We start from the raw sequence: 288,358 nt of genomic DNA on the forward strand, positions 1-288,358 counted from the left end.
TCGTCGCTGTCATCATCGCAGCAGATAGATGGAGACGTCTCAGCATCATTGAAAGGTTCGACCGGAGTTGAACAACAGGGTGTAGTAGTCTGACTGTCGGTGACTTCAGGGGACTCTTCTGGTTGGGTCACCAATTTTGTGATTACGTCTTCGATGTCGCCTAACGCACCGGACACTTTCTCACTGTGACTTGTCTGATTTGATTCCTCCTCCTCCACCCAGAACAGCAACTGCTGTAAGAACTTTTGCACTGCATCTTCTGTAATGGCGTACATTACTTCAGGAGAAAAGCTGCACAGAGTGGCGTCCACCTTCCTCCTGACATTAGAGATGACGCTGTCAGAGAGACATCTTCCCTCTGGTGCTGAGGGAAATTGATATGTGCTGGTAGTATTGAAGTGATCGTACAGTTTATCACTCAAGTCCTTTGAAAACTGCCTGGTCATGTTGATGACTCTGTCGTCTGTTTTGTTGGCGCCAGCTGCAGGTTCTTTTGGTAGGCTTAACATTTTGAACAAGGACTCAACAATATCGTTGATCGTCTCAAAATCCAGTGAAGAGGGCATCTTATATTTCAGACTCATTGATACCGTCGTCCTGGTCTGACTGCAAGCCGCAGAGTTGGGCCTCGGAGACTCTGGAACAGCTCCGGGTAGATCAAAATCTTCGGCATCCTCTTTTTTGATTGCAGGCTGAGAGGACCCTGAATCCTGACTGAGAGGCACAATGAAGTCAGGTTCTTCTTTCTGAATTGATGTTTTCAGCTCTGACTTCATTTTCTCAAATAATCTCTTGACAAACTTGAAAAATCTGCATTTGCGCTCTTTTTGCTTGTCGTTGCCGATGTCCTCAGAAGGTGCTGCCCGTGAGGCTACAAAGTCTTTCACATTATCGAGTATAAGCCCCGTATTGAAATGAGATCTGTCGGCGCTACTGCATTCCTCATCTCCAAAATAATGTAGGTCACGACTTATGATGCTGACAATGTCAGACGCTGCATCTTGAGCATGGACAGAGGGGCTGGAAAGCCTGGGAGCGGAGTCAGCGTCTTCTTTGGTTTCCGGTGTCTCACTGGACCATTTGTCAAGGATGGTAGCCTCTGCTTGACTCACAGAGGGGTCGGAGACGTTGGACTTCATGCTCTGAGACGATTCACATCTCACTGAGGGAGCAGAAATCGTCAATTCTTCCTGTTCCAGGAGCGGTGCTGTAGATTCTGAACTGCTTGGACGCGAACAACATCCTAGGGACTCGAAGGTCACTTTCTTCACACATGTTTTCAGACATGTTACCATGTGACACAGAGATGTTGTGCTGGACACGGAGCTGGAGACAAAAATGGCAGGCTCTTCCGGCAAAGTAGGGCTGTTGATGACCAGAGATACTGCAGATTTGACCTTCATTGAAACTTCTGTCTCGACCAGTTCTGTCAGCTTGTCTGCACTCTCACATTTGTCCTGCGGGACGTCAAGCGCTTCAGCAAAAGCGTCGGGGAGGGAGTCTCCCAGCTGCGCGTTGAGGTTTTCCAAAGCTGTACTTATATCAGCCGGTGAATCATTCCTCCGTAAGCGCTCCTGAAACATCGGTAAGACTATGCTGATGGTCGATGCAGAGAGGTTCTGTATGATTTCTTGAATCATGTCGGTCAGCGTCGTGGTGACTCCTAAGTCACAAATTCCTTCAGCTAACAGGCTCCGCTGTGCTGAAGAGATTTTGTGAAAATGTTTGTTCACGATGGGTTTAACGGACTCTGAATTGATAACGATGGTGTTATCCATCGGGGATCTGGACTGCTCCAAGGTAAACATCTTTTCTTTTCGTTAAGTTGGTTGAACGTTGAAAGTTATTCACTGATGTGTAGGTTCTCGCTGTGGTTTCTGCTTCTGGTAAACTCACTCGTCAAGACGAAATGTAGCTTTTTTATCAATTTTCACACCACTTATAACATTTAAAGCAAAGATTCTATGACGTCATGGACTATTTATGTTGGATCAAAGCACTTGTGTCAAATAGAACGCACATCAAAGCGCGCACACACACACACACACACACACAGACAAACACGCGCATGCGCAAACGGACATGTACAACACAAACGAACGCACACACAGTGAAACAGCAGTAAAACGACCACTCACGCTGAATTTGTTTGTAATTAATTTATGCGCACACCAATCAGTCAGTCAATCAATCAATCGTCATTATATGATCAATAATGATGTATATTCATAGTCCTCAATGAAAGAGGTGTGATTTTCAGCTCACTGTCTTGGCACAGCTGTCGGGTCGTTATTGAAGCCAGCAGGGTGAATTGAACGCGCCCTTTACGCGCAGCTGCAGATAAACACACGCAGAAGAAATACAGCCTGCGTTTGTGGATGTGCTCTCAGCTGCTCTGCTGCCCTGGCTGAATTATCTCGATTTGATCATTGTCGCTGTTTCATCTCATTTCGGGGGTTTGGGAATTATAGATTATGTCAAGAAAGAAATCTACACATTTCGAGCACAATATGGACACTAAATGTGCGCACAAAATATGAATCTTTGCGCAAAATAGAAGCGTTCGGGACTCCGGGGGTTCTGTATTAATGTTATTTATATTCTAATCCCACTGTTGTATATAAATGTGTTCGTCCTATTAGTGTGCTTGATGTACATGTCGTGATAATAGTTCATGTAAAAGGAAGGTTCTCGCTGGCCGGTGTTATCTAACGGCATTTATTAAGGGCTGATTACTCGCAGTTACAGTTGACGATCTTAAAAAACAAAATGATTGCAAAGAAAAAGAATAATTGATTTTCTCTTTCATTAATGGTGTTTTTTAATCATTTAGTGGCTTTTGACTGCTAAATAACTAAATATAAGAAGACGATCACTGCGTGAAAAGGGCCAGAATCCAGAAATATTACAAATGGAAAGTTTCTCTGGAGGATACGGACCATTCTACGGAAGCCCTGAGGGGCAAGTGAGGATTCGTTTTTCTGGTGGTCCATTTTCTAATTTCTAAAATGTTTTTCTCATGTAAGTGAAAAAAAAGCATTTCTTCCATTCTTTTTCATGTGTCCAGTCGAGTGATTTTTTTCATTTTTCATGTGTCCAGTCGAGTGATTTTTTTATTTTTCATGTGTCCGGTCAAGTGAATTTATTATTTTTTTTTCATGTGTCCAGTCGAGTGATTTTTTCATTTTTCATGTGTCCAGTCGAGTGATTTTTTTATTTTTCATGTGTCGAGTCAAGTGATTTTTTTTTTATTTTTCATGTGTCCGGTCGAGTGATTTTTTTATTTTTCATGTGTCCGGTCGAGGGTGATTTTTTTATTTTTCATGTGTCCGGTCGAGTGATTTTTTTATTTTTCATGTGTCCGGTCGAGTGATTTTTTTCATTTTTCATGTGTCCAGTCAAGTGATTTTTTTATTTTTCATGTGTCCAGTCGAGTGATTTATTTATTTATTTTTTTTCATGTGTCCAGTCAAGTGATTTTTTTTATTTTTTTTTTCATGTGTCCAGTCAAGTGATTTTTTTATTTTTCATGTGTCCGGTCGAGTGATTTTTATTTTTTCATGTGTCCAGTCGAGTGATTTTTTTATTTTTCATGTGTCTGGTCAAATGATTTTTTTTTTTTCATGTGTCCAGTCAAGTGATTTTTTCATTTTTCATGTGTCCAGTGAAGTGATTTTTTCATTTTTCATGTGTCCAGACGAGTGATTTTTTCATTTTTCATGTGTCCAGTCAAGTGATTTTTTCATTTTTCATGCGTCCAGTCGAGTGATTTTTTCATTTTTCATGCGTCCAGTCGAGTGATTTTTTCATTTTTCATGTGTCCAGTCAAGTGATTTTTTATTTTTTTTTTGTGTCCAGTCAAGTGATTTTTTTTTATTTTTTTTCATGTGTCCGGTCAAGTGAATTTTTTCATTTTTCATGTGTCCAGTCAAGTGAATTTTTTTTTTATTTTTCATGTGTCCAGTCAAGTGATTTTTTTATTTTTCATGTGTCCAGTCAAGTGATTTTTTTATTTTTCATGTGTCCGGTCGAGTGATTTTTTTATTTTATTTTTCATGTGTCCAGTCGAGTGATTTATTTATTTATTTTTTTTCATGTGTCCAGTCAAGTGATTTTTTTTATTTTTATTTTTCATGTGTCCGGTCGAGTGATTTATTTTTTTTTTTTTCATGTGTCCGGTCGAGTGATTTTTTTATTTTTCATGTGTCCGGTCGAGTGATTTTTTTCATTTTTCATGTGTCCAGTCGAGTGATTTTTTTATTTTTCATGTGTCCGGTCGAGTGATTTTTTTATTTTTCATGTGTCCGGTCAAGTGAATTTTTTTTAATTTTTTCATGTGTCCAGTCGAGTGATTTTTTTATTTTATTTTTCATGTGTCAAGTCAAGTGATTTTTTTATTTTTCATGTGTCCGGTCGAGTGATTTTTTTATTTTTCATGTGTCCGGTCGAGTGATTTTTTTTTTTTTCATGTGTCCAGTCGAGTGATTTTTTCATTTTTCATGTGTCCAGTCGAGTGATTTTTTTTTTTTTTTTTTCATGTGTCCGGTCAAGTGATTTTTTTATTTTTCATGTGTCAGGTCGAGTGATTGTTTTCATTTTTCATGTGTCCGGTCGAGTGATTTTTTTTTTTTTCATGTGTCCAGTCAAGTGATTTTTTTATTTTTCATGTGTCAGGTCGAGTGATTGTTTTCATTTTTCATGTGTCCGGTCGAGTGATTTTTTTATTTTTCATGTGTCCAGTCGAGTGATTTTTTTATTTTTCATGTGTCCAGTCAAGTGATTTTTTTATTTTTCATGTGTCCGGTCGAGTGATTTTTTTATTTTTCATGTGTCCAGTCGAGTGATTTTTTTTTTTTTTTCGTGTCCAGTCGAGTGATTTTTTCATTTTTCATGTGTCCAGTGAAGTGATTTTTTCATTTTTCATGTGTCCGGTCGAGTGATTTTTTTATTTTTCATGTGTCCAGTCAAGTGATTTTTTTTTTTTTTTTTCATGTGTCCAGTCGAGTGATTTTTTCATTTTTCATGTGTCCAGTGAAGTGATTTTTTCATTTTTCATGTGTCCAGACGAGTGATTTTTTCATTTTTCATGTGTCCAGTCAAGTGATTTTTTCATTTTTCATGTGTCCAGTCGAGTGATTTTTTCATTTTTCATGTGTCCGGTCAAGTGAATTTTTTTTTTTATTTTTCATGTGTCCAGTCGAGCGATTTTTTTATTTTATTTTTCATGTGTCCAGTCGAGTGATTTTTTTATTTTTCATGTGTCCAGTCGAGTGATTTTTTTTTTTTTTTTTTCATGTGTCCAGTCAAGTGATTTTTTTATTTTTCATGTGTCCGGTCGAGTGATTTTTTTCATTTTTCATGTGTCCGGTCGAGTGATTTTTTTTATTTTTCATGTGTCCGGTCGAGTGATTTTTTTCATTTTTCATGTGTCTGGTCAAATGATTTTTTTTTTTTTCATGTGTCCGGTCAAGTGATTTTTTTTTTTTCTTCAATGAATATGCATCAGTCAAAGAATAGATATCAAAATCCTGCTGTTGGTTTATAAAGCACTGAATGGTTTCGGGCCAAAATGCATTCCTGGTCTGCTGCTATGTTATGAACCATCCAGACCTCTGAGGTCGTCAGGTGCAGGTCTGCTTTCGTCCCTGGAGTCAAAACTAAACATGGAGAAGCAGCGTTCAGTGCTTATGCGCCACATATCTGGAACAAACTCCCAGAAAACTGCAGGTCTGCTCCAACTCTCACCTCTTTTAAATCAAGGCTGAAGTCCTTTCTGTTTGCCACTGCTTTTCACTGAAGCCATGTTAAGGCTTTGAACTGCACTGTGACTTTTATTTTCTATTCTTGTCTCTTTTAAACCTATTCTATTTTAGCTTACTTTCCTATTTCTGAACTTCTTTTAATGTTTTGTTTCTTCATGTCTTCCTACTTGTTTTTTAATGTACTTTAAATGCAATTTTTAATTTCTTTTGTCATTTTTGTTCCCCTGTAAAGCACTTTGAGTTGCCTTGTGTCTGAATTGTGCTATACAAATAAACTTGCCTTGCCTTCATGTGTCCGGTCGAGTGAAATTTTTTCGAACTTGGAAAATGGAGCACCAGGGAAAAAAACCTCTCACTTGCCCCTCAGGGCTTCAGTACCTTTCTGTTTCTTCCTACGTCTGTGGCATATCTGTAAGTGTCATTGCACAAACAAATACAGTCCATATTCAGTTCATGTCATTACTCTGGATTCTCTACAGACCACTTCCTCTGCATATTCACAGTGTTGTTATCCAAATATGGATGAAAGATACATTTTCAGGACATATTCTGGACACGATTTAAATCTTGGTGAAGACCCCAAGCATGCAGATATAATTCTCTACAGAATCTGGTAATATTTTAAGTAAACATGTTTTGTTGCAGCAAGTGGGCTGATTAGTTTTGCACACAGACATATAGCAGAGTTCAGCAGAGGTTTAATGTTTGGCTGAATTCATATTATTCTGTTCCTTCACAATCATCACTCACTCAGTTGGACTGTGCTGAGAATGAGACACTTGAGGCACACATGCAATATTTTCTCTTGAATCAGCTTCAGTATTATTATTATTATTTTTTTTTTTTTCAAGCACGTGTTTATTATTTTTGTTTGCAATTTACAGTAAATTAAACAGGACATTCTTACAAGCAAGAGACAAAGCAAACTTTTTCTCCCTATTCTCCCTCCGTTCCCTTCTTCCCCTCACTAAATGATTTAAACATGAAAACTATAAAAAAAAAAAAATAATAATAATAATAATAAATAAATATATTTAAAAAAAAAAAAAAAAAAAAAAAAAGGAAAGAGAATTTTTTGATGAAAATAAAACAAAAAGGATGGAATAATAATAATAAGTAAATAAATAAATAAAAGAATATACAAAAGTAGACAAATACTGATAACAGTTATATGATGAATTTCAGGGGTGTTTCTCAGGACATTATATCACACATTCTACGCCCTCAAAGCAAATTACCAACATTAACATCGTGTCTTAAAAAACTTATAAAAGGTCTCCAGATGTCATCAAAAACATGATGTTTCCGTTTAATAATGTACGTTATCTTTTCCAATGCCATGTTTGATGCCATCTCTTTAACCCATCTTCCAATTCTGGGTGCATCAACATTTTTCCAATTAAGGGAAATTATACGTTTAGCTTGTAATATACACATATCTACTAATCTAGATTCTTTACTTTGTAAGTATGGGATAGTTGGATATATGCCCAGAAGGAAAAGTTTAGGATCCAGTGGTAACTTCTTAGTTCATATTTTATCAATCATGTTAATAATATCTTGCCAGAAGGATTTCACTTTCACACATTCCCATATACAGTGATACATCGTTCCTCTTGCTTCATTACACTTAACACATGTATCAGGGATGTTTTTATTAAACATGTGTAATTTGACTGGTGTTATGTATGTACGCATCAGCCATTTATATTGAATAAGTTTCAGATTACTATTAATCGTTTGTTTCTGAGCTTTCCTGCATGCCTCTTTCCAGTCTTGTAGTGATATTTCATCACCTATATCATCCATCCACAATCTCAATTTATGTTTTGAAGATTCATCAGACCCGCAGTATTATTATTTTTACACAATTACCAAAGTTTATTTTCATTTTTGATTCAGATTTTTTTTTTTATTCATTTTTTTTTTCATTATTGTTTTATTTGATTTTAATTGTCTTGTTCTGTAGTTCTTGACCACCGCTACCCTCCACCTCATCTGACCTTCTACAAGTCAGGTGAGAGGGAAGGTGTGATGGTTTGTGAACCTGTTGTTTCCTGCTGGATGCCTTTTATGATATAGTGTAATGTCGGGGAAACCGAAGCAACTCGGAGAAAACCCAAACTAACAGGGATTCAAATAACTCCACACAGCAAAGATCGTTGAATGATGTTCAAAAATGCGAGCGGTGATGGAAAAAGGTGGAAATGGTAATTTAGTCTTCACTGCTCCTGGTGATGCACCACCTGAACAGCCCGGTTAGCTTCTCTTTTTTTTTAAGATACATTGTAATGTTGGGGAAACCGAAGCAACTCGGAGAAAACCCAAACAAACACAGGGATTTAATGACCACACATCAAACATCCTGCAAAGCAGTTTGAACTCGAGATGCTGTCAGTGGTCGAGATGCTGTCAGTTGTGCACCACCTAAAGGGTTTGGCTAGAGCTTTTCCCACCCTGGAAAAGAAGCTGGCAACTGCAGACCTTTTTGATCTGTGGAGGGCATCCAGATGGATTTTCAGACACTTCAAAACAGCTTCATCAAAAGATGAACTGTTTGATGCCGTTGCAACCTCCAGTAGCTGTTCAGTAGAGCCAAACTCCTTTTTAAGGTCCTTAATCACCGCTTTGTTGATCTTCTTCATGTTCTTTCTAGTTTTTTTGATAGCAGAGTAATCGATGCGGATGTTGTCCCGCACCATTTCTGAGAGACGCTGAACGATGGTGTCCATGTCTTCTGTCTGACAGGACTGCCCCGATTTCTGAGGGACATTTATGGTGAGCCTCAGGAGGAGGGCTGTGATGATGTCGTCAGTTGTCTTCTCTGATATCCAAGATGAGGCATCAGTCGACTCTTCTGAGAGTTCCCAGTCTGACTTTTTAGAAGAACAGACGGAAGACACCGGTGTACTTTCAGAAGTAGCTTCGGCACGTTGGACTCCTAAAGACGCAATGACTTTGTTTTTCCTCAAAATCAGACTATCAACATGGTTAAACTCTTTCATGTCGTCGCTGTCATCATCGCAGCAGATAGATGGAGACGTCTCAGCATCATTGAAAGGTTCGACCGGAGTTGAACAACAGGGTGTTGTAGTCTGACTGTCGGTGACTTCAGGGGACTCTTCTGGTTGGGTCACCAATTTTGTGATTACGTCTTCGATGTCGCCTAACGCACCGGACACTTTCTCACTGTGACTTGTCTGATTTGATTCCTCCTCCTCCACCCAGAACAGCAACTGCTGTAAGAACTTTTGCACTGCATCTTCTGTAATGGCGTACATTACTTCAGGAGAAAAGCTGCACAGAGTGGCGTCCACCTTCCTCCTGACATTAGAGAGGACGCTGTCAGAGAGACATCTTCCCTTTGGTGCTGAGGGAAATTGATATGTGCTGGTAGTATTGAAGTGATCGTACAGTTTATCACTCAAGTCCTTTGAAAACTGCCTGGTCATGTTGATGACTCTGTCGTCTGTTTTGTTGGCGCCAGCTGCAGGTTCTTTTGGCAGGCTTAACATTTTGAACAAGGACTCAACAATATCGTTGATCGTCTCAAAATCCAGTGAAGAGGGCATCTTATATTTCAGACTCATTGATACCGTCGTCCTGGTCTGACTGCAAGCCGCAGAGTTGGGCCTCGGAGACTCTGGAACAGCTCCGGGTAGATCAAAATCTTCGGCATCCTCTTTTTTGATTGCAGGCTGAGAGGACCCTGAATCCTGACTGAGAGGCACAATGAAGTCAGGTTCTTCTTTCTGAATTGATGTTTTCAGCTCTGACTTCATTTTCTCAAATAATCTCTTGACAAACTTGAAAAATCTGCATTTGCGCTCTTTTTGCTTGTCATTGCCGATGTCCTCAGAAGGTGCTGCCCGTGAGGCTACAAAGTCTTTCACATTATCGAGTATAAGCCCCGTATTGAAATGAGATCCGTCGGCGCTACTGCAATCATCATCTCCAAAATAATGTAGGTCACGACTTATGATGCTGACAATGTCAGACGCTGCATCTTGAGCATGGACAGAGGGGCTGGAAAGCCTGGGAGCGGAGTCAGCGTCTTCTTTGGTTTCCGGTGTCTCACTGGACCATTTGTCAAGGATGGTAGCCTCTGCTTGACTCACAGAGGGGTCGGAGACCTTGGACTTCATGCTCTGAGACGATTCGGATCTCACTGAGGGAGCAGAAATCGTCAATTCTTCCTGTTCCAGGAGCGGTGCTGTAGATTCTGAACTGCTTGGACGCGAACAACATCCTAGGGACTCGAAGGTCACTTTCTTCACACATGTTTTCAGACATGTTACCATGTGACACAGAGATGTTGTGCTGGACACGGCGCTGGAGACAAAAATGGCAGGCTCTTCCGGCAAAGTAGGGCTGTTGATGACCAGAGATACTGCAGATTTGACTTTCATTGAAACTTCTGTCTCGACCAGTTCTGTCAGCTTGTCTGCACTCTCACATTTGTCCTGCGGGACGTCAAGCGCTTCAGCAAAAGCGTCGGGGAGGGAGTCTCCCAGCTGCGCATTGAGGTTTTCCAAAGCTGTACTTATATCAGCCGGCGAATCATTCCTCCGTAAGCGCTCCTGAAACATCGGTAAGACTATGCTGATGGCCGATGCAGAGAGGTTCTGTATGATTTCTTGAATCATGTCGGTCAGCGTCGTGGTGACTCCTAAGTCACAAATTCCTTCAGCTAACAGGCTCCGCTGTGCTGAGGAGATTTTGTGAAAATGTTTGTTCACGATGGGTTTAACGGACTCTGAATTGATAACGATAGTGTTATCCATCGGGGATCTGGACTGCTCCAAGGTAAACATCTTTTCTTTTCGTTAAGTTGGTTGAACGTTGAAAGTTATTCACTGATGTGTAGGTTCTCGCTGTGGTTTCTGCTTCTGGTAAACTCACTCGTCGAGACGAAATGTAGCTTTTTTATCAATTTTCACACCACTTATAACATTTACAGCAAAGATTCTATGACGTCGTGGACTATTTATGTTGGATCAAAGCACTTGTGTCAAATAGAACCCACATCAAAGCGCGCCCACGCCTTTGATGTGTGTGTGTGTGTGTGTGCGTGTGTGTGTGTGTGTGGGCGCTTTGATGTGCGTTCTATTTGACACAAGTGCTTTGATCCAACATAAATAGTTCATGACGTCATAGAATCTTTGCTGTAAATGTTATAAGTGGTGTGAAAATTGATAAAAAAGCTACATTTCGTCTTGACGAGTGAGTTCACCAGAAGCAGAAACCACAGCGAGAACCTACACATCAGTGAATAACTTTCAACGTTCAACCAACTTAACGAAAAGAAAAGATGTTTACCTTGGAGCAGTCCAGATCCCCGATGGATAACACTATCGTTATCAATTCAGAGTCCGTTAAACCCATCGTGAACAAACATTTTCACAAAATCTCCTCAGCACAGCGGAGCCTGTTAGCTGAAGGAATTTGTGACTTAGGAGTCACCACGACGCTGACCGACATGATTCAAGAAATCATACAGAACCTCTCTGCATCGGCCATCAGCATAGTCTTACCGATGTTTCAGGAGCGCTTACGGAGGAATGATTCACCGGCTGATATAAGTACAGCTTTGGAAAACCTCAATGCTCAGCTGGGAGACTCCCTCCCCGACGCTTTTGCTGAAGCGCTTGACGTCCCGCAGGACAAATGTGAGAGTGCAGACAAGCTGACAGAACTGGTCGAGACAGAAGTTTCAATGAAGGTCAAATCTGCAGTATCTCTGGTCATCAACAGCCCTACTTTGCCGGAAGAGCCTGCCATTTTTGTCTCCAGCGCCGTGTCCAGCACAACATCTCTGTGTCACATGGTAACATGTCTGAAAACATGTGTGAAGAAAGTGACCTTCGAGTCCCTAGGATGTTGTTCGCATCCAAGCAGTTCAGAATCTACAGCACCGCTCCTGGAACAGGAGGAATTGACGATTTCTGCTCCCTCAGTGAGATGTGAATCGTCTCAGAGCATGAAGTCCAAGGTCTCCGACCCCTCTGTGAGTCAAGCAGAGGCTACCATCCTTGACAAATGGTCCAGTGAGACACCGGAAACCAAAGAAGACGCTGACTCCGCTCCCAGGCTTTCCAGCCCCTCTGTCCATGCTCAAGATGCAGCGTCTGACATTGTCAGCATCATAAGTCGTGACCTACATTATTTTGGAGATGATGAATGCAGTAGCGCCGACGGATCTCATTTCAATACGGGGCTTGTACTCGATAATGTGAAAGACTTTGTAGCCTCACGGGCAGCACCTTCTGAGGACATCGGCAATGACAAGCAAAAAGAGCGCAAATGCAGATTTTTCAAGTTTGTCAAGAGATTATTTGAGAAAATGAAGTCAGAGCTGAAAACATCAATTCAGAAAGAAGAACCTGACTTCATTGTGCCTCTCAGTCAGGATTCAGGGTCCTCTCAGCCTGCAATCAAAAAAGAGGATGCCGAAGATTTTGATCTACCCGGAGCTGTTCCAGAGTCTCCGAGGCCCAACTCTGCGGCTTGCAGTCAGACCAGGACCACGGTATCAATGAGTCTGAAATATAAGATGCCCTCTTCACTGGATTTTGAGACGATCAACGATATTGTTGAGTCCTTGTTCAAAATGTTAAGCCTGCCAAAAGAACCTGCAGCTGGCGCCAACAAAACAGACGACAGAGTCATCAACATGACCAGGCAGTTTTCAAAGGACTTGAGTGATAAACTGTACGATCACTTCAATACTACCAGCACATATCAATTTCCCTCAGCACCGGAGGGAAGATGTCTTTCTGACAGCGTCATCTCTAATGTCAGGAGGAAGGTGGACGCCACTCAGTGCAGCTTTTCTCCTGAAGTAATGTACGCCATTACAGAAGATGCAGTGCAAAAGTTCTTACAGCAGTTGCTGTTCTGGGTGGAGGAGGAGGAATCAAATCAGACAAGTCACAGTGAGAAAGTGTCCGGTGCGTTAGGCGACATCGAAGACGTAATCACAAAATTGGTGACCCAACCAGAAGAGTCCCCTGAAGTCACCGACAGTCAGACTACAACACCCTGTTGTTCAACTCCGGTCGAACCTTTCAATGATGCTGAGACGTCTCCATCTATCTGCTGCGATGATGACAGCGACGACATGAAAGAGTTTAACCATGTTGATAGTCTGATTTTGAGGAAAAACAAAGTCATTGCGTCTTCAGGAGTCCAACGTGCCGAAGCTACTTCTGAAAGTACACCGGTGTCTTCCGTCTGTTCTTCTAAAAAGTCAGACTGGGAGCTCTCAGAAGAGTCGACTGACGCCTCATCTTGGATATCAGAGAAGACAACTGACGACATCATCACAGCCCTCCTCCTGAGGCTCACCATAAATGTCCCTCAGAAATCCGGGCAGTCCTCTCAGACAGAAGACATGGACACCATCGTTCAGCGTCTCTCAGAAATGGTGCGGGACAACATCCGCATCGATTACTCTGCTATCAAAAAAACTAGAAAGAACATGAAAAAGATCAACAAAGCGGTGATTAAGGACCTTAAAAAGGAGTTTGGCTCTACTGAACAGCTACTGGAGGTTGCAATGGCATCAAACAGTTCATCTTTTGATGAAGCTGTTTTGAAGTGTCTGAAAATCCACCTGGATGCCCTCCACAGATCAAAAAGGTCTGCAGTTGCCAGCTTCTTTTCCAGGGTGGGAAAAGCTCTAGCCAAACCCTTTTGGTGGTGCATCTCGAACTATCACACCACCCCTGTGAGTTCAAGCTACTTTAGAGGATGTTTGATATGTGGTTATTAAATCCCTGTATTAGTTCGGGTTTTCTCCGAGTTGCTTCGGTTTCCCCGACATTACAGTGTATCTTAAAAAAAAAAAAAAGAAGCTAACCAGGCTGTTCAGGTGGTGCATCACCAGGAGCAGTGAAGAATAAATTACTATCTCCACCTTTTTCCATCACCGCTCGCATTTTTGAACATCATTCAACGATCTTTGCTGTGTGGAGTTATTTGAATCCCTGTTAGTTTGGGTTTTCTCCGAGTTGCTTCGGTTTCCCCAACATTACAATGTATATAAAAAAAAAAAGAAGCTAACCAGGCTGTTCAGGTGGTGCATCACCAGGAGCAGTGAAGAATAAATAACCATCTCCACCTTTTTCCATCACTGCTCGCATTTTTGAACATCATTCAATGATCTTTGCTGTGTGGAGTTATTTGAATCCCTGTGTTAGTTTGGGTTTTCTCCGAGTTGCTTCGGTTTCCCCGACATTACACTATATCATAAAAAAAAGCTAACCAGGCTGTTCAGGTGTTCCATCACAGACAGCAGCAAAGACTTAATAACCATCTCCACCTTTTCCACCGCCTCTGGTGTCTTTTAAGATCTTTTCAGATCTTGAGGCATCCAGCATTCATCTTGAAGGAAACAACAGGTTCACAAACCATCACACCTTCCCTCTCACCTGACTTGTAGAAGGTCAGATGAGGTGGAGGGTAGCGGCGGTCAAGAACTACAGAACAAGACAGTTACAAGCAAATAAAACAATAATGAAAAACTAAGAATAAAAAAAAAATCTCAATCAAAAATGAAAGTAAACTTTGGTAATTGTGTAAAGAAATGAATACTGAAGCTGATTCAAGAGAAAATATTGCATGTGTGCCTCAAGTGTCTCATTCTCAGCACAGTCCAACTGAGTGAGTGATGATTGTGAAGGAACAGAATAATATGAATTCAGCCAAACATTAAACCTCTACTGAACTCTGCTATATGTCTGTGTGCAAAACTAATCAGCCCACTTGCTGGAACAAAACATGTTTGCTTAAAATGTTACCAGATTCTGCAGAGAATTAAGAAAATTATATCTGCATGCTTGGGGTCTTCACCAAGATTTAAATCGTGTCCAGAATATGTCCTGAAAATGTATCTTTCATCCATATTCGACCAGATCTTAGTATACTATGTCCTCATGTTGCATATTGAGTCCACATTTGACAAAATAAGGCTCATATAAACAAAACTCTGAATATATGCATCAGAAATGTACAGAAGCCCTGAGGGCCAAGTGAGATTTTTTTCTGATGCTCCAACATATTTGGCTCCAGCTTATATGACGATACAATTATTTATCTGTCCGATAAATATCATTCATCCTGACTATTAAATCTCAAACCTTGTCAATTGCATCTGCCCAGTCAGGTAATTGTGTCTGCAGTCAGAAACAGGAGCTTTTCTTTGTTTTCTCACTATAAGAATCTGAAGTCAGTCCGTGCAGATGTAACAGACTTCGTGCTCGCTCAGTTGTCCCTGGCATTAGAGTTTGCAGCCTCCCAGATGAATTGACATTTTCTGAAATAAGGAGGACTGTTTTTCAGGCACACCTCCTGTGGAGAAAGACTTTGATTGTACCTCTCCGCCCCCTCTGATCTGCAGAGCTCGCATGGCTCTCTTTTAATGGGCTTTTTCCTCACTCTTTCTTGTTACTATTGGCTACCACCGCTTTGTGTTATTAATTTATTTCTATTATTTAAAAAATCATTCCTTCTCTGCAGTCTCCAACTATCTAAGGTGCAGCGTGAGCTTTCCTGTCACCATTGAATGAGAAATAGATCAGCAGGAAAGTAATAAAATCACAGATTGTATGACGTTTTATTGTGGTTTAAAACATTTTCAGCAGTCGAGTGTGAGATGGTTTCCCCACTGATAACTCAAGAAACAACAGGTCTCATTTATAGTCAATATTCCTGGGAATGATGGAGGACCATCTGCTCTGGGCTCGTCTCTCCCCTCTTGTTTCTGTCTGAGCCTGCAGCCTGAGATCAGGCCAGACAGAGCTTAGTAAATTAGTATGTTTAAAACATTTCAAGACAGAAAAAAAATAGTTGCGATCATGAAATTAAATACCCAAAGTATCAAGCAGCTTATTCAGTTTAAAACTTACTCAAAGAATTCAAGATGACAGGATCCTCTCAGGATGCAACCTGTGCAAACCTCATCCAGTCGATAGACACAGCTTGTGACAAATAAGCTGAAATATTACATCAAATATTTACCCACAATGTGACCGTTTCTCATTTATGACCCTCCCAAGAGGTGTGCAGTAAAAACAGAAAGTCAGCCAGTGCTGCAGGGCAGAGTTTTTAATGTGGAAGAAGAGGATGCTACTGGAGGCGAGAAGGGTTTCTGTGTATGTAGTCGCATTAATTTCTGAATATTTTTATACTCTAATGAAATACTTCAATTGATACAAGTGAAATATGGGCCTCACTTGACTGAGCACAGGCTGCTTCTGTCTCATAAACTGTGTTATTGTTGTTGTGCCTGAGGGGGACTGGACTTGGAGGTGAGTGAGTGGCCATTTTTTTTTTCGATTATCCTTCAAATCAATAAAAGTGACTCATTAAGTGGACTGCAACTTTCTGTCAGCTGGACATTCACTAGAATAGACCTCTCGTCTTCTCACAGAACATTTCCTGACAGTTCATCAAAGTGAATCTCTTTGTTGTAATACCGCCTTTGTCCTCTAGATGGATGACTTAAATCAGAGACCTCATGTCCTCCTCCTCCTCCTCACTCAGACTGAATCCTCTGAGGAAGCACACAAGGAACATACTTTATACGGTTGGTGTACAAATAATTAGTAATTTTGTTTATTTCAGAAAATCTCAAGAACACTCCTCATGACAATCAACTGCTGGACACGTGAAATGTGAATTAAGGCAAATACAGACGTTTTAATTACTTGCAGTCATACTGAATGTTGAATACTGAGAGATTATTGTGTTTAAGTTCAACTCTTCTTGTTGTTTTGCTGAAAATCATTTATCATCACAGCATGTTGACAAATGAAGAACGGCTCCTTTTTTTTTTACTATAGAGACTGAATTGAAGGTGCAATATGTAAGAATCGACCATCTGTCAAATTCATACTCCAGAGTAAGCGCTAGCTGCTGCTAACTGAAGCTGCCTTAGCAAGTTAGCTTAGTTAGCCATACAGCTAGCCATGCAGACTGGGAGCTCAGGGATCAGTGTAAGTGGGCTTTGGACCGGGTTAAGACCGGGGCTAGCTTGTTAGATATCTCTGCAACACAACACATAGATATCAATGTCAAAACTGCTATTTTGCAACATTCTGTTGATAATGTTGTTTTTTTTTTTACGTTTCCAACTAAAATTCTTACATATTGCCCCTTTAATTGCATACTCGAGCCACCTTGAACTTAAACATCGATACATATACAGTACTTATGGATCGGAGGTATGTTTATCGCACGTGGAGGGAACGGATAACATGTAATACAAAAACAGTTGAACACTTGAGAGGTACAGCGTGCAGGTTCTGTATGAAACTGGGGAAAAAAAAAAATGGTGATATGGCAGAAAAGGCTGGTGCATGAACAAGGACTTACTGTAAATGTAAACCTCATATATACCATAACAGATTAATAGTTGCAAAATACTGTCATGATTTATCTTCACAATCAAATATTGATAATATTTTATTGACAATGTATTTATGGTGATTTATCAGGAATTGTACAGATGTGGAATGATCATCTCCCACAGACAATATATACAGTATATATGCAGTTTGTTTCGCCTCTCCAAAAATGCGTCGGGGATTTTTTCGGACCATCTGCTCGGACCATCCAGCAGGCTGTGGAATGCCTACATCCAGCTCCGAGGCTGCGATTGGTGGAGAGACGGCGAAAGATTTTTATCCCCTCGGCCAAAAAGGGGCCAACCGATAAACCAGCGTCGTCCCCGGGGAGCCACGCAAATAAATAAAGAGGGCTTTTTTCTCTTCAGTTGCAGGAAAGGGGGGGGGGGGACTGTCTGAGAAGTCTTACGAAAAGACCTTTATCATTCACTCTGTCTCACATACATATATATACACATACATATTACGTGGGCTGAATTTACAGGAAGAAAGAGAAAAGATGGCTGCCACTGCCGAGATAATCAGAAAAACCTCATCTGTGCCTCAGAGAACTCAAATTCTTAGGAGAAAAGTGTGAATGTGTCACCGTCCTCAGTTGGATGAGGTTACAAATCTTTGGTCAACAAGGTGGGTGGTGAATAGTTGATTACAGCATCGACTTCATGTGACATCACGCCACAAATCTTAACATTGTCAAGAACCATAAGAGAACATATACTTTCTATATATAGTCCATCTTGAACAGTTTACAGAGGCTCTCCTCTTCATATCATGTCATCCACAAGAGCCGTTATAGGTGAAAGAAGGCTGCAAACTGTTCCCTCTGAAGCGAAAAAGATAGTTTCTTTATATTAAATGTCATGGTTAAAAGCCACAACGTTCTTTGTAGGTTCCTCACTTTGCTCCTGATCTCTCTCAACCCCAACCAGCGCTCTGTTCATCCAGTGACTGGATTCCTGTCTTCCACTGTTCTTAGGTATTCCTTTGCTGTCTCCAAACGAGCCAACAGAAATGTTCCTTCTTCAGTTTCCATCCTTGGCAATCAAAACAAGTGTTCGTTTGAGCCGAGGTCCAGCCGGTTCATCACTCCCCCTGGCTGGCCCGGGAACAGAGTGCCTGCAGCGGGTATCGAGTCCGGCCCAACATGGAGCTGAGGGACCCGTGCTTGGAGAGTGCTAGCTGCGGCCCCGGTGAATCGGCTGTCTGTGGGTCAGTCGTGAACACGAGGCGCAGCACGTCGTCTGGTAGTAATCGTACACGCAGAGGCGAGCCTGGACCACCACGTTGCAGTTAAAGTATTTGTCTCTGCAGTTCTCATCTGAAACATAAAGAAGGTTAATCTTATGTTTCTTATAAGTTCCAGCAAATAATATATGACCCTTATTTAACTGAGAGAGCTGAGAACACATGAGAATAGACCCTGAGTAATGTGCTGAAAGGAGGAAGGGAGTGTTACCAACATTTATAGCTCCCCACTGCCGCTTGAACTTCTACTGTTCACTAAAGTCTGGGGTTCAACGCTTTGCTTAAGGCACAATCTCCATTTCCAGCATTCAGAGATGGCAAAGAACATCACTCATCTACGCCTCATGCCAGGAATCCCCCAGCTGGATATTTCAGTCACAGTGATGACCCTTGTCCTCCTCAGGATGCTAAAATCATTAAGAAAAAACTCAGTAATATTCCAGAGAGCGTGTTGGGGGATGACTGACCTATCTGAGGTATGCAGGGCTCTGGGCTGCAGTTCTCCTTCCCCGGTGGTTTCAGCTGCTCGTCGCAGCCCTCGCTGGACAGCATGTCGTCCGACAGGCAGCGCACCTCCCGCACACGGAAACCTCCCTCGCATGTTTTAGAGCACTGGGAGGAACAGGAGTCAGTGACAGCAGTCAGTCCCGTGTCGATAAAGTTGGTCTACTGCTGACACTGCTGCTACTTTGCAAACACGTTCACGTTGTGATCCGAATCTTTCAAACACATATTATGTTCATTTATCTGTTTATCTATCTGTTGACACGCTTTAATGTTCCAAAAACACGTCATACTGTTACTACAGCACGTCTATTGACGATAACCGTGATAACTGAAATATCGATATTGTGTTAATAATACACGTGATAATATCGGGGAAATAATCCCCTGCCTTTTAAATAATTCATGCCTCGTCATAGTAGGTGGCGGAAATGCGCCTTAACGCTGGTTACCGCTGGTTTCTTTGTCTGTTGTCTATTAATTGGTTAGTGAGAGCCATAGAGAGAGGATGCCTTGCTCAATGGCATCTAAACAACAAAAGGGAGGAGGGTCCTATATCTGACTCACAGCACTCCAGTCGGTGTGGTACCACTTTTCTCCACAGGTCTTGAGGTTGCAGCTCTGCTGGCTGAGAGGCCGGTCCAGAGAGGAGCACTCGTAGGGCGGCATGATGGTGAATCCTTCATCTGACTTCATCAGACACACCACTGACCTCTGCTGGCTGCCTGTGCCACACTCTGCAGAGCACTGATTCACACAGCAACACAGGCCATATGGAGTTAATTACACAAATACAACAAATCCTGACGTGTCGCTGTAAAACCACACCAATTTATCTACTCCAGACACCGTCCCCTTAAGCCCAGCGTCATCCCTCATACCTGGCTCCAGGGGCCCGTGAACCACTCAATGCGATTCTCACAGGGGCCGTTGTTGCAGACCTGAGAGTCAGCAGGCCGCTCGCTGCCACAGCCCTCCAGAGGAAGGCTGCTGATGTGATTGGTCAGGCACAGGACGCCCCGGGACCGTACTCCCATCCCACACTCAGCTGAACACTGTGGAGTACAAACTCGCTTTATGATAATAAGCAGATTCAAGAGGAACACGTCAGATGAATGTAAAGAAAAGAAGTGCATGTAAAAGGTCTACAAAGTAAAAAAGTCCGGACCAAAGGGAGTTACTGTCTCCCACAGAAAACTGCTTCTGCACTGCCTGAAACACCCAGTCCAGACTTTACTTCTGTAACTTATGATCGTCACTTTGTAACAGGCTTTATATAAATATATATTTATATATATATTATAAAATAAATACACTCCAATCAGTCAGCAGACACAGTTACTGCTGCTGTGGCAGCGTTAGTTTAGATCACACTACCTTGCTCGGCATGACTCTCTGCCTCTGATTGGCTACATCCTGCCTGTTAAGTAATGCACGTGTGCAACTCTCACCAAAGACTGAACAGAGACGGGATGTCTCACTCTGTAGCTAAAACTGTTCAAGACAGTGTGAGAAGGGATGCTGCAGCAATGCACCACATGAGAAAAATAATGTGTTTTTTGAAAATGTAAGTATGTAAACTTATTCTACTAGGACCCCCAAATAAAAGTATGAACCTGAAAATGAGCATAATGTGACCTCTTTAATTGAATCTAAGATGGGCTCTAATCAGAGTTTAATAAAACTAGGTTTAAAATGAGTAAATATGTTGCACCATTAAAAATAAATCCTTGCTTAGCAAAGCAAAGTTTATTTATGTAAACCAAAGTTAATGCATGAGTTCTTATGGTAACATCTTAAATGCAGGACACTCGCTTGTGACAGAATATTTTTACACTGTGGTATTTGTATTTTTACTTAAAGTAAAGGATCTGAATACTTCATCCAGCACTGGTCTTTCCTGACGATATCATAATCCATATTTTCCCTTTTCTTATCTCTTATTATAATTATTTCCTCTCCTCACACTTTTTTGATTCTTTAACACGTAATATTAATGTGACACAGAACTAAAACGTTACCCAGTCTGTCTTTCTAGCTGTCAAAATGTGCATCACAAGATCTATATGCTATCTGGTTTTCAAGGACAGCTGCTGGATTCATGAAGTCGGACCTGCACAATGACCACTACTGTTACTGGCAATGAATGAAAGGTACTATGCCTCCCATTGACTCCGACACCTACCCTGTTGCCCCACTCGGTGTAGAACCAGCTCTTGGCACACGGTCCCATGTCGCAGTTCTCTACATCGACGGGCCGCAGATTCATGTTGCACTCTTCATCAGGAACAAAGTCGCCCACGTTGCTGACACAGCGTACCTCTCGCGACCTCTGACCCGGCCCACATGGCTGCGAGCACTATGGAGACACAGGCCACATGGTTAATACTGTACTCTTTTAGCACTGCTGGAGACTGGATGGCTTCTTCTTCATCTTTTTTTTATAAGTATGCTCTCTTGGTGTACTTAGTGCTCTTGTATATCCTTAGAAGAAGTGCAATCTGTCTGTGGTTTTCTAAGGCGGGCTGCTTCCTTCTACTGAATATCTTCTTTATGGCCTGCAGAGCCCGAAGACGAGAACGTAAAAGGCTTCGTAAAGCAGAGGGGAGCTGCAGATTTGGATGCCAACTCTTCTCACATTATTATTTGATACATGGCTAAAAAAAAAATATTTTATGAAAAAAACAAAAAAAAAACACCAATATCAGTGATAAAGTTTCAAAAAAGCACAGTATTTCTGTTGAACCTCATCTATTTTTTACAGCTGTAAGTCATTAAAGATGATGTACTAACTGTAGAGACACTTACAGGGGTCCACTCGGAGCGGATCTGCCACTCGCTGCAGATCTTCAGCTGGCAGGTACTGGCGATTTCCGGCCGCTCTAAGTCTCGACAGCGGCTCGTGTGGACGTTGAGGGTGCGGTTGGCGTAAATCTGGCGACACAGGACCTGCCGGTGCTGCATGCCCAGGCCGCAGGTCTTACTGCATTCTGACCACTCCCCAATATCCCAGCTGCTCCGATGACAACAACAAGAGGTTTTTATGAGGTGTCCACGGCGTTGTGTATTAATTACATTAATGTATATACATTATATACATTTCATTGTTTCATTGCAAAACTTGTGGGGGCAGATGCCATCATTTACCACCATCGATCTTGAAAAGGTGAAAATATATTGAGGATACACCATTCTTCATTATCTGTCAGTGGCAGCCTACATCTCTACTTAGCAGATGTGGTACATTCAAGGACGCTTCAAACTTTCAAAAAGTGTACAGTCATCATTATCTAACAGAAGCGTGGACACTGTTGATTTAACTTTCTTTCTGAGTGAAAAGGCTTTTTAGATTTAGCAGTATAGTGTGGTCTCTCACAAGGCTGGACAAGGCTGCAGGTTGCAGGCCTCTTCCTGAGGAGTCGGTCTGCTGCTGCTGTCACACAAAGCATCTGACACCTGGACGTGGTTCAGCCGGGACACACAGTGAAAGACGGAGTATCTGAATCCTAAAAAAGCACAGAAACCAGTTATTTAACCTAAGCATTGAATCTGAAATATAAGAGGAGGGAAAGTGTGAGAGTTTTCTGAAATGATAACTGGAGTCATCTTCAGAAAGGACCATTTATCACAAAAATAGATCATCTCAGGACGAATGTCAACTGGTCTTCAATTTTAAGGTAATTTTATGTAGTTTTGCATTAAAAAATACATTTGTTTGCTTTCTGGAACAAAAGTAATGTGACTGACCTTTGCCACAGGAGGCGCTGCACTCTGTAGCACCAGCCAGTTTCCAGTTGTGCTCTCTCGGTCGTCTGGGCGGCTGTACGACGGGAACCTGGTTGTCGGGGAGGCGAGGAGGGTCCCTCCCCCCGCCTGCTGGATTGAAGTCTTCCTGAGTGTGAGTGTCGATGTTGTGGTCGTATCCTCCCTGTCCGTTCACAGCGTTCCCTAAGATGTGGACACACGAGTTTAGATGCACTGAGAGAAATAACAATAGAGTCACTGTTTGTAAATGGATAACGGGATAATTTTATAAAAAAGATGGAGAGAGAAACTTGAATTTAGAAGCTGTTAGGTTGTATTTTTCTGTTCAGTAAGGAAAATAGGTGTAAAAATATCTTCTTTCTGGACATTTTGTGAGTTGCATGTCATTTACTTATTAGACTAACATTGACTTTTTTTTTTATTTTTACATATTTTGTTAATAATGCATGGATCAGGCATATTTAGGTGACTGGAATCTATGAGTGAGTACAATTTGATGTGGGTAAAGGGGACTGTTTGGAGGAGGTATGCGCTCTAATGAGTGCCATATAACATGTATTGAACAATCAGGAGGGTCTGACCTTCTTGCTGAGGGCCAGCTGGTTTCTCAGAGGGGAGGACGTACTCGTAGTGAACACCAGGATTTGGCTGCTGGAAGATCATCTGAGGAAATGTACATGAGACTAAGTAATAATGACAAAACACACCCTTCTAAAAAAAGTGATACCTGCTCTGAAATGTGATCATAAAACACAAACGTTCTCATGTCAAACTTGTCAGTAAGAATAAAAGTGACAGAAAGAGTTGACATGTTACTTACATAAACGTCCAGGATCTCATTGGTGGGCCCTTCAGCGAGAAAGGACTCCCCGGCCGTGCTTCTGATTTCGTTGGGTCGGCGGTATGTGAACATGGTCCCCCCGCCCTCGTACTTCCCCGGTCGGTCAATAGCCCAGTTTCCATTAATGATGGATCGCCCTGACCGGCTTCGGAGAGCTGAAAGAGACACAGAGAACAACCACACAATCACCACTGACAGCCCTGAGCTCGAACCAAAAGAGAAATGCTGCCACAGCTTCATCCACATAATTATCGTTTAATGTGAAACCATTTAAGCTTAATGAGAACTGTAGTACACCGACACCGACTTCCTCCACCCAAAAAAAAAAGAAAAAAGTAATTACAGCTAACGGAATAAATGCTCTCACGTGCACTTTCAAAGCAAACGTCTTTCATAAACGTGCCGATCTGTTTGTGCTGGCAAATCTTTCATGCAAATCCTGAAACCGAATCTCCCAAGAAGTTTTCCACTGATTTCATGGATTAAGTACAAGAGGCCATTAGAAAAGCATTAGAAGTGTAACATTAGACAAGCTTGTAAAAGCGTGTTTGGACAACTAAAAGCACATTAGAGACGCACGATGGGGAACAGAGGCCTATTGAGGGAAAAATCAGGGACGTGGTGACGATGCAGTCGGTGGCTCCTGCTCGCGTCTTGCACTCTTCTTCACATTTTAAAAAACCTGTACAGCCATTTTGAACAAAATTCGTGCTGCCTGGATTTTTTTTTTCACCTTCCTAGTCTATTAAAAAATAGCATTTTAAAGGGTCACTACGTAGAAATTCAAAGTCAGAATTTTAGAGGTAATAATACAATCATGACTGAATAAACAAGCTGTTCTCAGAGGATCATAAGGTCCCCAGAACACTGTTTGAAGCTAGAAAGGTGGCAGGGTCCGCCACATATAAACAGCATGAAACTGTGTTGTCCCCTTAAGGTTTTAACGTTTGTTTATTTAGCTTAAAAAAAAACGACATAGTGCACCTTTAAGATTACTCCTGTTTATTTCATCATTAAGGATGTTTCAGCTTCTTCAGAAGTGCTCAAAAATGTTGCCGACAGTGTGTTTGTGTGTGTGTGAATGCGTGAATGTGTGAGACTGAGTGAGTGACTGTTTTTGTGTTTGTGTGCATGGCTGTGCATAACTCTGTGTACTTCAAATTAAAGAAAGCAGAGCGCCCTTGTCATCCAAGTAGTTGGGATCTGAAAGGTAGCCAGTGAATCCATCCTGGCTCGTTTTTTTTTTTTTTACAGAGTGGTGAAATTCCACACCTTAATTAAAAAGGACGGTGAGGCTTTAGGGGTGAGATCCTACTAATGAAAGCGTGTTTATTTCCTCGGGGGGAAGCGGCCATTAGAGGGGTGGGAGGCTGTTCCCCTCTTGCTCCGAACCTGCTGCTGAGCCGAGGCATGGCTCTCATTAAACAATGTCTGACATTCCAATAGTCACTTCTGAAAATAACCCACGACTGTGTCCCACTGTTGCACCTCCATAAAGACGCCAATTATCTGTGTAGTGCATTTCACTCGGAGGCTCTGATGAAAGGCTTTGCAGCACAGTGGTGGGTGGTAATACGGGCTGCACGGTGGAGGAACCCTGAACAAGTGACACCACCCCCCCAGGTTGATCTGCCTTTTCAGACAAATCTCATTAATTTTACAAGCAGCAGCTGCCGGCACAGCTGGAACTAGTAGCACTGTCAAATGTCAACTTATCAAACGACAAACATTTCTACAATTTATCATTTCATTATGACCTTCCATGTACTTTTCAATGATGTTAAACTTTTAATCTGTAGCTCTTGGTGGATGGAGATTTTAAATGTCTCCTGCATGTGTTTTAAGCTGGAGTGAAGGCCGAGCTCTGCGGCGGACAGCAGCTGATGAAACTGTAAACCTGGGTGGAAACTGGGACTCTCTATTTGCAAAGAGGAAGCTAAATTAGCTGTGACAGAACACAAGCACTCCAGGAAAAACCCTGATGTTTGAGAGGCAGGGGCGAGAATAATTAAAAGGGCACTGAAAAGCTCACTTTTCTCCACTTCGAGGGCATCTAATAGGGCATTTGAAACTCCATCACGTTTGATGGAAGTCTTTGCGAGCATGCGAACAAGCCTTCCCCTCTGTCTCTTTTCACGTGTCCTAATCTTTTAAATCAGCCGCTGTAGTTGCTTGTGAAGAGAAATATCGACCTCCAACTTGCAGTGGATTGCAGCATCAGAGCCTGGAGTTGGATGCTGGGATGGAGGTGAGGCTTTTGAAACCCTATATGAACTGCAGTGGCCTTCAGGTGAGTGATGTGACAGCAGGCATGGAAGCAAAATAGTGAGGAGAGCGCGCTGATGTTTTAAAGGTCCAGTGTGCAGGATTTATTTGCATCCATCGTTGAATTGCAGATTGCAATCAACTTAACTTAATCTCCCCTACAGAGGAGCGTTTGGTTTCTCCGTTCTGGGCTACTGTGTGAGAAAGAAGAGGGGCCTGGAGCGGTCCAGGATGAGCGCCAGGCTTTGAACCGTGTAATTACACCGTCATGTGATGCACTGGGCACCAAAAAGACTTTTTCCCACATTGTGAAAGAAAAACTGTGGATACTTTTTTTTAAGCGTCACAACCCCCAAGAAATGACTCGTTTGACTGTCAGAACTTGAGCCATTCGGTCCAATAAAATGTCTGCGATTACATTTTTTTATCCCCATACAAGTTAGCCGGGTGTTAAACAGGAAGTTAGCCGGCTCGGTCGGCTAACTTCCTACGCGGAAGACAATCAAGTTGAATCAGTCGATTCAATCAAGGATCTGCAAACCATTCCTGGTCAAGAAGACAAGAGGACTACTGCTTTAATTAGCTTCTCTGTTGTGAAACTACTGTACAAACACTGTGTATCGATGTGACATGTGCTTTTTCCCACCTAGGTAGTTTCTGCTCTTCACCATTTCTGTGACATTGATCTTGGTGGCTCCCTCCGGGATCTCCACGATCTTGTGGTAGCCGATCTTGGACAGGCTGTGTTTGAACACTCCGGAGACCAGCCTGCAGGACGTGTTGTCGCCTCCACACACGCCGCACTTGTCCATCACCTTTCCTGACCCGAGATACTCATCGCAGCCCAGACTCTGTGAGACAGAGGAGATAATAAAGGAGTTTACATGAATACGTATAAACGTCTGCACTCGAGGTGTTCAAGTTGTTTTAGCTGAACTGGATGAATGCAAACTATTCTCGGTCAAATAAACAGAGATAATTATGCACAAAAGATTGTATTTACAAAGCGAAGCCAAGTCGCACCATAAACCCACATCATTAACAACAATAGCAGAATAATTGCCATTTTGGCTTTTACTGTTTTTGACCTGATCTCAGAATTTCCTTCCTAAAATCTCTACGGTGTGAGTTTCCTCTGTCACATTGGTGGTAGTGATTTACAGGAAACCTGGGCACAGTAAAAATAGAACCGTTAACATCAGCAGTCCATAAATTCACTCGAACCAGCAATAAAAGCAAGTCGCCGTGCAAACAGGTGGTGGAGCAGCCAAAACTGGTCCCAGCGAGCTACCGTAAACTCAAACACACTGGGTCTGTGGTTACTGCAGTGCCAGGGCGAGTCCAAAACAGACCACAGTCACCAATAAGGAAACCGACAGAGTGTGGGACTTCTGTTGTTGGACGGCAGCCCATCTCCAGGCCTTATAGTCAGTTTGCAGCTCTCACTTGGCCGACACATGAAGCTGGCGTATTTCTCTTCTAACCCAAACATATTTTTGCCTTGTGGTTGTATGCATCCACGCGCCGGTGAAGTTGAAGTTTACATCCACGTCTTCACAGACTCATATAATCAATCGCAGTGAAGACTTTGACAGAATGTAATGAAAGGTGACGTGTATGTTTTGGTGAAATGTAAGTTATCACCATGTTTCCCAGTTGGAAACATGCTGTCTTCACTTGGGAGATTTTATTTTGACAGAGTCGGACTGATAGAGAGCTCAATATTAGCAAAACCAACGAGCTTGCGATGAACTGCTGCTGTCTGTATGTCTGTTAGTGTGTAAGTATACACGTAGACAAGTCGTCATTACTGTGGTATCATTATAACGTCCGCACGTTTGAATGTCATGTCTTAAGATGTGAACACGGACGCTGAAAACAACCTGTGCAGTTCTCAGCTGGTAAACTTCAACTTCTTGAGGAGCATCCCTGTCTGAGACTACAGCCTGCTGTGATTTTGACCCTCTATAAGTGATCTGTGGGTAACATTTTGCTGCCAGGCGAATAATGAAGTAATCATGAATACCTCCTCATCATGTGATTGTATCTGCTCATTTTGTTTCTAGTGTAACTGGACTGTAACTATTAAATGCAGCTCTTTATGCTTTATAAACACTCAGTGGCCGATGGTCAAGTTTTTCTCCACTCCTTTGTTATTTATTCAGGCTATTGTCACAACCAATGTCAAAAGCTGTCACTGTCAGGTAGCTAGATAGAGGAAAACACAAATCAGTTGTCAGATGTGTCCACAGTCACCACAGCTTCAAGGTGGGCACCCAAGATTTGTCTCACCAACTCCATATCCGACACAATCTCCACCTCTGTTCGTGTGTTGTGGCTGAATAATGGCCACACAAGTGTTTCTGCCGAACATGATGATGTCAGAAATGTTGTTATAACTGGCCGATGAATTTTTGGGTCACGGCCAAAAACATTGTTTGTTTAGTCACAGTGACTTTTAACCTTTGACCAATAAATCTAATCAGTTCATCCTCGAGTCCGTGTGGATGTTTGTGCCAAATTTGTTTAAAAAAAATTAAATAAAATACCAACAAGGCGATAACGTGTTCAGAGGAATGGGACAGACAGGTGGACATACATACGGCTACTGGCGGCGTGGAGGCATTAAAAAACAACTTAAACATAGCAACTTCCTAAGTAATGTAGCCCGATATGGGTGCTGCTGACCTTTACATGTGGTCATGAGGTGTCAAATCAAATCCTAAAGATGAATGACATCAACAAACGCACAGGACTGGCATAGGAAGTCATAAACATGCGGTCATCTCCGTGGGTTTAGCTGAACTGGAGCAGCCGTGAGTCAGGGAGCAAGGAGAGGACAAGGAGGTGGAGAAAGATCAAGGACGAAAAGGGATAGAAAAGAATGGAGATGAAGATAAAGGAGATGTAGCAGGAGAGATGGAGGGGAAATGGTGTCCAGGGCTCGGACCGAGGCAGCTGGGATGAACTCAAGAGAGGAGTCTGGCTTTCTCCCACCCATAGCAGCTCACTGTGTTCGGGGGCCAAACACCACCTGGGCCAAAACAAACATGAAATGCCTCCTTCCACACAGGAAATAACTGATGAGAGAAAAGAACAGTGAACTGAGGAGCGCTGCAAAAAAAAACTTAAACCACCAAATGCTTCTTGAGGTAGTGTGGAATGATGTTTGCAGTGCAGCATGGGGCTGGATAAAGCCGGGATAAAAATCACAAAGCATAACACGATAACATTCGGGGGGAAAAAACTGCTGCGTTTCATGACCTCATTTTACAGATCAGTGAAAATAAAGCAACTCAGAGCACTGCAGGCCAGAGATAAAGGACTAATACTGCACGGTGAAACACATTTTGGGACATTTTGACCAGCTAAAATAAGTCCAGCGTGGAAAAACAAATAAAAATGCAGTCAGGGAGGAGCATTAGTGACATGGCTACCAATAAATATCTCCTCCGCGTCTCCGTTTTCACCACGAATCCTTTCGAACAGAAACAACACAATTATAGCAGCGAGGCAGCCCTTTGCCTGAAAAAGGGAAAAAATGTTCCTCTCGTAAAACAGACGCTGACATGGTGAAAGGTTATCTGCGGCCGCTCGCATGAGAAAATGTCTGAATCAAAACATATTAAAGTGTGAGCGGAGAATAAGCGCCGAGATTTATTGACCCGACGTCTGAATTGTTAATGTGATATCATCTGACTGTGGATTTAAAAACACGCAGTTGTTTGGTTCTCCTGATATAAGAACGGGCCCGGAGGCTTTACACCTACAACGCGGGACACATTATCGGGCCGCTTGACGTCTAGCGATTTGGACAGTTGCACCATTAATTTCACAAAACTGTCAAGACAAACTTTTCAGCCTCGCAGTAGCACGCCGCATCAAACACTAATCTAACTAACTTAATCTGTCCCCCCCGAATAATCCCTGAATAATTGTCACGTCTGTCCTCCCCGGCAGTCTCGGACAAACGCGACCTTAACGGTGAACCCCCATCAGAACGAGGCGTCGCTGGTGTCAGGACGCGTGAACGCTGCCACAGCTCGGCAAAAAGCCTCATTAACTCTTCCCAGCAGAGCTCGAACAGAAATCTCACTGCGGTCGATTTTGGAGTCCTGGTCAAGTTTCGTCAATGCCTCTCTCTCTGTGGGTGGCTCGTGCCATCTGGTGAGGGAAATAGCTCTGTTTTCAGAGGATTTTTTAAATGTCGCTGAAGCCCACCTTCATCTGGAAATAGTTACATGTGTCAGGACGGCAGAGTCGACTCCCAGTCAACTCGTGAACACTGAAAACAACATAGTCTTAAAGTGAATCCTGATGCTATTGTCCCACGCGATGCAGCTGGGTCAAAACTCAAGGTTTTTCTTTGTAACAAGCTGATCTCACACAGCCACAGGCACTTGTCACTGGAGATCGCTTCGCCTCTCAGAACAACACGACATGACATTCAGAATTAGACACAGACATCCTGAGAGGTGAGCGCTAGTCTCTGTTATTGAGCTACAAATGTAGCCCCACGGGACTCGATGATCGCAGCACTTCCACTTCACTTTGCAGCTTTGATGTTTGATTACTGAAAGTGAACTTCGGGCTGAGACTTTTAAACTTCGGGATCTGGACCCCCCGGTGGTCAGCGTCATGGTAATTAGCCGCTAAGTGACCTGTGAACTGAGAGGTGATGCATAAATGTTAAAATCAAAAGAGAGGGCTGCGTCCTAAAAAAACAAGTCATTTAAACTAATTTGCAGGGTCATGTGAATTTGGGGATTTTAAAAATAGAAGGAAGAGGCTTCCACTTTTATTTTCACTTGACCTCTTGAACTCAAGACTGTCCTTCACTTCCTTTATTTCTAGTGGAACAGCTACTACACATGAGGAAATGCTATCTTCAAAGCAGCTTATGCCATTTACAAGCACTTTTATTTGCCGTGTGTGGTTTTACCGATACTTTGCCAACCTTCTAATGCAGGATTCATTTATTTGTTTACTTGTCATTTTATTTGCGACCTGGGAGCCGTGGAAACAAGCTATAAACACAACACTGACTTCAGCAAACAACTGCTACAGAAATACACGTTGTGCAGCTCTAATGACAATACTCACTCTCCTTTTAGCTCTGTTTTCATCTCCACCAACTCTTTTCACTATGTTCACCAGCTAGTTGCTAACTTTGACCTTTGCTCATTTCACAAAACAAGGAGCTGAAGGACACTAAAACGTCCTGTAGAGCTGCGATGGGGATAATTCTCTGTGTGTTCATCACCAGCCAAGAAATGAGTGCACAGGCCTGTTGATCTGTTAGAGCGTAATTACAGAAACGGTTCCCAGTTTTCTGTTTCACGTGCACGTGTACAGAGGCGTCTCTTGTCTGAGATAATAAATTCAATGGCAGCAAAGAACTGTCTAATATCAGAGAGATACGAGGGAAAGAGTGGCAAACATCAGAGATTTGTATCATTCCTAACACTCAACACGCACACTGTCAAGACACACAGTTACTAAATCTCTTCCCCGACAGCTCTGGCATTATGTTACAGTTGCCTTGCAATAACAGTGCTTTTATCCGTGTAGGAGGCCTGGTTTGTGGCTCCATACTAGCCATGATTATATGAATAAAAAAGCTAATGCTCAGAATGATATCATGCTTAAATTAACAACAGTGGTAGCTGCAACATGCAGGCAGTTTAACTCATCCCTCCTGCAGTAAATTCAGTTTGAGATGTGGTGGAAAACAACCTCAGCTCCGCGCTGGAATGTCTCAGCGTTTGTGTACCTTAGATGAACTCTGTTAGTTTTTATAGCGGTTCGAATCTTTTGTGAGTTTTTTTGTCAGACGAAGCCTTCGCTGGATGAAATGAGATATCATCAGGCACCGCAGCCCTCTTGTCACGCCGGCCTTAATTTGACGCAGTTTTATTCTGTGACCCAGAGGATGCTTTTGTTTTGAAGGGTCACTTATAGTCTAAACGACATGATTTAGTCTGCGCAAATTACATTAACAGCAGAATGATAAACGACAAAGGTCTGGTGGGTTTTTCTGAAACTGGCCTGCAAAGCCTGTCGGAGAGAGAAAGTTTTCAAGACTGTGTTTCACTTCCTCTATTTGCAGGCTAATGGCAAATTTACTACATGTCTGAGGAAATGTTATTTTCAGGACAGGTTAAAAAGCTTCAATAGCTGCTAATGTTTTATTTAATAGCTTCGGTGGGCTCATCTTTGATATTTCTGAAGTGTTGAATCTTTGCCAACATTAAAGCATTCTTAAGCAGTAGTAAAGTATTTGTGGTCACCTTGGGCCTAGCTTAACATTATTGTTACAGCTATATTTTTATTCTTTCTTTCTTTTAAAGAGCTTTTTTAATCGCTTCAGGACTTTTCGATACTATCAAACGTATAATAAACCGAGAATGTATCGTTCTAAATCCTCCGTGATATTGAAAATTGATACTTTGCCGACCGTAAAGCATATTTTAAAGCAGGATTAAATTATTTGTGGCCACGCGGTGCAGCTGAAACCAGCTATAAACACAACATTTATATTAGTTAACAGTTGCTAATTCACACATCCAGTATACGTTGAGCAACATAAGTATTCGTCCGGAGCCTGTTTCTGTGTCTAACATGTGTGTACATTGTCAGCCAGTGTTTACAGCGCTCAGACACCATAATCTGCGACTGACAGACACATCAAGTCCGAGGCTGACAGACTGACACCAGCAGATGCTCTCGGCCGGACCACATCTAACGCATCAGCAACGATCAAGGCCACATACACAAACTAAACCGTGTTTTCTCATCTCCAACTGTCCGTGTGATGCATTCAAATTAGTTTTAGGGTTACATGTGACCCAAAGTGCTGTTGTTGTACAGTAAATGTGTGATTTTTCATGTTAAACATTAACAAGACAATAATCCATAGTGAACAATTAGTCCTTTATCTTAAATCACTTTATCAGTCAGCAGCTGTGCGGCAGCTTGTCAACATATAAAGCCACGTTGTTTATAGAGGCTTTGACAGACAGTTCAACACAAATGCAAAGTGTATACGATCCGCTGCCTCTGTCTGTGTCCAGAGCAGCATAACAGGCTCGACTCGGTCCAACTGTAGGCAATAAAGACAATCCTCAGGCCTGGCAGACTAACGTGGCTCATGCTGCTGCTCCAAATACTAAAATGGGTAATAAAATGGAGGGAGTTATGAGTAAAAGGATGTTTCTCAGTCTGGAGATGGTACAGTGGTTTAACCCCCCTCCAAGTCTGAATCCGCATTGGCTGAGGCCCGGATCCCACCAGAACCTTCTAACCTGTGTCCTCTGGCAGTTTCCCTCTCAGCTTTTTTTTCTACTGACCGCAAAACAGAAACAATACTGTGAGACACGGGCCACTGTCTCCCTCAAAACATGTTTTCACTACCTTTACATGTGCCAATAAGACTTCTGTAAAGCAAAAAAACAAAAAAGAAAAGTTCCAATAAAATACTGAAGGGTTTTATGTTTTTCCTCTGGAAAATAAAGTCATGCTATGATCTGTACTTCTGCTGTAGAAGTGCATCATGCAGCAAACAACTGCTACAGAAGAACAACATTAGTATTGATCTGGAGTCTAATGAGCTCGTGACAACACTCACTCTCCTTTCAGCTCTGTTTTCATCTCGCCAGCTCTTTTTTATGGCTCTTTAGCTGCTAAATGCTCCACTATGGTGCCAGTCTACCATTTGATTGTGGGCAGCAACACCAAACATTAAAGCTGCACTCTGTAAAACCGAAACAATGAGCTGAAGGACACGGATGTGTACAGAAGCGTCTCTTGTCTGAGATAAAAACTGGCAGCAAAGAACCGTCGCAACCAATATCAGAGATAAGAGTGACACTCAACATGCACAATGTCAAGATATACAGTTGCTAGAAGCACAGCTCCTTACTGTAAACCTCTGGGAGTAGAGGCATGCTATGATCTGCAACTCCTACTGTAAAAATGCATCCCGGGATCTAAAACATATTTATGAGCGCGGGGTTAACGGGGGGGCTGTGTGGTGAACGCGTCAGGGATTTCCACAGCTCTTCACACGTAGAAGCGGTTGTAATGTTCTTTGGCAGACGGCCAATGAAGTCATTCCTTGGTCAGCTGTGAGACACCGGCTCATCTGGAAATGCAATACGGCCCCGAAACCGGCTTCCAGGTTTGAGAGTACGGAGGCGACATCGTTCCAGCGACGAAGAATTTATAGTGGAAGTGACCTGAAGGCACGACGCTGCGTCTGGAAATGACATTACTGATGAAAAAAAATCTCACAGACGAAGAAACTGAACACAATTATGACTAAATAAGGTTTAGATTATGATTATAGTGTGATAATACACCCCCTCTCTTATGTGAAGTGCACTTTGTGGTTGCCACGGCTACCGGCATCTGCCTCCCACATGCTGGGATGCTGTGGATCTTTAACTGGTTTTAATGAGCTGGGGGGGAAGTCAACACTGCTTTTATTTCAGTCAGCACTTCAAACACATCTGTATCTGTGGAGGCCACGCTGCCTTCAAGTTCACACGTGACCTTCTCACTAATGAAATGACTGAACCGCCGACAAGTCCTGATTTACTGTTACATCCTGTGTGAAATATACAGCACGACGAACAAAATATAAGAGAAAATTCTTCTTTTTGAGGGGTTACGCTGGATGTAATTATGGGCACATCTGTTATTAGTCACTATTGTTATTATCAGTCTTTATTTTTCATTTTTCTTCCATCAGTTTTTTGTTTCTTTGAATGTTTTTCTCTGAGAAGTAAGCAGAACACGCTGAATCATGAAGAAATACGACGCATATCTCAAAAGCTTTAAAGGCTGCAGGACTGAAACTTGATTTACAGTTCCCCCATAATTCACTGCTTCACATACTCACATGCACAGCGTTCATATTGACTTTCTAAATCTAGAATGTCAACATTAATATTCGGGAGAAAGACGGATGAGAGGTTCAGTGAGTTAATCTGTTCTGCTGTCAGCTTTCTGCCTGCAGTGAACTACAGTAGAACGGAGTAACAGAGCGTTTTTCCTTTCAGGCGCGGCAATGAGCACGTTTACATGCACACTAATAAACCGATCATTATCTGATTTATAAGATTATTCAAGCGGTCATGTAAACAGCATGATGTGATACGCTTTATCGGATAAAAGCCGTTCTCTGATTATGAGAAATCCAATAAACACACCAAACTGAAGTGCACGTAAACACGTCAAATCAGATTATTTTCATAACCTGATTATTCCCAGTTATCGGATTATTGTGGTCGTGTAAACGTGCTCAACAACCCACTTGTACAACTGGCCAATCCTAAATGACTGAATGAATGAATGAATATATATTTTCTGTCTGCACCAATCACAACAGGCCATTTTATGTTGACCCAGTCCAGTAGCCCACATGTATGGAGGCTGTATATGAATGCATTTCCTATTAAAACTGGAAGAACCTACAGAACTATTTTGACAGTATGGGAGCTGAAAACTGCTGCTTTACTTAATTGTCTCATTATTGTTTTGAAATAGGCCTTAAGATAATATCAGGGTATTTTTTTAGGCTGTATTGCGACACACAATATATATCTCCATAGTTTGAAATGTGCTCAAAAGCACGATTAAGCGACAAAACATGAGCACAATGAGATTTATGATAAATTACGATCAGTAATGTGGATGTCATGAGGAAGTGGGTAAAGACAAGTATTAAAACAAGTCCTTTAAAACCAGGAAAAGAAAACACCTGTGCCATATCGTGATATCCAAAATCTCAAACATTATATAGTCTCATATCACGATAACAGTACATATGGTATATATTGCCCAGCCCAACTCCGAAAACATGTAGACTGCTTCTCTTGAGACAAGCGTATGAAGTGACTCTCTGCTCTCTGTCTTCAAACATGTTGGTATTTCCTGAAATCTAAATAAAGTGTCAGCGCTCTAAATAAATGGATGTTTCCGTCGACTTAATCCACACCGAAAAAGTCGATCGATATCAGAAAGGATACTATTTTACTTTTGCACAAGCTGAGCCATATCTCTGTGTGTGCTGCTTCTTATAAATATAATCAGCTACCTGAAGAGTTCAACTTATAATACTCGAGCAATCTCTCTCTACACTGTTATACACGAATAAAGCTGTTTCTTTAACTGGTGAGGACGCTGACTCTCTGCCTGGAGCACGCAGGCGGTTTCTGGTGGGAGTCTTTCACCACAGTATCATTTACTATCCATTAAGTGCAGATTCAAGAAAACCCTTTTTACAAGATTTTCCTTTGAGAACAAATCAACTGCAAACATTTAAAAAGTCAACCAGGGACAGTGTTTTCAACCCACTGACACGGCTGATGTTAGCTTAATTAGCTGGCTAGCTATAGATGATAAAAATCAGTTGGCAACAGATTTCATCTCAGCAGGGAAAATAAGGGAGAAGTACATTTGCCACAGTTATGTAAGTGTACGTGCCACATCGTTACAGCACTGCAGCATGATCATAAGTGGAAGCAACGTCTGACACGACGTTACAAACTTGATTAGCATTTTGCCCCCCAACAATCTCATTAACCCGTGTGGCATGACACACAGTTCATTGGACATTTTGTCAAAAACAAACTACGTAGATAAATCTGTTTAACGCAGGACGCAGGAGGAATCAAACTCTGACTCTGACCTCGTTACGTACGCGCTGGATGGCAGATGTGATTTCAACAATTGCTCAAAACAGATTTATTCAATTTGATCCTTTCCTTCAGATTTCACTTCTGGCTCTGGTATAATGGGAACACTAACTAGAACACTAACCGTGGTTTGCGACCACAAATAGAAACACAAGTTCTGGTGTTTTGGATTGTAATCACTCAGCTTTCCACTCTCCACAACACAGCATTTCATGAAATCATAGCAACATGTGTCAAACCGAAAAACGGGAACACAGAGAAGCCGGAGTTATTTACTGTAACGAAGGACGAGATGAGCTGAGGACAAGAAGTGGAAGCAACAACAAAACAAATTACGGTTAAATCTGCAAATAAGCACGTCTCCTGAAATTATCTTCATGTTGTGTGAATCATTTTGCAGAAGTATAAAAATTAAAATCAGGTTTCACATCTGCAGAATATCCTACAAGCTGCGACCAAGTGTGTTGTGGTGAAGAGAGACGTAGGCCTGAGTGACAGGACCTTTGATCCCAGCAGTAAAAAAGAGGCCTCATCCACACCACGAGCTGCCCTCAGAGCCCGGGGCGAAGGGCAGAGCGTCTTCGTTAAAGGCTCCGGTGCTTGTAAAACACTCAGAAATAGCATTGAGCACGGTGAATCTCCAGCCGTAAAAAAAAACTCACAGGGTGTCTCCTGACATGACCGCTCTGATTTGGACGCACTGTTTTGGGAACAGAACGACAGAACCGTCTCTGCCGGGCATTAAAACGCCAACGTAATGAGTTTCATTCCTGCTGGAAACATCCACAAATAGATGCTCACTGTGGCCCTGACAACACAAACACAGCACTACTGAGCCTTAAAGGGTAAGTTCACCAAAAAATGATAATGCAGTCATTATCTACTCACCCCCACGCCGATAGAAAGTGGGGTGAGGTTTCGTAGTCCACCAAACATTTCTGTGTTCTTCTGCTGAAGTTGATAGCGACAACTGAAACAAAAACATCGGCCTGATCCAAGTCTCCTGAAGCCACGATGTACCAAATTGATTTAGCGTGCGTCAAGGGTGTAAATAACGTCTTTCCAAATCAATTTTGGTTCTTTGGGCTTCGGGAGACTTGAATTACGACAGTGAGCTTGATGAAGTCATTTTATGTTTTTATTTTTCATTTGTTTTTCTACATTTTAAAACAAGTCTCCAGCTACTTCAGTTGTTTAGGGGAAGGCTGCAACGCTGTTTTGCTGTGAAGCTCCAGAAATGTTTGTTGGACTATGACACATCTCATCAGCATGTAGGTGAGTAGAGATAATGACTGAATTGTAATTTGCTCAAAAGTGATCTTACAAAGGTGCTTTTTGATCATTTCTGTATTTTATCATCTAATATCTTCATCAACTGTGCAAACTCACCGGGGCAACATGAATGATCTCTACTTCAATAAGTGTCTAAATATCGAGTTTCACTAAGGTGAGAAGAAATGACTAAATATATTTAAAGGAACAAATATAGAAAATTGAACAAATTGTTAAATATTCTTTCCATTTTCATTTGTACAGATCTGTGGCACCTCAAATAACGAGGAAGTAAAGCCAATTTAAAAACAAAAAATGCGACCGGTTTGTAAAAAGTTATATAGCTCCTTAATAACATCGTCATCAAAGACACATAAAAATTATGATGTTGTAACATGGTCCCCCTTATACGAGATGATTTCAGCTTGTTGAGTGTGAAGGTGGACATCACAGGACAGGATAATGTTCAAACATTCATGACGACTTCTGTCAACTTGTTTTCCCCCTCTCATCCAGTCCTAAACAAAATATCTCAACAGTAACTAAACCCTCATTTTGTGCGTTGACAGATTCCAACATTTCTATAAACCTGATAGTTATGCAGTTTAAAGTCATATAAAACTGGCACAGACATCCTCATCAAGACCTTGGCACATCCCACGCTCGCACTCGCAACCTCAGGCACTCACACCAGCGTCGTTAATCATCAGCAAACACAGGTGAGCTAAAGTTGAGCCGAGCCACAGGCAGCGACGGGCTAATTCAGGCTTGCAGTCAATCCCTAATAGAGTTCCAAGTACATCTTTATAGTCCCAGGACGGGCCTGACTCACCGAGTCTTCCACCAGGAGGGAAACCTAATCCGACCAGTAGCCCGTGAATGTGCTGTGGAAAAATAAACCACTCAGAGAGCAAAGCGGAGCCACAGTGAAAACAGCCCTACTGTAAATACTTCCACTCAGTAGATGGACCGCAGGATCATGGGGCCGCACTGACAGTCCAAGTTACGGAGTGACACTGTCCAGTGCTGCTTACAAGCGCTAGAAGCTGGCTGGAAAAATGATGCTGACTCGCATCTAACATCTGAGAATATAGAAGTCATACTTTAAACACCAAGTTTTCTCTGGGTGACATGCATGCATCTCCCTGCAAAGAGAGCCCGAAACACACACTTACTCTGGGCAATACTTCGTGCAGTGCACCTCTAACAGCCATATCATCACTGGGGGTCCACACTCTCTCCCAGGTGCCTCCAGGACCCAGCAGAGGTGAAGCGGGTCCTACCTGTGACCGCGGCTTCCCCTGCACACGCATGTGGAGGCAGACGAGCAGCAGCAGAGCCAGTCCTGACAGCATTCTCTCATGTGGCCACTGAAATTGTACGACTCAGTCACTCGGGCTTCCAACGCGAGTCCGGTGGCTGCTCCCGTCGGCTCTCTGCAGCTCTGAGAATGCCCAAAAAACCCCTCTCACTGCAGAGCTGATCTCTACGAGCTCCCCTTGTAAACTGAGCTGGGGGAGGTGCAGCTGAGGGAGGTACAGGGGACCGGGGCAGTTTTTTTTTTTTTTTTTTTTTTTAGAGGGTGGGAGAGTGCAAGGTAGAAAATGAAAAGGAGGGAGAGAGAGGCGGGAGGGAGGGGAGAGGAGGCAGAGAGGAGAGTGTGTGGCGGCTACTGCTGACAGTAAATTGGAAGCCAGAGAGGAAGTTCGGGGGAATATTTTCAATGTGACAAAAAAAAAAAAAAAAAAAGTATGAGAGGAAGGAAATTCTTGCGGGGCTGAAATGAATGTGCAAGCAAAACCACCGCGGTTAAAACTGTGTGGAAATAATTGGCAGGTGGGCATGCCATCTTCAAGGGATGCCAACCAATGGGAACTGAAGAATTACAGCCTGTTTAATACTACAACAACACAAACCAGAAACACAGGGAAAAATAATAAGGAGCCGAAGCCTCATGAAGTGGAAACAACCTCAAATCAGAACCATATTTTTGTTGTTTCTGCTCTCACAGAAGACACAGACACAATAAGATCCCTCCACCCTCCCCGCAGACCCCCTGATACCTAATTACAAGCCACGTTTCAGCACGACTGCTGCAGCCAAAAAAAGACCCCACTCATCATATGGTTTTCCTATTGTTTCCACAACATTAAACCCTAATTCACCAGGATGTACTGAGGTAAGGAGTACACTCTTCATCCTCATATATCTGACAGTTGGTTTTTTCATGCAAATTATAAAGGCAGACGGAGCGCAGCGGGGACGCTGTCGGACCCGTTTCTCTCTACACAAAGAGACTTCTTGCGAGCGCGGGTCTGGAAATAAGCGTGAGATAATTGAAAACTGTCCTGTTTTGAAGTGGCGCGCTGAGACCACAACAGTTTTTTCACTGTACGCTCTGAAAGGCTGCGTCTCAGATGGCACACATGGTGGGACTGACGAGGGGAGCGAGGGAGGCACACAGATGGACAAGACATGATAGTTTAATATAGAAACAGAAAGAAGCGATTCAAGTGCAATAATACTGCTGAGATTTTAACTGTATGTCGATTATAAAGGAGGTTATTCACCCTTACGTTACAGTGGAAAAGATTCAATATCACATTAGTTGTAAATTAGTTTTAATAGGTGACTTGCACCCAGTATCAACATGAACGCCATGACAGGGATGAAGAATGAGACAAAAGTATCTCATTAGAATTTTCTATCCAATATGTCGATTGCAAATTAAAATTGTGATAATTTTCTTCAGATTCCAGGCGTGTCTTTGTGGTTTATATGGTTTAAAAGACAGATGTGCTCACACCAATCATCACACACTGATCCTAAAAATAATGCGATTGCTTTCTGTCAAAGTCCTGCAAGTAAATATCTTTTTTTATTTGACATTTTAACCAATTTAGCTCAGAGCGCAAAAAATTCTGACATCGATATATCGGTCATGATACACACATTTTTTTTGCTTCAATCCCTTAAATGTGGTTATCAAACACTTGTGAAACGATAAGTAACAGAGACAACGTACTTTATAGTTTAACAATAAACTGTAATGTCTAAAATAATGTCAGTGAACTGAAACAGTAAACTTCACTGGGAATTTAATAATTATAAATCACCCCAAGCATCGTTTTCTGCACTGTGTTCTTTAAAACCAAACACACTAGTATCATATTGGCCGATGTTGACAACATAAACGGCAATACCAATATAACTGTGATAGGCCGATATCGGCTCAAACAGAAATACAATCATGAGTTCGAACCCTGTGTGCTGCTCTTGGCTGGGGTCGACACACCAAAGGATGATGCCCAGTAAGTTCCCGAACACTATAATAGCAATGTAATAAAATACTTGCAGGGTGTCTGCAGGCACAGACATCACCACACACTTCTGGTGGGTCATTAGTGATGACTGAGAGAGAGATTACTTTCCTTTGAGTCTATAAATTGCAGTTTTTTATTTAGTTTCTAGGAAAATCCTTTTCATTCTGCCTTTAAATTAGCTACAGCTAAGTGAATTAGCTGGAGACAGAAATTAAAACCACAGTAATGAGCATATACTGTATTTACTTGTGCACACATAATGAGTAAAATGCAGGTGCGATCTGGCCACAGGGAAGAAGTCAAACAGTCCATTGCAAATTTGCAATGTTTTAAACACCCGCTCGCAGTAATCTCCCCCCGTTAAAATTAACAGCTACTTCGAAGCTTGGGATTAAAATTTTTGTGTGTTCTCACACATTTAACGCGACAGCTGAGCAGATTGCCAAATATCTGCTCGGTAATGAAACGCATGTTGGCACGACACTTAATAAATCCCACCCTGCCACCTTCCTTAATGTTCTGTAAAGCTGTTTCACAGATCAGCAGAGGCATTAAGTCAAGAACTAAATATCTCCACACCTGCAACTGGCTTGGGCTTATGTTGGAAGAGGCTGAGACACACACACACAGACACACAAACACACAAACACACAGACACACAGACACACACGCATGAATATACACACATATCTGGCTTAGTTCATCCTTTCCAGTAGCGTGTGTGTTTCTCAAATCAAAACAGTAGCGCAGGGAAATTGTTGAGGGCTCACTCAGTCAGCTTTGTTTTCATAGTTAACCCTCATCCTCGAGTTTCATCATGTCACACAGACACACACACACACACACACACACACACACCACGAGGAGCATGTACGGTCAAACTAAGCGACAACAATCCTTTCAGTCGACACATCACAGCTGCAGACGTGCAGGAGAGGACCGGCTCTGGTCCGTCGCGATGAACCTACAGACGTCGTCTCCTGCTCCCCTGATCTGCCTCTGATGTGGACAGATCTCATTACGGAGGCATAGCGCCCGGAGGTCGGGCAGGGTTAAGACTGACTCTCCAGTACACCCCGGGGTCTTTGTTTCCTTCAACAAGTGGGTCAGCTCTGAAGCAACCTTGGCTCCAGGCGCCTGAGTCCTCCGGTCTCCAACCCACACACGTCAGAGTCATGCTCTCCAGCAGGTGGGCCTCTACACGACTGTACACTGTCAGGCTCCGACAGACACACACTCGTACAATAGCCGTATTCAGCTCCTGTTCTCAGTCTCTGTCACGCTTCCAGCCCGTCTTGGCATTTACCGTTTTTGGAGGACGTTTAACTCCAAAGCTCATTAGCAGAAACCGTGACTGCAGACATTTTGAGCAGGTGTGGCCTCAGAGGGAAATACTCCACCTGGCAGCTGTGACGCCTCCATCATTAATCTGCCCTACATCGCGCTTCATACATGCTCACGCTGGAGGATGCAGGGCCCCCCCGAGTTGTACACAGCAGTGAAAACATACTTTCACATGTCAGCACGCACATTCACAATCTCTAATAAATCTCTTTTCAATCGTATTCCAACATCTCTTCTGAACAGTCGACCATATCTATGAAGTAGAGCAGAAAAAGTAAAGTAAAGGCAGAAAGTAGGAAGAGAAACACATGATTTTTTTTTTTTTGCATCTGGGATACATATTAGTCAGCAGGGCCAGGCATGTAGGTCCCATGATTGTTTCCTTTGAGCGATGTATTTGACTGAAAGAGGCAGCGGTGGAGAGGAGGAAGGCGGGTTAATGAATAAAGCAGGTCGAGAGGGGATTCAGGGCTGGGAGGGGCAAGGTGTGGCTGAGGGAAGCTGCTGTTTCTATCTGTCCTCCGATTCTATCGAAAAAACAGCTGATGGCACCGTCTGCAGCAGAGATATCCAATAGTTACCGTGCATCAGAGGTCTCCCACCATGTGCCATCCTGAGTCAGGTGCACAGGTCCTGCGTGTGGGCTTCACTTCACCGTTACTGTTAAAGTCTCTACATTCAGATGTAGTCCGTCTGCGGTCAATGATTTTTTTTTTTGCCTACATTCCTCAAGCCAGTCACTCAGTCTTTCAGACTCACTGTTGCGTAACACACCACTTCCCCATCACCACCGTGACCTCCAGGGCGTCTGAGGAGGTTCAACTGAGAGTTCCCATCAACCACCTGCTGGCTTTACTACACCACCATCCGCAGCGGCAAGTCTGAAACATGTTAAGTCTGACAGGTTATGTTGTTAACATCTCACAGGACATTCACAATGTATGTGACTTTATCGATGGCCGTGGATGATGCAAGGAGGCCTAATCGGTTTGTGACAACTTAGTGTGGAATAAGTACTTAATCTTGTACTTTAAGTGGTAATAAACAAGAATAAAACATCTGCATTAACACTGGTTCCCTCTAAACCTAGCTTACAAAACGCTGCTGCTAAACTGTTGAGCAGGTCCTCCCGAAGGTCTCATGTGCCACTGATTTTGATCTCTCTTCATTGGCTCCCCGTCAAATACAGAATCCAAAAAAACTTCCTGTGATCACTTAAAGAGCTCTGTGTGGTCCGGCACCTTCCTACAGTACATCAAAGATCTACTGCAGTCCTACCTCACCAGTCGGTCTGGGCTCGCTGGTGGTTCCTCGATCTAGGCTCAAAATGATCCTTTAGTTTTTGGAGCGTGCTTTTGAGGTTGTGGCTCTCCCTCCCATTTGTTTGGATTCGCCTTAATTTTCTTTTATTTCTGCTTTAATTGTGGTTTATGTCTACATGTAAATGCAGATGTTATTACCGTTACTGACTTACTTTTCACCACATGTGACAAGGGAGGTATTAGCAGTACAAGGCACAGAGGAGATATATTACACATGGAAAACAAAACAGAATTATAACATTTTCAACTGATGAACTGCTTTCAAGCTAACCCACAATGATAGATGCAACTGCTGTCCGAGTGTCATTTTTTTTTTCTTTCCAGCAGACAGCTTCTGTAAAACCAATGTCAGTTTTTGCACTTGCCAAGTCGAGTATAAATAACAAAACCGAGCCACATCAGTGTGTGAAGTAAATGAAAGAATTGCTCTTCGCAGCCAGTGGAAAACCTGTCAACCATTGATGCATTCTGGGAAAAGTTTCACTCTGCAACTTTTTTTTGGGAAGTGGCTGGACTTTCATGAAGTCGTTGATCATGTATACAGATAAACTCGTAACACCTGGACCTTTTAAAGGCTGACAAGTGCTCGTTAGAGGTGGAATTTCGACAAGCACACTCAATTTAAAAAATATATGGTGTCGTCCCATTCTTTACTCAGTGCTCTGCTCAACAGGAAGCACAACACTGTGACTGACTGACAAGACAATGAACAAATAGACCATTTAACTCATTTAATTCCATGTTTAACTTTATACACTATCTTTATACACCTCCTGGAGGCCATTTGTCAATAAAGCTGTTAGACGCCGTCAGATAAGAGTCGAATTTACGACGGGGTTTGACCCTGAGCAGCTCAGACACTCAGTCAGTAACAGATTTACACATTTATGAGCACACACGTAGAGACGCACACGTATAAATGGGCATTTATAACTAATCAAGACACAGATATCGTCTCACAACACCTACAGTTATAAACAGACGTGTAAGTGCAGCATCCCCTCACACACACACTCACGCCTACGTTTCTTATCTTACTCTCAAACGACCCTGAATTCCCGACCACACACACATCGAGAGCTCCAGATCTCTGACATTCCAAACAAACCAACGAGGCGTAAAATGTGCTCGACTGTCTCTTCAATTGACAGCCACCCAGATAGCAGCCAATCACTGTCAACAGCCGTCTGTCTGAGGAGGACCTGTGTGACCGCTGGGTGCTAAAAATACAACCTCGTATCCGTGTGGTATACCATCATAAATCTGAGACCAGACACTCGCATTCACGGCTCTCTGTCCTTGAAACACACTCCGCTATACAGCTCAACCTGTTCAGTGTCGGCCACCCTGATCACCACTTTAACTGTCCCCAAATCACCATCGTCCATCCGTCTCATCAGCACATCTATCCTCCCTGGACAGACCCATGGTATTTTTCTTTACAATATTCATGAAAAACAGAAATTCCATTAAAATCCATTCAACCAGTATGGGAAGACATTTCTGCATTGATTTTGAGTCAATGGGTCAAATGACGTAGAAGCTGTTGAAATAAACTGCCGATGTTTTCAGAAAAACTGCAGATTTTTTTTTTAAATATTCATGAAAAATAGAAGTTCTCATTCAACCAGTATAGGAAGACATTTCTCCATAGATTATTTTGTCAATGGCTCAAACGTGAATGCCATTTATTTTCTTGACAAGCGATTAACACGCGCACGTTATGACCCTCGGCCCGCCCCATAGTTTGGAAATCAGGAAGCGATGCAGCGGTAATGTTGTGGATGGCAGCAGACACAAACCTCCATGAGCAGAAATGGATCAAGAAAAGGGTCTTTTGAGTGGCAAGTTCAGCTTCAAAGTCCTGCCAGATGGTTCAGATGGAAGTTATTTGCATTTACTGTCGATGTGAACCGAGTTACCACCGGAGTACGCCGAGTGTCAAATACCACTTGCTAGCCAAGCACACAGCTGATGCACAGAGCCCTGCTCCCCTCGCCAAAGGCAGACCACGCTGTGTACTTTGCAACGCCTGAACAACTCTGCATGCGGCAGACTTTCAACAGCGAGAGCTAAATATGTGGCTGCAGCTTGCAGGCCGATTAACATTGTTTAGTTAACCTTTAAGTGTAAAGATGGACACTACATTGTGTTAGTATTACTGAGAAATGTTACATTCAGGTCAGCATGCTCATCTGTTGTTGCTTGTTGGGCTCGAGTTTCCCATGTTATGCTTTCACCATATTTTTAGAGCATGCAGTAACTTTGAGGTTATTCTGGAGAATATTCTGGACAGTATCAGTCATTGTTTTGATTGTTGCAGTAAGAATAAACATACATTTGCATAAAACAATCATATTTGTTCACTCCCATGTTGATAAGAGTATTAAAAACAAGAAAGAACAGATAAAAAATGTGCGATTGATTTTTGCGATTCAATATTGTCATCGATTTACAGCCTTGTTTGTTATGTTATGTCATATTGTGTTATGTTATGTTAAGTCATGTCGTGTATTGTTAAGTTTTATCATGTTGTGTGTTGTGTTTTGTTGTTCCTAACTAACTGACAATGGAAAAGCATCATTGAATAGCAATTCAATGGACACAGCAGAAAAAAAAATACAGTATATAAGAGTGTATAAAATAGTTTTCCACATCAATAATCGCACATAATCTAGTGAAGGTGTTTGTGATGGTCATGTTGAACAAGATCAAGGACAAATAGAAAACATTTATAGATCTGATTGTGCAAATACTTAATTCATTTCTGCTGACTCGATATCTGGCCCAGCTGTTGTTGTGCTGAACTGCCAGAATACGATAAGGAAGCGGGAGGTCAACACAGAGCTGCACACATGCTGCCTTCTACTCTTCCTGTAGTCTTCTACGGTCCTGTGTCACACCATAAAATATAACCCACAAAAAAGCCTTAAAGTAATGACTGCCCCTCACACAAACATTCATAAAATTCTTAAACTAGTTCGCATTTTTGTATATTATCAAACAGGACTAAGAGTGAAGCAGCACATGTCTGAGGAGGGGAAAGAAATGACCGTTATTCAGAGGAAAATAACAGATCAAGTGAAAAAGACAGGATATGAACAGAGGAACCACCAGAGAGCTGGAAACACATCAAATGGAGATCCCATCAAATGCACACACTTTGCTTTTTCACAGCTTGAAACAGGCCCCCACAGAGCTCAGCAGAGGTGTGGTGGTGCAGAAGTATTGGCTGACCCCGAAACCCAGAGCTCTCCAGGCTTCCAGGTCCGGCAGAGCCAGATAGGGCCGACGTGGGCCAGTGAGAGCCAGTAGGGGGGGACAGCAGGGCCCATCAAGATCCAGGAAGTTTGAGTTCAACTAAGACATCAATCTGTCATCTCCTGCACATCTTAACTTCTCAGCCAGCGTTTGTCTGAACAGTCCTCCAACTGGAATTCTCATATTGGAGCCCTCTTGACAGCAACAAGTGCCCAACCAAGTGTCATTAAGCAGGATACTGTTTCTGTGCTAGCTGCAGGGCTGCTGCTCTACCGCTGAACCTGACCTGTGGAGGGGAGAAGGATCAGGATCTCTATTCCAGGCGACCTCACCCACTGGTTTGTCTACTGCTGATCTGAAGCCTTATCTTTGAACCGGGGAGGATGTCCTGATTAGATCTGACTGAGAGCCTGAGGATACACCATGGTAGCGACTTGTCACAAGGTACAGTAGCAATGTTGAAAGCATCCCGTGATTATTGTTGATTTTATTCTAAATCAGAGCAGAATTCAAGTATAATGTTGAAGTCATACCTTCAGAAACTCAGGCAGTTTAAGTTATAATCCCGAGACTTATATCACAAGTACAAGCTCGGTATGGTAACCTGAACATCAGGGATAAAAAAAAACACCTGCACCTTATTGTGAAGGTCGCTAGGAAGGTGATAGGTGTCCCGCAGACCCCCACAATGACCATCTTTGACCAGCAGGTTCTCCGCAAATCCAGGTCTATATTAGACCACACAAACCACCTTTACTTTGAGTTTTGTTGTCCTGTTATGTGTATATTCAATGTACAGGAAACATTTTTGTACTGTTTGTTTTTTGTATTTGCATGTTTTTTATCTTGACTGCAAATTCCATCTGGGATAATAAAATGACTGAACTGAGCTGAACTGAAGTACTTATTGTAAAGACAGCAGTTTTCTTCAGTCAGCATCCATCATAACTGCTAGCGTATGTGTCCAATAACTGAAGACGAGCTCTGCTAACGTTCATCTATAACCATCTGCAGTGGGTAATGGTGGGTAACACTCGGGCAGCTGGGGTTTGTCGTGACAAAGACGAGATTGAGGCATCTTCGCCAGGCAGGCTGTATATCAGAGCACTCATCTCCCCTTTTAACAAGTCTGCCTGTCCACCACAGCGGGGAATGCATAAAACAGATGCAGCTGTCAGAGGAGAGGAGCGAGGAGTGGCCTCGGATGTTGTGTGATGAGTTTGGGCCTGAGCTGCGCCCTGGGTGCTGGGAAACCTGCCAGTCAGAGAGAAAACACTGTGGATTCTGAGCCCTCGACACTGCACCGGGTCGGACGCTGGCCCCGTTCTATCTGCCATCTTTATTAAGAGATAACCACAAAAATCCCAAACCTGTCAGTGTAACGTTTCACAGCAAACATAAAACGTGAATTTTTGCACATTTAGCATTTTCCAGATTTCAAAATTTCGGCTTTCAGAACCGGTTTGGCTGTTGTTTCATCATCGTCTCCCACCTACATGAGCAGAGCAGCAGGAGGTACCGCAAACCCACGACTAGGTCTTGTATTATTCATGCTAGATACCCTCAGCGGGGCCCGACGCCGCCAGCAGAGAAGTGTGCGGTCAGTGATCGCCCTTTAAAAATACACACACCCTTCTCAAATGCCCTTCCTGGGCATAAAAGGGAAAGCTGAATGGAATTTCTCACCATAAAGGGATCTTTCTTTCACTGCTCATCTGAACTGAGTGACCACATTCAGCAGGGCTCGCAGCCTCGGAGGTGGCTTTTCCCTGACGTGTTCATATTCACGTGTGATTCATAATAAATGTTCAGCGTTTACGCATTTAAAAGACGAACAGGGATCCTAAAGAAACTCACCAAAGGATGTCAGGGAATCCCATAAACCTGACGTAGGTCATTTATAGTCCTATAATTTCACTACTATGGCGTCTTTCTTAGTTTATTATGCAACACAGAATATAATGTAAAATACATCTTCACTGCAAATTACATTACAAATGACAAAAATTTCAGTTTTCCTGAAAAATATGTCTTCTGATAGTTAGGCCTGGGAGCTGTGGTTGTCTGAACCAGAATGGAGTCAGCAGTTTTAGTATTTACAGCATATAAATCTATTTTTGAGGTAGATAACTTATTTTTAAGTATGTAAGCTTTTCCTATGTGAATGTCACACGTGTGATTTGTCACCCTGGAATGTGGCTTTGTCTCCATTCATCAGGTTTTAGCTAGCAGCGTGGCTCCAGGGATGGAAATGGTGTTTGCATGATGCCGTCGCAAAAGACGTACAAGAGCCCAACAAATTTAACAAACGATAACATCTGACTGGCAGCCTTGTGTTCAGAAAAGCATAAAAAAAAGAGAAAAGAAAAGTCGGCTGTGATCTTTCTTTGTGTTTCACTGTTCCAACTTGCAGCACCAGCAACGTCATCTCTCCTGTAGCTCTCGTTGCATTCCTCAACAAGGTCATCTCAGGTACACTCAAACAAACCCATTCATCCCCGCTCAGCAGCTACAAACCCATCAGTATGATGCAATCCAGAAGGGAGAGGTTGCCCAGTGCCAGGGAAGGACGAGCTTAACAGGAGAAAGAGACCCGGTGGACGACGCCACCCAGAGTCGCTGTGAAGAAGTTACGTCCATTGTTGTGCGTCCTGACCGAGCTCTCAACTCCTGCCAGGCCTCCGCACCATCTTCTCAAACTGCTCATGACCCCATTTCCTCCTTCATTTCACATTTTGATTGCTTATGCCATTTCATTTAAATCATTGTTAGTATTTACTCAAACATCTTTATTCAGACCCAGTCGTGGTTCTGTGTATTCCTTTGAAGTGGAGAACGGAGATCAATTCAATCGAGAAGTCACACTTTTAGATATTTGACAGATTGACTTCCTCCTTCTGCCTCTAAAACGAGTGCAAAATCATTGAGACTCCACTTCGCTCTTCACTTTGCCATGTTTACGCTCGTGCAGAGATCAGTGCTCTGTGGTCCTACAGGTCAACGTCACGCACATGCTGAACGTTGTGAGGCGTCCGACATGTGGCGTCAGTTGTCGTCTTGGTTTTTGGGGCATCGCTACAGAATTTCACCACCAATGAAAAATCTCTCACAGGAACAAAACTGACAAAAAAAATGTTTGTTTTCCATTTGTATGTAGACAGAAAGGCCAATGCATTGACTGCCTGTCCAAACTCATTCATGTCATCTGTTGTGTACTGAGTGCAGTGAGACTCAGCAGTTTTTGAAGCGGCTCCTTGGAGCCAGCTGAGACGGGACGAATCAAGAAGGGAAAGCAAAGAGAGCTGAGCGTCCTGAACAGTGAGCAACTGTTTATCTTGCCTCCACTCTCGTACATTCAGGATGTAGACCGTCTGTGAGGAAGCACAGGCACTAAAATGGAATGAAAAACAGTGACAGGCCACTTAAACCTGTGTGGGCCGACTGTGGAGTCATAGCAAAGCTTCCTAACGTGGAAAAAACTACAGTGTAACCCTGAAACCTGCCTGTTCCTTTACTATACTCTGCACTGAAACCTTTGTTTTGCAGTAGTCAAACCACGTCACCGTTCAACCTCAGTCAGTACGGGACAAGCAGCGACACGCCGATACAGCAGACAATTAGGGCTCGCTATCAAACAGAAGCTGGAACACTGCTGAAGTAATAAACCTCGATTCGCCCCATTAGGTTTGGTCGTAAAACCTGATCGACACGAGTCGCTCTAACAGGGCCAATCTGAGGGTGTCACTGCACGGCGTTCAGAAATACGAGATGGAGAGCTGCACCAGGGGGTCAAAGGTCGAATGGACGGAGCTGGGTTGTTATTCATGCAGCATGAAAGGTGTCAGGGAGAAGTTATCAGGGACCACACAAACTGTGGTAGGAGACAGTGTTTCAGCACCACAACAAGCAAACAACCTCCACGAACGGAAAATGTTGAATCAGCTTTCAACTTTTTAAAATGTTATAACATTTGGAGAGTTCACTCCAAAGTATCTACAATCAGCTCACTGCAACACACAGCAGCAGAGAAGCACATCAAGACCGTTATAAAAAGCCAAACCTAAAAAATACCTCCAGACACTTCTGCAGAGTAAAACAACTCCAAGGAAAGCTTTGATAATGTGCGAGTTTAAAGGTGCAGTATGTAAGAATTGGCCACCTGCTGAATTCAAACTCCAAACAAACAGGGGGCAGCGTATCACAAGAGGAGCCCTAGCTTATATTATCTAGTTAGCTGTGCAGTTAGTGGTCATTTTCACTCAGAGCGCCAGGGGAGTGTTGGTGCTGTCATGGTTGAATGATTTGTCTCTGATCTCAATCAGAAACCTGAGAGGACCTGGTACAGCAGGTCAGCATGTCACCTCTGTCCACCGGTTCGTACAGTAACTGTGTGTGAGGTAACTACTGATCTGTAATTTAGTATTTTAGCAGTAGAAGTATTGTAGTTCAGTTAGTTGGTGTTTATCTTATTGCATTTTAGTTTTAAATCACTTCAGGTTTAACATAATGTCACAATAGCCAACAAAAATAGTTTGAGGCAAAAGACCACATGCGGTTTGTGTTTTGGAAAACTGGACGGACCCACGAGGGGGTATTGCTGTAACAACTACACAAACAAGGATCAAATTCATGATTCTTCCATGAAATCTTTCCCATATGAACCAAAATACAAAATCCATCTTGGTCTGTCATTGTTGTTCTTCAGTTCAGAAAAAGGATTAAACAGTCTGGTTTTACAATACAGTGGAGAAACAACCGAAAACCACAGTCTTGTGCAATGAATGTGTGAACCGCACTGTACAATACGATCCGGTATACACATGTAAAGTGACCCGTGATTTACCCACAGAACTGCTCATTTTGCTTGCTCACTGTGCACATAAACACCTTTCCAACACCGATATAATGTTCCTGCTCTTCCGGTACGAGAGACCATCAAACAGTTTAACATCATACCTGTTTGAAATATTGAAATTTTCTGCTAACTTGCTAACAACAGCCTGTTCCGGTCCAACGTTCCTGTGCGAGCGGCGTAAACATCAACACTCCTCTGGTGCTCTGAGCGCCGCAGTCTGGACCACTAGATGCACGGCTAATCGAGCTAACTAGCTAACAGCAGCTACAGTTGGCAGTTGCTCTGGCGGTATGCAGCCCCCCGTTTGTTTTGACGACAAAGATCCACCTCTTATGAAGCTGATGTGTAAAAATCTTAAGTAACTTGTATTTACTTTAAATTGGTTGTATTAAATGTGAATGCTTGGTTCAGTGTTGATCCCCGACTTATTAAAGTATTTTGACACGTTATGAGGTATCATGTCGGGTCAGGCGGAGTGCACTAAACCAGCTGACCGTCAGCTGATCCAAACAGGCACCAGTGATGACCGACACTTCAAACAATCTGTGGGAGCTGCCAACTCCTCGTTCTTCCCTGCGGTTCCTTCCTGCTCCATGCTGCTGTTGTTGCTGCTGCTGATGAATAGTTGTGCTGCTTGCTCCCTCCGTCAGGTCAACCTCCACCCCCCCGTTATGGCCTTTAATATGTCAATATGTCTGCAATGACATCTTTTGCTTTGAGCATTATTTACAAGCGTATATTCCATATGTCATGGCCTGTATCTGCTGGGAGCTCTTAACCCTGGATGGGGAGAGCAGGACTACCAAAGTTTCCCACAATAATGTTTAATTTCAACGATGAGAGCGGTTCTGATTTAAATTCAATCATCCAGATGTTTTTACATTATCTCTTGGCTTGTAGCTGGGGGGATCTCCTCCTTAAATGGCTGGACCAGCTGAGAAAATCTCAGTGGGGAGAGTGATGAGAAAAAATGCCTCCCGCCTGAAAAAAACTGCTGGTGAGTTTGTATCCTCGAAATTCTCAGCAGGAAAAAGAAACTATTAACACCCACAGATCAATACTTGCTTGATTTAGACTCATAAATCCCAATTTAGTCTCGATTATTAATACTAATTCGACTCCACCCACGCGGGGGATCCCCATGTCGTGTGTGTTAACGGTGAAAATGTGATCAAGGTCAAACTGAGAGATCAGAGGGCTTTCTATCTTGATTAAATCTTAATGATGCAAAGATTGCGGCTGGATTACGGCGCATGGGAAAACACGCAGGGGTTAACAGAGCGAGGTCAGCGCGACCGACTGGAAATGAGCTCTTTCTCCGACATATTTCTTTAAGTTAAACCCTGATCAGAAGGACATTAACGTGAATCCAGCGCGTTGAATACATAGCCAGCCATAAGCAGGCCCACACAGAGACTCGTGTCTCTGCAGCTCACAGGAGCTCACAGGTGTGTTTTCATGGTGTGTATTAAGTACAGGGTCAGGAGTTCAAATATGTCCCACATCGAGATCCCAGATCTCCTGCTTCTGGCTCGAGGGGGTAAAAAACTTCCTCCTGACCTCCACTTCACTCCTCCACGTCATGTACAAAGAGCTCCCACTCTGATGCTGTGCTGCCCTCTGCTGGTCACAGACGTCACTACGAACGGTCACACATAATTTAGTCCAGCTCCTTCAGAGCAAAGTACAGTGAACTTCCAGGATCTTTGTACATCCGTCACATCCTATTTGTTTATTATACTTTAATTGGTCCATATCAAAACATGAAGGACTCTGGGATCTAACAAAAATGCCAGCTAATAAAAACAAAGCTCGCGGCAGCTCACGCTAACACTGTATTATTTTCACCAAGGATCCGGGAGAATTGGGGAAAGCCGTAGGATAAAGAAGCCGACCAAAAGCTTGCTGGTTCAAATCCACAAATAACTAAAGCCTGTAGATTGATATAAACCAGGCGGCCAACAACCTAAATGAAGCCGTGTCGTGGCCAAGAGCAAAAAAAAAACAGCATGACTGAGCTGGAAGAGCTCATCACATGATGCTGCTGACGAAGAAAACAAGAGTCTCTCCTGCGTGACGTTCTTTGTGAAATAAAAAAAGGGTTTTTTTTACGGTGGCCTACCGTACACTTTCCCGCCACACAGAGAGACGTGTCGTTCTGCCCGCATGGCGTCCCGTCGATCACCCGGTCCGACTGTCGCACGTAGAATCGGAACCCGATGGCCCGGCAGTTGAGCTCACAGTGCTGATCTCCAGGAACTGAAAAGAGATTTAGAAAAGACAGCTTGTGACAAATATTCAATAGGATCTCATCAGATACTGTATAAGAAATGCTTTCATCAAGTGTTTCAGTAGATACATCAAATTCAAAGCGTAGTTACAAAGTGACACATTGGTAACAGATTTTAGAGCAGGGTGAACGCACTTTTAAAGGATGAGCGCTGTAAATATTCACTTAAACCGGTTTTGTTACGCAAGAATATTGAAGCACAGACCCTGAAATACTCGACTTCAGTGCCGAGGGTAACATCATGTCAATGTGTTAGCAGAGATGTGGGCTCAAGTCATTGGTGGTTTGGACTCGAGTCACTATTTTGATGACTTGCAGCTTTGACTTGACAGGAAATAAATTACTTGAGACTCAACTTGGACTCGAGTCATGATGACTAGAATGACTCGTCTGTTTAGTTTATGTTTCAGGTTAGTTTTTTTTTAAACTTGTTTAAAGTTTTCCGGCTGCTTGATACTGTTACACATAACACACCGGTGTACTATCAAACCCCCGGGGCTGCAATCTGTCAGCTGATCATACAGACAAATAACAATAATTACTGTTGCTTTATGCCTCGACTGCTGCTGCTTTCAAACTGCAGCGAATGGTAGCGCAGCAGTAGTTTAGAAATAATGTGTCAGATAAATGGACTTCACAGATTCACATGAATTTAAAAACAGTCTGATAAGTTATCAGTTGCTTGAAAGTACAAATTCAAAGTAAAATGTGTCCACAAAATGTTGAATTTATTGAAATCAGATGTTTAATTCCAACAAAAGTTTCCCTGTTTCAGCCGAGGATGTAAAAACAGCAGCGAGCGACCACCACTGTGCTCAGGTGCTTTATCAATTAGATATAATACAATAAACCCCCGAAAGCGAAAGGTATTTCTTAAACAGATGTTCCAGAGTGTGTTTAAGCGCTGTTCAAGATGGGTGTCAAATAATCCCGACTCGACCTCAAACATTTACCTGAGGTTATTTAATCTTCACATCTGCAGCAGCCGTGACTCACGGCTGCAGCGCGGAGACGAGATCTGAAAACACACATCTGTCCGACAGGATATTAATTTAGACGGCTGCTGTTTCCATCAGTGTTTCTCAGTGAAATCACGCTTCAGGAGGTGTTTTGACTGTTGCCTGGATACGTCAGGTGAGCGAGGTCAGAGAGGTTTGTGTGAGTGAACATCTATCAATGAGCTCTCACAGACAGGTGACATACTGCAGAGCTTACAACGCAACACGGCCTCGGATCGTAAAAGGTCAGAGGTCGGGCGGCTGAAGATGTATCTGACAGCGGGAATGTGATTGATTGTGAAATGTATGTTTTACGTATCCTGACTGTCTCTCCTCACTTCTTAAACACATTTATAAAGAAGACTGTAAGGATTTGCTCATTTGTTCTACCTTTTATTTTTTATCGCTGCAGTGCTCGTCTCTCGGTTGGTCAGTTAGTCCAACACTAGTCCAGATTTTCACTGCAGTGACACCATTAGTTAATTAATTGCCCCCATAATCCCCTCAGGATGAATTGTATGAACAAGTCAATCAACTGTCATCAGGTCAACATATCGAGCTCTTAAATACGAGCAAAATGAATTATTCCCAACAGCCTCATCTTAACTAATAACCTGGTAAATATCATCTGCTAAGCATTAGCATGTCGCTGTTTTTAGAGCCATAGAAAGCTCACAGCTAGCATGCTAATGTTAGCATTTAATACAGTTAAAAGCAACGCAGTGCCCAGGCACAAGCCTCACAGGGCTGCTGGCATGGTCGTAGATGAGCCGTATCTTTTGCTTGTACATGGTTGTCATTACTGCGCCAGTATTTACACGCATTGCTGCTGTTGGCGTCGGCGTCATTTTAGCTAGCTTCCTGTCTGAGCACACAGGACCACCTCTTTACTGATTGGATAAAGTGGGCAGGGATACCAGAAAACGTCTTAATATAAAGCTATTTAACACTTATTTTAATAAAAATATTTCACTTACAGGAACTTTCATTTGTTTGTTTGTTGCTTTGCTGGGTTTAATGTTTTTGATTAGCACAAAAGCTACGTTATGTTTCTTGTGGAAAAAAGTAAAAAATAAAAAAACTACAACAATTACATGTAATTTAGTCTAAAAGAGAATATTACATACATATATGTACATACTGTACATACGACCTACCCTCATTGAAGGGTTCCCACTCGTACAGGCGGCCCATGAAAGGCTGGTTGTTGTGCGAGGAGCACTGAACAGCCCTGATGTGTCTGCTGGATGGATGACAGGCCTGAGGATGGACCATAAACAAACACACACATACATTTATTTTCCACGGAGACAAAGAGTCCAACAGGTAAATCCTTCAGCGAGCTCACATTTGACAATGTCACGCACCGTAGAGATTGATCGACTGCTGTGTTCCTCTTCTGTTTTAACAGTGTGCTTGAAGCTCAGGCTTTTCTTGCCAAAAGCAGTAAGATTCCAGTATTTATGGAGGCTCTCCGGTGAAACTCGACCTCCCCGACTTCTCTATATATCTCCTTTGTCTAAACAAGACCCTGGCCTGCTTTACTTCACTTCAATATCAGTGTCATCACACATCAGAGACAATATACAGAACGAGACACTGTTTAAATATATTTTAATGCACAGGATGGATTCCATAACCCCTCGGATCAGATAAGCAAAGACCATCCGCACGCTGGTGCATTACAGTTTAACTGGTGAGGGCTGCTCATCCAATACCTCTACTGGGTTTATTCTACTGGAGTGGCCAGTAGAATTAGCATTAAATACATGTTTCACCCCAAAACTGTGAATACACATTTTTCCTCTTACCTGTAGCTTTTTATCCATCCAGAGTGTTTTGCTGTGAGCTGCCACGTTTTAGAGAAATATTGGCCATAGTGGTGTCTGCCTTCTCTCCAATATAATGAAACTAGATGGCACTCAGCTTGTGGTGCTTGAAGCTCAGGTTGGTATGTTATTCTAGAAGCATTTTTTTTTTGTCTTAACACGACCAAAACAATCAATAAATCAAACGCTCTGGCAACTAAGAGAAAAAAATACAGTAACTGTGGCTGTCGCAGGCTCCTAATGAGCCTCGTCTCGTTCAGCCCGTATGAAAACATTGGATAGGCCACCGTTCTGTCGACCTACGTGCCAACCTGGCGTGCACTCTGCCTTTCACGCTCATTACGTATGACCGCAGTTTGCGTATTTATTAGGCTAATAAGCCAAGAATGCCTGTTGAATGAAGCAAACTAATACAGTGAGAGCTACGGGGCAGCCCGTGCAGTCAGGCAGTGTGCCTCCATGTGTTTTGGAGGAGTGGCTTTGAAAGGAGGTTGAATACTTTCAAAATGTGTTTGCTTTTGCTGGTTTCTACAGTCTTGCCAACCGCAGCTTGCACTATGGGTAAGAGTGAAAAACATGCATTTGATTGTGAAGTGAACTGTCCCTTTAATCAGAACAATAAGTGAAATCTAAGAATAATAACCAGAAGGTGCAGATGTTCTCACATTACTGTTGCAGATCCTGTAGCGAGCGGGCTCTCCTGTGCAGGAGGAAGCAGGCAGCGGGTCGTAGGGCCTCTCCTGGTGCTGCTGGGGTCCATACGTCTGGCCGCCTGATTGTACTTCGTGCTGGGCCGGGGCCTGGTTGGGTGAACCAGGCTGGTAGAGGGGGGCCCAGACTTGGTTATTTTGGGCCTGCTGCGCTCTGGGCTTCACATAGGGTCTGCTGTAGCGATGGAGGTTGTTGGAGGGGTCAAGGTCGTTCGACCTGTGGCCGCCGTGGCCTCTGGTGGTGTGGTGGTGGGCATCAGCCTCAGCAGAGCGTCTCTGTCTGTGGGGGCGAGCCGTCCCAGAGCCCTGACCCGTATCCGTCTGCAGTGGTGCGACATAAGGAGCTCTCCCGTAGCCGTACCTCCCCGGGATGATGTGAGTGACCCTCCTGAAGACAAAAACAATTCAACCGATGACATATCAACAGAAATCATCCATCATATTTGGATCTCGTTTAAATACGGATGTTTTGAGAAGCGTCCAGATCCCAGTAGCAGAAATCTGGGAGCTTTTGTCGTTATTTTGGCTCTTTAGATTCCAACTCAAACAACCCCCCATCACTCAGCTGACAGTGCTATTTGTTTAAAGGCAAGCACAACAGGAAGGAGGTCACAAAGCTGCCAAGCACAAGCCGAGCCTTTGAGTCCATCCATAAAAGACGAGCTCTCCACCGAAGGGCAGTCAGATGGCCCACAGCGACGGCTCCAAAGAGTCACTTTCAGACCGGGCTGCTCAGCATGCAGCACAGCCGAACAGGCTGTCTGAGGATCTGCAGATCTCATCAAAGGCAAGAGCTGTGAGACTGACAGAAGTTTGAGACCATCATGACAAATCAAATGACTGAGATGACTTCTGATAGATAAAGTTAGTTAGATAAATAGTTCTTATTCACACAGCACCATACAGACAGATGACAAGGTAAAGGACAAGCCACCATACTCTTATTATATCTGATGGGTTTTCATCATTTAAAGGTGCAGTATGTAAGAATGTAAATATTAAAAAATGAACTAAAATTATTAGAAAGAGAAGAAATACGTTTTGACATTATGATGTCCGTGTCGGCTTTTGTGTTAATATCTACTGAACTTAGCATGCTAACCAGCTAGCACTGGCCTGTCCTGGTCCAAGGCTCTTGTGCCAGTCGTCGACACTCCCCCGGTGCTCAGAGCTCCAAGTCTGGACTGCTAGCTACACGGCTAACTGAGCTAACTACAAAACGGCAGCTACAGTTAGCAGGAATTAGCGGTTACTCTAGTGATATGCTCTGCCCCTTTTTGTAAGTATGAATTCGACAGGCGGCCATTTCTTACATATTGCACCTTTAATGGTGAGCGCTGTCTGAAACATACAGGAGTATTATCTGCATTTGTTGTGTTTCTTGGTGCATTTATTCGGGTCTCTCAGTACAGTGATTTCAACACCTCAGTTCGTTTTGTAGTTTTGAAAAAAATCCCGTCGCCCTGCACTACATGATCCTTCACCTGCGTCCACCCGGCCGGGTCTGCTTCTCCTCCCTCAGCGTTCCCCGACTGCTGCTGTTGGACGCCTTGCCCGTGTCGCGGTGCAGAGGAACAGTTGGCCGCAGGGCTGAAATGACAAGCCCCGGCTGCTGAGGGTGAACACCGGCTCTTCTGGAGGGGTACTGGGATGGGGTGTAAACAGGCAGGCAGGGCCTGCTCTGCTCTTGTACCCCTCTCCCACAGGTCCGGGAGCAGGTCGACCAGGCCCCCCAGGCGCCCCAGGAGCCTTGAATCTCTCCATGCTCTGCCTTGAACTCCTGCTGGGGCTCTGCCCTCTGTGTGACCTGTATGGAGACGAAACAACCGTGATTAGCGACACCACGAAGCGGGATAGTGCCATTCAAAGTTATTGCTAAGGAGCGATGGAAAGCTTCCATCAATGAGACTTTAATCTCCCCAGATCATGGCTCAAGTCAGTGAACTCATCTCATCAACATGACTATCCTGCCCCTCTGCCTCCCTCCGCTGTCCATGAAACAGACCTCTGTTCACGCTCATAAAGCCCTGATTTGGCCGATTAGTGGGTGTCTGTTAGTGGCCTATTCCCCATTGGCTACCTGCAGTTCCCACTGTTGACTCTATCCCTCTGAGCGTCTCTGCCAGGGACGTATTAGCAGTGATCGCTGCACTCTCTTTCTGAGGAACCTGCCAGGAGAAGCCCTGTGCCAAGCCGGCTTTATCCGTGAAGCCGCGTGGAAATCCTGCTCTTTAAGGAGCACTTTGTCTCCATTCACAGCAGCCTCTCTGGGCAAACACATGGCCGTAGTAAAAGCTCAGCTCAGTCTTTGACTTTTAGCGAATGGAAAGAGAATACAGAAGCAGTGGGGAGAGTTGGCAGGAAGTTCCCCTCCTGTCAGTCAGCCTGTGCAGCTATTCAGAGAGACCTCGAATCCCCCCACCACCACCTCCTCTACCCTGCTTCAGCCTTTGTAACTCAACGCCACTGTCATCTCCAGGGTCAGCCACGGGTCACACAGCTCAACACATGGCGCTGACATGCACAGACCCCCTCAAAACCTGACTGGATAGACGATCTGTCAGTCATCTTCACCCACAAAGTACATCCACTAGTTCTCTCCATGTGGTTCCTGTGGCTCCAGAGGTCAAGAGGTGGTTAGCTGACAGCTGACATGAGCTCTCCCTGCTTTACTGAAATCAACAGTAACTTTTCACTCGTGCTCTCGCTACAAGTTAACAGATTAGCGCCCCGCTCATGTCCCCCTCTGGGAACACTCTCGCTGTTTACACACACTGGTACAGAAGAAGCAGGAGTGAAAGTTTATCACTCGAGATGGCATCCGGCTCTGGTAAAGAGACGCGATCATGCATCCCATCTTCCACTCGCCGGTGCCAACCGCGCGATTGGAATAATAGATAAAAACAACAAGCAGAAAGATCCGTGGAAATGTCTGAGGGAGGGCTACCATCGTGTCAAACAGATCGCACATGTTAGAACACAGATTTTTTCCAGTTGCACCACCTGCTGCACGACTGCTGCTCACCTTCCTGTGGTCTGTTGTGTGCTGGCAGTCCAGGAGGTCTGAGCGGAGCGACAGCAGGAGGACGGACACTCTGGAGACGACAGACAGGAGTGATTACTGCCAGTTTTACTTCAGTGGCTGCAACTAATGATTATTTTCATCTTAATCAATTAGTCCTTTGGTCAATAAAATGCTAGAAAATGGTAAAAAAATAAAAAAACATGTTGGACACCGACGTCCTCAAATGTATTTTTATGTGAACAACACAAGGCACCACACATTCACACTCAAAAAGCTGAAGTCAGAGAATTTAGACATATTTTCTTTTTTAAAAATATAAGTTGGTTATTAATTTAAAGGATAAGTTCACCTAAAAAATCACAACAAAAAACAGTGCAGCAGCTAAAGAAGATGTTTTAAAACGAAAAAAAAAACTGCAGAAAATGTCTCATCCGGCCTAAAATAAGTCTCCAGAAGCCCTGAGATCCCAAACTGATTTGAAAAGACATTATTTACAACCTTAACGCACAGTTGAGCTGGTGCACCCGCCTCAGACGGGGTGCGTGCTAACACTTGTAGCTTAGCAGCTACAGTGAAGATTGCAGCTTAAAACTGGTGTAAATAACGTCTTTTTAAAATCCATTTAGGAGGAGCTACATGGAGCCGTTTTAAGTTCATTTTTGGTTGTTTTCTTACGTTTTAAAACAAGTTTCCAGCTACTTCAGCTGTTGAGGAGAACGCTGTGAAGCTCCAGAAAATGTTTTGTGGACAACAAAACTTCAGCTGACAGTGAGCAGATAAAGACTGAATTTGCATTTTGGTGTGAACTTGTCCTTTAATAGCTGACGACTAATTGATTAATTGACTAATCGGGGCAGCTCTACATTAGGCCCATAACCAACATGCATACAAAGCAGTATGATGCTAATAAAATATCTCCAACTTGATTGATGGATAATCAGAGAACGAGACATTTACAGGAACAATAGAAACACAGACGAGAAAAAAAAAGCGAGACAGAAACTTTTAAAGAAACAATCACTCAGACTTTACCTGAAGATCCAGACGCAGGCTGCCCACATAGCTGCTGGATTCTACAAGCTGCACACTTAAGTGAAAGTAGAGAAGTTGACATTAGCATACACCTGAGTGATGCTGACATTTCCAACACAAATGCTGTTGTCCAGAAGCACTGGAGTGTCAAAACCCAGTGATACTCTGTCTGATCACCGTCGATCTACAGGACAGAGTCCACTCTCAGGCTGCAAACTAAACATTCATGGCATCGTTGATTACTTTCTTGATAGATCATTAATTGTTTTGGTTTATAAAATGTCGATCAGTTTGTCCAAAAAGCCCGAGATGATGTTTTGTTTTGTCCACAACTCATATATATTCAGTTTGCTGTCACAAGGAGCAAAGAAAGCAGGAAATATTCACATTTAAGAAGCTGGAAACAGAAAATGTTGCCTTTTTTTCCCTTAAAAAAATTGTTCAAACTGATTAATCGATTATCAGTATAGTTGGCGATTAACTTGATAGTTGACAGATAGTCGATGGATCACTGCAGCTGTACTCTGATGGAACAAATAGCGAAGATAAATATGAAAACATAAATTATATGACTTTACTGACAGCTGTGTGTCAACATCCCTCAGGACACTGACTCAGGGGGGAAAAAAATAAAAAATAAAGACTCCAGCTCTCCACTTGACCACGTGAGTTGACCTCTCTGACCTCTGGCTCCTAATGAGGGAGCCCCCCCGCTGAAAAAACCGCAACCCCTATTAGACAGCAGGTCTGAGGTCCAGTCAGGGAGGGACTTGCTCCCCCCCTCACCCCAGAACTTATAACTCAAGCCTGCTTCTGCACCTTGTCTAAATTAAGCTCACTGAGTCCTGCACACCAGGAGAACAACACGCGATGGAAATGATTATTATTATTGATGACTTACCTGGAGGTTCCTGCTGGTGAAGTATTCGCTACTTCACTGAACTTTCTAACCTGTGTCTCCAGCTACTCTGCAGCGCTCACCGACTCTCTTCCAGACGCAGGTATCCTCATGGTCGAGACATGAATCCAGGTAGAAGCTGCAGGGTTTCCCTCCAGAGACTGTGTGCTGATCCATTCAAGTCAGTAAATCCTTCCCCCGCTCCCGAACCCCCCCTCCTCCAAGAGTTGTGACTCAGATCCAGGCGCAGCAGAAACTCCGCGCATCGGTCCTCATGGTGACTCCGGCGGGTCTGCTTTTTACGCACGAAGACGAGAGACTGACAGAAAGCTGGAAAAGAGACGCGGCGGATCGAAAAAACAACCTCTGCTGCGCCCCCTGCCGCTACAGCCACTCTCTCCTCTGTGTGTGTGTGTGTGTGTGTGTCCTGGTGATATGTAGGTGTGTGTCTCCTCCTTTTCCTACTCCGTGAGAGCGCGCGCTGTGTTTGTGTGAGGGAGACCGCGCCAGGAGAGAGAGGGGGAGAGAGAGAGAGAGAGAGAGAGAGAGAGAGAGAGAGAGAGAGAGAGAGTATCTGCCCCTGTGCGTTTCTCTGCCACTCATCAGTGTCCACCCTGGAGCCACAGGCACTGAATGATCTCATGTACCAACAGAAGTGAAGCCAAAGCTCAGAGCTGCAGCACCTGGTAACTCCTGAGACATCAGTTCACTTCACTCAGTGTCTGCTCTGTCATGGTTTAAAGGATAAGTTCACCCCAAACAGGAAAATTCAGTCCTTATCTGCTCACTCTCAGGTGAAGTTTCATAGTCCACTCAACATTTTCTGGAGCTTCACAAGCAAAACAGGGTTGCAGCATTCTCCCAAACAACTGAAGCAGATGGGGACTTTTTTTAAAAATGTAAGAAAACAACCAAAAAATGCACGTAAAATGGCTCCATGAAGCTCCTCTTCCAAGTCTCTTGAAGCCCTGAGATCCCAAATCGATCTGAACGGACGATATTTACACCCTCAACATGCAGTAAAGCTCCTGCAAAAGCTATAGTAAAAGGTTTCAGCATTAAATAACATCTTTTCCAAATCAATTTGGGATCTCGGAGACTTCCGGACACTTGAATTATGCCGGACAAGCTGTATGGAGCCATTTTACGGTGTTTTGGTTGTTTCGTTTTTGGGGCAGTCCCCATCTACCGCAATTATTAAGGACAGCGCTGCAATGCTGTTTTACTGTGAAGCTCCAGAAATGTTTTGTGGAGATAATAACTGAATTTTCATATCTGGGTGAACTGCTCCTTTAATAGAAGGTTGCAAGGAGGTAAGTAAAGATATTTCTCTTTTATTAGCATCAACTTTAAAAGTTTACACGGTGTTACTTTTGATCAGGCTTGGCGGGTAACAGAATACATGTAACAGGATTACGTGACTGTAACTGTTAAATTACGGAACAAAAGATGTAATTAGATTACAGTAAAGAGGCTTGCAAACAGGATTACAAATCAAAAATAAAGATGAGATACCTTAGTCTGTAACCAGCACTCTGGTGTCAAGTGAAACCAAATGCACAAATATGTATTCTCACAGGATAAAAGTCATCTTGTTGATATTTTATTAGTCTTTAGTTGCATATGTTTGGTATTGAGGTAATCCAAAAGTAACAGAAAGTAATCAAGTTACATTATTTTAATATTGTGCCTTGCTTCTAATGAGTCACACTCTTAAACACTGTTCGTAAGCAAAATCAGCAACATAAACTCTATAGTGTATTAAAAAAATCCTTGAACATGCTGGTGGAGAGACATCCGACCTTTCTCCTGCGTTCAGCTCAGACCAGCTGGATCGTTTCCTCACAGACAGGAAAACTACCAGCAAATGTTGGGACACTCACAGTGGTCCATAGACTACTGCAGGGCACCACCACGACCGTTCATTCATTCATTAAGAGGAAGCGTCTCAGCCAAACTCAGCCACGACTTACTGTTCAAAAACAAAAACATAAATCAGATCAACTTAAAGACTTTTAAGCTGATTGAAAACAGTTAAAAACAGAAGCCTCTTAATTTATAAGGGAGGTCCTGACGTTTCTGCACACTCACACAGCCTTCAGTGTCTCCGGGACAAAATCACTGACATTCACTCTCTCATGTATTCATAAACAAAACCAAAAAAAAAGGACGTGGACAGAACAAAACAGAGCTATTCATGGTCCAGTGGTTTACACCGCACTATGTGACGCACAGTATGCAGCTCATTACAGCCATTGTCTGTAAACACGCTGGCCTGGCAGTGTCTTCAGCGTGCAGCCAAACATTTACATCTGAAAGCTATAATATTACAACATGTCCGCAAATGTACAAATACTGACGCGCTGCACCGACAGGTCCGTCCACTCGTCCTGCACCTCTACGTGTCTCTCTATCAGCAGGGGAGTGATGAAGACGGTCCTGTTGTTGACCCCACTGACCTCCTCACTGGTGCACAGATATCGATGCTGCTCAGGAATTTGCCTTTAAACCCCGATGTTTCCAAACCCGTCACGGGCAAACAAGCCTCTAATTAAAGCGCTGTTAATGAGCTAGTGTTCCAGATGACCCACTGACGCCTCTTCCAGAACACAGATTTCAAGAGGGGAGTCACTGCTGACGTGCACTGGGAAAAAATATATATACTTATCAACGCTTAAACGAATGGGTTAATTTAACTGACTTTATTTGCACTTAAGGTTTTTAAACAAAGACAATGTGATCAAGTTGCTCGTCTATGTTACCAGATACAACACCTCCAAACAAATTGAAATGACGGCTTCAGACGGGTTTACTTTTTTGCAGCGCAGGGCGAACAATAAACAATGCACTCGGTTCATTCCAGGAGAATCTAATAGTTGGTCCTGTGAGGTGGAACGAATTGGCAGCCTCGTCTCCAGATTATACAAGTGTATCAGAGCGTCTCCCGGGCACATCAACACTGCAGCCTCCTAACCAGCACTTAGGTTTATTGCTTGTCATTCACCCAAAACACAAATTGTGAAGATAACATTGCCTGAATGTAGTCTTTTGTTGAGTCCATATTACTGCAGTGATGCCGCTGTCGCTTCACTCGCTCTGTTTAGTATTACCGTAACCTCCTCTATGAGGACGAAATTACTATGACAACAGTTTAACAGACTAAACTATAAAACTTACAGCTGGATGAAACAAGTTCAGGCATGAGCTCAAAAAGTACTCGAGGAAATGCAGGCAAAAACTAACTGCAGCTGAGGTACACAAGGCAGAGTACTGAGAGGAAGTGGGCCCAACACTCTTTTATACACTTACATGAACATTTGTGTCGTTATGTGCATCCTTCAAGTTCTTCTGGACTGATGGCTGAAGCCTACACTGATGCTGATGTGACAGAAACACAACCTCCTCACTTGTCGTCAGCTCCGATAAATGGTTAACTTTATGTAACAAGATGACTCATGTGTCCCAGTTGTGTAGAATATAGACATTTTGACTGGAAAAATAAATAAAAATAATAATACCAGGACTTAAATATGCAGTATCGACATGAAAATGGCTTCATTTTAGGAACTAGTGTCGATTGAGACTTGATTAAAGGGTAACTCCACCAATTTTCCACATTAAAGTGTGTTTACAAGTCCTAGGGGGGGTAACGCAGTATAAAGCCTTTTGTGGCTCCAGAGGAAGCTGCATGTAATTTGCCTCCAGTGATGTCACTCTGTGGCTAAATTGCATTGTGGGTAATGTAGGCGCCAGGTTTTGAAAAGGAAGGAGAGTGCGTGGAATTAAAAAAAAGGTGATATCTCTGGTTCGGCTGTATTGATTTTGATCATTTGTTTTTTAAACTGTCCACAATGAGTCCAACAGTGTTACAGGAGGGTGATGGCTGCTTCTCAAAACCTGGCTGCCTACATTACCCACTGAGTGGCATCACTGGAGGCAACGTACATGCAGCTTCCTCTGGACCCACAAAATGCTTTTACACTAACAAAGACCACACGGTCGTTCAGCATAAAGGTAGTTTTATTTAAATTGATAGAAGACTTGATGAGGATAGGGAAGGGGTCGAGGTAGGTAGATGAAGGAAAAGGGGGTCAAGATCTAGATGGAGGAGAGGGGGTCGAATAAGGTTGTAGAGTGTCTGGATAGTCTAGGAACCAGGGAGGTTGAGACTCCTTGGTTCCTGTGCTGGAATGGCCCGGGTCCAATTCTGGAGAGACTTCTTGCTGTGAGGCATCGGTGTCAAACGCTGAGCTGCCGATCGATCCTGTGAGAGAGGACAGAGGAGAAGAAGAGGGTCTGGGGAGAGGGTTGTGAGAACTTGAGACGAACTGGAGAGAAATGGTTAGAGAAATAGGTGATTGAATTGGAAAGGCACAGGTGGTCGTATTAATGAGATTTGATTAGATCGGCTCAGGTGGCAAATTAGCGAGGGCGAGTACCGTGGTCTAGTTCCTGAACTTTAGTTATAATAACTTCATATAGTCAATTGTCATTGTATATCAGACATTAGTCAGTGAAATATTTGCAGCTTTTTTCCTGAACACGAGCATCAAACCATCACCGTGATCTCCATGTCTGACTTTGGTATCTCTGATATGAAAAAAGCAAACATCTGGCCTGAAGCTGTCTAAAATACTTAACTCTGGACAAAGATATCGGGCGGATAAATGGATGGAGACACCTGACATCACCACTGTAATTCTTAAAAGCCAACTCTTGCAGCACAGAAATCACTTAAATATAGCCTGCAGTGGTTCTCATGCACTGCCTTCACTCTCTGCCAAAAAAAAAAAAAAAGAAGCTCCAGGCGAATGCCAATATGAGGCTCTGTAAAGAAGAAATACTATTTTTAATTAGAGCAACAGATTGATGTGGGTTATTACTCACCCAAACATATGGACTTTGTTAATGTGCTGAGACCTATAAACTGTGTGGGCCTCAGGAATAACCGCACTATCTTGTCTTCTCGGTAACTTTCCAGCTGCGAGACATTGTTCTGTCTGTCTGTCTGTGCGTCTGCATGCTGTCACCAGTCATGGAGCTCCGTCAGTCCTGTGGGACTTGACTTCTCTCACAACAATGACAGCAGCAGTCCCATAAAATGACTGAATGTGTCAGCACAAAGCAATGTTGTTTATCAAGAGCTGCTCAAAATAGACTTGCAGGAGTTTTTGATAGCAGATGTTCACGCGGAGTGGCTTCTCGTCAAAGCGTGGCATTTATCGGTCATGTTCGAACGGGGATCCTGAGGGGACAGGTGGCTGAAAAGCAAAAGCGTTATGTAGTCATACTTCATACACAACATGTAAAAGGTGTTTGGTTTTGTCTTCTAATGCAGATTAATCCGATCTCCTGGAAGACATGTAGATAAACTGGTGGTAGAAAAATAAGTATCTGGAAGATTAAACGGGCAGTATGTAAGAATTTTAGCTGAAAACATAAAAATAACAGTTTTGTCATTATGATGTCTCTGTACTGAGTTGCAGAGATATCTACTGAAGTTAGCATGCTAACGAGCTAGCCCCAGTCCGTCCCACTACAAAGCTCCTCTGCTAGCGGTTTACACACAGACACTTCCCTGGTCCCGCTAGCTACACGGCTAAGATAGCAATCCAGCTACAGGCAGTTACAATTTGCAGCAGTTAGCGAGAACCAGTTTCAGTCTGGCTCACTTAAAGTCCCAATTTGGTGTTATTTTTACTATAAACTCAGACAGAACAGGTCATGAGGTTTTTTTAATTTAAAAAGATGTATTAGACTTCTACATGAAATGTGTCAACATCTGACCTTTCCTGTCCCAAGTTACAGCAATTTATTAGAATATTATTATAGTGTTTTTCAGTGAAAACAGGTGTAATCCTATATTTCATTTACTGACCACATAGACATGTCCAGTGGAGAGTAAATCAAAACTGACCTTTTTTAAAGAAATATATTATCCATTAAACATGAACAACAAAAGTAGCTTGGCTACAATCATTGCCTGCTGGCCCAGAGGAAGAAACTAGGGTACTGGGTTTCCTTGCTGCAGAAAGTGATAATGCATAATCACGTTCAAGAGTGTGAAACTGAAAAGCTTTACATGAGATCTTGAAGCATATAGACAGGATTGTGTGTGTGTGTGTGTGTGTGTGTGTGTGTGTGTGTGTGTGTGTGTGTGTGTGTGTGTGTGTGTGTGTGTGTGTGTGTGTGCGTGCGTGTGCAGGTGTTTGACACATCTCCACCTACACGCCAGGGTTAAAACTTCTTTGTGGGACGGTTTAAGTGAGGGGAGCAGGGACAGGTGGTGAGAAACTGGTGAACCCTCTACGCCTTCAGGGACATTCCAGCCTGAGTTCACACCAGCCTGAGGACCCTTCATGGTTTCTAGACTTCTGAGCACACATACACAGCCTCTGTCTGATGAAGGACCAGTGGTTTATGAGGTGTAAACTGACTCGGGGATGAACTTGAGCACTAACGAACCTTAAAGGAACAGGAAAACACTTGCACCCAACAAATCAATTGATATGATATGACTTCTTCACTCCTGTAGACGGATCAGAAACAATCATGTAAACCATGTAGACGAACTGAGTGTTAGTACAGAATATTTTAATACTAAGTACAATACAGAAAATCAGTGGTAAACAAAGAAAAGTCCTTTGTGCCCTTCTTTTTATGTCAGGCAGGAGAAAGTGAGGGATGCATGAAACAAGACTTAAGACACAGAAAAATCATTCGAGTCTCGACAAAAGAGACAGCGGACACTTTCAGCTGATGACAGTAATGGTGAGGACGGGTCATTCAGAAGGCTTTTTAAAGTGCACAGGATGCTCCGTAGGGACCACAATGCACTGAGTCAATAAGTCCCTTTAAACTTCCTTCAAGTATGTTACAGCTCCGAGCACTGAAGAATCAATCTGTGTGTTTGTCAGTGAAAATCTACATTCAATCAAGATGCTTTTGACATGATCATCTTTAAAACAGTCTACATCGATCTTAAGAAAGAGCTTCCCACACACTGGGGAAATACACCCTTCAGTTTCCAAAGAATTTAATAACTGGTCGTCAGTGATAGGTCACTACGTGATGATGTGTTAGGATTGGGGTTAAAGGAGTTCGAGATGAAACCCTGGAGGCGCCCGGGCAAGCTGTGTCCACATGTGTTTGTGTTTGTGTGTGTGTCTAAGAGTGAACCTTTGGTCCTCTTCACTTAGTCTCAGTGAGCTTTGCAAGGCTGGCTTGGCGGAAGGCTGCTCGGTCCCTCATCTCCAACACACAGTCCCTCACCATCTCTGCAAACATGGAGGGCCAGAGCTTGTGCAGAGCCTCGCCCTTCAGATTGGTGTCCGACGCCCTTTGGACCAACTCCTGGAGGTACTGCTCTATCATGGCAGCGCGCTCCGACGACTCCACAGTGCCCTCCTGTGAGACAAACAAGAGAACATTTGTCATAAGTACATTAAGATGAGGTGTAGTAGCAGGAAAAGTAGGAAGTGGGAAAAAGTAAAGCTTCCAAGCTTGGTACTATGATTGACAACAACTTGAACCAATGAGGATCTGGATCAGGAGCACAATCATTTGATGAACAAATACGTGATATACAGCCAAAATAAGCTTTCAAGATGATGTCAGTTTTTGGGAAATTCCTGTCCAATGGGTCTTAGAGAGATGTGAAATAACTTAAGTCATAAAAAGTAAATAAGTATAGTGATTTAATATTCTGGTTACATTGTCATCTTGTCAGCACCTTCAGCCCTAAAGTGCATGTGAAATGTGATGTAATGTTATGACCCTTATCTATATGCCACAGAATCATAAGCTGTATCAGGCTGTGGCTACACAGTCAATACTTGCTAGTACAGTGAATTCAGCTGGAAGCTGGAATAATCCATTCATTGAATTGAATTTGTACTTTGATGTAGTTCAGTACCAGATAAAAAATGTACATCTGGTGGAAGAAGATTATCAAAGTGAGAGAGGTGATCTGAACAGGAGGAAGTAATGCCATAACAAGCTTGAATATGGTACTGAAGTGCCTGATCTGCACAATCAGATCAGTAGCGTGGGATCATGTGAGTCACTGTTTTCTTTTTGTTGAACAACCACTGCCAATTGCCAGTTGCCAATCCATCTGACATTATGAATTAACATTTATTCACATTCGCTGACTTATTTCCTCACTCTGACTCTCTCCTGTACGTGATAGTGACAGGCGACCAAATGAAACCAACTGTTACCTTCAACAAATGTCTGATTTCTCTGCATGTAGATTGTTCAAAACATTTGGGATAAGATAAGTACAGTACAATCAGCAAGGCCATGTTGGCTTTTGGTTGACAAATGTGGGCTGAGGTTGGACTCAAAGTAGTTTTTACCAACTTTAAAGCCAACTTCAAGAGATGAAGCAGTGCCTGAAGCCACTTGGCCACTGTTAAAAAAAAAAACTGTGAAAGAAACCCCAAACTGACCTCAGGGCTGTCTGCACTACAGTCTCTACTCGGGTAGTTGAACAGCGCTCTGCTCAGGCCTTCTCCCAGTAGCTTCCCGTTGTCTCGCAGCTCCTCTGGACTCAGCCCTGCTCGCCGGCCACGCCCGTCCAACAGGAACTGCAGCTGGCGCTTTCTTCAGGGTGAAGAGAGACAAGAGGTAGTTAGACTCTGAGTGCGGAGACACACAGACACCTGGCGAGGAACAGTGGCAGAGAGTGAGTGACACCAAGGTAACACAAGTTTATATTTTTGTCCATCAAATAACACACTCTCACCTTAGCACTGTGTGAGTGTTTTAATGTCACTCTCATCACTCAGCAGCAGGATGTGTGTACTTAAAAAAAGCAGTAGAGGACTTTAAAAAGTGAAACTACATCAAATGTTGCTGTCTGTCAGTATGAACACTCATGTGATACACTGCTGCACCGACATGTTCCACACACCACTGCCAGGATGCTCACAGGAGGCTGGAGGCAAACATTCCTTATGGGATAAGATGGTTCATTAAGTCTGTGTGCATATGTACATACGTGTGTGTGTGTGTGTGCCAAATGCTTTAGTGTGTAAGTCACATATCATACTGACTAACGAGGTAAAACGAGCTGAAGGAAGGACCTCACTGTCAGCTCCTGTCAGTATCAGAAATATCAAGTTGTGTATCCATCAAACGAAGTGTAATTGAGTGTAAACGTCCCTCGAGAGAACAGCAGTTACGATCAGGTGCGAAAAAAACCCACCCAAATGGGTTCTTGTGCCAAGAACCCCAACGTGTGATGGCAACTTTGCAACACTAGAGGTCGAGTTTAAGCAAAGTCTCAATGTTGTGTTCGAGTCTAAATTCAACACGATGATTAAGGATCTATGTGATATTGCGGTGTTTGGTCATGAAAAGTCGGCATTTTGAGCAAGCAGTTGTGGATTCATGGGTCTCTCACCCAGGAGACCAGGGTTTGTGTCCTGAACAGAACCAAGCCTGCAGGAAGAACGCCAGGCTTTGAAGCCTGAACTTTTGTGGTGGCCAAACCGTGTAATCGACAATATCACCTGATGCACTGGGGCCCAAAACGACTTTTTCCCTTAAGCTTTCATTGTGAAAGAAGCAACTGCAAAATGGTGGATACGTTTTTTTTTGTGTCACAATCACGCCGAAATGACTCCAATAACTATCATGATTTGATCCAATAAAATTTGGTAAGTCTAGAAGTGCTGCCAGATTAAATCATTTCATCTCTATTATTCAAGTTATCTGGGCGTTAAATCAGAAGTCTCTAGTGCACACAAGCTTTTTTGGCTTCACTGAGCAGCTTTCATAAGGATGAACAGGGCACCTTCTCCGATGCCGTATCCAGGATTTAATTGCTAGATCCGCGATAAGAACAAAATAATTTACGTTCACTTATTCATTTATGTTGCTTTAGGTCAGGTTTAGGCTAAAAAGACAAACAAAACTTGGCTATGTTTAGGAAAATATGGTTTGGGTTCAAATGGACCCTTTCAGGACGTTTAACACGATTTACAAAGGATAACTTCTCCTATGTGTGTATTTTTTCCAGAGCTGCAAAGCTACAACGTTACAAAACTGTGATTGGTCAGTATCATTTATGGCCCTGGAGCAACATTAAATATGATGTTCCAGGCACAACTCCAGCAGGATGATATCAGGTTGTGCAGACTGAGTTTTAGAGACACAGAGCCGATGAGCTCTGTTTGAAGGTCTTGTGCAATATTGTTTCATTTTGTAAGATACAAGGTGCAACAAGAGCCTTAAGCATTTAAAGCAGGGGTATTCGGTTACACATTAAAACGCTTTCTGTTTGATGTCTTCCCACCGGTGATGAAATGTGTAGAACCTGAATCCCTGAACAACCCTGATGACCGTTACATGGAAGAAATAAACTCTGTTCATTTCTGTGTCTGCAGGCATCACAAAGGTTTCCTATTTCCTTTTATCCCCAGATTTTTTCTCCATAAAACAGATTTTAAATGAAAATATAATCTTCTGGAGGAAGGTTTTGACAGATAAGAAGTCAAATCCAACAACATTCAGTGGATCTACTCCAGGGGTAATGATTGCGCATGCAGATAACAGTGATTAAGATTTCAATACCGATCCAAAAATAATCTTCGCCCTTGGGCTGTTGTGTCATATCTATCCGTAACAGTGTGTGATTCAGGATGAGTTGCAGCCAAGAGTCAGTTGTCCTAAAGTTAACTAGTTCACCTCCAACATCATTCTGAAAGTGCAATTGAGGACACGGAGGCAGCGCTAATTCTTTATGCTCACAAACTGCCATACTGCTCCACAGTGTGTATGAGTGTTGTTCATATCTCTACACCACCAAAACTGCACTACTGTCACTTTCATCCAATTCTGACTGAATGACTTTATTTTCCCCTATTTTCGTCACAGTGGAAGTTATTGTGAGCTCTACATGTAATACAGTTTTCTAAGTCATTCAGATGATTTGACCTGGCGATTTTCCAACCCTCAGAGGAATAGTTATATGAAGACACATTAAAAAATATTCTTGTGCGTGACAAATTCAGCAGATTTTTGCTTGCGAGGATGTTTTTCATTAACCAAGAGTGACAGACCTCAAGAACTTTTGGCTGGGGAGAGAGAGGAATGTTTGTGTCCAAGTGCCAAGTACCCACCCTTACCCTGAGACACATAGTCTAATTCCTCTGGCTCCTCGGTGCCAGGCTCTGTCTCGCTGTCTCACACACGCGAACCCACACACATACACAAATGTATACACACTAAACGCTACACACAGGCATGTACATACATGCACAGTAGGCTACACCGCTACAAGCTGTAAGCTGTAACTCACACATATATGCATTTAAGACCCAACACATTCTTGACATATCTAAATGAACAACATAAACAGTCCAGGACTCGGCACACACCTGTCATTAAAGTGTACTTAATGTCATGTTGTGGTGAAGTGCCTGAGATCAAGTTCTCACCTGGACTCCTCGAGCAAAAGGAGGAGGCGGCAGCGTGGAGTTTCGGTGGCTGCTATATGACCCAGTGTCCCGAACACCCGCTCTGCAGCGATCACATCATTCATGGTCACCTGAGGTCAACACGCAAATGAGGACTGACACATACAGCAAAAGGTGCTCGAGTGGTTGGCTACTTCATGTGTGTCTATGACATGTGACATAAAATTATTTGAAACAAGAGGAGATGTTGAGAATAAACAAATTCACGGCTGTTAACAGCAAAGGACGGGTTTCTCCTTTTTTGGCACTTATGGGGCGTTTGATAAGAGTCTGACATTTTAAACTGAATCCACAAACAAGATATAATCTGTTCATCAGTGATCCTTAGAGGTGCTGGACAGAGCCAGGCTAGCCGTTTCCCCCTGTTTTAAGTGTTTGTGCTATGCTAAGCTAACATTTAATGGAACGACAAAAAAGTCAAACTATTCCTTTAACCTTAAAATCTGCAAATTTATATTATTCTGTATTTAAATGACAAATTCTTTCTTGTACATTGTTTTTAAGGAATTTTTTTAATACAGGTAAAATTTGGTGAGTCTACAGGAGTCTTACAAAGCTTACGAGCTGGTCCTCACCTCCTGGCCGTTGATCCTCTGCAGGTTGAAGTGGTGGAGGCGGTAGATGACGAAGGAGCGCCACAGAGCCAGACTGACCACTGGATTGCCCTCTGGGTGGATGGTCAGCTGGTCCAGACGCCTCACCTGAGCCAAGGCCGCCAGTTGGGGCAGACGGCTGATGTTGGTTTCCAAGAAGATCATGTGCTGCAGAAAAAGGAGCAGGTTGGTTCAGGGAAGTGAGGAAATGGATGGATAAAGGCAAAAGTCGATTATAAACAGCGACTATCTGTCAGTGAGAGGCAGGTATCCACCAGCCAACACCTTCACGCTTTTTATGTCATGATATGGCTGTTTGGTGTTTTCAGCATTTACTACAGCCGCACCTGAAGGAAAAAATAAAAATGTACATTCTACTTTTTTCCTCTTTAATTTATGTTAACATGATCCCATATCTCATTATGATACATGGCTACTTCCCTCACCGATAGATTGGGGAACTTGACCCTTATTCGCGGCAGTGTTGGTACAATGGCGTCAAAGTTGATGTAGCGGAAGGTTATTACAGTGACAGCACCAGCAGTCTGAACTCCCCAGCCCCTCTCCAGGGCCTCCAGGGCTCCGAGTCCGAACAAACGCAGGGTGTCTCCATCCAGCTCCGCCAGGTGACTGTCAGAGAGGGACAAGCTCTGAACACTGCCGCTCCCTGCCTCCACAAGCCTGCAAAGTATTCACACACACAAAAACAGTCTTTGTAAATCAGTCTTGATATGCTGAATGGACAGAATTTGTTGCCTTGTGAATATCTTAGGGCCAAAAGTGCTTTTCTCTGCTTAAACACAGGCATTATGCAAAAAGAAGAAAACATTGCTGCAGAACACGCAGTGGTCTAGTCAATGTCCTGTTTGTCTTGACTAATTGCTTTCTATGCTGCTGTACCTCAGTTGAAGTGCCCTTTCTCTGATAAGAGAGTCGTGAGAGTTGAGAATCTGGGCGAGTCTCAAGGAGACATAATCTCCCTGCCCGAGCCCACGTGCTCAGCCCTCTGGGTCTGCTGACACTCGGGGGACTTCTCAGCATAGCAGGGCATCAGATGGCTACTGGCTGCACGCTACTTAACACTGATCATTTGGCTTCGGCCCGCCAACAAACTAATCACCCCTATTCATATTTCACACCCTCCCGATCTCGCCGCTACAGAAAGCCACAGTGGTTAGAAGACTAATCCTTTGATTACAGAACTCAAATCCAAGATTCTTGTTGGGACCGATCGTTAGAACATGTGTGTTTGAGAAGTGGAGTGAGAGACAGAAAGAGTAAGAGTCAGGGGCAGAAAAAGGAGATGTGAAAGGACAGTAGACATACTGTAGACAGAGAGGTACATACATAGGGAGACAAAATGAGCTGCAGTGTAACTAAAGCCCCCTTGAAAAGACCACCTTTGTTGCAGGATGAGTAAGACTGATTCCCCAGAGGTGACTCCTCTCTGTACAGAGGAGAAGGAACCGTTTCTTTTCCTGACTGAGAGTAACCAAAAAGGGAATCAAAGATTCGGAGGATTAGACAAACAATTAAACTGGATTATTAAAGGCCAACTTCAACATTAGAGGTATGCTACAGTGGATTGGAGCAGTTTCCAAATAAATAAGGTGGTCCAAGTAAAGGAAAAACAAAAGGGAGCGGGAGAAGATAGGAGTGAAAGTTACAGTTACACAGTTTATTTTGCATCGGCTTTTCCATTTTCCCACGCAACGTATCGGTCCCATTCACATTAATTGACTCTTCCTCACTCTTCCTCGCTCTTTGAGTTACTTCTCCACACAAATTCAAGCCCGCAATGCAGTTTAGCGCATTAACAACTGCAATTTCTTCAGAAAGAGAGATTTTCTCAATTAATCTGTAAACTGTTGCTCACAAAAGTAGTTTTTGTCCCACCAACAGTCTAAAAACCCAAAGATATTCAACTTACTACTATTGAATTCACTACAATTGAGATACAAGCGAGTTTGCATACTTTGTTCACCTTTTTAAGACAATCACTTGATTTCACAGTAAGGATGGTTGATATGGTCACTAAACTCCACCAGCCCACAATATTTGTCTAAGCTACAGGAGGAGGAACGTGACCCGACACTGACATCAGGTTCTGGGTGGGTGATACTCTGGCCTCAAGTCACTTCAACTGATTTATTCCAGTGTAAAGGAAAGGTGAACGGTCAGGTGCCTCAGGAGACAGCAAAGTGCAAGAGCAGGTTTAGAGCACGTTAGGGCTGTGTGTGTGTGTGTGTGTGTGTGTGTGTGTGTGGTCTGCTTGCTTGAGTATAGTATACAGTGTGACATAACTAAAAGTCTTATTTTAGGCTGTAGTTTGCCCTGGAGTTTAGTCAGTTTTAATTAGTTAAGTCAAATACCCTTTGGGAGCTACAGCCTTACAAATAAAGCCACAAATTACACTTGTCAGTAAACACATCAACCAGATTAATTGTGTAATGCAGCCTAAACCCCTCTTAATAAAGACAGGGAATGTCCCATCTAATCATTATATTTGTTTGCAGACACATTAAGAAGTATGTGATACCTAAGGTGATCCTCCAGGCCACCTAAGAATGGCTTTAGTGTATTAAAACCATTCTTAATCAAATGTCAAGGGATGGTCAGAATGTGGGGGGAAGCCAGGGATATATCAGGAGAAGTAGATGGTGGTAGAGTCATCTTTGGCCACATGTCAACTCCAACTAAAGAAATCCCCTTAAAGCAAAGAAAGCAGGACACCTTGAACTACACACAGGGTCTATAAATACCCCAGGTGTTTAATTTTAGCTAGTCAGAGGTAATATTCTTGTAAGTGGAGGAGAGGACATGCATGTTAATACATGGTCCAGAAAATGTAAAGCTAACAGGCTAAAGTCCATGTTAGTTTCAACCTCAATGTTAGCATCTCCAACTGACTAACATCAGTTCTCAGACAGGCTAACTTCAGTTTTACCTTCTCCAGCAGGCTAACATTAATGCTAACCTTTCCAGCAGGCTAACATTAATGCTAACCTTTCCAGCAGGCTAACATCGATGTCAACTCCTCTAACAGGCTAACGTCAGTGCTAGCTCTCCAACAGGGTAACATATAAAAGGTCTCTGGTAACTTCAGTGCTAGCCTTTGCAGCAGGCTAACATCGTGTTATCGTCTCCAACTGTTTCTGTAAATAGCTACGTTGTATCCTTAAATAATCCAAAATGTCATCCTAAACTGAGATAGGATAGGATTTCAGACGTAGGAAGTGTATTTAATGAGGACCCTGGTTTCTGTCACACTACTAACTTCAAGAATTGCTGAGGGCATTGACAGATGTGAACAGACCGCAAAATACTGGATTCCTGCAGCAGCGCAGCTACAAAGGCAGGTGAGCATGTAAATGTTGAATGATGAGTGTACTCTTCTGGATAATGAAATGTGCATTCAAGCGGAAAGAGCAGTGACTGAGAGCTAGTGTAAAACTTCAAGCATTAAAAGATTTGGTAGTTGTGTCCTGTTGCAATCACACACGTGGACCGAAACATGGGACGTGGACTGCAACAGACGGGGAGGTGCCAGACACTGAAAGGCATTTTAATCTTATGGATATGCCGCACCTCCCAGATGCAGCGCTGCCAAAGGCTGTATAATACAGGAGGAGTTGGAGAGCGTTGCAGGACGTGGAACATAACGTGTAGACAAGTCGCATAAGAATGAGTGTAACATTGGTGCGTCTGGAAGTGTGCCATCAACCCACTCTGCACTGTGTCACATATTGTTCCCCCATAATCTCATCTGAAAGGCTGCCAGGTGGCCCTGAATCCCCTTCTGACATGAACCCGGCCACTAACACTGAGAGAAGAAGTGAGCTAGACGGGGAAGACCGGATGAAGAATCTGTCACAATTACATGGATCCTGCTCTGGCCTATTAGACTCTGAATCAAATTCAATTAGAGCTATCTCACTTAATCCTAGAGGAGTTTAAAAAAGGACATCTGTCATCTCTTCACAACTTAATCCCCCCAAAGACATGGCTTGTAGCATACACATGTCTCCAATTGCCTGAATACTGTGTGGCAGCGATGTGTCTGAAACACTACTCGCTCCGTTAAAAAGTAAAAACAAATGGTTCAAGTGGCAGTTGCTGGTGCAGTGCAGATGATGGGCTTATTGGGTGCCGAGTGCTGCACACTGCTGTAAAGTGCATTTCTACAGTACGCGGTGGTTTTTCGATTTCAGGTTTCACTGGAGGAGCCACTCGAATTGCGAAGACAAGTCATTGCTTTATGTGCCTGAAAAGCCACATGTTCAGGATTTCAGCACAGCTCTTTAATAAATTGATGTATGAGCAGTACAAAGGCTTTGCCATCTCCCCACTATTGAGTTTCTGAGTAATAACTCTTCAACTGCCATGCACCCCTACTCCCCATCTCTCAGGGGAGGTCAAATAAATCTTAAATTTGCACAGGATTACATTTGAGCGTGCATCACAGTCACACGTTGGCACTGACACAGGCTATTGTCCCATAACTTACTTTAGGAACACACTGACACAATCACGCTAAGTGTGCTGTCAACATCCACTTCAGTTTGTCATCAAACTGGGGCTGCTAATGCCATCCAGAGATGACATCATGTGCGTCTATTCCTCAGTTTCTCATCACACTGTGAGGCAGTTTAGCTGTATTTTTGGATTTAACTGTATTTTAATGCTCAGTGACAAACAAAACACTTTGTTCACCATATTGATCATAAATGTCGATTTGAAAAGTGTGCGGAAATAAATTATTAGATTCTGTTTTCCTCCAAGTCTCTGAACTCTGGCCATTTCTAAAGGCGTAGTTTTTATTTATAATTCCAACAATGCAGTCATTTAACATTCAGCAACTGAGGAGACAAAACTTGTTTATTTAGAAATCCTGGATGAGCATTATGATCGCATGACAACAGACCTGATCAAAAGAAAAAGTTAACAATGGCCAGTATATATGCAGATTAAAATAACCTTTTCAAACTGAACTGAACTGAACTAAACGCCTGTTCTCCATTCACAGATTTTTAAAACTTTGAGATAATCATATACTGTATATGGCTCTGACTTTTCTAAAGTTAAAGAAATGAAGGGCAGTCATCAGTTTGTTACTCAGGAAGACACACGTAGGTTACCCCAGGCTGCCACTGAGCAGATCCAGATGTGTGGATGTGCCAGGTCCAACCCCTGACCTAAATCGGAAACCAAGAATCTGTTGAGATTCTGGAGTAACAGGATTAAGGATGACTTGTAACAAACCATATGCTGTCTCTTCGAGGTGCAAAAGAATGAACCTTCTCTTCCCTTTCCTGGGAATTCACACCCCAGAGAACTGATACGAGATGTCATACACTAGTGAGGAAAGAGTGTTGATTCACAGGCCTAAAAAAAACAGAGACAAGATCATCCCTCATCTGCCCACTTCATGCTCTACACTGGGAAGGATGGTCTTTTTTTTCTACAGCATCTAGTACTTCAGGAGCTATCTGAGGTCATCTGGGCTACACTACTGTATGTAGGCATTATTATAACCCTTCAATATACCACTCACACTGTTGAAAACAAACAACCTTTAAATTTTCCACCTATTGTACATATATCCAGGCATAACAAGGATTTCATCCTTTGACACATCTTGCTTCTCTTCCAAGTTAGTGGCAGTGCCGGGGGTTCGTAAAGGCCTTTGTTATTTCCTCATTCGTAACACAACTCCCAACTCATAAGAGTGTTGAATCGCGTGAGTCCTGTTTCATCACCATAACCTGTTAAACCGCATGTCTCAAGTCATAATAGATCTTGTAAAGGAAAGCTATTGCCATTGAGGGATTGCGCTCCGGGGCCCATATTCATATCCTGGCGCAGGAAGGAAAAGCCGTCTTTTAAAACATGTAATAATAGTCCTCGACACAGCCCCTCTTTCATCTCAGCCTCCCCCTCATAACTCATCCAGACCTGGATCCCAATCTGTGTAGGAGAGCGTATCAGAGCCCTACACTCACATTAGACTGAGCACAGACTGTTGATTTAGAGCGCCTCCAACATCATGTTATAAACAGTGGAAGAAGAAAGTCAATGCATGTCTAAGATGTGCACGGACTGACAGAGAAGGAGTAGCCAAGTCCCACGCCCCTGGAGTAAGTAAAGGGGTCATTTCACTGCTGAGGAATATTTCAAGATGGGTTTGATGCTGCAGCTGTTGCAGGGATCACGTATGTAACCAGGATGATCTCTCTACAATAAATGCTCTATGTATCCATGAGTGTCAGCCTGTCAACACTTTTTCAATGTTACCTCGTGTAACATTGTCTGAAGCTAAATTCCAATCTACCAAAGCAACAGAGGTGTCACAGTGAGAGATAACTTAAGTCCTTGGCAAATAAAACCAGAACTTTCCGCATGGCTGGATCCCACTAGAGGAAATAATCCAACAGAACTCGGAGAAGAAATCATAAAATATGCACTCAGTTTCTGTCTCATAATGTTACTTGTCAAGACAGAAAGCTTTACTTTAGCATTTCATTTTGCATTTTGTCTTACTTGGGATCTCGTGGGCTGTTTGGACGGCTGTTGGTGCGAAGTCTGATCTCCGTTCCCCCCGACGGTCGCTCTGGTCCTGAACCTGGGCTTACCCATCTGATGAAATAAAGAAAAAACACAACAAAACCAAACCTTGAACACTCAGCATCAAAGCAAACTGTTCATTTCAAAACCCCCTTAGATGAAGGAGAAGCAAGCCTGTAAAGTCAGGCTCACATTAAAGGGTTTTTAAAATCAAAACCAATTTTGGAATCAGCTGAATCAAAAGCATAAGAAGAGATTTCACAGACTCTCTGCCCTGTAATTACAAACATGCATTACAGGATTAGAAACAACTGCATCATAAAAGAAGCTAAATTATAACAATTACCATGCTAGAAACAATGCACGTGCTTGTCTGACTTTCACACATGCCTCTCTGTCATCCCAAATCTTCCCTACACTTGCACACGTCGAAAGACTTTCACAATTTAAACGTTATCTCCCTTCCTCTACCTAATTATTTGTCTCCATTTGCCAACTGAGTTTCCAGTCAGACAGTACTGGCACTGATGTCCTGACTTCAGCAAACAGGAAAATGGTTTAAAATTATCAGGGCGCCCCAGATAAGACTTCCAACAGTTCTCAGCTCTGCAGGGTTACAATTTAATCTGATCACTGCTCCTCTTCAACAGATACTCAGTGCCTATTCCTGGGGCATTAGTTGGTACGATGGTACTGATACAACGGAGTGGAGGAGAGGAGAGGACACTTATGAGTTCATTATTTCTTTATATCGAATCAAACATCCTGAAATCCAAACCCAATGACAGATATTGTGTTCAGCTTCCCATCTGAGCTACATCATGTACTACTAATTAAATCTAAATAATTAGATAATAATGAGACTATCATGGTGTTAGCATGTTGACTTACTGTATATAAATAGTACATACAGCAGTATGTTAATGTCAAAAGATTTGTAAAATATCAGATAATATTAAAAATATTATTGAATCCTCCATAATTTAAATCCCCTCAGGATGAAATCTCATGTGAGTCACTCACTGTAACACTTTATAAAACACTTATATAGTTGAGAGAAGAAGTGAGCGCCTAACTAAATGAACAGTAAAAAATAAAATGTACAAATTCAATGATACTCAATCTTGACGTTGGTGACCAATATCAAATATCTAATAACAGCTCTGGTTTGTTTGTGTGTCTAAAAAAAAATCACAACTTTCTTGGGCGGCGTTTAACCCAGAATGCAGCAACGGTGCCTGTGCAAAATATAGCTGGGGGACACTTGGTTTGCATGTGGAGAGGTGGATCCCTGGTATTAAAAAGACAAGGTAATGAAAAGAAAAAGGAAGAGCTGCTAGCTTGTTTACGTTTGTGCAGTTAGCAAAGAAGTTTCATGTTACAGTTACTTGTCAGTTTCTGCACGTATGTTGCTAGCTTGGTGGTGGTTGTTGTCGTTTCATATAGCGATGGTGGTTGTGAAAACAGTACACGCAGACAGCAGAAGGAAGGTGGGAACGGCCCCCAATGACATACTTGATACCAACAGTCTACATCCGGTCAGACTAGAAAAATGCTAAGAGCTAAATGCTGATGTGTAGCAGGAATAACTTTTATCATGTGCACCAACCTAGTTTCCCATGTTAGCATGCTAATATTCCCCAATCAGCACGAACACTAGGCCGTCCTACACCATGTGGGTACTAAATACAATAACTTCTTATCTTTGCCTGAGATTAATTTTGAATTTCATTAATTTTTAAGACATTTGGGACCAATGTCAGTGAAACAAACAATTCATCCTGAGTACGACAAATTTCAAGAAAACTAACAGTTGTCCATTGCCTAAGAAAAGACCTAAGGCTAAGTTAGCAGAGCCCTTTAAGTGCCTGAAATAGACTGTGAGTTTCTATAATCGCCCTGATGATCTAAACCACATCAAGTTACACTGAAACCACAATTCACTTTGGACCAACGTCAAGAGTCACACACACACAACACTGGTATCTCACCAGCCAGTGGCTCTGCTAGTTCTAGAAAGGTGATGTGACTTAATCTGCTGAAATGTTGTGTACCTGGGCTCATCTGGAGAAGGCTCCTGTGCCAGGCCATTGGTCTGGGCGGGGCTGTGGGCAGGGCTGTTCTCTGGACTAACTTCTTCCTTAGCACCATTCGTTGGTGGCAGCTCCAGGCAGGCCCTGACACCCTCCCACTGCTGCGCTGCATTACGGATGGCCAGACGCCGCTTCTCCTTGATGAACAGAACACACACACACAAACACACACACAGAGGACAAAGACGGTTTCAAGTGACAACTCTCTTGAGGAGAACACGGCGGTCATATGCTCAGCTAATGGAGCCTTTCTGTCCATATTATCACAAGCAAACTCACACCTGCTGCCTTCCTCGTCTCTGAGATACAGTATGCTGTTGAAAACTGCTTATTGGCAGTGAGAGTATCACACTTCATCAAAGTTAGATGTGAAATTGTGTACGCATGTGTCGGTCCAGTTTATTTGCTTCTGTTACGGCAGCATTTTGATTTAACTGCAGTTGGCTCTTACAGCAGTAAAACTGACAGTCGTACCCTGACAGAGAGAAGATTTCTTCCACTTTAATTGTTCTTTCCTGGCCAAGCTGTAGTTTCGATATGCTCACTTATGGAATGTGCCACTCCCCGATGCAGGGGTGAGTCAGTATCAATTCATAGTGATTCCTTCGCCCTTACGAACTCTTGGCTGTGGCATTCAGTACAACATTTTCTCAACACTGGGGATTAGAGGAGTTAGGTTACTGCGAGACAATGTGTTCCACACAGAGACTTTCTTTCAGCAAGAGTAACCACCTCAGCGAAGACGCTGCAGGAGCACATCAATACATACTGTACCTTTAAACACACACACACACAAACACAATCACTGCAACACAGATGCCTGTGCGAGACAGAACATCTCAGACCACTTAAAGAAATAAAGTATAATTTACAGTGTATCCCTCTCCATACATTAACATTGTTCCTCATGGGCACGGTTGTGTAGTCCTGAGGCAATGATGTGAATATGTTCTTAAAGTTGACAGTCCATGTCAGCATCCAAAACATGTATTTAATGACCCACTAAAACAGTCTCAGCAATCACAAGGCACATATGTTACAGGGTGCATAAGAAGAGAGAAAAGAGTTGATCTAGCAATCTAGCAAGAAATCATAACCATAACTAAATATGAGGCGTAGACCGATTATCGTTCCTGTCCAATTATCAGGGCCGATATTCAGCATTTTTCCAATTATCATTTTCAGTGATTTTTCTGTCAGAGTGACAATTAAATAAACTAATTTGAAAATGTGCTACTGATGCAACCTCCTCTCACACAATGTCCCGCCCACAACTCCATCTGATTGTTTATAGGTTATTGTGACGTGTTACCAGTGAATAATCTGAATCTGCAAAGTGATTCATAACTAAATTTATCAAATAAATATAGTGCCGAGGAAGTATGAAGTAGCACAAAATGGAAATACTGATTTACATTTTTATCAGTTTTCAGTCTCCTTGATTTCTGATAATCGACGTCGGTATCAGCCCTGAAAAAGCCATATTGGTCGACCCTTCCTAAATATTTTCTGTTTTCTGAAAAATATGTTTTTTGGGCAAGCGGATAATATTGCTTTAACCTGCAAACCATAATAACAATAGCCTGATGCTTAAAAATAAAGTATAACATTCAGCTTGTGCATATGCACTGCAAAGTACATCTCAACAGAAATACAGTATGTGGTCCTTCAGAATGTAGCTCCATCCAGTACTTTAACCCTCTGCAACTTATAATCTTGTTCATATCAAGAATAACTGACCATGCAACACCCAATGAATGAGGCACCAGTAGCTTCAGAGGACACTTGTTAAACTACCCTCTGAGATGTAAGCCGTTATGTGCGTTTGTTACATAATCAAAGTGTAAATCCAGGCAGACGAAGACAACAGGTGCAAATCACATCAGACTGGTACCTTATGAATGGTCTGCTTGTGACTCTCCCTCTTCTTCTCCTCCTCTTTTCGAGCCTGTACGCCAGCCATGCGCCGATCCTCGTCCTGAAAAAGAGAGCTTGTGCAATCAGAGTGTCGCTCCATTCATGAGTTCTGAATTATTCAAGAGAGAGTGGGAACCACAAAAGACGCCGCCAGGAAGACTGTTCTCTCCACCAGAACTGGACCAGAGTGGAGGATGGGAGAGAGATCCTCACACCAGCCGGCTGCATCACAGGATTATCTGTCTGATTTTCAGTGTCGGATCAACTGTGCCCAGCTGTTGGGGAAAGCCAAAACTCCCAGAATGCAACGCTGCCAACACAATCTGAGTGTGCCAGTTGAGAGCTTGGGGGATATTTAGCTGTCTGTGACGTACGAGCAGGAACGACGCCTTGGTCTGATCAATAGAGGCAGAACGCTAGTGGAGACGGATTACGATGCCAGCCGTGTGTGTCACTGCTTCAACTTTCTTTGTGGGAAAAAAAACAGCTTTTATGGGAAAAACGACCAGCTGCTCTGTCAAAAGTGATCAATAGCTTATTGACTGCAAAGGGTGCTATTTTTCAGCAATAATAATTACTTTGTTTGGGCAGCCTCCACAGTCTGTTAATTTGATGGCAGTTATCTGACTGTTCAGGTTTCACTACAATAGTTCCAGTTTAATGTCTGTTTACATTTTAAACATATTTTAGTTGTTTCCTGAATACTGAATTTATTTCCACAAACATGATAATATGGATCACAGAGCCAGTACGTGCTACTATGTAATTGTTATTACATGTTAAATGTATTTTAGGTAAATATTTCAATCAGTGGGATTATATGTTTTATTAGTCACTTGAAATATGATTCTTTTATCAGGGAAAGCTCCAGTCTACTGTATGTGTCTTGTTTGATCTTCCTTCCTTTAGCTTCAGTACTAATCCAAACAGTCATGTGGAGTGTATCCCCACTGAAACAGATGCCGCATTTATCCATTTAGCCCAAAGGAGGACAGTAGTACTGAATCCTTGCAGTATTAACTCCCATTCCATTCATAAATAATGGCCAATCTGCCAGCAAGTAAGGCGTAGATTTTATCTCAGATAATTTGATCTCTCTTCCACTGACAACATAGTTCACTGGGGGCAAGTTTTTCCAAATCAGTTGAGATGAGAAATTTAGATCTTCAGTGGCTACTTCGAAGTTCGCCTCCAGCTATATCGTGCCACCGCTGGAGACGATGGAAACTCCAGTCCAAGGCTGATGTTGTCAAATCAAAACTTTGCATCTCCCAAATGAAAACTTTCTCTAAAAAAAAAAAAAAAAAAGCTGTTCCTGTTTTCAGGGTTGACAGCTGCAGAGTTTGTTGGAGGGTTTTAATGGACCCTGGAGATCATGAAACTTGTCAAACCTGTTAAAGACCATATGGACCTTAAAATTCAAGTAAAAACATGAAAATTGAGTTGTTTTTTTTCCCCAAAGTATCTGCAGTTTGTTCTGAGGGCAAGGTGTGTGGTACTTACAGATTCCTTGGAAGTACAAGCTCAGACCTGGGTGCTCCCTGCATGACAGCCTCTAAGAGCACGCTGATATTTCACTGTAGCACTTTGCTGGCATGCTATACAAATACACTGACTTCATACTGCACTTGAGAATAATCATTGTTTTGTTAGACTGGATATACATTACGTGTCTTGTAAATGCTTAGCGTATGGTTTAGTCACTGGTAATACGCAGCTGGGATGATGAATGCGACTCAGATGTCAAAGAACAAAGAGGACAGCATTGTCAAAATGTACAGGAGCCTGGAGATGCTCCATTGACAGTAAATGGGAGACTGCCTATGTGGGTTTGTTTTAAACTGTGAAATCATCGAGTTTATCATCAATCAAGTTTATGTCATGACAGAGTGGTGCTCAAGAATCAACATGTAGCACCAGTGCCGTCAGGAACATATGCTCAGACAGTGACACAAAGGTTTGGACCGTTAGCTGAGCGTGAATGTCTGGTCAAAATATGAGATGCAACACAGGCTTTTGCAAATACGAATTACAAAAAGTCTACATCGCTGTTTAACATGTTTAATAATGGCAATATAGCATGTGACATGACATTTTCCCATTCCGGTCATGTGATTCATTATCCTAAATGTGAAGTAGTAAAGAAAAATGATCTGAAGGGACAATAAACTACATTTACAGCCCCAGCTATAATGAGCAGAATTTGGCCAGGAGCCAGTTTCTTCTCTTGTAAACACACACAGACGTAGTTAAACAGTTGAGCCTTACTGTGATGCGCTTCATGTCCAGCTGTCTCAGATGAAGCACACAGCGCAGGACGGCCTGCTTGTACCATGTCTCCAGGGCTACAGGATTCCCATCCAGGGTGAGCTCAGAAAGGGAGCGTGACTCTCCAAGACAGGCTAGCTGATCAAAACTAGACACAGAGAGATTTTGAATGAGATCAAGAGTTAAAGCTTTACAGATACACAAATGTTTCAAATACAAAAGCAACGTACACTGAACGCTTTCTAATGATACATGATGACCTAACTCAGCATTGGGAAGCCTAAGTCAACTGCTTGGTAACATCCCTCATCTATGTTTTGATTCTTGAACCTTTAATTCAGGCCTGTATTACAGGCTGGAGCCAGGCTAAAAAGAGCCATGAAAAACTGGTAATTTAGCAGACAGCCTGACATTACTCAGGGGGCAGTGAAGAGAGAGAGATCCGCTTCACTGTTGCCCTTACAACCCTGTGGCAAAAAGAGGCATGAAAGAGCACAGTCATGCTATGTGAGGCATTGGAGATTCTATCTTTGCTAATTTGGCATAATTACCTTGATGAATCATTTGCCTGGAGCTACTTATGGACCTACTACACTGCTCTGTGCCTGATGCTAGTCAAAAGGTTTCTTTGAATGCAAAAGAGGGTGAGATATGAACCTCCGATGAACTATTAAAGCAAGTACAGCTGAGGGTGACGACTGGATAAGCAAAATTTCACAACTATAATTTAATCTAAGCACTATTTGAGGGATTTGAACAAATCACAGTATTGTTTTCTCTTATCTCTGAATAACAGTGGGCACATGGTGTTGGTCTGAGCCCGTGACCAGTCTAATACTTAATGTACGTAGTCACCTCAGGCATTTTTATTTAATATTAATCTCAATACTTGTGTCATTTCATACATTTACTGCTAATAGAGACAATAACACTTTAACAATAACGAAGTGGGCGTTTTTCACACTGATTATGGGAGACTAATTGAGAGCTCCGAATGGTGCTTGACTGCATCGCACACGTTTTGCATAAATACCTCCACCAAGGAGGCTTGTTTAAACCGTGTCCGTCTGTTGGTTGGTTTGTCAACCGAATTACACAAAAATAACTGAACGGATTTCCATGAACGCTTGAGATGGAGGATGGGTCCCAGAATAGACCCCGTTAACTGTTTGGTGTGGATCCGGATAAAGGGACGGGAACATCTATAAAGGGTAACTGGCGACTGAATGCTGCATGTAGTTTAAAAACAAGTGATCAAAATCGATATCGCAGAACCAGAAATATCATCTTTTTTTATTCCATGCATTGTTTTTCTTTTTTAAAACCTGGCGCCTACATTACCTACATTACATTTTCGTCAGGTGTATTTCAGCGTCTGGTATCTCTGGGTAACAACAAAAGGGGACTGTTGGGCCTTGGCGGAGGTACGCGCTCTAGTGCCATTGTAATTATTGCATTGAATCACAGTGACCACTGACCAATGTCTTCTTGGATATTGTCACAAAAATGGTCGTTGTGGTATAAAGTCAACATGCATCTGTCCCTTGCTGCTGTCAATGCTCCTATCAGAAGTGAGTATCAAAAATATCCGTGTACCGAGTCGGGTGTGGCCGAAAATCATAATTTCAAAATTGGTCCAGCACTACAGCCCCTGCATCTCTGTCTTTACTAAGATCTCATCATTTGCTGCCTTGCTCCGGTTTCATAAAGTGTAACTTAATTCTGGCAGGCTGAGTCATAAATGCAACGTTATGATAAATGACATAATGACTCAAAGTTTACGGAGGGATTTTTGCTTTAACAACCTCCACTGGGCAATTCACTGCACCACGTAGACGAGTGTCCCTCTACCTAGCAACAGAGCACAACTGTTCTCCTATCAGCTTTGAACAGGTTCAAAAGGTACACACGCCAGGATGATATACTGCTATATGATATACTGCTATGGTGAGCATCAATTCAAGAATGATTTTAGTGAAAATGTCTTAATAGAAGAAGAGTGAAAAGGTCATAATAGAAATAATAAGAATATAAAGTAACAAGAAAAATTGTGTGAATATATTAGAAAATAGTTGAATAACCACACTGTGCTCCCAATTCAGTGACACGCTACAATGTCATAAGATGTTTAGGAATACGACTTAGTTATGATGATATTTGTTGCCTATTCTGTCATGACTAACTGTGTAACAGTGTGTCACATACAGACTCATACAGACACTGGAACTGTGGGGCCGGCGTGAGACGTCAGGTCACATCTATCACAGGACAAGGTGACCATGGTAAAGGAGGCTAATGAACAACACTCCCACCATGAATCCCACATACAGTACAGGCCTCTCCTCCAGACAAACAAGGCACATTTTATAGCATAGCTTTATTCAGTGAGAAGGCTGTGTGCTGCTTTATCAAGTTAACTCTTTGACACTGTGATTGCTGGCCTCAGAGCGGGAGTAACACAGAAAAAACAGATATTGGAAAAAGTGAGTGAAGCAGGTTTGTGCTAAGCAACAAAACACACCTGTCATTCATCCTACACACCCTCACCCTCACCTTGTGATGCTGCTCTTGAATTCACCCTCAAATCTGTCATTACTTTTCCATAATAATGAGCTACCTCCTCTTAGTCTGCTTCTCTGTTGTCTGAATAACTTTTAAGTATTGGCACACCCATTTCTTAGGTAACAGCATGCTAATTACTAACAATAAAGAACACCTCCAGGATTTTTTTTCTAGGTTACAGAAACTGCCTACCACAGCAAACCTGTGTGTGGCTGCATGTGTGTGTGCGTGTGCCTGCAGCTTGTTGGCCAGGCCCCTGCCAGGCGCCGAGGGAGTGGACGTGGAAGTGTCCAGCCACTATCCCTGTCCCAGCCCTGTGGGGAGGAGGGAGTTAAGCGGTACGAGCTCTTACCTGGTGATGTTGTTGCAGCTGAGAAAGAGGCGCTGCAAGCAGGGCAGGCGGTACACCTCGGTCTAGAAAGAGAAAGAGAAAGAGAAAGAAGGAGAGGGAGGCGAGAGAGATGGAGGGATGTGAAAAGGAGAAGGTGCTCTGGAAAAGGGCACTGCATCGTCACTGCCGTCAGAGCTCTGTATCCCTCTCCATTCCCTCAGTCACCTTGCAGCTCTCAGCTCCAGCATACAGCATCCCCATCCATCCTGCGCATGCACACACACACACACATCCAGCACGCTGCCTTGTCTGCACATGGAGAGGAGAGGCAGGAGAGGGAGAGGGAGAGGGAGAGAGAGAGAGTGGGAGAGAGAGAGAGAGGAAGGGGGGAGGGGAGAGAGAGCAGAGTGTGCGCTAATGCAGAGATCCCCTGCTGCAGGAGGCTAACTCAAAATGCTCACAGTAACACATGCAGACGCACACACTCTGAGCAGCTAGCTACTGTATCTCATCACGCAAGAACAATAGCTGGGGTGAAATAGAGTGGGAAAGGAATGGGATGGGGGTAGTTTCTCCATCGGGCAGGCTCAGCATCAAAATCAATGCAGAATTTAGCGAGGGGGTGGGGTGAGGAGCAGCAGCTGGCCACCTGGCAAGCTGAAGAGGATACACAGGGACGGAAGCAATGTCACAACCACAACGACTGACGCTAATCAGATGGCAGAGTGGGAGGAAATCATGTCTAGTAGTTTTCTGTGTGTGCGTGTGTGTGCGTGTGTGTGTGGATGGCCAGTGTTGCACATGCTGGAAGCAAAGAGGACACTCCCAGCAGCAGTCTGAATGAGCTGCGTCAGCGTCCGCCCATGTTGCAGCCACCGCCTCGCAGCCTCCTCCAGAACTGTTGGCAGTGTCCATTCAAATGTGAGATCAGCCTAGCATTGAGGCTATGCTACCTCCTCTGCAGAGAACAGTGCAACACTGCAGTCATCGTGGAAGATTTCTACAAAGCCCCATCCACACAACCACATAAATACAGTGCAGTTACTCATCCTTGTTTCATCCATATGGATCTTCAATAGCTTAAATGCCAACTGTAGTACAGAATGCAACATCAGGAGCATTTCTAGAAAGACGCTAAGTGTTTTGTTGTGTTACATTGTTTTATGCTCAATGTATCGAATTAATAATGAAATCATTTTACCTGTGAATAGTGCATAGTATAGATTAGCTTTGTCTTATTATATCAGAGGCTTCTTACAAAAAGCTAGCTTACAATGAATACTCATCAATCTCCCATTTCTCATTTGCAGATATTAAATAGACAAATTATGATCTATCGGTTAACTTTCTCAAGAGTTTTTCTTGATTGGCCGTTAATTTCCCAAAACTTAGAAAGAATATCTCTGGCACAACACTGAATGAGATGTATGCAAACTATTTTATAGGTGTGGAGTAGATCAGTGGCTATGTACATTTAACATATTTTTTAAGCCTATAAAATAAAGAGTGAGACCAATACAAAAGGGCAAATCAAAACTCACTTAGTTAATTGGTAGAGAGGTACGCAGGGAAGTAATGACTTTCTGAGCAACAAAAACAAGTGCGATCCACTATAAGGATTGATCTGTCTAAAGCTCAGCTCACACTACAGGACTTTTAAAAACCTAACCGACTGTGAAATGTGGTTGTATCACGCACATAAAGAGAATCTTCACGGATGTCCTTATCTCTAATCTCAAACATGCACACCCTTGAAAATAACGGTGCATCATACACTTTGTATATTGTAATATAGTCAATACTTTAAGTGAGAAATAAAAGCAGAAGAATCAAGTCTGGATGATAAAATTGTTAGTTTATGTATAATAACTGTTAGTTTATTATCTGTCAACAGTAGTATGCAAGCTAATGTTAGCCTGAAGGGCTAGGGTTGTTTACTGTTGCTTGTCAACACCGTCAGCTGCTCTGGGATATCTCTAGCAGTGGCTGTGAAAGTACTGATGTATTGACAATCGCAGTCGTTCAGATTTTAAATCCTAAAATTTCAAACACGTTTGATATTTATCGGGTCGGCCCAGATGAGTCCAGTGCAGTTCAGGAGATTTAAGACTGGATCTTTACACCCCTCACATTAACAGATAATCTTGGCTGACCTTCAGGACCGGCCAAGCTCTCTGCCCTCCGATTCTCAAGAGGCATATCAGGGTTATATCAGCCCAATACTCCTGTAGTCAACAAGTGTAGCAACATTCATCATACAGCTCTCCTTCCGAAGTTATCAGATACCAAAAAGAGGCAAAGAAAAGTACTTTATATGCATAATGAGTGATAAAACTGAAAGGGTTATTTTGCAATATGACAGGAATTGGTTGTTGTAACCCAGCATTAAAAGTCCATAGAGCAATACGGTCCAGCACAAGTGGTGGTGAGACAAGGAATAACCATGTTCTGCCACATTCGTCATCACGAATGCGCTGGAAAAAAAGGGAACAGTAGAAAGTAGTGGATCATATACCTCACCAGACGACTTCAAGAAGAAGTTAAACTTGTTTTAAAAAAGTCTTAATCAATAATATCCTGAATTAGAAACATAGTGGTTCCAGAGCTAACAATGGAAGTTGCTAAGGAGTGAGACATCTTGCTTCTTTCTCATCTCTGTTGACAGTTGTAGTTACGCAGTACCGATCAGGCAGCTGACAGGCATGAAAGCCACTAAGAACGGTTACGTTTACGTTTACTCTTTCACTGCCGTCTCTCTTTCAAACTCAGCACAGACGTAGTAGCGTTTTCTCCCCGGTGTTACGTTTATATCACAGTTCACACCGAGCCGGAGGCAACAAATATCTGTGACTACTGCAGGTTCAATTGATCTGGGGGTAAATCCTGATAATACACACTGACATTGCACACAAATCCAGGTGTTAGCAGGTGTAAGTGGGTTTTAGGCAGGTGTGAAAGGGGTTTATGTGAGGGACTGATCTGAAAGTTGAACAGCGGTTTTCCCTTTTAAATTTTTCAAGTGAATATTGGACTTAACATTTTACAGGCAGCTTGACATAAGCTTTCAATGGGATGATCATGTTGTTCTGTGTGCCGAATATATAATTTGTCAACAGTATGCCAACATGCTAGCCACGAGCACTTGATAATCCAGACTTCATGCTCTCTGCGGATTGAAACAAAATCACTTTGAAAAACTGCAAGTCATGCTACCGAGTGCTAGCTTAGTCTGACCCTCCACCACACTCTGTCTGTGCCAGCCCCTGTATGGATGCTGGTGAAGCACCAGGCGCTGCACGATGTCTGAGGCTAAATATAGCAGCCATGTCTCAGACAGAATGATGTCATCACTGAGCTGATGTGCTGCATAACAATCGCCCACCAATGTGGTCTCTTTTTCAGAAAACCCGATTGATCGGAACCAATCAGCTGACAGGATCTGATGTGAGGTTGCGTACAGCTGAGTTGCTGTGCGTGTGCTGGTATGCCTGCGGATGTGTATTTATGCGTCTGTGCCTTCACCTCCTTATCGCAGCTCCACCCTCTTCTCACTGACAGTTTGCGTGTCCACAATTTTCACACTCATACTGAGCTCTGGGAGAGGCATTACTCCACAAACACAGAGAGCGACCACTCATCACCGCTGACTCTGTTGCATGCAAAAGCACAGCACAAAGGAGCATGAAAGCTGCTCAAACAAACACACGGGTACATGTGGACGCTGAGGGTTACAACCACAGTAAGCCGTTTTCTTTGAAAAGCACAGACTTGAGGTGTGAGCTTAGCAGACACACATCTAACCTCAGGTATTGTGCACTAGAATAACAGGTTGATGTAGGTTCTCAGTCATCCAGGTCATGGTAAATCTAGGTGCTGTATCGTAGGCAACTGGACTTGTTTCTGTTAGAATAACAGATGCTGTGCATAATGTGCATACACACGTTGAGGCTACAATCTGGTGTCAAAGTTTGCCTTTCTGTGTTGTTTCTGGACTGCACTTCACACTTCACCTATCAGTCAATTTGGATTTTCAGTTGCCAAAATTAGCTAAGTGAAATCTTTTGTTTGCAAAAGCTGCAACCATGCATGTCCATGCATCAACGTGTTCATTCTTTGACACACACTCAACCTCACTAACCTTTGACTGGTTTGGTCATGTTATGTGAATCCATTCAGGAGTTATACGCCCAAATGTCAAACATTTATCCAAGTTAAACCGGACCTACGTCATATGTTAGCCGAGGGGAAATTATGGATTAAGGGAGAGCTGAACACTCACAGTATACATACACACACACACACACACACATACACACACACAGGCTAGAGCTGACTAATCTACAGCAGACCTGACAGCATAGAACTTTTTTTTTTACATTTTCAATTGTAGTGATGCTTGACTCATTACTGGCCCCACAAGAAGACAAGCCCGTTGGAAAAACTCCTGTTAATCCATAAAGCCAGTGTGCCTCTGGGTGATGCCGTTTTGCTTTGTCTCTTTCAGCGATGCTCATGCCGACTACACAGCTCTTCCAAACAAACCACTGTTCCTGCTGCCAAAAATGTAAAATGCATCACTTAATGACTGCCACAGGATTTATCAATGGGAAAACCCACCTGAGAGCAAGTGTAAACAGCAAAGGATTTATGAAATCATTATATGCTGAATCACTGTGCTGTGTTATTGTGTTGCAACAAACTGTGTATGAAAAAAGTAATGGATTTAGGTGGAAATGTGTGGTTACAACTAACAGCACAGATTGAGCAGGCTATTAAAATACATGTGTTGAGTTGCATTCAAGAAGTATTCTTCAATCCTGGTCCTCGGGGACATGCCCTGCATGTTTTAGATGTTTTCCTGCCCCAACACACCTGATTCAAATGATCAGCTTGTCACCGAGCTCTGCTGAAGCCTGATAATGACCCAACTACTGAATCAAGTGTCGATAATTAGGCCGACACCTTCCCCAAAATATTCACTTAAATATTAGGTATGCATATACAGTGCTTATTCGAATCACTGCGACAACACACTCACAACAACAGTCGCTTCTGAGGAGACAGCTGGCAGTTTATTTTTGCATTGCAGAGATAGTTAAAATGGGCAAACTTGTAAATTTATGCCGTCATACATAGTAAAAACATCTGACCTTTCTGCTGTGCTTATTTCATGTACTGTGTTGCTTTGCTAGCCTCTTTGATATCTACCCAACAACAATATATCAGACAAACTGCTAGTTTTGGGTAAACTCAAAATGTCATTTACTTTAATCTGTACTCCAACAGGTGACATTAGTGAAAGTTTTGTTAATGAGGTATGAAAGCATCAAACTAGGGGTGTTGTGATATCGTGATTTGCACGATAACCGTGAAATAAACAAATTAAATATTGATATCGTGTTAAAAATACACATAATAGTGTGTGAATAATCCAGCGAAGGTGTTAGGCCTTGTACATTTTTTTTTTTTTTAATTTATTATTGAGAGTTCATCTGGCCGCCTTTTCACTAGTCATCGATTGTAATTGTTCTTTCTATACATTTTTTAAAAGTTATGGTTACAGACTCTCTCCACCTCACTATACGCGTATATTAAGGGTAATTTATTTGTCAACAAACACACAGTAAACAAAGTAAAAGATAGATCTGATTGCTAGCATTTTTTTTTCTACAGATATTGCGATAATATCGTTACTGTGAATTTGTTTGGCCACAATAATCGTGTAGTGAAAATCTGATCTGAAACATGCATTTAAGATGAATTATATGCATTCATTCCAAGTTTTCTACCTGGTAGATGTGATTGGTTCTATATAATATGTATTGGATGACTGAGCCCAACATATAAGCACATCTTAAACTTACTTAAAAGCGTCTCGCAGCATGTTTTTCCAGTCCAGAATTCCACTTTTCATCTGTGCTGAATGAAAGGCAAAACCTGGACACCTGGAGGATGGTTATTTACTTTGCACTTGGCAGCAAACACCACTAATGACAGAGACTGGAGAATCTGCTGAGGGCTAGCATTTCCCTCTGCCGTGTATCAAATAAAACACTGCATCCAATAATTAGGAGTGGAAGTGGCTGTTGATCAGAACTTGCAGGCAGACGACAGGGTGAGCGATGGGAAGAAGTTGCATACAACACAATTCTCGATTCCGTTTGTATTTTCTACCCCCAAAAGCAGGAAAGGGTTTAGGGGATTTGCATATAAATTAGGGGGCCTGTTTTGGCATGCACTGTTCTGTTTATCAGATTAAAACTATAGAAACCAAGGGGAGTGAATTTCCGTGTTAAGAATATCCAGTTTCTCTTTCACTGCGCCAGAAAGTCTGTGGGAGGTTGTGGGTAATGAGCTACGTCTCCCTGGGTAACACCATCGAGATACATTTCACCACAGACTTTCTCACAAAAGATTCTATTGATGTAATTTCTGTGTTTGTTGTTTTGTGACAGTAAAAACTTCTACATGTGATCCCATAACAGGGGAAACACTAACCATCCAAAGGACCTGTTCCAAAGGGATGACATGAAGATGAAAGATGAAGCACGCTACCAGCACATTCATCCTATCAGGAATATTTTCCTGCAGAGCAGTTCTCGGGGTGCATAACTGTTTATTTGTTCGTCAAAATGCAGACAAAAATAGTGGAAATGTATCATTTGCAGCTGCAGGAACTTCAACAGTCGTCAGTACAAGTGGATGATGCATTAATATTAGAGGTACAGATCAGGCTCAATGCAGATGATTAGACCTCAGCGTGCAAAAAACTTGTTCAATCCTGCTACAGCAGCAGAAAAAGCAAAAGTTCTCAAGGCTGCATCTACTGCACCCTGAGACAATTTAAAGATTTTGTGATATTTTGCTTTCATAATGTGTTCTTTCAGACAAGTTGAAAGACAATGTCTAAAATACACATTCAGTTCAGTAATGTAACTGTACTTGTACTTGAGTACAGATTTCCAGTACTCTTTCCACCGCTGATCATTTATAACCTGGTTTATGAAAAATTTTAATCCTAAAAACATGGCAAAAATTGCTTTTTGATGGGTATTGACATTCCAAATATCCCTCTAAATTTTTTTTTAAGTTGTCAGCAAAGTTAAACAACTTTTTAACTTGGCATTATCCAGTGATTATATTTCTGTTCTGGAAATGTAAATTAGCGCTTTTTAATTTGATAACTCATTTGCATATTTGAACTTGTCAGCAGACTTGTAATACAAAAAAATGTCAATGTCAATTGAGAAATAATCTCAATGTGAGTAATCAACTGGGAAAGTTCATGGTGACATCTATATTTAAGACTTTCTATCCTATTCACCTGTAGGGTGGGACATCTTGTAACATATGTTTATAATCTTTCTAACTTCTACTTGCATAGAATGAAATAGAGGTCCCAGAACGGGAAAGAGCATAAACCTAATACATGATTAAAATGAGAGATTGTGTTCACTGTAAACAGTTGGCGCCTATTTCTTTACATGAAGTATAATAGTGAGCACGCAGTGAATAAAAAGCTTTAAGCTGCCACTAATTGGGAAAGAGGCCCCTCACCACAATAGAGATGCTGTTGTGTCGTAGGTTGAGTTCAGTCAAACAGTCCAGGCCCTGCAGTTTTTCGACTCTGGAGATGCGGTTTCCTGCCAGGTTCAACACTCGCAGCTCACTCAGGTGAGACATGTTTTCTATCCGGCTGATCTGTTTGAAAAGCACAGCGAGACGGATGATGAATTACATAAAATGACAGAAAACAGCAATCTGGATAATCATACTGTACGTACAGAGAGACACAGAGGGAGGCAGGGTTTGCAGTAAACACATGCGTAATTGTACACAGTCAGTGCTCAGTCTCACATTCAAATCATGCATTTAAAGATAATTAGTTTAGGGTGTCAGAAAGCCAAAAAGCTGTGTGCTCCTTTTTCATTGTGATGCCTGAGGCTACGACACCTTCTGCATAATTACACTAAAATTAAAATGATTTCCACTCCCTGTGTTCCTCAGAATGAACCACTTCACAGAAACAATCTGTATCACTTGTGAACATTATGATTAGCTGATATGCAGTCAGTCACTTAAAGCCTCGACTCCTGTTTGACCTGCCAAATCCTAACAAACAAGTAGATGAGGGTCAGTCAGCACGGAAATAATACCCAGTTCTCTCCCCTCATCTCTGGGAGAGAGAACTCAGGGCCGCTGTCATAATTACACTGAAAATACTTCAGATGAATTCCTGGTGGCTGTTAACCTGAGAATGATATGTTAACCCCTGTAAGGCATATTGTACATGTTAGAATAAGGTTATAAGGGCAGCCGGGGGTTCAAGTACTTTCAAAATACAATACACAAGGATCACCACAGTTCAAATATTAAATAGGTCAACTGCAACAGAAACTTAGCTGAAAGAGAAATGTAAACCTTCTGGTAAAGTTCACTGAGTGGTGCTGACTCTGATTTTCCCAAGTGCACTGACAGTGGCTGTGCACATACAGGTGGCAGCATTGTTTAGAGAAAATGACAATAAACTGAGTGCATCAAGTCCACCCCAAACACCGCCATTAAGCAGCCTCATCTGGTGATGGATGAACACAGTGAGATCATTACGCTGCATTCAATGGCCTTTACAATAGTTGTTTTGTAGTGTCACCGCTGACACTTTCAGTCAACACACAGTCATCACAGAAGAACGGGACAATAGTGCGTAAAAGCTCAGAGAGGCAGGCTCGTGTGTGTGGTTCAAAATATCAAGTCGAAAAAATATGTGTGAGTGGGTGGATGGAAAACAGCCACATGCTCAGTGAATCATCTTTGAATTAATTAAGGTGAGGAAAAAACACTTATTGCCCAAACAGGAAAAAAAAAACACAACCTCACAAGGTTAACATTATCTCAGGCACAGATTTGGGCGTCCCTGACCTAAGCAAGGCAGGCGTCTTCATATCAGGCCGCTGTCAAAACAGCTGGGGTCAAGGGGAATCCAAGAAAAACTAGAGAAAAATACAAAAAAGTAAACCAAAAAAATTAATTAATCACACCTGAAACATTTCATATAATAGCCTTTAGTTACAGGTGTTATTAATGACAGCAAAGCCTAGTGCATCCTCTCTTCCAGCTTCAGCCTAACCCAGTATACTATGCTTACCACACATGACTGATTTAGTCAAACCTAATCAAAATCATCATCTCGATTTGTAGGATGTGTATTATTTTATACCATGGACGCAAGCTTAAACCGACCTCTCTAACTGTGATACTGTTTCTTTATTAGGGCATTCTCCTCTGTCTTCTGAGAGCATTTAAGTCAAACTGCTCGAGTGGAAAACATCACCGCCAAACTAAAGATTGGTTATCCAACAATGTCAGGTCACATTGTAACCCCAACACTTGGTCACTGAGACCAACTGTGGGTTGGATCCACATTCCCAGAGAGAATATCTACTTTTGAATAGTTCCTTTAAACTGGAATTGAAGCGACATCCTGTTACAGATGCTGGTAAAAGGATAGGTTAGGAGTGATGTGAGCCTCCCTGCTAGAGGATGGGAGGAAGACAGGATGACAGTGATTTACTGCTTGTGGTTAAAGCACCCACACACAAGGACAGACCACAAGCAGCTGGTTTTCTACGGCCAATGAAGACTAAACAACCAGTCAACTGGGTGGGATAACCGTGAGTTTAACATTATCTGAATTCGTTCATCCAAAAATTCCACTGCTGACTTCACTCACTTCATCATCTTGTATCATCATTGTGCAGCAATTCACATTACATTTGGGTGGTCAGGTCTCTGGTGAGGTTGGACAGCGTTGAGGAAAGGTAATTTAACAGTTATCTCAGTGCACAAAATGTGGGGTTATGAAGTCAGTGAGTGAAAAGCAACCTGTCCTGGTCGGAATAATAGATGTATCATCTGCTCCTCAAAAGGCGCCTGCCAACAAATGACTACCTATGAATATAATAAACTCTGATAACCAACAAGAACAGCATAAAATAATCTATTTCTCAATTTAAAAAAACGTCTTTCATTCAATTCTTGCATTATCAGAATTGTTTAAATTAAATATAGAGATGGGGAAACAACAAGTGGACAGAATTTCAGGCAACAAAGTATCCTCTATCAGGAAGAATAACAAGCTGAGCCAGTCATTGAATAGTAATTGGGACGCCTGCTCATGCAAAGAGCAGCCAACATCAGAGAGGGATGGAGTCTTACCAGGACTCTGGAGAAGCTCTCTGAGGAGGGGGCGTAGGCGGCAAAGCTGGCAAAACACTAATATGACCAAGGGAAGCCTTTCTATTTTATCTTCTCTTTCCAGGAGCTGCTAAAATCCTCATCAGTGGATTTCTCAGGCTTTTAATATCTGTGAGCCATGCTGAACAAACAGCCCCCATAATAGATTTAGACTCAAATTAATTGAGGAACAGCATCCAATGCTGAAAACATAGAAACAGTTGTGCCTGTTGAATATATTATAATGGGGTCACTCAGGAAATGGATGTGGGAGACCATGTGGGCTCTGATCATTTTCAATCATTTGTTCTCACACAGTGCTGGGAACAAAAACAAATGCCGAAGTTGAGTCCCTAACAACTGTGGTAGGTAAGAGGGTGATCGTAACGGCCGTCAGATTTTTTACTTTAAAAAGATGGTTCAATGCCGGCAGGAAGTCAAATGAAGTTTCGTAGTCCACAAAATAATTCTGGAGCTTCACAGCAAAACAGCATTCTTCCAAACAACTGAAGTAGATGGGGAAAAACAACAACAAAAACATAAAATGGCTCCATACAGCTCTTCCGCATAATCCAAATTCCCTGAAGCGCAGAGATCCCAAATTGATTTAAAGATGCAATTTACATCCTTTTTGAGGCTCAACCACGCATTGAGGGTGTAAGTAACAGTTTTTCAAATCAATTTCGGACCTCGGGGCTCCTGGAGACTCGGCTTAAACCGGACGATCTGTATGGAGCCATTTTATTATTATTATTTTTGTTGTTGCCAGTTGTTTTTTACATTTCAAAACTATTCCCCATCTACTTCAGTTGTTTAAGAGAATGCCGCAACGCTGTGAAGCTCCAGAAATGTTTTGTGGACTACGAAACTACGAGACTTTCTATCAGCATGAGGGCGTGTAGATAATGACTGAATTTTCATTTTTGGGGGAACTATTCCTTTAAACAGAAGGAGTAAGTGAGTTAGACATGACCAATTTGAAGCCAGTATTGTTTAGGACACTTCATCCACGAAATAGAGGCGCACTGTTGAGATGTTAGACAGTAACAAGTGGACAATTTGACTATGATGTCTGTCCTGAATAGATATCACTTTATACGCCAGCGGACTGAAATGAAGTGTCTAAAATGAGCATGAGGCCTTGGTTTCTCACGCCTGGCCTCCTGCTGTCATGTCTTTTTGACTCTGAGCTGCATCTCACATAACAAACCACTAGTTAGACACAGTGTGGAGGAGGTGGAAGATACAATAGACTTCTGCTCAACTCTGCAGCTAAAAGTCATGATCTCCAGTTACAGCATCAAAAAGCAGCCAAATGAAGTAGACTTAACATACACAGACATGGTTTAGGTGGGAGGAGAGTGAAGGAACAGTACCTGATTGTCATGCAAATCCAGGATATGTAGATGGGATAGGCCCTCCAGGCAGGATATTTCGTGGATTCTGAAAAGTAACAAGAAGTCACATAAAAAGGACATGAAAAACTATTTGTCAACAATCTATAAGATCTCAGGAAAATCATCGGAAAGTGGACAGCCCACTGGCCAACACGCGTATTTAAAGGTTACATTCCCAGAGGAAGCAGAACATAGAGTAGTGTACAGTGACTTATTGTTCAGGACTGTCCATATGGTTTCAGATCAAATTACATGTAAGGATAAAAGGCTGTAGTCTTTTGAAAATGGCAATGGAAAGGCAATCGGTAGTATTCTTTACTCTTCAAAAGACACACATTGCCCTGAAGTATGTATGCCTAAAAAGACAAAGGCCATGTATAACAGAACATGAAACAAATGCCAGAGCATCCACAGTGATTAGTGACCTGAATCTTCCTCCTGCTGACATTTTGAAACATGAATAACTAACACCAAAATGAATGATTTTCTAACAAAAACGGGCACCTGCTGGAAAACATTAATATCTGAATCTTACCATGTTGCTACAATTAGTATATAAAATGTGTAAAATGTTGTCTTGAGTAACCCAAAAGCAACACGTCAGGACAGGAAATTTGATGACATGCTGCATTTTACATTAAATTAAAGATCTACAAATGTTGGATTAAAGAGCAGTGTTCATCTGGCATCTATTCTCTAACACCTACCCTGAAAACGTTGCTTTACTAACATAAATATGAACTCCACAGTACCACCTGTGTAAAAGAGGCAATTCAGACAATTATTCTTGTGTTTGTTTTCTTGTGAATCGTCTGATGTCAACCAACCTGTTCTTCCCCAGCATGAGGATCCTCAGTGAGCTCAGAGCCTCGATGCCAGTCATTTCAGAAATGTGGTTGTCATATAAGTTCAGGAAGATCAGCTGCTGCAGTTGTGACAGATGCTGGACCCTTGTGATTAGATTGTGTTGGAGGTTGAGGAGCTGTAGTCCATCCATAATACCCAGCTGGGGACATTCCTCCAGACAGTGCCTGGAACATTATATTTAGCATGGTCTAAGCTTTATTTTGCTTATTTTTCCATGACATAAGAACTGTATTTCACCTCCAGGGCATGCAATCTTGTGATCAAAACACTGTTTTATTGGTTAACTATTATTTAATGAATACTGATTGACTTATTTCTGATTTTTCCAGCAGTGATTTTATTCTTTTTTAGCAAACATTTATCCTTGGTGACAAGTGTTGGGTATTTTAAGGGACTTTGCTGCTCCCTGGTGGCCACCTGAAGCCATTTGAGGCGAAAGTCATTATTTGTACTACAGATACAGTGAGAGCCAGACTTAGTTCATAAAACCAACAAAACTAATTGGCATAAAGATGACACAAAACTATGAAAGCTATGCAAGCTGAGATACACGGAACTGCCCTCATTCACGGCATGTTTATCCGATGAACAGTTCAAAGATTTTACCTCCACAGATAAAATTCTTATCAGTTAGAAAATCAAAAAGAAAAAGCAGAGGTACCTGTCCAAGTCAATGCGTTGAAAACTGGATGAAAAACAATCATCAAGCAATCGAGTGAAGGGAAATCCAGGGACTGTGCTGTACTTATATCCGCCAGAACCACCTGACACACAGTTCAAGATACACAATTATAGTGCTTTGGATGAAAAGCAGTACATGTTGTACAAACTCTATATCCAAAAACTGACAACACCACAAGTTTAAAAATTCCTGATTATTTTCTGAGTGATACTGCCATATTTACCTGCTGGCTTGGGGAGGTTTAAGACATTACGGTGGTAAGAAGTCCCTGCACTGTGGGTTGGTCTTCTAGATTTGTCTCTAGCTCCTTGTGCATCATGTGAAGCTACATCCAAACCACAATGAGCACCACCCGCTAGTGGTACTAGATTATGTGCAGAATATGTAGAGTCACTGGCAAATGACTGCGTTGGAGGTGTGTAGACACGTCCTCTATGGCTGTGGGTAAGCGACCTGTTTTCTACAGAGGGTATGGTATAGTGGAACAAAGAGTGCAAACTGTCCATAAGATTGTTTACATACCTCATGAATACACAATACAATGCAGAATCACATAAAAACCTCTGGGGCGATCAGTGGGGGAGTGAGTGTGTGAATGAGTGGATTGGGTCACACTTACCTGGATTAGGATGATTAATTGTTTGGGGGGGGTTCATGTACTTTTCCTTCACAAGATCTTGAGAATCAGTCTGTTAAGTAGCAAACATGATAAACTGTGACGTTTAGGAAGTCAGCCACATTGACCCTTTATTGTTTATTCTTGTCATTACTCACCACCCTCTGGGCTCCTTCAGCCACCAGTGATTTCACAGTTGTCAGGTGCAACTTGCAGCTGTTGACCTGCAAAAACATTTGACTAATAGATGAACTGTGTTGCATTAAACACGATACAAAGCCCTTAACGTTATTCAAACATTAACATATAGCTAGACTACTAACTTTTTTTAAATAACTTTATTTATAACGCAAAAAAGAGCAGTGATAAAACTCAAAGGTTAGCTGGGCTACTAACTTCAACCGATCATTTTTGACACTTGGCCCGAGGCTTAAACTTTTTATAGTTAGCCTATATAGCATTATTATGTGAAGCACTAGTTTAAAAGAAAAACCTGGGAAAAGTGTTTTATACCCTGGGGGCGAGAAAGTCCCATCTGTCGCTGTGTTTCTGAGCTCGCATCGTTTTGCCCTCACTCCGCTCCGGCTCCATTTAGCTAACGTTTGCTAAAGTCAACAGAGGCGACGGAACGTGAACGTTGGAAGAAAAGACAGCTCAGTTACAAACGTCATGAATACTCAGAGGAAATACGCGAAGTCATCTGCGACCGTGCGCAATCTCTAAAACTTAAATTTACAGCTCCAAATCCGATTTTCATCTTTACTTCAGGCGCTGCAAAACTTCCCCGAGCCGGCTCTGCGGGAGACAGGCACTGCTGCCATGGCAACGACGGCGTTGCTTGGTTACAGTGACTTCCCGTGTTACTGTTAAAAGCAGTCCGTGGAGAAACTAGTGCGGAAACTGTTTGTTTTGCTAAAAGTTGGGATTGGTTTGGTTTTTAACTTGAAGTTATTGGTCTCTTATTCATAATGTTGTGTGTGAGCTGTAGATCATTTCAGTTTGTATTGTGTTTACATAATTCAAATAAATTCTTCTTGGTTTCTAAGACCCTATTACCACACAGTGAAAATACTCCAAAATACTACTACAAGTAAAAGTCCTGCATTTAAAATATTGCTAAAACAAAAGTATGTAAGTATTATCAGAAAAATTTTAAAGTATGAAAACTAAAAGTACTCATTATGAAATAAAATGGCCCCTGTCATTATTTTATTGTTATATCTGATGTTTTTGGATTAACTTTACCACGGCACTAAATGTGTATGTTGGTGTTTACTTAAATTGTAACCACTACTACTACTGTGTTGTTTAATCTACAGCAATGCATCTTATTCTGTAAGATCATCATTTGTAGTGTTGCTTTGAGAACCATAAAGGAACAGGCCATACGTGCTTTTCACTGGGGAGTAAGCGTACCAGAAATTGTAATCTGAAAAGTACCTCATAACTAAAGCTGTCAGGCAAATGGTGTGGAGTAAAATGAATAGTATTTGCTTTTGAGATGTCGTAGAGTAAAAGTATAAAGTTTCATAAATCAAAGTATCGTGAATTTGTACAGTACTTGAGCTAGTGCACTCAGTTTACATTCCACCGATGGTTTCTGGCTCTGTAAGGCGTGTGATGCCATGCAGTGTAATGTATAGAGAGTAAGCAGGACAGGAGTCAGTTGGGGCCCACAGTTAAACAAGTCAAGGTTAAATATCAGCTACATCGTACATGACCTTCCAGAATACACGTGCTGCAGAGTAAATACAGCAGAAAAACAAATGATCTGACGTACACACTAGCCTAAGTAAACAGTTGTAGCCCCTGACAGAGACCTTTGAGATGTGGCTGCAGTCAGCTTTTTCCAGCAGCAAGGAAATTAGATAGATCTACAGTGTATGAGCAAAATGTTGGTGTTTTATGCAACTAGATAGTCATTAGTCAACATTAAGACAAAATGTTGTATATGAAAGGCCTCTATGACCCAGTACGAGTAGGTAACACACTGACATAAACTGCAGACACTAAGTGCTGCATTTATAGAGATGCAAATTACACATAATAGCAGTGGAGATTCTTTCCATCATAATTATAAAACACTATTCAACCAAAACACTTTAAAAAAAAAAGCAATTACTTTTACCTGCACCTTTGATCATTCTGACTTGTTATATGCTCGTAATTTTTTGCTCCAGATGAAATTGATGTAATCTTGAGAGAGGTTGCTATGATAATGATAAAGGACATTGAAAACAGGCCTTTCTAACAATACATATTTTGTCATTACACGAAAAAGCACAGGTGGAAGCAATCACACTAATGATGACTGCTCCAGTTAGGTGTGCCAATGAGCCATGGCAGTGAATCACTTGCATTTCTTGGATATCTTGTAATTATGTTGTGCTAATTCACCCCCGGCATTATCCTCCTGTTCACTGTATCTAAAATCCCTCTCGGCTGGGCATCTTGGTGCATTTCACTTTCATAACATTGTTATCGCTAGCATCCAATTTGTGTACTATTATAAACTGGGCAATGTGTGTGAATTGAATTATATGTGAAACACTACACGATGCATTTGCTGCTGAACATGTTTTACCTGTCATAGCAGCAAAGGCAAGGGGTATAACTAATTAGATTAACAACATTGTGATCACTCGGGAAGAAAATGTCCACTGTGATAAAGGACTATTTCAAAGTGGCACTGTCTTTATCCACAGTTTTGGTGGTCTTTTTATGGTGTATTTACAAAAAAAAAACCTGGTGACTACCCATTTAATCTCAGTCGGAAGCACCACAGAAGACCAAATGGAATAAAATAGATCGTGTTGTGTATTTTCAGCCATTTTTACTCTGGCAGTAATAAGCGGTTGCTCACAGAACACAAGTCCAGATTCATCAAAGGGACATCCCACTCACTGCCTGTCACAATCTATTCATGAAGCGCAGGCTGACACACATTATGGGAGGCGATTATCAGCAATTTGTATGACAGGCCACATTGAAAACATACAATGCAGATGTACAGTTATGTATAGATAGATCTACATATGTAATATGCTTTATGCATAGCTCTCTCATACATCATTCCCAGAAGAAACACAGCCAATAAAATGTGTTATTCCTGTATTAGTCACCTTTTATCTGCTATTTTATGTTATCTTAGTTATAATGTCACCATCCATGTCTCTTCCTTTAAAGGGTAAATCTACCAATTTTTCACATTAAAGTATGTTTACAGGTGTGTTTACAGGTCGCCAAGAAAGTGACATTAAACATGTGACAATGTAAGTTTTTCTAAAAGTTAGACCCAGAGGTATCAAGACGGATACATGTAGTAAGGAAAATGGGATCTTGCTGGACGAGACTCAAGAAAACTAAACACATTCAGTCCGAGTCTGATACACAGCACAACAAACAATATATACTGTTGGTTGCTTTTTTTGTAATCATAAGAAATAAATAAAGGTGTAAATGTACCAGCAGTGCTGATTTGTTGGCAGCAGCAGCACAGCATGGCCCCCGCCTTGACTGACAGGACACGTACGTAGATGTAGAAATGGGTATTATTTGTAAACATACTTCATGTTAAAAAATATGACAAATATTACAGTACTAGATGATTTTCTCTAGATCTGCTGCCTTCTACCATCTGGCAGTGTGTGTGTGTGTGTGTGTGTGTGTGTGTGTGTGTGCAAGAGAGAGAGAGAGAGAGCACTCTGGTTTTTCCTGCCAGTCCATTTATCAAGCATTTCCTTTCTGTTTATACAGAGAAGCTGAAAAGGTTTATGCCGTTCACACAGGGGAAATGGATTACATGACAGGCCTGGGTGAATGATTTCAGGCTTCACTTCATTATTTACATGTATACAACACAAGGGGAGACTGGGATGGTTGTAAAACTGGGTTAAGTGTTACATTTTCACACACACAAAACAAAAATGGTTCAGGTAGTAGTGTTAGATTGTGGCCACAGTATCCCACTTCCCTAGTAATTTATGAATTTACATGATTTGTTTTATGGTCCATGTCCAGAAGGATTTGTGATAAGAGACTTTGTTGCTTTATATCGATTTCTTTTATTTTAATTAATTTGATGCGAGATCTTTTTCCCCTGAAACTGATTACATCTATGCTCATTACAAATACACAAGCCCTACACAGCGCTCTGTTTGCCGTGAAGGCTGCAAGAGATGGGGGTTGCGAACACTTCCTCACAAGGTTTCAACCATCCCCCATATTTTGCAGTATTCCTCAAACACGGAAGAAACAGATTGGTTGCAGAGGTCCCTTCCATCTGTCACATTGTGTCAATAATCGAAGCTTTGCAAAGATAAAGACGGGGTGGCTTCTGCGAGGGGAAAAAATATAACTAGTTTTCAGTAGTATTCAAAAATTTAGATTAGATTAGATTCACACTGTCTGCCTCATGTCAGCACTTGCCCCCACTGTTACATACTTTACCTCCTGGTGACAACAGCAATTACTGCCACCGAAGTGGCATGGCAGGTTTAACAATTGAACTCCATTTGACATACGCACTACCTCAAAGTGAACGTACGGTACATTCAAATGGCTTCATGTGTAATGAGTGATGGCAGGAGGGTACATAGCATTTAAAACCACTGTTGATAATTACATGTCACATAATTACCGTCAAGCAAGTGAACACCAGAAGCAATGCTTGGAGCTAAATGCTAACATCAACATGCTAACATGCTAAAAATGAGAATGCTAGAGTGCTGAGACAGTAGGTATACATGATGTTTATCATGTTCACCACATTAGTTTGAAGTGTTAGCATTCTCTGTGCATGTTTTCCCCCTATCTCCTGCACCTGATCATGCTCTGTGTGTGTGATCTCAGCGTGGCCACAACGTGTGTGTGCCTGCAAAGCCAGCAGCGAGTGTGACGCAGATAAGCAGATGGCAGCTGGACTTCACTCGCTCGGACCACGGTCACGTCTGACAGATAGCTCCTTTTGCAGGTGTGCGTGCTTCCATGAGAATCACCACACACACAAACAACTCATCTTTGGTTGACTTTTGCATCTTTGCACCTTTATTTTCCCATCAGGCTCATTTCACACACATTTTTTTCGGTCTCCATTTAAAAGGCTCCATATTATTTACATTTCCAGGTTCCACGGCGTAGCGGCTTATTTGAAGACAGTCTCTGAACATACGCTGCGAGCATTTCTCCACGACTAGAACGTTTTGGTACTTTTATAGTATGTATATAGCACCTTGATCTGCTTTATAATCAAAAAGACATGAGAATTTCACTTTCTATAATCTGGGACATTGAAGACAGATAAACAGTCTAATTCAACTCTGCATCTCTTATTTCATTCTCACTTGAACACCAAAGGTGTCCTGATCTGACACCCTGACGTGATAGCTGCCACACCTATAGATCCACACACATGCTCTAACAAAGCAGCCATCCAACAGTTGAGATACTCACATTTTATTAAGAAAGAAATTTGATAACAGTACCGGTACCTTGACTTTGTTAACAGTTCCTTTATGATACGTATTTCTATACCAATTTTATGAAATCTGTTTTAACAAAAGATTACATTTCACATGTACATGGTAAGCCCCCTCTCAGGGCGTACCATGCCTCCAGGTAGCCAATCACCAGCACTATTAGATCTTTTCACTACAAGCAGATTCTCCCTGAGCACTGGTGATGGAGAAGTGGGAAAATTGTAATTATGAGAAATGAACATGCTGTGCTATGGTGTGAATTAGAAGGAACTGCCCAGTGAAGGATTAAATAGACTGCACAAGATCACATATGACGAGTATCCAGTTCAGTTGTACACCTTGATACATGTAATTCATTTCAATAAAACCACCCTGTAATACATCCTGCATTTATGAAGTTCATCTTTTTTGTTTTTTGTCAAGAATGCGACAGAAAGCATTTGATTCGACGCTGTGGTCATTTTGCAGGCTGTTGTCGGTGGTGCTATTGAAATGTATTGTATTACACTGAAAGGAGCATCTACTTTGTGTGCACCCATGGCGGCATATAAATAATGGTGGACATAAATAGACACAATTTAATTCACACATTTTTTGTGGATTTCTTTGTCGACAGATGGTTGACAAAGACAGAAGAGGGCCATCAATGTTACACTAGGACGACAATGCCTGAAAAGAGGAAGTGGGCAGCAACAACAGGTGCTTATAGTGCCATCCTGGGGATGTATGTAAAAGTCATTTGTCAGATGCGCTATAACCAGTAGGATGCGCCAAAGCACCCTACTGGTGCATCACACCAGTCTTTAAAAGTCCTGTAAAACATTTAACAACACAAAAACTTATTCAGATGTGAAGCCCAGACAGTATAAATATCTGGCAGATCAATAATGGAAACTATTGTCTTGCATTTTGTTTTGTTTTTTTTACTTTTAATGAATTCCAGTTATTAATATAGTCTGAGTGGAACAGGTCTGCTCAGGTGGTTCATAGACAGCAGAAAAACTGATATGAAGCTGATTTACATGAGAATTTATGTAAAATGGAGGTTGATCCATGAACAGAAATCACAGATCGCCTGTGTAAGGTTTTAATAGTCTGTGGTATCATAATTAACAACAACTGAAGACTGTGCACAGACTGATAAATGTGTCTGATAACATTTAAATCAATTGGACTCAGATCTAACAGGATGTGAGTGTTTCTGTGACTTCCTGTACAGACTGTACTTTCCATGTGGCTCTTAGCCTGTTCATAAGTGCTTTAAATCGGTCATACCTGACTGGGTCCATGCTGGTTCGGTTCCTGCTGTTTGAAAAAGGAGGCAGGGGAAAGCATACTAAAGCGCCGGCGACCTCACTGCATGCGGTTAGCCACGACTTGCTAGCAAACCATCGCCATGAAAAAGAGGGAGTGTACTTCTTCCTCTGTCTTGTTGTTGTTGTTTAATCAAGATGTCCGCCTGCTCAGGTCCGAGCTCCTTCGCTCTCGTTGTTTTCAGTGACTTAACTGAACTTTCTGTCTCCATTTCGAGCTTTTCTCCACAGCTCCATCACTCCATCACTCCATCACACAACACCTCCACCTGTCTACGAACTCCTACGTCATCTGCTCCTGCGTCACTTCCTGTACGCGCCTTTTTACCGCGCCCAGCGAGCTCGCATCTTTTGTATTACAGCGAGTGAAGTGCGCATGCGCAGCGTATAAGGCGGGACCGGAAATACGTCGCCGCTCAGTAACTTTACGCGACGTAAAACATTTTTAATCTACGTGTTTATTGCAGGTTATACATGTAACACACTAAATGTATAATATTTAGGTTGCTCATTTAAAAATATAAAGTCTCATTCAATCGAGGTCTATATGATTCTTCTTCATGTGGGACAGGTGTGGCGACGCTCCAGCGCCCCCTATTGACGAGCGGCCACTGCTTCCTGGACAGCTTGTCTCACACTTTCACATTAATTTTCATTTTAATTTAAGATCTGGCCAAGTGTCGAAATCATCCTCAGGGAGCAGCAAAGCACCAGAGTAACCGCATATTCAGAGTTTTGTTGATATGAGCCTATGGAGTCAATATACATCATGAAGACATAGTATACTAGGATACCAGAAACATCTTAGTTTAGCCATGTATGTGGTTCAAATATGACCTCATGTCCTGTGTGGAAATATCTAAAAAATATGATCTATCTGTGGCATATCTGTAAGTGTCATTGCACAAACAAATACAGTCCATATTCAGTTCATGTCATTACTCTGGATTCTCTACAGACCAGTTCCTCTGCATATTCATAGTGTTGTTGGCATATACCATATCTGGTCAAATATGGATGAAAGATACATTTTCAGGACATATTCTGGACACGATTTAAATCTTGGTGAAAACCCCAAGCATGCAGATATAATTTTCTTAATTCTCTGCAGATTTCAGTAATATTTTAAGCATACATTTAAGCATCAAATTTCATAAAATACAACTTTGGGACATCAGATTTCAGTCATTTCAGACATTTCAGACATTTCAGACGTACACGGGACGTGGCTGTCTGTCTGCAACGTCTTTCTCCTTCTTCTCATCCAAACAGCGGACTCACTGCTGACTATTCTGTGGACCAGACATGCCAAACTAAAGACCTTGTCACCCTCACCCTCCAGAGAACAGAGCGTCCACACATACTGCTTGTGCCAATAATATTATGCTATTGTTCAGTCACACAGTTGAAAACTGTGCCCCCTCCTGCCCTGTTACAGCTCTTCAAAGAGTGGGCCAATGTTTGGGAGAAGCTGCTGACACCAGGTGACCTGGCTCACTAAACTGGCAGTGCTTTGTCAGTGATGAAGAAAGTGACGACGACAGGACGCCACGAAAACAGCAAGATGGCACGTTTTCTGTTTCTTACTATTTAGCATAATGAAAGTGGGTTCGTCTGCCTTTGTCTTCAGAGTCTGGGATGACCTGAAGTGGTTATTTCTATGGATATCATCATATTCTGATCATTTCTTGGAATATTCAGGCATTAATATCGCTGGATTCTTTGGGTTTTTGCGCAGTGCTAGCTGCTGGTTCACATGCTGAGATATCAGATATATCTGCTGATAATTTTAGTTCATTTTTTAATGTTTTCAACTAAAATTCTTACGCATTGCACCTTTAAACAAGGTAGAATAAAGCGTGATGCTAGAAAATACAAGTGTTTTCTATTTGGAGACAGATGAAATGCTCCTTTTATCTTGATCTGTGAGAATGAAGCCTCAATAAGTAATAAATAAATGCCTCGGTTTATTTCTCTTCCTCATCCTCCTCTTCCTCTCACTCAGTCTCCCTCCCCCCCGCGTGTTGCATTGTACCCAAACCGGAGTGCTGTACGGCATGTGGTGCAGAGAATGAGTCAGACTGCCCACCAGCTGTGAGCGTGGACTGCCGGTGGGGAAGAGTAAAGATATTTCATGCAGGGCAGGCAACAGCCAACAACATCGGTGTGGGTGATTTACAGGGCCATTAGGATGGAGGCCAACAACAGGCTACAGAAATGGACTTGCGATCGTAGCTTTCAGAGAAATATTCAGCTGACTGCAGTGATAGTGCTCTCTGTTGAACACCTACATATGCTCCTGTGCTACAAATCAACATCAATGAAAGCAGCGATTCTGTAAATGAACGCCCACTTCTGGACGTCCCAGTGAAAACCTTAGACAACTAAATAACCATAGTTTGACTCACAGGCCAAGAGCAGAGCCACAGCCACCACTGAGGTCACTGAGGTCACATCCTAAATATTGTTTCTAGGTGAGTTTACATATTACAGTTAGACACAAATTACATTTAGTTATTTTTTTTTATTGAATTACTTTGATATCTGGTGGAGTACAGTTTTCCAGTATCGGCTAATAAACATAAAAGGTTCATTGTGTAAGAATTTCAGCTGAAAACATTCTGACTCTTTTCCAGGACATTTTCAGTGACGACACGCACGACAGACAGGGAGCGCGTCCATACAGTGATATGTTCCTTAATTAATCAATTTATAACCCCTTTTTTCCTCTTGTGAACTACAGTGTGTTATCCACAGCTGGCTGTACATCAATAACTGAATAGCATGAACATCAGTAAACAAGGGCAGCTGGAAGTTTTGCTTTCATCAAGAGCAACAGTCAATATACAAAAAGAAAAAATAAGACAAGACTCTTAAAACAAACATGCTAACCAGCTAACCCCAACCAGTCATAGTCTGAAGCTCCCGTGATACTGCTGTAAGCACCAACACTCAGGTAGGTAGCAGCAGTTTGTCATTTTAGCGAGGGCAGGGGTGAGCTGAGGGCTGATTATAGAGACATTTTTCTGATTATCAGTATCTGTGTTTTTTGTGTCCAGTTGCAGATAAAATACATTAATTTAAAAATGCAACACTTTCCCCCTCTCTCCATATTACAGAGGGGTGGATCAAGGACACTGGTGAGGTGATCTCAGATGAGCTGTGGGTGAAAGGACTAAATAGGATAAAAGCATTAGCTATTAGCTCTCCGACTTCAGCTCATTCAGTTTAAGGTCATTCACCCGTTGCACTTATCCAAGACTCAACTGAAAAGAGTTTTCCCTTCTGTTTCTGCACCTGTGATAAATGTAAGTCAGCTGACGGGGCATCTTTTTTTCTGGTCCTGCCCTGAGCTCACAACCTTTTGGGGCTGACATCTTTCATTTGTACAGCGTCATATACAACAGACTGGTTCCTGACAGTCTCTTGGTGATATTGGGCTGCTCCACCCACTCACTGACTCTCCCCTTCGCTTTACAAGAAGCCCTCATGTTTGTCATGGTCATCGCAAAAACGGGTCATTTTAAGAGAGTGGAAGTCAATTTTCTCCTCCCTGCTTTCAAAAAGTGGCTCGATGACGTGGTTTCCTGTCTACATTTCGAGGAACTTGTTTAACTCCCACGCCAAGTTTAATAAGCTTTGGGGCCTTTTTATTAGGAGGGAGAGATCACAATCCGGGAACTGATCGTCTCGGCCCGTTCTGTACTGGTCCTGTCCTGCAGTCACACCCTGGGACTCTGCTATGCTTGCAGTGGGCCTTCGTTGATCCCCTTTCCTTCTGGGCTCTTGGACTTAATTTCTGACTCTCGATTTATGGTTGGACATTCTGGGTCATTGCATCAAATGAATTGACATGTGTATATGTACTTTTTTATTATATATATATTGAATGACTGCTGGCAGTCTGTTTATTTACCGTCTCTTTTCCTTTTTGTTATCTTGCTGTCCATGTGTTTTATTTGCCCAGTGTATGTACCTGTCTCTTTATTGTTTCATTATTAAAAACTGTACAAATAAAATGTATAAAACAATTTAAAATGAATGCAACACCTGTTCTCTGTCTGTAGTCAGGACTCTGTGGTATGAGCCTATCAACACTCAGTAATCTGAATCTGCAAAGTAACTAGTAACTGAAATGATCAAATAAATTTAGTAAAGTGGAAATATAAAGTGGAAACCTCAACATTGTACTTCAGCAAAGTACTTGAGTAACTTGTACTTAATATTAGTTATATTCCATCACTGTTTATTCTAAATTTTGACATTAACATTTTTATTTTTACTGCAAATGTTTATGTGTATATTTAACAATCATGGATGTAACTAAGTACATTTTCTCAAATACTGTACTTAAGTTCAATTTCGAGGTATCTGTACTTTACTTGAGTATTTCCATTTTCTGCTACTCCACTACATTTTGGAGAAAAATGTTGGACATTTACTTTTACTTGTAATTTTAAACTTAAGTAGGCGACATGAAATATCACAGACTTGATACATAAGCACCATTAATGTGATTGTGATTTTTGGGGCTTTATAAATAAAATTATTTGATTTCGATTCATGTTCGCAGCATTTGAGTCAAAGACAAATTTCTTTACGGGGACAATAAAGTATATCGTAAGTAATATTTCAACACGATATCCTTAATTTTACTCAAGTATCACTGTTGAGTACTTTTTTACAACACTGCTTAACATCGGTATCAGTATCGGCCCTGAAAAAAACATTATCGGTCGATCCCTTACCTGGACTCCCTGACCTCAGCACTGTTAAATAAAAATTACAAATTTAAATCTTGTTGAATGAACATCAGTCTGACCGCATTTAAATAGGACGAATAGGAATAATTTCTAATTAGTGTTGAGTTTAATGATTTCTACTCTAATGGTTCAACATGCTCGCCCCTTTTTTTTTTTTTGCTTCCGGCACATGCACCGCTCGCCTCGTGCGTGCAACGCGCCGCCGAAAGCTTATTATCCAATTAGCGGCGTTAGAGAAGAGGGTCGTCCTTGGCACGGCAATTTCCCAATTACAGAGGAACACGTGAATTTCCTCTCCTACTTAGAGCCGCGTTTAACCGGGTGCCTCCGTGTGTTGGCAGAAAAAAGACAGCTCAGTTGTGTGTAAAATCTGTGTGTGGAGTAAAATATTAAAAAAAGAAAAAAAAAAAAGAGAGAGAGAGTGGGAGAGAGAGAGAGGAGGAGAAAACATGCACGCCTTAGTGAACGCCTTCATGCGCTGCCTCTCCTTCCTCTTGCCTCCCTCCTGGCTTTGTGTCAGCTTTTGCTTGTGGGTTGGGAACGAGTGCGAGGAGACGCTGCCGCCGCGGCCCAATCCCAGAGCTCGTTTCAAAAGCAGAAAGCCTCTTACATATGAGGAAGTAGCAGCAGCAGCGGCAGCAGCAGTAGAAGCCCAAGGAGGCTCCAGCCCGTCGGTCTCGTCAGGTCCAGGCTGCGTCTCGCCGGCTGCTACAAGCCCCGCTGCTCCTCAGGGCCCTCCGTCGGGTCGGATCTGGATCGGGGGTCTCTGGCGAGCCGTGGAGCGCGTCTTCGGAGCCCCCTGGGTCCTTCTCCGCCATCACTGGTGCCCGAAGAAACGTCGAGCAGCTTTACGCACCCCGTATCCTGTCTGCGCCTTCGAGCCGAGCGAGATTAAAAGCTTCCAGGGAGGCGCTGCTGCTGCTGCTACTACGAGCGCCGACGCGGGGACGAGAGCGGGCGGGCGCACCTTGACTCATCCGAGCAACATGAGCGGGTCCGTGGGGATCCCCGATCCGAACCCGGCGGTGTGCGCCTCGGATGCGTCAACGGCGCGGGGCGTCGATGAGGTAATCACCGTGGATCAGCACACGCAGGAGATGGGGACGGTGACGATAACGGTGGCCATTCAAGCGGCGGAGGACGAGGAGCCCGAGGAAGTGTCCTCTAATCATATTGACTTTCTTGGAGGCAGCTGCAGCGAGGACGAGATCGGAAGACACGACAAATCCAGGTTTGAGTCGTTTGCCACTTTTGTAGCCGGTGATGCCTGCAGGGACAGCAGGGGTGTGTGTGAAGTGTAAATGTAACAAGTCAGGTATCATCAGTTTGGTAACAAAGTGTTTTCCTGTTCTTGGCACACTTCTGCTTTCATACATGTGAGCGTTACTCACAGTATCGAGTCCATTGAGGTCGGAGGGTGAATGAAACCCCTCTTCCTCCTGGTCTCAAGGTTATGCGAGTCTTATTTCTGCGCCGGGTTTTTATAGCCTACTATATTGGCTCCGGCTGGTGAAGTGCCAGCACATGAGCAGGAGCAGCGTGGGTACAGATGAGATTGTTTTGTTTCTCTGAAAGATTGCCAGTCGTGTAGACAAAAAAGACAGTGTAGCCTACAAACAGAGCTCTAGTCCCGACAGGTGTTATCACAGTGAGGAACAAAAGGCAGCAACAAACAGCACGATGGGAGAGGAGGACAACAGATTTCTTCAGAGAGATTTATATCATCTCCTGGGTGGGATGTTGGGCAAGTGTTAAACCACCTGTAGGCAGCAGCATCAGTGCTGTAGAGACACCTGAGAGAAGGATAAAGGATGGCACCTTCACTTTAATCTGATTCCCCTGCGTCATGGCCTGCTATTTTTATCCTCTGGCCTATAAGTTCCCTGGTCGGACTGCATGCACAGAGAGTGAGTCAGTGACTGGAAGGCCAAAGGGGAAAATAACTCGCCATAATCGGGCGTTTTGCTATGTCACACCTCTGACGGCCCTCTGGCATACAGAGCATCTGTGACACCTGTGCAGACCGGCACGTTCTTTCACACACAGTGCATTTGTAAGATTGCGAAACATCTGATTAGGAAGCAGGAAAAGTGCAGATCGTCTGGTGTCTGCACGTGTGGCTGCGTTTCACCTACAATCCTGCACCTTGCACTACTTACCAGTGAGTTCACGGCCTAGTTTTTAAAACCATGTTTCAGTATCCCCCTAACATTTCTTGAAATGCACAATGAAAGTATTCTATCTGTAGTCCTGGGGGAAGCTGTGGGCTCCTGCCAGCTGTGCGGTCAGCCGGCTGGAAAGCTGTTGTCTGAGGGCGTGCGAGGGAGGGGAGGAGGAGGAGGAGGAGGAGGCTGGAGGAGGTGATGAGTCATCCACAAAATTTCATTCAGACCCTCACACATGATCTGCAAGGGAGGCTACCTGACTGCGCGGCTCCACGGCTTCAGCACAGGTGCCCGGCTGAGATCGAAATTGAGTCTAGGGGCCTTCAGCCGAGCGGTGTTGGTACCAGTTTTGGTGTGATCTGATTTGATGAGCCACCATATTCTGTGTGGGAGGGAGAGCCAGTGACTCCGCGCCCTTCAGATGGAGAGGTCTTGGCAGTTTGAGGGCTGGCGGGACACTGGTGTCGAGGTCTGGCACAGAGGCATGGTGACTATAGCTGCTTGTCAGCTGCTGCAGGGAGAACTGCAGAGGGAGATGGCAGGATGACGATGTACTCCTGCCAACAACTTGTAAGCCTCTGTCTTATTGTATTAATGAGAGTGAAATGTGTAACAGTTGTAGTTTTGGCAGTTTAGGATATGAAACATTCAGTGACGTACTAGAGGAGAGTCTCTGCTGACCTCATGCATGTTGTCCTTCCAACACACAGCGGGGCCGGGACCAGCGGAGGGGAGCTGGAGGAGGAGAGCTGGCAGCCCCCGGATCAAGAGCTCATCCAGAAGCTGGTCGCCCAGATCGAGTACTACCTGTCCGATGAAAACCTGGAGCACGACGCCTTCCTGCTCAAACATGTCAGACGCAATAAACTCGGGTTTGTCAGCGTCAAGTTGCTCACGTCGTTCAAAAAGGTAACCACGTCTGCAAAGCACTTAGATACTGACCGGAAACACGACAGGAAGTAATTTGAATGTTGGTAGAGGCGGATCACAGTCTCACCAATGCTTTTAATGCTATGTATTGATATTCCTGACATACATACATGATATTTGAAGGGCACCGTGTAGTTTTGAAGAAGAAATCCAAACTCAGAATTTTAATATGAACAATATGAATGAGGTTATGTTACACATTTTTTCCATATGTGAATTAACAAGCAGTTCTCAGAGGAAAATAAGGTCCACATAACTGTTTGAAGCTAGAAAGGTGGCAGGGTCCGCCACAAATAAACAAAGTAAAGCAGTATGAAATTGTGTCGTCCGTTTTAATGTCAGTTTGTCATGAAAACAGTCAATGAAGATCTTCCTCTTGTGATTAAAATGTCTTCCAGAAAACTACATTGTGCACCTTTTTTAATACGTGCTTGCCAAAATGTACAGATCAAGTTAAAGCAGGTTTAAGATGAGAACCTGCACAACGCCTCGAAGCCATTCCCGTAACTCCCATGACGTCGAGTCTGAGGAATTGAGGCCCCGAATTACAATGACTGGCTGTTTCTAGTGTCAACATGACTAGCTGTCGGAGATGCAGCGATATTCTCACGTTGATTCACAACACCTGGTGCCACTTTAGCCTCGACGCTCGCAGATTGTATTTTATTTTTTTTATCTGTTTATGCCACAAGGAATCCACTGAGCCCCCACGCTCACGCTCATTTTTTTGATTATAAACAAGCGTTCAGATGTGAGCTTGATAACACTGAGGTGACGCACAGCTATCGATTCAGGATGTATGACTGACAGGAAAGGCAGTTACTGATGCTTAAAGGGGCATTTTGTAGTTTTGGAGAAGAAATTCAAACTCAGAATTTTGACATTTCTGATGTGGATGAGGTAATAATACAAATTCAGAGATATTTCTTTTTTTCCATTAGTGAACACTGTTTGAAGCTAGAAAGGTGGCAGGGTCCAGTTTTAATGCCTAAACCAGCAAAATAAAGAGTCGGTGAAGATCTTTCTCTTCTTCTACAGAGTGCACCTGAAGCTGTTGTTCAGCCTTTTTCCTTAAACTGAAGGTTCATGACTCTCTAAGAGAAGCTGTTGAGAGGATAGATTTCGTGACCTATTGGTTATAAGATGGCCATCGTTAACCACTCAGCATGTCACCCATTTAACACAAGCATCGTCTCTTTGCAGGTGAAACACTTGACTCGTGACTGGAGAACAACCGCCTATGCTCTGAGACACTCAAAGATGCTCGAGCTGAACGACGAGGGCCGTAAGGTGCGGCGTAAATCTGCAGTGCCGGTCTTTGCCAGCGAGTCGCTGCCCAGCCGCATGCTGCTGCTGAGTGATTTGCAGAGGTGGCCGGAGCTGGCTGCTCTCACAAAGGATAATGGAGGCAGTGAGGGAGGAGCGACGCAGCAGGAGCAGCTGATGAAGCTGTTGCTGAAAGCGTTCGGGACGTACGGCGCCATCGCCTCCGTCAGAGTCCTGAAGCCCGGGAAGGACCTTCCGGCTGACCTGAAGAGGCTGAGCGGCCGCTACACTCAGCTGGGCACTGAGGAATGTGCCATTGTGGAGTTCGAGGAGGTGGAGGCTGCTGTTAAAGCCAATGAAGCTGTGGGGAGCGAAGATGGAGGGTCCAGTTCATTGGGGTTGAAGGTAGTCCTGATCGGCACCAAGCCGCCCAAGAAGAAGGTACCCAAAGAAAGACCGCGTGAGGAGGGAGGGATGCGCAAGAGTCGCTCGCTCAACAGCAGAGTACGAGAGCTTCAGTACCACGGGGACGACTCGGCCTGCAGCTCCTCAGACACCGAAAGCAACCCTACATCACCTAGACTGGCAAGAAAGTCCCAGTCCTGCAATAAGCTCAGCCCAACCACTGCAGGCTTCCAGAACAATCACCTGAGTCCTGGTATGTCCCCGCGGAACAGTCCGTGGTCGAGCCCCCGTGCCAGCCCCTGTCCTCAGCGCAAATCTCCTCACTCCCACAAGTCTCCTTTAGCCAGCGAGGGCAGACTGAGCCCGGAGCCCGGGCGCCGCTGGGCAGACTACTCCTCGGACAGTAGCCTCACCCCTTCAGGGAGCCCGTGGGTTCAACGGCGCAAGCAGGTGGCGTCTCAGGAGAGCAGTCCGGTCGGCAGCCCGATGCTGGGTAGAAAGATCCAGAACGCGGACGGCCTGCCGCCGGGCGTTATGCGGCTGCCGCGGGGGCCCGACGGCACCCGGGGCTTTCACTGTGTCACTGTTGGTGAGCGGGGAAAGACTGCTGCCACTCAGACTTGATACGAGCAGCGTCCTTATGCATCCCTTATCCCCCCCAGACGTGAAATGATAGATCGGATCTGAGCTGTTGTTGGCCGTGTCGTTCAGCCACCCCCCCGCCCCACCCCACATTTGAGACTGTGTAGATATATTTTTGTTGAGTGCATCAGTTTTCAGTCTTTGTTATATTTTTATACGATGTTTGAGTTATCATGGTAACATTAGTGATTTTACTAATGGAGATTTGAGTGAATGTAAATTTATATTGCTTTTGAAATGGACCACGTCACCGTCATTTGTCGACGCTTGTGCTACATGGGGGCGGGTCGGAGAGGGCGTTCCACGTTCCTGTTTTGTTTTTGTTTTGTTTTGTTGTTTTTTTTAAGTCAAGTGTCCTCTGTCCCGTGTGTAGAAGCTCACAACGTTGTCTGTGGATGGTGTGTAAATGTGTAAGTGGTGTAGGCACATGGACCTGATAGAGATATCACCATATGCCTTTTTTCTGTATTTGTCTACTGTGAGTACCATTTTTACATGCTCTTTAAACTGAGGCCATAAATCGCTCCACTGCCATAAAGGTTGGACAGTTAAACTTGGACATGATATAATTTAGAGTTTTTATTTAGCATTTTTTAATTTCAGTATTTTCTGTATGCTTTGGGAGGGGGTCCCTTCTAGCCCTGTAAATGTTGATTTGTTCGGCAGGTAGCTGCATTATTTATTTTTTAGCTTTATTTTTTATTTTTTTCTTGGCTTATCTGTTTCCATCAGTCTAAGTGAGGTTTGAGGGATCAGGTCAGGCAGAGTATGAGCTGGGGTATTTGTACAGTGCGACGCCTATTGTACAAATAAATCACTAAAATTGCATTTGGCCTGACTTTCTCTTTTATTTGTGACACATTTTTTTTGAGATGGTCGTGACTGTCTGTCTGAAACAACCGTGATCTTTTATTTTTAAAATCTCAATATGTAAGCGAGATTTAAGTGAGATATCGTTGTCGTGCCAAGACTGTGAGAAGCTCTTCAGACTCGGAGAGCAGAATTGGCACACAGGAGTGTTTTTTTTTTTTTTTTAAATGGATTGCACAGATGGAAGGATGATAAAGGGGTGGACGGATTATAAGCTTTATCAACCCCCCACGACGAACATGCAGTTGACAAAACGGTGGTGCAAACCAGGTGCACAAGTAATTCATTTAAATTCCCTGTATCCTGGTATGTACTCGCCAAGAAATTTGTATTTTCTCCCCTTTAAATTTTCATGTTTTAGTCTTTTTGAATGTGGTATAAACATCACAGCAGTAACTGTGACGTCCAAATGTCTACAAATAATCCAGATTTAATTCAAATATAGAACAAACAACAAAACTGGTTGCGTAAGTATCCACCTCCTCCAGTCGATATGTAATTACAGCTTCGAGTCTTTTGTGGATTTACACATATGGACGCTCATCTATTGTTCCAGCTCTGTCAGGTTGCACGGAGACCACAAGAGTCTCGGCACGGACTCTTCATTGGATTGAGGTCTGGGCCTCTGAACTGGACAGTTGTCATTTTGAATACAGAACATTCCTGTCAAGCTTTTGACTCTATGTTTGGGGTTGTTTTGTCTTGCTGGAAAATAAATCCTCTCCTACAGTTGGTGTAAACACGAATCAGAGGAAAATCCATTGCATTTTTCTCCCAAGGATAAAATATGTATAACAGACAAAAAGCTCAGTTTTGGGAAGACCATCCTAATTTTCTAATTCTTAAAAACACTCGTCCAGATGCATTGGTCCCTCAACTAACAGCCTGTTAGATTTTTTCAATTGGATTTTGGATTATTGTAGAAAATAAACTTTCTGATAAAGTTTCTGATACTTACAAAGCTAACGTTAGGCTATAATCAAAGTACTTTGCGGTCTCATGACTTCATCGTCACACTTTAATATAAATTTATCAATCTACAAGTTTTAAAGTTAGAATAGCTGAAATAACCAAAGTCCACTTGTAAAGACGGGCTAGAGAGTAGATGAGTCTCCATATTCGGCATGATGACACTGAATGCCCCCGACAACCTCTGTACGTCTCATTTAGCTACTTAAAGACTTAAAATGCTTTATAATTCAAAACGTGGGGTATAAACAGACGTGTTTTATGTCGTAAAACAAAACATGAAAATCTCTAAAGCGTGTGTTGACCACAGTCCTCATTTCAGGCATCTAACCTGCAAACTGGAAGCTCAAAAATGCTACAAAAATATTTCTGCTTTTAGGACTCGTTGCTGTCGTCCTATGTAGAGCGGTGCAGAGATTTGGAAGTTGGCATCGCCCTGGTTCCCTCTACAAAAAGCATATGGGATTTTTGGATTATTGCCAAAAATAAGCTCTGCGGCAAACACAAGCTTCTGATACTTACACTTGTTCAGACAGACAATCTTCACAGATGAACACCACTTTTGTGGTTTTCAAAGTTGATTTGCTAGATTTTAAAGGCTAATGTTAGGACGACATCATGGTCACATGACTTAAACATCACCGCCACTAAGAGTCTTACCACACCACGTTTTCAATAAACTGATCAATGCATAAGTTGTAAAGTCAGAGTTAGAATAGTGTGTAACTAAAGTGGGCCTGTAAAGACGGACTAGTGAGTAGATGAGTCTCCGTGTTCGCTGTGAGGACGTTTAATGTCCCCGACAACCTCTGTAGTCTCATTTAGACACCTGTTAGCAACCGCTAACCGTTTTTAACACACAATGCTTCATAATTAATTTGTTGGACATTTAATGACGTATTTTATGTCATAGAGCAGAATAATTACTTCACCGTCGTGTTACAAAACAAAAAGGACAAGGTGCACGGCTGATGAATTACTTTTTATAGGCTCTGACATTTCTTTCACGTCCTCAGGTGGTTTTGAAAAGGCTCCTTAGCAACCGACCAAGTGTGAGAGAAAGGAGCGCACAGCTGGATGCTCATAGAGTGGCTAGACTTTTTAAAATTCATGTTGGATACATCTTTCTTCTGTTTATACGCTTTTTGTTGCTGGTTATCTTCCGTAGGAGTGAGCATAATGGGAGGACGGAGTATGTCAGGCGGTGTTGGATACGGAGGGTCAGAGCCGATGCTCCAAAATTCAGAGCCGCGTTGGGACTAAGTGGGATTGCGTAATAGACGGATGAATAAACTTTTGTTCTCCTCTTTGCATCATTAGCAAGTCAAAATCGGGACGTCGTGATATCTTCCCTGTTTGATGGACAGTGTGTCGGCCAAACTCCCAATGAATGTGAATAATGACTGTTTGGGATAAGTACCACGAAATTAAACTATTATTCTCAAAAGAAGAAGTTCCATATAATTACATTTAAGGATGGTTTCATATTTGGAGCAAATGGGAATATCATAAAGAGAGTTAATGGCCAAACCAAATACCACTCTATTACCATGCTATTACTGATAATTGGGCGGTAGGCTTTGATCTGTGAAAAAATATTTAGTGCAGTAATTTTGGCTATCTATAATAAGTAAGATGTGGTGATCACATCACATATTAAAGGGGCTCTCTGTAGTTTTGGAGAAGAAATTCAATCTCAGAATTTTAATAAGTGAATAAACAGGCTGTTCTCAGAGGAGCACAGAACACTGTTTGAAGCTAGAGAGGTGGCAGGGTCCGCCACATATAAACAAAGTAAAACGTTGAGGTCAGTTTGTTTATTCAGTCATGAAAACAAAGATGATTTGTTTATTTAGTTTGTTCAGGCAGAGCAAATCAGCCGTGAAGATCTTTGTCTTCAGATTAAAATGTCTTCCCCCGACACTACAGAATGCACCTTTAAAGAGTAGAAGCCTCTCGCTTTGTGTTTCGGGGCTGAGCGTTGCAGAAGTTACTTCACGTCAACTGTGCGTTCAGCTTTTTGTGTGATACTGTAAGTATTACCAGTATTACTACCATCATTACATCATTTATTATACAGTTTTACGACACATGAAAACACAGTATGATTCAGACAGACTGAAGTCATGCTGAGGCAACCAGCAGCAACAGTCACAGGGAGGGAGCGTGTTGTGGATGCAGGATCACAAAGCCTTTTGTCAATATCCAAATTACAGGTTTCCAAAAGGTGAAAAAAAAAAAAAAAAAAAATCACTGTTGCAGGACGTAGGTGAGCATTTAAAGTCTCCTCCTCAACTCAGAAAAGCCTGACAAACACTTGCATCAGTCTGTGGGAGGGAGCTGTCGTGGCTGTGAGGGGGCGGCGTTGAATTTGAGGAACAAGAATTAGGGTGGAGTAAATTTTAAACCAGACTCGCAGCACAGCAGCCAATTGGAAAGGTCGACACAAAAAAACAAGAAGTTACTGGAAAGGACCCCCCCCCCCCCTGTGATTTCTGTTTGCTCTCCCCTCACATTATGTAACATGAGCGCTGTCATTTCTGCACGAATCGTCAGGTTCAAAAGTGCAGCTGTTAAAAAAACAATGACGATTTAACTGATTTTATTAGATAACAGCACAACTCTGTCACTCTCTGTTGAACATGTCAGGCGCCTTGCTCAGAGGCCCTTAAGCAGCACTTGTTTTTTATCACACATCCTTTAGCAACGCAGGTCTGCTGGCTCCACTCAGTCACTGTGTTCAATAAGAGGAAAAGCACAGACATCTGTGAAACGGACCTCAGCTAATAATAGAGCTCTGAATTCTTTCAGAAGCTGTGAGGAGATTGGAGCAGAGTGCCGGAGCTAATGGCTCCTCCAAACAAAGCACCTGTCCTGCCCGAGTGTTGACCTTTGACCTTTTCTTTAAAATGGTAATGAGAGCGATAGAACGAAGCATTACTTATTACTAATCAACTCAAGAAAAGGCCACATTAGTCCCTTTTATTCCTGCTCTTCTAACACTGAAATATGTTAGCTTTCAGTGCACGGTTGTGAAAATTGTGTTTAGTCTCTTCGGCGGATGTCTTGTTCATTTTACCTCCGTTATCAAATTCTCCCCTGGATCCGGGGAGATTTCCTGAATCATGAATAACAGCTGTTGTGGCTCCTGCTGTATATTTAAAGGCGGGGACCCTCCTTACCTCCAACTACAGGCCCATCAGCACTCACTGTATCAAAGGTATTTCTTTCGTCAACTCTTGGGTGCAACAAGAAGGATCTTGTTGCAGCCAAGAGTTGACGTTAATTAAAATAATCAAAAGAGCATGAGTAATTAGCAGTTTTGACATTATGACATCTATGTGTTGTGTTGCAGAGATATCTACTGAAGTTATCATGACCTAAAGCTTCACAAACACTCCCCTCGTCCTTGAGCTCCCAGTTTCAAACGCTAGCTGCACAGCTAACTAAACTTATCAGGTAAGGCGGCTTCTGTAAGCAGCAGTTAGTGGTTACTCTGGTGATATGCTGCCCCCTATTTGTTTAGAGTAGTTTGACAGGTGGCCAGTTCTTACACATTGCACCTTTAAGGCATCAGTGGCATAAAGGTGGGGTAGTGGGGGTTGTCTGCTGTGAACTAAGGAAAGCATCTGACACCGTTAACCATCCGATCCTCAGCCTAACCGAATCCTCCCTCTCATGTCACTCCCAACTTGTCAAAAAAGATAATAATAAACCTTCGACGGGACACATGTCATCCACATGTGTCCTGTAGGGCTCCATACTGGGCCCGATCCTGACCTTCTGACGAGCTGTTCAGTGCTCTGTGAGTACAAACAGATGAACACCACGTGTGATATTTCATAATTTTATTTACATAACTTAAAAAATGTCATTTACAGTGCTCCAACAGAATAAAATGACCGGACACTGAAAACAGAAAATATTTACATGAAGTGAGAGGTGAGTGCACTCGTGCCAAAAACAAAAATCTTACAGCGTTCGAATAGGGAGATTCATTTTTTTTAAACGATGTGAAGAATGAGGAAAAATACCAGCTGCACTCACAGGATATCTCCAACACAGGAAACCACGAGTAACTGCAGTTTGCTAGTGCAACGCATTTTTAAGTGTCGCGATGTTTATCACACACAAACATTAGATAGTGAGAGATTATTAACTGTGCATTTGGCAAAATATCTGACTACATGTTACAGTGAATTCATAGTTCTTTCACCTGCACTTCTTCCTATTTCTCTACCAGTTTCAGTTTCAACACACAGCAGCTGTTATGCATCCTTCTGTATATCATATGAGCATTATCAGCCGACTTTCATTTTCCAACATTTGATTGAGCTTTTGATGAGCGATGGTATCATTTATCTTGAACTCAGTGTTCTTACACTGCTGACTCAACGTACAGACAAAATAAAGTAAAAACCGTCATCCACAAGAACGGCTATCTGTTGTCAACAAGAACCCCTGAACATTTTCATGCTTATTTCATATATAGATATATATATATAAAATCTCTCAGCGCATCTATTGTCTATTGTCTAGCGCCACCATAAAAAGCTATGTAGCCATGGTTACCATCTGACCCCAAATAACGCATTTACCTTGCAATAAGGGAAAAGCTACACAGCTCCCAGATGACAGGATGTCTGTGAAAGCACCGCTCCACAGGAAACCAAATCTATCTATATATCAGCATGACAGAGCCTAACTACCAGTTAAGTCAAACCGACTAGATAGACATAATTACTGGCTCCTCGTCACCCTGCACAGCTCCATCTGCAGAATCTCAACAGGAGACGGCGGCGGAGTGATTGGGATTGATCTGATGGTTGTGTGGGTAGAGTCATCGTTGGTGTAGTGAAGAAAACACTTCCTGCCTGGTAGCAGATGGGATGAGGACGTGTTGCACAGTGAGCTTGGGCAGGCAAACGTGCTAAGAACACGGTATCTCAGATCTTCAATCTTGGAGAGTGAAGCGGAAGAGGGCACGACACCATCCAGCCACGTCTCCAGAGCTTTGCTTCAGATGTAGAGTGAACCGTCAGCAGGTCCCACGTAACCGACTCCTATCAGAAGAACATCTATCAAAGTCCAAATGCCCAGGCCTCCAAAGCTGAAGAGTTTGCCCAGACCCTCTCTCCACTGGCCCAGATAAAACCGATCTGCCCCGAAACCACCAAGCGTAATGCTACAGAGAGATGTGAGAGAAAACACAGATGGAGCAAAGTCGAAGATGCATTTAGAGCACACATCCTGTTTCAAAAAGTTTTTTTCAAGATTGTTTCGAGCATCTAAGCTGCTCCTAACTCTTGAGATACTCCTGGCAGGTTTACCTGAGCGCTAACGCTGTCGACCATTTGTATCCACCAGTCCAGTTACAGAATAAACGTTTCTGAAAGCGCCTTTTACCTACAGAAGAGAAAGACTTTTAGTGGACAGATAGTGACACTGATGTTCAAAAACAAGTTCACAAAACTAAAACCACAATAACACCACAGGACAACAAGTTAGCATGACTGAAGACAAATTTCCCTCAACAAATGTACAACACATGCAGAAAAACACAACATCTGACATCATTGTTTTGTAAAACAGTGTTTTTGGTTTTCATTTGGATTCATAGATTGTGTAATAATGTACCCGATGAGATCAGGGACAACACTGCACCTAATACTTGTAAACTTAAACACAAGACTTTCTAAATGCTTCTAACTAACTAAAATTAAACAATGTCAATGTCACTGTGCCTGGGTGACAATGGACAGGTCAGCTGGGGGCAAACTCGTTCTAAAAATATTTCTTTGGGACGTACAAATACTGCTGCAAAATCAACAGTTAAATGTGAAACGTGGTCAGCCTGATTTACATCTGGTTGATCTTAAGAGTGCAATTAGCAAGCTGTTAAGACTGAAAGCTAATCGTCCTCCACCTCCTGCAGACAAGGACTGAAAACCACATGGCAATAATTACTCTACAGTATTACTGTTAGATTAGTGATTCTACAACTACATGTGTATTTAAATATGTATCAGCACAGAACCACTGGTTTACTCAACATTTTTGTCCCCACAGGTTGTGCATAATAACCTAAAATATAATAATCAAAGTCATTATCACCCACACAGGTAACCTAAACCTGCACAGAAAACACAAGGGCAAACCACAAATGGTTCAAATTTAAAACAGAAAGGTAATTAGTACACTCGATGAGAAAACCTCTCTTCCCGAAACAACTACGCCTACAGCTGAGACACAGTTTAAGTAATGAAACCAAGCAGGTTTTACAGCAGAGCACTCGTCGTACCTAAACAATGTACATGGTCTAAGACGTCACAGGTGGCGTTGTAGCGCTTGCGTGGGCACGACACCGTCATACAGTTGGTGGAATTAGAGCAGCGGTACTGGGACGGGTCCAGCTGCCAGCAGAACTGACAGCTGATGGTGAGAGAGAAGTTGGTCTGCTGCTGTCCTGACTCGCCCTACAAACACAAAAAAAACAGCAGGTCATCAATACACAGCTGTTATTACCAAAATAAAGTCTGACAGCAGTTGCTTCAAAAGAACAAGGAATAAAGTTCTGTGTATAAATCTTCCACCCTTCGTGCAGCTGAGATGTATCACAATATGAACCTCTACTCACCGTGCAGTGAACCCCATCTTTGGGTTTACAGGTGAAGTTGGCTGGCTTCCTGTAGGTGCAGTTGTGATGGTAATTGCAGAGCATGCATTCAGCTGGCAGACGACTACACAACCCCCCGCTAGGACACTTGGAAGTGTAGCTCTCTTCAACAGCAGGAGACGCTGAAAAACAGCAAACATAAAGGAGTTACAGTTATTCCATATCTAGCGAGAGTAATCAATGTGATGTAACAAAGCTCCGGTGCAGCTTTGATTGACCTGGGATCAGTAATGAGTGTGGTATTGGGGTTGTGACTACATCCCTTTGAATCTCTTGCCAAATCGGTAAAATAAAGCCGTGGGTGGTAAATGACTAACGCTCTGCCCTCAACAAAAAGGCCATCAGAGAGTCCTTGAGCAAAGCCATTCACTGCTGATTGCCGCACTGAGTCTGTCTGCTGGCCAGCAACAGATTGTTTTCCCTCTGTTGAAAAGTTTTAACTCTTCAAAGCCTCGAGAGCAGCGTTCTCTTTGTCGTGACAGAGGGTAAAACATAAAATACAAAACATAAAACATCCTCAAGATGATCAGTCCGACCTGAACTAGTGTTGTTTTTCCAGTCTCGCCTGTACAACACAGCCACGCCACATTTCAACACAGACAAATTAAGTTGAAGAGAGATCGCTACTGAATTGCTAAACTAAACTACAGAGCTGACAGAACCAGGGTAGATGCACAGATTGTGAAATTTTGGTCCAATACTGGTGTTTAAAACAACATTCTGGCCAATAGCCAATGCTTTTTTTCTTGTTGTTATTTATTCCCCTTTTTGTGCCAGAGAAAGAAAGAAATCTTCATTATACAAAATAACTGACTGTTCTAAAGTCACTCAGCCCAAGATGAAGAAGAAGAAGGAGAAGAAGAGCACCCAGGAAACTCACACAACACGGGGTGAACATTGCTCACTCCACACAGAAAAACCTTGACCCAGTTTGGATACTAACTCAGGACCTTCTTGCTTTGAGGCAACCGTGCCAGTATAATTATGTTTGGCGACCCGTTTTCTAGTGTTTTTATTATTTTATCCGTCAGAGAGAAATCCCATCCACGATCAATGGACAATCCCTCCTCATTCACTCTACCCCTTCCATCTCCTGACACAATGAGCGAGAGAGAGACGCTCTTTAGTTTCCTGTCCATCCTGTAAATGCACTGATGCACTTTGCTTTTACGAAACGACGGCATAAGTAGGTCTACGCTAAATAGGAGAGGACACCTCGCAGTAAGTGCACCTGGTTAGTGCAATGTCATTCTGTACTCCACCGGTTTAGATTGCTTCAACAGCAACAAGCCTCCTTCACATTAGACTCACCTGCTGTTGTAAAAACAAAATCACGGGTGAAAAACAAAATCCAAAATGCGACATATTTTTAGACCACTTTATAAAACACAGCCTACTGCTGACAAAGAAAGCAGACAGAATATCCACATGAGACATTTATGAAACAACTTTTAATACATTGAATTCTTTTTTTGGAAAGTAACAGCTACTTAGACGATGATACAAACTTTTTCAGTAGTCTTACAAACAGATTGCAGCGATGTCACAAGCCAGTGTCTCATTAATGTGCCGGAGCAAAGCTGATGACACAACAGATAAACATCGGCCACTGCCATCGTTAAATGTCATCCTATTTGCTGACATGCTGAGAGCAATCGACAAGGTAAATACCAGCAACGATGTGCAATACCACTCATTTCCTTCCTGATCCAATACCAAGTAAAACCCAGGCTGGCATCTCCGACACCAATACGATACCGATACTTTTACAAAACTTTAATAAAATGGCATTCAAAAAGTCTAAGCATTGGGGCAACTGTTTGGACATCAGCACATGAACTGAAGCCTCGACAGGCGTGAATGACGGTGATAAAAGCCATCAATCTCTTTCTGTACCTGGCTGGTGAATGAAGTCTCCCAAACAACACATTTCGCCTCCTCTTCTTTAGTACGTCGCTGCTTCACCTGATCATATTCTGCATTCTGATGAAATCTCAGATGCTTAACAAGGTTTGTGGTGTTGCCACAGTACCTCACAGTCCTCCCACACACAACACATTCAGGTTTGTTGCTGTTTTTAGGACTGAAAAAAAAAAAACCTCCCCACATAACAGCAGTTGTGGTCAGTCGTCATTAATGTTCGCTCTCTGTCAGTGGCGCCTTATGCATTGATAGAGCCATAGTTCGCCTATGATTACGACAGCTGAGAGGAGAAGTAGTTCCTGTCAACTTGGTATTATTTATTCTAGATTCTTATCAAAGCGTGGTTACTTTACTGTACCCCTTTACCCCAATTTACTGAGCTTGGATAATGATCTTTTAATATGAAAATCGAAGCTGATCCGTCTGTATCAATCTGCACACCACTCATCGGCAATACCAATGTTCAGCCAATACATCGGTGCATCACCATTGTGTAAATGAACAATGATTTGCAGATTGTAGACTTTAGGACCAACCTCGTGTAGGAAAATGCTCTGAGGGTCATGAGCTTGTATGATTTCTGCATGTAGGTTTTGTAGCTATATGCTACAAAACAATCCAAGAGTGGACTGCTTTGATTCATATTTGTCCATTGTCTCAGGTTACAATCACTGACTGCCGTTAATGTTGATTAATGAGTGGTGTGTTTACCTGAGGCTGCAGCAGGGACCACTGGGCTGGTGATGACGGGTCCATGCTGAGCATCCCTGGTGTAGGGGGGCTCCTGGCCAACATGAGGAGAGCTCAGGTACCCTGGGGGAAAAAAACAGAAGACACACGACTTACTCATTCATCTGCTATGATCATGACTATTGAACCTATTAGCTATATACGTGATGTGCTGATCGGGGAAACAATGTTAGGTCATGACCACCACACAGACACGTTAATAATGTAAATATAATACAGAAGTTTTAAACGTGTGACTAAATTTTTTTTAAATTAAGATGTTTTAAAATAAAACATCTAGCTAACGGTAAGCTAGCTAACGTTACTGCCTAATAGTAACGCTAACTTCAATTCACCTAGGCTTTCACACGTTTTGCAAATTAACAAGGACATTTAACTGACTGTTAGCTCTTATATGACCATAGAGTAGATACTAGGTACTGAACTGCTTATTGAATTTACCAAACACCTCAATCAATCAGCGCTATTCACTGTTTACGTTGCTAACTAGCTAGCACGTTAGCTAGCCAGTTGATGCTAACACAGTGGGAGGAAGCTAACGACAAAACGGCAACCATATGTGAGTTAGCCACATAAGCAAGCCGAGCTGACGTGAATCTATTACTAGCTCCATAAACATACCGTTAACACACTGTAAGACCAGATCCATAAACAAAACGGTAACAATTCCGTAGGTTTTGAAGCACCGTCCTCGGTCCGGTCGCCACATCTGACAGCTAGTGGCCATTGTTGCGGCAGCGCTAGGCTTGACGATGCATTCACGGCGTGTAGGAAAAACCGTTTGTCGGACAACAATGCTGCGAGACATGGAAAGCATGTAGCACTATTTTCATGGCTGTTCGACCATCTGACTAATACAGAAAGAAACAGTCACCTGACACTAATTACTAATTGTACGTTTGTTACACTTGGCGGTTAGATTTAAAGTGTAAAGTGACACGTTTGATTATATTTTCAAATCGACATATTGCAATAGACACACACCTCAAACTCTTCACAGTAATCTTGAGAATTATTATTTGCAATGGTGTGAGTATTTATTTTAGTTTGTTTCAAAGTAGTGTGACCTGACCTGAAAAAGAATATATGTATGTCATCTTTCCCATGGACGTGAACGCAGCATGACCAGCTGCAGGACTTCCTGGTTCTCTTCTTGCCACGCCCACAACACCCTGTGATCCACATGTCATAAACTGTGTGTTTTCATTTTCCTCTAATGATGCCTCACTTCTGGGCAGGATGTCACATTTAATTTGGTGCTTGTAGGCTATGAGTTGTGTAAACAGCTGTAACACGGACCTCTCATAACCACCAGAGCATCAACGTGGAAAGAGGAACCATGTCTGACGCTGTCATGGGTATGAGGATCCATGTTGCTCAATGGGTCACCGCTATCGATGAAGGCTGTTATGCACTTCATTGGAAATTGTGGCTAACAGCATCTGCTCCGTTTAATGTCACTGCCTTGGAATGAGTCAACCAACCAAGCGAGTAAAATTCCTGTGAAGCATGTTCGTGCATCACATTGAATTCTAGTGAAAAAAAACAGTCATCATCTCTTCTTATGTAACAGTAAAGAGAAGAATCTCACATTCAGTAGATTTGTTTTATTTCTGGAGTTTCCCATGAAGACAGACCATTGTTAAAAAAAAAAAAAAAAAAGAAAGAAATCGGTGCCAAATTCACATCATCTTCATTATGACAATTATCACACGATTTCCTGAAATTATCAACTAACTTCCCTTCAGATAGACCTTAAATTACTTCGACATGTTTGAATACAATCACCACGTACAAAAACTTGTCCTTTTCTGGCCTTCACACATGATCCTATGGAAGACCACGACTGCCAACATGAGGAAAAATTATAATAAATAATTATAGTGGGAAAATTTCTCAAAATAATGGGTTGGTATCACCAGCCTTCACCTAGTTTCTCATATTTTGAAACACCAAGACATTATTTGCAGAAATGGGCTTCCATATGTTCGTGTGGGCGTTATCTTGCAGCCGTATTCATTACATGTACTTACAGAAAATCAGCTCATCTCTTCCTCGGTCTGATTTCTGCTCTACATACTACACTTCCACTCTACCATCATTACACGTGCCAACATTTGCCCGGTTTACTGCTCATCTGACTGTAGTTGAGGTATTCATTTGCGGGAGTCTGGATTGTTCTTCGCCTCGATCAGAACTCCTCCTCTGCATTTCGACAGCGGGACTGTTTGAGCAGGGTCAGGCGGGCCAGCACCTCGGCCAACGACAGCTCTCCGTGGACTTTGTTGTCCCTCGTGCGCACGTTGACGCTGTTAGTCATTTTCTCCTTCTCCCCGACCACTGCCAAGACACAAGAACACACAACAGGCTTGACACAGGCCAAGTCACACGCCACACACACACACACACACACACACAGACACAGCTACTCTGACACATTCCCCGCTTTGTGCCACTGAATTCAACGACTGTGGGTGGTCAGCCAGCTTAGAGGTCCATTTGCTTTATATTCAACCAATTAAGATGTATTATTATTCAAATAATATCAGCTGACTGACAGCCCCATCGTCAAAAAAGGACCATAGCAGGTTTTTCATGTCACATATTCTTTACAATCCTGTTACTGGAAGCTTTTGATTTTTATCTAAAACTAAAACTGTAATTATTGGTATGTTGTGGTCCTTTAAAGCCACCCTCCATTTTCCCATTTTAAGGATTTTAAAGTGGTAATTACACTTTTTTCTGCAAGAAAAACAAAAAGGCTTATCTCCAGGTCCTCAATTTTTTTGGGTTACTACTAGAATATGTTCATGTTTTAATGCTTAAAAAAATGCATCACTTTTCTCAAACTGTCCCATGCAGCACGACTGTATTCTCCCTCCATTTGAAACGCTCTGTTCTGTCTCTTTAAGACCCCCTACCAAATACCGGGTCTGCTCCGATTGGCCAGCTCACACACGCCTGAGCCAGCCCCGCTCACAGTCTCTACTCTGTCGTGTTTTCAGCCTCCAGTTAGCTTCACTTTTACCATGAATATAGGTATAAATTATGCAAATGTGTGAAATGGTGATGTCAAGAAGTCACAGAATTAAAAGGTGAGACTACTGATGAGACATTCAGGAGCAGTGTATTCTGTAGGAGAGAGGAGCTCCTGTTGCCCTTTGGGCTTTACTAACAAGACCTTTTCACATGCACAAGAAACTGTAGTTTATTACACACTGGAGGAAAGGAAATAACGTCTCCCTTGATACGTATGTGGTGAGGATCATTAAATATATAGCCACTGAAAACATCTTCCTTTGTCTACACTGTGCTGCCTCTGAGTTATAAAAAAAGGCCACTTAAAACAAGTGGATTACCTAATCAGTTATGCAGGGGAAAAAACTATTTGAACAATCTCAAAAATGCAATGATATCGTCTTTAAAATAGTCTTTGTGGGAGTAACTAGTCAAAATGTACTTTTGAAGTGATTGCAGGCAGCCCTGAAAGAAGCACAAATTGGGTGAAAATGCTCTTGAATCAGTGTTCGGTCAGCACTCACAAATGTACTTAGGGCAATAAAATGTTCTCACCAAGAATGAAGTTATATTGGGCCAACTGAGCGTTGCGGATTTTCTTGTTGAGAAGACAGCCTGAGTCTAAGTCTGCATCCGCCATGAAACCAGCTTCTGTGAACTGCTTACACACCTGGAAAAAAGAAACAAACACAGATAAGTATTCATGTGATTGTCACTTGATTGTGGTTAAGATGGGGAAAAGTGGAAGACTTACCCTCTTGGCGTAATCCTCAAGGGAGGGGTTGACAGGCACTAACATCACCTGACGTGGAGAGATCCACAGAGGCCTGGTGGAAGGACAGACACAGATACGATGGTGTAAAGACAATAACATAACCACTTCCCCTGAGAAAAAGGAACTACTGGGTGAAATCGTTATGGTATGTTGAAATTATGCCAGACATACAAACAGGACAAACTGTAACAGTAAACATATTATTAACAATACACTGGATAGTTTGGCGCTCCAACAAACTCATAACCTGCCTAAGAAATGTAGTGTAACACAAAATACAAGCATTTTGGGTCATGGTAATTTTTTTTTCTCCATTTTTTAATTGAAGCTCTCAAGTGCAAAAGTAAAACGGAAAGCACGTCACCATTTCCCTGCGTAGTTCTCCGTGAGAATGGCGATCATCCTCTCCACTGAGCCCAGGATGGCGCGGTGGATGATGACTGGCCGGGCTTTGTCGTCCCCGTCCTTCCTGTAAGAAAGAAAATTAAGGGTTAGTACAGATGTAAACTTATCTTTGGCCTTTTCATATTCACTATTGTAATATTTGTCTTTGTTTATTTGTCTGGATCGGTATTAGCTGTCCATGAAACCAAGGTTCAATCTGGCCCACAAGAGGCTTCTGGTGAAAAATAAATACATTTACAGATAAAAAAAAATATATATAATAATGTTTATGCTGGTTTATGGTCTATTTAAATATAGAGAATGCCAGCCAAGCATCAGACATGACAGTCAACATAAATATCAAATATAAAACATAATTTAGAGAATAACATGAAGTTGTAGGAGTAAAATTCATACTGGTATGTATGCGTATATGTATGGATATGTGTGTATGTATGAATAAAAACTTGTATGTAAATAGATGGATCAGATCGTTTCTTTTTCACAAACATCTGGAAACTAATTTGTGCCTTCTTAACCAACCCATTGCTCTCTGGCATTAATAAACAATCCTTCTCCTGCCGTCAGCTCATCCAAAACTCTTGTGCAAGATTAGTGATCAGTTGCTTTTAAAATTTCATTGAAGATTTTATTGTCTATTTACAAAGCCCCGAGAGGCCTTGCTCCATGTTTTTTAACTGATTTTTAATTGCCCTGTGTTCCTTCTGGCACCCTGAGATCCGCAGATGCATCTTCTCTTGTTGTTCAGAGGTCTAGATTAATTCACAAAGGTGATCAAGACCAAGACTTTGTAATTACCTGCCTGAGGAGATCAGGGCTGCAAACTCACTATCATCTTTTAAATCGCTTTTGAAAACGCATTTGTTTAAAATTGCCTTTCAGTCATTTTTATCTGCTTCATTATTGCATGTTTTGTTTTTGATTGCTTTAAGCTTGTTTTATTTGCTTTATGTTTTGAAAGGTGCTATATAAATAGTTTCTTCTTCTTCTTCTTCTTCTTCTGTTCTTCTAATATGTGTTAATCCTTCAAATATAATCCTATAAATATGATGATGTTCTGTTAATTTAGTTTATAACTTAATTCAATTCCACTTTTGTTTTGTAAGGCACCATTGATACACAGGAAGTTCAAAGTGCTTTTAAAACAAAAGAACAATGTTTCACCACAATCATTTTTTCCTGTATCACCTGTATTCACCACCTGGCTCTAAATCTGACTGTCTGCATCTTAAATATCAGTGTGAACCTCTATCAGTTATATTGAGCTATAAACCCACCCTTTCCATGTGTAATACTGGGCTGATTGGACTCATGCAGAAGCTTGTACTATTAAGTGCCTGCTGTCTAAAGCTATACAGGCAGTGCTTTGTTTCACCATGCTGGGCTTACAAATTGAACGTCCTGGTGAGATGGTAAATCAGCCTGTCACCTGTTCAATGGGTTCACATTTGCATACAACAACTCTTCACCTCTTAAGACACACGTCTCTGTGGAACACAGCGCGCAAGCTGAGACGTCTTAGTCAGGAAGGGGATTAACATAAAATCCATGGTGCAGAAAAGCGCACGGACTCAGCAGCGTGTCGACGTTTTTGATTAGGTGACTCACCCCACAAAGGTCAGGTTGAAGCGGATAGGCAGCTGGAAGTCCAGCTGAATGGTTGCACACTGGTGGTAGCGTCCAATTGCATCTTTGATCTTAATGTCAATCTGCAACAGCGCACACAGGATTACATAACTTCTCAGACCTCAGAGAATTAAAAATTATTTTGTGTTTGGCAAGAAAATATCAAGAAGTGATCTGACCTTGGGTCCATAAAAAGCGCCGTCTCCAGGGTTGAGTTTCCATGGCTCCCCGAATTCATTCAGGCTGTTCTCCAGTTGCTGCCAAGAGTGAGCCACAGGTTAACATATAATTCAAATCTTAAAGTGATTACTGTGAAGCAGGCCGAGTCATGCTGTGGTAGACAATTCAGTGCAGAACATACAGTTCAGCGCGTTTTTTGCACTTCTACGTTTGCATTTTAAGTGATGCCCTTATGTAACTTACAACTGCAGGAGGTTAAAAGCAGAAATCAAGTCAAACAGATGAGCAATGTGTTTTATTGACTACACACCTCCTACGGAAAACCACTGAACTTCACAAGTGACTCACTGAGCTGATGCTTCTGTATGATCACACAGCAGGGAGCCAGCACTTTAATCGACAGTGCCAAGTCAGTGTCAACAGGAGCATGTATGTGCTAAAAACTAAGGTGAGGCAAAATCGCTGCATTGCAACCAAAGCATTGACTCATACTCAGCAGACGAAGTTAGATCATCTGCTTAAAGGGGCAATATGCAAAATTTTCTAGTTGAAAACGTTAAGAAAAATAACAAAGTATCAGCAGAATGTGAGAAAATGTGATGTCTATGTATTGTGTTGCAGAGATATCTACTGAAGTTAGCATGCTCACCAGATAGCCCCAGCTTTGACCCCTGAGCTCCCTGTCTGAACAGCTAGCTGCATGGCTAACTGAGCTAATTTGGCTGAGGGCAGCTACAGTTAGCAGCAGTTAGCAGTTACTCTGGTAACATGCTGCCTCCTATTTGTTTGGAGTATAAATTTGACATGTGGCCAATTCTTTCATAATGCACCTTTGATATTGCCTTGTACCTGGAACTAATTCTCCACTTTAAAAATCATACCCACGCTGCCTGATGCAGTTTACCTTCTCGGCCTGGTTCCACACTGCGATGTCGCCCAGATACTTCTCTGGACGGGTGGAGAGGTGAAGCTGGAAGGAGAATCCGAACACGTCGTAAACACAGCGGAGGAAGTCGAGGCAGCCCTTCATCTCTGTCTCGATCTGTGGAAAAAAAAGATGATTCAGAAGTGAGGAAAGGACTCATAATAAGTAGTTACTTGTTTTTCAAAACATGTTCAAAAGACCTCAAAATTGGGTGTATCGCAGCTGAAAACTACTGATGTGGTCACCTGATCCATGGTGCAGAAAATGTGAGCGTCATCCTGCTGGAAGCGCCGTACTCTGGTCAGCCCCGTCAGTGTTCCTGACAACTCGTTTCTGTGGAGGACCCCGAAGTCTGCCAGCCTCAGAGGAAGCTCCCTCCACGAGCGAGGCCTGTGGCTGAACATGAGACTGGAGGACGAGCAGAGAGCAGGATGTGACTGTGACACACAAATACTGTAAGTGCCGTTTGATTTATAGCACTTGGAAACAGTTCAGACGTTTGCACTCGCTAAGTTTACCAATGGCCGGGGCAGTTCATGGGCTTGAGTGCAAAGATGTCTTCTTCCACGGGGAAGGAGAACATGTTTTCACTGTAGTGCTGCCAGTGGCCAGAAGTCTCCCACAGTTTGCTGTTGTAGATGTTGGGAGAGGCCACTTCCTGAAAGCCTCTTCTCCAGTACTCATCCTAGCAAAACAACAAAAACCGCATAAACAAGTTGAATCTGCCAGTTGGCCTGAAACAGGTACTTCATGAAGCTGAGCTGAATCATGACTTCTGGCACGAATCTAGAGCTACTGCAATGCAAATCACATTCAGTGGGCTTTATTTATCCATTTGTTTTTCTGAAGCAAAACACTGAAGCTCCGGTTGAGCTGTTTAGTAACCAACAGTGGAAGACTGGAGGGAAAAACAGGAGGGAGCTTAAAAATCATAGTGCCTGCTCAGACAGGTTCTCCTGAATAAATAAGATTTGGCAGAAGAAGAAAGATACAAAACCTGAACGTCATGTGTTCAGAGTTAACTGACTGCATCTTTTCTAAAGCAGTGCCACACACGTGCAGCCACAGACACAAGTATAAACCCATAAAATAAAAATAATCCTCTCTTTTAACAGGGGGCCATGCTAAATTTAATTGTACTGAAGTATATTGACATTACAGACTGTTCATTCATTCATTCATTCATTAATAAGAGGCCAGCCTCCATCATCTATAACTGTGAGCAGGGTTTCCTGCACACAAGACAGTTGAACGTTTTAGTGGTACATTGTGGGGGGAAATGCATCGCTTATTACTCAACACTGGTGTTTTTTCCCCCCTCGCAGTGATAACAGATTGAAGTGATGTGATAATGATCTTGCACCGTTTCTGTGCAATGTATGTGAGGTCCTTTTGGCTTGGTCTGGTGTGTTGGCGTGCGATGTGAAAGTCTTCCAAGACGTCAACACATGTCTGCAGATACGTCACAGAGAAGAGTTCCTGTACAGTCACTGAGCTTGGCAAAAGAGGTCAAGACTGTAAACTAAATTCTTTGGAAAGACTGCTCGCTCTAATCATCGTTCAGCCTAATTACCAAATGTGGAAATTTGCTGGCTTCCCAAAAGAGCACTTTCAAAACGATCGTTCTGTGGAACCAATCAGACAAATGACACACAAGAAGACTGCAGTGCTGCTGACAACAACCACAATCTGAACATGTCTGACACTTCTGACTTTATTACATTTAATTCATCACATATTTGGCGTTCAGGCCATAAGTCAGACCTCATACAGAAGCCAGGAGTGGCCCAAGCTTTTTCTGGAGCTCTGAATACAATTTAAACCCGACTGAGCTGAACTAAACTATTCACCTCACTGTTCAACTCACGCCTTATCTTTAGGCTCCTTGGTGATTGCATGTTTGGCAAAAGTGGACGTCTTGTGGTGTGCATGTCAATGAGCTGGCAATCACCACGAGTACACTGGAAATGATAGGCATGTTCTGCACCTCGTGGACTCAGGTGGAGCGAGTGTTTTTTTTGTTTCTGGAGTACTTTAAATAATTGACACTTGGCAGAAGCTGATTTTGTTTGGGAATTTTGAGAATAGAATATTTTAGAGTCAACAAAACAGTCAAATTAATTAATATAATGACAAAATAATTACCAACCAAGACTTACTATCATAAAGAGAGGTTTTTCAGGAAAGCTTGCTATGTTGACATCACAAAAATTGGACAATGGTGATCAAAGTTTTGACTTAAAATCCCTCTAAAAGAAGACAGGGTTCTCTGTCTGAAGGCTTCTCTAGCTTACATCTGAATTTCCTATTAAAATTAAAATTAAACTTGGCACACATGCTGTAAATAAGGAAACTGATAAGCATTCGGCCGCCACACCTACCCGGATGAACTCAGTGAGTGTGTTGTAGATGTAAGCTCCACGTGGCATGAAGAAGCAACTGCCCGGGCTCAGATCATGGAAGAAGAACAGCTCCTGATCCTGTGAAGCAGACAAAAAATAAAAGTTTTTAACAAGTTCACATATTCTTACAACCAGCAAGAACTCCTCCACACACAGCAGGGGTGTGTATGGAGCATAAAAAGGAAATACTGTTTAAATGCACTCAGATTGGCTGCCTGCCCTTTGAAATAGATGGATTTCTGGATGTCTGTGTATTTATTTTATTTAAGACTCAAACAGAAATGAGCTCAGATTTTAAGAGCACAATAAGTTCTGCAGCTTACATCGAAATGAGATCAACTTGGCACGAACTAGAAAAAAAAACAGGCTACTGTTCGTGGTGCAGGAGAAAAGAGTGACCTTCATGGAGGAACACTGTGCTTCAGACAGACAGACAGTAGTTAGGCCTTGATACTAACCTGACCAGGCCGGTCTTGAGGGATAGGTTTCCATGGTAACTTGGGTCTAGGTTATTTAAACCTCCTTTATGAAACAGAAATTCCAGAAAATGAGCCCATGTTACGAAACCCCAGTTCTGTTATTTTCTCTCTGCACATGTCCAAACTGGTGAGGTTTAACATTTATCAAATCGTTATGTCAAACACACAGCCGGATCCCTGCTGCTGCCCCTGATGGGTTTTTTTTTTTTGTTTTCCTTCAGGGTTATCGCTTGATAAAACTGAATGGGTCTGTTGTGCTTCCATTATGCACTGTGTAAATAAATAAAAAAGGGTCGGCTTTGGATCATGCCACAGAGGACCATCTTTCAAACAACATGCCACTTTTGTCACCTCCCTCCAACTGGCATCAACTGCCATAATTTGACTCTCGTGTTTAATATGGAGCTGTGTTGTCATCAGTGCTGATTGAGGTGCTGCCGTCTGCGTATCCCATGCTGGGAAACCAGCTGGGGTGCTCAGATGACTCACAGTTGTCCTGAGTGTGCCAGTATGAAGGAGCACAGTGCCCTCAGCTGGTGCAAAGCAGCAACAGCTGATTTATGGCAGAACACGGCTCTCATGTCGATGTTGCTCTGACCTGAAGCGTTTTTTAATCACACTGACTGGGTTACGCTAGCAAGATAATTTGTTCGTATATTGTTGCATGTGTCATTAAGGCCTGTTGGCTGTGTTCTGGGTCCAGGTTCTTTCCAGGCTTTCACCACATCTATAAAACCACAAACCTAGACTCTCATGAGGAAAAGCTCCTACGAAAAAAACCTCAAAGGAGATGTGTCAGCCATCACGTTATACAATTACTAATCTAAATTCTCTTTGTACTGGGCTTTAGTCTCCGGTTCTAGGGCTCAGCCTGCTGGGTGGCCTTGGACACGACTGTCTACAGTGTGACTCACTTTGCCAATCTTGCGATGGTCTCTGTTCTTGGCCTCCTCCTGAAAGCGTTCCCACTCCTTCAGCATCTTTGAGTCTGGGAAGGAAATCCCATAGATCCTCTGTAGAGTCTCCATGTCGGAGCGGCCCTCCCAGTAAGTTGAAGAGTTCTGATGACAGAGGCAGAAAAGAAAAGAGTGAAATATTACCATGTTTATACATGTTAGCATAGGATTACCTTTCCAGAAATAATTCATGAACGGGGCTTGTTGATTTAGGACATTGAGACAACAAACATTAAACCCTGGGTGTATTTTTCCACATACCTTGTAGATCTTCATGGCTTTGATCTTGCCTGCATGTCTGACATGGGGACCTCTGCACAAGTCAATCAAAGGTCCACATCTAACCAGGATTCGAAAATTACAAAACAGTTAGCTTAAGTACAAAAATAACTCACACATCCAGAAATAAACATAAAAAAAGAAGATACTGTTAAAGGAGAACTTCACCCAAAAATGAAAATTCAGTCATCGTCTACTCAGGCACATGCCGATGGAGAAGTTGGGTAAAGTTTTGTAGTCCGCAACATTTCTCGAGTTGGAGGACTCGTTATTTATGCCCTCGATGTGCAGAGGAGCTTGTGCACCCCCTTTAGACTGGGTGTGGACTAATGCCTTCAGTTTAGCAGCTACAGTGAAGACTTTAGCTTCAAAAAGGGTGTAAATAACATCTAATGGGGTGAACAGGTAATGATTACATTTTCATTTCAGGGTGAACTTATTCTTTAATATTTCTTCACTCACCTGTAGACTGTAGTCGTGGGGGTAGTGACTTTCTCATTCAGAATACGGCACTTGAATTTGTTGTACTGAAAGACAGAAACACCTCTGGTTATTATGGTTTTTGTCTTAGTTTAAAGTTTTTACTGTATTTATTGCCAAATTCAAAGCATGCACATAGTAAAAATGAGATGAGGTAAGAGTCTATAAATCAGATAATGTCAAGTTTAAGGCTAGAGAGTATTTACTCATCAGTGAAAATGGTTCATTTAAAAAACAAGTAGACCGTAGTTCATTCTTCCACACAAGCAGAGGATTTGCTGACAGCAGATAGGAGTGTCCTCTCGGTCTCGGTCTCTCTCACCTTAAACATCTTCAACAGTGTCTCCTTGCTGATCTCAAGCCTCTCAAACGGCTGCTTTTCCTTCACCACAGACTTACACAAAGTCTCCAGGTCCCCAAACTCGGTGCTGGACACTCCTCTGGAAAAAGGAAACACACTCAGTTCATTACAAGTGCTCATGGTCAGTGCTCCCCTGACGAGTATTGTGAAGGAAAAAACTGCTGTGAGCACTCTTATGGACAGACAAAGCAAACCCATCAATTACTGATTTAAAAGGCAGTGAATTACATGACTAAGACTGGAGTATATACACTTTTTTTAGACTAGGATCATGTCTAAAAACTGATAGTGATAATACACGCTCACTTCTGTCCATCCAGGAACATGTCGTAGTAGAAACCATTCTCAATGGGGGGTCCATAACACAAACAACCTCCATAAAAACGCTCCATTGCCTCCCCCAGGATGTGAGCACTGGAGTGCCAGTACACCTAGGACACGAGATGCAGATATATATATATTAACTCATCAAAAAAAGCAACAAATAAATGATTCACCGTTGCAAAACTAGAGTGTGTTTTTCTATTTACTCACAGCCTGAGCGTCTTCATTGTCAAACCGCAAGATCTCAAGAGAGCAGTCCTGTTCGAGCGGTCTGTCCAGGTCCCAGAGCTCTCCGTTGACCCGAGAAATCACAGCGTTGTCAGCCAGGCCCTGGCTGGAAGATAGAGTGCAAGAAAGTTTCCTCAGAAATGCTGCATTCACATTCAACAGAGTGACATCTATTCTTAACACGAAACAGGAAAAAGTCATTTCTCTCTGTTTAAGAGGTGGAAATTAAATTGATCACATTGGCAGCCATTAATTGACGACACAATCGTGTTCTGACCTGATATCACAGGCCAGCTGGTACGGTGTGGTGAGCCAAGCCTTGCCGTCCACCTTACGTCCGTCTGGCAGCTCCACAGTGATGGGCTTGCTGTCTCTGGCTTTCTTTGCCAGCAGGGCGTCGCTCTCCTTCTTCAGCTCATCGTAGAGGCTGAGGCGCTCTGAGATGTATCCAGGCAACGGGTTCAACTGGAGCGGAAAACAGGAAAAAAACAATCAAAGTCCAGAAGTGATGTGCAAGGGAGTGGGAATGCTGTTTGTGATACTGAAATGTTGTAAATGATAAGTGTCCTTGTGTTGGTACGATGGGTGAACAGGTGGGGGCAGGATAACTTTAAGCACCTGTGCTTCTTTAGTAGTACTCACCTCTTTCGAACCTCCACCTCCTTGTCCCTTATCCTGCTTCTTCTCCTTCTTGTTGTTCTTGTCACCTGGTTTAGCATCAGGAGTGACCACCTGTCCACAAACAAGAGAGGGGTGTGTGTGTGTGTGTGTCTTTAATAATACAATAACCCCTTATCATAATTTCCTTCTGAGTCACATTATGAGCCTATTATTAATGTCAATGAACATGTTCAGTATGAGGAGTATGACTGTGGGAGCTATTTCTGGAGAAGGGGTGGTGCAGCTTGTCCTTTGGTTTCACTGGACAGAGGCCCGGTACTCTCACTCACAGCAGAGCAGCACTTCTCCTCCTCACCCTCCCTCACTATGTTACACATGGCGCCATTTAAACAGCTTAACACTCACTCCTCAGTCTTTATTACTACCTCATTGTTCGCCTGCTGCACTTTCCCGCTGTTCTTGTCCGGAGCTCTGCCACACTTCACTCCTTGTCGTTTCTTCCCCTGCGCCGCCTCCAGCTCCAGCTCCGCCTGCAGACCCCGCCGGAGGTGCAGTAGCCGGTACCTGAGCTTCTCGTTCTCGGCCCGCAGGCACTCCACCTCCGGGGACAGCTCCCCGACAACGGCGGCATCCAAACCTCGACTTAATCCATCGCGGAGAGTGGTTATTTCCTTGGTGAGGAGGCGAATTTGCTGCTCCTGGGCGGTCAAACGTGCAGCCAGGCACTCCGCCATCTTTAAAAGACCACCATAGCCACAATGACAGCTTACATCCGGTGGAGGGATTTTGGAAATAAAACCGCTACCCAATTAAAGCAACATGAATGCGAAATTCCGGGGTTTTATAAACAGCCAGTGGATACCCGTAAATATATTTATTGCTTGTATTGTGATTTTCAAAGTCAGAGCAAAGCAAATGACTCGTTTGAAAATGGATTGCAATATACTTCTGAGTAGCGGTTTATATTTTGGAGGCGTCGCTTCCCATTTCCTGTCGGACGCTGCAGTACCGGAGGACCGACGCTAGGTGGCAGTAGCATATTTTCTGATACCTTGTGAGCGGCTGAGCACTGCAGTGCAGCGTGCGACCAAATCTGTCATGTAAACAGTGACTTCAGCTGGTGTGGCTTTATTAGCCTACAGGTAAGTGTCAGCTACTTTTATATGTATTTTAAAAACGTCTGAATAAACGCGGACAGGCCGAACTACTTCCGTTTTATCTTTAGCAAGCGGTTGACAAAAAACGATGCAGCTCTGCAGTGTACATGCTAACGTTAGCTAGCTATGGCTTGTAGCTAGCTGCCAAACTGATGCACAGTAAATTCAGTAAAGTAAACTCGATGTTTACAGCTTCCTTTCTTATCAAGAAGACAAGTTCATGTCAGAATAAAACTTTTAACGAGCATGACTGCAATTCGGCGCGATACATGCAGCGACAGTACAACTTAAAACTTTGAATTCAACAGAAAAAGAGGCGAAAAACATGCTGCAATAAACTAGATAGATGATTGACAGTACAGAAGTGAAATGATTCACGTGTCTTGTCAACTGTTTAAAGTGGAATGGTGTAGATAGGCTGACCTTTAACTATCAGGTGCCTTTGTTATAAAGCAAGACAAGACAGGTACTCAAAGGATAGCAACACTAGTCTTCAGCTACCTCTGAGCTCCATGTAGAAGGTGAAAAACAGGCTACTCATGTGGTTTCAACAGCATATTGATGTGTCATTCCAGCCCAGACCTACAAGGGAAATTTGATGTTGCCGTCGTCACCATGGCCTCCAGCTTTGCTCCACCAAAACTGGCTGACTTCATCCTCACAGAGAGGCTGGGCAGTGGCACCTATGCTACAGTCTACAAAGCCTACAGAAAGGTGAGTTTGTGGTGGAGTCGAGGGGAAACATCAGAGAAGTCTCAAAATGTATGTTTGATTTCAAGGTTCAACTCAGGTTACATGAAAACTACTTGACTTTGCTCACAGTACTTAATGACTACTACACTAATGAATGTGAAAGAGAAATTAGTGCTCACATTGGTATTATAAGTTCAGTCTGGTTTTTGTTTAAACTGAAAGTGAAAGTTGAAGGTTAGTTAATGACTGTGTCATTGCAGGGCGACAGCAGAGAGGTGGTGGCAGTGAAGGTGGTTGCAAAAAAGAGTCTTAACAAGGCATCAACAGAAAACCTGCTCACGGAGATTGAAATGCTCAAGACGATGCGTCACCCTCATATAGTCCAGCTAAAAGACTTTCAGGTAAGCTTATTTATAGCTTTTAAATTTGAATTTTGAAAAAAAAAGCTTCCTCGGTCTTGCTTTTAATCTTTCCCTCCGTCTGAATGCTTCTCTTTCATCAGTGGGATGCTGAGAATATTTATCTGATCCTGGAGTGGTGTTCTGGTGGAGATCTCTCCCGCTTCATTCGCAGTCGCAGGATTTTGCCTGAGAGGGTGGCCCGACGCTTCCTGCAACAGATAGGTCAGTCATTACCTTATATCAAAGCATCTGAGGACAACTTAGTCTTATTGATTTTTTTTTTGTTTCTAGGGAGTTTCAACACTTTTTTTATGGCCAAGCAAACATGTACATTGTCTGGAAAAATTGGTAGAACTCAGTTTTATGTTAGAAATACATACATATCATTATTGAATAAAAGTTTCTGCTCAGTTCAAACTTATGGACTGCATGGTGTGTGCTGAATTTAGTAATACTGTGTTTCTTTCATCTTTATCTTGTTTGTATGTGTGTCTGTACAAACAGCCTGCGCCCTCCAATTTCTTAACGAGAGAAACATCTCACACCTGGACTTGAAACCCCAGAATATTCTGCTCAGCGGCTCTGTCCTCAAACTAGCAGGTGATCACATGTCCACAACCAGTCAAACAATCAAGCAAACACATATGAATTTTGCATGTGGGTGAGACATTGTCATGTTTTTGTGCTGTGTTCTGTTGTTATTTACATTCTGATTTGCTCTCAGATTTTGGTTTTGCCCAGTACATGTCACCATGGGATGAGCAGAGTGCCCTGAGAGGTTCTCCTCTTTACATGGCTCCTGAGATGGTGTGCCGACGCCAGTATGACTCCAGGGTAGATCTCTGGTCGGTAGGAGTCATTCTTTACGGTGAGTACTTTGTGTTCACCGTGTCATCTTTATTGAGTGCTGATGCCCTCCACATGAATTACACACTGCCTCAGACAATTCTTAAATTGTATTGCTGCTTCATGATGTATTCAGGTGACCGAAATGTGTTCAGAATCTGGTGTAGCTACATGTTGCTCTGTGTAGCGTGATTCCCTCTTATTAATATTTTCTATAAATAAAAGGCTTATCAGTTGACTGGCCATGGCACTCAGTAGGCCACAAACAAAACTGGGCCATTAATCATAAAACGACAGCTTGGTTCGCTCCCTTTCTAGTGGTGGAAAGTAATTCATAATGGAAAGAGCTCTTGTCACTGTCAGGCATGTAATTTGCAGATTGTTGGCAAAAATTTTGAGGCATGCATACCCTCGATGCAGAGTAGGTGCATTACTTTTCATTGTAAATATATATAGTAATCGCTGTTAATGATCCTTTTTAACATTGTTTGTGTGTCTGTAGAGGCACTGTTTGGACGAGCACCATTTGCATCGAGGTCATACACTGAATTGGAGGAGAAGATCCGGAGTAACCAACCTATTGAGGTAAGCTCTGAGCAACAAATGAGTTCCTCATTAGTGAATTGCCAGACTGAGACAGTTGGCAATCCTGCTGAAAAATACGAATGACTCACTGACTGCTCGCACTGGTGCTCTAAAATAGTGTTTCATTGTGTTACATATTTGTCATTTGATGAAAGCACATTTCAGGCTGCTCCCAATTTCAAATACTGTATTATGACTAGAGCAGGGGTCAGTTACTTTAACTATACATTGCAAGTCCTCCCTGTTTTTGTGAAAATGTACAAAATAAAAATGAGCTTACTTTGATAATAAATAAAACAGAACGGAAGCATAGAGTTGAGAATAGTAAAAATAAAAAGAAACACGGGACAGTTTCAATTACATTTGGACTAAAGTCCACTTTAAGTGTGAGGAAATCCTTCTTCTTTTTCAATCAACCATCAGACTTAAATCATAAAACACAACAATATCAGCTCACAGTCATTCAATTCAATGACAAAACCACAACTTGATAGATCAGATACAATTTTGTGTGTGGAGGCTACACATTTTTACTGTCAGAGAATGTAAGAATCACTGTAGGCCTAAAATAGTGATGATGATAAAAAAAAAATACATTATTCATTTCCATGTAAAATGCCAAAGCCACAGGGAGCCACTGCAGAGGGACAAAAGAGCCGCATGCAGCTCCAGAGCCGCAGGAGGCTGAACCCGAGTCTAGAGTAACGACATCCTGTGAAGCAGCAGTGATTTTTCTTTTTTTACATTAGTTGCTTTTTAGGAAAATGGCTAGATGCCACTGCAACAAAAGCCATTGCATGAAGTGCTATATTTCATTCAGTGATTGTTTGAGTAACAGTAACACTACAGTACCACAACATGTCAGGGTGTCATCATTTTTCAAAATAAAAGTAGATTAAATCATCCAAATATACAAACACACATCACGTTACCTGGGAATAAGAGAACTTAAGAGAAATATTGAGTAGTCTTTAATGGCTGAAGTCACCACTGACTAGAAGCCAAAATGCAAGAATTAAAAACATTAAACTTCTTGTTAAATGTATGTTCTACCCTGCAGTCGTCCCCTCTAGAAAGCAAAGTGTGAATCACTTAGTGTGTCATTGATTATGTCCCTGTAACAGCATATAAAGAAAACACATTACTGCTGATTATTGGGGTGGTTCGTCACTGTATTTGTTACCATTTACCATTAAACCACTAGATGGCATGCTTCAGCCCTGCACCCTTATCCCACTCAGGGAGCTCAAACAGTGGACAAGTAATGACATAATGCTCATCTCCAGTTTACTTTCTAAAATGTAAAGGAACAATCTTGGACACAAACGGATACATTTTCAAATTTTTCTAAACATGCCAATATGATAAATTCAGTTATGACCCTTTAATAAAAACAAACTGGTAATGTCTCATCTGTAATTCAGCCTTTTTAATGGTCTCCTGTATGTGTAGAAAGACCATAATAAACATGGTTTAAAATGCTAATTAGATTAGAGTTTTGGTCTTGAGGTAAATCTGTTGTAATTAAACAATTACTGATGTTCGGCACTTAAAAGTCATTGCTGTGTCTCTGTCCTGATTCGCCCACTGCACACACACACACACACACACACACACACAAACACACACCAAATGTTAATTACCACACAGTGACAATAAAGGGTAACAGTACTTTTAATGATGGAGGGCTTTCAGAACACTTGAATTCTTGTGTCAGACACTGGTCCTGAGCTCAATGGATTGCATTAGTTTGTGGTCCATTACCCGGGGATTCACATCGAGAGTTTTAAGGTCATCTTTTGATGAAAAGTAGTGATGTGAAACTGGAAGGTCTCTGGCAACAATCTGCTGTCCCTTTCCCTTGGATTGTCCTGTGGATCGAGTGTAACATAATAAGGTCGTGTTTTGTGCATCAGCTCCCTCCCGGGGCCAGGGTATCCAAGGACTGCAGAGACCTTCTGTTGCGGCTGCTGGAGAGAAATCCAGATGTCCGGATCACCTTTGCAGAGTTCTTCACCCACCCTTTTGTGGATTTGGAGCACATGCCGAGCGCAGAGAGCCTAGTGAGAGCGGTAAGAGAAGAAAGGGGAAATATGCGCTAGCATGTGTGTGTGTGTGTGTGTCTACCCTAGATGACCATGAATAATGCGTGTGTGATTGACTGAGCACATGTACACATGTGCTTGGTAGGTTTGTGCTCATGCCTGCCCCACATGTGCCTTCACGCATGACTCTGCACGCATGCATAAGCAATGGAGAGCCGCAGCAGTTTGCATTCAGTGATGCCAGTTCCCATCTCCTCTTTTCAGAAAGGACTGGTCCTCCGGGCCGTTCAGAAGGACCAGGAAGGGGAGAGGTCCGCTGCTCTCTCCCTTTACTGCAGTGCCCTTGAGCACTTTGTCCCCGCTATTCACTGTGAGAGCAACAACCACACTCATATCCTGTCTGTGGCTTAAGCCGCCTTAACAATGCACCGCCTTTGTTCCAGCGCAATAAACTAGGCAAAGTAAACGCACTTAATGTAAAACCAAAACACCTCTTCTCTCCCTCCTCTGCAGTCGAGACGGACCGACAACGTAAAGATGCCCTCAGGCTGAAGGTAGGCCTGAAAACACTTTACTTTCTATTTTCAGTTGCTGTCTTTTTTTTAATACTCTAGTGACTTTCACTTGGAATGAATTCTCCTCTATGAATACCATATGGTGGGGATGGAGAGCATATGGCGTAGTTGACATGATTAAGTTGAGTCAATGTAAGAGGACTTCCCACAGGTCAGCCAGTATGTGTCCAGAGCCGAGGAGCTGAAAGCCTTGGTGGCCTCAGACAACAGACTGAGCTTTGAGGAGGCCCGGACCTCCAGGGATGTCCTCCGAGGTAATGAACCCAGCTCAGTGCAGAGGCAGGCCCGCTGTATGTCAGCAATAGCCTCGCCTGGTGAGGTGTATGACAGGGCAACTCAAAGTAAAGCGGTGTGTGTTTTTGAACTTGGTTTTAATCAAATACATTAAACATTAATACAGATCCAGTATTTTCCCCATCTGGTTATTATTCTTGTAATGGAAAATTGCATGAAACTGCTGTACATAAGAAAGTAAAGATGTTTTATTCTTTCTACTTCTTCTTTAATGATCCCTGTGAGGGGAAAACTTAATTTCCTTCCCCCTGCCTCAGAGGTCAGCTACAGAATGGCAGCTCTGGGCCTCTGAAGGATTTTGTATTTTGCTCAAGGACACTTGTGCTCAATTACCCCGGAAATAAATATTATGAAATCTTAAGTATCTTAAGTCTACAATACTGGAGTGTACAGTTGCAGGATGGGACATGATGATTACAAAATGCAATGCATCTTTTTTTTTGGTATGTTTAGACTGAGAGACAGCAGTAAAATAGTGATTTCTGTTTTCTTCCCACTCAAGAAATGTCTCGAGACCAACCGCGACTCCTGGCTGCGCTGGAGCTGGCCTCGACTGCCACCGCTAAGGTATGAAGGGGTCACTGCTCGATGATGAAGAGATGGAAATAAAAGCAGGGTGAAACAGACGTAATACAACAGAGATACACAAACACAAAGCAAGACACAAATCAAAACCGCATCTTTTAAGCTCACTGGTGAACCAAAAACATCTGTTTTTCTGTGTTGCTGGTCTGATAATGTGTCAGCTGTACAGACTTTTTTATTTTTGTGTGTCTCTGCTGTATACAGCCTAAAATAAGTAAAATAAGGAATAATAAATAAACACATTTTGCTTACAGAGTAGACCAAGAGTTGCAAGCTAACTCCCACACACTGTCTAACAAAATTTGCAATACTTCAGTACTAGACCTTCATCGGGCAGGGTTCATCTGTTTGCCTGATGAAGGATTAATAACCAAACATCACAAATAAATGTATTTCTGCAAGTTAAACAGTTTGCGGGTTTGCTCGCAGCTCTTGGTGTACTCGTCCCTCTCCTACGCTCCTGGCTCATAAAATAGATGTGCTAAGAATTTTTCTGTTTTGAAAGCTAACAAGTGAAATAACTGAACTGTGCAAAGTACCAGGGTGGCCCAAGTGGCTCAGCAGCCAGATATAAAGAACTAGTTGTTTTGCCTCATTTTCAATGTTTCATTACAGGAGGAGAGTGGATTGGATGATCATGAGGTTCTGGATGTGTACCAACAGTGCCTCGGAGAGCTTCTGTTGGCGCTGGCAGGTAGATAAACTCTTTTCTTTCCAGCCAAGATGGCTTTGCTCAATTATCCTGTGTTACCGCTGTTGGCGACTGAACCACTGGACTCCAAGGTTTAAGTGCCTTGCTCGAGGACATCTGGCAGTAGTGGGTGACTGAGGAAGAAATTCAAACCTTATTGTAGTCCCACATCAGATACTTCTAATGTATTCACCTCAGCAGCTGTGAGTGTTTACACACATTTGTTGCTAAACAGTGAAAGAAAGTTTGTTCTGTTTGCTGCAGAATAACAAAAAGTCATTCATAAAAGCAGATGGGCATAAAAGGCACATAAAGTGTCTGAGAGAGTGGATACAATGAGCAGGCTGTGAGAGAAATTAATTCAAAGTTGAGGGAACAGCCAGAACCTGAGACAGGTCAAGAAGTGGCTGAACAAAGACAATGATTCTCAAGGGAAAGACTGGAAAAGTGACAAAAATGACTTGGACAGAGAGTAAAGATGTAGAGATACTTAAAGCGAGACGTAACTGGAAACAGAAAAGAGAAACTTTGAGGGAGATCGATATAAAAAAGAGTCTGAAAGGGATGGAAAACAACTTGGAGAAAGTGATTTAGAAAGAGTTAAAGACGAACTGACAGAGACAGAGTGAAGCAATAGACTTGGAGAGAGACGGGGACACTTAATAAGCGACAGACAGACAAACAGACAGAGGAACTACAGAAGAGACTCCAGCGACTCCCTCTGCGGCCTGGCGTCCATTAGGCCCGGCTCATGAGCTCATCTGGAAGATCGGCCTAATGGAAGAGGTGGGATAGAGTGATCCAGATGTGGCTTTGAGCCGCGATCAGACCCGGTGCCAGCACCCTGTGTGTGGTATGAGGGCCCGGGCCATCTGCTTCCCATTCAGACAGCACACTTCGCTTCTTTGTGTTATTACGCACTAGAATCAAATGAAAACTATTAACAAGTGCTCTAATCATCCAGATATTGAAAAATTCGCCGAGGACAAAAACACAGCTAACGGTTACATTTACTGTTTATGTCGGTGCTTTTTTACACGTGTTAAGCAGAACTTCTTCTCGTCATCGGATCAATAGTGTACAATGTACCGGTCCAACTAATCCCATGCCATCCTAACCAGCCTCCCTCTGCAGTGTCAGGGAGCCACGTTGTGTGGCACAGCAGACACCACCAGAGGGATTGTGGGGAGAAAACATTGGTTCTTTGTTTGGCTAAGAGCTCTTTGTTGCACAGCCTCCCTACATGCCTTGCCACCAGAGAGCTCTCCACCTCCTCCTCCTCCTCCTCCTCCTCCTCTCTGTCACTCTCGCCTCCAGGACGACTCACTGTGAAAACACTGGCCTACATTAGAACCATTTCCACCCTTGCGCCTCCAGTCGACATGCTTGCGAAATCCAATCTAGTAGTTGACCTCTTCTTGAACAAACAAGGTGATGAGGTAGTGGACTTTTCTTTTTTTTTTCCCCTGTCCTCATTATTCTCTATCTTTTTTTTTCTCTTTCTCGTGAGCCAGCCGAGCCCCAGGGCCGCAGGAAAGAGCTGCTCCACAGTGAGGTGAGTAGACGAGGGAGGGCTTCTGGTTGAGTGCTCACGGTAGGAACGACTATCTGTCACCTCCAACTAGCCCTCAGCTGATCACCTACTGTAGCACAGTGGCACTCCATCACATGACCCACGAGCCTCTTTCCAGCACTCACATGTGTATGTTTTTAGTGGTGAAGGCCAAATAACACAATCCATCACCTATAGCACTGTTACATACAAATAAATCACTGTCCACTTTATAATTGGATACTTAAAGCAGCTATAATATTTTTTCTTTCTATCAACAAGGGCTCACATGAACACTTGTATGGGAAAAGATTGTTTTTATAGCATCTTTCAGCTCATTTGTTTGGTTTTACAGTCAACAACTTTTTACTTTCACTGCTCTCATTAGCATTGTTTTCAGCTGAAGCAGGCAGCGCTTTTTTAGCAAAATAGCTTTACAAACCAACTGTACACTACCCGCATAGCAGCAAATGACAGACAGACAAAGTTAGCGACTTGTTGGTGAACATAGCGCAGCATTTAGCAGCTAAATAGCCAGATATTTACCTCAGGAGTTGGACGAAACCAAAAAAAAGGGCTAAATCGATCGGCGTTTAAATATTTCTCCTTCGGTCTTTGTTCAAGCAGCACTCAAACATCATTCAGTTGGTGTTTAGTTTGAAGGATAAGATGAGATGGAAGTTTGTTAATCCTGAAGGAAATTGTTGTGCCAGAGATTGCTACAAAAATATACAGTATAATAGAAAACAAAACAAAAACAACCAGCGGGTTCCCGAGTCAGGGTCACACACTGGGTCCAGTTTAAGACAGAACAGAGTTTTAAATATGAGTGAAACATACAAAAAGTAAAAGATATAAAAGACACTCGGACAAAAAGCAAAGGCAAACTCATGCACTGCCAATGGGAAGGGAGTTTGTGGCTTTTGAGTTCCAATCAATGAATTAAATAAATGATAGCAATAATAATCAACTTTAATAAAAACCAACAAAGACTGCCGTCGACCTTCTCTTGTCTTATTGCACTAATGAGACCTTTGTAGACGACATACATGCTTTTGGACACCAGCCCGAACATACTTACGTAAACCCGACATTTTGATGGTCTGCTACATTCGCTGGCTCTGACTTTCTGGAAACAACATCCTGAATACTTTGCATTGATATTAAACGTCGACAAACACATGCAAAGGACGTGTGCGAGTCTATTATTAATTCTCGGAGCTCTTGTGTTTTTGTGCATTGTTTAGCCAGCAACCGAGCCAACAAACAGACAACAGTATTTCACCAACAAACCCCAGAAGGGGGGGGGGAGGGGGTTTGAGAGGGCCTCATAGACCTCCCCATTTGAAGTTTTATGGGTGCTTGTCTTAAGTAAATTCAGATGCGGCTGTAATAATCTAACACAGCATTAGAGAGGCGGGGGTGGGGGATACGATCGAAAGCATGTGTGTATGTGAGAACCCAAAGAGCCAACACATGCTGCCATGACTGGCTGCCATGTGCGTTCATATCTACTGTAGAGCCCTCTTTCAAAAACTGTAATTCAATACCCCGGCTCCTCGTTGGCTTTGATCTATCGGGTGTTGTTCATGTTCTGTCATCATGACTGAAATACGTGAGGTCACGCTGACCTGTGACCTGTGTTTCACTACCTGTACCTGTAAAACTCTGCAAGTTATCAATAAGTCCCATGAATCATCCTCACCCGGGCAGATTTCCTCATTTCCTTTATTGTGCTTGACTTACTGATTAAAGGGATTGGTGATGAAAGTGCTGTGGCTAACTGAGGTTGGGGTCAGGGCTGAATCCTGAAAACCTGTGGTCAGAATGAGTATTTACTGCAACAGACTGATGTTTTAAAGGGAAATTATGAAGCCATCAGTTTAGGTCTCCCATGATTACGACCCTCAGATGTTACTGCAGCGATACCCACGAGGCCTTGCTGTGTGCTGTGACCTAGTGGTGATACAACTAGGTATGAGGTGCAGCCAAAAACCTTGACGATCACCAGAGGACTGATTACCACAGTAAAGAGCAGCCTCAAGCATCTGATGACAGCAGTTACTGCGAGCACATGTGCACCATATGAAATGTTTTCATAAAGTAACAGAAAGAGCAAGAAGCACATCAGCAGAGCCGATCGGTTTAATCTGATTTTAACAGGGAGTTTATGTCTCCACGCATCTTAAACTCATTTTGTTTCCTGCTGCAAAAAGACGCCGCAGTTTACAGTAAACAAGCACACAGCTCAGAAAACACATCTGGTTATTCAAAGATCTAAACAAAAGGGAAAATTTGCATCATCCTCTGATTAAACGCCAGAAGCCCTGGAAGTGATTTTTAATGATAAAGCCTCGCCTGCAACTATTTGTTTTTTTTAATGCCATTATCTTTAGATCAGAAGTAAAATATTTCATTATCTGGAGAAAACAAGCTTTTATATCTTGAGATAATAAACCTGTTATGATGAGAAACAAAAGGTTGTTTCCTCTTATTACCAACAATGTTTATCAGAGGTCACATCAGACTTTATTTCAGTCAATGTCAAACACAGCCGGAGATTGTATCGTCTTTCTGTTGGAGATAAAATTCAGATCAGTCATTCAAGGAGAAGTCGTTTGTCTTGTGATACATAAGATCATTAATTAGAAATTAGAAATCGGCTGAGAGATAATGAGATGAATGAACCTGATATCATGAGAAAAAGAGATAACGAGGCATTGAGAAAATAATTACAGCCGGTCTTGGTTTGTACGTAATATTTATTTACTTCTTTAAAACAGTTTGACCTTTTTTAAATTCCCACTAAAAAACACTGATCCCTCTTTATAGTTAGCTTAAAATGCACGGTGGTCATAGTAATCTCCCATCAATTCAAAAACCTTTATTGGCACTTAACTTTCTTTCATGCTCTCAGTGACGATGCCAACATGCAGGTATAATGATGACCGTGCTCATCCATTAGTTTAGTGTGCAGCTAATAAAGACTGAAAACAAAGTGAAGCTGAGGCTGATGGGAATCTCATTAGTTTTGCGTGTATTTGGTCAAATTTTAGCTAATAATGATGCTAAATGAAAAGTTAAGGGATCAAAAAAATGTCATTGCAATCCATCCAAAAGGATCATTTCACAAAAACAATGTCTACATGGTCCATCTGAGATATGTCAGCCCGGACCAAAATGGCGGGCCGACCAGGCTTAGAAACATCAGCAGAACAATCAGTATATCACCAAAGTGCTGTATGAGAGCGTGTTTGTGTTCAAACTGAAAATTGTAATTACATGTGTTGCAATTTTATCTCTCACTAGATTAAAAGTCTCATGAGCAGAGCTGAATACATCAAGAAGAACATCAAGGTAAGCATGAAGTCTTTCCACATCTTCAGTTATATGTTCACTTCTAAATGGCTGGAACCTAAAACTTTTTTGTCCCTATATCTGTATTTGTTGTTCATGTTGTGCTGTTTGTTTATGTACTACTTTACTTTATTTCTCAGATGCAGGAGACTCAGAGGGACGTGTCTCTGGATCGAGAACCTCTTGCAGACTCCGTCAGAAGCTGTGAGTATCCTTGCTGGTCTACTTTTTTGAAAGCTTTTCTTTTGAGAACCTTGCAGCCAGGCTGATAAGTGACTTTATGGAGGTTTTGTTATGGGCTTAACCGAGAATAGCCGCCTAAAGATGTAATGAAATGTCTTTTCATTAAAGGGTTTTTTTTTTTCTCCAACCAGTAAAATATGAGCCATTCTCTTGCTGCGCTGGCCACCCCGCAGGACTGTCTGGCTCTTTGATTTCATTCCAGTGGAGCCCTGGGCCGCTCTGTCCTCTGCCCTCTTGTAAAGCCTACCTTGTGAAAATGAGACTTGGTGCTAGCAAAGAGTTGCCCTCCTAACACACAAACGCCAGAAATAACGAGAGCACACACACACACAAACTTCATTCCTCTCCCAGACTCACATGTAACACATAACATTTAATATACTGGAACGTATCTGTTTGAATACTATAGTAATATATTATTAATGTAGGTTACATTTTAATATATATGAACATCCCGAGCTCTAACCGATATACCTACAGCCTAATTCCTAGTATTTTCTAGGCTGAGCTCCTGGATGGATAGTGGATACCTAAAGCCGAGACAATATCCTGTCCTCAGCAAGAAATTCCTGGGGAATTATGAATAAAAAAAAAAAAAATCTTGGGGATGGGGGAAGGGCACCAGTGACTCTGGAGGGCTGCTCAAGTTACATGAAGAACGTGGCTTCATACTCTGCTGCTGTTATTTTAATAAAACCACTCCGCAGTCAGCCACGCTAGCTGGCACCGGTCCAACAGCAACTGTACGAGAGAGGGTCGCAGCAACGCCCAAGTCTGTCTGCTGACCTTAGACTACACCAAAACAAGCAGCAGAGTTCTGCTGAGCACCATCACGCTGTAACCCACACGCTTGTTGTCCCCCTGAACACCAAACCCTTACAGACGTAGATTAACATCAGTGAGAGGGCCTGATAGGTTGTTTCATGGTGGTAAAGTGCAGCGCTCATACTTTACATTATGTTGTAAATGCTGTTGGTGCATTTTTCGTAATCTGCGTATAGTTAGTGAAGTTTTTCATTTCAAACTAGGCGTTATCAGTCGATTGCGTTGACGTAACCACGGCGGTTATGAAGTAGAGCATGGGTTTAGTCAGCAGAGGTACAGGTACCGGTGTTGGGCACAGATTATTCAGTGTGTGAGGGGTTTAGATCCAGTTCACCCCGATAATATGCATGTTTCATATGGCCATTAAACACGGCCAGACAGACAGAGATTCCTTTCCTTATAGTTAAATGTAGTGAGTAAACCACGTGATTGACAGGCTGGATGCTAGTATATACATATTAGAAGGTTTAAAAGGAGCCAACACAACAACTTGTATATTTATTATACTGATTATATACAATTTTGAGAAAGATTTCACTTTCCTTTAAACTTTAAAGTGTCCAAAACAAATGTGTAAACTATGATTCTGTGTAATCCTGATGGCAGCAGCAGACAGGCGGTCTTTGTGGATGACTGATGGCGTTGCTTGCCTTTTATTATTTGAAATGCAGTCGGAGATTAGTGTTGCAGTCTCGGAAAAAGTGAAACCTAACGCACATCAATCATTTCTGTTTTCTCAGCGTGCTGTTTGCAGTAAGCTCCACGGCCACCGTGGGAACCGGCTGTCACGCCCCGACAGGGCATCAGACTGCCTGTCAGTGTTCAGCTCGGACACAGAGCCTTCACCTCACCGGGGTTTCTGCTCGGGGGCCAAATCAAACCTGCATCACACCTCACTCTAACCAACTCAGAGCGCTGTCCGGGTGGGATATTACAGCTGCCAGCCAAGTGTGGTCAATGTTCTGGTTGTTACTGGAAGGTTGATGATTTGGCAGCCTGAGAACTTTGTGTTTATTCTTTCTCAGCAAAAAAAAAAAAAAGGAAAAGAAACATCGAAATACTGAAAGTAGCTCTTGAATTTTGGATTTGCACACGGGTGAATGTGAAAGTTAGTTCCCTGCTCCTTACACTGCCTCAAATCCCTCCTCCTGACACACCATTCATATGTAAATGCCGGACAGCTTGTATGACAATACCACACTGTCATGGTAAACGAGTTAAACTGAGACTGTCGCATGTTTTGCAGCAAAACATTCAACAGTATCGCAACAGCTCAAGAACTGTGAAAACCTGAAAATACAATTAAATGGGAACGAACGGCGACACGAAGAAGCATCACATCAGTTTTGAACTGTAGTATTAAATAAATTATATCGAGGCCTCTGCAAACATGCACATTCTCCCTCTGCCCCCCTTCCCACTGCCTTTACTGTGGGTCAACCGCAGCCTCACCATGCTCTCTCCGCTGATGGAGCCCTCTCCACCACTATGAGGGGAAAACTGGAGAGGTGCGGCCTCTGCCTTATTTACACTAGACTCGCATTTTCTTAGGTTTGGCACTGGCTGGGTATCTGAGGGATACAGTGAGCTGTGGCGCTCAAGCAAAGCCTTCATAACGGGGCCTCTGTGAAACGGTAAAAAGCTTAATAGTCGGTGGCAGGCTGATAATCCTCGCTGTTGTAGGTCTGCACAGACTGTTTTGATTCCAAACAGGTAAAAGCGCTTGAATACTCCAAAAGGGAGCTTTACTTTGTGAATATACAGTAGATCTGCTGGAGAAAGGACCTGAAACAGGAGTTAAAAGAGGATAATTATCATATAAATATGTATGCTGGCAAGATGTCCACACTGCTGTGTTGTTTTATTTTTTATTTGAATGTTTATACAGCTGTGATTTTTATATTTCATGTATTTATTAAATGAGAAATTTAGCGGGAAATAAAATGGTAATCTCTGAAATCTGTGTAGTCTGGACGTTTTGTCAGCGGCACACGGCAAACGCTCTTCTTTTCAGGACCTTTTGTGAGAGATTTATGTGCCGCTGTGGGAGCACCGCTGCTGGTCCTCGGCCATCGTCATCATCTGGAAGGCCGCTCTGCAGGAACAGCTGGCTCGCGTCCACAAGGGGAGGAGAGAGGAAGCGTGCATGGGAAAGTAAGGACATTGGATAATTACACGATTCATATAGAAGTCTCAAAAATGTGGATGCTGAATTTGAAAATTCCCAGAGCTCAAAAATACACAAAGAAATGATTACAAGTAAATTATCCTTCTTCCGTTGATTGCCCACGTCTCCTCTGCCATGCATGATAGATTCCAGCTCTTTTTACAAGAATAGGATTGGTGCACGACGGCGTCTGCACTCATTGCAGGTTTTTTCCACAGGAGAGAAAAGTAACCTGAAGTGTAAATTAAGCTTTTCAAAAAGCTGGACCGTTTTAGAAAGATGGAGGAACACTGGATTAGTGCCACCTGTGAAAACAGTTGTGGTACTGGAGCTTGTCCAAGTCTGAGAAAATAACCTTGATGATGTCATAGTCGGGGTGGGATATTGAGATATCTACAGGAGTAAGCATGCTAAAGCAGCTCGCCCCGGCCAGTACCGGTCTGACATTCCTGTGCTAGTGGTGTAAACAACAGCACTCCTCTGGTGCTCTGAGCATCCAGTCTGGACCACTAGATGCACGGCTACCTGAGCTAACAGCAGCTACAGTTAGCAGTTAATCTTGTGATACGCTGCCCCCCCTCATTTGTTTTGAGTATGAATTCAACAGGCAGTCGTTTCTTACATATTGCACCTTGTAATTATGGATCATTACAAATACATTGTTTTAAAAGAAGCAAGTACACAGTGACAAAAAGTAAATCATGTATAGAAATCTTATATCAATCATATCAAAGTCCTCTGAATCGCACAAATTCAGAACAGAAAGCCTGTGTTTTGGAGTTTGACAGATGTGGATGTTAGTCTGGCAGTTGTCTACTGAAAGATGCATTATGGGAAATGTAGGAAATGGTGTTTTGGGAGTTTAACCTAGGAGTTAAAAGTCAGAATATCTCAACCTCTGCTGCTTAGATTTCTAATCTTTGTTTCTTTTCTTTTTTAAATCTGTTTCTCATGATTCCCTCAACTTTATGGAGGTGCAGGACTAAAACCGTCTGGAGCAGCTCTTTAACATAATGACTCAAAAGATGTTAAAATCTTTGGAAAGTCCTCAATGAACTCGGGGAAACTAGCTAGCTCTCTTAAAAGCCGTGAAATACAGAGCGCGGCTGAGGTTGCTTCAGGTTTAACAAGTGGTTTTCAGATCTGCCCAGGACTCACAGTAATGTTTGCTTTCTGCCCTACCAGCTGGTTAATCACATTCACCTGGCACGCCAGGTGTAAATCACTCCCAGACTGTATGGTTAGAACAGAGAGCAGCGTGGCCCCCCGAGTCCCGGAGCAACAGGATGGAGAACCACCGGGTGCTGCGTTTGTGGCTGCGGAGGAGGGGGGGGGGGGCTCTAATTGGCTTACGTAGCCCGTGGTGTTGGCTCGGCTTCATCGCTTTAATCATGACACGAGCACGTCGCTGCCAGGAAAACTGTGGATGCAATTTTGACCCTTGTGCTAGCTTTGTTGCTTGTTTGTGGGAGTTCTGCCAATTTATATTACCCCCTTAAAAAAATGCAGAGAACATCTTTACAGTAATGCAACCCAGAGAGGGAGATTGTGAAATGGAAACGTTAACCCCCCACCCCCCACACCAGTCTCCTTTCCCTAACCACAACCTACGGCATTGTGGCTTTAATTGGCCTCCATTTCGCTGCAGCTCCAACAACACTCCCGAGCTCCCACTCTGTCTTTTTTGGCTCTGTTGATACTGTTAATGGGACAGGAGTCGAGTCGGATTGGCATCAACGTCACCCGTAAAGAGGGGTCTCTATGTTGTAGACCTTATGGGACCTGGGCGCCCTTGACTCCAGCGCACTCCCCCTCTGCACTGAAAACACAGAGCAGGTCGGGCCATTCACCGTGGAGCGATGGTTATCATGAATGGAACATTGTACCTACGAGAGACAAGAGCCTCCTAAATCCCCGGGTCACTCCCACTTTGGAGCGGTGAAGACAGAGTGGGGGTCGGGGGTTTGTTTCAGAGAAATGTTGAATAAAGATAATTTAGAAAATGGGCTCCGGCACAGTGCTGCCTCTGTCCCCCCCCCCCCCCTCGTTTCCCTGCACACACACACTCAACTCCCCGAGGCTGCTCTGCTCATGTTTGTTTTGATTTTGCTCCCAGAATCGGGGCAGGGGGTTTAGAGGGGACGGGGTGGTTCTGTTGGAGGGACTTAAAGATGCATGGCAATGGATAAGACAGATCAGACCAAAGACAGTCTTGCTAAATGAGAGGGAGGCATGCTACAGTGTGACTGCAGGCCACTCTGTGTCTCTATCGCCCTGTTTTTTATGACACAATACACAGTTGGACGAGCTCTAGGATTCCTGTGGTTAACGAAAAATCAGGAGAAGCTGTTGCAGGATCTCTCCCCGGGCCGGGAGATGGTGAAACTTTCCACCTGTAACTCAACAAACTTCTCATAACTCATCACATGTAGGTCTGCTTTGTCACGCAAGGCTGGGGACAAATATGGGTCATGGAAATATGTTGCTCCATAACTCTTTTCAGTCAGTTAGTTTAGTCTTTTCCTTCTTGTGTTTCTTCAGTTTGTTCATTTCCTGGTCTTGCCACGGCGCTTTTGTACTTTTTGGACGTGACTAAAGCGACATTTGCAGAACAGGTGCACTCACACCTAACGCTAAATGACTCTTTTACAGTTTGTTAATGACTTGTAAATACCAAAGTAAGTGTGGAACAAGCCCCAAATGGTTCCCTGCTCTGAAAACAGTCGGTTTATCACAGTTTTGGTCATTAGCAAAGGATTGTGAATATACTGCGAGTGTATAACTCTGTCTTATACCGGCTCGGTCTGATCAAGTGACATGTTTCCATTGACCGTCTCTCTGCCTTTTTCTTCTAAAACTCATGGTGGTCTAATTACAACTTCAGCCTAAATTGTAAGCAGAATCCTCATTTGTCTTTTTGCTCCAGTGAGGATTTATTGCGCAACGACCAGACACTTAACATTCCTCTCCAGGTTTCAGTTACACTGACCTAATCCCTCAAATATTAGACGGTGAAACACATACGGTGCTTACCTTGGAGCCGCTCGCCAGACTTGTGAATGACATTTTCAGACTATAAACTCCACTTTTGGCTTTGGGATACTGAATATAGCACCTCTTTTAAAAATCTAACATATAACGTACCACATCTTTTGGTCTTGTCCCGTCTCGCAGCAGTAATGACTTCACTTGTCTCTCGCTCTTCTTAGGAAACTTCCCCAAGGACCTGGGTATCAGAGATCCTGATCAGCCAACATCCTGTGATTCACTTGCAGGTTTAGACAAATGTCTTGCAAGATGTGTGTTGATTTCTCAGTTAATTTACACCTTTCCTAATAGTTTTACATCAAACAGTAATGCTAACGTTAGCCGTTGTGAAATGGAAGCTAATCAGAGATCAAACCTGTGTTTTTCCCTTGAAATACAGTCTGATTTTCCTCAGAATTAAACGATTCATTGTCTTTACAGTTGCTAATCAATCAGTTATACGACTGAAAATAAAGTATAAAGAAGGCAACATATAAATCTAATATGGGGAAGTGTTGCTGCACTAAAACCCAGCTTCAAAATTTTAATTAAAGGTATATGCAGGTTAACAACATGTCCTCAAATGACCTATACAGCCTATTTTGGGGTATTTTGGGTTGAGGACCGTGTGGCGAGCATAGTAGATTATAGACAGTACTTCCCAAGCACCACTGAAGCGAACATATACCTCTTTAAATATATCATTAAACATATTCATGGGGTCATGAAACGTTCCCAAGAACCAAAAGACTTTCAGTTCATGCAGAAAAAAGGGGACCAGAGAGAGAGAGAGAGATTAGATTTCAAATCGAGACACTGTCTTGATCCCATCATTTTCTTTCTGAGAACAAATCACTTCAGTACACAACTTTAACTCATAAACATTTTTTATTATAAAACTCACCCTCCCACATTTTAAGACACTGCACTGAACTGTTTACTGCTGCGTTCCCACGAGATGAGATGAACAATTGAAAAAACTAAATCCCGTCAGGCTTTTTGTGGGCAAAAATCTGAGCTACGTTCGTGTGTTCATACGTTGCATTGAATGCAAGCGACGGTGGGCAGACACTGGCTTATTTTACTGCATATAATCGTAAAATATATACACATTCTTCATATTCTAGCTTCATAATTTAACATTCATCGAGACTTCAAAACAAAAAAAGATTAGTTTTGACACAATTTCAAGTGGCGAAGACACAAAATGGCAGATTCATTACAGGTGATGAAACAGAAACACTGTTTTTTGCTTTCCCTTTGTGCTAAAAACAGCTTAATGTGGAGCAGTGGAGGAAGACGTGTGACTGAAAGACTGCGTGGGCGACAGGTGTGGACCTTCAGACAGGTAATCCTGTTAACTAAGTCGCTGTACAGTGATGCGTTCTTCAGAAATACTGTCATAAAATACCATAAAAAGACTTTAAAGTAGATTTTCTGAAGAGAAAGAACATCAGGAATATGTGAACTGAACTTCATCTCTTGTTTGAGTTAGTTAGAGTTTCTTCAGAAAGCACTTTGTGATGATCCTGCGTGTTAAAGCGCTCTACATGTAGCCTACAATCTCAACACTGTGACACGAGGTTATTAACATACATTCACCCACGTTTAACCGTTTATACCAGACAGCTGCGCAGTAAACTGTTTCCTGTTCACACATCGTTGTGACACTGTTGTTTTTTAACTAATCAGATCACGACCTGGTGTCTGTTGCTGCGATCTTTAAAGGGACATTACGTAAGAAGTTTAGTTAAAATGCTGAACAGACTGTAAATAAAGGGCAGCTTTGTGTTGCGGAGTAATGAAGTTAGCATGCTAACCAGCTAGCCCCAACCGGTCCTGGTCCAAAGCTCCTGTGCTAGCGATGTGAGCACTAACACTCTCCTGGTCTCCTAGTCCGAACCGCTACCTGCAATGCTAACTGAGCTAACACTCCCCTATCGCTTTGAGCTCCAGTTTAGCGGCAGTTTGCGGTTACTTACTGGCCAATTCTTACATATTGCACCTTTAATATCCATAAAATGCCTCTCTTTTTTTTTTGTTGCTGGATGAGCTCATGAGAACTTATTGCAACACAGATCACACAGTTTGTACAACATCTGAAATCATCCATACATAACAAAGGCAAGCAGGTGAACATCTCATCATGAGCACTGTTGTGGACAAACTCCAGGTTTGACCTTTCTTCACCAGCAACAGGCAGCTTTTCCTGCCCTGTTGCTTCAGTGTGAAAGCAGTAATAAAGACAGGGGGTCTTTTTAAAGGCGTGAAAGGGGGTCAGGCTGTAGAGAGGAGGAAGAAGAAGAAGGGGTGGGAGGGGGGTTGGGTTGGTGTCTCAGGAAAAGTTCAATAAAACAATCTCGGATGGGGGGAGGGGCCCCAGACAGAGTGCTGGAGAGGCGCTTCAGTTAATTTTCGTACTTGATCCCACACCCTCGCCTTGTCCTTTGACTGTTCCCCACAAATATTTGAAGTGTGGTTTGCTGCAACAATACAGAGGCCCCTGAAATGGAGAGCAGAGCAAACAGAGGCTGGATGGGTCCAATGTTTGTCTAAAGTCTTAATAAAGCCACACTCCAAGGAACCATTGAAGGCAAACCAAACAAACAGGAGCTGGTTAAAGGCACACACAAAAATGGCAACATAGTCTGGCGTGCATCACTCATCATCATCATCATCATCATCATCACCTGGAAGGGTTTTCTGACATTTGTTGCAACCGGCTTCCTTCGCCTCAGAGTGCAGTGAGGCCGTCTGTGTGGGTGATTTGAATCACAAATCCAGAGAAGGAGCAGTTTTTCCTGAGTGAGATGTGAAACCGAGAAGGATTACTATGCAAATTGTACGCTTGTGGATCGCCTACACAAATCACTACTGTGCTCCCCGTCACCCTGCAACTAAAACTGTCTGGCAGAGAAGCCTCGGGGGTGAGAAAGTGGCTTCCCTTCTCCAGCAGACCTGGGTTTGAACCCTGTGCCGAAGTGTCTTTGAGCATCTCACAGACATGTCATTTGTGAGTCCAACAAATGTTTTCAAGTCGTCTCAGTACAACAGCCGAGCCAGGGCAACAAACAGGAGCGTCATGCAGCCGGGCGACCTCTGGGCAGCAGAGGAGTGATCAGTGTCCACCTCCTCTCTGTCAGCTTTCAGGTCATAGTCCTCATCTCCATACATGTCCACCTCAGGCTGGTCTGAAATAACACTGTGGTCTCCTATGGAGCAAAGTTTGCTCATGTTCTCCTTGACCACTTCACAGAAAGGCCTCTCCACCCCATCGCAAACACAGCGGTTGAGCAGCATGCCATTTGGGATGAAGAGCATCTGCTCAATGGTGGCTTTACACTTGGAGGAGCACTTCCTGCCGTTGAACAGCTGCCCGCAGTATGACAAGTAGGCCGTGAGGGAGGTGTGGCAGTTGCTGTCCTCCTCGCAGCGCTGCCGGGCCTCCATGCACCCTATCCCCCCGGCGTCGCTCGGGTGTCTGCGGGGGAGGCACGGCTCTATGGATCGCTTGGCGCTCAGGCACTCCGCGTCCTGGGCGCAGTCGCAGGTCTCCAGGTCTGGCCCGCTGCGGGTGTGATTGAGCCGTATGAGCGCGTTGATGCAGTGGCTCGGGCACTGCCTCCTCGTCCCTCTGATGTTACCTTCACACGCTGCCAGGTACTGGCCGTAGGCGAGGTCGCACTCGGGCTCGTCGTGGCACCGGAGGAGCGCCTGCCAGCAGATTAGCTGGGCATCTAAGGCCACCAGCACCCATGGGAGAAGTGCCAGGGCGCTGCACCAACATTTCATGCTTGGATGGAGTTCTAGCTCGGTGACGTGCACTTTCTCCACCAGCACATTAGGATCCGGACGATTTACGCATTGAATCTCACAGACCTGAGTTCATCAGTAATCCAGACGAAGAAAAAACGCACTAGTCTCCCTTTTTTGAAAAACGTATCCACAGAGTTGCACGTAAGTTAGGTTTGCCTCCTCCTGGCGACCTCTGCGCACACAGGATCTGACTCAGGGAAATCACCACGCGTGGCTGCAAAAGAGAGAAACAGCGCAGGAACGGTCATTCCGGGAAGCATGTCCGCTCAGAAAAGTAGTAAATCACGGTCCGGAGTGCAGCCTGCGTCTGCTCCATGCCACCGGTGCAGATCTTTGAAAACGCGCCGCGGGTCTATCCAAAACTTAACGCGCACTCCGACCGCAGTTACCGTCAGTTAACTCACTTTCTACACTTGAACTCATCTTTCTTGCCATCTGTTAGTAACTTCTCTCTCTCCAAAAAAGCACTTTTTAAAACATCCACCCGCTTCACTCCGCTGTTGTTTTTCCTGAGCTGGAAGAGCTTTTCTATCTGTCGCGTTTTGTCCCGCTATGTGCGTCTTTGTCCCTCTTTCTCGCTGTTACGCTTCACGGTCCGCCGAGCATTTCCCCACAACACCCCTCCTTCTGTCGAAAAAAAAGAAAGAAAAGTTTTCCTCCCCCCCTCCTCTCTCTCTCTCCCTCCCTCTCTCTCTCTCTGTCCCTCTCCCTCTCTCTCATTTACAATCCTGGCCACCGATTGGTCGTCATTGAGGAGTCAGCCGTGGGACCCATTTCCAGGCCCGGAGCGGCACAAAAAATCCTCTCAGTACATGACGAGATAGGCTGGATGGAAAATGTTTATGATTTTCTTTGCATGAAAAACCTCAAGGATCTGTGTGGTCTCCCCCCTCCTCCTCCTCCTCCTCCTCCTCTCTTCTCTCGTTGCAAACACACAAGAAGTGGAGACGGAGGGGAGGCAGCCAGGGGGTGCTTTGCAACAAAAAAAAAAAAAACGCATTCCTTTGCAAGAAGCTCACATCTGCAACTCCACTGCACCAATTTTGAGCGCGGACAAACAAATCTGTTTCTTTTTAAGCGTAAACACAGCAGAGGGAAACCTCTGTGATGACTGGCCCCGTCGTTGAGGGTTTTTTCGCTTAAAGGTTCTCGCTAATTGTCGCTCTTTCCCCTCCTCTCCCCGTCCTGCCTCTCATTCTGCAGGGTTTGTAAGCCTCGATTGATGGAGGAGAATGGGAGAGAATAGTATTTTCTGGCCCGTTTCACCCCAATTGTGTCAGATTGGCCATGCAGTGGCCCAGTGTCTCTCCAGGCTGCAGATTGTCCACGCACTGCGGCCTATCAATGGAGAGGGGTTTCAGCATCAATATATTTTACAGCTATCCCCTTTCACACCACACTTGAAAACTACCAATAGCCCAGGCTTTCCTGCCATTCACATGGTAACTAACTTGATTTTTTTTTTTTTTTTTGGAGGGGTGGGTTTTTTTGCTCTGCACCCACTGAGAGGCTGTGCCAGTTTTGCACAAGCTCCATAAAACCAGATGGATACAAGACCTGAGATCTGTTGCAGACTTTGATGTGACAGAGAGCTGCTGGAAAAACTGCAGTTTTGGTTGGCAGAAAAGTTAAACCAACACATGAGCCTAAACTCAGGCTTTACTGTAGATCTGCAGCGATTCATTGATCAGTTGTCAACTATTAAATTAGTGGCCAACTATTTTGATAATCGATTAATCAGAGAGAAAAGTCAAATTTCTCTGATTCCAGCTTCTTGGATGTGAATATTTTCTTGTTTCTTTCATCCTCTGTGAGAATTAAGTGAATATCCTTCTGTTGTGGACAAAATAAGACATTTGAGGATGACTTCTCGGACTTTAGGAAACACTGATCGACATTATTCAGCATTTTTTAACATTTTATGGACCGAACAGTGGCAGACTCAGGATTTTTGAGGGAGCAGGGGCGAAAAAAAGAAAAGGGCACCACTGTGTTAGTCCCAGATGATGCAGTTGGAAGTCGATTGACTCTTTCATGTATACGCCTTAGTCGGACCTGAGCGGGCCTCTCTGTTCTGCGGATGCACCAGAAAAAAAAGTGTTTTTCTTGCTGTAGCACTCACCATGTCGATACCTTCTTCATCGTCGTCTTATTTTGTTTTTATCTCGGCCTCCTGCTACAGATTTATGCCACGGACGACTTCTGGTAGCTCGACTTGTGCATGGAAAGGTAGTGATTGAGCCTGAACAACTAATCAATTAATCAAGTTATAATAAACAGTTTTATCAGCAGTGAAAGTAGTCGTTAGTTGTAGCCACAATATATACTGCATGTACAGGTGGACAACACATCGACTAAAGCTGTCCAAAACGACATCCCTGCCATAGATGTAGTCTGTAATGTCCTGTTTTTGTTGGCATTTTCATCAAATGTGTATATTATATTATATTATAGGTTCACCCTGATGCTGTCTGCCAAATGATACAGAAGTATCCGCTGCCGTACCACCAGACTCTGGAGTGGTACGGCAGAAACACTCTGTTTATAGTTTCATTATACAGTCTTGTGTTGTGTAATGACAATTAAGTTAACTTTGAATCTTGAATTACTGAGGTCACAGATGTTTTATTGGAATATATTATATTGAGAAGTGGCTTTAAACTTCTGTCCCACCTATTTACAAATATAACAGCATCCTCATCTGTTGTGTCAGAATGAGGACGTTCAAGCTCATATGAAATACATATTGTATCATTTATCCTTTTACACTGACTGACCACAACCCCCCCATTACTGTCATGTCAGTCATAACCTATCAGCGTCCCTCTGCAGCCGCCTCTTGGATGCTGTGAGTGTATTTTTGTCTCCACCTGGTGTTCTGGTTGCTGTAAATGTAACCTACGTAGAAGAAATGTAGAAGCAGCAGCTCCTTTGCAAAACAATAATAATAATCACCCAAAACAAAGAGGGAAGTTCATTTATCCTAAAAATCAGTTTATTGCAGTTAAAACTCAAAACTCACTGAAATACTTTCAGAGACAGAATGATAGAGATACTGCGAGAAACAAAGAAACAGCCAAAGAACGAGAAGAGTCTGCGTGTCGTGGCAGCCATTTCCTGAAAAACCAGTTCCACAGGATGACGACATAAAATAATTACATTTGTATATTGTTGTTATTATTATTATTATTTAGTTATTGAATTATTATTGAAGTCACACACACACACAGTCATACAAAGCAAACAGTTTTCTTTATGGCTTCTGTTCCACCCTTTAACACTGTCCGATGATGAAACATCACAGTTTCTAGTAGCTCTGTTATAAAATGACTTATTGCAACTTCTCCTCTGCTTCATGTATTCGACATGTTACCAATATCAGCTATCACATCATGACAACAACCACAAAATGTGTTTCATTCAGCAGCAAACGACTCGTCTCAGAGAGGAAACAGCCTCACATGTTAAAATCAAGACTTTCTAACGTAACGTAATGTTTTGGCAGCAGAGCTATGACAGGAAACGAAGTCTGGGGACATGTATGAGAATCAAAGCTGACATCACCCTCACTGCTACATAAAATCAAACACTGTCAAAAATGTAGCGTATATGGATTCAACACAACATCGACGACATCCCCCTCTTCGTCTTCATCGTCATCGCCTTCGCTTAACGCGCGGCTAGAAAACAACATGGACGGGATACGGAGATATAACCGCGACTGTGCGCCGCGTTACGACCGGCACGCTTCAGCCACAGGATGAGTTTTGCTTTTTTTTTTTTAAATTTACAAGGACACCACTTGACATATCACGTCGGCTAAACAACACGAATCCACCAGCACAAAACGGCACCACTGAGACGTGGGTGGGGGTGGGGGGGTCAACGAGATGGAGGACAGGTCAAAGGTCAATGCGACGGTCGACGACACTACGAGACGCTGCGAGTTGATGAGAAATGGAGCGAAGAACGACCCGCTGTTGACGGTATAGGCAAACAGCAGATACATTTACATCTTATACAACATAAATATTTGTATGTGGGTTTATACTCACACCGCAGCTACACAGTTTGACATATTTGTGCCATTTTCCTCTATATTGGTCGCTTTTTTTTCAACAAGGGCTTTGGCGTACGACGTCTAACGCATTTACATTTCTCTCATCTAAGCAGCTTTTTTGTTTTCGACGTCTAGATGCAGCACAAACACAGATCCGCTCCCTCGGCAGTTGATGTTGACGCTAGGTTTCAGTTTGGGAGCAAAGTTATTGTACACACTCGGCTGTAATGTACACGATGCAGCAAAAAATCTCTCCCGCCACCTTTAGTAAGACACAACTCCTGCCGCCTGCTCGCAAAATGATTTGTTGCTTTTTTTTAATAAAAAGTTAAAGTCGGAGATCTCCTGCAGGAACAAACACACAGGAAGGCCCGTCTTTGTGAGAAGTGGCTTGCAGATGTTGGAGAAGACAACCTTGTACGGACGTCCAAGGCACACTGAAGTACAGAAAGAGCAAAAAAATAAATAATGATATGTCTCAGGAAAAGATTAAAACTGAGCTCTCGGGGAGCTTTAATCAGGGCACCGGGGGGCCAACATCAGTGAGCTACTTACGACAAAAATCTGCCTCGTGCGTCGCGCTAAACGAAGATATAATTTGTGCTTTTGTACGCGGAATATAAACAAACCCCGCAAACGGCTCCCTTCGTTTAATTTTCTCCTAAAATAAATAACCACCATTTCCCAAATCCAACATGGCCTCCTCCTCACACGAGCCTCCTGCGTACGTGTGTTTTTCATTGCAACCGAGCAGCTGATGTCAGCGATCCTCATCAGTGAAATCATCTGCAGCGTGTATCGGAAGCAATGAAAACATGCACACGCAACACACACACACACACCTGAGACCTCCACTGCAGATCGTATTGTGTCATCACTGGTCATGTGACGTACAGAGAGAGAGAGAGAGAGAGAGAGAGAGGGAGGTCAGGGGATGAAGGGGAGTAAAGGATTTAATAGGCGAGTGATTCTCAGAGGAGGAGTTGCTCTACAGGCAGAAATAATCTCATGAGGAGCCAGAGAACCGCAGTCTTAGTAAAATATGAACGACATTCATGATTTTTAGGATATGTGAAGGTTAACAGGAAAGCTCACCTAGATGACACTATGGCTACAGTTCTTCTCCTCCCCACCCCACCAAGTTCTCGTAAAATCAGCTTCCTCGTCTTCCTCCTACTTGCTTTTCTGTGGGGCCTCTGTCTAACTCAGCACAGCTAGAAAAACTGTTATTATGTGGCTCTGCCAGCTGACATTCCCAGCAAGCAATAAGAATATTTCTACCTCCAGAGCAGCTCTGCCTTTGAAAAATATTTGTACAAGTAAAACTCTAATCTTCTGGGACTTAGAGCCGGCCGAATCACATGAGGCTGCAGTTCTCCGTCTGCTTTTTGAGGTCTTCCAGTGTGGCCTGGGCTTTGTCTTTCAGCTGGTCGATGTCCACGTTCTGGATGTTGGACAGCTGACCCAGCACCGACTGCTTGTGCGTCTCCTCCTGGTTGTCCTCGGCGATCATCTTGGCCAGCTCCGTGGGCAACACCACGTCATCCCCCGCCTGCTGGATCTGGGTCTCGTCCAACTCGTTCTGCGGTAGATGGACACATTGGTGCGCGTCCGTGTCGACGCAGCCGACGGGACCGGAGAAAGAAGGACAGAACATTTGAGAAAACAGAGGCAGTGATGCTGTTGGAGACACGGCCAGCTCTTCAGTTCAGACATGCAGCGTCTTTACAGAAGCTTAGTTTACCTTTGGTAGTCGGTACTTATCCCGGAAGTGACTTCTAACTGTGGCTCTCTCAGCTTTCTTTTGGGCGAAATTGGCTTCTCGTTCTTGTCTGCAAGAAAGGAAGAAAACTTGTTTTTAGATACAGATCTTTCTCAGTGCCACTAAACATACAAATTCAACTCAATTTCTAACCAGAGCTGTCGAGGAAAAGGCCTTTTTTAAGCCACTGTGCACACACACTTTCACCTGCTCCTCACACACATGCAATCTAAAAAAGAGGATCCATTCGTCATTATGTTAAATCTCTGCTTTAAGAGAATCATAAGGCTCATAAGGATTTGGATCTATGGGAGGCCATGTCTCCTCTGAACACTGACTACACGGTGTAGAGCCAGCAGGAGGTGGAGCAGCAGCAGCACTGATGCCATGTGGGGGATAAAAAGCAGGAAGCAGGACGTTGTGCTTCTGTTTTAGGAGCCCCAGATGCAGCATCCTGTCCGTCCAAGCACGCCGGTGAGGGATTTCAGTCCTCTTGGGATGTGGACTACTGGAGGTAACCTACTAACTGCAGGCTCACGACTACACCCCCGCGTTTACAGCTGTCAACCCACCCTACATATACTGGATTTACCTCACATTATAGCACTCTGCCTTCCTGCAGGTCTGACTTTCAGGGTGTTTTCATCTTTTTTTAATGCAGAAAACCCTCAAAAGAGCTTCATAACTGTCTGTGAAACATGGGCAGCTTGAGAGAAACCATCTAAGAAATGAAAGATGATGATTGCCGTAAGTCTGAGCAGCATACAAAGAGAGGGTAAGGCGATCTGTCTGCTCTGTCGGCCTGGTGACATTTGTCTCTGAACACTCACTCCAGCCTACAGTGTGTGGTGCCTCCAGCAGAGGGCAGACACTTGGCTGCTGGCGCTGCTCTCTCCACTCAACATCACTGGAATATTTATGGCTTCGGTGTAGTTTCTCAATCGTCGCTCTTAAATTTGCAAAATTTGCTCAAACGCCTCCAGGACGATGACTTAACAACGTGACATAATGCTGAACAAACTTGCCCGTGTGGCCCGAAGCCAAGCACAACATGAATACAGTGAGAATATCAGAGTCAGTGAAATACAGTAGGTGCTTATAACAAAGTCATGGATGATATTCTTCAGAGCTACGCTGGCAGAGGTTGCACTGTACGCCTAGAAGGATCAAATCAGCAGCGTGATCTGAAGGCGGGGGTGGTGGGGGATGGGATGGGGGGGGACACTGCAGGACTACAGGCATGGTTCGCAAAGTGTTTGTACCCAATGTGTCAGAGGAAGGTCGTTTTATCTGGAGATGCAGCGTTCGTGGTGCTGTCCGTGTGAGCCCGAGCTCACTTTGTATTAACATGAACAGGCCAAACACCAAATGGCACATAGGCCCGTGCAGCGTTCACTCGCAGCCAATGAGTAGAGCTTTGTGTCTTCTCCTCTCAAGGGCATCAGATGACCAGGGTTGTCACTGTGGAACCGGGCGCTCAGGGTGATAAAATGTCTACATGTGACATGTCATTGAGAGCGACCCAACCCAACCCCCCCTTCAACCATATTCTGCTTTAATCTGAGCGGTACGAGCTTCTCGGTGATCTATGCTCATGTTTAGCACCTCCTGACTAATAATTCACTTCCACTGAAGGTCACATTATGACGGCAGAGCGTTAAGCATCTCGCCGTGCCTCCTGTGGAGCTCGGTGGGCTGAGTTAGGACTTCACTTCCCACTCATGCTTAAAATGTCTTCTGTGAAGCACTTTGGATCAAAGTGTTCATCAAATGTGCTGTGCTGATTATAACGTATGCAAACAGAAATATATGATCAGAATCCTCCATCTCTCCTCCACATTATAAATCATGGTAACTTATTCTATGTCCTGGGAGGTGAACATCTGATAGGAGAGGTGGAGTCCGGCTCTGAGGGAAGCATCGCACTAATCACTGTCTGCTGGGTGAACTCTGGGTGCCAAATGACCTTGTTGTTTACCTTTAGCTGTCCTCCAGTGGCTTAGGAGATGAACTCCACAAATAAACATGTAAATTATGGAAAAATAAACAATTCAAGAATTCAGTTTTGCACCTGAGACACAGAGTGAACATTTAAATGATTGAAGCAAACATAACAAAAGAATAAAGACGCACATCAGCTGTAAAAACGCCCGCAAAAAAGTAAAAAGGCAGAGATTGTAATAGCGACCACGCCAAACTACATTAAATTTTTCCACATTTTAAGGCTGCAGCACATTTCTTATAGTGTAAATTAGTCGCAATCATCTTGAGTAGTAACTTATGTATGCATGATGAAATTCGGCTAAGAAAGTAAAGCCCTAAATTAATTCATATTGGTTCATACTGATGGTTGTTTGCCACACAGTCTGATTCATTATTCAGCCGCACGCCCGGTAATAGGAACATGTGTCGCCCCAGGCACGAATCCCTGTAGACATTTCCGTGGAAGAATGGTTCCAGGAATCCCAAATTAAAAAAAAAAAAACAGCCTACACAATTTGCCGAAGCTAAGAGACAGAGAGCTCCCTGGGCGAGAGGAGCAGCTGTGTGCGGAGCGCTCATGTTATGGCACTGATGCGTAAAAAAGCGCACGGCGCACTGGGAGCGCTCCGCTATTTACACACCGGAGAAACGCGCTGTTTAAACATGCCACGTCTCCGCTGCTTCTCTGAAACACACTGTAGGTTTTTCCATCACAACTTCAACACTCACAAGCTTCAATCACACTCCTTACTTTTCCTCCTCTAACTGTTGCTGATACTGTTCAAATTCCTCTTGAGTCATCCCCTGCGCGGCCGCGTCTGATTTCTCCGCTTCGGGTTTCTCCTCCGTCAGTCCGCCCGTCAGGTTCTTCAGCTGTCCTCCCACCATGTGTTTCACCATGAAAGCCATGGCTGCGCCTCGGAGAGTCCTCTGTGCGATCGGCTGAGAGGAAGAAAGAAAGTTGAAGGGCTTGACGCGCTCTTGGATGGAGCGGTGACGCTGGATAAATATCCGTCAAACGCCGCTTAAAACAGACGTCTCGGGAGTGTTGGGAGCTTACAAAGTCTCGGTGGGAGCAATCAAACCAGGGAGGGGAAGAAAGGAAAGAGAGAGAATTATTCCAACGGCGCGTCGGAAGCTGGCAGTTTCAGCACCACTGGCCCTGGACAGCTCCGCGCCGTGAAGGATGGAGAGGAGTTGCTCAGTTATGAGTCAACAAGTTTGGCGCTGAACTCTACCAATCCTGTGACTCCGTCCGCAGCCACCACTCCCTCCACCCAATCCCTCCACCCAATCCCAGGCACTGCCGGACTTGGGGTGTGCATGCGCTCGCCGTGGCGCGCGTCAGGCAGTCGTGGGGCCGCTCCCGTCTGGTTCAAACTCACGATGGAGCCGCGCTGGGCGCGCAGGACTCCGGGAGGGACAAACAACAACACGTGACGAGCCTCCAGTTGTCCCCTGGCTGTTTTTGGTGCCTCGCTGAGTCTCTCCGGGGTCATCCGCGCCGCTGGATTCCTCACACGCAGTTTGTCAACACACAAAGAGTTTTCCTAATTGCAAATTAGTCAAATGGTTGTCTGTTAACCCGCGGCGTGGGTTCGCTTTGTTGGCCTAATCACTCAGAAATGATGATGCTGTAGTCTGATGCTGATCTGCAGAAGAGGAGAGGAGACGGAGACGGAGCATCCTCCAGTCAGACACTCATCCTCCACGTGCGTTTAATGCCCTTGTAAATATCCCTTGCTCCTCACAGCCTAAAATTAGAAATTTGGTCTCCAGTCGCATCAGTGGTAGTGACTCATGTGTCTGTAGTGAGTTCATAACATCAGTGTCTAACGCTTATCAGGCCTCCTATAGGATTTCAGTGCTCTGATGTGTCTTTGTGTGTTTGATGGGGTGAATAGTTCGACGCTCATCACCAGAAAAGATGATTTATTAAAAGGCTGGCAGCTTCTTGTTGACACCGTGTGACGCAGTGTTCAGCTAAAAATATGACCTGTGTGTGTGTGTGTGTGTGTGTGTGTGTGTGTGTGTGTGTGTGTGTGTGTGTGTGTGTGTGTGTGTGTGTGTGTGTGTGTGTGTGTGTGTGTGTGTGTGTGTGTGAGGAACATTTTAAATCTCTCTGTCTCTGTGTGAGATTTCTTGACATCCAAAAAAAATGTGAGACGGAAACTTTGATTACGAGTCAACAACTCCAGCAGCCTGACACCGAGCCTGGCCTAGTTTCCGGGTCCCTGTGGATCAGCAGAGACGGAGCACGTCTCAGTGTCTGTTTTGTCACAGGCTTAGCGCGTGAGGCCCCACACCTGGCTCGCTTTTTAAATCTCTCACCAACTTCAAAGCTTCCGCCGGTGAATGGATGGAAACGTATCTCTGTGAATGAGATCAAACCTGTAATCTCTGTGAAATTTAATAAAAATAGAAAGAATTTGCCTAACCAGCGTGTTTCGACATGACATTATATCTTTTGGGCTTCTGGTACTCACGCCCATGCACCCTTGTTCCCAGCCCAGGTCCCGCTCACTGTTTTTTCTTCTGGATTATGGCTGAGCTCTGACTACAGGTGCTCCAGCAGGTGTACCGAGGGAGGTTATAATCCAAGATGATGTAAATCACACACACACACACACTCAGGCTTAAATGGTGAAGTTTCCGCGAAGAGGAGCATGATGACATGTTCTGACAGCTGAGCCTCACAGAAACAATCATGACGGGCGAGAGAGGCGACAGCAGACACCTGAAGAGCTTTGAACAGAGGTGTTTTTTAAACGTATGACTAATGTATGAGCTGTTCCTCACCCTCTTCTTGTCCGGCCCAGCCACCAGGGTAAGATGTTAGAGTAAGGCTCCTGCAAACCTCTGATATCTTCACATCTCTCTTCACATGTCATGTAGGTCAGTACCATGTTGACATTTCTACAAAAAGGTGTCACATCATGTTCACACTGCATGTTTATGACCCGACTTTCATATCGGGACATGGAGGTGGGGTTAGAGGCGAGAAGGCTGCCAAGCCAGTGACCACAGTTCGAGACTGAGTTTATACTTTTTAAGGAGACTTTGGGACAATTTCCAGCCGTGTTTGTGGCAATTGGACCTAAAGAAACATAAAGTTGCAAGATAAATAAACATTAAAGAGGTCATATTATGCTTTTGGGGTTTTTACCTTTCTTTTATTGTGCTATGTTGCATTTTTGTGCCAGTACCAGCTGTAGCAGCGTTATTTTAGATCACACTACCTTGCTCGGCAGGACCCAGCCTACTCTGCCTCTGATTGGCGACACATGTTAAGTAATGCATGTGCAACTCTCATCATAGATTGAACAGAGGCGAGATGTCTCACTCTGTAGCTTAAACAGAGCGTTCATGACCCAGCGTCAAAAGGGGATGCTGTAGCAATGCACCATATGAGAAAAAATAATGTGTTTTTTGAAAATTAAAGTATGTAAACCTGTTCTACTAGGACCCCCAAATAAAAGTACGAACCTGAAAATTAGCATAATATGACCTCTTTAAGTTTCAACGTACACTGCCAACGTTAATTCCAGTGTGAATAACCACAGAAGCGTCTTGAGTCCTGGTTGCACACTTCTGATTCGCTGGAACACACGTTTCACGTAGACTTACCCTCAGTCGTACAGTCACAATCAACTTTATTTTGAAACTTCTTTACCTGTTTGTGTGGAAACGTGTCCGACACCAGAGGAGTTGCTAATTAGTGGCCACTTGTCAGACGAGATCGTGGCAGTACATGTCGCTAAACTCAAGACAGTAGAGCTGCAACATTACTTGAGTCATTGATTTGTTGTCAACCATTTAGTTAAAAGCCAACTGTTTGCCAACCAGCTGTCTCTAAAGAATATGTCATCATCAGTGAAATTGGATGGATTTGAGTCCTTCACTTGTAGAAGAGGATGCCATCAGCTGTTAGTTAAATAAAAGCATACTGTGTTGAAATGAAGCCTTCACAGTCAAATACAGAGAAAAAAAAACATCACTCACAGCACCTGATTTAAAAATAGGCTCGTGTTAATGCTGCCTGGCTCCTGCTTGTGCTCCGTTAATTTTACTGCCTACACAGCTTTGGTTAATGTCTCACTGTACTGTGAACAGTAGCAGTTACGCTCTATGTTCAGCATATATGATGCATAAGTGCATGCAACGCCTTCACACAGATGTTTACTGTCAAAGCCGCGCATGGCTGCACACGAACCTGACACGTTTGTTTCCCCTTACAGCACGAACATCTGTGTTTGGTGTTCAAAGACTTGTTTTTGTCCTGCCATTAGTCAGAATCTCATTGGTGGAAAGATATTGCGTGCACGATAGTCATCTTTTGGCCTTTGAATAAAAATAAGAAGTGCGTTTCAGCCAAAAGCAGCAAAAGGTTACAGAAGCTTGACATTCTGCGGTTGTTGTTCGGCAGGAGCGATCAGGGTGTGAGTCAACACAACCCAAAGCATCACGCTGGCTCCCGCCCAGTCACACTTCCAGCCTGGTTACACTTGATCTTCTAGGATTAGGAGCCTGTGTGGGATTGGGGAGAGATGGGTTTATGTACACCATCGCAGACACCGGCTGATCCTCGGCAGCCGAGTGTTACACCTTTGTTTCTTTAGACATGAGATGACAAGGGATTAGACTCATCAAACAAATGTGCCCGGCAGCAAACAATGTGCACGTTCAGGGAGTTTTTTACATTCACACAGGCGGAGATGATGCCATTAGCAAGTCACTAGGAGGCCTGTCTTTGAGTGGCACCCCCCTCATGAGCTGACAAAATATCACGCTAATCCCATTAGAAGTGGGAAGTGCTCTGTGTACTCGATGACAAAAATAGTACTCGTATCAAGAAAGAATCTGAGGCTGTTTGAGCAGGAAAGTGATTTGCTGAGATGTATCTGTACCTGCGTCAGCTCCTGACCACTGATCGAACAGACAGGTGGGGTCACAGCAGCGTGGCACCATATGGTGGGAAGCGAGTCACCCCAGCGGTGGCGGTTTGATGCCCCGCAGGCTGTCCGGGAGGTGTTGAACTGCACCGCGTGTCAGCATGGCAACTGTCCCCCCGGCTAACATCAACTACTTCCACAAGAACTGAATATTATGGCCCTGCAACAGAGCAAAAGAAGAGCATTTAAACTTTTGAACTTGACATTTAAAGCTGCATTAAACCTGGTCTGTGTAAAACGTTGCCCTTTTTAAAAGGGACGATTTCTAAAATATGGCCAGAGTTTTGGTTTGAAGTGTTCAAAAAATGAGTTAACATGAAGAAACAACAGAGTTGATGTTGTGTCAAAGATGTCAATGTACTTTGTTGAAGAGCTGTTGAGGTCAGCAAGAGAAACAAAAAAAATCCCCGGGGTCACAGCAAGTGTAAATCACCTCTGTACCGTATCCCCTGTCTGAACACTGGCATCTGTCAGTCTTGGAAGCTGTGTTCAGTCCCAGTTTGGTGTCTAGCCGTGTTCACTGGTTGCCCACGATGACTCCCCAGACGTTTGAGGTCGAGGTGTAGGCAGACGGCTAACTGAGCCACATGCTAACGGCAGCTGGTCGCCAAATGACAGCTACAGCAAAGAGTAGCAGGTCTAGGCAGTAAGCGGTCATGCTGCTCTTTAGTTTGGCTATTTCTTACAGATATGACCAAAAGCTGGCAACACTCTACATACATCTTTGTTTTATCTCTTTGTACCTGTACACCTTTTGTTTTTTCTTACACGCAGCTGCTGACATTAATACGGTATTTTCTTGAAACATGTGTTCAGCAGATACGAGTCAACTCTCTTTCTTGGCTCGTTTCATTCAACTCTGATGAGAAACAGTCGACACATCCCTCTCAGTGCTTCGACATCCTGACAGAAATCATTACAGAAAGTTTTTCCTTGTCCTCTCGTGTTAATGACTTTACCTAATACTTTGTGATTTCCTCCCGATTCAACGTGCACGCTTTCACAGAGGGGCAGTGGCCTCTTTCAACACAGAAAAAAAAAGCTGATAACTGAAAACAGGAAGCCATAATGGGATTCAAACTTCACATTGGCGTGTTTGAACGTGTGAGAAGAAGCTGCTGAGAGACACAGTCGGTGACAGAATTCACAGCAGACAAATGTGCAAATCAAAAGTGAGAAACATGAAACACAAATGTTCAGAGGAATTGGCTGAAATAGGTTGTGAAATTGAGTGTTAACAGAGAAAAGGCCCAAAATGGTCCGAAACATTGGAGAGCAGCTGCCTCCAGAATTGCAATAACACGTTCGCCGGTCTGGGACGTCACAGCAGAAATCACAAAGACAAGTCATCACCGAAATAAATGGAAACATCTCAACTGTTGATGAGTGAGACCATGAACCCACACGGATGTCAGGGAGGCAGCAGACGGGGATCAGTCTGATCGTGGACTATCATTTCCACATACTGTCTGTACTTTAGGTGTGGGGCTGTATCATGATTTGGGCTTAGTCAATGTCATGTAATCCTTCATGTTAATAATTTAGATAATAGTGTGCTTCCAAACCTGTGGCTACATTTTGATGAGGGCCCCTTCCTGTTACAACAAAGTGAGTTTAATAAAGAGATGGTTTCCCCAGTTTGGTGTGGAGGAACATAAACGGAAGAGACCAGTCGCCAGGATGAAATGTTGGCAGTTAGCCACTGATACGTTCACATTTGTACGCGTAAACAGGTTCAGTACAACATTGACATTTCTACGAAACGTTTCATATCACATCCACATGACATGATTATGACCTGACTGTCATATCGGGAGGTGGAGGCGAAGCTCAAGCACGGTACTCTTTCTTGGCCCTGGCACAATTGGAAGAGGTGTGCTTTGGCACCGTACGGTTGCTCAGGCACGAGCACAAGCACCGGGTGCACAACGTGGATATGAGGTAGGAGGAAGTATAATGATGCAACAAAAAACAAATATTTTTGACGGGAAGTCGGGACGTCTCCAGCCTCGTTTGTGACGATCAAAACAGGTATTTTAAACTGAAACATTGATGTTTTCTGAACCCTACACATCTGTGGTCTGCAGAAACGTTTATTCTGATGATTGAGTTGGAAAACTGTGTGCAATGTTTGGCTGTCCACATACTTTTGGCCATGTTGTGTATTTTACCACAAAATCTTGATTATTTGAGCCTTTTGTGCCTCCTGGTCGGCCATTCATTTATTTATAGATTAATTATTTACCCACAATCCTCTAGTTACACATCCTGCTGCAACCTGCAGTTATAACACTCTCACATCTCATTTACAGTCTCTAAATATAATATCTCTGTAATATTTCTGTTTCCAGCCCCTGGTCGAACAAGTGTTGTTTAAATCACATCCTGTGCATTAAATGTTCCTTATTTTCTGTAAAACTGCTGCCAACCTACTAAAAACCACTTTAAAAGAAACCAGCCAACATCAAATGCAGCTCCTATCTCCATGTATGCATGGACTAGTATTAATATTAGCACGCTCCACTTCTGTGCATTCAAATGCATGAACTTGTATTAGTGTAAGTAGCTCTGGTGGGTTTAAACCTTTCTAAGCATTGCAGCTTTATTGCCACGCTGTACCCGCTGGGCTACAAAGTGGGCTAAGTCGCTGCGCAGCGAGACAGTCTGCGATATCATCTGTGTGCTGGACGTCAAGTGATAATTAAATGTGGATAAAAAAATCCCCTCCTTTTTTTTTTTTAAGTGGTTCAAATGACCCCTTAGCTGCAGCTCTTATCCAGCAGGAGAATTACAAGCAACTAGTAGCAGCTAGTGGATAAAAAAAGTGTAATGACATAAATGAGAGCGATGTTCGTGTGATATGAGGACATTTTGGTTTTGAGGAGCAGGGAAGGTCACGGGTCATATTCGAGTCCACATCATGAGCATATGGCTGACTGCTGAGCCTGCCGGTGCTATAATGTCTCTGCTTATTTAGCTTTCCTTCCCCCTCATACTTCCTTTACACCTCTCCCTCACTGCTCTCACACATTTACTTCATTTCCCCTCTTCTAACCTTTTTCCTTCTTATCCTCCATCCCTCTCCCCTCTCAAATCCCTACCATCCTCCCTAGCTCTCTCTCTCTCTCTCTCTCTCCCTCCCTCCATCCTTCCTTCCCTCCATCCCTCCCCCGTCCTTCCCTGCCTGATTTAGACCTCTTGCCTGAGAGGAACATCAAGAGCACAATGGGTTAGTGCAGGCTGAGCTTAAATGGAATGAGAAAACCGGAAAATTCTCTTTCATGAATAGATGCAAACAATCGGCAGTGTGAGGGTGAACCGGGTGAAGGAGAGGAGAGGAGGGTGAGATAAAGCCGGCTGGGAAGTGAGACGAGGGAGGAGAGAAATGGATGCTGAGGTGGCAGGAGATGGGGTGAAGGTCAGTGGAGAGGGCGTGGCAAGAATGATGAAGGGGTTTTTTTTTTATTCTGAAAAGCCAGTTAGACGAATTGTTTTCCTGACATTTGTGGCTTAATAATATACTGCAGATAATCCAGCGCTTGTGTATGTGGAGTTTTCTGAAGAAAGGTCCTCAAGTTGCAAATACTTTCATTACCCCGTCGCTTTGAAGCTAATATTGAGCTTTACAAGGGTTTTATAAGGTCAGAGGAAACAAACTCTTCTTAATTTCCTTCCCCATCTTCAGTTTATTAGCATGTAGGCCGGCACGAATGATGACACTTCTCAAAATAATGCATCCACTTTAAGGTAAAGCCAGCGAATATCAGGTTGGTCGCTTGTTACATATGAGAGAGTTTGTTTGATAAAAGTGGTGATTAGTTTTAAGGTTGATAAAAAAGTAAAAGACCTGAAAATATAAACTTTCCACTGCATTCAATCAGTTTTTGTATTTTTCAGTTATCTCATCTGCAGCTTTTTGGTAACTTGTACCTTTAATATAATGCAACTCTCAGTGCACTCTTAACACAGTATACACTTCATACATATCTCCAAATCTCCCATGATGCAGCGTGCCATATCTTCTCTATACAGCCTGTCATCTTGTCGTGACCCTGAGGTCTGCCTGAAGCCTCATACTCCATCTGTTTCTTGTGTGTTAAGAGATTTACAGCCTCTCTCTCTCTCTCTCTCTCTCACGCACACACACATAAACACACGCACGCACACAACGACACACTGAGAAACACTCACACACAAACACACACACGTCTCAAAACATCTCCTGGCATCTAGCTACGTTTGAAACGTCAGCTACGATGGGTGTGTTGGTGTTCAGAGGAAAACTACTCGTCTTCATCTGCTGTCAGAACACACACACACACACACACACACACACACACACACACACACACACACACACACACACACACACACACACACACACACACACACACACACACACACACACACACACACACACACACACACACACACACTTCTCCATCTCCCCACATGCGCAGCCATGCCGGCATCATGCATCCTTTTCTCCTTGTTGCATAACTCCCCTCCCCCATCAGCACAATGAGAAGTTATGACAGAAGTTATAACCCCAAGTCTGTAACACGCTCCTCACTCTCTCCTGCAAGCGCGCACACACACACACACACACACACACACACACACACACACACACACACACACACACACACACACGCAGCCTATGCTGTCACTGAAACGATGACGTTTCCCAGCACAGAGTCACATGCGGTTGAGTCACGGCAGAGCTCAGCTTGTTTTACATTCAAATAAACACGGTCTTCGTGTGTTTACACTATGAGCACCAACTCCCACAGTCTGACCTCAGAAAACCTGCACTCCTTACCCTCGTCTGCTCCCCCGAAAAGGGCGAAATCTAGGATTCAAAGCAAAACAAGAGAGCAGAAGTGCAGGAAAAGAAGAATGAGAGCAATTTTTTTCTGGGTTTTTAAGACCCTTACGGCGAAGACGCGCCGCCTGCAGACCCGCACTGTCTGCCACACTGACCCAACTCCCGCCAAAATATCCTCGCCGACCATGTGTGTGTGCGTGTGTCTTTGTTTGCCTTCGCGTGCAAGCCTCTCTGTCCGTCCATTCGCTGGAGGTTTCACGAGCGCTGATGTTTACTCGGTCCCAGCGGACACAACCAATCTGAGAACAGCTGAACCGCCGCGAAACGCGAGGCCTCGTGGAGTCGGGACGTATCAGAACGGGGGGCGTTCACATGTGCTAAAAATAGGCGTCCGACATTTGTTTGCACTCATGCGAACGGTGCTTCATGAGCTTATTAACAGCAGCATGCAAATTGTGTGTTTTAACGCTAATTCGTTATGGTCTGACGCATGTAAACTGTAAAGTCTGTGAACGGGAAGCAGATTAATGCTCGTTTCCACTCCACGGACCAGCACATTTATCAGATTCATCTATTCTGTGTTTTCCGCCTGCTAAATGTTTGACATATCTTTTTGCCTCTTCTGTCAACAGACAGTGAAATGTCAACATCCTGACATATGCTAACCAAGAGCATCCTCTCCCTCCCTCTCGCCGAAAACACACGCAGCTGACTTCCTCACCGAGCTGTGGCTCAGGACAAACTCCTCTAAGCTCGCCATGCCTGATGACCTCGTCTGATCTCAGCCCTCACACATCACTGCCTCTGAATCCCAGTTATCCTTAGAGGCCTCGTATCTGTAAACACCAAATACACACACACACACACACACACTAACACACACACACAGTGATTTAGTGAGAGGCTGTGCTGTTCCCCATGTGAGGAGGGGAGTATGAGTCAGTGTGTGTCCGTGTGCACGTGCAGCAGGGCGGGCTGAGGTGGGGCCAATCGCCCTCATCCTGTCACTTCCCCTGTTCCTCTGTCTGCTCAGGTTCTGGGACGGCTCGATACGTAAACAACACACTACACACATGTATCGGCTTCTTCGTCGCCTCGCGCTGATGGTCACAAGAAGTCTTCGTAACGTAACACCAACAGCAGGACATATCTCTGACTAGCACCATGATGAAACAACCAGAGTGCAGTGGATACACCTGTACGACCCTGATGAGCACGACGGGAATTTGAGTGAATTTCTCCCATTTGTTTCCAGTGATACTCAGCCATGCAGGTGCTGTTGTTTTGTGAGATTTCTGCAGCCAATGAACATGAATTAGTTGTGCTTAAGGTGTCAAACAAAAAGGCAATTATTCAGTAGAAAGTAGTTTTGCGCAGGGCTCAGTCACCAGCTGGGCAGAGCCAGCGACTATCCCGGGAAGCCCTGAAGGCTCCAGGTTGTCAGTGTAACAATGACTCTGTTGTAAACTGGATTTACTGTTTCACAAAAAAACTTAATTGAAATGGGATTTAAGGCTGTTTCTGCAGTTTTGCATCATCTTCAGGCATGATGTGTCACCAGGATAAAACGTTGGCAGTTAGCAATTCTGCAAACCACAAATACATTTACGTCGCACGTGTCACAGGCTGCGTGCCTTATAGACAGTTGACGTCATATCACGTTTAAGTTACATGCTCATGAGTTACAAGCGAGAGGTTTGAGATGGTGTTTAAACACCTTTTAGCGTGACTCCACTGGATATTTGTAATGAGACCTTTCCAGCCGTGTTTGTGACGAGAAAAACCTGATATTTTTGTGGGAAGTCAGGACGTCTCCACCCTTCTTTGTGGCGACCAAAACAGGTATTTTTAAGTCGAAACATGATGTTTTCTGAACCCTAACCCTAACCAAGTGGTCTGTGTGCCTAAAACTAACCATAGTATAAGCACACGAAAGTCACTGCATGAAATAGAAATTTGGACCTGAAGCAACATAAATAAATGTAAAGTTTTAACATATCTGTAACCAGCCTGCTTGTTTAATCATGCAGCTAATGTTAGCCATCCCGTTAGCTGACTAACGTTAGGCCCTGGGTTGCCAAGAACCAAACCTGGCACAAAACTCGTCAACTATATCTTTAAACCAGGACCAATAAAATCAAAAGGTACATGCATGGATATAGGTACTTGTAGAAGTAGTTAAGAAAGTCAGTTTTTCTGTGATTTGGTTGAAATGACCCTTTAAAACGTTGGCCACAGAAAACCAAAACGTGACAACCTCCCTGTAAAGTTCGAGCCAGGTTTCTCCACAGCTACTCGCCCACTACAGCACAAGGAGTCGTTACATAAGATCCTGTGTATTGGTAAATGTCTCTGCCCAACCTCACGCAGCCTCTACCCAACCCAAACAACACGAAGCCGGCGCTGATGAAACCCACTGAAAATGGCTCATATGCTCTACTGAATCAAGCCCTCACCCCAAGGCAAACTCATCATCTTCATCCCTGCTGGAGCGCTCACTCTCCTCCCTCCTCCCCAATGTCAGACCTTTGCTCACCGAATTCAATTAACTGCGGCTCAATCAGAGCGTCTCCACACGCGTCACGGCTGAAGGTGAAGGTAAGGTGAGCTCCAGAAGTAGGCCGCTGACGTCTGAGGAGTCGGGGCTGAATGCCGGAGCCATCAAACTTCCGGAGGCTGGACAGGATGTGGGATTTATGTGACAGGCTGCCCAAAGACGTTAGCATTCGGCGTCATGGACCTCCGCCGAGGCGATGGCCTCCTCGCCACGTGACTCAGACAGCTGCACACAGGCTGCGTAGACGTTTCCCTCGAAGCCAGGAAAGAGTGTCCGACACGGCCTGTCCCCGATAACCAACGCGATCTGTCACAGTCCAACACTACACACCTGGCTGACACATCGGAGGAAACAAGGCAGTTATATAAACATCAGAACAAGACAATTGACTTTGGTTAAGTTCAGCTGCAGAGACAGTCAAGGTGAACATGAGATACTCAGGAAAACAAGAAAATGAATCACATAATTGAACTATTTGGTGTGCGACTCACAAAAACAGCGTCTGGTTGAGTTGTTCACAGCTCCACCACAGAGACATTTCCCCTCTTAAAGGCGCATTATGTACGATTTTAGTTGAAAACAATAAAAGAAATGTGAAGAACAGTTTTGACATCATGACATCTGTGTATTTTGTCTACTGAAGTCAGATTGCTAACCAGCTAGCCCCGTCCTGTTGTTAGCCGGCATGTACCTAGGAGTTCGGACTGGGAGTTCTGGGACCAGGCAAGCGTCGGTGTCTACGTCGCTAGCACAGGAGTTTTGGACCAGGATGGACTGGGGTTAGCTGGTTAGCACGCTAACTTGAGTAAAAATCTCTGCAACACAATATGTAAATGTAAAAACTGTTATTTATTTGTTCATGAGAATTTCAAGGTTCAAGGTTCCAGATGTGGTGTATGTATTTATTTTTTAAGCTTAATAAAAATTAATTGTGCCAGTGTAATGTCTTTTTTGAATTTTTAATATACAAAAGCTGTAAATCTTTGAGCGCTAAAGGGAAAAAAAACAGACATAGAAGCACGTCTGCCGCTGAGCTGCTGTTTGTAATGTGACTGACAGCGGCCCTTTCACAGTCGATCTCGTCACATATTTTCTGAGATGATGGACGTTCTCTCTCTCTCTCTCCTCTCATGCCATTTTTTTCTCTCAGGTCTAAAAGCTGAACATCTCTTCTCTCCTTTTATCTTCCATCAGGATACAAACTGTTCTTACTTCAAAAGACACAAAAGGACGACACAGTTTGATGGCTGAAGTAATAACCTGCAACAGTTTCTTATGATTACATATCTATTTTCTAGTAACGTACCACGATAGTGACTCAACCTCTTGAATCTAGCCGGAGAATGTAAGCATTTAGATCTTTGGCAGACATACTAGAGAGATGTCCTGAAGAAGACGGCAGTAAATTAAAGCAATCAGTTGTTAAATTTGGGGAGTCTCTGAAAACTTTTAGCTGGTAGGCTGCTGGTTTAAATCCCTCGACTTCTTTGCAAAAAGCTGGAACATAAATGACAAACATTCAACCCCTGGATTCTCCAGTCGTGCTGCTGACTGGACATTGAGACACTAAGTGGTCGAACCAGGCAGTTCCCAGTGGATGTGGATCAATATGTGGTTCCCAGCAAGAACGCTCATCAATAAAATTGACCAGGTGTAAGCAGTAGTACTGTGGATTTGCAGGGATTTAGATGTTCACACAGACTGGTTCACTCTGAACGCAGGTAAAGAGCGTCATCCGGAAATTAATCCAAGGGGCCTCTCACAAGCATCTTCCATCTTCACCCATGTTTTTTCAGCGTGGCCACGACTAATCATCTCTTTCTAGTGAGTGCAGAGTTAAAAACCGACGTCTTTGGGAGCCACGTGAGTCATGCACGACGTCGCCGCCTACGTCTGTGTGCCGGGAGCTGATGAGTAATCCAGCTTGGACTGAGGCAGCAGGCGAGCCTTTGAAGCCAAGTCTCAGCGGAGTGGGGAAATATTGAAGCACACACCAGGCTGAACACACCGCTGATGACAGCGAAGGCACAAATCCTTCATTAAGTCACCTTGGTCAGATTTCAATTATATGATTTGATCACATTCGGGGTTTCAGTATCCAATGAAATTATATGACAACATGATAAGTGATTCATTAATACAGCCTTCTGAGCAGGAACGAGCTCTCGACTCACGTGAGCAGTACGTCACCGCTGTGGCAGGAATAATCTGCAGCAGAGCGGCTGCAAGAACAAGAAAGCAGTGATGTAAAAACTGGCCTCAGGCTGCATGAACAACAAAGGTTAAATGTAATTCTTACATAAAGTGGATCAGCGGACTGAGGTCACTACTATCAGCTGAACAGGAGGTCAGACGGCAGCCGGTTCAAACCACCGATCAGCCAATCGCAAGAGCCGACATCCCGCATGACGAGCGGGTCACTGATCACCAATCACAATTTTAGATTTGAGCTGAAACAATCAGATGATTAATTGATTAATGGACTGATATAAAATTAACCTGCAATTATTTTTCAAGCGAAAAAGAGAAACATTTCCATTTCCAATGAGAAGATTTGCTGATTTTTTTGTTTTCCATGATGAATAACTGAATATTTGGGGTTTTATGACTGTTGGTTGAACGTCAACTTGTTGTTCTCCTGCATTTTCACCATAATCTGATCATTTATAGACTAAAATATTATGAAATAATCGGCAGATTAGTTAAAAATAATCATTAGTTGCAGGGCTAAAATAATGACAATATAAATGTGATTATAAAAAAACGCAAAACAAAATAAAGTATGTGGTAAAAATCAGACAAATTGAACAGTAGAATTAAAATCACAGTGCAGTTACAAAGTTTAATCCCGCTGAGACATAAATCATTTAATTCTTGGCTTTTTGGCTGATCGTCTTAGACTTTGAACAGAAGAGGCCCGAGGATCGAGCTTTGGGGAACTCCACATTGGGTTTTTTGGATGCTCAGATGTGTAATTACCAATCAAAAAGTGTCCTTAGGAGACAAAAAACGAGTTTTGCACTGTGCCAGAAAGTCCAACACAGTTTTCCGGTCTTTGGTGTGGTTGACTGTGTTGAATGCAGCACTGGCGCAGATTTGGTGTGGTTGAAATCCTGACTGTGACACATCACCACAACTCTTAGTCGCAAGAGAGAAAGCTGTTGAAAAGCAGCCTTGTCGATGATTTTTCCTCAGACCTGAGGTCTGAAGCAAGTTTTCAGTTCCAAATTTCTGGATTTTAAGTTTGCCTCCAGTAAGGAAGGAGGCAAACTTCACAGATTAAAACTTCAGGAGCCACCAACACAGGAGGGTTTGTCAGCCGGTCATCAGTGTCAAATAAGGCGACTTCATTATCTTTGTTTTCGGCGGTGACGTCAGAGAAGGACTGCCTCGCGTTTCTCAGTTCAAAATGATAAATCTAATCTCTGTTCACAGATTTGTTTTTGGCCTCCTTCATTCAGCTTTTCCACACTCTCTTTTTATTAATATTTATCAGCGTGGCTTTTTTCTATTTAGACTACCTCACCTTAGTGGCGGGAAACAGCATCAATAACGTTTGTAATTTTAGAACTGAAATTATTTACGGGATCATTGACTGAGACCTGAGCGGGGGTGGATGTGGAAGAGAAAGCCTGAATAAAATAACTCACCGGTGTCTTCGGTGATACACCACTGAACGTCTGATCGTGTCCTTCTGTCGTCTTCATTATCTGGTTGGTGAGTCTGTGATGTTGTGTCTCTGATGCTGCTGTGTGTCAGGGTACGTCATCTTAGGCCTGGCAATCGTTTTGTTTTTTTCAGGCTGAACCAAAAATGGTCCATCAGTACTCAAACTTTAGATCTGCTTGTGTGGAGGCCTTCAAGCCCTGAAAAGATCCCTGGAACAGATTGAAGTTATAGATGCAGTTGATCCCTTTCAGATCACAGATGTGTCAGACTGAGTCCTGTCGAACCTGTTGATCTGGATTTGTCCAGACGATTTAACAATGCAATGAAATTATAGTACTTTTAATTGCCCCCCAACATTTAGAGTAACGCAATATTTTTCTCTTTTATGTCATGGCACTGAAGCAGTTTGATTCAATTGTCTTACTGCTCATGTTTCTGATAGCGGTGTCTCCCGCAACCAGAGTTTTTGAACTTTGTTTCAACAGTTTTTCTTTCCCACCTGTCCTCCACATGAGACTCTTTGGCCTTGTTCTGTCAGCTGTCACTCTTCATTATGCTCCATACTTCTGTCTCATTGAGATTTATTAATGATTCAAACTTGTTTTCCAGCTGTAATATCAGACTGACTGCTCGCTGTGTTTGTTCCCACTGTTAGCTGTCCACCAGATGTTTGGTTGAGCTGGATCCATAAATGTTGCTCTCATCTCAATTTCAGTGAGTCTTTGAAAGGTTACGGTGTCCTTTTTATAAATCAATGTCCATTTACATCTCGTCAAGTCGAATTCTGATGAGCGTGCTGACCGGCTGAAGACACGGCAGAGTGTCGTGGGGTCCAGAGGACTTCACCGGTGTGTTTATCTTTGTCTCGAGTGCAGCAATCACCTGTAACTATCTGACAGTCTAGGCACTTGAGTCTGATGAGCAGAGATCAGTCCAGGGCACAGTTCTGTCCTCAGTTAGGGGTCAGTCAGGTAACAAAAGGCAGTTCAGAGTAGATAACTGCAACCCACAGTGTGTCATTTCTGCTGCAGGGCGTCTCTTTGGGTGCAAAGCCGGCGATCTGGAGGAATAAACACTCACATCAGATTCTGATTCTCTGTGACTGAGGAAAACTCAAACTACTTTTTCTTTTTGGGATAAAAAAGGTGGATACATCTTCACTCCTGTTTATCAACCTGACTGCAGCAGTGAGCCGCAGAGGTGACCTCCATTGTCGGGTGTTTGTCTACTGTGTTGACTGCAGACTGGAGCTGGAGGGGAAATGTACTTAACTCATGAACGTAACGTTACAAAGAGGAGAGGGGGAAAACCAGAGTCTGAAGTTGACCTTAATTGAAACACACGGACACACATCATCGGCGTGTGCTGTTGCTCGCTATCTTCTGCACATGTAGAGGAAAGTGATCTGGTTTATCCTCTTTCTTTTTTGTTATTTACAAATATCAATAATATCATTTAATGTGCTGTAGTTTGTGGCAAGTAAGAAAAAGTGCCAAAAATAACAGCTAAGCAGCGACCAAGCAAGAAGAGCGCCCACATACTGGTAGCAGGAAGGTCTTTCACCTCTGTTTTGGAGATGGATTTGAAGAGAAGATTCTCATAAAGCTGTACAATAATTAAAGTTGGTTTTCATAATCATTATATTTCACAAAGTAATGAGGTTAGCCTTAATCATGCAGTGATGCAACACCTACCACACACACACACACACACACATAAAGGCAGTGGTAGCGACAACATGATTTTAAATAGCTGCTTCTGAACGATCACATTATCAGTTTCCACACAAAGCGGCCTCTGTTAACGCAGCAAACACGTAGAAGGCCCATGAAATCATGCAACACAGGACGACATCAACCATCACACGCCACCGAGGCAGCGATCCATTAAATTGAGAACACAAAGGGACAAAGTGAAAGGGTCAAGCAGTGCCGTGAGTGTAGCTCGTCATGTTAGACCTACAGAACATCCCCTTAACAAAAAAGCTACTGTATGTATATATATATATATATATATATATATATATATATATATATATATATATATCGCCTTCTGTTTGGCGATCGCGGAGGGAGACGTGCGCTCGCTAAACAGCTTGCTTTGCTGCGGCTATGTGATTATACATGTCTGTTCACATGTGAGTTGCCACGATGCATCAACTTAATTAATGTGAATGTGCTCGGAGCAGCTCGGAGTCATTCCTGCCCACGGTAGAGAGAGGCTGTTACATCACTCACACACGGGGCCGATAACACAGGAACACACACACACACACAGCTAGCTATTCGGAGACATTTTCCCGCATGTGTATGTGAAATAACGCTCCCCCTATAATGTCAGAGACAAAACCCTGTTCGTTTGTTGTACTTTATTCCCCTTTTTTCTTCAGAGCAGCTTCGGCGAGGTAGTCTGAGCAGCTGCCACTGACTTCTGGCTGCATTCATTAGCTCCTGTGTTTCTTTCTACGAGGGGTCTGGCGAACAACCCTGTGCAGGCTTTCAGCCCTCATCTGTGTCTCTCCTCCCCGCCCCATGCTCCCCGTGCCAGGCTGCAGGAGTAAAGCTCAGACAGTGTGTGTGGTCCCCCCCCCCACCCTCCATGGGTGTGCAGGGCACTGGGTGGGCAGAGGGGAGTGGGGGCTCTGGCTACTCACAGAGCCAGTGGTTGCATCTTTAAAATGTTGTTTTGCCCCTCTCGAACAAGGGAAAATCAAGCTCGGTGCCAAAGTTAACAAGTTGTAAATTCAGAGTAGTTTCTTCTCATATCGTTATCATGCAAGGGTTTTGTTTGTTTCAGCCTCTGAAATCCTCCAGATTATGATCCCATAATTATTTTAATAAATGTCGCTGCAGGAGGGGATGTGCTCTCTGACCCCAGATGCCGTCGTTAAAAAATTACAAGCATCCCCCCTCCCAAAATAATCCGAGAACGTAGCTGTGAACATACAGTTGTGACAAGCCTTCGACTGCACGGTTTTTATTTGCGGTCTCCGAGGCATTTCTTGAACCTTGACATTACTCACGGTCGGCTGCGGCTCCTCATGTGTCACAACAGTTTATAGTCTGTCGTCTGTGGACGCTCGCCAAGTCGCCGAAAAACAAAGCCCGGGTCATTTGTGAGGGTGGAAAGACGGAACATTAGTTTTAGTTTCTGAGACGGGAAATGTTCGGACGTGTTCTCCTCTTCTGTTTATCGTTAAGTATCTGCAACTGTCACACCCTGCGTGTCAGTATGGAGAGTGTTTTGTGGCTGCAGTGGATTCTCGCATGCGATTATGTTGTGCATGCGAACAAACCTGCAGGTAAGTTTCTCGTAGTTCCTGTGTGTGTTCTCTCCAGAGTGTAAAGTTTAGCACTCTGTTATATATAAATGGTACACAAGGATGTCGTCTGCTCAGGCAGCCTGCCACTGAGCCCGCCGCTGGTCTATAAAAAGCAATAACAAACTCCTACTTCTGAATAACAGCGAGCATGACGAGCCTTCAGTGTCAGACTGTTGCTCTGACTCACGCAAGCGAGGATTCATCAAACCTCGCATCATCTGCCAGACCTGTCAGGAGGGGAAGAGTCTTTCAGGCTGAAACCAACAAACTTTGCACACCAGCGTCTCCACATGGCAGCGAGACGTCCCTGAAAAACTATCAGAACTTCAAAACCCAGAAATCCTGTGAGGTGACATCAGTATTTATAGCCTAAAGCCTGTTCATGTTTACCAGTAGACCACAAGAAGGCCATTTTCTTCATGATGTCATGCCCAGGGGAAGCTGAAATGCTGTTTTCAGAAGGATATGATGTTGTATGCGGCGGTGTTCAACGTTGCAAATCATACACGTGGGAAGCTCAAATGTTTTACTGCCATGTTTCAAGTTTGATAGATGTTAAAAATCTTATAAACAGTTATCATTTCATTGCTTCCAGATTAATAAGTAACCTAAAAGACAAACAACAGTGACAATTCTGAGGGACATCGCAACATTTTTCAAAATAAAACAACATGTTTGATAACCGTTAGCTTCCACTAGACAATAGCTAACGTGAGCATTCATCCACTTCCTAGCTAACATTACTGTTTGACACGATACGATAGATAAAGTGTAACTTAACGACAACATACTAACAAACAAGCACTTGTCTGGTGAGAGCGTAGCAGGGTGGTGAATATACAAATGCTCCTGCTAATTGGTAGCGTTAGAGTCCTTTGTTGGTACCATACGTCTGCAGAGACGGCAAATTGCTTCAGTCAGGTCCTTTGGCTTGCCGGTTGCGTCCGCTTCACAATTAGCTCCTCCATAGTTGCATTTGCTGAAAATGCGTGCAGTGCTGGCGGACAACTACGCGAATATATCAGCAATTGATGGGTCGACGGTTTAACATATTGCCCAACAGGTACAGAGGTTAGTGCCGTTGCCCCACAGCAAGAAGGTCGTGGGTTGAAGACCTTTGACATTTGAATGCAGGAAGGTTACATTTTGTGTCTTTATTATTCAAAATATTCTCTGATACATCTTTATTTGTTTGTCTTTATTTTGTGGTTCTATGCTGCTGAAATATTCATCGTGGATGTTTCCACTGTCTGCATTTTTAAGACAGTCAGGAGGATAATTTAGGTAGGAAAGTTGCTACGTGGAGCGGCGTGGTATCATGATGGTGGCTCCCAAGGGGCCGCAGGGCCCGTCACCATCTCCTTACTGGGATCCGTGTTGGCACGGTTCCTCCCCGCTGGCAACCAGCAGGCTTGGGGCCCGGGGCAGGGGGAGGTGAAATGTCAGGCACAAAATGCAAATTCATGCTGACAAGCGGTGCAGAAAACATGTTCTCTGCGACTCGGGGAACCTTGATATTTCACAAAGTCAAATGAACATGTCAGCCAACACTGCAGGGCAACTATTGGGTTATTTAAAGAGGAGGTTCAGAAAAAGGGCCGGTGTTACATCACAGGCAGCGGGAACTGTTTACGTGCAGCTCAGCAGACGAGGCTGGGCTTTGTTGTGGTCTGTTATCCTCCTTCTCCAGCCACCCTCTGTCTGTTCGCCATCACAGACCCTCGGAGTGAGACACAATGAGGGTGGGCTGATAGACGGGACCCACACTGGTTCACATTAGCTCCGTCATCACGTCACTGCTGCGCTCTCATCCGCCAGATCCACTGCTGGACCCAGTCCCACCCCCCCCCAAATGTGTTGTCTATCTCCAGCGCTGAGCTCCCAGAAACACTATGTGGCTCACAGCTCGAGCTTTGATTAGCAGCAGGACACTTTCAAGACTTGAGAAGCAGATTCAACCTCAGACGTTATTAATTCAGGCTGCTGCTGCTGTTAACATGGTTGTCAAGAGTGTGAGGATGCTCATAATGTACAGCTCACCTCCCCTTGCTGAACAACGACTGGATGTTACTTAAATATTATAACACCCGCTAATGTGGTGATGTCACTCTGAGCACAGTACGCTGCACCTCGTACGTCTCTTCCATCCACAGCCTGAGGAAAGCCTGAAACTGGTGCTACGTTACGGCACTAAAACATAGTTTACCTCATTTCACGTGTTGTCTTTTGTCCAAAGAGGTCGCCAGAATTAACAAAAAAACATTCCTTGTTGTAGTTTTAGGTGTCAACAGTAGTACCAGTACCAGTTTTATACAACCTTTTGCTTTTCTTACAAAGACTTTAAATCATCCTGCAAAGCCAATAACACTGGATTGATATTTTGAGATCAATCCAAGGAGAAAGAGTGGTCCGAACAGACAAGCCCGTCCCAACGCTGAACCACCGTAGAGAAGAGACTTGGCAGAGCCCTTCGACCGAACCAGAGGTCGTCTGTGAGACAACAACACCCAGAGTTTGCCCACTGGCCTCACATCTAAAAGTAGACTGAACCATCCTCTCAAACTTCTCATGACTGGGTTGATGTCAAAATTATATAATGATAATAATAATAAACTTATTGTCGGTAAATCATCCTCCAAATTTCATATTTTCCTTCAGTATTAGTTACTAGGACCCGTAATGAACAGAGTATTTCCTCCATCAGCGATCCGGCGATACTGGCAGTAAAATGCTTACAGGCCAGCCCAACCTACATAACAATATAAACAAAACACATGTGAATCCAGAGGGGATGCCCAATGTCAGCTACTTGGACAATAAACCAATAAACAAATGCCTCTTCATGGATAATCAAACTGAAATGTGCTCCTACAAGTCCCAGTGAAATAAAATGTCAAACTGAAGGGGTATAGGGGGGTTTGGGGTTTCAAGAGGTTCAAGAATAAACACACTTTCCTCACTATAATGACATGGAGCAGCCAAGAAAACACAACAGGGCCTAAACAGACCAGAGTGTCTGGCTGTTAATCTATCGGGATGAGGTCTGCAGTGAGTCAGGGACAGATTCAGACTGAGGGTGAGAGCCACCTGGGTGTTGTTCCCCACCTCTCTTAAGCCTTCACAAAAAGGGCGTCGTCACACCCTGATTAGCTGGGAGGGGAACACCCCAAGCTGCTTCCACTCCTCAATCAGGAGTCAGTCTCCCCACCTGCACACAGGTGATCTGAATCCACTGCAATCAGTCCAGAGGGATTTTTGAAAATCAGCTCAGAACAAGGAAAGATAGCAAGTCTTAAACGACGGGACTGCTGCAAAGTTAAACAGTATAAACTGTGTTGTCCTGTAAGGTTAGTTTGTTAAGACATAAAGAATCACTCAATGAAGATCTTCCCCCAAAACTACAGAGTGCTCCTTTAATACCAGGCTTCACTTGTCTGAGTAGACAAATCAAGCAGGTGTCTTTGAAAGATGGTCTGTTTTTTGTTACGATGCCTCGACTGCAGCTCAGCAGGGAACAGAGTCCATGAAGAGGGAATTTTATTCTGAAAATACGGTCAGACAGCAAAGACTTCTGAAGCCTCATATTGATTTGGATGAACTCCACAAATTACACATGTTGGCTGATATGCATCACTAAAATTGTGTTGTGGAAGTGATCTCTTGTACGGCTCATATGGAGAGGAGGGATGACTTGTGAACCATTCCTCTCAGGGGTTTATTTCAAAATGTGTGCATCAGTGTTTACGAAATGTAAGATACAAATGTCTGAATAAGCCTGCATTTAATTCAAAGATGCGTTTCCTCCGTTTCCTCAGTACCTCAGTTCCTCAGTACCAGATGTCTCGGTGACGCACGCCGCTCGGTGACGTCTGAGGTCGCGCTCCCTTTATGTCTTGAAGTCTATGGATCGACTCGGCGCTGATGAGCCGCTTTTGTTCACGAGGTCGTGCCTCCTGCATGAAAAACACCCCGAGAATCTGAACTCCCAGATGTGATACGAGCATGCAGTCGAATAAACTCTACATTTTTTGCACTTGGCTGATGGGGGAGTGATTCAGGCTGCTGAAAAAACTGCTGTGACACAGCACAAGGGCCCTGAATGCAGCGCCTGACACAAGGACAGAAAAAGTGGCACCCATGTCTGAAAGGCTAACATCCCTGTCCGTGTGACTGTCCCCTAAAATAGAAGCTAATTGTATCAGGAAACAGTGTATTTGGGGGATGTTCAGCAAAGTGAGCGAGCCCAGACAGAAAGTAAGCTTGTGATGCGATCAAGAGATGTGTCCATGTGAGGAAGATCTCTGTCGCTGAGCCCCGTGTGCACGTTTGACACAGCCAGCCGCGAGTTGGCCTGATAATGTCAATATCATTTCCCTCATCTGCTGTCAGCTTGACGCCCGCTCCGTGTCACCCAGACGGGCTGGAAATGGAGGAGAACTCCCACACTTAGTCAGTCAGCCAGTCGCAGCTGGAGCTGTATAAACAAATCCCTCAGCGTCAGTGATACAGGGGTATTTAGACTTCCTCCCCTGCAATCCCTTCAATCTTTGACCTGTTTTTAAAGGAATAGTTCACCATTTTGGGCACTGGTCCCACATGTGTGTAGGGTACATATGTAGCTAAAGCCAGCAGCAGGCTTGCTTAGCTTCGCGTAAAGGCTGAAGCGCGAGCCCAAGGTAACAAATTCTCCCATATTTCTCCCAATATATGACAAAATGTTCACACCTGTACCCCCTTTTAGTTATCACAACCTGTTCCTGGCACCGTACAGCCTGTAGTCCTCGTCGGACAGAGAAATGGGAGAGGAGAAAGAAATACTTTTCTTTAGACGTCCTGGAAAGAAGAATTCCTGTTTCTTATGTAAAGTTTTGCATGTAAAAACTTTAAAATGTTCCTGTCAATCACCATCAGGAGGCTCACAGAGGGCAGTGGCATGCTCCACCACTGCTAACACTGTTGTTCACGTTTCACTTGACTTTTGTTTATAATTTTCTATCAATTAAACACATTTGTTTTTACTGAAATCCATAATCATCTTGGTGGTCTCTCTTGTTATGTCTGGACTTGGGACACCAGCACCTAAATTAACATCTTGTTATCTGTGGATTGAATAAACGAGACATAACGTGTGGATCACTGAACTTCAGGGCTGCTTCCAGTCTTTATGCTAAGCTACGCTAACCTCTCGCAGACCCTAGCGTCATATTTAGCCTACAAAGATGGCAGTGGTGCTGATCTTTTCCTTTTCCTTTCGTTCCTTCTTTTCTTCGAGGGAAAAGTCCAGAGATGAGTTGTGATTGATTCAGGTTCCAGGAAAAGCAAACTTATAATTACTGTTGTGTTGCCTTTAGAAACCAAAATTGAAATGTTTTTATTCAGTGATGTTCCTCCAGAGGGTGCGAAGACATGCAGCGGTTTAATGGATTCACATATTGGTGTTAAAAGCTTGATAAACCCGTGAAAGTGTCATGATGACTTCCTTCAGTCGAGGCGTTTCTGATCAATTCTTGCAAACCTCCAGCTGCGCCCTGTGTAACTGGTTGGTTTACAGATGGAGGTGGTCCATCTGTGCAAATACAAAGCAAAAACTCTGATGAGCGGTGATCAGGGTGACACGGATCGTGTGTCTTCCTGGTGATTCATGTTACCCAGCAACAGCACATGAAGCCCACCTCACCCTCATTCTGTCACACATGTAAATCTGTCAGGTCCAGCTTGACACGCAGGAGGACAATGCACATGCCAAGTCCACAAAAACATGTGCAGCCCTCAGCATCCTCCTCTGACTCCAACAAAAAAACAAAACAAAACTGTGCTGGCGTAATCAGATTAATTCAGGAGCTAATTTGTTGCCGTAGTAGAGTGCGCCTGCCTGGCTGCAGTCAGTAGCACAGATCCATAACTTATCGAAAGCAGATTAACACATCAATCCTCCTGCTGGTGCCTGCTAAGAACGCCGAGCTGTGCGGTTGTCAGGATTACTTAAGTGTGAACGGAAGACCGAGGCATCCAGACACCAGAGCTGTGCTTTAACTCTCCCTCCTGTCATCACAAGCTCTCATCATGGTGATACCTCCAGTTGGGCTTTACATTTTAAAATATACTTTTTTTATATAATTCATCTTATTTCATTAAATTAAAACCGTTTACTGTAAAAAATTAAAAAAAAAGAAGGTAAAAGTTGAGGGTAGGATGGTGACGTGGAGGCAGATGGCCTGGAGGCGAGCGAGAATCACAAGATTGTGTCTCGAAGGTGGCTGCTGTGTCCAGCGCTGATAAAACTCCCTTGAACAAACGTCAACAAAGGATGTGGCTGCCCTTGACCTTTGACCCGTCTGATATGTTGAGTAACTTCCTCCCAACATGCTGTTTAAATCTGAGATTGAAGCACTGTGTTGCTCCTTTTCAGCTCCCTCGGGATCTCAGATTATGCGATGCCTCCCGGTGGTGACTTCTGGCAGTCAGGCGGCATCCAAAAAAACGTTCCCCCCTCCAATCTGCTAACGAGCTGTACTGTGAGCCAGTGAGACAAACCGAGCGGGGGCGGGGAGGGACGGGACGTCTGCAGCAGGCCCATCTCGTGCGGCCGTAGCAGGATGGTAAATGGGAGCTGGCGTGATAGGTCCTGACAGCGGCACATTCTTGGCCATGAGCACTAACTGCCTTTCTTACGTAACCGGCCCATTGTTGTTACCGCCTCGGTCACTGTCATTAAAATTCATGGGAATCACATGAAAATACGCCCCAGACAAGTGTTTGTGTTGCAGAGGAAGACGCAGGGTTTGGTCACAAAGTCACAAAGATGAGTTAGAGTGGAAACACAAGACGCAGACTAGAAGATTGCTGGTCTCATCCCGGCCTTCACGTCGCTGCTCTGGAGGGAGAGTGGGCGCTCTCCAATTAACCCAGCTTCTCGCTAACCACTGGGAACCGCTCAGCTGACAGAACACCAACACTCCTTCACACCTATAAGGCTCTGTTGACACTTTACCACCTGTTCATAGCACTTCTGCTATCAAAAGAGGATCACAGGAGGATTATTTATAGCTGCTCATCTGTGAAGGGATTCGAGACAGACGCAAGACGCGCTTCTTTTATCGTTTCACAGACGTTTTGTCTCGTGATCCTCGTCACAGGTCGCTCACACTGAGCTGAAGTTAAATCAAAGAACCATTTTCTCTTTTTATAGGTTGCTTCGTTGGAGGAGGCTAAACAGCAGTCAGCAAACCTGTTGAGAAACAAGCTGTCGTGACGAATTCAGAAAAGATTGAATAGTATGAACACAACAGCATCTAAAAACAGAAGTTAGGAATTTGGGATGCGGCCTATTAAGGACTTTTTAAATCACTGGACACAGTGTTGGAGGTGGAGCCCCGTTCGTTCCTATAACAGCTGCTCAGTGGTGTTTTGAAGCCAAAAAGCTCGACTTCCCGGCTATGAAAATACCTGGAACTTCAGATAAAATTTAATCGTGCAGCTCTTCTAGACTTTCCAAATGTTATTGGACCGAATGGCTCGAATTATGACGCTCCAAAGAATTTATCCACCATTTTAGACGCTTCTTTCACAATGGGTCTACTGTTGCTTTCCTCTTCTGTTACAACTGTTTCCTGTGCATTCGTGACAGGAAACGTGACGTGAAATGTGACGTACAACGTGACGCTTCAAATAAAAATCACAGACGGGCTGTCTTGCCTGCAGGAAGTGGGAATGGGGTCAACAGGTCATTCTTAGCGGGTTGACCCGCGTTTACAAAACCTGTGTCGACCCACTTATTTTGGTAGAAAAGCGGTATCAGCTGTGTCCTCCCACACTGCTGGGCACCCCTAATTTGGTCTGATTGAGGCCTTTTTTTGTTTTCGTCACTTATGGGGACATTACATAGTCTTCACCCTAAAATTTTATGTTGTACGGGGTCCAGCATTTTGGTCCCCACAACACTGTCGGACCCCACATCGTGACCCCAGTGTTGGGACCCCACAAATACAGAAAAACCAAGAAGACACACACACAGGTGCTGATAAAATGATGCTGACGTCCCCACACTGTTCAGATGGAATGATTTATTCATAATCATGATAGCATAATAAAACAATGAACATTGAAAGCACTGACAGTTGAACCCAAGGCCTCTCACACACAGCATGCACCACCCGGACCCCAGCGTTCACAGAGACACTGAACATTCCTAACGCCAAGAGACTCCTGGCTCCTGAAAGTCCTCCTCTTTTTAATTCTCCGCACCAGTCAGTTTTTTTCTCCTTTTTTTTTTTTTTAATCCTTTAAATATATTTTGATATAAAAACAAGCCCACATATGATGAATCAACCATGTTTGTGAACTGCTTCTCCCCCTTCTCCTGTTATTGTCCTGCCCCGATTCCTCCACCTCTTCTCCGGGCCGTATTGGTTGGAGGACGAACACGATACTGGCCCCCCCAAAAAAATCCTCTCTCTTCCTGTTTATGCTCTTCTTTATGGACACTTGAAACAAAAAAAATAATAGTCTGATGGGGTGATGGTGGAGGTGGGGGAGACAGCACTAAAAAACGGTTTGAAAACCTCCCTGAAAAAAAAAAAGAAAAAGAAAAAAAGAAAGCAATAAAAAAAGATTTCTTAAAAAAAGGATTAAAAAAATCAAACCACAACAGTCCAATTGAAAAGAAGTGCTGGAGGGAAGTCTGGAGCTCTGTAGACTGGAGGCACTTTGGCACAGAGCGAAGGCCCCACACCTGACACCACGCCGAGAAGGAGGGAGGAAGGGGAAGGAGGGAGGAGAAGGAAAGGATGGAATGACAAGAGAGAGCTGGGCTGAATTCATGCAGAGCCACTCGGTCTTACAAAGATCCAGGAATGATGGAGAGACGTGGGGGGGGAGAAGAAAAGAGCACCTGACAAACGTGGAGGAAAAGGCCAGCCTCCCCTCTAGTTAATGTCATGTTCAGGAGAGGAGGAGGGGAGGGGGAAACAAATAAGAAAAAGAAAAAGGGATCTTTAAGGTGGAAAAAGAAAGTTGGACCAAGATAAAAGAGACAGAGAGAGCGAGAGAGAGAGAGAGAGAGAGAAAGAAAGAAAGAAAAGGTGAGCAGCGGCAGGTTTAGAAGGAGGAAAGAGCAGCGGCCCGTTGAGAGAAGAGGAAACTGTCTGGCAAAAGCTATACAACACAAACAGGAAAACAGTCCTTGTATGGAAGCAGAGGGCGGCTGGTGGACGTCTGAGGTCGGGGGAGGGGGGCACCGTATGGCAGTCCCACAGGCAACAGGCTGGGCAGGCAGGAGGAAGGTGCTGTGGTCCCTCTCCTCCTCCTCTTCCTCCTCCTCCTCCTCCTCCCATGTTACAGCTGTGCTGGGCTGTGTCTCGCCCACCTCCTCTCCCCTCCTCGCCCCCCCCTCCCCCTTGAGCCTCCTCTTCACAGGTACAGCTCCTTGGCTCTGATATGCTGCAGCTTCTCCCTCAACATACGGAAGGAAGGCCGCACCACCGAGTCCAGGGTCCAGCACTGCTTCATCAGGTCGTACACCACGGGCGGGCAGCCGTCTGGGGCGTCCATCTTGTATCCCTTCTCTACCCGGGGCACCACCTCTTTCAACGGCTGAGAGACAGAGACAGAGCACCGTTGACATGTTGGCTGATATACAACTGACGCAACGGATGATGTGACTCAACAGCGCTGCAACATCCCAGTCACAAATTCATTCTTCACAACAAATACAATATGGAACAAGTAGTGAAGCATGCAGACATAATTAAATTCATCATTTACACATTGAGACACGTTTTCATTTCATCACCTGCTCCAGCTGTGTAATGGCACCAAATCTAATTATTTTCAGGTCAAGACATTTCATTAAATCCTGCACAAAAGTAAATAAATAATTAAATAAATAAATAAAACTGGTCCTAGCAATGAAGCCTGCCATCTGCTGGTGCATCTCAGACCTTGGTGAGAGACAGAAATCTGGTGTTCAGGTACTTACAATTCTAGGGTAAGGCACGCGCCCGAAGGAGTAGATCTCCCAGAGGAGGATCCCGTAACTCCAGACGTCCGACTTGGTGGAAAACCTCTGTGTGGGGGAGAGAGAGCCCGAATTCACACGTCAGACAGGAAACATTCAGAGAGCCGCTCAGGTGTTTTGTGCTGGAATCAAACTTGATCGATGTTTTATTATTTTAGTGCTGTTTTAGGAGTTCAAACGAAGAAACACGAATAATATTACAATAACTCAATTCTGATCATACTGTATTCATTCCCAAGTTTATGCGAAATGTTTTTTCAACACAAAAATGTATTCACTGAGTTGAACTTCCCTCTGAGCAAGCTCCAGAGAGGGAGTACATGCAGGTTTCTATACGAGTATGAGAAGAAAATGGAGAGGCAGCGACCTTTAAGTTAAATTAAATAAGTTAAAGGGGCACTATGTAGTTTTGGAGAAGAGCTTATAACTCAGAATTTTAATATTTACAATCATTGAGGTAATAATACAAACTAAAAAAATAATCAAGCTGTTCTCAGGGGAAAATAAAGTCCCCAGAACACAGTTTGAAGCTAGAAAGGCGGCAGGGTCCGCCACATATAAGAGTTGTTTATTCAGTTTATTCAGTCATGAAAACAAAGAGAGTTTGTTTATGTAGTTTAGGGCACAACATCTTTAAACACAGGCTGGACTGTATTCCAGCTGCCAGTGGCAAAATATCAGATAAAAACCGTCTGACCTTATTACAAACACTTTGAGCCTCGTGCAAGAGGCTTTAAATCTCAGCATGCTGCTTCTTAAGTCACAGTAAGGTGAAGCAGGCGCTACAGGTCGTCGTCTCTCACCTTCTCTCTTAGTGCTTCGGGGGAGGTCCATTTAACGGGCAGCTTGGCAGTGTCCTGTATGGAAGAGGCCTCCTTGGTGAGGCCGAAGTCGCTGACCTTGGCGATGTTGTCGTCAGACACCAGCACGTTACGAGCTGCCAGGTCTCTATGGACGAAGTTGTTGGCCTCCAGGTACTCCATGGCTTCACACACATCACTGTGTGAAACAGCAAGACAGGAGAGATGATGAGTGAGGAGATAATGTCAACCCACAGGTGTCGCGTCCACTTCTTATTCTCTGTGGACAGAACTTTACTCATCCACTCTTGCACTGATGAATACAATGTGAATATAATTAATGCAAAAAGATGGTGAAGGTCACGAGAAGACACACAACTACACAATCATTTTCCTCCTTTAGCTGCTTTGTGTTCATGCAGTTAAAATCTGAATCTAAAATCTAATCACCGCACTTGTCAAACAAGTTCATTCAGGGGTTGCGTGTCTCACGCTGAAAATGAATCATGAAACACTTCCTTGTGAATGCATGCATGCGAGGGCACAGTGATCTAAGTGTTCTCAATTATGTAATGGTGGCGCTCACTGAAGGTTGCGCCTGGTTACAGCATCAGCTTAATGACTGCTAAATTAAAAATAAAGACATTCAGGCACTTGACTTGCAGATAAAGCTGCTATTTATCAGGCAAACAACCTGCAGGATGCTGGCTTGTGTAAACAAATGTCTCTTTTATGTTGCCAGTCGAGTGCGTGACACTGAGCTTTTGAAATTCTCTTCGAATCCTGACAGCTGAAGAGCAGCAGTTTAGCTCTAGACCCTGAGCTGTGCTGATTAAACATTTGTCTTTTCCATAAATGTACTAAGTACTTGAACAGAGATGAAGAGGACTCACAGTGAGAACTTGAGTAAGCAGTCTCCGCCGAGCACGGTCCGTCCTCGAGAGCGCAGGTAGTCCACGAGGCTGCCCTGTGACACACAGGACATGGAGCATTGTTTAGCACCCCCAAAGAAGTGTTAGCGTGTTGTCAACTGAGCAACACGGGACCCGTTAGCTTAGCATAAAGACTTAAAACACAAAGGGACTCAACTATCCTGCTCATTAATGCATTTTGCTGTAATTTGTTTCATCTATATGTTACAGTGTGTACCGTTATGTGCTCCTTGTCAAGGAGCAGGCCCGCACAATTTCACGTTTCAGCATCAACATCACAACGTGCGCATGCCGATAATCACACTGTAGCATGTGCAATGTCAAGTAATGCTAATTAACTCAGCCCTTTCACATTTGTACATTTCTGGAGCATTCAGAAAGAAAGAGACAACAGAAAACTTGTGTGACCGACCTTCGCCATGTACTCTGTGACGATGTAGAGACTGCCCCTCTCCTCCACAATTACCCCTAGCAACTGCACCAGGTTGTTGTGCCTCAGTTGCCTGTATGAAACAAGACAAGTGTTATTTTGCTGGAAAACATTAAGATGTGTCTTTTGAATTGAAAGTCACGTTAACATCTTTTACAGGTAGTGTGAAGGACAAGTGAACAGTCGGAGGATCTTACGTCATGACAGAGGCCTCGGCGATGAAAGCCTGCGCTGTGGCGTCATTTTTGATACACTTGACTGCCACCTTGGTCCCCCTGTAATCTCCCACCATCACATCTGACGAGGACAAAGACAAGGTGAAGTTTTAGTACAATATCCGAGGCGACCCTGGTCTCTGTTATTATGGCTCTGACTTATGAAAATTAAATGATGCAGAGATGATTGTGAAATCAATTCCTCACCTCCAAACTCCCCTTTGCCAATGGTCTGCAGGAGTTTCAGCTCCTTTCTGTTCAAGGCCCAGCCGCCTGCCAAGAGAGAACAGACTACACTTAACAGCCACCGACAATCACGCTTATAAGTCTAATAACACTGCTCACAAATCATGTTGAGGAAATTCATTCGTGAGTTTCACATAAATCTTCTGGTCAAGACTAAGAGTTCTACTTTGGGAGTGATGCATCTCATTTGGGTGGAAAGGTGTTGATTTATTCGAACATTTTAGCTGTTCCCAATTTCCTGGTGTAAGAATTAGCCGGGTCAGGAGGGTAAATGAGGAGGAATGAAGAGAGTCTGAGGTGGAGGAAGACTCAGATTGACCTTGAGAGCTGTTGAAGCCCAGCACTCGTCCCCAGACACACAGAGATTAATTACCCCTCTGATGATTAATGCTATTAGGACTGTGGATGATAGTGGATTTTAGTAGGAGATGCACGCCCTGTCTGTATTCTGTGCATGTGCCACAGGCTTTATGCCTGTGTGGTTTACGTGACAGTTTATAACTTCAAGCGCGATAATGCCCCTGTGTGTGTTTGTGCCAGTGTCCCTGTAGAGCAGTGTAATGAGCTCAGCGTGTCCTTACTCCTGGAGAACTCGTCTTGTGCTGCCACTGTTCCCTCCATCAACTTGGGTTTAATCAGCCTGGTGCAAAGGCCGTCGGCATCTTTGGTGTAGTGCTGGGGACAGAGTCGGAGAGAAATTCAATACATAAGACAAAACTCGACAAGTTTATGTGCACAACAAAAATGTAGTTGTCCCTGTTATAAGTTTCATTGTCTAACTTTTTATCAAATGTAATCTTTAAAAAGTCAGCAACAGCTCACTCTCAATCTGCCGTCTAAGACCTAGTTGAATCATCAGTGACTGTTGTTCGCAGATTAAATCTGAAGGCTGCGTCTGTATACAAGCTTTTGATATGCAAAACAAAAGTGAGGCTGACGCTTCCAGCAACGCTCTACAGAAGAACATGAAGGTAACGATGAAAAGAAAACTCAGGCTGCGTCAGAAGAGATGATGTGAGGGGGCTCCGTCTTCTTGATATGTACAGGATATGAGTGGCGTTTGAGAGATGAGAGGAAGCTTTAGAGAACTTTTATCAACGCGCGTCAGTGTTCAAGAGGAGAACGGGAGCCTCATGGGACGACAGAATCTCTGCCTCATTTATGTCGGATAGAAAAATAGGAACTAACTTTACTACATCTTATAAACACAATTCGCTGAAACACAGTGCATCTGTCCTGCGATCATCGACTGTCGTGACAGGATCGTTTAAAACCAAAGAGCCTCTGCTGGAGATTCACAGCATGTGTAAGGCATCTGTAAAAGGCTCTGCAGTTAGCGCCATGCGGAGACGAGTGAAGGTTTGTAACATTTATTGTGGGAACCGGCAGCAGAGGAGGAGAGTGTGGGTGTGAGAAAGGTCACTGCATTTGAACTTTTACCCACTAAATCACTGCAAACTAAACATACAAGTCCTGAATCCATATACATGCTCATCTTCATGAAGTCAGGACAGACATTAGCATTACAAGTGCAGATGTCCCATTTTGGTGATAAACTATTGATATTAAACTTTATGGGACTCAAACATGAATCGTTCTAACAGACAGCTGAGGTTTAATGAGACATCAAACCTCTGTGTGACCACCAAATAATACGACAGCAGAAGAAGAAGCAGCTATCACACCAACAGCAATGTTATACAACTGCAGCATGGCGAATTGACCACAGAGTGGAGGTTGCTCTGACGTCCACCAGGGGGCAGCATGGTGAAGAAGGGGTCAGCTCAGATATGTCAACAACAACTGCACCACCCTCTTTACATAGATCCAGCTCCATCATTTGTTACGTGTGCAGTGTTTTCTGTATGATCCTGGAATATGTGAAGTAAAGACATCTCTGAATGTTGCATTATTACATCTGCCTGTTCAACACATGACTATTATTACTATCTGTGGGTTAAACTATGACTTAAATTATGCTCCACTGCCACCAGAAGAGCCTATACTGATGTGTAACTAGGGTCTGTCAGTCTGTCGTAAACATTTTTAAAAACTGGATTATTTCTAGATATATAGCGATTTCTTTAATTGATAGTCGCCTTAACAACCGATTGTCAATTAATCATCAAATTGCGTCATTAAAAAGATATTTTTTTATGCGATTGTGCCCATCTCTGATTGTTGTTAACACATTTTTAATCTGTTAATATCTTAGCTGAGATTAACTGATTCATCCTGTGTTTAAACTGAATGTCCTGTGTTATTATCTTTACTTTGTCATATTTCAGGAGGCCTTTTTAACACCTTTTCCATTGGATTACAGGTGAAAATGAGCCTTTTGGCTAATTTTAACTCATGTATTATAATGTGTTTTAATCAATTTGCCCCGTCTCTTCTTAAATAGATAAACTAAACTAAATCAAACTCAATTGTGTTGTAATGAAAATGTATTTTTAGTACACAATGCCACTGAATAAATTGGGTTCTTGCTCATATATAATTAACAAAGAAGGGTGTAATCACAGTGAGTAAAAACACAAAATGGTAGCTGAATACCGAACTGTCACACCCTCGCAAATACCATACGGAGCCATCTCTATGTCACCTTACCAGTATGACTGCATACATGGCTGACAGACATAACATCACTATGAATGTAGTGACTGGCAGAAAGGAGGCCTGGGTCTGTCAGTTTATACACACTATATGCATGAATAAGTTGTATACTATGCATGTGTATATATAGGTTTATGCGAAGCCTGCTGTGACAGGCCAATGAGAGCAGGGCAACAGTGAGCGAGCCGGAAAAACACGCAAGAATGCAAGGAATCCTCTCATAGGCTATTATAGAGAGACAAGAGAAGACACAGGGGAATGTAGGCAGGGCAGAGGACGAAGACACGGAGAGAGAAATGCAGGGAGGGGAGGCAAAGTAAGAGGTTGAGATGGATAACAAAGAGCGGAGGTATGAAAGCAATATGCCAGGTATACACATGAGGGAACGCAAAGAGAGAAAGAGAAAGGAGGGAGGGAGGGAGGTGGAGAAAGGAAGTGGAGGCAGAACCAAGCCTGGAGGGTGTGAACAAGAGAGAGAGGGAGGGTGAGAAGGATCGAGAGATAGAGAGATAGAGATTGTGGGTGGCTGATAACAGGAATGCACCGGGGATGTAGATGGTCTCGGTGCCAGCTGGCACATTCCTGTTGTCCACTTCCAACGCCCCGCGAGGCAAAGAGATGAGGTCCAATTAAAAGTGTGATAGACGCCAATCCTGCTCGTCTCTTTATCTGAGCGGATGAAAGGCCTCTCTCTCTCTCTCTCTCCCTCCCTCCCTCTCTCTGCCATCGTGTCTCCTGTCTTCGCCTTCTCCACACTGTCCTTCCTCTGAACCGGCTCTCAGATAACAGGCAGGGAGTGAGAGGATCAGACAGCTTTTTGAAGAATATGAACATGTACTCGAGTCTGATTTTGAGGGAAACTCTACGGGGACAGTGAGTGTGTGCATGAGTGTGTGGGTCTTGTGTTTACAGAGTTATGTAATCATACTGCTGTACGATCGCCTCATTTCGCTAATCATAAAATAATGTCATGAAGATTGGATTTATAAGAGAGTTGAAATACGGACTTCGCACCGACTTATAGATCCAATTTGTAATAAACTTTTTAGTTCTTTCAGTCAAAATCACAGCTGATGATGAAGACCTACCGGTGTACAGCGGCAAAAGGGAGGATTTAATCAGTGATGAGTAACATAGTACAGTATTTATTTTTTGGGAAGTTAACTACAGGTATGTTTACTGACCGTTTAAACATGTAGAAAACAACATTTTACACCAGGAATTGACCGAGTGCCTGGCCAATCACTGGGATCAGCATTTTTCCGATTTACGCTATTGGTGAGTTTATTTTTGTCCAGTTGCTGATAAAATTATGTAATTTAAAAATGCACTACTTTGGCTCTGTGTGCTTTACTCCACCAATCTTTCTCAGTCTGTAGTCAGCACTCCGTGGTCTCAATCAATGTCCTGCCCATAACACTATCAGACTGGTTACATGTCACACGTAATATCAACACTGAATAATCTGAATTTACAAAGTAACTAGTAACTACAGTTATCAATGAATGTATTGGAGTAGAAATATCTGGAGGCAGAAATTGGAAATACACAAGTTAAGTACCTCAAAAGGATATTTAAGTACAGTGCTTGAGTATACTGTACTTACTTATGTTTTTTTCAGGGTTGATACCGATAAAAGTATAAATAAAGTTTTAAGTCGATTTCTATATTACATGACACAATTCATGAAAATTCAATTGTCTTCTTGGCGTTCAGCTAATGATTGTTTTTAAATTACTGATGAATCTTGAATGTATGTACAACGGGACATCTTCAGATTGCATGTTTTGTCCAGCTGACAGAGAAAAAACTAAAAATATTCAGTTTAGCAGGAAATTCTTGCATCTGAGAGGCAATGACAGGGGAGTACTTGGCTTTTTTCGCTTGAAAAATGATTAAAAGATGTTTTTCCTGCGGAGTGGCATTGATTTGTGGACTAAGTTTCTTTAGCTCTAAAGTCAAACCACAGCAGCTGTTTTACCACAGCATGAACATGTTGTCCTACATCTCAATGACTTTCTAGAGAAACGAAGTACATCATGAACAACATGAAACAATTTGACATTTGTGGGCAGAATGTCAGTGGTCAAAGGTTTCATTTTCCTACACACAGCTGTCTTTTTACTGTGTTTACTCTCTCTGTGGTTTAGCTGAACACTTTCAGTTCTCACTATTATTACATTTAAAAACAAACCAACTGATTGGGGCTGATAATGAGTGGCTTAAAGAGCATTATGGGGATCACAGAAACAGCAGGAGCCTAAATGCTGCGGTCCCTCACCTCAACCAGCTGCATGAGGTTCTCAAAGTACTCCTCCTCGTCAATGGTGAGCTTGCCGTTGTGGTAGATGATGCGGTAGTGCTCCACCTTGCCGTCGCAGCTGACGCACAGGGTGTAATCGCCGGGGTAGTTGGTGCTCTCCCTCACCAGGAACAAGCCCGTCTCCGGGGGGTAGAGCAGCCGCTCGGCCTGCTCCCGAGTTATCTTCCCGTGAAACCAGCTACAAGTAGGGGAGACAGGAAGAGGATGAAGGACAAGAGAGGGAGAAAGAGATGAAGAGATTTAAAAACTGAGCTGTACTGTTCGCTTGCACACACACGGCCACACACACAAATATAGAAGCTAATGTAACAGTTAAGGACTAATAAGAGACAAGTCTGATCCATGTGCTGCTTCTTGTTCTTGTGGAAAACAACTGAACTCTTCATCTGCTCCGTCAGTGACATCAGCATCAGATAGGCCTAAATCCAGTTTAAAAACAGTTTTCACACGTTTTCTTTTTCACAACACTCAATCAAAAGTTCGACCACACAGACGGATCCGCTTCTTCGTATCACAACCCACAGATCTCCTCTGAAATGAGAAGTGAAAAACTGTAGCGTGGCAGTAAGGGGAAGCCGGCAGCAGCAGCAGCACTTCCAGTCTGTTCAGCTCGAGCGCTGGGAGGGCGGGGCCGTCCCGACTCCAGGAGTCAGTGAGAAAGTACCTGAAGCCAAACAACAGGAAACATAGTGCTCATGCATGCATGTGTGCACATACACACACACACACACACAAGAAGCCTGAAGCAGAGTCGGAAACTGACACGACGGGACTGCAATAACAGGAAAGTGCAAAAACTGTGCAGACAAGGTGGTGTGGGTGGGACAGGACCAAGTCACCCTCTCCTGACCATGTTCAGGGAGACAGACTGACTATTCGACACATAAAAGAGTTAAAAAAAACACAAAAAAACCAACATCCTCTGAGGAGAAATAAAGCTTCTTTATTTATAAGCTGGCAGTACAGCGCTGCCTCACCCTCACCATATGGCCCCAGAGGATACATCTATAGGATACTAATGGATGGATTAGACAGCTGCACTACAGTGAGTGTGCTTACATGCACTTAAGTATCCTGGCTTTGATATTAGGAATATGCTGTGTACATGAAACACAGAGAAACTTGATTATTCATATCCTAAATTACATTATAGCATCCAGATGTCTGATGGTCTGCGTGCAGGTCTCAGCCTCTTACTTCTGACTGAATGTGATCATCACCGCATCATTTACCATCAGATGTGTTGCACTAACTAACTACAATGTCTTTTTGAGTTGAAGAGGCACCTGCAAACACGGCAGAGAATAGTCAGACACCTGGATTAGTCATTACATGCCATCATCCCCTGGTTTCTACTGAAATACTCTAGCTTGCATATCCAGGTTTCTGAAAATCACAGACCTATGTTCTTTACAAATCTCTTTCATGCTAACATATGAAATATTTCTCACCATCGTTGTGGTTTTGTGATTTTAAACAGTAAAATAATTGTCAATTCAAATGTTTAACTGTAATGTTTCTTAGACTTCACATAAAATACAGTAAGATGCTTCATTCCTGCCTCTGATGACCGGTGGTCCTGTGCTCAAACACACAACCATCCCATCCATCGATTTATGTCACTCCTCGTGCGGAAAGTCTTATTAGCTGCAAAGCGGGCCCAGCCCACAGGGTATCTCTATCCTTCTTGGCCGGTGAATGGGTGGTAATCAACGGCTATAATTGATTTAGCCTGTTTTGCTGTGGCTGCCTCCGTCACTCCCTCCTCCTCCTCCTCTTCCTCTTGGTACTCGGCCTCCTCAGACAGCAAAGGCCCTTGTGGCCAAGCAGCTTAATACGGGTTGAGTTGATTAGATCAGTGCAGGCAGCTTCTCCGATGGACAGCAGCTCCTTAACTCCCACTAATCCAAGAGTGAGCGCCAAGCATGGACGGCCCCGAGACACACATAGCCCTTTGGTGGAGGCACACTAGCTGTTCTGTCCGCGGCAATTATCTGCAGTTTTTATACATTACATCACACTGAAATAGAACAATCACAAAAATGCGGTAAACAGCTTGGTGGGGACAAGGTAGGAGGGAGGAAACAGTGGAGCAGGGCTGAACACCCCATCTTTTCTTCGGGGGTGGTGCTATTATGTGAGGTGGATGTCTACCACATGGGGGCAGCAGAGAGAGCAAGCTGTTGGATGCCAGTGAGGGAGGCGAGGACTGTATCTACTGCTGAGTATCAATGGGTCAGGGTGAGCAAGGGGACAGTAGACCACAGCTGAACCCTTATGTAAGCCAGAGGAGAGGGAGAGGTCTTCTCGCAGACATCTGTTAGTGATTCACACACACACACACACAAAAAAATCAACAAGTCCCTCTGGGTTACAGCTAATGGCTGCACAAGAACGACTTCTGATGACTTGAGCGGGGTTTTTTTCTGTTTTTTTTTTTTTTCAAACAGTTAACTATGCAGTGATCTCAAAGGAAGCAGTGAGGACATGAGGTCACCAAGTATAACCATGCAAAATATTTGGGAGTCTAATCACTCCTTTTACTAAAATCTAGGGCTGCAGCTAAAGATTGTTTTCTGAAGTGAGTAATTTGCAGAGTATTATCATGATTAACTGACTAATCGTTTAGTCCGTAAGAAGGTCAACGAATTGTGAAAAACGCTAAACACAATTTTCCAGAGCCCAAAGTGGCGTCTTGAAATTGCTTCTGTTGTCCAACCAACAGTTCAAAACCCAAAGACTCTTCATTTACAATCATAAATGACTAAAAAATTTAATTACATGCTAAAAGGGGCACTTTGTAGTTTTGGAAAAGAAATTCAAACTCAGAATTGTAATATTTACAATATTATGAGGTAATAATACAAACTCAGAAATATTCATTTGTTCCATAACTGAATAAACAAGCTGTTCTCAGAGGAAAATAAGGTCCCAGAACACTGTTTGAAGGCCAGAAATGTGGCAGGGTCCGCCACATATAAACAAAGTAAAGTAAAACAGTATGAAACTGTGTTGTCCTTTAAGGTCAGTCTGTTTATTCAGTTTGTTCAGTCATGAAAACAAGGAGAGTTTGTTTAATTAAAAACAAAAAAAAAAAGTCTATGAAGATCTTTCTCTTGTGATTAAAATTTCTTCTCCAAAACTATAAAGAGCAAATACTTAATTGTCAAAAGCATTTTCAAGCAAAAATATAAATCAATGACCCAAAAAATTGGCAATTAATTTACTTTACTTTTGATTAATCCATTAATTGTTGCAGCTCCAGTGAAATTAAAGCAAAACTAATTTCTCTCTTTCAAAAACATTGTAATGAGAATTTGGTAACATAAATAATAATGTTGAAACTTGAAGCTGAATCTAATCTAAATCCACCACTGAGTTTAGTATTTCAAACTATTGTGTTGTGTGTCATCGTTAGACGGGGCTAGTTTAAAGTTCCTCTTCAGACCACACACACACACAGACACACACACACACACACACTCACACTCACACACACATGGTCATCATGCCAGAGCTGGATGACCCTATGACCATATTTAAAGCCGTGTGGACAGGCAGTGTGAGTGGTGGCAGAAGGAGAGGTTAAAGCTTTCAGCAGCAGTTGATGAAGTGAGACAAAGAGGGTCAAAAGTCTATTTAAATGTTTCCTGCTGATGTTACAGTGACATACCACCAGCTCTATAAGCACTGCTGAGCTACTGTTAACTCCCATGCTAATGACTGTCTTAAAGTTTGATCCTCAGACTTGATCTCTGTATCTGGAGAGAGCACACTCCCTTTAGGATGTATGGACTTCCTCCTGGGGTTATAATGCAATGCGATGGATCAGCATAACCGCACAAGGCAGGGCCCTGAAAATCTCAAGTTAAATGTGTCTGTTGGGAAAAATAAGAGGACCAACCCACAACAACAACAACAAAAACAATTGACAACTTAACAGTGTTTTCTGTAACAGCGCAGAAGCACAAAAAAAACAACCCCTAACTTTATGAACCCTGCTCGATTAATTTGAATACAGTAGACAGGGCAACATGTCTCCTACTTATAATCCTACATTTCCTCACATCACGCTGAAATGAAAAACTTTCTCCTCAACTGTGAAGTTTTAATACTTGTTTATTACCACTTGAGGGATGCACACAAAAGCTTTCAGATGACAGCATCGCATAGCCATGTGATGATACTGTAGCAGCTTGTATGCTCTCAGCTTTCCTGTCTGGCCTCATTTGCATATGCCTCTCGTTATGTTTTCCTCTTTTTGAAATCGCTGCCGTTTCAAAGGGCCTGATTCAAATGCAGCGTGCAGCTGGTGCCTGGCCTCGGTGGCAGAAAGACACAGACGAGAGAAGACACGGTACAAACCAAAAGGCTGTAAGAGATGGAGTTTCCATCTTTTGATGCCATGGCTTACTTTTGAAATCAGCACTTCTTTTTTCCCCTCGCTGCAGGGGACCGAAGCGAACGAGGGTAAAACAACTTGTTCACACGCTTGAGAAGGAAAGAGCACATGTGGCCAATATGTAGAGGACACACAACCAGTTAAAATGGTTATTTTGATTACTGCGGCATATTGTTTATCTTCCTGTATTATACTTCGGCATTGCAACATAATTTTCCTACAATTTTCCTTACCGTGAATAAACGTGTTGTGATGCACTCAAATCAGTGTATCTGTTTCTCCATAAATACATTCAACATTCAAGAATGTCCAAACAAACACACAGACACGAAATGTTGGGTTTCCCCTCCATTACCCTCGTGGTACTTACGGCATAAGACTGAGTTTCCCTCCGGACTTGACTCCTTCTCTTTTCTGGACATAGTTAGCCGGGATGGTGCCCTCTCTGCCCACTGTGTTCCTCGCTCTGTACCAGTTCGGATCCTGAAACAACCAAACACACGACAACACAACATTAATATTGGTGCTACTTATCGATGTGAAGTCATTCTGTAGAGCATCGCTGTACCGCTTGTCCCACTGTAAACACACAGAGGTGAGGTAGTGGGGTTAGAAATCTAGTGGAGAGTGGATGCAGGCACTGAGGACTGCTGGATATCTGAAGCTCCACCAGTCGCCAGAGAGAGCCTGCTGCTAACAGGAACCACTGGTATTGGTTCAGATTTTACCTGAATGCAATACAAAGAATCTGAATAGTAATCTTACTACAGTGTTACTGCTTGCTGAATCATTTTATTTATATGGGGTGGCTGTCGCTCCGCAGCTACAGCGGGTCATCCAGTAATCTGAAGGTCAGTGGTTCGATCCCTGGATCCCCCGGCTACATGTCGAACCCCAAATTGCTCCAGATGAGCCTGTTGGCACCTTGCATGGCAGCCTCTGCAATCAGTATCTGAATGGGTGAATGTGACAAGTGTTGTAAAGCGCTTTGAGTGATCAGTAGACTGGAAAAGTGCTATATAAATGCCAGTCCATTTATCATTTACCATGTGAAATTGCTGTATTGGCTATTTCAGGCTAGAGGAAGAACAAGCTGTCCTTTCAGTCGGAAATCATTATTATGAGTTGGTTTCGGGTAAAAAAACACAAAAGTGAATAATATGAGGAATAGTAGACAACTTTAGCTCTGCTGATGTTGATGTGGGTAAAGTAGAAACATGCATGCTGGGGGTGTCATGGCCTTTCCTAATTTAGATTAAGTAGGTTAACAATGGTACCGTTTGTGAGACTGTCCTGTAGGTTTAAGATGACATAGTCGTATCCTGCATAGCCACCCATTTTTTCTTCTTCTGTATATTTGTTTCAATATTCAGAACATGATCAGAAACTGAAGAAACAAAAGCTATAAAATATCATATTTAGATCATATATACCTCATTAGGAAGTAATTTAAAAAAGCTTTTCAACAATCAACTCTTAATACATTCTCAAGAACAATTATTTGACCACGATAGCAGCAGAGCTAATGTAGTATAAAGTGCCTTCTTACCCTGGTGACTCCGATAATGGTCAGTACATCTCCTTTACAGAAAGGCAGGTCCTGTTCGTTGGCAGTCTGGAAGTTGTACTTGGCTACACACTCTGTGCCACTCGACCATGGTGCCTACATCGCACAGGACAGAGAGGAAGGAGCATTGATCACAGTGATATAGCTCGGTTGTCAATCCCTCTAAATACTGTAAAAATGGCAGCTACACGCCTGAAATGCACATGTAAATGGCAGAAAGATAAGGATGCTTGGTGTATTCCCTCTGCGCTGTTGGATCAGTGCAGTAGTGTGATCAAAAACGAACCACAATGGAGTGAATGAGATGAAATGAGAAGGCAGGAGTACAAAGCGGCAGGTGTGTGTTTGAGCTGGATGAGGTCCTTGTACAAGCTGCGATATTCCTGACAACACAAGGTACAGCTGAATGTGTCTGATGCTGCCTCAGCCGATGCTACATAATGAGTTTGGACCACTGGTGGTGACGACTGTGACAGAGGGAGATGTGGATACAGACAAAACCTTCCTTCTCCACGGTTATTATTTTCCTTGCGCTCACTTGAACCCTTTATTTATGAAAAATGGAGAGGGTATTGCTGTTGGAGATTTTAGTAATTTAAAATGTAGCCTAGTGCAACACACAAAGATACTGGGGAAAAACCACAGGCTGGAGCCAACACAGGTTTTCACTGGAAAGAGCCACTAATTATTTCAGTTTTATTCGGATCTGCCAACTTTTAAAAAATGACATATTCACATGCTAAGCATCTTCCCACAGAGGTCAACTTGATGTAGTTTGTTATTACTGCTTGACATTTATTCACCTACTGAGTGACCTACAGGTCAGCTGGTGGTTTACTTTATCTGCTTGCTTTTTCACCGGATGGCTGGACGCTGATAGATGCACAACACTTACTGAATTGTTGACCTTTTGGTCACAGGTTGGTAAGATTACCAGTGGGTCATACGGCTGTGTCAGTAACATTTTGTGACCTCTTGACCTACAGAAACCCACTGGATAGATCTGGAAACGAAATCAATCACAAGCCAGACTGGAATCCAAAATGCATTTATGTTGCTAGACACCACAGCATTTCCTGTCGGGGTCTAGAGGCTGAAAATATGCTGAGTAATCTGATATGGTTATTGATTGTGAGATAACAACATGAATTATTAATTGATATTCAGAAGCTTTCTCAAACATAGTCAGAACTTCAGAAAGGTAGTCAAGTACAAAGCATAAAACCTGACTCATACATGGGAAAATATCGGATTCTCGTATTTAATGTGATAACACCCGGTGGAGCATCAAACGGGTTTAGCTGGATCATAGCCTCGGTCTTACAACATTCTGACAAAGGTGATGATATTTGAATTTTTTTCTGAAATTTTCACCTGACTGTAGTGAAGCGCTGTTGTGAGACAGATAAATCAATCTGACGCAATAAGGACATGTAAAGGCAGCGGATGCAGGAGGGGAAAGTAATCCACCTCTGAGACTAGCACTTGAGAGGCATTAGTTTAACCACCGAGACAGCTAGGTAATGTGAAACCACTAAAACTGAGCCAGACACTTTGATGGATGTGTGTGCACCAGCAGTGTGCATTAATACATTACTACAGATATTTCAGCACCTCGGTGTCTTGCACTGATGCTCTTGCATGTTCATGTACAATATTCACACATTTGTGTTAGTGCGTGCATGTTAGTTAACTTTTATTCAGTCAAGCAGTCGCTGTGAAGTCGACACATATTACAGACGTTACTAAGGTTTGATTTTATTTCTTTATATTTTGATATAACACAATGGTGCATATTTTTACAGATCTTCTCAGCATCTGTGGTGATACTGTATGCAACATATTGCTGAAACAGTCTGTTGATTACTAAATAAAATTAATTCACCAACGATTTTAATAATTAATAAGCAAAAACACAAATAAATCTCAGTTTCCAGCTTCTCCAAGTCGAAGTTTTCTACTTTCTGTCACAAATTTTACAGACCTAGCAATTCATCGACCACCTGGCTGATTAACTGGTGATGGAACTGACTGTTAGTTGCGGCTACTTCCTCAATTTACCCATTGGAAGTATGACTTCAAGTGAATGAAGTGCTGTCTGGGTTGCAGATTTGTAGTAAATTGGGAAATACCAGTTTTGAGAGGAGTGACAGAGGACATTACACAAGCCAACAATGATGACATTCTTGCGTTCTGTAATGCTTCTGGGAAAAGTTTGAAGAAAAAAAAAAAAAAAAGATCAATCATGTTAGAAACCTTCAGCAGATCAATGAAGAGTGTGTGACTTTGTGTCATGTTTATTAAAACAACAGTAATAAAATCTGACAGCTTGTGATGGAGAATATTATCCTCCAGGAAGACACAAGTTGTGTTAGAACTGACGACAGGGAATTATATTACAATTATTAAGATTGTACTGGTGATGCAGACTGGACCACCTGAACTGTTTTGTTGTTCATAAAGCAAACTGCATATATATTTACATGTCAAGCGATACTATACTATAGTACTTTTACTGCTTGTATAAAGCCTTGACCGGTCAGGCTCAGGCCTATAACTGTGAACTGCTAATTCCTATGATCCTGCTTGAGATCCTTTCGGCAGGGCCTTGGTAATGGTTCCGACTCGGGATCAAAGGTGACCTTGCGTTTGCTGTCCGGGCCCTCCAGCTGTGGATCTCAGGCAGGCAATCTCAGTATCTCCCCTTAAAACCTACTTTTATCTTTTGGCTTCTTCTTAACTGATGGTATCTGCTGTTATTTTATATTGTTTATATCTAAAAAATCTGCAGAATCACAGTTAAAAATGTAACTAGATTGCAGAAACACACCCTCCTGACCTCGTTCTGCTGGTGTGGCACCAACAGATGCTGATTATCTACTTCTTGTTGAGATGTGTGTAATTGTATGAAATATAAATGGGGTATTATTTTAAATTGCACACTTAGAAACCTGAACACTCGGCCGCTACATGTGAAAAATGCAATGTGTGCTTCACTTACGTGCATCCCAGACATGGTGAAGGGAATTGGGCAGCAGGTGTCCTCAGGCAGGTAGCGGTCACTGTTCAGCTAGTACCATCAGAGCTGTAAGAACAAAACAAGGCATAATCAATAATCTGATTACTTTAGGGGATAAATGCACCAATACTGTGAAATATCCACAAAAAGCAGGTCACAGTGAAGCACAAGCTTAGCAACATTTTTCTCTGCAGGCGTGCAGAAGAAGAATGACCACTCCAACTGTTTGGCTCTCAAATTACATGACATTGTTTTTACTTCTGTTTATGCTTCTCCTCAAGTTGGGGAGTGTAGCTCAACTGCTATAAACACAAAACATGGTGTCTGTGCAAACTGTGCAAAGAGATGTGAGGGCAATAATGACAAAAATACATTCATTATATGTATGCCACTTTCATTCCTTCAACAAATAAAGTTAGCTGTTGATGAAGGGATAGGAAAAACATACGCTGCTAGCTTAAAGGAGACTTTCTACCTCTTTAATCATCTAGGAAGTATTATACAGATTGGATGCAAAATCTGAAATCCTGTAACCGTAAATGAGAGGAAGAGGCTCTCTGGTATTAGCCAAGTCTGTCAAGTGTCTTGGCAGCAAATTACTAGTCTTTCAAAGGTGACCTTGATATAGTGACAGAAATGAGAAAGAGAGAGAGAGACTGAGCTGCCGAGAGAGAGAAGGGGGAGCAGAGGGAGCGTGGAGACAAACTATGAGTGAGGAGTACAAAAAGAGTCCGCGTGTGGATGGGTGTGTGCTGAGTCTGTGGCTGAGGCCTTAAAAAGTTTTAATTCCAGACAACTGTAAATCTGTATCAGCATGCTAAATATTTACAAGTTTGAAGGCGGAGCAGTTACTGAATAAGGCCTCTCGCAGTAGCCTCCATTCAAAGCATCTCGCTTCCGACCGGCCAAGAGAACAGGAAGTTGAAATGGGAGGGAGAAGGAGGAAGTAGCTGACGCATATTTTCCAGTGCTTCGTATGAGGGAGGGAGGGGTTATAGTTGGGGTTCAATGCGAGCATGGGCACTCTGGTCACTGCCTCTGTTCAGACAGACTACACCCTCATCAGCGTCACGTCAGAGGAGATCAATAAACACAGAACACAAACAATGCAAGCAACAGAATCGTGATTCAAAACTCAATTATTCAAGTTAAAAATGTGGTTTTTTGTTACGTCTCCCCTCCGTTTGATTTTCCCTGCATGTCGGAGGTAGATACAACTCATAAAAGCCCAAAGCTTTTACTGTGAATCAGCCTGTTTTCGTGGAAAGTAACATTTTGTCCACCAAAGCATCAGCCAGTTGTTTTCCACTTACAAAGTAACTCAGTGCTCTGTGTAATTTTAGAGCCATGAAAATTATGCATCTCCGTCAGAGGGCCGGGCTACTGGCTCGCATGGTCCCTGAGCATCTATGGCCAAGCTTCACAGCACTTCCATATCCTGTGTTGAAACAGGAAGCAGCCTAATTGCAGACCATTGCAGATCTGTATGCAAACTGACAGAGCCAAATATATCCGAGGCCGAGCTGCTCTGCTGCACCCAGAGGGCACTCGCTTCTTTTCCCTTTGCCATTCTTTGCGTCTTTTGCTGGAACAGAGCAGCGCGGCTCACCAACCCACAACCACGCTAGCGAGCCAATAGAGGAGAGACAAGTGAGTGCTATTCTTATCTCTCTCCAGTGCTCAGGAATGCCTTCAAGCTATTCAAGAGCTTCAGCATCGCCCTGCTCACATCGCTCTCCTCAGGGTAGTCGAGTGGTGCTCTGTAAAGACCGCGAGTGAAAAGAGTTCTTCTTCAATTCAATTTTTCCACAGCAGACTGTCGGCATTTGGGTACCAACACTTCATTGAGTTTCTCACTGAGAACAATAAGGTTCCAACACCCATAGAGTAAATGAATGCATTGTGATACCGCACATGTTTGATGCTGAGGGAGAAGGTGTGAGTAGTACTACTCCTCCAGGTGTTATGTTACTGTTTACTGAACATCACACTTGTTGAGTATCTTTGTAGAAATCCAAGACTGTGTGCAGACCAACAATGGCACTGCATTAGGAAAAAATAAATAAATGGGCAGCTTGTGTTTTGGCATGTTGCTACAGTTACTAGTGGTCACCAGGGCTGAATAATTAATCGAAACATTACTAAAATCACAATATGGCCGAGTGCAATATCCAAATAGCAGGAGCTGCAATTTGTTGCCTCGCCAAATGCTTCTTTTTTTTAAAAAACTGGATTGGGTTGAAATTGGTCCTGAACATCCAAGAAACCCTTTGCATAATTGTAGCTCATATTGCAGCCACAATATCTGTCAAAATCAGAATCAGGCTTTATTGGCCAAGTATGCCTACAGAATTTGAGTCCAGCTTTACAATGCTCCCAGTGTACTAATACAGAAATAGACATACAGCTAGGGACAAGGACAATAAGAACTGAACAAATAAGTTGAAGGTAAAGAATACTGATAACAGCAGGCTTTAACAACAAAAGATGCTCACTATCTGTCGATCTCCCTTTTTCCTCTCTGACGTTAATACCTGAAATATTGCCGACAAATTGACAACAAATTATCACCTTGTCGGTCAACTCTCCTTACACTCATCTGGTGATAAGTGAAATGTGACTCCTGCTCTCAGTGCTGGGACATGCTGCTGCGTGGAGTAGACTGTAGCATCCATGATCCAACTAAATGTAAAATAAAGCAAAGCGACGGTGGGCAAGAAATATAATCGGTGTACTTGAAAACCGTGTACCAGAAGTAACATCAACCACCACAGCAAGCCTCGTGGTCAGAAGACAAAAGAAGCCAGGAAGTCGAGATATTGCACAACAGTTTATGTCTCTTTAAACAAGGTTTTACAATTCTGATATAGTTATTACTGCAGCAGTGAGTTGTTCCTCTTGAATTGATGGTTTACATATAAACAGAATATAAGCAATGCTTCATGGCACAAGGGTTTTCACCTGCTGCGTGTGAGTATGCTTGAATTTGAGCGAAAGCTTTCAGCGGATGTTATTTGTATTCCAACCATGATCAGGGACGCGCTGAGTGTGCGACTAAAACTAAAATCTGATTAATAAACAGTCCAACTACAGTGTATGGCTCTACATATGCCAAGGTCACACATCAAAGCACACACTGTAGTTGACTCCAGCTTCACTCCAGCCGATGTGTCAAACATGAGTGGAAATCGCTTCCTTCTCCACTCCCCTCCTCCTCATCTTCTCCGCCTATGCAACAGGAGCTGCTGGTGACAGCATCGTGGCAACACACCGGGAAGCGTTACATCAAAGGCTGCTGTCACATCAGTGCCAGATGACAGTAATATTACTTCTGTTCGTGTCTAATATGCCATTTTCATCATAACAAGTAATGTGTTCTACTTAAACTGCCTGCACACTTCTCTGCGCTGCAACCTCCTGCTCTGTAGCTGCTTTGATGAATCGAGAAGAAAGCGATAAAAGTGAATCTGTGGTCCTGTATGATTGTTTCACCTCATTAAAATTCCATTGCTCTGTGCCTCTAAGACATATTTAATATGCTTTGAGAATAAAGCAAACTTTTGTTTCTGTACTACACCAACATCCAGAATCCTGAAACTGCTCCGTGAGCCACAAAGCAGAACTGTATGGAGCAGTCAAACAGGTTTTGGAAACGCAAATCCTCTCTGTCAAGACGGTCAATGGTGTCTCTTCCAACTCGAATGAGATAGGCTGTAAAGATAAAAAAATTCTCCTAACCTCACATATCGGGGGAAATCCATCATTGAAGGGGAGAGGGGGCAGTGATGCAAAACGTTGCTGCTGGTTCACTTACTTGAAAGAGAAATACTAAAAGACCGTTTAAATTATAGATGATTAATCAAGTAACTTTGAAACTGACAAATGTGTTTCCTTTGAAAGATATGCTGTAGTGCGATATGATTCATTTGGGTCTCTGCTTGCCGTATCCTTTTCTTTCTGAGCAGAGATTAATCACACACGTCTTATTGTGTAATTTGCTTCTCTTTATGTAGTTATATTTGAGAAGAGTTACACTGCTCTGACACTGGCTGAGAGACTGACTTGATCCTGGGACAATACAGACGATTATAGAGTAGTCTCAGATTTGTATTGTGATGAAGTCGAGAGCTTTCTATCTTAATATCTTTGCGTTAGTAGCAATCACAATTTACAATTCATGATCCACTCTAATCCGGCTCTTATTCGCTGACACTCGACCCAGAGAATCACAGCTATCGGGGTTGTCTCTTCGCCTGCACTCTGACACAACATCTACCATCAACCAGAGGTCGTAAAAGTCTACTTTTACCTCGGGTGAAATTCATCTTGGCCAGGAAACATGGTTGTTTAAATCAGTATGCTATTCATTGTCCTGAGGGAAATTCAATTTACTGAGCCAGCATTAAACAACAGCTCCCATCACACCAAACAAGGGACAGCCTTATATACATTAATGAGTAAACAACATTCCCATCAGATTCCAAGTCTGCTTCGTCGAGTTACACCACAAAAGATCTCTGTATGCTGCATAGTTGTGACGAAGCTGTGTGTTGGTTCGATAAGAACACAGTTTTTAAACTTAGTTTTTCTACCATGGTAAAACCCTCAAATCAATACTTATGTTATGTCATGTGCAATCATGTGTACTTAGTCATAGATTACAGAGGATGGACAACAGGTATGGGCAGGCAACGTTGCATATAAAATGAAATTAAGGCCATCTCAGTAACCACAAGACTTTGTATGTAATTTTGAATTATTTCCTATCTGTTGTTCATCTGCGTGGTTAATGCAGATGTAAGGGAGTTCAGAGTAATTCACATGTGAACGTGGATAAAGCAGCATTCAACCTGACGACCTCAGGCCAGAGTCAGATGTTTGCTTTTTGGTTTTGGTTTCTATAGCTGACTGATTAACTGAGAAAAACCACAGTATGTTCAGCAGACTTCAGGTGCAGACACAGAGATAAACATCTGCTTAAGTGCAGACCTGATTGTGACTGATTGCCTTCCTGTATGATCTGACTGCTTGGCTAAAGCTGTAAGGATGTAAACAGGCCTGGACAACCATACTTCCTTCTGAAATAACCACAATTAACATACATCTATATTAACAGCATTGTTTGGCAATATTTGGTATATAATATACAGTACACAGACTTTATATAATCCCAGCAACAATGTCTTAACTCGTGAAGGAAGCATCACAAGTACAGTGAAGCTATGGCTAACAAACTCTGACTCAGGCTCAGCACAAAGTTTGTATTGTCGAGCGTACTGGCTAAAAAGAAACGGGACAAAAGTATGGAAATATACAGTCAAATTGACAAAAAACTGTCCTAGTGGACAGCATGAAACTGTCAACAACAAAATGACTTGTGGCTATATTGCGTTTCCTGATATGTTAACTACCTGACAGCAGGCCTGTTTACAACAGCAAATGATGACCACATGATGAGGCGAGTCAGGTGGAGTCCATAGCCCACAGGGAACAAATATGACACCCATGGTTGGAAATATGCAAATGAAGACGTGTGTAAAAAAAGTGCGGACGCCGTGTTTGATATTCAACGAAAATTTGCATTTTACCTCTGTCACTGCTTCACATTTACATTACAGACAGTCAACCGAGACGGCAGGCACTTGCAATTAGTGAGCATGTAAGAGTGCTGGTGTCTATCTTTGACAGAACAGGCATGTTTTCACTATTTAATTACGGGATAAACCCTTCATCTACTTGAACACTCGGCTCTTCAAGCTGTGCTGCGCTTTGACTTCCAGTAACAGTGTTGTGGATGAAAAATACAGGCTGATCAAAAGAAATTCAAAAGGTCATTTTGAGTGCGAACCAATGATAAGTGCAAGTCCAGCTATAAAGAACCCTAACTACAGACAACCTTTAAAAGCCTGTGGCTACCAAGAATATGTCTTCATAAATCACAGCAGAGTGCAAGGCCAAAAGGCTGACAGATGAATAGTAGAAGCAGATCTGAACAGTCATCTCATATGTGGCCAAGTGTCAGAAAATGTAAGGGTAAGTTTTAATTAACCTCTTTGATTTTGTTACCCAGCGGCACACTGGCATGGGGACTCGTCCACAGAGACTGTATTGAACAGACAAAGCAACAAAGCATATGGTATACAATGTGGCTGTATCTGTACTTAAAGAAGAGCAATATCAAAGTGGCCACACACAACATGGCAGCCTCTCTTTGTGTCTCTCCCTGCACTTGCAGCCATGTTAATGTGTGCGAGCACATCTATGTGAGGGGAACCAGGAAGTGGGCTTCAATTAGCGCAGATTAAGAGCGATAATGTGCCCAGAGATGGAAGTTGGATCTTCAGACATGTAACGAGCCTCAGTGTCCTCTCATGTTCTTTTCATCTCGCTGAGCCGTCTCCCGACACAGCAGGCCGTCGCTACTGGGCCTCCACATGCTTCAATGATCACATTACACTGACGGTGTTCAGTGCAGGGATGAGGCAAAAGCACCATGCAACACAGTTTCTCTACCAAGACAAAACCAGTGTTCTTTCAAAAGAAAAAGGAAAAAAAAAAAGAGTCGAAATCGACATGAAATTTCTGTTCTGATCCCTCGATACTGATGGGGCAGATCGGAACGTATCTTACAGAATATCAGCTAAAATAAATCCAATAACCAGCCCTTTCTTTATTATCATTTTCTTGAATTAATGGTAGAGTAACTTGATGACACGGCAAAATGAAACCTGTCTGTCTGCTCTCTGCAGCCGATGTTGGTACTCGGCCAAAGATCATTTGTGAGGGATAAACTCCGCTCTGTAATACAACGTCACAACCAGGGTTCTGACCAATTAAAAAGATTTCCGAGTCGTCTCTCGAGAGGATCACGGCATGTTCTCCCAGTTAAACTTTGATTCATCTCACAAATCTAATAAATTTGATCCGGTATTTGGATAATGGTGTTAAAAAAAAAGGTGTCAGATTCAGGAGAATTGCGTTGTACCAATATTGATGATGAGAATATATTAAAATGTAATTTTTACTGTATATCATGTCAGCGTTTCCCCAAGGATGGAGTTAGACGTGCGTGAAATTGTTTTGTGTACATTCGCTCAGCACCAAAGTTAATATAGTACATATAAGGTGATATAAACCACACGCAGGGGCGAAAATCTAATATTAACTTTCCTAGATGGACAACAAAAGTAGTGCTCCAACGCTGCTAACAAGCACACCAGTTTGTCAAACATCAGATGTTGCAGTATCATTTATATTGTGAAAGCTGCTCCCTTTTTGCTTGGCACATAAGGAGGCTGCAGTATAATGCAAATCAATTAAAGTATATAATGAAGTACCTTCAACTGTCAGGTATTCATTAAACTGTATTAGGCAAATAGAGGATACTATCAAGTCAAACCTTTCAAACCAACAAAAATGAGATTTTTGAGAGAGAGATGTTGGAGTATGGATCTATTCTTAATCCTGAGAGAGATGGCAGAAATCAGGGAGGAAACTAAATTATAGCAGGAAGCAAACTAAAGTTGTGTAAGTATTCTGGTACAAGCAGGTGCATGGAAGGGACACAGAAATCTCAAGTAGAGCAGAGAGACAGGAGAGAGCTGCAAGGGATGGTAAATAATAAAGGACAAGATCATTGAGTAAGGGAAGTTATCAAGGGAAGTTGAAAGAGACTGCGACTTACTCAATCACTACAACTGCGTGCCTGCCTCTGCCATCTGCCACATGAAACATTTCTAGCCATGTCCACCTTTTTTAGGCTGAGATGCCGTTTCATTATGCCACGGAAACTCTCTTCCCTGCTCTTCGCTTCTCTTCGGCTCGGCAGCAACAGAAAGAAAGACAGATGCACTCCTCTGGGGTGAGGTTGTCTGAAACATTTATTTAACTTGAAAATGCTGCCCAGCACAACCACTGACTCCTAGCATCAACCAGCAGCTGCACTACAGGGATTAGATGTAAGTGCCTAGCTCAAGTATCTCTCTGTTAACCGTTTAGGGAGGAGAGGAATGCAAGATTGATGACATTTCCCAGACACAGATTTACCACACAGCTCAGGGATTTGAACTAACAACCTTCAGTGCTCGCTTTTGTAACGAGATCACTGAGAACCTGACGGCTTGAATCAGTCTGAATGTGTTTGTTACACCATTTGTGTCACCATCTCCTGAATGTGACTAGGAACATCAACAAAGAGCACCGGGGTGGCCTACTGGAATGCTAAACTGAGACGGTGGGGGGGAAAAACCAAATCAGAAATCACATCCTTTCGTTGCAGAAGAGCAAAGGAGTCATGTGCGTGTCTAATCCAAAGCCAGCGTCCCCTATTTTTTATCTAACTGAAAGAAAAATAGAACAGCGTGACAGAGAAACCTCTCCCACCAAAGACAGACAGACAGACAGGTGGGGAGACAGGCAGCCCTTCTGCCTGCCCCTCTGACGTAACTAGTGACTGTCAGGCTCGGGCTCGCCGCTGATGACAGATTACAAAAGCAGGGAGGCAGGAAGTGGAATAAAGAAAGGAAGAGGGAGAGAGAGAACCCCCGCTTCCCTCTCTTTCTCTCTCTCTTGAGCTCTGGGAGGCTGCTGGACTGGAGAAAGCAGAGGGGAGGAAGGGTAGCGGTGACAGCTTATTGTTTGAGCTCTGTGTGCTGTGGTTCCAGTCTCAGCGCACACTCATTCAGGCCCGGCTATTTATATCCTCTCAATATCCATGCAGGCGGAGGCAGGCTGCAGTCGTTTTCATCATCGCATACATTATGGAGACGCTGCATTAAAGAGTCTGCCTGCTGTGAGGGGGTCCTGCTTGTACTACTTTTTCTTCCAGGATTTCCTCGTTTATATTTGGCCGATGTTGGATGATGTATCCACTCGAGGGGTGTATGCTGTTTTGATTTAGAAGAACATGTATAAATAAAAAAAAACTAAAGTAAAGTCTCATTCCGTCTACAAAAAAGAAGGAGTTCAATAAAAACGCGTAACCAAACATTTTAAAGGGTTAGTCCAGCAATCTAGCATTGCATTTTCATTAAGTTATGGGACTTGTTAGAGACAGAAAAACAGAGAATCTAAGCAGCAAAGGCTGTGATATCCTGTGTTTTTGTCCCTGGTAAGGGTCAAGATCCAAAAATCAGTGGACCATACATTTCCCACAATGCAACTCAACAGCAGCTGTCATGATCTCGAATAATCATGGCATCATCACAGTTATTTTCTCAGACTTAAGAGAGCTACCTCGAGAGCCAAAATTGTAATACAACCATTTCACAGATACTCTTCATGATGACCAATTAACTCATTTTAACTCAACTTCATGGTGAAGTGGCCCCTTAAAAATCCTCTTTACTTGTCAAATTAACAAGGCAGTGTGACATTGCGGGCGCTGAGTTAATCTAAAGTTTGGAAATGATTAAAAAAGCTTGTTAGATAAATTAATTGTTGGTTCAAGTGTCTTTAAGGAGAAATACTGATAACAAAAACAATAGAAGTCTCATCCTTTCATATGCATAATTTTTTTACAGTGGCAGGCACCAGGCAGTAATAAATGGCCTAAATACATTATAGTTAAGAGAGAGCAAGACCTACATGTAAAACTGAAATAATGACTCAATTAGCTATTAACAACTTTGTTAGTCAATTCATAATTTGAGTCCATTTTTTAAGCAAAGAAGCAAAATCTTTCCCATTTTTCTAGAGCTGCAACAATTATTCAATTAGCCACTATTCAAGCAAATATATGTACGTTTCTAGAGAAGGATAGTTGACTGTTGAGTCTCATTCCCATGTTGTCAAATAATTTTTGGTTGTGGACAAAACAAGACATTTGAGGACTTCATCTGGGACTGTGAGAAACGATGGACAAAAGATTGACATTTTTCGCCCATTATCTGACATTTAGACCAACCAACTAATCGATTCAATGACAATGAAAATAAATGTTTGCTGCAGCCCTACATTTTTAATTGCAACAAGCATTTTGAAGACATCAACTGAGGCTCTTAGAAGTTGTCATGTTGATTTTTTCTCTTTTCCTAATATCACATTTCATGGAAAAAAGAATAATTACAAAATGTAAATAATAATCTGCAGATTTCTCAACAATGAAAACCAACCGGTAGTTGCCTCACCACCAATGTGGCTGATTGAGAAATACTCAGCTTATCACATAGAGCAGTTTTATGATGGACTAATATGCTCAGAAGAAGTACAGTAACCGCAGAGTTTGTGTGTCCGTGGTAGTATGCCTTGGTACCATCCACTCATTAGCATTGAATTCATTGTGTGTGCAATGCAGTGCATCAGTGCAAAACAGTAAGTGGAGGCAGGTAGGAGCAGGAAGCTCCCAAAGTGGTGATGGGAGGGTTGGGAGGTGGAGGGGATGCAGGCTGAGAGCCCGAGGGTTGTGAGAGTCCAGGAGACTCGGTGCTTCTTCGACATGACATCCGCTTGACAGGTGCACGTGAACACACATACAGATACACACACACAAACACATACTTCAGCCTCTGCTTACCATGTCAATGTTACTGAACGCTCACTGACAACATACACACACCCACAAAAGTACACACAAAATGCCCGCCACCCTCTGGCCTAATATATGCTGCCACTTACATACATATGCATACGCATTCTTCAGCCATGGCCTAATGTATGCTGTCTCTCAAACATGTGCACACACACATACAGAAGTGGCTTCAAACATCCCAGGGGGTGAGAGAGAAAGAGTGAGGAGGAAGGGGGGAAGCTGCTTGCTGCTGCGTTCACTGCCTCTCGTCCTCCTTTGATGGCAACACATGACAAGTCCTCCATTCAGACCAGAGGAGGAGGAGACGAGGAGGCAAAGCACGGGGATGGAGACACAAAGAATGTCATTAGCAGCAGCCACAGCAGGGTGCTGGTACAATATGGCAGCGGCATTAGTGGTGACTGGAGCTCCAAATCTCTTAAATAAAAGAAGCATTCACTGGCAGCAGCACTGACACCATGCAGAAAAATCAGATTCAGTGGACTAAAAAGACGGGAGAGAGGGAGGAGAGAGGCACACAGGGAGAAAATGGAGACTGAGAGGGGGACGCTAAAGGCAAAATCTAAATTGCAAAGGACACTGGCATACTATTGGGCTCAAAATATAGAAAACACAGACTCCTGAACAGGGAGTAATCCATAATTCTGTTAGAAATTGACTTTATGCAGATTCCGTCCCTAAAAAGAAGGTAGACCCAGGCAGACCTGGATACCCAAGAGAGAACACAATTACAGAAGAAGAAGAACTTTACCATCTCCTGAAAAATGAGATGCACTCATCAGGTTGTCACATTCAACTGGTGTGTGTGGGCTACAAGACCGAACACAAGGGCAGACATGCTTCAAGTCTGTGTGCAAGCATCTCTGCTCAGTAATCCACCCTGAAATTACTTCTAAACTGGGTTGGGTGATAAAATGATCCTGATACAGGATTGTGATAAACATTTAAGTCAATAATGATTCAAAATGTTGGACGCTTTTTGCTCTATATGGATAGATCTCAAAGTCAACCACACAGAAGAAATAAATGCGAAATAGCAAGTCAGCAGTTTTCAGACTCCAGAGAAAGAAAAGTAGTAGCTGCTGAAGAGGCGCTCGAACTATCCGAGCACAAGGTCATCACAGAATCACAAACCAAGTGGGGGTCCCGCCATGCAATAATCACACCAGCTCTAGTGCAGAAAGCCACTGCCAAGGTTTTATCACCTGAAAAAAATAAAACGGCACTTGGCTCTCTCATGGCAGGACATTGATGACCTGGAGTCTATCCACAAGGCTCTAAATCCACTTGCTGACTTCACTGAAGCCTACTTGAGTGTCTCTCACCTGAAACCTGTGCTGCAGCTCTTTAAAGAGGAGGAGACTCATCATGACTCAGGGCTCACCAAGGCCATAAAAGCTACCATCATCATCTACCTGAATGAGAAATATAATGATGCTGCCACCGGTGACCTCCTGAACATGGCATCGCTAATCCAGAGCTGTGGCTCAGATGCCGGATGAATGTCATAGCAGCGCACGTCTGAAGCTACCCTCACATTCAGATCGACTGCATCGGGGGGAGGCAGAGGGGATGCTGCAGCTCCACCAGCCAGTTCAGACGACACTCTGCAGCTTTTTTTTTTTCAAAACTCCTACTCTATTGCTACTTCTGGTCTAACAAACCAGCACACTATTGAGGCTGAACTGAACAGCTACCTGCTAGCTCCCTACAGTGAGACCAACCCCCCGAATGGTGGAAGATTAACTCAACAAACAAAACGGGAAATTGAGCCTCCTGGCAAAGCTGTACCTGTGTATTCCTGCCACCAGCTCATCCTCAGAGATCGCTTTGAAGTCCTGCCATTTTGCCTTTATGGCAAAAAACCTACAATGGGGGTGAAAATGACACGCTCTAGCTAGAAGATGTAGCATAATGACAGGATTACTGTTTACTTTTAGCACATTTCACTCAGATTTCTACCTCTGAAACACTTTGAGAGATGTAAAACCAGCAGATAATTAATACTTTTAAAATGTATCTTATCTTACAGTTGGGTATGTGCCAGAGCCTTTGTGATCGACTTGATCACTTATCGTTTTTGCAAGTTACAAAGCAAGCTAACTTGTATTGTTTTGTTATAGCAAGTAAAAAACAGGCAAATTTAAACGTTTATATTTACATATTTATCACAAAATATATTCTAAAATGAGCCATGTTTGCGCATCTAAATGTTTACAATACGGTATCTTTTTATGTTAATGAACTATATTCTAAAGTTTAACTAATGAACTCAGGAATTATCAGGATACTCTTCAAACTAGCAGCATTATTAAATTGTATATCGTGATGATTAATATCATTATTGGGCATTATGTTAAAAAAAATCTACTACTACTACTAATACTACTACGACTACTACTACTACTACTACTTCTAAACATTATGAATCTGACACTAGCAGACATTGCATGAAATAGCTGACAAATAAGTTTTGTCAGGAAACATGAAAGAATACAAAATAAAAATTGAATGAAGCTGCCCTAATGTCCATTATTGTCTGGCCACAGACCTTTGTTGTCTGAAATTTTCAGGAACATTTTGCATATCAGTACTGAGAGTTAAGAGTGAGAGTGAGACAAGAGGAGATGTAGAAAGGGAGATGATACAGAGAGAGAGAGAGAGACAGGAAGATGCTCACAGATGGAGAGGTCAAAGATCAGGAGAGCAAGGGCAACGCAAAGGAGGAGTCGGACGCATGTGCTGGAGGGAGGGTTGTAGACGACAGAGGATGGAGACATACGAGTGTTGATGCCTGCCTGGTTTCTTGGCGGGGGTCTGTGTGTGCTGCTCCTTAATATTAACAGCAGTCATCTGTCGGTTCCAATGCCAACCATGAATAATAGAGGCTCCACCCAGCTATGCCAGCACTCTGAATTATTAATTTCGCAACCACAGACTTGCATTAGCGCACAGTGTGGGGCACTCCGCACTGTGGGGTGTAGGCACATTTGCCTGCTTAGACTGAACCACATGCGTGCGCTCACAGGAAGTGAGAATGTGAGTGCCCATACAGTGGATATACTTTCTGAAATTTAACACATGCACATTCTGACATCATGCATATTCACACACTGAAGGAAGTGAAGAAATGGTACTCTCTGAGGCATCACGCAGGTTTTTCCTTGAAAGGTGCCGAGCTGCTGATATACACTTTGGGCAACAACAAAATGTGTTTAGATTAAACACTAATACTCATTACTTTAATGTCATACCACCATTTCAGAGTCGATGATTAATAATCGTGGAATTACGGGCTTTTAATCAATACTTTACTGTATATTCAGAATTCCTGTTGCCAAAATTGTCAATACACAGATCTCAAACACAACAATACAAGTATTTCCTTCCACAAATTTTTGAGAGATGTGAAAAACTGATAAAATAACCAGTTAATAACAGTTACTGTTTCAGCCACAATAGTACAACCCAAGAGACTTTGTTAACTAGGTCATTAGTTTCTTTTCATAGTCTAGGTTAAGAAATGTAGCCTAATTAGCTGAAAGGAGAACTGCCTGACAGATGTAAATCAGTGCAAAGCTGCTCTAATAGTATGTTATTCATTGCATATATACCTGGTATGAGTGAAGGTGTGTCTGTCTGAATGTGTGTGAGTCATTGATGAAACACCGAGGCATGTATTGTCATTTCTCTCCATATACAACATGCCCTAGTTTAATCCCTTATCAAAATCAAAAAAACACATACATCAAAGATTCACCTGCAAGCACGATCATGTGCACACACACACAACATCTTACCCTTATCACCTAGAAGACAGCTTCTCCTACACTCCACACCTCTCTTGATCAAAGCACAATACATCTCCGTTTCCCCACAAACACACACAAAGCCGGCAAACACAGCCTGCAAACCAGCCTCTGGAGTCAGGCAGCAAAACAAAACACAACATCAGCTGAAACAGAATAAAAAACTGTGAAAAACAGTGAAAAGCCTACAGTGAACAAACTCACAGAGACTCAAAGAACATATAGTTGTGTTAAAGTATTTGTGTGTGTGTGTGTGTGTGTGTGTGTGTGTGTGTGTGTGTGTGTGTGTGTGCACGCTCTGCAGAGAGTGTTGTGTAGGCTGCAAATTTGCATTTGGACGCCACATTCAGAGTCTGTTTTCACATGTAGAAGAGGACATTGGGTTACAAGGTGATGGTAATGGTGTGGGTGAGAAACCCAGGTAGACAGTGACACACATGAGGGGTATCACAGAGGAGCATTTCTCCTGGTGCAGGATCAGTGTTTGCAGAGGCAGCAACTGCAAATCTTGCCTGCGGAGAGCAGGGTTCAGGGATTTCTTCTGTAAATTCACAAAAGCCTCACACACGCTGTGTGCAGTGATAACCCTGATCACAGCCCAGGGACAAGCATACAGCCTTAAAGAGGAGTCTGTGCAAATAGGGCTGAGCCGTATGACTTTAATCTGTACCGCAGGAACATGTATATCACGATCATTTTGACCCTCATATTTTCTATTAAACGTGATTATATTTTTCTCACGATTCTCTTTGCCTGTGCTTGTATGTTCACCTGGAGGGTTAACCGCACCAAAGACCATCCCAGGGTCGCTGAGTAGCACCGAGACTCTTCACACCTGCAGATCAGTTCCATTAATCCGGTCCAAATATAATAAGAAGTTCGAGTTTTTATCTGGGATCCTGTCAGGTTCTTTCAAATGCTACTGGTAACTAACTACTGGTTATTTTTAGAGCTCTAACAATTAGGCAATTAATAGATTAGGCGTTTGAGAGAAAATTAATTAGCCACTATCTTGATAACGGATTAATAAGTGCGAGAAAAAAATTACAAACCTCTCTGGTTCAAGCTTCTCAAATGTGAATATTTTCTGTTATCATTAGACTGCTATAATAGTAAACTGAACGTTTGAAGACATCAGCTTGTGCTTTAGGTTATTGTGATTGGAGCCCAACCGATACTCGATATTTGGGGCCGATGCCGATATACACACATTTTTTGCAATGATCCCTCAAATGTGATTATCAAACACTTATGACAAGGATATGTAACAGACGCAGGATATTTTCCAATTTAACAATGAACTTCACTGGGAATTTAATCATTATAATTACCCCAAGTATCTTTTTCTGCACTATAATGTAGGTGCATACTGGACTGGACATATAAACTGATAACTATATATCTGTGATGGGCTAATATTAGCAGATATTAAATATATTATCTCTAATTGCGATGGCCATTTTTCACCAAACGATTAATACAGGACAAAAATATATAATGATGAAATATAATGAAATCAATCATTTGCAGCCACAGTTACTCTTATATATTATCACTGAAATAATTATTTTCTTACCCTTTAAGATTTCCTTGTATAGCAAAAAACAGTTCATGCAATATTAAAGAGCAATGACTTAAACTGTTGTCAAAGTTATTGTCGATTTTCTATCAATCCTCTTATTGTGTAATTGTGTCAGCACTAATTTATAAATAGAGTGTATTTTTTATATGTGGTGACACGTGGGAGAGAGCAGTAGGAAGGAACAGCACCAGACACACTGTGGATACCTGAGCAAACATCCTGACCATGTATTATTGCATTTTACAGTAAAACACACACAGGCTGTTAAAAATGTACCAGAATAAGACTTCTGCCATGTGCAGGATTCACCAACGTCAAACCATTTAAAACGTATGTGACCATACACACAAAAAGAGTCCAGAATTGGTCCCAGAACATTGCTTTACATGAGAATATAATCAAAATGGTACTTTATTACAGCAATAACATCATAGTGACAACATGACGTACCTCCCATGCCAATAACAATAAACAATCTTCTGATTGCCTGGCTGAGCTAAATGCAGGGAGCATATTTGGCAACAACCATGATAATAATCTTTGGTCTAACATTTATCCAAACCCTGCCCCTTACCTGACACAATGAAGTTACCACTGAAACGAGTCGCAGAATATGCAGGGAGGGGTCGGCATATCTTAAATGGTTGGTACATTCTTACGCTCCCAGGAGACTCAAGAAGGAGCTTTGCAGGAACTTGAGACGGTGGCTTTATTTTGCTCTGATGCTGACCCCACCGTGGTCGAGTCACGAGCCTGGACATCGTGTGTGTGTGTGTGTGTGTGTGTGTGTGTGTGTGTACTACAGAGAGAGAGCGACAAAATAATAATATATGCGTCTAAACGAGTGTAAGTGACTGAGCATGTGTGTGCATAAGTCACAGAGTGGGTAAGAGACGGCAATGAGAGTCTCTGTGTGAATGTTATGTGTGAATGTAATTGTGAATGAGCGAAAGTCAACAGGCTAGCACTGTCAGCGTTAACTGTAATTACAAATCACTACCAAGACTCAACTGCAGTAATCTCATTTCCTCAATTGATTGACACCATTTTTGGGAACCGAGAATTCACACTACTTGACCAAAGACAGAAATAGATGTGATGACTTAAAATACACTAAAGAAAAGGAGTCACTTCTAAAGAGTAAAGGCCATGTATACAGTGTAGCTACTGTTTCTCTCACTAACTAAATTATTCACGAAATGAGAATAATTTCCCGTGGGAAATCCTGTATCAGGTGGCAACCTGATATTGATTTTTCACAACCTGCACTGAGCAGAGGACAGAGAGAAACTATGTATTTACATTAGGCTTGCTGCGGTGGTCCCTGTGTTCCGGTGTTACAAGGTGATCGGGCCCACATCGAATACATTACTTGCCCACCGCCCCACACTGTCATTTTGCAACGCAAGATGCTAAATTGCCACAGGCGTCTACTCCGTGCAGCAGCAGGGCCAGCAGCAGAGTCGCAGTACAGAGTAGCAGGAGTCACATTTCATTGTAATGTGACAAGAGGAAGGAGAGGTTACTGACAAGACGATGGCAGAAGATTTTTGGTCAAAGAGAAAAGCAAAAGCGCCTCTTGGCAATATATCGCATTTAAATCCAATGCAAATAGGGAACCTGATAATGTTAATAAGGGAATATTATCTCTTCATCCAACAGCTCCTTCTTGTTCCATTACTCCCACAGACTCAATTAAACTTCTCCCCGACATATTCAAAATTGATCCACTGTCAACAAATGCCCTGCTCTGTAGACGCATTTTTGATGAACACATTGCATTATCTGTAACTCGTCTACTTCAAAAGACAACTTGTGTTTTGCCAGTTAAATGCTCTGCAGCAGTAGGAAATGTTCGGGTTACGTTAGCAGTAAATTAACACTACACCGGGTACCAGGGATGGCTGGTGTTGTCACGAGTTTATTAGTTGGTGGGAATTTGCATGCTGGTTAATATTCTGTATGTCCCGGAAAAGGTCTGTACTGGGATACATACAAACATTTGCATAAAACAACCAGTAAAAAGTTGAATCCAGGAACAAGTTTGGATCTACCTTTCTCAATGTTCTCATTCGATGTTCTCATCTTGTAGTGGAGTGTTACTCATATTTGCGTTATGAGCTACCGATATTAAAATCAGTTTCAGCAAGGGAAAACCTGGACAGGCTTCACAGTACACTACACAGTAGTGTATTCACTGCACATCCAACTGTTTGGATTTCTAATAATGATATGCCACGACAACAGTTATTTTCCAGTCCCTGCTGATGTATGTTTAATATCCAGGTGCCACCGGCCCACATGTGGAGCAGGGCTAGCTGGCAGACATTGTCGGCTGAAATGGACCCCAGGTAGCCTGACGATTTCAGCTAATGAGTATCCAAATAAACAAACAAAGATGAAGAACATGGTGCCAGATTTCTCCAGTGACAATAAAGCATCTTTTAAATTTTTGCTGCAGCCCATTTTCAGAGTTAAGTAAGCATTAAGGGACAATTTCCCTACATTTTCAACATTTTCAGCAGTGATTTAAAGGTTGTGGGCCACAGTACCAGCAAGCCGATGACATTCTTATTCTCCTAGGATTTCCTGGTATGATAATATGGAAAAAGATAAGAGCTATAGTTATCCATCTGGCCATCTTTAAATCCATCATCCATCCATCCATCCATCCATGCATCCATCCATCCAGCTACCTATCTCTCAGTAAGCCATGGGGCTCATCAGCTGGTGTATCAGAAACATGCCCAGAAGTAGGCCACGGTCAACAATAAACATCTCTGTACCATGCAGATCTTCTGGTTTAATCTCCCAATTGAAAACATCGGAAAAAAGAAAGATGTTGCTTTAATAAAAAAAATAAATAAATAAATAAAAGATTTCAGAGCCTGAAGGGATTTCCACACACAGAAAAGATCAAGTGAAATGTTCCTTTAATAGAGAACCTTGTATTAGAGTAGACCTAATTCAGGTCACTTTACTTCAGCAGTCTCAGTGACATCATTAAAGCAGAGGCGTTTACTGAATCTTTGAAGTAAATCAGATGACTCAACTGCACAAAAACTACTTTGGACTGCGTCGAACAGCCGATAAAAGAGGAAGCACTGGAGTCTCCCTGCTGAGACAGGATTCGTTGTCATTATCATCATCATCAGTGATTCATCCTGTATTCTTTTTTTAGGGCATTCACAATAATGGCAGCAGAGTATTACATCTCTGTAAAGGGAGAAAAACATCATAATCTTTGCACCGACTGCTCTACTTCCTCTTTGGCTTCCCGTATTGGCCTAAATGAAGGTATGCGGTGAACCAGGACACAGGTGTTGATGTGCGCAGGGAGACGGAGTGATCAGACAGTGGAGTAAACAGGGGACGCTGTACATACAAATGGCACAGGGTCTTTGGTACAGTCAATTGCTGCTTGGCTCTGAAACTCGTGTCGAGAGTTCACATGTCAGTTTGATGCTTTCTATGTGCCTGACACGGTTTGTATGAGACAGAACAGCTCTCCCCAAGAGAATTTAATTATGGATAAAATTGGCCACATCACAAGAGCTATGCATATTGTGACACAGTAGGTGTGCTTGTGGGGAATTCAAATGTGTAACACTTAACCAGATGGTGATGTTTATTTTTGCTAATCCACTGAACTACAGGTTTGAGAAATGGGACAGCAGCAAAATCATAACCGCCGAACGAATCTCACTCATCTTGAGGAACAGTATATCTTCATATCACCCAAGACAAGTACAGTCCTAGTCATTATCTTCAAAATGACTCCAAGGCTACCGTTAAGACCGCTGAGTAGTAACTACATTAATCACAAAAGATGAGACGCTATCAGGATCTTATCTGACTAGATGACAATGGCTGATAATCATCATAGTTTTCCTTCACACTAATTAATCAGACAAGCAAATCGCAATGTTGGGGCAAAGAGTGGAAAACATCTTTGTTTTTTCCCCAGTGGGAAATTTTGAAGACAAATGGTTCATTCAGTCAGGATCGGTTGGAAACATGAAAGGTTTAATTCATGGCACAAGCAAAGCAGAGCTGCTGATCAAACACCATGTTTAAGTTAGGCTGGCATTTTATGCAAAGCTTAGGACTAAAGTTAGTTATTCATCAGCTCGATTTATTTCTATGCAGATAGTGTTGCTTTATCAACACTGGACACCTGCGCAAACATCCTGACCATGCATTGAATTTTACAGTTAAAAACAGGCGGAACAAGCTCTTCAAAAAGGACCAGAATAAGACTTAAGCCATGTGCAACACATTCAATGAATGATGAAACTGTATATGGTCATAGTGTCATAGTGTTCTGGATTGCTCCAGGAACTTTTCTTTACATGAGACTATGAACGAAATGGCACTTTACGACAGCAATAACATCACAGTGACAACATGAAGCGACTCCTATACCGATGGTTGCAGCGCTATGCTGATAGCGTTAGTTACTTCATCAAACTGTTTATTTTACAGCAGCAGAAGTCTGTTCCTCTAAACACATCCTGTGGTTTTAATCTTTTATCAACCACCTACAATACTGAAGCTTTTATATAACATGAAACATCCCCCATCAGTAGCTGTGTTTACATGGAGAATATTGCTTCATTCAGACTGAAGATTTCGGGTCAACCGTTTACAAAGGATGGGATAAAAAGGGTCTGGGGTGTATATGCAACAACGAATTTAATCGAAACAGCTGTATGACATGCTCAAATCTGATGCTGCGTCATGCATTCCTCCTTTCGTCTTACATTTTACCCCTTTTGGCGCGTATTTGATTAGCTCCCTGTCCTGTAAACTATTTCGCCTCAGAAGCTGCCATCTTTGGTAAGTGGAGAAACGTATGTTACTACTAGGGTTGGGCCGATATTAGATATTATCGAAGTGATATTTTTCACAATATCAAATATCGAACAGCTGTGATTCTCACTATGCATTGAAATGAATGCTTATGAAAAGGTTTAAACAACGCTTCTGCAACCGATTGAAAATTACGTTCGGAGGATGTTGGGTTCAAAGTTAATGTAATAAAATTTTAAATATCGACATCCTATTGTTGCTAGATTAATTGGCTTTCTAATTCTATATCATTATATCCCTTTCTGACCAACACAATGACACAGGATAAACCCGCATCTGTGTTGTTGGTCATTATCTTGCCAAGTGACCCCAATCTCAGCCTGGGCTAAACACAGCCGGACGCTTTGATAACGTCATGCACATTTAAACAATATGTTACATACGGATTAATCAAAGAAGAGCATAAAAAACAAACTAGAACTAAAACTGCAGTATCAGCTTTATGAATGGTGACCACTTATAATGGCACCTGTGCTACAGTGTCGTTTGATTATGTCAGAAGTAAGCTGAATGCCAGTTAAGTATAGACTGGCGTCATATGTGCATCTTACAAATGAAAAGATGCTCCAGGCGTCAGCTTTTCTGTACGGATCCACTCAAAGGAGGAAGTGTCTGTTTCCTCCAGCTGAAACGTTTCCTTCTGCTCATTAATTCAAATCAGCTCTCACACAACCTCAAAAAGCAGACTGATGTCATCGAGCTGATCTGTAATTTGATAACAAAACACTGTCATGCTGGTTTGCATCACCGGTTAGCTTTGGCTATGTGTGGTGGTGGTTAATGAGAGCCCCAAAGGCGACATCAAAACTGGTGACTTGGTAATTTCAGTTGATTTATGTCTTGGGAGGTGAGGAATTCTTCACCGTGCCATTTCTAAATTATCACCTCAGGTACAAAACTGTTATGTGGATAATAAAAATTTTCAGCTGCGATTTGCAGGAACTGATGGGGGTTGTCTGGGTTGTCATCTGACAGATGAGGCCTCTTTATATGACACCATTACCTCTTTAACGATGCAGACACTGGAAGGATTTTTAAGAAAAGATTTCTGATCATACCGTTTTTGTTGACAGTCACATAGTGCAATATACAGTATTGCAAGATTTGTAAAGTGTCTGAAATGTAAACATTTTCTCATATACACAGATGGTGCTTCTTAAACTTTCCCCACCATAAATTCAGGAGCAACACAAGAACAGTGCAAATGAGTAAAATAAACAATTAGACCCGACTTTGTCTGAAATGGTATATTCTAGAAATGCTCAGATGTTGGATTATCTTTCCCTGTGGGAAATCTCTACAGGCTGTGGGCGTACTGAAAGACTAGGCATGTGTCAGGCCTGCAGCTCTACTCATTGCCTACATTGTGCAGCTAGCCAGCAGGCGTGGCGGCAGAAGCCTCCCAGCCTTCAAGGAGCTGCCTGACTGACCAGCCGCTGCCCAGATGGAGAGGCCTCGCTGAGTTTGCACGCAAGATGGCAGCCACAATGCCACTATTCTACTCAGCAGCATGATCACTAGGAGGGAGGGTATGTGTGTACCAATATCACAGCTCTGCAGGTACTGAACAGAGAATTTAGGGAGATATCGGACTTATATAATAAGATATAATATCTAAGACCAGTGATGATTGTGGTCTCTCAATTATCTTTTAAGAGGCAGCCTGGACAGGCTTATACAGTAGCTTTACTCAATCTTCTATTATCATTAGTATTATTATCATTATAAGATGTGATAGCTTTAGGTACAGTAATGGTGCTGAAAACTGAAAGCTGTTACTCATTAAGGTTATCAAAAAGAAAAAGGACTTAAAGCCATCATGCATCAATATGTCTGAGGAATAATATAATCTTAATTGACTTAATCTACAGTATGAGGCTTCACAAGGCAATACTCATAACACACTGTAAGCTACTAAAAGATTATGGAGGCAAAATAACCTACATACTGATTTGGCAGTTAGAGCTGAAGCAATTAGTTGATTAACAGATTAATCCCCGGACAAACAATTAATCTGCAACTGTCTTGATAATGGATTGATAGTTTATCAGTCATGGTTTAAGCAAAAGTCCTGAAAACTTTAATGGTCTGAATTAAGGTTGGGCCGATGAACGATGCCGGCTGACAGCCATCGACTACTAGTCCCTGACCATCGTGACTCAAATGGCTCCCCACCAGAGAGCACAATGAAGTGCCATGTCCCCTCAGAGTTGCCGTAGGGCAATAGTTGTTGTTGTTTGTGATATGTGTGGAGAGGAAATTAAAAGAAGTATGTTGCTGCTCAGTTCACTAACATTACGTCTCCATGTCCCGTTTATTATTTTCTTATTGAACAAGCTCAGTTAGGGGAACCCAAGACACTGAGCAGTGTTTCTTTTTCCACTGTTTCTCTCAGTCGTGACGTTTTGAAACACAGTTTTCTTAGCTTAGCTTCCTTGGCTAGTCGGCCAACGTTGTTTTACGCATATAAAGCTAAACAAAGTTATGAACATATGGTGTTCAAGACTGTCCAACATAATTGCGATACACTATTAACCTGATAATCATCAAAATATTTTTAAAACCTAGAAATAAAAAGGCACTAAAACACACCGGAACCACTTTAACCTACATTTTGTTAGGAAACAAATCTTTTTTTATGGACACCGTTTTAGTGAAAATCAAAGAATCTTTAATAAGTAATCATAAATCATAAGCTCCATCAGGACAAATAAATTGCAGTTACCTCATCTCACTGTCATTTTTTTGTTTGGAATCCATAGTAATTACCGACATCTGATTTAACTGGTTTGTATGGGGGGATATAATGCGCAAGCCGTGCCTTCAGCCATGGTGACAGGCTTAGGCATTTCAAAATCAATCAGGAAACCAATAGACAGGCAACAATCGAGCTAGACAGCTTTTTCAAGTAATTCAAGTGAGAACATTCAGGACTATCTTGATTCACGCAAGTCGTAGTAGTAGTAGTAGTAGTATGGTGAGCAGGTAACACCATGACAGTCTTAATCAACCACAAAGACTAACATGTCTGGTAAGACAAATCACAGACAGCGTCTTGATCGCCGATAAGCTGAGAGCTAATTAAACTGTTGTACAGCTCACAAACAGAACTGTTACATGATACATCTGTTCTTCTCTTGTCACATTTAAAAAGAGGAAGCACTGCAGGTGCACTGCATATTTCCTGCCAGTTTCACTTTCTATCAGGCTTCCTAAATAAGTGGACCGTGGCACTGCTCACTACTCTGCTTTTTGCAATGCCTACAATACACCTGCATAACTCAGAATGGCACACGCCTTATCCGACAGTAAAATACATCATGATGTGCACTGTAACTGTTCAGTTCTGAAACCTCATGCACTGCTACCAGGCTGTTGAAATGCAGACAGGCATGAAGTAAATGCTGTTGAATGCATCTATGCAGAATGATCATACAGCAACTGTGCAGAGTATGTCTTGCACCATCTGTGATGTCCTGTTGCTCATGAGTGTCAGTATAACGTTAAGCTCTGCACCAAAGTCTCCACGATAAATCCCCCCTCTGTTATTGCACTTGCTGATTAAAGAGACAGTGGACACTGAAGGGAAGAGGCTGGAGAGGAAGAACGGACTAAACACGGTCATTGTGTTGAGGTCAGCAGGGCCTTGGACGGACTTCAAATGTGCAATGAGATGGTTAGTGTACAGACAGAGGAGCCATTACTCCCCTGCTGAGCACATAAGCCAGGCTCAGAGCTTAACGTAAAACAGTAACGCAGCTCAGCTCCTTGCAGCTTTGAGCATCGACCAGACAGCGATTTCTCCCCCCCCCCTCCTCATAACTCATTGTTAAAAGGCAAAGAGCCGACGTGTAGCCGGGCTTGCGGACATGTCCTGTCACCTCTTGTCCTCGTCAAGCTTCACCTCGATTAGACTACTCCAATCTAGTCATCAGTCAAGTCAGCGAGACGGAGAGGGAGCTATTGACGAGGTAGATCGGTTTAATCTGTGAGTCTTCCTACTAGATGGGTTTGACTTCACAGATGGAGAGCTGTGGAGTCATACTACTTAGACCAGGGCTGAGTGAGTCACACTGTGTTTAGAGGACTGTAATAAAACACTTTGTGCTTCAAATTCTGTCACATAGAAATTACTGAGATTTTTGCACTGAAAGAAAAAGGTATTAATTACTCTCGGCACAGACCCTTGAGACACAATGTTGGACATCCTAGCATACCGGCAGCAGGTTAGCCCTGACAGACGCAGCATATGGATTCCTAACATGGTGCAGTCTGGTTCAACAGATTCCTCTGGGGATAATGAATGCCAAGCCCCTCACACCCCTCCTCGCTCCAAGCAATCTTGGTAACAGATTTCTCTAATAGAAAACCCAAAGCTATCGTGCTGCTTCAACGGTACTCTGCACTCACTGTTATCAACACAACAGTTCGGACAGGTGGGCATCAAAATGAGTCATTTAATGTGATTATCTATCAAATTAGACAGCCCACTTGCCAATGTCTCTATCCAGATTTCAATGCTGGTCAGCCTCAAACTGAGCGGAGCACAAAGTTATTAAAACAGGCAACAAGACCTGGACGGATGATATTTTAGATTTTGAGCTGTAACAAGCACAGACATGAGATTATATTCTAATCATAAGATTTTCTGTCCGCTGAAAACAACCCGGGAGTGACACTGTAAACGATGAGAAAGATTATCAGGCAGGCAGTTTTCACCTAAAGTGAATGAGAACACTGTAAAGTAACAATGTGCTGCAGACGCTTTCATCGCTCTTTGTCGGTCAAGCCACGGCTTGCAAAGGTATGTACATTTCAACATTTCAGTCGAGACAGTTGAACGTTGAATTAGCGAGTGAGGAACTAACAAAACCGCAGCAGAAGAACTTCATGCCTGACTCATTCATGAAATACAAAACCACATTTAACAATGCAACTATTCACGCTTAGATTATTATACTATCATTAACCTGTAACAAAGCATCCACGCTCCAGTGTCCTTGAGAGAAACACTGATGCTTTACCAGCTCCAGGATGGTTTTTCTCTTGGCTGTAGCTGACCTCTGACCTCCCCGTGGAGGGGTGCAAGAGAAAAAAAAACAATCTCCCTGTGGAATAAACAGCATCATCAACAACAATTATCTGCTGTCATACTGGACCGGACATCTCTGTTGTAGCACTGCTCCCTTTCTATAATCATATACAATGACATGTTATCCCCCCTAAATCCAAGACAAATGCTAAAGAATGTAATAATGGAAGACACATTATATTAAAACAATATAAGCGGAAAGATAGGGATCAGTGTTTCCTCAGTGTAAGGGGCTGAACCTCCAGCCCCTGTGCTCTGAGTGCAGCGCGGAGGTGGCTAAAATTACAGTGTCCATTATCGGACAGAGTCATTATTTCTTAAACACAAAGCATTACCAAAGAGGCCAGACTGCAGTATGAGCACAGGTGTAATGTATACATGGTTGTTAATCCAAGCTGTCCCTCTACAGTCTGATATTTTTTTACACATTTTATCCAAAACGGCGCATCCGCCTGTGACACAATGCTGCATGGTCCACTGTCTCTCTGACTCCCAGCTTTATCTCCAGGGCTTCCCTGCTGATACAGTGTCAACAAATACTGCCGGACAACACAGGAAGGTAAAGGTCGGGACCACAAAGCCGCGACAGAGAGGAAAAGGTGGGTGACGAGGAGGCTCCCGGGGGCACAACCGCAAAAAAAACAGCCCGAAAACGACCACATAATTGTGGGTAACACAAACCAACAACACAAACGCCATTTACCAGTTGCCTTGTTTTGTTTTGTGTCCTCTGCTGTACTGTCAAACCTAATGAAGGTAACGAGGGGAACAGGCTGGAGGGGGTGAAAGGAGGAAAAAAAAAAAAAAAAATCTGTTCAAACCTAGCATAAATTGTGTCCGATAATGGATGCCGTGACGTTATATTGTACGTTAACTTAGCAGCTAACGCTAACGCTCCCCGCACAGGTTGAACGTTAGCTCTGTCCAGTGAACGAGGCTTGTCGTAACGTTACACTCGTGAGCTTTTTAGTGGATATAACAGATAAACACAGCACACAGCCCGGTAATGACACCACCACCACCACCACCTCCACCCCCTCCTCCTGTGAGCTATCCCCTCCCGAGCTACAAAAAAAAAAAAAAAAACCGTTGAGACAAAACAACTCACCCGAAAGATACCACAGTAGTGTCGACCCAGATGCTGCTGCAAAATTAGCGATGAAGGCCCATTTAGGAGGACTCCTGCGGTCCGGGGGGCATCCAGGTGAATATTAGACAATCCCAAACGTGGCTTCGCTCCGTACTCTGTCTGCATATGTGTGTCTGTGTGTGTGTGGCGGAGCTGTGCGAGGCCTGCTGCTGCTGCTGCTGCTGCTGCCGCCGCTTGCTTCTGCTGCTGCCGCTGGAGGAAATGGTCTCCGCTCCGTGCGACGCAGCGCGCATGCGCGGAGGAATGGCACAGCCGAAGGGGCGCGCGCGCGGTCTGCGAGCACAGCCGTGTGGCCAACAGGTGAGACGGTCACCTGATGGAGGACTTGTTACTGCGGGAGCTGCACGCTTATAGTAGTACAGGGTGGTTAGCCCGCGTGTGCATCTTGTGTACTGGTGGACAGTATGTTTCAGACTGGACTCCCACCAGGGCTGCAGGGTCTTTTCTGGGTCTCTGATATCTTAATAAATATATTTGTGCAGGGCCGTAGCCAGGATTATAGAAATACTGAGGTCCTGCCCCCCCACCTCCACCCATCCATCCATCCAGAAAATATTGAAGACTACAGTATAAATCTGTGCATTTCTCTGCATCATGACATCATCGCTTAGGAAATAATATCAGTGCCGGCAAATAGATGACTCAAATTCTGACGGAAGAAGAAGATAAGTAACAAATATGACCAATTTTGTGTATTAAACTTATTTAAACTAATTTATTTACTGACACTTTATAATAACCATGATTAATAACTGGTACATTTATAGTTAATTTGATTTATTTCTGTTCTTTCACAGTTCAGAAACAATGAAATGGTTCATAAAAGATATATTAAGCAACTGTAAAGGTTAAAAACATCGGTTCAAAATATTATAGACTACAGTATAAATCTGTGCATTTCTCTACATTTTGACATAATCACTTAGGAAATAATACCAGCCCCAGCACATAGATGAAAACTGTATTCAAATTCCAACAGAAGAAGAAGACAAGTGACTTAAATGTATTCAACTTATTTAAACTTATTTCTAGGCTTAAAATAACTTTACTGACGTGGGTAACACTTTATAATAACCATCATTAATAACTGGTAAATTTATAGTTTATTAGATTTAGTGTGTTCAGAAACAATGAAATGGTTCATGAAACATTTATTGAGCAACTGTAAAGGTTAAAAACATCAGTTTCAACTCATTCAAATCATGTTTATAAATGAACTTCACGGTATTTATGAACCATTTGCAAAGTGTTAAGAACATCAACTGCAACTTTACAATAAACAGCTGCTCATAGATAGTTTATAAATCATTTCACTGCTTGTTAACAGTGAAATAACTTAACTAAAGTTTAATTAACTATACATTTGCCATGTTGTTGGATCATATGTAATTGTTTATTTTAATGATTATAAAGTGTTACAGAGGACATGACACTTTATAACACAGTTGTGTAGCAGCAGTAGAATAAGATACTGTTAGAGAACACAAGCTTTCTCTCCTGTTACACATTAAAGGGGCATTATGTAGTTCTGGAGAAGAAATTCAAACTCAGAATTTTAATATTTACAATATTAATGAGGTAACAATACAAACTCACAATTATTTATGTTTTCCATAAGTGAATAAACAAACTGTCCTCTGAGGAAAATAAGGTCCCCAGAACACTATTTGAAGCTAGAAAGGTGGCAGGGTCCGCCACATATAAACAAAGTAAAACAATTTCCCAGTCATGAAAATAAAGAGAGTTTGTTTATTAAGTTTGTTTAGACATAAAAAAAAAAAATAGTCAAACGAGATCTTTCTCTTCTGATTAAAATGTATTTCCAAAAACTGCAAAGTGCATCATCAAATATACAAATATAAAGACATACTTCACCAGGGCCTCACATTTGTTGTATGTCACTTTATTCAAGGATAAAAATTACAATCTGCAAAACAGCGTTACAGCATTCTCCTCAGCAACTTTTTCATCTTAAAAAACGGTGTAAATAATGTGTTTTAAATCAATTTGGGACCTCTGGACCTCTGTACACTTGGATTACACCATATGAGCTGTACGGAGCCGTATCATGTTTTATTTTCCTACACTTTATTTTTACCCGTCTACCTTTTTAGGTGCCACATGTCAAACTTCACCTGCTGAAACATTCATGAATAAATATGATTCACCAATTACCATAAACTACAATACCTGTGAACAGGGGTCAGATAGCGGCCCCTTATGTGGGTTAATCTCTACGGTATTTTTATTTTTTTCAAAGTAAACCACAGGGCTTAACGTAGCAGGAAAATCCCAGGTGTGACTAATAACATTAATGATGGCTCCTCTCCATTTTACCTGGAGCGAGTTCAGTGAGCAAATATGCACAAACCCATCGGCCTGGAAGTGGAACATGTAATTAAAGCTGTTGGTTACACCTGCGCATATCATGCTACGGTATGATACAGTGTCTGCTACGGCAAATTCAAATAAAACTAGAAAACAAATTCAGTTTACTGCCTGGGGTTGCAATTCAATGAGAAGTGCCGGAATGACGCACGAGGCTCACGAACTATTAAAACATGACAGGATATTTTTCACAGAAGGGGAAAACACAGGTGTAAATAATGAAATTAATGATGGCTTCGTTTCCATTTAGTTGCTCCTGGTAATTTTTTGGCTCGCTGGGACGCTCGAGCAGAACGGAGCCATCGTTAATGTTATGAGCAAACACCTGTTTCCTGCCGTGACAAGCCAAAATGTGTTCAGTGGAAAAGGTACAACATGACTTAATCCCAGTGATAGAAGAAGTATTCATACTCAAGTAAGTGAATACAGAGTCACTACCAGAAAAATAGAAATATTATGAGAACTGAAGTATTATAAATGGGTAATAAAGCACCAGTCCTATTACATGTAGTCCCTTTTTTAAGCTATGAGTCTATTCTGTTATTTATCATGTTATATTGTTTATTAAATCATCCTTCATAAATCCCATCTCTATTCAACACGATTAATAGTTCTGACTATTCTCAGCTCACATTAGCACTTTGTGGTTGGCTCTGTATCAAGGTTTTATCATCCCTGACGGGGAACTGCCTCGAATTAATGCAGATATAAAAAAAATTATAATCGAACAATCAGATGTGTTTACAGAGGGTCTTAATACCTAACTTAATATCCAAAGTAGTGATAATAACTCACATAAATACAGTAGAGTAAAAAGTACAATATTTCCCTCTTAATCGTCGTGGAGTTGAGTTGTATGAAGCTTTAAATGGAAATAGCCAAGTATTCATGAAGGTGTTCTGTCAGTTACCATGACCCAGATCATACACAGTGCACACAGTGTTTTCAAGATTATTTTATTTCACTTGTATATAAAAGGAGCACCTATTGTCACCCTGCGTTTTGTAAGAAGATCCAGGCTGAATGTTTTTTTTTAAATTCTTACACATATACATAAAGAGATATCGAGATGGGGGTCACACCAGCCGCTACGCCTGTCAACACTCATGACTGCTCATCGTGTTTACTACATTATTACATTAGTTCTCAGCACACCCATCTTTGAACTCAGCCTGCAGTTTGATCTCAACTACACACCAGTGAAGTTTCCTCCTGCCTGGCTGTGACACAATCAAGCTGACAAACAAATAGACAGACAGACGTATAAACACCTCGCAAAGTACTCAACATTGTGTCTGTTGCAGTTCCCTCTATAATAGGTTTCTTCCAAGACTATAGCAGGCTTAGAAAAAGCTATTTTGCACTAATATCAACAGCTTTGACATCGCAAACCATGCAGGTACGCAATAAATTGACCACATCACCGCCCGTCAAAACCTCCCTCGGTTTCTTTGTTGGTCACGCTCTTGGGAAATAAGAAACAAATTCTCAGACTTCTTCAGGTGTTATCGATCGAAGGACCATTAAAGGGTTCATTAAATTATTTCTCAAGTGTAGAAATGTGTTAGATGAAAACCCTGCAAACCTATTAATCTGTCATTTACACTGTTTTTTTTATTTAAGGTTTTTACTTCGAGTAAGATAAGTTCACAAGAAGTTCGAGGACTTAAGATCTCTTAAAAATAGCTGCATAATCTCAAAAGTGCAAAGCTGCCAGGCTACAAATAAGGCTGTTTTCTTAATTTTGTAACATTTTGCTGATCTGAGGTTTGAACAGAGGATCATTATTCTGACCAAAACAGGGGGAGTTGGTCGGAGTGGTTATTTCACTGACAGTGGCTGAATCTGATGTGCCTAAAATATGAAATCAGGTTTCAAAACACCTACAGTAACTAGCTCTAATCCCTGGTGATGAACCTGGTCCAAGATGTTCTCGGTCCTTGAAATGTGTGCTTCAGACTCGTGTCTAATCTGCAAAAACAGGAAATTAATCTTCTGTGTGTGTGTCTGCTACCATTTTTAATTTTCAGTGTCAGTGGGTATAAACTCAAGACACTGACAGTGCTGACAGTGCTACTGCTAAGAGTACTATCAAATGTTATTCATACACAAGTAAAAAATGTTACCTGTCATAATTCCTGAGGCGTTTTCAACAAATAAATACAAATATAGAGATCACCTTTTTTAGTGAAAAATGCTACAACCATTACAAAACATAAACACCCATTTGAGTAAGTAAAGAGACAATGACTGTGGACACCAACATGATTGGTAAGATTTGGGTTGGCAGACAGCTTTAGGCTGAGCTGTGCTCCGGTTCACAGGCCCGGGATCAGACTCCACATGCAATCTAAAGGAGGAAACAGGAACTGTGTCTCTGCTGCTCTGACTGGTCACGGGGTCAGAGGTTACAGATAGACTCACAGTGGTCAGCATTTTGTAAACATATTCACATCGTCGCAGAGCCCTTATCAAAACAAACCAAAGAACAGGAAATCTTTCCCTCTCAAAAACAAGAGGTATCGCACGCAATGCGCAGCAACCCCCCCGGGAGCGTCCAATGGGTAAGAGGGAAAACTACAACAGACGTGTTTGTAACAAAATATCGGTCTGGTCATACAGCTGCATTTCAGCCATCGCCACACACAATAAACAGATAACTCCCTCGTACTGTCCATTTGTAACAAAGTGCAATGTCAGTGAGTCCTCTCTCATTTCGAGTGCAGAGGAATGACAAATTTACATCCAAAGGGCGAGTGGTACCGGATCCCCACTTCCTGGAAAACCTGCTTAGGGATGCCAATGTCACACAGGTAGACCCTGCTCTCCGCCTCAGCTAGAAGCAGCGGAAGGCCCAAAGAGAGGGTCCACTTCGCCTGGACAGGCTGATGCTGCTCGCTGACCGAAGGGTCGATACTCAGGACCGGGGCCCTGTTCTGGTTGGCCCAGTCAGCAGCTGATTTGTACCAGGACTGCTCCCTCAGCAGTCGGTTCTCGTGGCAGTCCAGGCAGTTGATGACCAGATCGACGGGGCTTGCTGGCAGGTCTGAGACAGAAGAGAAGAAAGAGACATAAAGTTGGTGGAAAGTTGCCAAAGAAAATAATGAGAAAATACAGTTTTTGTTGCACATGGTGTTAAAAAAAGGCTGAACAACAACGTTCACTATCCGTCAACAGGAATGAAAAATTTGTGGAAAATGGTACAATATGAGTCAGGACTGTTTTTAAAGTAGCTGCTCCACTAGAGGGCAACATTTATCTGTGTCTCTTCCAGGTCTCCTCCAACAGGACGGCATGAACTGAACATCTACAACCAGGGTCAGTGAATCCTCATACAAGCTCCTGTTGGTGTGTCCTACCTTTGACGCTGGCCACCTGCTTGCCGCTGGTCCTGCTGTAGAGGTTGACCTCACTGGTGACTGACTCCTGCATTTTGAGAAAGTTTGGCAGGAACAGGATGACCTCCACTTCGTGGTTGGCCAAGTGTCTGCCGCAGCTGATGCCCTGCGCTCCCTGGATGTGTGGCCCACACAGAAGCACCACAGTGGGCCTCTGGTGGACATTTTTTGGGGTGAGCCTGAGGACATTCAGCAGATGATGAGGAGATTACTCCACAAACAAAGACAGCCGATGTAACATTTAGATGTTAAACAATAAGTATGTTATCATACAAAGAGCATCAGGCATGAAGACGATGCCGACTGGCTGATATCCAAACCGAACAGTCTCAGTCAAGGACACGAGACATGATTGTCTGAGGACAGCAGGGAGTCCTGTCCCCTGTCAGTGATGCTGAACCTGCACAGCTCATTCTGTGGTTCAATCACTTTGCAACACACAAGTAAAAATAATAAGAGCGACCTACAGGCAGGTTAAAACACTTCACTACAGTGATGCAACTAACTTATAAAAGCCTTTTTGAAAAACATTAACAAACATCACAGAGCAGCAAACATTAACAACAATAACAAAGCTACTGTAAGTAAAACGTGAAGCATCTGTTATGTTCAACAGATCCTCGGTCATGTCGTGTTTTGCTTTTTGTTTTTAATCGTCAACTTATTTCCCCACCAAAAGCTCCATAGCCCATCACATCGTCACTTAAGATATTGTTTTATAATTAGGCCTTGGGAGTAACAGATTACATAATTAGGATACAAACAAGGTAATTAGATTACATAATTATACATTCATTAATTAAGAATGATGTAACCACGCACATGAGCACACGTGACGACGGTGATTATAATTTCTGTAGTATTTAGTCGCATATGTTTGGTGTTGAGGTAACCCAAAAGTAATGTAAAATAATTAAGTTACATTACTTTAATATTGTGATATTCGGATAACGTTACTGACTATGTTTTTTAACGATTATTGGTAACTGCATCGCAATATATTTTTAAAGTAACCCTACCAAACCTGGTTGTGATATAACTTTGGTAAACGTGAAAGCCAGCCATACTGTACGAATAGTACTTGAGCAAAAGTTTTAAGTATCTGATATTAAATGTAGGTAAGCATAACTACATTGAACAAGTATCAAAAAGTTATATTTCATCAGATCCGATATTCAGCATTTTCGATTTTTCGCTTGTTTTATCTGATTTATCCAATTGCTGATAACATAAATTAATTTAAAAATTAGCCATGATGGCTCTGATGCAGTGTGTCACCTGCAAAGTAACTAGTTACTAAAGTTATCAAATAAATGAACTGGAAAAATGTCATCATTTCAATTTAATTTCACATCAGAAAACAGTGGAGGACGTGTTGATAAAATAATGTTCACATATTGTTGTTGCAACTAGTGTCACAGTTGGGGAGCTGACTCATTTTCTCATGTTATATATTCGTATTAATCTGCTCCACTACATGCATCAGTAACTTAAAAAATCTGCCTTCTGCCAGAAAGTTCTTTATTGTGATTATGGGTGATGAAAACAGTACTTGGCTGAAGCTTTTAAACTATGTTCACCATCGTAATCATAATCCTATTAGTAATGAATTACTGGACATATAAGGAAGAAGCTTGATGTGAGCACTTTTCCCCGTTGGCTGGAAATAGTGTCTGACATCCTGGTATTACAATACATAATTAAACCTGATCTGAGCTCACAGTAGAGTTCTGGTGTGAATTTGAGACATGCGAGATATTACAGAGCTAAATTGATAAAAGGATCTGAGACAGTGAACCTGATTGATATATGAGCCTGTGCGCTGAGGTGCTTTGATCTTCAATGAGACTCCACCGCTCATAAAGCTGCAGGTAAACAGCACAGAGCAGGGCTGCCTCGGTCTACTCGGATGTTTTCAGCCTGCGGTGGGCCCGCTGTTCTAAGAAAACAAGCCCCGAGGGTTTGAGGGGGTCAAGGTTAACGCCGAACTCGTGTAGAAACATGGTAGTAAAGATGATTGCCATGGCAACTGGAAAACATAACGCGTAAACAAAAAATTAGACAGACCTGCTCTAATGATTGTATAACTCCTCAGACAGGCATGTTTGGCACACTGTTGCACATTCCTCTTATTATTATCCAAATGACAGTGGCTCTGCACCGTGCAGTGCATCCGATGAGTCGTCATGTATGCCAGGAACTGATTATCGCAATTATTTTACACACCTACTAGATATTGGTAAGGCCACCCCCAGTGCACCAGAGTCCACAGTGGTATTTGTTACCTGTTTGGTCCGCCCAGCAGAGTGAGAGCCATCTGACTGGCGCAGACACCGATCGTCTCCAGCCGGCGCTCAACAGACAGGCCCCAGCGCTCTGCAGCTGCGAGCAGACGCTGATGAAGCTCATAGGACACGCTGGGAACCACCAGGCCTGAATCTGCAGGGAGACCACATGACTTAGTTGAGATGGATAAGCATGTTAATGTTGTAAGACACAAAAAGAAACTATGTCATTAACATTCCTCCATCGCTATCATAATCATGTCAAGCACCATGCCAAAGCCAGGCAGCCGAGCCCTGCCTGGCTTACTGGTAAACGTAGTCCGCTGGTAACTTTCCCGTAAAAATGGTCCATGCAACATCAAGGATATTATTATTGTTAATATTATATATTTCAGTTATAATGTCCTTTTTTAACTGATACTTCTACTAGTAATAATAATAATAATAATAATAATAAAGAAGATTATTATAACAAATTCAAATAGAAAAAGGAAATGAGAAATAGGTTACAATGATTATGCACATACATGTATATATAAATACATACAGTATACATAGATACATGCCATCTGCAAATACCTACACACAAATACAGGAAGGAACCTTCAATATCATTAAATTGTGTTCGTTTGTTCCACTGCTTCAAAATATTCCAACTCTCGATTTCTGATTCTTAAACTTTGAATTCTTTGAATTTCTGAAATCCTTTTTACAGTTGACTTCCAGGTGAAGTAGATTTGATCTAGTTCCTCATTATCCCTTTCATAACTGCACTTCTAAGTATCCTGTAAAGGTATCTGCAGTGACATACAGCACCTTCCATAATGCATTTTGGCTCGAGTGCTTGTTTAATTTGTACGTATAATTCGTTACCAGAACACAAGCAAATGATTTGAATTTTCTCTGCCACCGTTTTTGTTGTAGACTTTCTTTGTATTTCAAGGAATCTTGTGTACATCTCCCACTAAAACCTAGGATTTGTTGTTTTATGCAAGTCTTTATACAGCTACAATGACCTTAAAGGAATGAAAACATATATAATGTCATCATACCGTACACATTTGCTTATCTACGATATTAAAATTAAAAGTTTATATCAAGTTTCATGTTGGTCGGGGCGTAACAGTTTGTGAAACTATAATGAAGCGTTTGATCAACCACAGACATGAAACTTAAAATAAAGTTGAATTATGAAACCTGACCTCTGAGATAACAACAAACGTTGGTCTGCAGATAAATGCGCTCCCAGGTTCTCTGGGGGGTTTACGTGTAAGATACACAGATCCTCCTGCGAGGAACCCGTTCCTCAGGGAAAAGCCCTTCCTCCTCCTCCTGACCTGATCTTGTTCCCATCACGGAAGATTCTCCATTTCCTCTCCTGTTTGTCACTGCTGTCTGCAGCAACAAAGGGAAGATTGGCAGCCTTTACAAAACATGACAAACATGAGGCAGCCAGAGTGAGACGCCTATTCCCCCCGGGCCCTCATTTCACACGCACCATCACATGCTTTCTGACCAATCCCCAACCCCTTAGCTCCGGGGACGGGGCTGCAGGGTATCGGACCCCCCACATCGGCTGCCGTCTCAGTCAAAACAGACAGCAGGTTGGCGTGACAAGGAAGGGGACAAACATCATATACATATGAACACCTGCACCTGTATCCTGAGATTGAGGAGGACTAAACATGGGGGGGGCACGGTGGTGAACAGTCGGTTCAATTCAATTCCTTAAAGTGAAGTATTGACTCGTCTTTCAACAGCTATTGAACAAAAAAAAACTTTTTATTAAACCAACCAAAGAACTGACAAAGAACTGTTTTCATGGTTACTCAGCTGTGCAAAAATCAAAAACTACAGAATTCCCCCTTTTTCCACATAAAGGGCCAAACTGTTGGTTGTCGGGTCACACAAAAAAAACACACACACATACACAACTTTCAACTGAGTTAACTAACTTTTCTCATGCACCTCGACATCTGGACAAAACTGTGAGAAGTGAAAGTGAATGAAAAATAATCTTCCTTCGTTTCACAATTACTGTTAAAAGGATAAGATGACCCAAAAATGAAAGCTCTGTTATTACCTACGCCCCCTGAAGCTGACGGGAAGTCGGGTGAAGTTTCAGGAGAGTGCTGCAACGCTGGATTGAATTTATCCTTTAAGGTGCAATCGAGCAGGACGGACACACACAGCAGTGGAGGAGGCAGAGAGTCAGTCACGTTTCAGATGGAAAACGCTTTGGACGTCTTTAACAACTTTCAACATTCCCACTCACTTCCACTTGTTTTTCCAAGAGTCTACTCTGTTGTGAAATTCACCCTCTCAAAAGAACGCTTGAATCCTTTTGCTTTTAAGTGCCTTGTCATTTCAAAGTCACCCAACCTTGTCAGAATTGTTCTCTTCTGTGTATTTTTTGAATTAGTGTATTACAGAACTACAATTCAGCCTTTTATCGCTGTACAAACTGAAGTGTGTGGAAACCTTTAAAGAGCCCGTGCTAATCCCTAGCTGTCTATTGCCTGTGGCACATTAGAAGGGTAATGAAAGTCAAGCTGGGGGAACTGCACGGCTCGGGATCCCTTTGATAAATAAAGCTGCTGGGAGGCAGTTAAGTCCTTAATGGCCTCCTACAGATCTCTGGCCTGGTAGCTGAGAACTTGGTGGCCTCGTTTGGCGTGCACAAAATTCACACGGACACACGCGTGCGCATTGCTAGCACACACCTCGTTCGCGCAGCGTCAATGTACAAACACATATACACCCACAACTTTTTCACGGTGGCATGCAACAGGGACAGAGTGACACACACACACACCCTCATACACAACATAATTGCTCGTAAACACTGAGACTGATGCCGTGCCTGACTGAAATCCTCCCTTATCTTGAGGTTGGCCCTGCTCCCCTCCCTTTATTATTTTATCGATACCGCACAAAAGACCGCTAATATGTTTCAGTGGGCAACAGAAATCTGGTACATGCCAATCCTCACGTGAGCGATAAGCACAGCAAAGTCAACTGCCTCTTGTCATGCAAACTGCTGCCTCGAGTGCCAAGCTCAGGGGAAGTGGGAGTTGCACTAGTATGCAACTAATTGCTTTTCAACCATCCCAGCAGGTGCGCGTCTTAATAACTCTCTTGCTGAAGTTGCCGCTACTAAAACAACCCCCCTTCTTACATACACACACGCCACCTCCTCCTCCTCCTTCACACTCTCACAGACACACACACACATGCAGTGATTTATGCAGACGCACACACCCACTTTCGATGTGGTGTGAAACACAAACTCAACAGCCAACTAGCTAAACCGGGTAGCCATGAGTATGCAGCAGCACTAAAATAAACTGAGCTGGAAGCAATCCTTCAAGCATGACAAGGGAACTGACGGGACTGAAAGCAATACACGCTGGCTGGATGCGAGCCATGTGAGACTGAGGCTTGTGCTGGGATAGGGAGGGTTAGACGAGGCTGTTTCACTCGTCTCTCACCGAAGCAGTCGAACTTTGTTGACCTGCACTGTAAGGAAGCGCCGAAGACAGGGCGCTGGTTCATCAGGGCACAGAAAAGAAGCTCACTGGAGTCATCTGTAACCTTTCTTTTTTATCATTTCGGTAATATCTCACTGTGTTTCACACAAATCACTCATAAATCAAACCATATAATATGTTTCCATGAATAAATACATACTAAATATTACAAGCAAGCCATGACTGCTGCTGCTGCTGCTGCTCCTGGATGCTTCTTGCAAACATGCAAACCATTAAAGAGGTCATGTTGTGCTAATTTTCAGGTTCATACTTTTATTTGGGGGTCCTAGTAGAATATGTTTACATACTTTAATTTTCAGATTTCAGAATTCAGATTTTTATCTAATGAAAGAAATGTTTCACACGCAATGTTGCAAATTAAGTGAGCACAAATGATCCACAGTGTTCAGGAATTTATGAATTTGTGATCTCACACACCTGGACATAAGAACATTGCAGTAATTGAGGCCTCCATCAAGAAAAATTCACATGAACTCGTGTGAAGATCTACAGATCATGTGATCTTTGTGGCTTGAAGTTATAGACAGCATTGTTAGACATGATTTTGCAATTATGCAAGTTATTTTTTGTGTATTTTAGTGTGTGTCAAGTTGTCGTAAAATGTTTTGAATGTTTATTAGTCAGGGCAGTTTGGATGATTAACTACACCTGCCACCATCGGTATTTATGATGTATAAATATGGGCGCAGGTTTTCTATGTGTCTCATGCAGTTTGACCTTCTTTTCAAGAACTATGGACGATAACATCAACTCTCTATGTTTGCATCTGGTAAATGAATGAATGATTGAATGAATGAATGAATGAATGAACGAATAAGTAAGTAAATAAAAACTTGGAAAACCAACTGACAGTTGGCTTGGTTGCAGTGTGTGTTGTGGCCTGGCTTGTTTGCACTGAGGTTTCACTGCACAGCTGGAGTCAATCACACCCAAGGAAAGCGAGACAATAGCAGAACCAAACCTACACAGACTGCAGCCCGTACAATAAACAATAGACTATAGAAACAGGCCTGTCAAAACTCCATGACGGCGCTTTATGGCAACCCGACCATACACCTCAGCACTTTGTTTTTCTTTCCTCTGTTCCAGTATTGTTGATTTATCTGTTTACTGCCAAAGATTCCAGGTCAACAGCACTGCGGTTTCTTCCTGCTTTCAGAGGTGCTGTTTATGTAAGGCTGTGCAGCGGCATGCTAATTACAGAGTGCAGAGAATGGGGATTATGATGACAGCCCTGGGAAGCAGCTCTGCCTCTGCCATGGTAAGAAAAAGGAGGCTCTGCTTTGGCAGCTGGCTGCTGGCTGGTAGACAGCTGCTCCTGCTGGGGCTGCGCTGTGTCACCACAATCAGCTACAGGCTGGGGTAGAAAATCCTAGAAACACCATCGCTGCTACAACCGACCTGTCACCTACACAGCCTGGGGAATAAGTAGCTGAACTCCTATCGTTGTTCCAGTCATCCTCGTCCTATTATTCTTCGGGACAGGGGAGATACTGAAGCTACTCAAGGGAAATTTACTGAAACATTAACATTGTTTGTTAATGTCAATTCAGACAACCAACAGGAAAAAATGTGGATTTTAGAGCGCCCTTTCTCCATTACCACCCACCCTCCACCTTCTCACTGCTCTGACTCTGCTGTTCCTCTCACATTGTGGACTCCAGGGCCCATGTGAGCGTGCCATTTACTTATCTTATGTCCATATCAACCAGTTATGTAACACTCAGGTTCCTAGAGTGAGCTGAAGTGTGAGAGAGGATGGGTCATCTCTGCGGGGTTACACAAAAGCCACCTCCACCCTCTGCCTGCCTCAAGGTGACCTCTGACCGGCCAGTTGGGAAAAAAGCCATGCATCCACTGTGACCTCCCTTGATAGTGCACGTGGTTTTTTTGGCATCGTGTTCAACAGAAGAGACGCTACAGCACATTCCTCAGCGTTATGATCAGGATCAAATGTAAAAGTTTAAAATGCTTCAACTTCTGTCGAGAGCTGCGACTGCGGCTCAGAACAGTGATGTTACATAAACGGATGGTCAACGTTTAAACACAGTGGAAAAAACTGCTCCTTCCAAGTCAAACAGTGTGGTCACGACGCTGACATGCTCTCTGATAAAAAACGTCCCACAGAGGGAATTCATTTTTATCTGCAGGTATTTCCTAGTACAGAGAGACACAATGTTAACTATGTCATGTGACAGAAGATTATGGTGAGTGCAGTTACAAGCAGCAGGACAGGCGTAGCAGGTGGGTCCAAAAGACCTCCTCTGGATAACAGCTGAATTATTATTTTCTTTCCTCATATCATCCACACAAATCCTGACATGACAAAGTCTTGTAGGCGCACACCTTGTTCTCTTACACAACAGTATTGTGACAGATGGGCTTCATAAAAAAAAAAAAAACTGCCCTCAAGCCAATAAGAGCAGGAACACAGTTAGTTCTGCTGATTAAAAAGGAAAAGGTGGCATTTTTAATTGCACTAGCTATCCTACAAGTGGTGAAATGATTAATTCGTTTGATTCATTTATCTTTCTACGAATGTTTGTCAAAAATATATAGTCGTGTGTGTTGTTTTTCTAAAACAGCTTGGCACTGTACTTTTTAAAGCAAATGTTACATGATGTTACTCAAACAAGAGTAAATACTGCAACCGAATTTCCCAGCAGGGACAGAAATCAATAACGATTTGCCTTATTTGTTGAGGACTATTTACATTTTAATTATGGCTACACAGACTCTACTTGTTTTGGTCTTTTTCATGGTATATTTATGATATATAATAAAATATATCATAAAGGTTTTGCTCTGGTAAACTGCAACAGATTCAATATTTCTTTTACCCTTTTTACAGACTAGCAGCCTTAATTCTCCATCCACCACGCCAGATTCAGCTACAGCACATACTTGTTGTTACACGTGGACGTTTCAGCTTAAAGCAAGTTGCTCTGAAACACCACATGATTTAACTGTCATCCCAAATTAGCAGTTTCAAGATTTCTGAAAGGTTTGTTACTGACAAAACTATATCCAGGAATCTAGAGCAACATTAGAGGCCATACGTACATAAACAATGCTCCAACCCATGAGTGAGTGTGTACCAATGTATTTTGCCCTCACCTGTGCAGTACTCTTTGCCCCCGTGCTGGGGCACCGTAATCTGTCTGAATATGACGGGCTTCCCCTGCAGAATATTCTCATCGTGGCGGTAGGACACGGGCTTCTGTTCGCCCTGCGTGCTGTGATGCTGCGTCCTGTTGCTGTGGTTGTTGGTCCCTTCAATCTGGGAGAAGACTGCAGCTTTGTCGAACAGCGCCAGGTTTCCCTCAAAGTCGAAGTCCGTGTCCAGGTCCTCATCGGTCCCGTCTCCGAAGCACTCGTCGTCTTTCGCCCTCATCGGCCCTCCGGCACCTCCGTTCCTCACGCCATTTTTCTTAGGCGCGGCCTGCGTCGCCCCTCTGCTGTTAGACGAACCTGCAGGAGCTGGAGAACAAAGAGACGTTAACATGTGGGCAAACAAAATCTATACTTAAATGTCACAACCTTGAATATACTATAATATAACTACTAATATACTTTATATACTGTATGACCTGCCTCACATGAATACATTCTCAGTGACACCTTGAGCCTTTCTGTGAGTCCTTGTCTGTGTTTTCTCTTTCTTCACCAATGAATAAATACATTTAAAAAAAGAAATTAAAATTTAAATTCACTTGGGACATCGTCCAGGGTAAAAGGAGGAAAGATCATATCAATTAGTAAACGTACATCCAAATTTTCACATCTAAGTATGCAACGATTCATTACTGCATTGATGCACCATAAGAAATAAATCAAATGAGTAGCTCAGGCGTCAGCAATAATCCAAATGAAATAAATATTTATTGTATACTTATATGACTCTTCATATAAAATGAAATATGGTTGATAAAGTTACTGCAAAAATACATAATTACATTTTATTGGACGAAATGTTGCCAGCACCTTCATAAGCAACACATGAATACTGCTTTTAACTCCTCTGATGTGATGCTGTCTTCTTATCGTCCTTTATTGCTTTTATTCTTTTATTTATGTCTTTATTTGCATTGGTTTTTTTCTGTGATTTTGCCCGTTTTATCACTTTTGTTCCTTTCACTTGTAATTACTCACATTTTGTGTTTTGCCTTCTTGTTTTAACTTCAGCTTAGACTCGACTTTCTTGTTCGACTTTACTCTGAGCTACCACAGGCCTACTTTGGCTTTCATCTCAAGCCCAAAATGCACAGATTACCCAGAAATCCTCCCATCTCCAGGCCTAATCACCCCTGAAAGGAGCTACGAGCTGTCTCACTATACATCATCACAGTGTATAAATGCCGTAATCCATACACACACACAGACACACACACACACACACAATTGGTTCCTGCACTCCTGCAGTTTAAAATTCTGACTCGATGCTCGAAACTCCTTTTTATCTTGTTCAAACTCTGACTGGCAACACGTCTTATCCTCTCACAACTAGTTACTATAACCCAGCTGAGAACAAAACACCGCCGACACACAAGACATACAATGGCCGACCGAGCGATCAGTCAATAAAGTTTACATACATGTTAGCACACACACAAAAAAAAAACCTAAACGAACAGGGAACAAAAAAAAAAAGAAAAAAGAAAAACTGGAAAAACCTGGCCTTCAACCCCAACCATGCTGAGCTCTCACGCTAACAAGGAGACAGAGAGGCACAGTCGCACGCTACTGTCACTGTGACAGCTAAGGTACTTTGGACTCTCTCACGCAAGACACTGGGAGGCTCAGTCATAGTACACTGGCATCGATACAAAGCTGCTCACAAAATATGAGCTAATGCGAGACCTGACTCAACATCACAATACCATCTTGTAACCACCAGGACAGAGACAGAGGGAGTTTTACGTGCACTCAGTCAGCAGCAAGTCTGCTCTGCTCTGCTCTGACAACATCTGAAGTCGTATCAACGTGACAAATTTGTACTCTGAACACAGACAATCAACGACAAAGTGATTTAGTGATGAGAATCCTCTATAAGTAGCAGGAAAACGTCAGACTGGTCCGACATGTTTTGGGAGAAGGGTAGTGGGTTATTGTGTCCACAGGTGTTAAGTAGTGTCCTTATTAACACAAGCCCAAAGACGTCTTTATTTACAAGGAAGTGTTTTGTCAAGCCGCGATTCAGAAATATGAATGAGCTGGGCACGGCTCCAAGTCAAACAGGCTAATGAATAACAAGCAGCGAGACAGACAGTGAACTTCACTGATTTCAGTTTAGACAAACTCACCGCTGCAAATTAGTACAAACTGCTGCACACAGGCCAGGAATATTTCAAACTGAAGTGTTAGTTGTAGCAAAATGTTACCGTTACACGCATCAATAACGTGACGAGGCACAACATTAGGGGACATTTCACTGTTTGTAAGCAGGTCTGCACAATTAAAAATGTGCAATGTGTAAGAATTTTAGCTGAAAACATTTTTTAAAAATGCCTAAAAGTGCAAAGATATCTACTGAAGTTAGCATGCTAACCAGCGAGCCACGGCCAGTCCTGGTCCAAAGCTTTCTAGGGACTTTTACTGTGATCGTGATGCACTGCCAAAACTATTTGTTTTGAGTATGACTGCAACAGGTGGCCAATTCTTACAAACTGCACCTTTAATTTCTAGGAAATATTATTGAAAGTGCAATATCCAACTTGCAGAGCTGCAGTTTTTTTAATAAAGACAAAACATGATAATGGAGCACCACTGAGCTGCGGAGGCATCCTGGCCTGCAAACCTTTTTTCACCAACTAATGTCACATGATCATCATTTCAAAAGTTTTTTTTTTTAATTTCTATTACAGTTTGTAGCATTTTTTTGATTGTTCTTAGCAGTTCCTGGAAAATGCTGAACTCAACATGTGTGTCACAATAATCCTGTCCTCATAATCATGTGACTGATGATCAGTATTATCGAGGAGGGATAAATCAGCTAATACAGGTGTGGACATAAAGATAAACAGGTCACTGACAGGCCAACGAGGGTTAAATGCGTTCAAAGCAGGACTAATTGCACATGAAGCCATAACAAGTTCGTGTGCGAGTACGATCCAATCAAGAAAAGGAAAAGAGGTTGTGGAGATGGCGAGGGGGGAAGACGGCAACAACGCTCGGCAACAGGATTGAGTCTGGGAAAATCTGCGCAAGGAACATGAATCTGCAACGGTCATCACCGTCTCAGCAACTACAGCTGATGTGCCAGCGAACAGAAAGCACTTAAAACACACAAGTAGCTTTGTGATTAACGGTGGAAGTCTGTAATCAAACTGAGAAGCTCTCAGTGTGAATATGTTGAGTTTGTTTGAATGTGAAGCTCAACAAAACATTGACACACAGCAATACAAAGAAGTTTAAAGAAATCTGAAGCAGGGATTTACGGGAAAAGTGCTAAGCTGCTAAGCTTTGACTCCATAGACAGAGGCAGCATGCTGGTTATGGGAACAGTTTTCATAAGAGCAAACTCTTGAGGTCTTTTTTCCAAAATACCCTTTTAATGAGATCTATTCGGGTCTAATGGAATCCGACTTCTGGAGGCCTGTGCATCATTCACAAAAGCAGTTTCTAAATTCCCATCCTACTCTCCCAGAAAGATCAATGGCAGATACTCAGAAACCATTTCTGGAATCCGCGATCTTGTATAAGCAACGGCCCACCCTGCTTTCCCTTCTTTGTGGCCGGGGGCTTCTTGGGAGCATGGCATTGCGTGTGAAAGGACCGGCCCTGCCCAAGCCACTCAGCACTTTGGCCCCATGCAATTTGGGCATTAGCTCCCTGGCCACCAGCCTGAGAGCTGGAGATTAAAATAAAAACTCAAAAGGTAAACATTGCTTCCACAATTGATATCGCTTTTGGCCTTCCGAGCACACTGGGACAACATGGCTTCCTGTCGGGGAGGAGGGGCGGGGGGTTTCCTGTGCTGAGCACGAGCGCGGGAGGGAGAGAGAGAGGACAGGAGGGCACCGCGGCACGAAAGCCAGGCTTTGCATAACCTTCTCTTTAGGAGCAGACACGGAGAGGGAGGGGGAATGTTTATTGATCTTAGTCACACACATATTGTAAAGAGGAACTTTGGTACAAGCCTTTAGCACGCTATGGGAATCTAAGGGGGGAGTCAGAGCAAGACGCTGTTCGGTCCCATGCTCAGGCTTCTCATTAGGCAACCGGTGACACACGGGGTGCAGCGCTGGGTCAACAAGCCACGAGTCCTGCTGACACTAAAGAAGAAAAGTGCAGACTGCAAAATGAACATATTTCTTTTCACAACTGATATAAAAAAAGAGAGAGAGATTGGCTTTCTCTTGTGCAAGCTTCATCTTCCATGCACAGGAAAAAGCACCAAGCAGAGGTCATTTTTACAACCAGGCTGAAGACTATTACACATTGTCCATCAGCCAATTCTGTTGACCTCCGACTCCTCCATTGTTTGGGGATCCTGAGTGTGAAAGTGAACTGACTTTGGCTGATTCCTGCAGAGGCCACAGAGCTGTCCGAGCAGACTTCCTGCTGACTGAATGCTGGTGAGAGGAAATGCCGTTTTTAACCTTTATCTCATCAGGAAGGTTGAGTAACACATTCTTATTTTTACAACTACATGCACAACTTAAGGAGAATACAGACGTGCCTTTCTGTCTCATCTTGTCGTTATTTAGTCTGCTGATTAAATCCCATGTTGGACACATATATTGCTGCCATAAAGGTAAAACTAAAGTTAAAGCTACCGTTTTGTGTGCACACGCAACCTCAAAGCCAATCTGAGCAGCAGCAGGACTACAAAATATCGAAAGCACTGCATGGTGGAGCATACAGTATCAACTTAGAAATACCTAAGTCACAGTAACAACAGCTTACAGATGACTCATAATGCATTCTCAACTGTATCTCGACATCTGCCAAAGAGGAACAGTAGTCACAAGTTGAACCTCATCCCTAATGACTGTAAAACACTCGACAAGACACCTGCTTATCAACACGACATCCCGAATTACTCCAGAGCGCTCCTAATGACTTGAATCACCCTTCTAGCACGCAGCCTGCGCTCTAATATAAACAATAAAAAATAGGCTTCACAGTGTTGTGGCTAGGGACACTGTGTCGGACTGCATGATGACGTTGTTGATTGCTCCCGTTATTTTGTCTCGCCGTTTCTTTAGACTCGTCGGGCAGGTGGCAACATAAAAGTCTGAGAAAAAAACCTCCCATTACAGCGATCACATTAATCACATTAAGCCAGGAGGAAGGTCTGCTCACACACACTGATCCGTATCTTAAAGTTAAAGCCCCTTTTCAAGTGTTTAAGTTATTTTGTCTATCCCCTATATGAAGATATATGCTTATCTAGTGGATATATTTATTTTTTAGATGCTTTAATCAATTTAAAAGGTGAACTATGTAACTTTTTAGCAACAAATTTGGTTATATAGTCCTCTAGTCTTGAACTGTAGGAATTTTTAGACTGTTCTAGTCTCATAACTCAAAATACAGGAATGGTTTATTCTAATGTTTATCATTTGGCTTTGTTTTTGTTTGTTTACCTTTAAGGTACATGTTTTGTGATATTCTCTGTATTTCATTTTGTCAATAAATCCCAAAATTGCTGTAAAAAAAAAAAAAAAGTGAGCCCCACGGTTGCACTGGGTGACATGACACCTGGGCACTGTCATTTTTTTTCATTATCTTGGTACAAGCGTGAAATATTCCCCTAAAATAATGCATTAACTCCCAACTGAGAAACGTTCCTGAGCAGTAATTACATGAAATTCAGAGTTGTGACCGAGAGTTTTTCAAGAGAGTCACACACACCTGCAACAAGATTGACTGCTGGACTGTTGGTTTTGTCCTTATTCAATAAAGAAACGACTGTCTGCTTGAAGCGTGACTCTTTCTGTGAACTGGTATGACTCCACGCTAGAAACTTTTTAAAACAACGTAATCCTGACATCTGAGAAGTCATTTGATCCGCAGGGGAAATTTGACTTCCTTTCCATTGTCAGCCAGAAAACATCACATGTGTCTATCGAACAATCAGATACAGTGATGTTGAGTGACATTGCATTATTTTCCAGCCCACCTCGTTGGGAGTTATAAAAAAGTGCTGAGTAATAAATGGCACCGTTGTGTGTCACATTTCCTTCAGTCAATGAACAATATCTATTTTTGCTCTCCAACAGATGAGCACTATGTCACCATTCCTGTGGTAAATTCCTGTTACGTCGTACATGACTCCCAGTACATTAATAACTTTGTGATTTGAGAACTAGGAAATGCGGCTTCATAATGACCAAGCAAAAACATCAAATAAAGTGGTCTTTCCTAACCTACGAAATCAAACCGTCAGTCGTCAGGTACTCCACAGCACGATCACGCTCTCCTTGGACAGTGTGTCTCAGTTTGATTATCACTTGCAGTGTTGAGCGTAAAGGTCACAGGCATCAGTACAAAACCTGATTTTGTTATCTGCTGCTGATGCTGTTAAGCAAACTGACCTCATACTTGGAGGTCACAGTTTACATTAGCAAGTGAGACAATGGCAGCAAGTCAAATTATAAAAAAATGTCAATTACAATTACGCTTGCTGAAATTAAAAGGGATTAAAATGTCAAAATAACAACAAACAAAAATACGTGACGAGGCAAATTAACTGTGAGGGTGAATACACCACAGGTGAGTCCTGGACCTACCTCTGCGTAGGATGGTGATTGGAGCAGAGCTGGAACCAGAGCTGCTGCTTGTCACATGCGACTGAGTGGTTCTGTTACTCTGAGCAGAACGTCCTGAAGAAACAGAAACCGGTTCTGTTGCAGCTCCCTGACCACAGCTGGGCTTATTGACCGTATTCTGGATATCGAGGAACTTCAGCTCCTTGATATCCATGGCACTAAAAGACAGAGAAGACATTACTAACCTTAGTAGAAGCTTAAACTGGGTTGTGCTGATGAACTGAGCATGTACTGCTTCTTCCAGCACATTTTCAGTGACGATCTAGCTCGTACGGCAGACAGGGAGCGCATCCATACACTAACATGGTCCTTAAATAATCAATATACAGCCATGTGTTATCCGTGGGTTGCCTGAGTAGCATTAACACCAGTAATCAAGGGTTGCTGGAAGTTTTTTTCATCAGGTGGAAAAAGGCCGAACATTTAAAGGGATAATGGTCTGATTTACATACGTCCATCAAAGTGGGACAATCTTCTACATTTAGTTTAAGAGGATTTTTATCTACATCTTGAGCTGGATTGTGAATTAAATGCTGGTATAAATTTGGATTTACTCGACACTCAAAATAAAATCTCCTTGGTCATGATAATAATTACAAAATCTGATTTGTGGCTGCATGCACACAATAGGGCTTTTATGACTTCTTGCGTCCTCAACATTGCCTCAGGAGATCTGCTTATCTGCTCCAGTTGGTGATAAGAAGATTTGTCTGCATCCTGCTTCTTTCTTACCTGAAAGTGACCTCAGGAACAGGACATCTGATCCCATTGTGATAGGGCTGTCTCAGCGAGATGGTCTGGCTGGCGTGATCAACACATGACACCTCTCCCTGATAAACTCCCAACGTCAGGCCACAGTTTATCGACACAACACTCCCCAACCAGTCTGCGGCCATTTTCTCACTTTAATCCTACTTTTCAAAAAAAAGAAACAAGACAGTGATAATCACAATCAACATATAGCAGTCATTACCATCGCTTTATGTATATTACAAGCAGGGTTGTAGCTACGTGTTGCTTCACCCGAGGACAATTTTTGACTACTTTTAGGCCAATAAATAATAACAGGATGTTAAAATAAAGGTGCATGTTGGGTGCTGTTATTTTTAGTGGAGGGGACTTGCATTTATGACATTAGTGTTTCTAAAATCATGACTATTACCAAAATTTAAGGGTGCACTGTGTTGTTTTGGGGAAGAAAATTTAATCAGAAGAGAAAAATCTTTATCCACTGATTTGGTTTTTTTTGCCTAAATAAAATAAATAAACTAACTCTTTGTTTTCATGACTGAAGAAACTGAATAAACAAACTGACCTTAAAGGACAACACAATTTCATACTGTTTTACTTTGTTTATATGTGGCGGACCCTGCCACATTTCTAGCTTCAAACAGTCACTACGTTTACACTACATTTAGTGTTAGTCCGATTCAAAACAGACTTTTAAAGTCCATGTGAACATGTAAGTCCGACTGAAATCGTACTAAACTGAATTTCTCAAAGTCGGACTAACACATCCAGATGATGCGGTTGGAAGTCGATTTACTCTTTCATGCATACACCTCAGCTGGACCTGAACTGGCCTCGCCGTTCTGCACATGCACCGGGCAATTGACCCGGAAGTCGTTCATGACATAAATCCTTAGCAGGAAGGCAGGAAAAACAAAAGAAAAAGACAACAACGATGAAGGTATCAACATGGCGAGTGCTAGAGCAAGAAATACACCGTTCGCTTTGCAGCCCGTTTGCCGTTTCTTAACTTGTTTGGTATGTGACATAAAGGGTCAGCCGGGTGAAGATCCAGCAGCAACTAGCCGACATACTTCTGTCAATAAGTCGATTCTCCCCTGGTGCATGATACTGGGACGATGGCAGCAGTCCAATTAAATGGCTTAAATTAAGCCTTGACCTCAGCTCGACTTAAGTGTGCATGGTAGCGTTGTGTTCTGAGGAGCTTACTTTCCTTGTTTATTCAATTATGGAAAAAATAAGTGTTTTATCATCTCATTAATATTATAAATATCAAAATTCTGAGTTTGAGTTTCTTTCTCCAAAAACTACACAGTGCCCCTTTAAACCCTCGTCACTTGGCCTCCATGTTTAAGGACGTTAAACCAAACTCCACTGAATAATCTGCAAGATTATTGTTGCTTAATTTATGTGCAAATATCTGATCTAGTACAGTTTAACTGCAGACATTACACACAATGATCTTCAGGTATACTCTGCTCCTGGATGTAATGAATTAGCTCCCTGGCTATGTTGAACTTCCACCAGTGAAGAGAAGCTCAACTTAAACTGTAACTGTGATAACTAATTGACAGCTTGTTGTTGTTATTATTAGTTTTTCAGTGTCCTAAATGCTGCAGCCTTTACTTCAGCAGTCCTCTGTTGCACCGAGCACCGTGACAACATCAGCTAACGCTAGTTAGCTTAGCGTTCATTTAAAACGGACTTTCAGCCGCTGCGTGAATCTGTCTGAAGCGGAAGCGAGTGTTAAAAACATTGCAGGAAAAATAACCTTAAAGATGAACACCCGTGTGCGGGTCGTGTTCAGAGAAATATATGGACTATCACAACGTTTAGCTTAGCTTAGCCCAGCAGGCTGAGTGGGGCTAGCTAAGCAGCTAACATTAGCTTCGGTTTAATCCGCCCCGTTTGCTTCTTTATCGAGGCGGATGGTTGTAAACGTGATGACCACTGCCTTCTACTTCTGTACAAACTCAGTCTGAGTACAATAATTCAATGCAGCAAACATTTACCTAGTCGATAAAACTGTGTCGAGGCGTTCAAGGGAAGCTCCAGCTGTTGTTTGTGCCCGTCTTCCGGGTTGGTACGTGACGTCACTTCCCGTATCACCCACGTGGCTTTGTTGTGATTTTTTTTTCTTCCCCCTCTCAATCTTCTGATGCGGATTTTCACACTTCGCTGACTGAATCGTCGCTTATTACTTGTGTAGGGACTTAGTTTGATGTCAGAGCAGGAAAACAGCGGGAACAAGACTTCATTATAACGTATTTTATATGTTTATTTGCGAGGCTGATTTGTCTTTACGTGTTATATACAATCATTGGTACAGTAGAGATAGAAATACAAAAAGTTGTGTAGCCTTCGGATATATTGCAAAAAAAAAAAAAAAAAAAAATCACTGGAACTCATTTGGTGTCCTGATATTTCACATAGATGCACATAAACAATATTTCACCTCAAATATATACAAACGCTGGGCACGTAAAAATTACTTTTTTATAAAATACAAATATCTTGATATGCACATAAAAATCACATTTTGGGATACAAATATAGCTTCTTTCACTGACTCTTGACCTCACTGTGAAAGTGTTAGAGTCAGCTTACACATATTGAGTCATACATTGCACATTCGAAGTAGCTTCACTCCTCGTTCCTCGGTCGCATTGCGGCTCTCAGGTGGCAGCGCTTGTGCTTCATTGTGAGACCGTACTCTGGGGTCATGTCCAGCGGCTCCCCGGGCATCGCGTGGAACTGCAGATTCTGGACGAGGATCGCCAAGAAGAGGTAGACTTCGTTTCGCGCAATGACCTCGCCGATGCAGCGTCGCTTTCCCATGCCAAACACCATAATCTTCTCCCCGTCCAGCCTGTTGAGCTCGGTGCCGTCGGCGTTCAGGAAGCGGTCTGGGTTGAAGGAAGACGGATCTTTCCACAGCTCGCTGAAAAAGTGCAGAGAATGAAGAAATAAGACAAGCTGTGCAAAAGAAACTCAGGTGCATGACCAATTAGAGGTTTAATCTCCTCATTCAGCCAGACTACTGACTTCCTTCAAAACTACAAGGTCAGACAGAGCCCTCCCTACTAGTCGTAGTATGATGTCACCAAAAGTGTCACCATTAAACTTTTTAACACAACGTATCACAAAGAACTTACGGATCATGGTTGATCTGCCACTGATTGACGAAGACACAGGTGTCTTTGGGAATGAAGTAGCCGTTCAGAGATGTGTCTTTTGTCGTGCTGAAACAGACGAACAAAGTACATCACATACATGCTTGTGTTTGTGATAGCTATGTTTGTGTTGTTTGTGAAGACTTTTCATCGGCACATGTGGTTCTCTCATGCATCTGAAAGCGACGAGCCTCACCAGTGAGGGATGGTGAAGGGCAGGAATGAAGAATGGCGAAAGATTTCCAGGATGAAGGCCTCCAGGAAGGGTAATTTGGGTTTGTCAGAGAGACAAGGCGTGCGATCCATGCCCACAGCTTCCTCTGGAAATGAAAAGAGGGCATTGACTGTTAGTTCAAGACAAGGATGGAGGTAGCAATGTGAAGTCCTGTCTCACTTTTTTACTGTATTCTGTGTCAAAGTGCTGCACTTACTCATTTCTTGATAAAGCCTTTCCTGTATCTCTGGGTATGCAACCAAGTACATCACAGACCAGGACAGGGCAGTAGAGATGGTGTCAAAACCTAGAAGAGAAACATAACATCTATCAGGACAAGTCTTTTTTTTTATTTAGGGAGAGGTTGCTTCTCATCAGACCATCCAACATGTAAACATAATCAACCTACCAGCTCCAAACAGGTCATTGACAATTCCTACAATCTTCTCATCCGACATCTGGACATTGGAGTTCTCATCCAGCTTCCTGTCCTCACAGTGATCAATGAGGGAGTCTGTGATGTCACGAATGTTGTCCTGAAAGAAGATGATGGGACAATCTCAATTAATAATTCAAAAGGGAAAACATATGTTGAGTTTTGATAATAATCCAGAAGAAGAAATGGACTGTACCTTGTCAAAGGTGGTGTAGTGCTCGCTGACGATCCTTTGCACAAATGCGTTGAAGCGGTCGTTGATGGTCAAAAACTTCTTCATTGATGTGCTGGGCAGGTATTGGAGAATAGGGATGAAGTCTGCAGGGTTACCGCTGGCCACCACCTGGCCGAACTCATCGCTGAGGTTCACCAAGTTGAGCAGCTCCTGGTTGTTGTGGTCGTAGCGTCGACCGAAGCACATGCCACAGATCACATTCGCAACGGAGACGACAATGTGGCGGAAGGGGTCAAAGCTGCCATCGGCCTTCATGACATTGTTGAACTGTTTGACCAGATACTCTGCCTCTTTGCTGACGTGTTCCTCCAGGGCGCAGGAGTATTCTGGCGTCGTGCCTTCCAAGGTGGCGAAGGAGCGCAGGGCACTGTAGGCCAGCTTCCTGCGGGCACGCCAGACGCCGGCCTGGTCCGTACTGAAGGCCAGACTCTTGCCGTCGTTGATGAACTTGAAGCTGTACAGGTCAGGCCTGCCTGCAAACTCTTCCCCTTGCTTGATGAGAGCCTGTCGGACTGTTTCACTGCCACTCAACACGACGACGGGACGCATGCCAATCTGGATCTGGAAGACATCGCCGTAGCGCTTGCTCATGGCAGTGAGACTCAGGTAAGGATTTCTTCCCACCTCCAGCACATTCCCAATGATGGGCAGGGGCTTTGGTCCGGGCAGCTGACGAAGCCCCTCGGGAATCTCAGTGCGGAAAAACTTGAGGATCAGGTAGACCAGACACATGGTTATCATGGCCACCAAACTCTCCGACACCGACACCGATCCAAAGAATGGCAATATCATCAGCACCATGATGACAGCTTCTTTTCTTTTTTTTTTCTCTGGCTTCTGCACAACCTGGAAATTAAATAGGAGGGGCATTAGAGTAGTGAAGGCAGGGAGGAAGAAAAGTGTTGTGCAACATGTTGACTGCATGCACCGTAAAGTTTGCAGACTGTCACACGGCATGAGTTTGATTTTAATTTAACTCTTTACATTCTCATGCTACCGTACACAGACACTTTTTATAAAAAGCTGCGCAAATTTTAGTTTATCACCAGCATGACTCGCATGAACCCCATGAATAAAAAACATATCGATTTAAAAAAAAAGGGGCCGTGCATGTTTCGAAGCTGCAACTGCAAACACCAAAAAAACTCACACTTATTAGCAGCTGTTCTTGCATAATAAACCTCCAGTCAGCACTTTGCTCCTACCACTCTGCTCAGCTTGAAATCAATCTGTCCCTCATATTGTGCAGGTATTGAGCTTACCTTTGGTCAAACGGTGGAAGAGGAAGCAGTGCTGTGGTCCCAAGACTATTTATCAAAAAACAGTCAGAAATATCTTGCAGTAAAAGTTATTGTCCGAGTTTTACTCTCTTGATGTCCCAAAACAGAGAATGGGCGCTTGCTTTATAGTGCGCTCCACAGCTTCATTGGCTGCTGCGCATGACGTAATTTTCCTCTCCCTCTCCCTCTCTCGCTCTCTCTCTCTCTCTCTGTCATGAATGAAGTTTAGCACAGAGGAAAGGTGTGTGTGTCTGTGCGTGCGTTTGCGAAGTTTGGAAATGACTGTTGTCACGTATATATTAAACACAGTCTGAGGTCTTATCGCCCACATGTGTTTTATGTTTTATAGTTTTACGCACAGATAAAACATCACAGGCAGGTGTAATTTCACCACTGTAAAAATCCCAATCTCTGATAGCATGTGTTCAGTTTAATATGTGCTCTGCAGGCTAAATGCATTAGAAGCTGCAATATTAATTAAGCTTTTATGGTTTTCACCTATAATAAATAATATTACTTTTTTAAACTATAAATGAGGTGATTTTGTGTGATAATATACTTTAATCTGATCAAATAATCTGTTTAATTAATACCTCACGTCTTAAGAAGTAATATCCTGAACATGTCAGGTGTAAATCAAAAGCTTTATTGAGCATCCTGTAGATAATTGCAGGGGAGTTTCATTATGGAAGGCTGATAGCCTACATCTCACGCATTCCTGTCGAGCACGCGATGTTACCGCTCAGCTAATCCTCAGATGGGATGATGTGATTTTTTACAAAAACCGACATGAATCAATATGTTGGGAGAGTTTTTATCATGTGTGAACACTGAGGAGAATGATGTGTCACATGCATGGAGAATTATTAAAGGCAAATCATTTATAAAAACTGGAATAATGGATTTTTGACATCAGTTTTTTTCTTAATGTTGGCCCTCTGCCTCCTGAAAGTCAATCCTATTTGCCCGCAGTAATAAAATCAAAGTTTTGGGCTTTGAGAGTAGGAGTTTGTGACAGCTGCCACAGCAGCCACCCAGGCAGCGTTAAGTCCTGATAACACAGTCAGATGCCGTTTCGTGCTTGTACCTGTTAGTCCTCCGCTGGAGTTAAACATTGACCAGTTGCGTGAGAGCGCAGTGATCAAACCCTCACCTCCCCTTTGAAGAGGATGCTGGGGAGGGAGGGGAAGAAGGAGAGGGCAATCGTGCAAACTGTGAGGGGGTAGATGAGTTCAATACCATTCCTCTTTGTCCCCTTTTCAACCTTTAAGCACACATTCAAAGTGCTGCGTAATTTCTCCCAACTTCTTTGGATATATTAGCTGAGAAATGAGTGTTACGCACGGGTTTTACGCAGTGGTCTCAGGCTGTCCAACAGGTGTTTCACCCAAATCTGTGACCTGTGAATGTATGTGAGGGGATTCATGCAGTCAGTTTGTTCTGCTGTCACAGCTATCAAAACGTGACTGTCTCAATAGGATCATGGTGAAAGTCTGATGTGGGATTATATTGCATTATTTCAACTAGAATAGCCTCTCTGATTAGGCTTGCTTGTTCGCTAATCTGCTTTGTTTCTGTTTCCATTTGTTCTTGTTCTTAGTATCGCAGCTTTGACACAAACCAGCCAGATGCTAAACTTATTTGTCTGCAGGATTGTTCAACACATACGTCCAAAGATTCATTTTTATGGTAAATCTGGACGGATGGATGTATTTCTGTATTGATTGTCCGAGTGGGGTGATGCTTCAGGATAAAGTGAGCATCAAGACACTAATTTGTTCTGATAATTATTAAATGTACTGAATCTTAATCTGTCTGTGTGGTCTTGTTTTTTGTTTGTTTTGCTGAACTTGGATAAAAAAATCTGGAAGTGGATCATTTTATTCAGTCAGTGTGCTGAGATTTAGATCCGAGTACAAGCCACGTGACAATAAATGGATAAAGAAATACACACACAAAAAAAAACACACATCAACACTCAAGAACAAACTCTTAATTTCACATCATTAGAAAAAATATCATTTTTTGGTGAAAACGCGCCTGAAATCTGCGCGTTCATCCGAGACGAGCGCTTTAATGTGTGTGTGAGGCCTCTTCTCCTGATTGAATCTGTGAAAATACAACACATTGGTGCTCTGAGATTTAAATTCTTGTTTGCCCTCCGTGAATTATGTATTTATCTTCTATTCCAAGTGTCAGAACCGTTATCATCCTGTTATCTCCTGAAATAAGACAGAAAATTGACACAAAGAAGAAGAAAGAAGGAAAACTTCCTCACAGCCTAAAATGAAAAATTTAATTAAAGTACTGTTTATTATTAATATATAAATCTGTACACGTGTCTTTGCTTTCTGAGGGGGAATCATTTTTTTTGACAGCTGGCTCCAAATGGAAGACTTTTTGTTTTTTGTTTTAAAAAACAAACAAACAAACAAACAAACAGGCTGTTGGCACATTATATGCTTTTATTTGTGTTTATGTTTGAGTTACTTGTTTGTGTTGGTAAAAACATCTTTTACCACACACGAGCACTCCGACCCAAAGCTACAGCTGTGAATTCAGGAGGGAGGTCGTGGATAAAAAAGAAAAAAGTCCGGTCGGTTAAAGTTTTGGTTGTTCATTTATTCTGCGTAATCCGCGCGGCTCAGCGCCGTCCTGATCCTCCCGGACTGTGTGTTGACTCTCCGGGGACTCTCGCCGTGCGCCTCGGGGCTGCGCCTCTGGTGCTGCAGGTTGCGTGAGAAGCGGAGCTGCCGTCCAGAGGGGAGGGTCTCGGTCTTCTGGACAATCCTAAATCTGCTTGGTCAAGTCACGCGAAGGCAGCAGCCTCTGGAAAAGACACAAGGGTCTTAAACTCGCAGAACAAAGAGCGCAGGACGCGAGACTCTCTTTTTTTTCCTCCCCCCCCCCCTGCTCGAGCACGAAGGTGCACATATTTGCGCGCTATAGCTTCTGTAAACGCGAGGATCTTGGGGCTTTGGAGTCATGCAATCTGCCACTTCATTCATCGCAGTCATGCAACGGTGGGGCAGTCACACAGGCGGGGACCCACCAAACGGCAAAACAAGTTACGAAAACTTGGAACTTATAACACAAGGTGAACTGGTCACACTCTGCTCTCACGCAGCGGCTCACGCAGCGGAGCCTGGGGAGAGGAGAGTGTGTCGGCAAGGGAAAGATTGATTTCATGTTTGACATGAAGTCAGGACAGGGAGAAATAATAACATTAATAATACTATTATTAATAATAATAATAATAATAATAATAATAATAATGATAATAATAATAATAATAATAATAAGAAGAAGAATTTAGAGCTGAGCCAAGATTTGTCATATTACAGTTGCAACAACATGCCACACTGCCTGTCGACAAATAACAATGAAGTGTTGTCTGTGGGCTTCTGATGGACACAATGCTGCCCATCTATTGCACCCCAGATGACATCCTGTTGCTCTTGTGGGTCAGTAGGTCAAGAGAAAACCCATCTTTCAGCTGCATCACAGACCATAAATCAAATTATAAACCCATGAAGGCAGAACAACTCGTCATTGTGTGCTGATTTAGGCACAGTGCAGTGACCCCTCCGAATGAGCGAGTCAGATCCACACTTGAGTAGTTGTGCTTTAAGTGAGCGCCATCATGATGATATTGAACCCGATTAAAGACGGCTGCATTCTCAGCGAGCGCTCAGGCTGCAGGAGCGTGTGCGTCAGATCACAACAGGTGTAAAGTGTTACACAACTGGGGGCTGAAAACTCAACATTTTGAATTCACATCTCAGGCATTTAGCCAGGAGTCTTCTCACCGGGCCAAGATTTCGAAGCAGCCGAGCAGGTCAGGGAATAAGAAAAAGGGCTGAAAGTAAGAGATTCAGAAGAGGAAGGATGTGGATGTGAGTCAGCGGGGGAGATTCTGCGGTGAGTTTAGTCTCCCAACTTCTTAAAAAGATTAAAGAGATTACAGGCTACTACGGGAAGTGAAGAGTTGGTGCTACTGTATAGCTCCGCAGCTGTGTGTAGACCTGACCGCAGCCAAAGCAGCGGTGGGTCGAGTCAGGATGCACAGGATGAGCTGGAATGCAGAGCTGGACGCCGGCCTGGAGGTGTGTGTGGGGTTAGCTCGTCTGTGTCCATTTCACAGAACTGGGAGAGAGGGGAAAAAAAAAAAAAAAAACTCAAGGAAAAATGTTTTGCCCACAGCCATATACCTCTTAAAGAATTCTTGGACATAAAAGCAGGTGTAATGACTGTGAGGGTTGTTAGTTTCTACTCACGCAAAGGCTGCCAGGCACACACACCTTCAGAGCAGGTGTGTCCCTCGGTTTCAACCATGTGAATGTCTTTCTTTGCATACCGGTGCTGTCAGGAGGTGGATTTGAACTTTGTGTAGGTATTTTTTTGGATCCAGCCTGTGGTCACGATGCTGTAAAACCTCTTCAAAACATGGAGATAAAGATAAGAAAATCATGGTGGCCAGACAAAGAAACAGCATTTTACACAGCCGGTTTTCCTTCTTCAGTGTTTTTTTTTATGTACAGGTATGTTTGATGCGTCTTTATGAAGTAGAAAATCAAGCATAAAGAGCTGTTTAGATGAAGATGTACTCAACAGAGAACAGGCTTCCTTTAGCACCGCATTTGTATCTATAGCGTGACGTTCACTGACCACGTTACCACCAAAAGAAATCGTTGAACTTTGTTTAATTTCTTTGTGGTGGTTAGGTTTTTAATAATACTACGACACAATACTTGTTTGATCCAGCAGCACTGCACTGATGAGCTGTGAACTTCAAGGAAGTGGGGGGGAAAAAAATAGGAATTTCCCTTCAATGATCTGTCAAGTTGATGATTGTCTTCATTTTATATGTTACTTTAAATGTATTACAATTTAGTATTATTCTAAACACTTGACGGAGGACTTGTACCTGAAAACTCAACATTTGAACTTTGGAATAAACAAGAGTTGCATTTCACCTCTTTTGTGAGAGGCTATTAGCCGCCACCCTCTCAAGGCCCAGCTGCAAACCAACATGTGCCGGAAAGTCTCACCGAACACAGAGAGACCAATGATCCATCTAACACCTCAGTACAACGCATCCTCATACCTAAACACCTGAATGGGTCGATTCTTTGCATCTCCTAAAATGACATATATCACTGTTCCCAAAACAACACGGCCGTCACAGCGACACACGAACCAGACCTTCGTTGTACGATCACAGTTTTGCTAGGTTTAGGACGGAAAACTACTTGGTTTGGTTTCGGAAAGAAAACTACTTGGTTAGGTTAAGGAAAGAAAACTACTCGGTTAGGTTTAGGAAAGAAAACTACTCGGTTAGGTTTCGGAAAGAAAACTACTCGGTTAGGTTTAGGACAGAAAACTACTTGGTTAGGTTTAGGAAAGAAAATTTCTCGCTTAGGTTAAGGAAAGAACAATACTTGATAGATTTAGGAAAGAAGACGCATTCATCATGAGACTCTCCCTGCATCACTATTAGGGTTGAAGCTCCCTCCAACAGAAACCACACAGCTATTTTTTTTATTTAGTACTCGGCATGTCAAGTTAGCTGAACTTCATGTGTAAAATTGGTGGAGTGCCCTTTAATCAGAATCCAAAAGCTAAACCCCCTCACTGTAACATAAATATAATAAAACAATCACTCTGCTATCAAAGAGAACAATCGCTCGACTAGTCGGACATCAATGAACAGACTCCTGGACTTGCGTGTGCTCAATCGGGCAAACCTTAACAGGATTACTTTGGACTGCAGGTCATGACACCTCACATGAATGTTGCTTATGACCTAATACAAACTCACAGCGGACCCCGTTCACTGAATTGTGGACAAGAACTACTCTGGGGCCAGAACAGGTGTGATTGTGTCACACAGGTTAGTTTTCACACATCATCATCATCTTGTGCTCCACAAAACTCCTTCTGATGTTTTCCGGTTTGCATTATTGTCCCATCTGTTGCATGTGAGATTGTTAAAGTTCTCTATTCGACAGTAAAACAATACACAACTTGTTGCTGCATGCAGGGCGTAAAAGTTTGTTTCATTAGGTCGTGGTTGAAGCTTATGGTGTGCCACTTAACTGACCCCATTCTCCTAAACAACTGAGGTATATCCAAGTAGTGGTAGCAATCAGGGGTAGTAATTCATCGATTCATAGAGATCGATTCATATCCCTGCCATCTTGCCATCCTGCCAAGATACGCCTTTATTTTGAAATTCCCATGGCACGTCTGTGTCATCGTTTTTTCCGTCCATGAGCAGCTCCTTTCTAAACAGTGTTAGAGCCCGGGAGAAAATGGCAAGCAGCCAAGAAAAAGACGGAGAAAAAGACGATGAGGATATTATTTACTCCCCTCTCATCATAGACGTTCATGGTTTATGTACATGATTGAAACAAGTTAACTGAAACATTTGCATTTAAGAAATGTGGCACTTTATAATGAACGGATCCATTTTTTCTTCTTTTTATTAAGAAGAAAAGATTGTTTTCCATGTAAACATCTGGAACTATTGATGAAATAATATTTCCACTGAAGAGTTCAGTAATAAAATTGTCAAATCATATTTTAGTTTCTTTTTGTGAGTTGATATAAATGTGACTGATTGTGTTAAAGTGTCATATGATATCGTCTCATATCGATCACAGGCGCCTGTATCGAATCGACTGTCGTATCATCGTCCAAAGACTCAATCATATCGTGATGAAACTTGTGATTTACACCCCTCGTAGTAATCCAAGTCTCCTCCAGCCTTGAGACGCCTTATTCATTTGAAAAGATGTTATTTGTACCTTTTTAAATCTGAAGTCTTCTCTGTAGCCGCTGGGCTAAAAGCGTTAGCACGCACACCGTGTGAAGTGTGAACTAGCTTGTACACGTGTGACTACTTTTCAAATAAATTTGGGATCTCGGACCTTCTGGAGACTGTACGGAGCCACTTTATGTTGTGTTTTGGTTGTGTGTGTAGAGGTGCATATCTTCTGTGGGGCCTCGCTGGGCCTCCTGGCTGACAGTAGGTAGAGTGGCATGGCTAATTTCCACTCACTGTGAGCCTCCAGGCTGAAGCACTGGCACTGGGAACTAAAAGAAAAACACAGAAAAAAAAAATACAGTTGGCCTTAGACACGACTTGCAAAAACATTAATCACCATCTTCTGAACAAACACGCTACAACCACGAAGAAAGAAGTAATACAACCTCAAATTTAAAACATTACTATGAAGCTTTATTGAAGGTCTACATCAGTGCCAGTCTAATGTACATATATACTTTAAGGTTCAGTGTGTTAAGAAACAAAAAGCAAGTTATATTTTTCTGAAAACATCTTACACTGGGAGTTCATTCTGGTCAAACACCCATTGAAAACAATATATTTAATGTTTTTACCTCATAAACTTTATTGATTTTTGTAAATATACTGTATGGAAGCTGATACCAGCAACATTTGGGGCGGGATTCACCGCTTTGTGAAACAAGCGATTGTATGCACGGGCTCAGGAACAGATCATTACATTGTTGTCAGTAAACTGTTTTAATCTATGTTAAACAAAGCATCACAGCTTTTTTTTGTAATGGGGTTGCAATCGATCTCCAGATAAATGTGACATGATAAGACCTAAGGTTTATCAAAAGGCCAGTCAGTTGTTGCAACAGGTGACGGCGCTACTCAAGAGGACAGAGTCACATGGACCTATCATTTCAGGTCAAAACAGAGACAATCAATAGATAACAGGGTCAGGGTGGGTCACCACGTAAACACCAGAATCAGCTGCTGATATGTCTTTCACACGCAACCGTGAACTCAACACAGGCACGGCGCAGCATCCATGAGAGGGGAATATAGTTTTCACATGGGCCTATTGTGTGTGTATGCGTGTGTTTGCATGCCGGGGAGGGAAAGATCTCGAGTGTGTGTGTGTGCATGTGTGTGTTTGTGTGTGAATATGTGCATGGGTGGGGGGGGCCGCTTGGATCACCTTCCCTTCCTGACCAGGCGTGAATACCAGATTAGTAACTGAGCTAATGGTTTCCCCTCCCTCCCACCCCTACAACCCTCCTCCGTCCTTATGCAAGCCAGTATTTGCGCTCTGCGGCAATAACAATAGTTGCGTGCGGAAATATATCGGTCATCCATCTTTCTGTCACCTCTCCCTCTCTAGTGGATCACGAAGGTGTCATAACTGAGCGTAGGAAGGCAGGCTCATAAAGGGAAACCCCTTAAGATGCGTGTCTGAAGAGAGTCATGACCTGCACGGCAACGAAAAAAGAAAAGAAGCAAGAAACTGCCTGGCCAGACACGCTGTGCGTGTGAATGTTTGGCTTAGTTTCAGTTTGAAACAGCAGAGTGGATATAAATAACGTAAGTCATAAGTCATAAGTCATAAATGTTACATTACTGAGACAAATGAGTCTTTTCTTTAAAGGAGAGAAGTAGTTTTGGAGAAGAAATTCAAACTCAGAAGTGAATAAACAAGCTGTTCTCAGAGGAAAATAAGCTCCCAGAAACAAAGTAAAACAGTATGAAATAATGTTGTCCAGTCACGGTCGTGTTTATTCAGTCATGAAAACAAAGAGAGTTTGTTTATTAAGTTTGCTTAGACTTAAAATACACTTTCAGTCTAAACATCAATGTTCTGAATGGCATTCAAAATAAAAGTGATCAAAGTTTATGTGAACATACAGAGTCCAACGTTTAATATACTCACTGCATACTGTGTTCTTCCTGCCTCTCCAATGTTCCTTCAAAACACAAATCCTGTGGTCATTTCATCTGTGCATTAACAATAGCAAAGTGACTGACAAGCCTGTGATAAAAAATAGGCTACCACATGATGTTCATTATCAAATAGCACTGGCTGGCAGCCCACGAGGGGCCATTTTTGTACTGTGTTCAAACTAGACGATATAAAGACGCCCGCTTATTCATCTATTTTGTTCCTTAAGTTCGGACCCTGTCATATTTTTAAAACTTGGCCTCTGATTTATGATCCCGGCTGTTGTGAAAGTTTTGTAGTGGAGGGACGAAATCCTCACTGCAGGCGGCGTCACACCGTCCACCTCACGCTGCAAGTGAGTAAATTGAGTGAATTAGGGTCACGACCCCAATTAACTGTCTGGGCACGGCCGCATGCTGGCGCCACAGAAACAAAGAGGGGGAGGGGGAAAAAAGGCTTTCTCCTATCTCCTAGGAAAATATTTAAAACTTTGTTTAAATTAACATTGAATAAAATGACAAGTCTGCCTTGAATTATCCCGCCCGACTCTGCAGCCCTGTAAAACATTTCTTTGAGCTGTTCTTTTTTGGTTTAACGACACATTCTCGTTTGAGCAGCAGCAGTTTTCAACAGTAAACAAAGTTTGTCGCTAATGTTGCTTTGTGTCTCAATATGGCTGACAGGCAACTGTTAGCTACCTCTAACTGCTGCCCTCTAGTGGCCAAATATTGATTGCTGCAGCTTTAAAGATATGATCTAAACCTACAATTCGTAATCTCAGTGAGATTTACACAAACACGATCGAGGTGCAGTACTTATGACGCCATTGGCTCCACATTACTCTGTCGACTCCATGTTTAAAAGCTCCTATATTTTGCGAACTACTTAGAGATTTACCCGGTGACAACGGACCTAATCAACATTGTGTGAACTTGCTTGGTGAGGGCTTGAATTGAAATTCATTTATATGGAAAAAAAAGTCCACTCTGCAGGTTTAAAGTGTAAAAACATCCATAAAAAGTAGTTCTTACTGATTTTTTTCATGTGTCGAGCCGAGTGAAAAAAAAAAGTTTTTCATGAGAGTTTTTTTTCAAGAGGAAAAAAAGGCTAATATTTCTAATACCGTTATTCCACCAAAAGGCAAGGCAGCCCACTGTGATTTTTGTCTGAATGTGCCAGAAACAGTTGGAAAACAACAACAGACCCATTGTGAAAGCAGCATCTGTAAAACGAGTGACACAACTCCTGCGAAATGACTCGTTTCACAATCATAATTTGAGCCATTCGGTCCAATTATATTTGCAAAGTCTAGATGAGCTGCACGATTAAATTATTTTATCCCCCTTCAAGTTAGCTGGGTGCTAAACCGGAAGTTAGCCGGCTCGGTCGGCGATCCAGGTATTTTCACAGCCGGGAAGTCGAGCTTTTTTTGTCTTCAAAACACCACTGATCAAAGCCGAGCCGTGTCTACTGCAGAGTCAACTGACCCGGGTGTAAATGCAGAGTTTGCACTTTCCCATTGCACACAAAAGCCCGATCTGAGCGGGTTTAAGTGACCAGTGGAAAAGGTGTTTAAGTGTTTGTTTCTGTGTTACTCATTTTGACCACAAGAGGCTGAAGTGCACGACCACTCAGGTTATGTAACATGACTGTTGACATGAGATGAAATAATCATCATTATGTGTAAAATAGTGCCTCTAATGTTTAATTTCTACAATACAGCTTTAATTTACCACCTGTGTGTCGCCAGTTTTTAGAATTAAAACTACAACTACAAAACTTACAACTCTAACTATTGTACGACTTTGATGACAATTGTTTTAGACTTGTTTACCCTGTAAATAAATAATCCCATAATATCCTCTTGGTGCAGTGAGCAGTGATTCACTCCCTCTCGTTTTGCGTCGTTATCAGCCCGCTTGTTCTCTGTAGGATAAGTACGAATGTATAGTTTTGTCGGCATTTTTTTCTGGCAGCCGCTCCTTTTTTTTTCTATGGGGAAATAAGATATGGATAAGCTTGGCACGCAAAACAAGTCATGCATGACAGAAATTAACCTCTTCTGCCCCCTACACACACACACACACACACACACACACACACACACACACACACACACACACACGTTGCCCCCACCACAACCTTCATTCTCTCTGCAGTGCAAACCAGCCGGCCATCAACCAGCCTATCATCCACGGGTTAATTCACAGAGACTGATTTCAGCTAGGAGGTCTCACTCTGATCCATTTTCTGAGCACCATATGGAATGAGTGTTTGCTGGCGGCAGTGGATTGGCATCAATGGTATTTATTTTTATTTTTATTTTTGCATAATCAGTTGTAGATTAACTCCTTTAGAATTAATTCAAATTGAGACTAGTTTGTTTTGACCTGTGTTTTCAGGCTTCAAGTTCATGTGAGCTCTGGCTAAATTAAAGGTGCAATAAGTAGGAATTTTAGAGGAAAACATTCAACAAGTTAGCTCCTGGAGTTAGCATGCTAACAGGTAAAGCAACAGCCTGCTTTGTGTCCAACATTCCTGTGGTGGTGGTGGTGGTGTAAATGTGGTGTACTGATAAACACCACCACAGGAAGCCACCACAGACTCCCATTATGTGACCACTAGATGCACGGCTAAATGAGCTAACTAGCTAACGACAGCTACAGTTAGCGGTTACTCTGATGATATGCAGCCCCCTGTTTGTTTTACGTATGAAGCAACACACTCAGACAAAAGATGAATGATGTTGGGAAGCTGACACACAGTGAAAGATACTTTACCCAAAATGTTATCGCTAGATTCAGCGATGCCGTAAATGATAAATAAATCATAAAAAGTCATAAATATGCTCAACAAAAGTTTTAGTTAAAATGTGTCGTTCATATGCAACTATGGGAAGTAAAACACCTCGTCCGTGCGTTTGTTTGCTCAGTGTGGTGAAATGAAAATCAATGAGACATATTAAAGCAAAATGTTCAAGTCGGCACGCAGCTCTGATTTCCACTGGAGAGCAACATGCTGGCCTCAACAAGCAAGTAAAGTTTAATGGTCACATTACTGCTGAGATTGTTTCTATCATCAACA

The 288,358-nt window shown here is 42.8% G+C and overlaps 11 protein-coding genes across 15 annotated transcripts; 2 read left to right on the plus strand and 9 right to left on the minus strand.

Annotated features, from left to right (window-relative positions):
- Window positions 1-16,361: 16,361 nt before the first annotated feature.
- On the minus strand, window positions 16,362-62,993 carry thsd4 (thrombospondin type 1 domain containing 4). Its single transcript, XM_084359023.1, has 18 exons — window positions 62,653-62,993; window positions 61,752-61,806; window positions 60,720-60,789; window positions 59,179-59,501; window positions 57,650-58,082; window positions 56,313-56,415; window positions 53,990-54,126; window positions 26,437-26,641; window positions 23,505-23,680; window positions 23,266-23,347; window positions 22,667-22,867; window positions 22,296-22,425; window positions 21,728-21,932; window positions 21,105-21,278; window positions 19,801-19,974; window positions 19,487-19,666; window positions 18,883-19,027; window positions 16,362-18,488 (listed from the first exon to the last, which is right to left on the minus strand). The coding sequence occupies exons 2-18, from the start codon at window positions 61,778-61,780 to the stop codon at window positions 18,346-18,348; spliced, it is 2,910 nt and encodes a 969-aa protein (XP_084215149.1). The 5' UTR covers window positions 61,781-61,806; window positions 62,653-62,993; the 3' UTR covers window positions 16,362-18,345.
- Window positions 62,994-69,222: 6,229 nt separating this feature from the next.
- lrrc49 (leucine rich repeat containing 49) lies at window positions 69,223-111,366 on the minus strand. Of its 4 annotated transcripts, none has more exons than XM_084347818.1 (19): window positions 111,011-111,366; window positions 104,417-104,482; window positions 104,262-104,331; window positions 103,866-104,102; window positions 103,622-103,724; window positions 102,921-103,124; window positions 102,073-102,139; window positions 98,021-98,164; window positions 90,689-90,772; window positions 90,485-90,546; window positions 87,571-87,718; window positions 85,280-85,363; window positions 83,347-83,522; window positions 81,269-81,364; window positions 75,175-75,409; window positions 74,711-74,896; window positions 74,097-74,206; window positions 71,103-71,256; window positions 69,223-70,056 (listed from the first exon to the last, which is right to left on the minus strand). In XM_084347818.1, exons 1-19 carry the CDS (start codon window positions 111,068-111,070, stop codon window positions 69,841-69,843), a joined length of 2,502 nt encoding a protein of 833 aa, XP_084203944.1. In that variant the 5' UTR covers window positions 111,071-111,366; the 3' UTR covers window positions 69,223-69,840. The 4 variants fall into 4 exon arrangements, with proteins under 4 accessions (XP_084203944.1, XP_084203943.1, XP_084203942.1 ...); XM_084347817.1 differs by lacking the exon at window positions 111,011-111,366 and adding an exon at window positions 104,772-105,096 and having other exon boundaries at window positions 83,347-83,519; XM_084347816.1 differs by lacking the exon at window positions 111,011-111,366 and adding an exon at window positions 104,772-105,096.
- Window positions 111,367-116,049: 4,683 nt separating this feature from the next.
- On the plus strand, window positions 116,050-122,047 carry larp6a (La ribonucleoprotein 6, translational regulator a). Its single transcript, XM_084343664.1, has 3 exons — window positions 116,050-117,042; window positions 118,687-118,885; window positions 120,110-122,047. The coding sequence occupies exons 1-3, from the start codon at window positions 116,261-116,263 to the stop codon at window positions 121,199-121,201; spliced, it is 2,073 nt and encodes a 690-aa protein (XP_084199790.1). The 5' UTR covers window positions 116,050-116,260; the 3' UTR covers window positions 121,202-122,047.
- Window positions 122,048-126,891: 4,844 nt separating this feature from the next.
- tm2d3 (TM2 domain containing 3) lies at window positions 126,892-133,174 on the minus strand. Its single transcript, XM_084354821.1, has 6 exons — window positions 133,029-133,174; window positions 132,369-132,470; window positions 129,696-129,856; window positions 129,360-129,534; window positions 128,389-128,464; window positions 126,892-128,243 (listed from the first exon to the last, which is right to left on the minus strand). Exons 1-6 carry the CDS (start codon window positions 133,132-133,134, stop codon window positions 128,078-128,080), a joined length of 786 nt encoding a protein of 261 aa, XP_084210947.1. The 5' UTR covers window positions 133,135-133,174; the 3' UTR covers window positions 126,892-128,077.
- Window positions 133,175-133,994: 820 nt separating this feature from the next.
- On the minus strand, window positions 133,995-146,235 carry tars3 (threonyl-tRNA synthetase 3). Its single transcript, XM_084356926.1, has 19 exons — window positions 145,892-146,235; window positions 145,488-145,577; window positions 145,123-145,310; window positions 144,828-144,951; window positions 144,600-144,724; window positions 144,255-144,372; window positions 143,915-143,979; window positions 143,435-143,513; window positions 143,132-143,278; window positions 141,718-141,816; window positions 139,855-140,021; window positions 139,582-139,744; window positions 139,316-139,453; window positions 138,411-138,488; window positions 138,214-138,314; window positions 136,565-136,669; window positions 136,180-136,252; window positions 135,981-136,095; window positions 133,995-134,747 (listed from the first exon to the last, which is right to left on the minus strand). Exons 1-19 carry the CDS (start codon window positions 146,198-146,200, stop codon window positions 134,599-134,601), a joined length of 2,433 nt encoding a protein of 810 aa, XP_084213052.1. The 5' UTR covers window positions 146,201-146,235; the 3' UTR covers window positions 133,995-134,598.
- Window positions 146,236-146,495: 260 nt separating this feature from the next.
- On the plus strand, window positions 146,496-161,274 carry ulk3 (unc-51 like kinase 3). Its single transcript, XM_084347865.1, has 17 exons — window positions 146,496-146,608; window positions 147,199-147,337; window positions 147,577-147,717; window positions 147,819-147,939; window positions 148,222-148,317; window positions 148,442-148,585; window positions 149,066-149,148; window positions 151,065-151,220; window positions 151,458-151,563; window positions 151,707-151,747; window positions 151,920-152,022; window positions 152,565-152,629; window positions 153,263-153,341; window positions 154,853-154,893; window positions 158,200-158,247; window positions 158,388-158,451; window positions 160,056-161,274. Exons 2-17 carry the CDS (start codon window positions 147,239-147,241, stop codon window positions 160,070-160,072), a joined length of 1,404 nt encoding a protein of 467 aa, XP_084203991.1. The 5' UTR covers window positions 146,496-146,608; window positions 147,199-147,238; the 3' UTR covers window positions 160,073-161,274.
- A 4,104-nt stretch (window positions 161,275-165,378) lies between these two features.
- Window positions 165,379-168,930, minus strand: LOC311252342 (growth arrest-specific protein 1). The gene has a single exon (XM_084345423.1). The coding sequence runs from the start codon at window positions 168,299-168,301 to the stop codon at window positions 167,552-167,554; it is 750 nt and encodes a 249-aa protein (XP_084201549.1). The 5' UTR covers window positions 168,302-168,930; the 3' UTR covers window positions 165,379-167,551.
- Window positions 168,931-171,298: 2,368 nt separating this feature from the next.
- Window positions 171,299-177,839, minus strand: cplx3b (complexin 3b). The gene is made up of 3 exons (XM_084355671.1): window positions 176,882-177,839; window positions 174,130-174,217; window positions 171,299-173,967 (listed from the first exon to the last, which is right to left on the minus strand). The coding sequence occupies exons 1-3, from the start codon at window positions 177,037-177,039 to the stop codon at window positions 173,743-173,745; spliced, it is 471 nt and encodes a 156-aa protein (XP_084211797.1). The 5' UTR covers window positions 177,040-177,839; the 3' UTR covers window positions 171,299-173,742.
- A 25,662-nt stretch (window positions 177,840-203,501) lies between these two features.
- cskl (c-src tyrosine kinase-like) lies at window positions 203,502-249,263 on the minus strand. The gene is made up of 13 exons (XM_084367139.1): window positions 249,015-249,263; window positions 222,006-222,089; window positions 218,987-219,100; window positions 217,808-217,920; window positions 212,994-213,213; window positions 208,678-208,771; window positions 208,058-208,123; window positions 207,833-207,932; window positions 207,618-207,708; window positions 207,167-207,240; window positions 206,277-206,472; window positions 205,435-205,521; window positions 203,502-205,049 (listed from the first exon to the last, which is right to left on the minus strand). Exons 2-13 carry the CDS (start codon window positions 222,018-222,020, stop codon window positions 204,867-204,869), a joined length of 1,353 nt encoding a protein of 450 aa, XP_084223265.1. The 5' UTR covers window positions 222,021-222,089; window positions 249,015-249,263; the 3' UTR covers window positions 203,502-204,866.
- A 3,121-nt stretch (window positions 249,264-252,384) lies between these two features.
- Window positions 252,385-273,307, minus strand: LOC311262099 (enhancer of mRNA-decapping protein 3-like). 2 transcript variants are annotated; one of them, XM_084361281.1, is made up of 7 exons: window positions 273,217-273,307; window positions 271,187-271,368; window positions 270,416-270,612; window positions 263,796-264,158; window positions 257,128-257,281; window positions 254,804-255,021; window positions 252,385-254,490 (listed from the first exon to the last, which is right to left on the minus strand). In XM_084361281.1, the coding sequence occupies exons 2-7, from the start codon at window positions 271,348-271,350 to the stop codon at window positions 254,156-254,158; spliced, it is 1,431 nt and encodes a 476-aa protein (XP_084217407.1). In that variant the 5' UTR covers window positions 271,351-271,368; window positions 273,217-273,307; the 3' UTR covers window positions 252,385-254,155. The 2 variants fall into 2 exon arrangements, with proteins under 2 accessions (XP_084217407.1, XP_084217408.1); XM_084361282.1 differs by having other exon boundaries at window positions 271,187-271,365; window positions 273,217-273,287.
- Window positions 273,308-273,457: 150 nt separating this feature from the next.
- On the minus strand, window positions 273,458-276,628 carry cyp1a (cytochrome P450, family 1, subfamily A). The gene is made up of 7 exons (XM_084350413.1): window positions 276,525-276,628; window positions 275,224-276,108; window positions 275,001-275,127; window positions 274,809-274,898; window positions 274,574-274,697; window positions 274,360-274,446; window positions 273,458-274,145 (listed from the first exon to the last, which is right to left on the minus strand). The coding sequence occupies exons 2-7, from the start codon at window positions 276,061-276,063 to the stop codon at window positions 273,848-273,850; spliced, it is 1,566 nt and encodes a 521-aa protein (XP_084206539.1). The 5' UTR covers window positions 276,064-276,108; window positions 276,525-276,628; the 3' UTR covers window positions 273,458-273,847.
- Window positions 276,629-288,358: the final 11,730 nt, after the last annotated feature.

Source organism: Pagrus pagrus, assembly GCF_965226575.1.
Source record: "Pagrus pagrus genome assembly, chromosome: 1".
NCBI lineage: Eukaryota > Metazoa > Chordata > Actinopteri > Spariformes > Sparidae > Pagrus > Pagrus pagrus.

Coding starts and splice junctions, on each gene's coding strand:
- thsd4 (XM_084359023.1), bottom strand. CDS start 61,780: ATGTGGGCAGCCTGCGTCTGGATCTTCAG. Junction 58,083..59,178: donor ACCCGGCCGGGTGGACGCAG/GTGAAGGATCAT, acceptor TTTTGTCTTCAG/GAGGGTCACTCACATCATCC. Junction 22,426..22,666: donor CAGCGCCTCCTGTGGCAAAG/GTCAGTCACATT, acceptor GTGCTTTTTTAG/GATTCAGATACTCCGTCTTT.
- lrrc49 (XM_084347816.1), bottom strand. CDS start 104,849: ATGGAGCCGGAGCGGAGTGAGGGCAAAACGATGCGAGCTCAGAAACAC. Junction 90,773..98,020: donor ACAACAGCATCTCTATTGTG/GTGAGGGGCCTC, acceptor CTCCATGTGCAG/ACAAGGCAGCGTGCTGGATG. Junction 90,547..90,688: donor CTGGAGCTGAGAGCTGCAAG/GTGACTGAGGGA, acceptor TTCTCTTTCTAG/ACCGAGGTGTACCGCCTGCC.
- larp6a (XM_084343664.1), top strand. CDS start 116,261: ATGCACGCCTTAGTGAACGCCTTCATGCGCTGCCTCTCCTTCCTCTTG. Junction 117,043..118,686: donor GGAAGACACGACAAATCCAG/GTTTGAGTCGTT, acceptor TCCAACACACAG/CGGGGCCGGGACCAGCGGAG. Junction 118,886..120,109: donor TGCTCACGTCGTTCAAAAAG/GTAACCACGTCT, acceptor GTCTCTTTGCAG/GTGAAACACTTGACTCGTGA.
- tm2d3 (XM_084354821.1), bottom strand. CDS start 133,134: ATGGCCACTAGCTGTCAGATGTGGCGACCGGACCGAGGACGGTGCTTC. Junction 132,471..133,028: donor GGTCTTACAGTGTGTTAACG/GTATGTTTATGG, acceptor TTTTTCCCCCAG/GGTACCTGAGCTCTCCTCAT. Junction 129,535..129,695: donor AAGATGGGGTTCACTGCACG/GTGAGTAGAGGT, acceptor TTGTGTTTGTAG/GGCGAGTCAGGACAGCAGCA.
- tars3 (XM_084356926.1), bottom strand. CDS start 146,200: ATGGCGGAGTGCCTGGCTGCACGTTTGACCGCCCAGGAGCAGCAAATT. Junction 139,745..139,854: donor ATGAACTGCCCCGGCCATTG/GTAAACTTAGCG, acceptor CTCGTCCTCCAG/TCTCATGTTCAGCCACAGGC. Junction 136,096..136,179: donor TTGAGGATTACGCCAAGAGG/GTAAGTCTTCCA, acceptor TCTTTTTTCCAG/GTGTGTAAGCAGTTCACAGA.
- ulk3 (XM_084347865.1), top strand. CDS start 147,239: ATGGCCTCCAGCTTTGCTCCACCAAAACTGGCTGACTTCATCCTCACA. Junction 153,342..154,852: donor GCTTCTGTTGGCGCTGGCAG/GTAGATAAACTC, acceptor CTCGTGAGCCAG/CCGAGCCCCAGGGCCGCAGG. Junction 154,894..158,199: donor AAGAGCTGCTCCACAGTGAG/GTGAGTAGACGA, acceptor ATCTCTCACTAG/ATTAAAAGTCTCATGAGCAG.
- LOC311252342 (XM_084345423.1), bottom strand. CDS start 168,301: ATGAAATGTTGGTGCAGCGCCCTGGCACTTCTCCCATGGGTGCTGGTG.
- cplx3b (XM_084355671.1), bottom strand. CDS start 177,039: ATGGCTTTCATGGTGAAACACATGGTGGGAGGACAGCTGAAGAACCTG. Junction 174,218..176,881: donor CAACAGTTAGAGGAGGAAAA/GTAAGGAGTGTG, acceptor CCTTTCTTGCAG/ACAAGAACGAGAAGCCAATT. Junction 173,968..174,129: donor ATAAGTACCGACTACCAAAG/GTAAACTAAGCT, acceptor CATCTACCGCAG/AACGAGTTGGACGAGACCCA.
- cskl (XM_084367139.1), bottom strand. Junction 207,241..207,617: donor TCACAGAGTACATGGCGAAG/GTCGGTCACACA, acceptor TGTGTGTCACAG/GGCAGCCTCGTGGACTACCT. Junction 205,522..206,276: donor CCGAAGCACTAAGAGAGAAG/GTGAGAGACGAC, acceptor TCCCCCACACAG/AGGTTTTCCACCAAGTCGGA.
- LOC311262099 (XM_084361281.1), bottom strand. CDS start 271,350: ATGGCCGCAGACTGGTTGGGGAGTGTTGTGTCGATAAACTGTGGCCTG. Junction 255,022..257,127: donor CTGCTGGGCGGACCAAACAG/GTAACAAATACC, acceptor GAATGTCCTCAG/GCTCACCCCAAAAAATGTCC. Junction 254,491..254,803: donor GCAGGTGGCCAGCGTCAAAG/GTAGGACACACC, acceptor CTTCTGTCTCAG/ACCTGCCAGCAAGCCCCGTC.
- cyp1a (XM_084350413.1), bottom strand. CDS start 276,063: ATGGTGCTGATGATATTGCCATTCTTTGGATCGGTGTCGGTGTCGGAG. Junction 275,128..275,223: donor ACTACACCACCTTTGACAAG/GTACAGTCCATT, acceptor ATCTTCTTTCAG/GACAACATTCGTGACATCAC. Junction 274,146..274,359: donor TGGCAGATCAACCATGATCC/GTAAGTTCTTTG, acceptor GCACTTTTTCAG/CGAGCTGTGGAAAGATCCGT.